Here is a 266719-nt window from a genome sequence, read left to right on the forward strand (position 1 = left end):
CACTACTAAGTTAAAAAAACAGTGAAACACTTCTTAGGATGCAGTAGACATGCTTTCTCAGTCTGTTTTCTGGAAACTCATCATTATCTAGTAGTTATGCATTAGAAATAAGGAGTATTGTTAATGCTTAATCGTTTGTAAGTAGGTTCGTGGTTGGCTCCTCCCTGATTCCCTAGTTTAATAATCATTAATTGGTTAATGAATTGACTAATAATAATAAATAATGCTTTAATTGACTGCTTGATAAGAAAAAAAGTTTTCATATACAGAGATCTGGAAATAAATTAAGCTCTGTAACCAGCATGTTGCGAAAAGTAAGATGTCTGAATGAGTACAGTCAATGTTTGGGCAGAAGAAAATGTGGTACGATCCCTCCGTTGAATCCACCTCTGGTGCCACTGTTGTCGCGCGCAGCCAGTTATTTCAGACCGCATCCACTTGACGGACTGGACTCTCGGGTGGAAGACTGATCTCAGTCTGGCCGTGAACACTTTCTGCTGATTAAATGAAAGAATGCCATTCATAGAGAGAGATGCGAAGCACGTCGTTCCGCAGAAGTCGCTGTTAGACGCCACTGCTCCAGGCTTGCTTTGAACCCGCCTGCCGGGGCAACAACCTGCATGACCGTGGAGCGGAGGAACGGGCTGGAAGCTAGTGTTGGAACCCCGGAAACAAGGTGACTGAAGATGGACTGAGTTCATGCCGGCACTTCAGTTTTAAAGCAAGAGGAGAGCTTGCAACGGTGTTTTTTTCTTTCTTTTTTTTTTAAACGACTGCTTCGTCCGCACTTTGACAAGACGAACTTAACTGTCGCTCCGACTCTACGATAATGGGAGCTGCAGAGCTGCAGGAGTGAAGAGATGCCGAATTTAACATGGATATACTAAAATGGATACTTATCAACACTAATCGTAGGAGATGTAATCAGGTAAAGCATTTTAATCACACGATTTAATCTCTTGATCGTATACTAGAATGGCCAACATCCCTGCTCCTTTATTGTCTGCTTTAGGTATGTAGGCTATTTATCTTGTGAACATCGAACACTTAGCGTCTTATTGAATTAGTCAGTGATAAAGTAGTCTAAAATCTATTTCGTTTGAATATTAATAGCAGCAAAGCCATCATGATTAGCTTTTTAAAAATGAACTCACACACCATAGTAGACAGGACATACATATTTCATGTGGTGAGAGTATTGCACATGTGCACAGGGAATATTGTGTCCATTTCCTCATGGCCATGCGTCAATTAAATACCAACAGGTTTGAAATCTCCTGTTTTTCAGCTTCCAGCCGAGTTGTGCCACGATTTCTCATTAGAGATAATAACATTCTCTGTGCCCTCTGATTGCTGTGGCCATCATTTAGAGCATGTGGCTTTTCTGTGAGAGGGCACACAGCCACCTACCAAGTCTTTCTCATTTAAAACCTCTGGCAAAACTCATTGTCATCACTGATCAACAGAGGATTGGATGCAGTCCAGCCTCATCTCATCTCTCCCCTTCCTTATTTCAACCAGCTTGATTGGTTCAGCTTGTCCTCAGTACTTTTGACTCAGCTGTTAAGTGTCCATATGTTGAGATGGAGCTTATAATTCTGTAGTTAAGTAAATTAAAGATAGCTTGTTAGTGACTATCAGTACCTGACGAACATAATATGTACACATTGTGTCATATTGTCTCTGTACTCACAGGGATGTGTATAAATATTGTGTTCTATATTTGATGCTTTGAATACTACAAAGATGCTTCAAGAGAATAAAACTGAAAAACAGATTAATTCCTGCCACTACATTTTAATCAGGAGCACAGTCACACTTCATACCTTTTTCATGAAAAAGGGGCTGGAGTGGTGGAACTACTACACATCACCTTGAAGAGGTGTGATTATGGATGGACATGTTTCTGATTATGTCACTGGCTCAGAGAGAGGTGGAGGGTGAATGTTGAGTTCATAGAACCGCTGAGAGGAGCCTGGTGTGAATGAGGAGAGGAAAATCTGTGTAGAGAATGGCTGTGACGATGGCAGAATCAGGGAGAATGATGTGCATGCTGATAGGTACAAGTGGGGGGTCTGAAATGCTACAGGTAGTGGAATGATCATGGTGTTTTCTGATTTCTGCTTCAGTTTTGTGCCTTTGCTGTTCATTCTTCTTTTAATGTTCAAGCACAAAGGAGTGCAGCACCCGCAGAGCCTGGGTTTGTAATGTTTTCTGCAAATAGTTTTATATTTTGTTTGCCTAACTTAACAATAGCCAATAACCATAACCAACTAATGCTGACAACACGCCTTTACTTTAAAAGTAAAATACCTCGTTGCTTTGATTAATACTGCATGTTATGGTGTGTGGGTTTGCCTGATGTTTGCACAGCAGGCACCACTAAATAAAAGCACACAGAACTGTTGCATATTCAATAAATCAAGTGGACTTGGTGTGAAATAGACATTTAGATGTACACTTGTCTCTCTAAATGTTTTATGCTCGCAAGCATGTGCAGCAAAGACTTTCAGCCGTGTTGGTGGCTGTGTTGACATTGTATATTGTGTGCCGATTGTAATTATGTATTGATTAGTGGGTGAACACTGTTTTTATGACAAAAATGTGCCATTGGTTCATAACAAGACAGCAGCCTTCTTCTTTTCCTGATGCTCCACCTCTGCACCAAGTTTCATGAGGTGCAGCCTGGTGGTTTTTGTGTGATCTTGCTGGCAGATAAACAGACAAATGGAACGAAAACATGCTCTAGCTTGAAGGAAAAATGTCATCACAAAGGCTAAATCGCTCATTTTTTAGATTTGATAGTGATGTGCATCAACTGGATGTCCTCGGGGACATCTGGATAGATTAAATAACTGAATAAACATATTGAAAAAAACATATTCTTTCACTTTAGAAACTAAAAGTAGTGTTCTCAAGTTTTCCTTTAATAAACATACAATCTTTAAATGTTTTTTTTTTAGGACATGTCTGCATCAAGCTAATAGATTATAGATTTTCTTTGTCGAAGAGGATCTTTCAATCCTCACAGTAATAACAGCTTGCTTTTGCTTTTACGAGCTTGAACTGACCGCCCATGATGCGGACTTCGAGTAAATTGTTTTTGCTAAATTAGTGTATTCAAGGAAGTATTAATTGAATCCTGATGAGATCCTTAATTAGAGCCTCAGTGAGGACGGGTGCACTGGAGCTGTCAGCTGTATGTGCCTTTTATTTTATTTTATTTTATTTTTTATTCATTCATTTGTTTATTACGCAGTATAAAAGAGACGGCTGGTATCTTTATTGCAGGTGTCTATTCAGAGTGATTAATATGTAGACCAGTTTAGTCTCTCCGTCTTGGTTCTATGCAGCAGGAAATGTCTCAACCATTTACCAGCTCACATGTTGACTATTTTAGAGTATTTACAATTAATTTGTTCCTTGAGGTTTAACTAAGAAACCAAAAGTGTTTCTACAGATTTTCAGGATTTTTCAAACTGAATTGGGATGGATAGTGTTCTAAAGGTGTGTAAATCATCTTCATGAAAGGCCTCCAGGACGACAGGTTGAGCTTGGACCGGGAATCCAAGCTGGAAGAACCTCTCAGCATACTTAGTTGCTCTTGTCACAGGGGAGATTGGGATGAGTGCTTTGGTGGAGCCCCCTGGTGCAAGCTGAAGAAATGAAGAAGCTGGCATACGTTATATCACGCCTGCGGCTTGTGTACTTAGATCAAAACACTATTAGTCTCTTTGTGTTGTGCCACTGTTTGAGGTAGAATTTTGGCTGTGGAATAAGTTGGCACAGCCATGAGTCCCTCGGTGTTCCATTTGTGAGGAGAGGAAAAATGTCTTGGCAAATTAAATCTTCAGTTAAAGAAAGTTTAAAGATTATACATTGGATATGCATATATTCCTGAGGAGAAAGAGGGGGTAAGCACCTTAAAAATATAAAAATACTCTAATTAGATGCTCCATACAAAATTGCATTGGAAGTTATGAAGACAGAATCGACACATTACAGCTATGTTGGTACACAGCATAAAACAAAGCAGCCTGTCAGAGAAAGCTAAAAATTTATTACACTTTCTAGGCTGCATCACATAAAATGCCTAAGTTTTGCATTACATGAAAATATAATCTCATATTGAAAATGATACAATTACTTAATTTTCAAGGATCAAAAAATGCTACATGCCTAAGATTTTATTTGCAAATTGTAAAATGCCAGCGTTTCACATTGCGGTTAAAAATTGTTCAAGTACTACATTTTCAAAGCCTCAGAAATGTGGAATGCCTTCAGTTTTTATTTCCTATTTGCAAACATATATAATTTGACCATTCTGCATTACATGAAACTGGATAGGAGGACATGGAACTGGATAGGAGGGGTAAGAAGGTGGAGAAAGTCAATTTCAGTAAATTTGGCTTAAAGATGGTGTCAGCCCATAAATGTCTAATACATATGATACAATTAAGACTTCATCATCACTGCCACTCAGCCGTGGTGAATCTTTGATCCATGTGTGTGGTAAATCAAAGTATGGAAGCTTGGGAAGAAATTTTACATTTCCTACCACTAGTTTCTACTCAAGCATCCCAAGAAGATAAATTTTAAATGACCAGAGGCACTTGGAGCGATGAGATGAAGCACACGTGCAGGAAAACACTGATCCAGCTGGTGTGTGCAGATCAAGTGAAGTCACAGCTCAGGTGATTAAAGATGCAGCATTGTATGCCATTTTTTTCCTGCTCTTGTCTCTTGCAGAGTGTGGGAGTCCGGCTTCATTCATGATTCAGAGCTTGTGGGGTGGGTGTGAGTGTGTGTGTGGGATGCTCATGCGTTTTAGTGTGAATTTTATCTTCATCTGAACTCTTCAACGATAGGCACCCGTCCTTCTATTAATACATTTTCAAGCTCTGAAAAATTGATGGCAGCTGAAAGATGGGGTGTAGTGGAGAGGGTCGAATCAACTGCCATCACTGTCAGCTTATGTGGCTGACTGAACTACAATCTGTGGTTTATCAACTCCAGCTGGTGCTGTCAGAGGGGAAAAAATGACAAAAGGTATCATTCTGACAACACTGAAATTTAGAGGAGTGCTTTGTCTCCACCAGTTTCAACCTTCCTTAAAAGCAGCTGCAAGTCTTCGAAAGTCGAGTCAAAGAAATATTCAGTTCTGCATTCACATGCTCAACCTTTCTGCTGCATTACATGTCAGTTCTTACCTTTGACTGAATGATTCATTCCAACAAAGTTGAATTGATTTGTTAATTAACAACACAAATTTCCAGTTTCTGACTAATGAACGAAGCACTGTGTGACTTCACCTTGAGTTTAGTGAAAGTGTAGTTCACAGATTTGTGATGCTTTGTAGACTTGGCTTTTAATTAGATGATGAAAAGAAAATGATCTTAACAGAATATCCGAAGTGAAAACATCACTGTTGTGAGGTGAGACCCTTGTGTTTACCTTGAATCTAACTTACAGTGCACGCCACAGTGGTTAAAGAACGAAATGTCAGAAAGTCATGACAAATGCACTACAATCTTCTGAAGTGTCCTCGGGCAAACTTTATTTTCTCTGACTAAATCTAAAAGTATTTATATTCTTTGTTATGTAATGTTGTGTGAATGCAACAGAAAAGCTGTAACGTCTGAATGGGTTAAAGTCTTGCATTTTGACTGCTTGATATATGATTTTAAATGGCTGTCAAAGTGATACTTGAGACCTATATCAAGCTCATTTACTGATAATTACCTTTTTCTGCATTTGCTACAGAAAAATCCCATTGTTTGTTTACCTAATTTACATGTCTGCAGAATACAAGGCAGCTGCTCATTCTTTGTTTAAGGTGTGCCAAACCATCCGCTGCCAGGCATTGTACATATGTTTCATGTATACCTCTAACAGCTCAACTGAAATGTACTCGCATAGAAATTTGGTTTGAGAAAAGATTTCAACTCGCCCTCTGATAACCCTCTGCTGCTGTAAATGTGAAAAATGATATGTTTGGTTAGTCAGATGTGACGCAGCTGTGAGATGACCAGTTCGTGGAAGAGATGAGTCAAAATGCCAAGTCATCAGCAACAAGGGGTATGAAGTAAGGCGAAAGGCAAATAAAACTCAGACTTCGACAGATTTGTAGTATTTGATGCCTTGGGAGGAGAACAGGTTGATACAGGAATTAAATTTGATCTGCAATGCATCCCGGCTCTGCCTCCTGATCCCCGGCTGAGCCTTGCGCTGTGTGCTTCATCCCTCAGCCTTGTTGATACAACGAAATATATGAACACGTTGATTCAACAGAATCAACAAATCCTATGGAAATGCTTCAATCTGCTTTTGGCACTGTTTTCTGTTGGTCAGCAAAAAATGCTCTTTAAATTTAGAGAGGTTGAATGTGTAATTTGCACATGGAGCAGTGAATCTACTTTTTTTTTTTGCACCCTTAGAGGTATTGTGATTTTGCTCACCAAAGTAAATGATTTTTACACATAAAATTGCTAAAATTGAGTTTCTGCTCTTATTTAAAGTTTATGCTGTGAAATTATTGGGGAAAAAGCAGTCATACTGTTCAACTTTCAATAGTGAAGATTAGTCTATTAGACACTGGAGATGCTTCAGTTCCCTCAAACATCTGATCATTTACAAATGTCTTTGTCTTTGTAAATATCAATTATTTATTTGTTTTAGTACCACAATTGTCATTTTGAAATTTCAACCGTACCATCTCTTTCCAGAAGTAGTGTCCCTGTTATTTTAAACAACCCACATCCACAGAATACAGTGCGTCCATTTTCAGTGGAACTTTTGTTTCCTGAAGAAATGGCCACTGTTATTGTCTGCAGTATAGCCCGTGACCCTTGACCCAACTTAAAAAGAGCTGCCCCTTTTCAAACATCTCTCCAACTGAACCAAAATATTTATACAATACTTTGCATTGTGTATATATATATCTATAGATATATACCTTAATTTTCAGGTAATGTTGGAGTTGAGTTGGTGTAAATTGGGGCAGGACATGTTGCAGTCAGGACTGTCATTTCAGCCTTGATCATATGCCATTTTTTTCAAACGTTGGCTATTTCAGGGACATGAAAGAGGTTGGAAGTTGAAAGGCAAAGTTTGAAAGCTTTCCCCATCATTAACTTTCATCTCATACAGCAAATAAATTAGAGAATCAATTTGTGATGAAAGTGAGTCATTGGCCTTGTCGCTGCCACTTAAATGCCACAAGGGTAATTAATTTGTATTGAACTGGAAGTCAAATACTGATGTGGACACTTCCTGACTCTCATAGCCATCATCTTAGTGCTCTGCTTCTTTGGATCAAAAGGATTTCCTCTATCCTCACCACCCCTGTTGTCTGATGTCTTTTGTCTCAGGGCTTTCAGAATAATCGAGATCAAGGGATAGCTGTTAGAGGCCAGCAGAGTGTAGCTTTTATCAATGGGATGCATCAGGAGTTCACACTTTCTGACAGAGTTCACTTGTTTTCCTGTGAAGGCTGGATAAATGAATATTTGATGACCAGTCTACTAAACATTTGCATAGCTGACAAAACAATGGCTTTAACAGATATGGACGTCAGTTTGCAGCCTGAGGTGACACATCTCTGCTTTAGTGGACAAATTCAGAAATATTAAGTGTTCTTAATTACTATGCGAATGGTTGTCAGAGCTTACAAACACTGACATAACTTTGCATGTTTGCAGTTGGAAAATAAAGCTTTGCTCAATATCAAAGCTCTCATTTTTTTGCTGTTGAAGACATTTTGTGGAGTAATTTATTCAATGCATTTCTCACAATTATTCCCTCAAAGGCAAGCAATCCAAAAATATCCAGCAGCACGAGAAATGATTTGAAGCCTTTCTGTCTTATTATTAAAAGCCAAAACAGCCACTCATGACATTTGCATCCTAATAACTGCAAAATAAGTTGGAACTAAGATACCACTCTAAACCTAATCTCCATAATGAGATTTATTGGCAAAAAGTGTTGCCTTTAATGCATTAGTACATGAAAAAGGGAAAGTCGTGTAGGGATACAGTTGATATAGTCGCAGAAGCATCAGTATGCTCTGTCATGCCTTTCAGTGGTGCACAGATAAAGGCGTGCAGATAACGGAGAAAGTATGAAAGTAATCTTTCACTTGTCTCTATTTTTTATTTTTTTTACACACGCCTTTTGATAAACTATAGAGTGTTTTCCTATTAATTTCTTTCTCTCATTTACTTCAGTGGGCTGATGGTGTGTAGTCTGAATAAGCTGCACCATCAGTCACTTAAATGTACCAAAGACAGTCCGTTTGAGCAAAGAAAATGGCTAATCCCCCCCCCCCCCCCTTCATCCTTTCTCACTCCATAACCAGTCTCCCATAAGCAAACATTTACCTGCTGTATCATCCGAAAGGATCACAGCTATAAACATGTTCGGGGTGTTAAGAGTATCTCAACAAATAATTTGTCATAAACAAGAGGAGGGCGTCTAATTGGGACCTCTCAAAACAGAAATAAATGACAGTTTAGTCCTTGAGAAGAGCAATTGTGAGTCTCCAGGGGGACAAAAAATTGTTTTGCACAATGTACAGACGGCGCTTTATGTCAGAAATACATAATCCCAACCGCTCAGATGAATTCACAGAGCAAGGACAGTGCTTTATTACATGCTTCAGATATGTCTGACAACTAGAGTACATTTTGTTTTGTCTTGGCAGGTTTGAGCACCTGAAAGCAATCCTGTTATGTTTCTCTTACAGGCACGATTCCTATTATGCAATATTAGGCACACTTAAGCAAATTGTACTGCGGTAGAAGTGCTCAGAGGATGTGCCGCAGAGAGCAGAGCTGCTATTAAATGCCACCCAGACCTGCTTATAAAAATTAAATACTATTAGAAAAGATTTTGAGGTTTTCCGGATATTACTGGCATTACTTTTATGTCATGGGCTTGCAACATGAACAGTTACTGTCCTTGTGAAGTTGCCTGGATGGTGAGACCCGTTCCCAGTGGCTCTGAATATTTGATGCTTATCTCCTCATTTTCTTTTCATTTGCAGAAGACCAGTGAAACATCTGTAAAGGAAAAATCCCGAAATTCTGCCCGCCTGTGATTGGAGTTCAGCCTCTACTGACCTGAGAGCAATAAAATGGAGTTGCTATGGAAACTTGTACTGTTTCTGTCATTGGTGGAATGTCTGTCAGGTAAGTCTTCAAACGTGCATTCTTTTTGTGTTGTTGCGTGGAGTCAATGAATTTCTTTTGTATTAATTTAAAAACCAAATGGAAATATAAAAGATTTTGTCTATAGAAGCACCTAAAGCTTTCGACCAAATTTACAAATGTTAGTAAAAGCTATTGTCTTTCATGGGTGCTCAAGGCAGCAAATTCAAATTTTTTTCAGTTGCACAAAGCAACTATCTCCTTTTCTTCAGGAAGGGAAAATAATAAGGCAGGTTTCAGTCTCTGACAGACAGCCGCTATCTTGCAGTATAACATGCAGTCTTTCAGTTTAAAGAGTGCCTCAATTGTGTCCCTAATTGAAACCGCACTAGTAGTAGTAAAGAAATCTTGTCATTGATCTTGCTTTTAATGAGAGACCTAATTTCCCTCCCTTGGAAACTGTTCAGGGTCAAATGCAAGTTCTCTTCAGAATGTCACAGTCTGAAGCTGCGAACAAGATGAATAAGGGCTTTGTTGCGTGAGTGCAGTATCTTGAGGAATGAGTAATCTTTCATGTTGCCTTTCTCAAAATCAGCAGCCCCTCCTCACAGCTGGGACCAAAAATAATTAGTGTGTGCGTGAGGGCTTGTGACTGTCAATGTATGTATTTGTTTGGGAACTTTTTCTTTTTTTCTTAAGCACAGTAGCGTGTCAGCACCTAAATTTGCATACATGGCAATTAGCACCACTTATCACTAAATCCACACACATCAGTGAACGTCTAATGAGGCTTTCCTCAGGGAAATGTGACTTACGATCGAATTAGGATCTACCCCACAATTCTGGATCAGATGTTTTGTCCTACTTTTGTATTCCGATAAATCTTTGCCATTCTTATAAATCAAACCAAAATGAGCTTTTCACTTTAAAAAATCTGATTGTGGGGGCAGTCTGTTCAGCCACAAAATTTACCCATGCAATCATGAGTGACAGAAACCACCGTCCTAGCTATTTATTTAAAGTCATTTAGTGCCTGACAATAGAGAGGCGGGCAAACGGCTTCTGAAAGCTTTGTGTTACGTGGGCCTTGCCTCATTTCTAAGGCTGACACTCACAGCTGGAACATGGAGTAACAGAGCATTAATATTCACCATGGGGCTGCATTGCATGTGCTCTGCTTACATTACAAGTATAGTGCAATAAAACTGTAAACCTCTAAAGCCTCTTTGTTTGAGGAAAAAAAGAAAGACATGCATTTAAGTATGTAGACCTGCAGAGCTGGGTAGAAAAATGACAGCGTGGGTTTGTTAGGTGGTTGTTTCCTGGTAGGTTATTTATCCACACGCTGATATGTTGGATTTTAATCTAAACAGTAGGCACTGACTGTGTGGGAGAGCAGTAATGCTGTGGGGAAGTCATCCCCAAAGCGAGTTCATGCGAAGTTAACCACCTCTTCCCCTATTTATCTCCGAGGGTCTGAACAACCTAAGGCAGAGGCATGTACTGTATGTGTGAACGAGCGAGTCGAGAGATGGATGCACTTTGTCCCCACAGATACAACTAACCTTCACAGAGCTGCCGCTTCCCGACCAACAGTCTCCATTTAACACAAGGGACTTTGTTATGCAGTGGAAAGTTGGTTGGTAGAGTATTATCACAGAAGTTGGTATTATATTCAAAGCTGCAGAGAGAGGATTACATTTCAATTTGATTAACATTCGGCTAAAATTGAATGCGTTTGTCAACCTCAGAAGGGAATGTCAGCTGTGTCAGAACACATGTTACATATGACAAAAACAGAAATGCGTTGACACAAAACTCCTTACTACAAGCTTAGTTAATTGACATTTTTTTGCCTAAAAATAATTGGCGGGAATTATGGAAGGGCTGCAATTAAGTTGTCTGAAGTGAAAACAGAAACATAAAAAAAATCAAAACAAAGCAATCAAAGGTTTTCTGAGAATTAATGTTAGAAAAATGAATGCTCATTGTTTTCTGAGTGCGTGTGTGAATCAGTGCTTTTTGGCAGAAGGACTTGATGTTTGATTTGACGGGAAAAAAATTGTCAATGATGTGTTCAAAGTCAATTGATAAAATCAGATGTCTGAACTTCAGAAATGACCTGCCTCAGACTGTGTTCATTGACCAATCAGAGAGTGTGGTGGTTTCATCACAGACCATAATGCTTGTGTGACTGTTCGGGGTTATATAGCTAGAACTCTGTAAGGCTTAAATGAGTCCAATTCCACATAATTCTAACACCAACATATAGATTACAGGAGGAAGCCTACCGTAATTTGGCATTATTATCGTTTCACCTGTGAATTTTGGTGTTCTGCCAGTAAAATGATTTGTTTTAAAGGAAAGTAAAATAAAACATTAAAAAAACCAAAAAACTCATTTTACTCGCACCACTGTTGGCATTTGAATTCTAATCGTAAAGTAAAAAGCTCACTTACGCCATTCTCTGTATCCCCATGTTTGCCTCTCAGAGAGGAGTGGAATTTCTAATATTGACTTAAATCACTGATTCATCAGAACATGGCAAAGTCCTTTAGGACTCCATAAGCAAGGATTTTATTTGATCGTTGAAGTTATGGATATCTGAAGACATGAAGCATTCCTCTGTGAACGTTGCTTTCATAGCTGGCTGCCCATTTCCTCCACTAAGAATTGTAACATACTCCAATTTAAAAGTCTTTGCATTGAAAAATATGTTTATTATAGATCTGTCATAATTAGTTTTTGCTCTGTATTGCTTTTTGTAAGTACTGTGCAACGTTATCAGTGAAATATACAAAGTTCGTGGCAGGAAGCATACCAGCCTGGATAACTGCTGCAAGTGTAAATTAAGGATATAATTCAGCTGTTGTCTCCTGCAGCTGAAGCTCTGTCAACATTACAGTACATCAGCCTAAACCTTTTATGCACAGTATTTTACTTGGTTCCAAAGTACTTGGCTCATAATTGTGATTTTACCAGTAAACACAATGAAATATTTTCTTTCTGGTATTTATTTCCAATTATATTGTTTCAGTCACTACATGTATACAATGTTGGAATGAATGGCTGTCCAGGTGACTAAGATCAATTAGGATACTTTGGATGTGTTTCACAAATTATTAACCTTGTTAAACAGTTTTATATGAATCCATATCACACAGTCAAAAAGTAAAAGTACTAATGGACAAAAAAAGGTTTTTCATTGTTACATGCAGACCTTTTCAAGTCATTTCTCTCCATTTCTGGAGAAAATCATTTATGCATGCAGAATCCTCTGCTTCTTAGCTTTACCTCACAAGATCTGATAGGAGCTTCCGTGTCTTTTACTCAGTGCCAGTGACACTCGCATTTGTTAATAACTGCAAAATCAAGCATTTAATGGCCGTAGAACAGCTCCCGTGTTAGTTTAGGATGTGCTTTGGTTGGGAGTTTTAGGTTATTTTCCTGGAAAGGCAGGGGTTGAACCATGAAAAATGTCCACATTAGTTTGTTCCGGTGCACCTGGGGAGTGACAAATAGCCCATCTGAACCCTAGATTTAGATCATTTTACCACCATTCTTCCAGAGACTGTGTGGGCAAGAGGTGCAACAATTCAATTAAAAGGGAATTTGATTAATTTACCATAATAATAACAGATAACAGTGGACTGTGAGCAGCTAAAATCGATTATCAAGAAAGATTGTAAAACCATTTCTCTTTCAGTGCGACAGCAAGTGGTGTCCTAAGCTCTTCAACGCTGAATGCGTTGGTAGAAATTAGAAGGGATGCTACAAGTTGTCACAACTTTTTACTGAAAAATGTTTCCAGCACCTTCGATGCCAGTTAAATTTCTAATCTGTTAAAACTGCTTTGTTTCCAGATTTTTTTTTATGTTCACTTTTACCATTTCTCATTTCATGTTGGGGATGAATAATTTATAAATCTTTGCAGCTCACCTAATGGAGCTTGAAAATGGGATTGGACCTCAATAAGATGAAAAATTGCAATAAATTCCTGGAGCAATAAATTCCTGGCTTTATACAGACATTTGGCACTGAGAATAAAAGCAAAACGCTTGCTTTAATTTGCTGTCCCCATGTATAGACTGGGTGCTGTTCATCCGATCAATTCCCCATGCAGCGAACATAGCTTTGGATGCTGTTGACACAATTACAGTTCAGAAACAATAGCTTTTATTAGCTGGAGAATATTGTTGCTTGGTTGGATATTTGCTGGGAATGCATTACATTTATCTCTCTTAACACTTACTAACTGAAAATGTAATCGGTGAGTTAAGATTTTCTATCAGTTTGAATCTTGGGTTATTTCTTTTTTCGTTCTTTTTTTGCGTCTTCCTCCAACACTGGAGTCATGAGACTGTGACACCTTTCTTTTGCTATTTCTAATTTAAATGTTAGATTGTTATCATCCACACAGGATTTTGTTTACTGTCAAGCCACAGATATTTCAAGCATTGAGATGAGATATGATCTTGCAATGACCCGGGCTCTCCATTTGCTCCGGTGTTAATGTTTGCTTCCCCTGAATGAGAGAGCTTAAAGGTGTACCTTATCGGTTTGGACAGAGGGGAAGATGCTTTAAAAAGCAAGATTTTTTTTTTTTTTTTTTTATTTTTATGCATAAAAGCCTGAGTTGAATCAAATGGATTTGGGGTCTTGCAAACGGTCCATACCTCCCCCACAGCTGACTCCCCATGTGCCTGTTTATTCATGCTGAGGTAAGCTGGAGGAATTCATTTGCTGTCAGCTAGTATTGAATTTGAGATTAGTTTTTATTTCAGCCTCTAAAACAGCCCCCTCTGCCTTCCACTTGCTTCAGTGCTGAGTCTTGTGTTGTCAGAGGTGACTCAGAAACATGGACATATCACCATCTGGCAGCTGGGGACAGAAATGAGCTCAGGCAGCCTTTTCTTTTTTCCTTTTTTTTTTGGATCAAACAACCTTTCATAATGACCTCTATGTTTGGCCTGTGGTATTGTGCTGTCAGCTGACTTTTAGGATTCCAGATTAGTTTACTTTTTCTTTTCTTTTTTCTAAACATTTGTATTCCTGAGTTTTTTGATGAGTCAACAGATTCTGATATTAATTCTTTACCAATTCATCTTTCTATATTTGTTACATATTAGTTTGATTTTTGAGGGGTAGTCTCATTTTTGGTGGGGAGTGGAACATGTATAGATGTGCAGAAAAGTACAGGTTAGATGTTTTGGGGTGTTGGAGGTGTTAGGATAGGAGATGTTCTCTGCAGAGATGAGTCTTCACAAGATTCTTTAAGGCAGAGAGGGATGCTTCTGATCCTCACAGATTAAGTCACCTTGTCACTTGACTACATGCACGAGTGTCTTAACAAGGGACACAATCTGACAACTGGTGTTTAAGGATTTCTTTTAAAATTCTTCTGATGTCTGGGTGTCCTCCCAGTAAATTCTTCCTGGACAGCAAGTATAATGGAGCAGGACAGTTGCCTGCAAAATATTCAGCCCCCACTGCATGAATTCGGTGCCATAGAGATGAGTAATTTTGCTGGGGACTGTCCATGGATGAGAGGGATAAAAAGGTATTTTTGCAAAGGCTTGGTCAAGACTGAGAGGTACAGTTTTTTTTTCCTTTCTTTTAGGAAACGAGCCTGGAAATGACTCTGCTTTCTCGACCACATTTGACTTTCTTTCCTGTTAGTTTCAAAGTGTTTGCATCAGTTTGAGCTGAGCCCCAGGTGCAGCCCCTGAAGTGCAATTCTTTGTCATTATTCACCTTATAATACAAGTTGCAGTGGTGCTGGCAAAATGAAGGTCATTTAAGCTCTGCTGTAACTCAGATTACACATTCCAACAATAATCGGTTGAATATTGAGACGGGTTGATGTGGCGCGGTCCTTTTATGGATACAACAAACAGAGAGGTTATGCACTGTCAAGATTTAGGTGTAAAAGCATGTGGACAATATATTTATTTAATAAAACTGTAACATACAGTCTAATGTTACTCCACTGTGTATGAATGAGTGTTGTCTGGTTGTGTTTTTTTTTTTAATTGTTATCATCATCATCAGTTTCTGACTATGATCCTTTGTGGGAAACTAAAGTGTACATGAATGAGTCCTCCATGGTTTAATAAAATCAGTGAATTGTGATTCATGCAGAATTACTTCAACCGCATGAAAGGTTTTTCTTTGGGTGGGAGAGGTTGTGACATCAAAAACATTACGTGCATGTCAGTGTGTGTGTGTGTGTGTGTGTGTGTGTATTCTATTCACTTTCATTTTACGTGTGAGATATTTATTTCACTGTTCCTGCTTTAAGATGTTTTGTAATTCCATTCCACAGCACTTTAAAATACGTTCATTTCTGTTTATTTTCATTAAAAGTCTGTTTTAGCTCATTCAGTTTAAATCATTTAGATAGTAGAACGCACTTTTATTATACAACACATGAAGTCTAAACACTGAAAACAAAATTGCTGATAAGGACTCCAGTCTCACCAGAAAATGTGTAATTGGCACGTTTGTTCACTTGTCAAATAGGTAGTAGTGTCACAATCCGTGGATGAAAAAGGCTGTTGATTTTCTTTCAGGCAGCGTTCATGTGATATAAAAGGAATGATGAAACGGGTATGGTAAGATTTGTAAGCATGGTGAAATCACATTGATTTTTTTTAACTGCTTGATCATATATTTTGTGACACGAAGACCTTATCGTGAGGATTAATTCTAACACCACCCATGCACTTTTATCTCCTGATTCTTACCACTCGGGTGTAAGAGCGCAGTGGAAGAAGAAATTAAGAGTGGGAGGGAAGGAGAAATGTCTTGAACCAGTGATCCTTTGCATGAAGCTGGTTTCTAGCCCAGTGTCTGCTTCCATTCCCTCAGCAGTGCTAAAGCACTGAAAGAGGACATCGCGTAGAAACACGTATGCAGATGTAGGACTTGGATAGCTGACAAAGGGCACTGACTTGCTTATGAATCTAAACTTAAGCTGCTTGTGCGTCTCAAACAAAGTTAGGAAAATGTAGCTATTCCGTGTTCTGTCATGAGATTGGGTTGCCTGTTTCTATAATCACCTGAGAACCTGTCAGATGTGTTTAATTCACTGCGTATGAAATAATTCAAATCACTCTCAACTTCAGCAGATGCACACTGAGCTTCACTAATCGAATCACGTCTTATATTATGACATTTAAAGTAGGAGGACAAACCAGCACGGTTTGTCCTCCTCAACACTGACGAAAGTTGACTTTATAACTGAAATCGTTCATTTTTAAAACGGCATAACGATCCATTGCACGTGTGCCAGAGGCCTTGTCATCACTATCAGCTTCTGAACAGCAGGTGTATGGATCTTTTTCAATTCAGATTGTACAAGAAATGTCATCTGGCAATCAATCATTTTCAAATTTCTGCTTCAAGGGACACACTTTGTACAAAGACTATAATTAGTTCGCCTTTCATTCCTACAACTTTCTGAGGTTTATCTTTTTGGAGCGGAGCAACGGTGTACAAGGTCCCTTGTCAAACATATCCACCCTTTGAGAGAGTTATTATGTGTCTTTAGGACAAATCTTCACTCACTGAACTCCAGATACTTGAAAATTATACCTGCCTCTCATATAAATGACTTTACCTTCTTCTATGCTATTGCAAAGATGCAAATCTTTTTTTTTAACAATCTAAATTAACTCCACTTTCATCTCAGAGACAAATGTCTCTTGCAATGAGCTGTTGACTACCCTGTGAGCCACTCTCACACACACACATATTCATGCCTTCACCTGTGTACCTTTCTGAGTGCCACCATAGACATGCTCCTGTCTGACAGTTTTCTTCTCTTCAAAACAATGAATTAACAATTTCATGTGTCACACATGAGATTTAAAGGAAGTTATCTGCTGTTTTTCATTTCTTCCATGCAGACCTGTACTCGATGAATAATTTGAATAATGGTTATACATGTTATATCTAAATGTAAGCATGCTGTCAAATTGTCAGTCCGACATATTTGCAAACAGCATCTTTGATTTTTTTTATTTTTTTTGCAGCTGTGATTTCTTTCTAAGCACAGTAGCAATGTTTCTTTTTGCAGAATTTCTTTTTGTGTTACACTTCTATTAGAAATATTTCCTTCTCTTTCAATTTAGAAAGAAAAAAATAGCTTACAGTGGAAAGGCAACAATTTGATGAGAAAAGCAGATAATATAATGTTTGAAAAAACATTGAAGACTTTCATTCTTTACATTTAGATTCTGACATTAAAGCCGCATGAAGGTTACCAGCTGATTCTTCAGTACCTCAGCTTTTTACTAATATGAAAAAAAGCTGCTTTTCTGCTTACATGGCTGACGGATGCATTCCGAGCCAAAGCTTCCATGTAGCGACTCATCCTTCTCGTGTGCAACACTTTTCCCCGCTGCCTTCTTTGTTCTTCTGTAAGCCATCAATATCTGCTTGATAACAAAGAGATGTTTGAAATAGTTTTCAGGCTCAGTGGCACATCAAAGCTGATACAGTTTTGATGATTTTTCATCCAGGAAGTGGAGTCCTGCTGAAGCCTGTGTTCACCAAGCAGCCAGGCAGTGTGGTGTTTCCCATTCAACCTGGTGAGAGTCGCAGAGAGGTGGTGTTTAGCTGCGAGGCCCAAGGACACCCTCCGCCCTTCTACAGGTAACGCCTGCCGACACGGCTGCATGCACACACCTTCAGATGGAACCCCAGTTCCAAATAAATAAGGACGCTACATAAAATGTAAACGGAATTTTATAAACTGATTTTTTTTATTAACATTAGACAACAGAAGGCTGGGATGATAAGTGGTACAACACAAAATAAAAAAAATTAAAAAAAAGCAGCTGGAAGAACATGTTGCAGCTGATTAGATTAATGGATCAATAGGTCTAAAAGATTTTTTAAAAGGTGTAAATAGAGCACCCCAGAGAGGCAGAGTCTCTCTGAAGAAAAGATTTCAGCACAGTTTCAGCAGTCTGCAAAAAAGTAGGATTTATAAACTGGCAAATTGAAATTCTTTTTGAAAATCATGGATGCTCCCTCCGGCAGACTGAAGAAGAGAGGGACCATCTGGTTTGTTATCAGTGCTCAGTTCATGAAGCTGCATCTCTGATGGTATGGGGGTGAATCAGTGACTATGTAGAACTGTCTACGACTATATAACTGGCAGCTATGTATTTCATGCCTTTCACCAGTTGAAAACATTTGGCACATCATGAAAAGCAAAATACAACAAACACCCGGGACTACTGAGCGGCTCGGTTCATTAATGAGACAAGAATACAACAATATTCGTCTCCCAAAGGTCCAGCAACTGGTCTCCTCGGTTCTCAGACATTTACAGATCGTTTCGAAAGAAGAGGGGATGCTACAGAATGCTAATCATGGCCCGGTCCCAACTTTTATTTTTAAGATCTGCTGCTGCCGTCCAGCTCAAGATGAGCTGATAGTTTTCATGAAATAGTAAAATGTCGCTTTCAACATGAAATATGTTTACCATGTTCTGTTGTGAATAAAATGTAGGTAATGAGATTTGCAAATATTATGTTTCTGTTTGAGATTGAAATACCTCAAAGCTATCAAATGCAACACCATCACTGAGAACCAATTGAGATTGAATATTTTGCTTGGTGGAAAAGCTGTATTTATGTAGCATATGGCTCACTCCCTCATTGTGTCATTGTTAATTTGCCAATGATTATTCATTGGCTTCTGTTATTAGTGTATAATGTGTTTGTGCTGGCAGTGTGGCATTGTTCTGTAGATTTTTCTTTGACAGTTTATTGTCATCTGTATCACTAACCAGTGAAAAGATCAGCCAAGAGAACCATGCACTAAAACAATCGGTTTCTTCAGCAAAACAAAAGTGATGTTAAAGAGCTTTCCTTTCCAGATCTCATCTATAAGCGCCGCTGCTGAAGGCTCATGCACATTGCCACAGGGCATCTGATTTCAGGGTTATTACGACAGAATATGATAAACATGATGCAAATCAGTTGATTGACAAACCGCTCTTACTGGTTGTGTTTCTCCGTACACTGGTCCTGTGTGGTTGTGTAGTACCCCAAGTACGGCCATAGATTAATGGGTTATTTTGCTTCTACAATGATGTCAAATGTTTAAAAAAAAGTTAACAAACAATGATTTACTTTAAAGCACATCAAGTGCCAGAGCTATTAATTAATTATCTGTCACATGGGGCAAGCTTTTGGACTCCTGTCAGCGTAATTAAATGCAAATTACAAAATCCAAGCATTTAATGTGTAATGGGTTGAAATTAGCTCACATAATATCAGCGTATGCAGCCATTAATGTGGCTTGAGTATCCTCGGTGTTATGCCTAATGGATACAAATTGAAATGAATGAACATGATCTTATTAGTCCGATCGTTTGGAATACTTAATATTCAACAAGTCACCTTTTCACCGTCTGTAAAGTACTACCTTTAAAGGAAAACCAGTGTATGTGTTCAAATCTCCAACTTGTTCTGCCCCCCTGAGTTCAGGTTCTGAGAGCGTGCCCAGTTTGTATCAAATCAATTTTCTTTTTAATTAGCTCTTTAATTATAGCAAGTGACACCAACTGTTGCTGTCTAAACCTGCATTAAGAAGTAATTTTCGGATTCATGTCAAGCTGCTCCGACATCATGCGCTCATCATTTTTAATGATGGGACTGATATTAAGCTGGACTCATTACTGGAGTTTTCATTCCAGCAACAACAGCTCCGTTTTTTTTTTTTTTTTTGTGAGTCTTTGTGAAGTTCAGGCCACCAGATACTGAGAGGCTCCTGACTGCTGGAGATGTTGGCAGGTCTATTTCAGGATCTCTAATGGCAAATGCATTTGTTTGACACAACCCAGCAACCACAATGCCACAGAGAGCCCGGACTCCAAGTTGTCAGTGTGCCCCCTTTATTTGTCTCATCTGGAGCTCTTGGGCCACTTCCAGCTGCGATCTCTAAACCAATCTAAGCAGCCAATCTGCTGTTGAGCACCGCTTCACTGCATACTTCATCCTTGCCTTCTTGTCCTTCTCATAGAAAAATTAGCTAAAGAGTCTAAAGAAGAAACCCAATGCTTCTTTTTTCCAAATTAAAGTGAAATTCTGATGAAGACAAATCACCAAATCAACATTAAACATATTTAAGAGTTCTTTTAAACTTGAATCTTTCTTTATTTTATCTCCCTGAAAGTGCCATGTGTATTTGAGTGTAACACAATGTATCAAATTAGCCGACTAAGATCTATCTCTACATTCAGAGATCTTTCTGGGAAACAAAAGAGTCTAATTTTTGGATTTTTTTTTTTTTTTTCAAATATCCACTCCACACCGTTAATAGAACATGAACATTATCACCAGCAAAATTAAACGAACCGAATCACACACAGATCTTGTACAGATGGACGTCGCTTGATGGAGAGACTACTGATCTGTGACACAACAAACACATTCTCTCTCACTCACTCGCTCACTCACACACACACGCAAACACACACACACACACACGATGGACTCGCATGATACTCAAAACAAGAGGTTTAATCAAAAAGCACCATCATTTTCTGCTTTCTCTCCAGTCGATGTTTGGGCAGACATGGGTCCTCCTGACTGATAATCACTATGATTGGGGGTGAAGTGTTAGATGGAGGTTGTGGTTGATGAGCAAACAGATTGGCAAGAAAATAGGAGTCGAAGGAATGTAGAGAATTTCTAAGTCACAAGCGAGATGAACGGTTGCTTGAGATAACTGTTTTCGGTTGCCTCTCACTCCTGTGTTAATCTTCATTAATGTCACAGTGTTAGTTCTCTTCTTGTTACTTCACCCAGTATAATGACGGTTTGTTCACAGTTTGGTGTTGGTTGTCTCTGTGTCTTCAACATCAGTCTGTACACGAGAAAAAGTTTCTCAGATTTAGTTTGTTCTCATGTGGTTGCATTCACAGGTGGAAGCTAAATGACTCTCTAATCCTGCCCAGCCCGGGGTCGCGTTACTCTCTCATGGGTGGAAACTTGCACATCAGCCAACTGAACAAAGAGGAAGATGTTGGTGTCTATCAGTGTCTGGCGTCAAACTCTTTTGGCACGATCATCAGCAGAGAAGCCAGTCTCCATGTTGCGTGTAAGTGGACCAGTGATTTAGCTCATGATGTCTGTTCACAGGTCTTTGGACGCAGGAAGGACTTTGAGTTGCACAGCCCTTTGATGTTGACAACATTGCTTAAAAATCACACCTTTCTCTTTAAATCGCAGCCCTAAAACCCTGACTGATGTCCGTTTAGCTCTGGACCGCAAACAAAAGCGATGCAACTCTATTTTAAGCAATTGTTTTTGGTCAGCTACCTCAATAAAGTCAGCATGCAAATGTAACCTGAACATGGAAGTAACAAACCAGCAGCAGTTTGGTTCATTCTTCCTCCACATCTATCACCTAATGCAAATATCTCTCAGAATCTGTTACACAACTGGTAATTTAGCCAGCATTTGCCCTACATGTAGTTATTGCTCCAACAGATCAAAACAATCTCCTGCCAGTCATATTTATATATTTGGTCCTGAACCCAAACTGACAACTTTTTGGAAGAAAGTGTTTGATGATAAGCAAAGCCAATGGTCATGTGGTCCCTCCCAGTGTCTTATCAGCCATTAAGGCGTCCCCTCCTGATACTAACCTCTCTGTTCCAACAAGGAGAGCTTTAGCCGTTGATAACCCATAGATTAATCTTGCTTGATTGGAGACTTATCTCCAACACATGTAAAATAAGAACTGACAACGGCCAAGAACACGTGTAATTTGTGTTCTTTTCAGTTTGATTTATTTTTATTTTTTTACTTCAGTTTGGTTCTTTTTAGTTCAACTTAGTTTCTTTTTGATATTTGTGAAGCTTTGATTTCCTTAGACAGTGTTTTAAAGTTTTGTTTGAACATTAGATATTGTTCCCTGAACGTTTAATGACCCAGCAGAGCTCTCTTTAACTGTTTATTATTACACTCAGTCTTTAGAAAGGAAAAAAAAAAAGAATAGCGTGAAGACACTATTACAGTAAACCGATACTAATAAAGTTGTATCAGTTTACTTGTGTTATGTTTTTAGGTCTTAACTCAAGCACCACCACTCATGTTTAGTCTCTCTTCGGTGACTCTAAACTTACAATACCTCTGTGATGAAGACTGTTTGATTGTATTGCCTGCCTTGACATGTACCATATAGTTGATGTTTTGTAGCCTTCATCCATCACATTTTATAAGACCACAGTCTAAGGCATCTCTTATGGCAAGGTGAACTTGAGGCCTCCACTCTTGATGGGCAGCCCATATCAAATGACAGCCCTGATATCTGTGAACAGATGGTGCAGCTAGATTGAATTCTGATGTCTGTTTCTCCGCCACAGCAGACACGGCAATGATCCTTGGCGAGAGAGCACCAGAGATATTCATCTCATCGCTATTTGGAGCTTCTTTGTCACAAAGCAGCATTAAATCTTCAGCATACAGAGCAAATCTGTATCCTGGGCTGTCAGTGGGCCGTTGATCATATTCGCATTTCCTATAAATTTTTGAGGCCCGTTTCTGAACAGTACGTCATTGTGATTGGTTTCATCCATCGCCCGGGCCTGACCGGAGACCTGCTGCTTTTGTCAACGGATGAGAACAAGCATTAGTGCTGATGTGTCATACATCTTATTTATTGCTCTCGGTTTAACTTAATTAAGTGTGCTGTGTGATTGAACGGGTCTCAGGTCAAGGAAATAAGTCATGGAGGAGCAGTCTGTTATGAGTGTCAGTATTATGTCATTTGTAACAGACTGACTCTGGGGAGCTTAATATTCTTTTTCCAAGACCAGAGGGCTTCCATCCTGTCTTGTAATAACAGTGTGAGACTGACACCGAGCTAGAAGCCATTAATAAAGAAAATACAGGATTAAGAAAATAATAATGATGTATTATTAATCTTCTTGCATCTGGAAGCTTAATACAAATGCTTCTAAGGCACGACTGCTTAAAACAAAAGTAGAACTGTGATTACAGTTTTGTCATTATTAAAAACACAATTTTACCTTCTTTAATAATGTAATGGAAAATTGTCAATTTATTCATGAAAGTCCTTGCTGATGGCGAGCAAGATGAGAGTCTTTGTTTTGCACCATCTAATGATCTCCCATATCATCAAGTGTGCAGAGCATGGATGTGTGGTGCATGAATAAAATGTAAGATTACATCTTTAATCCTCTGAAAGATGGATAATATAACAGTTTCTGTTCCCATCTGTTATGGGCTTAAACCTCTAAAAGTATAAATGTTCTTGATCCTGTTGACAGTATACCCTGTTAAAAAGATTTCACTCGCCTGTGGGGAATGATGGAAGGAATAATCTAGTTGTTTACCGAGCATCAAGCCAGATTGAGCTTTCAAATCCCGTTGGAATTATTATTTATTTTTTTTCCTTTGGTTCCAAGTGAAAGGATTTTAACTGACGCAAGATGCAGCTTTATACAACAGATTGCAAGGTCAGCAACAGAGGCAAAGTGCAATGGATGCCTGATCTGAGTAAGGACATGTTACAGCTGAGATTGTGCATGGTTTATAGAACCACAGGGGTATCGTGTATAATGATGGATGAAATTGTTAGTTGATAGCATTGCAGGATGTGCCTCCCCTATATTTTGATACAGATGGTTTTTAATCATATTCAGTCCTCTATTTGCGCTTACTGCCATATGCCTTATCTGTGTATGTACTTGGTAGAAATTATATATCCTTTTGTGCTGGCCGTTTCATTTTCCAAAAGTAATTTGCTCTTTATCCTTTGGCTTCGACTCAGGTGAAAATTAAGGCTGTTTTGAGCTGAAGTGCAACTGAGGAGGGAACAAAAGCATTTCGTGTCAGCAAATTAGGTTGTCAATCTGGGTCTCCGCTGCTTCTTAGGAAGAAAGGTGTTTTTTGAATGCAGATTAGTGCAGGGGCACCACCACTGGCGCTCAGCAAGAATTAGGCCCTTGTGATGTTTATCACTCCCCAAATGTCATGTGTCACTCAACTGCCAGAGGCTCACTACATGATTCTTCTTTGAGAACAGAGATAGAAAAGAAGAAAAGATCCATTTATAGAAGAGAAGATTGTAGCCTTCATGATAAAGCTCTCTGGACTTATTCTTTACCTTTATTTGGTAACTTGTTCAGTGTCGCTCTGCTGACTTGTTCTTGGTCATCTTATGCATAGTGTGTCTTTGGTTGTTTACACAGGTTTGCTTCTTGATGAATTGACCGCTTTTTACCTGTCAAAGTTATTTTTCATGTAGATAAGAGCAGATACTGTACGCTAAGAATAGTTTTCTGTCACAATACAGTTTCAGAAGAACTACATTACAGACAGATGGCTGTAAATAACAACTCTGAAAAGAAGATAGATACTGTCAGAAACGGGCACAAACAATAAAATGTCTCACAGCTTGATGCAGTTCAACAGACTACACTTTGGAAACAGATGTTTTGTCACAAATCAGTTTCTTAATCTCTGCTTGCATACAGTATAGGTGTTACATATTCCTTTGTCAATACTTAAATTTACCGGGTTGTACCATTTCTGGTCTCCTTTCTCTTATAAATATCATTAGGGAGAGATTCAAGCTCATCTGAATGTATCACAATTGATATATCTGATACATCTGATACAAGCAGCTCAAAGTTATGGACACTGTTCTTGTCAGCATCAGTTGTGATTTTATTATTTCTTGAGATCCACAAGTTTTCATCTATTGAAATGAAAAGTTGTCATGGAGATGCCACAGGATTTTTAAGTATAAGAACAATGTTTTTTCAATCAACTTTTATGTTGATCGTCTTTTTAACCATGTCATTTTAAAACATGTAGAGATCGTATTATCTTAACAATGTATTCTACTCATACCCACTGCTAATGGTTTTCTTATAGGAGAGAATAACTACAAAATAACCCTTTTGTTTGTTAAATGGATCATGGCTTAACGGGGAAATATATTGTGGCTAAAGAATTTCAAATGGGCTTTAGAAAAGTTTTAACAACTCTTTATGCCTTTTGTCCCTAACAGAATTGCCTAATTCTGTGTCTCTACAATCGCCTCTCATTCATTACAATGAGTCACTTTGGAGCAGCTAGCCCAAAAATGCAAATTCACACTCAATTTCATGGATCTGAAAGCACTCAAAATAGCCTGAACCCTGCCATGGAGAAGCACATAGAGGTGCAGAGCTGTGATAGGCTTGATAAGATGATCCACACCATGCTGAACAGCTTGGCTTGTCAAGCATTGTTGGCTTTTAGTGTCTAGCTCATTTACGCCCCTCTATACACCAGAGGAATATTGATCAGGAGAGCTTCACTCTCAGTGTGAGTTGAGCAACTTTGTTTTTTCATTTATGAGCCGAGAAATTTGTAAAAACAGATTCTGTGTTCTACACGGTTACTGGGAGCAGTCGTGGTAAACTGGTGACTGTGGAGAATCCAGTTTGCCTTTTTCAAATGTGAAAAGACCAACTTTTAACAAATATGTGTTAATTCAGAGTCTAAATGTAATACGTAATAGTACGTTTTTTTTTTCCCCTCAGTGTTGAGACAAAAATGTGGGATATTACCACATTTACAAGCAGTACAACTCTGATGTTCACGTAACATGAAATCGATTTGCAATGCAAAACATATTCCATCTGCTTGTCACATTTATATCAAGTCACTCAGGTGTTATGATAAATAAAAGTGTTTGTTGCTTAAACTCTGCATTTCAGCAAGTTATTTCTCAGGCAGGAACAGCCGGGGCCGTAGACATTTTGCTTTTGGGTCGTCAGACCCGTGCACGCTCCTGAGAACAGTTTCACAGGATTGTGTTGAGAGAATTTCTTTAAATTTGGCACAAATGTTTAACTCCAGATTCAGATTAAATTCGACAGTGGATGCATGTAAGGAAGAGTATAGAATGGTGAAGTAACTAACCCCAACTCCCAGACCTTGACCCTTTTTGCACTTCTTGTGGAACAAAATCCAAAAAACCAAACAAACACAGCATACCTTTCTACTGTTCTTTCATATAATTAGCTAACAGCTAACCTCTCCACCTCTAAAACAACAACAGCAACATTCTAGCTGCAGAAATATTAAAAACAAAACTCGTCTCAGGGAAACTGGAAGTCCTCCTGACCGTTAATGACACTGTCACACAAACTGTGTGCAGTGCTCAGGTGCAGAGTGGCGGCAATAAAGGAGGGCACAGAACGTATAACAGCTAACCGCATAAAACGAAACTCATTACGTTTGAGTTAACACAGTGTGACAGTGCACACACAAGCGGAGCACCAGTTACCACATACAGGTATAAGGGTTTTTAACTGTTTTAGAATCAGAAAACCCATATCTCAAAATGGGAAACAGTACCAGCTCATGCACTTTAGAAGATCCTGTCATCCTGGGGCACCATGCAGAAAAGGCCTGGATTTTCTGTACCAAATTCAGCTTAGTGTGGGAAACTTTGCCATCAAGTTAAGCTTCAGACCTACGCTGCTAATAAATTGGCGAATATCTCATCCTTTATCTTTTGCTTTCGTTACTAAATCGCTAGCTGACCTGTCTACTGGTCTTTGTAGTTGTTTCCCAGTTAAGTTTTAACTTAAACTTAACTTAACTAAACTTGACTTGCTTTTTGTGCTCCGACAGGAGGCGGAACTTGTCACATATTTAGTGATTGCACTGTTAATCCATTAAAGAAAAAAAGTCTTTGTTTGAGTCTGCCTCTAACAGACTTAAAATGAACTTGAATAAAAATCAGTTCTTATAAAATGACTAAGATAAAAGGGTGTGAATAGTACAGCCATTAACAGGCTTTTTTTAATCAAATTTCATAAACATAGCCCAACATAGCATTTGCCATTGCCTTTCCTGTTCTCCATACAAATGGCAGATGGGATTTATGTATATTGTGGAAATTTCCGTCCATCTGCTGTACAAAGCTAGTGTGTTAATATGTGATGAATCAGAATCAAATTGGATTTGGAAAAACTGATGGATGTAACATAAAACTACAGCAGGTTCCCGTTCTTTGCTCCTCTATGTGTAATACATTATGTTCCCTTGCCTCAGTTTCATAGATCTGAGAATGTAGACTCCCCTCTAACACCTGTACAATGCCTTTACATTTATGACCAGTGTATATTTCCAAAGACAGGTCAACTTTTTGGGACTTACTGCCCAAAAAGTCTATTTTAAGGTTTTATTTTGAGAGAGGCTAAGACAAGTATATCTGTATCTTGGAGGAAAGGCCTTACAAGGTGTGAAAGCTTAAATTTGTGTTAAGTTGCCAAGATTACTTTACATTAAACAGATCCAATAAAAGTACATGTTTGAGAGTTTTTGACAAATGCAGTGAGAAACAGCAGCAATGCTGTGTTAATGTTACGCAACAGTAAGGCTGACATCACGTTCATCCGCAGGCTGATAAAGATTTCTCCTTATACATCTGAAATTTCTGCTGCACCTCAATAGGATTATTACATTTATATTAACCTGGCTGCCTCAGAAAATCCAGGGGGATCTATAGATGTCTTGCTAGTTCAGAAGGGACTTCAGCGTGTTGAATGGTTTCCCTGAGGCTTTGGCTCGGCCATTGATTTAGACTTGGCCACTCAAGTATCCACACAATCTGTCTGTCCGCAGCTAGCATGAAACAACTTCATCCTCTGTAAATTAATTTGTGGGACGGGAGCAAAATAATTTGTGAAAGACGACGACGAAGAAAATGGCTTTTAAGTGTGATAATGAAATACTTACTGCTGGATGTTTTTTTTATTTATTTTTTTTATTGCACACACAGTCTGCTAAGATCACAGATTGCATTTATTTAAATGAAACTCATCCTGCTGTGCTGATACACAAGAAGTGTCAGTTTTGATTATGTCATTTTATGTCAGCCATATAGTCTCCAAGAGCCACAGCAGGCAAAAAGTAGCAAAGTGCTCAAGGGTTGTTGTCTCTATTTACTTATTTGCTTTTTCTCAGCCGACTGCCAACAAGTAATCGGTTTCCATACAAACGAAGTGTCAGTCTTTGTCATTTAATTGCTGCTGGTCTTTGTACAGTGGATGAAACACAGAAAGTGATAACAATATGCTGCTCCAATTAAATTCACTCATGTGTGATTTATGCTTGAAGAATTGCTTTCTGCTTCAGTCAGAAGTGTTAAGGACTTTATATCACAATGTCTGCATTTATTCAAACATGTTCATGATAAATATGCAAAAGTTGTGCATCATATATCAGCCTTTACTTAGAAACTGTGATGGAGCTGTATATAATTGTGCAACCGCTGATATGACTTGTAGAGTAATGCATTTTCTTTCATCTGCCTGATGTATTTCCATCCCGAATGCTTTTGTATTTTATGAAAACACGGAATGAGGATGTTGCTTTATTGCATTCGTGTTTTGATCAACAGACTTGGAGAATTTCAAGACCCAGAGACGAAGTCCAGTAAGGGTGCGTGAAGGTCAAGGAGTGGTCTTACTGTGTGGACCACCCCCCCACTCTGGAGGTAAGGTACTCTGTTCTGACGTTTTTGCATTGTGTGATACTTTAACTTCATATATCTCTTCATATATTGTTCATTATGCTGCACTTCATATGGTCAAGAGGAGACACCGTTGTTTTAATACCTAAAATATACAAATTGTGTCGGATCCCCTCTCTGCTTCCTCATGCGATGCCTTTATCTGGGTGAAGCAAAATCTTGTTTGTCCTTCCTATTCAAAGCTCCTGGCTGTTGATCTGTGTTGTTGAAGTCAGTGTAGTGAGTCATCTTTACTTTGGGACACTCTGGCCTGTCAGCTTGATTTTCAGTGGGGGCGAGGAAAAACTTTGGCATCCAGACTGAAGAGGATGTCTTCGGCTGGGGCCCTGCCAGGCTGAGTAACAGAGTATCTCTCTGAAGGTGCATTGTTTGCTTCACATCATCCCAGTGCATCAATGATGTTGTCAATAGGAGTTTGCATCCAGTGTTATTAACACCTACACAGGGGTCTTAAGATGGGCTTTTTGTCAGCGGGACTGAATCTAATTTTCCTCTGTTGAAGAGTCTGCATGTATTCTAATCCAGCACACAGCACAGGGCAGGTGGAGTTTTTGTTCATTTTGGTTGTGAAACCTCTTTAAGAGCATTTTGTATAATGGTTATAGATAGAGAGATAGATGGATAGATTAAGTGAATAAAGCCAATATAACATCAAATAAACCAATATTATTTATCATTATAGTACATAAAAAATTCTGGCCACTGCAATGAAAAATTGTGTTTTCTGGTTGCACTAATCAACAGAAATGAGCAGTGATTGTGGCTTAAGTTTACTAATAAAACTATAATGTAGGCGCACAAGGCAGATTACTCTCACTGGTGTGCATGCACTGCCAACAAATGTACAACACATTGGTGGGATGGGATTAGGGAGGCTAGGGAGGGAGACTGTTGAGCTCCTCACAAAGTCACTGCTTTTTTTACTCTAATTTCTCATTTTAAAAAGCTGAGATCCTCTGAAAATTCTAGCATCCAAGAAAATAAGATTTATAGGGTGAAAACATGCCATATGTAGTGGTAGTAGAAACTTTTCACTGATGCAGTGTTTCTGTTGTCTTTCCAGATGGAGAGGGTATATTATTTTATTGCTCTATCACATGAATGATTCAGTTTTGGAACAAACTGTTTAACGTTTAGACTCCATAAAACAGTGCTAAGTAGTTCTCAAGCCAAGTCCAAGTGATGTACCAAAGAAACTGAGATGCTGATTAAATTCAAGAGTTAAAAAAAAGTTCGGAGAACGTCCCTGTTACCTTGGCCGCAGTTGTGTTGCAACAACACAATGCACAAACATTTAGTACAAGAATGTGTTGTAGGCACCCCAGATGACAGATTAAATGTTTTCAGAGCACACGAGAAAGAGATGGACCAAGCTTGGACAAGCGGTGCCTTGCTTTATTTTATTCTTTGTAAATCACAACTCACTCCAGAAAGCGTAATAGCAACATTGGATGTACTGCCGGAAATGTGTCGGAGGGCTTAAAAATTGTAAAAAGACAATTTTGGGGCTCCAAAATTGCTACATCTCTGTTTGCTTTAAAAAAACAACAAAAAAAAACATTGCACGCCTTTATGTTAAATTACGTTAAAGATACAGGCATGCAATGCTGAGTGATTGAATTTATTACCTATATAAACTTAATACATTTTCTTATTGACAGCATCTCTTTATCTCTAACCATTTTTAAGCTGTAGCTTTTTATTATTGCCAAAATGTAAGGTTTTCTTTTGAAAAAAAAAAAGGGTTAAAGTGAAAGTTTATATAAATTCAGGCGAATTACCAATAAAGCTCTGATTCACATGCTTTTGTGTTTGCCTTGTCAGACAGCTAGATGCATCTGAAATTATGACTAAAAGCCGCCCTTTAGGACTACATATCAGTTCCCACGGTCGCTCAAAACATTTCTGTTAGTCTGTTGGCCTCCTGTAGAGTCTCGCCCCAGCTGTCAGTGCAATGTCCAATGCCGGAGATAGAAAATGTTATTTTTCACCACGTTTACTTAATCAAATCAGTTGAATAATTATGATACTTAACCATGTGTTGTACTTGACTAAGCATTTGTTAGGTTGACGTATAATCCTCCAGTTGTGCTGTTGAATCCATCATTGTGAATCTTTCACATCTTTCAAAATAATTATTTTAAGAATGAATTTGCATCCAAATACACTCTGAAGAGATTTTTTTTTAATAGGGCCCATGATGTGATCAGTGTGTGTATAATAACAGCATGTCGGGCCAGTAGTTTGTCAGCCTGTTCACTGCTTTGTTTGTTGAACTTTCTGTTAAGCAGTGTCGTCTCTCAGCGCTCCACCACAGAAGTTCAACTTTCTCAATGTACTTGAGGTACATTCTAGAAAGACTATAAACAGTTTTGTACATATAATTATTAGAGATTATGGGATTCCCATAGGAATGAATGGACTGGCAGTTAGCTCACACGTGGAATGATGTGTGTGGAAAATGATCAGGTGCACTGTCCCAGATTCTGTTTTCAGGCATCATAATGCAGGCCTAGTGCCCTAATGAAATCATTTTAAAAATAACGTCATAGCTATTGACCCCCCCCCCCCAAATGCTGTAGATAGATTGATTGAATTTCTTGACAGGACATGAAACAATTAATCTTTTTTTTTTTTTTTTTTTAGCACAGAGCACCTTGAGTGAAGGAAGCCAAAATGAGGGCCTAAAATAAAAATAATGAAATTGAATTTAAAAAAAAAGAAAAAGAATTGCCTAACAGTAATTTCAAGCTTGACTTTAAACATGAGTTGCATGCTTGGGTGTGAGGTGACTGTTCCCCTCCGACCTCCGTAAGTGATTAATTTTTGAAGACATGCAGCAACCTGCCAGCGGCACAGCTGGTGCATCACTTATCGCCGCAGAAGAATAAGAAGCAATATGCAGCTGTCGAGCTGTTCCCCAAATTGACGCCAAATAGGAAAACCTTTCATTGAACACTGCTGCAAGGTTTTCTGACCAAGCTCCTGTGTGATGAATGAGTTATAAATTAGAATGTGTTGGTTGTATTATTTGCTGAGCACAAACTATTACCTGATGTTTCCTGGGAAAAAAAAAGTCTAACTCATGCAAGCCTAATGGTACACTGGTGTTATGGTAGGGTTTGATCAGTGGATGTTAGAAGAATACCTTGTGTTTATAAGAAAAGCTGGATAAATAAACCATATTCTTAGAAGTGACAGCCTTGTTGTGACGTTTGGAAATGTACCTTGGTATAAAATGTACTTATGCCAACACCTACTCACATCAGCATTCAACCAACACGCAGCATTGTCAGAAGTGTCGGGCTTCTGTATAACATTAACTGCACAGACGGCGTTCAAAATTGGGCTGTTTTGAAAAGTCAGGTCACTTCGAGTGATCAAATTTGATAGTTTATCATTCAAAAGAGAAAAACATTGGTTTACTGGGGATCATACCGCATCAGAAAGTTGTGTTGTTTGTTTGTTGCCAAGGCAGTTCTCTATTCACGTCGTTCAATTCATTTTTACAATTTGGAGAAGGAAATTGCCTCCTTTCTTTGAATGCTTTGACAAAAGACTACGTGTTTCCTGGACAACATTTCAAGCATGTTTTTGATGGAGGGGCAGGCATTGGTCAACCTTGACTGACCTTTTCTTGTAATGGTTGCATGTAAGGATGGACACATACAGTAAATAACTGTAATTTATTTACTTGAAAGTTTTAAGAGGCGCCTTTGAGACAAAAATCAAGAAACTAATTTTAATCGTTAAATGAATGTTTAATTGAATTATTTCATGTTGTACTCACAGTGGCTACACAAATGTTAAATTTAGAATACTGTGTATAGTTGCTCTAACAACTTTGCACAGGAGTTGGGGTAAGTAAAACCCCCGATGCAGCATTTTTAACAAACTAATTGTGTAATTGAATTTGTTATTATCATATTTTTATTCGGTTAGGTCTAGTCTAGTTAGGGTGGAAGCGATACATTCTAATTTGATTTATTTTTTATTAAAACTTCATTTTTACCAAGATTTGCATTTACAGTCAGCTAAATAACAGGTGAAAGTGCAGCTTAATAAATGAACGAAATGTATAGATTTTTCTGATTGCCGAGGTGTTTTAAAAAGAATAAAATGCAAATAAAGGATTTTTCTATCCTTTTCTAGTCTATTTTTCTTTTTACATTCTTCTTTTTTGCAAGTACAAGGCCAATCCTCAATGATTTTTCATGTGTGCAGCTGAAGATGATGTAATGAGAGGATTCCACCTGCCACCATCTAACTAGGTGTTGGATGAACATGCTTCTTTTGTTTATGTTATCAGCAGCTATGATTTTAACCACTTCAAGAAACCTCACAGTATGTGTACTGTTAAAATAAGAACATTTAAATATCATAGCGTTTCCTTTATCCTGTTCATTTTCATAACATTTGGGAAATTTAATTGGCCTCTGGTGTGGATTTTGTTTAAGATCTCTGGGTATATTTTACATGACATTACACTTCAGGTGTTTTCCAAGATGTATGCCTCTGTTTGTTTTGGTGAAGAACATTGACTGAATTATTTGAGATATCTGGATGTTGCTTTCGTCTTGGAAATGGAAAGAGATTTATTCAAGAACTATTTTCAATAGTTCATATTTTTCTTTTCTGTCAATAATTCCCAAAAATTGAATTACAGTAGACTCCCAGTTCCCCTTTGGACTTCCCGTCAATGTGATTTTGTAGATTCTGGATCGCAGCCCTGGAGGGACTTTTGTCAGAACACAGAACACGTGGCCTATATCTGTCACAAGGAGTCTTGCACAAAGTCTTCAGGTGCTCATAAAAGACTTGTAACTACACAGACAGTGCTGTAGATTCTAAAGACCTGCTAAATGCTCTACCGACATTCTTCTATGATCTAAAATGGTGATAGAACACAAATGTAATACAATTGTAAAACAAATACATTCAGATTTATTGAGCCACATTATATTGTGACTTTAGATTTAGTAACTGTTGCACTTTTTGGTTTTAAATAGATATATACATGTACATAAACACATACAGACATACATGCATGCATGCACTATCCTGGGTGTGGGACATGGGCTCCATGTCTGTCAATCCCACATTTTAAATGGATTAACACTTGTTTGGAGACATTTATCGAACTTGTGATAGCACAAGCACTTGTGGTCATCTCTAGTGAATTCATCTCTTCTGTTGACACCTGCTAACTGCTTATGGTGCAGACATTATCTGGTGAGCACATGGTTTGTATGTGTGTGTGTGTGAGAGAGAGAGATGGGGGGGAGAGATCTGACCTGGATATGAAGCCCCAATAGCTCAAAATAAATAATAGTTACTTGACTTAACTCAAGGAACACAATGCCCTCTAACAGGCTTTTCAAGGCATTGTGCAGCTCTTCTCTTCTTTGAAAATAATAATTAACATCAGACCTTTCCGATCAGCCTTTTTAGTGACCACCCGTTATGTGAGATGAATATTAGACAATAAAGATCATGGCAGCGCTTCACGGGGCTGGAGAGGTGGGTGCAACCTGGAATAAGTAGGCAATGTTTGAGAATAATGTTCAAATAAGTCAAAACTGATGCCATTGACTTGATAAACATTTCAGCTCAATAGATATGCATGTTCAGAGCAGATAGAAGCACAGTCTCATATAATGCAGGACATTTCTGTGATGATGCGAAATAAAAGGATCTCAAATCCCAATATTCATTCTTTCTTTCAGACTAACTGTCAATAGTAATTTTATTTGGATGAATGCTGAGAAATGGCTTTTTTTTTTCCGTCCAACTGGGTCAGTGAGCTTCCCTGCTGTTTTCATTCTACTAAAGAAATGCAGCCAAAAGCCCGCCTGATTTTATTGTATATGTGTTGTGAAGAAACATATCTGTTCAATGGAGACCTTTCCCCACGCTTTGAATTATCTATTTTTCTTTTTCAGACTCTCAGAAATTACTCTTGCTCATGGTGATGTAGAGGTTATTAAGAGATGCTGTGAGGAAGAATCATCTTCAGTTTTCCAATATAATTGCAGAGAGTCTAGCCTGATTGTGTTGGATACAGTTTTCACATTTCCTTTCCAATTGTGGAATCCAGCTGTGGCTATAGAGCATAATTTGACATGTAGTTTGATCATAACCGACAGATTATATAGAAAGAATAAATTGGAATTCAAATATCATGATAAAGTTAGAAGCTTAGGCAGTTCATGGCATGTTTTACTCTGATAGTACTTACAACACTGTGACTATGCTATTGCATATTAGAATCGCAAGAAATCCTGATTGGCATTTAAATTGACTTCAATGTTGGAAAAGTGAGTAGCATGTTGTCGTAAACGGTGATGGGACATAATTCAAGATCAGCAGATTAAGGTCTTCCACAGGATCTGCTTCATCTCCCCATTAAAGGCTTAAAACATCCCATGCATCATTCAGGGGGCCATTATTTCACTGTAACAACTACTGAAAACCCACAAGACCCCTGCAGGAGGTAGGTTTTGTGTCAAAGACGCTTTGAAGTTGCACTTAAAAATTGCTATAAATATTGTTTAGTTTCCAAGAGAAACCCTGCCTGAGATCTTTGTCTGCATTGTTCCTTTATTTGCATTAGATGTTGGTCTGTGTCATGTTTTGCTTTGAGATGATCTGAATGACTGTGGTTAGTTCAAGGCCTAATGCATCTGACCTGCTTCCACTAATGGAAGAGGGCCTTTCAGATGTATTCAAGGCTGAAATCGCTTGTTTTTCTCCACCCAGTGTCCAAAACAGAAAATGCTTACTGGCTAGTAACCGTACATATAGCTTGCAGGGATTTTCCCATGTAGTACGTGACCTAGGCCATTTCGTAGAGTGAACTTGTGTGTTAGGAGTACAGATTGGATGTCCTGGTTAATGGATTTCACTATCCGGGGAACAGACTTGCGAGTATGCTCTTTGACACAAGCGGTGCATATACTTTTCTTTGACACAAACTTGTACTTAAACCCACTCCTGATGCACTATGTCCTTGGCCCGTCATGTTCCATTTCTCTTCCCTCCTATCAGATCATTAAGTGGAAATTGATGCTGCCTGTTCATTACACAAGGCCTAAATGGAACCACAATGAAAATCTGCCACTCACTGTCACTCATGATTGCATTATTCAATTACCACCCATCAACAGAAGGCTCTCAAGTCGATCAAATACAACTATCAGTGCTTTTCGCTTCCTTTATCCTGTTTCTCAGCATGAATCTTTAACAAGCTAATTAGTAACCGCTTATTTGTTGTTGTTCCGTTTTGTCATGCCCTGCACCTTTGAAGGATGACGTATGGTTTCAAAAGCAAGCATAAAATATGCATGACTATATGCATGAGCTTGGATATATTATTGCGGGGGAGAAGAGGATGTTCCAGCTATTCTCTTTGTTGGTCGGACTGATCAAGTCAGGAAGTTATTTTGATAAACCACAGAGGCTGGAATGGAGTTTGTGGCAAAAGTTACTGAAGATACAAACACTGAAGCTGAAATGCAACTCCCTTTAGCAAGGGTCTAAATGTGCCCTCAGTGACGGTAACATGAATACACTGGGAGATGCACAGATGATCAGCAGGGAAGCGGAGTGTCTAAACCAGAGAAAAGTCGAGTTGACGAATCACAAAAAAAGATATTATCAGTGTAAGTCATAGTTGAAATGTGGAGCTGTGTGGTAATTTAGCCTTTTAGCAGCATTATCAGTTCATGTGATGAGGAGAGACACACACACACAGTCTAAAGTTAGACTTGTTGCATGGTTTTACCAGTTTCCGGGGCCTTCTTTCTCTACCACTAAAAATCTGAAAATAAAGTGTTCCAAATTTACCATGCAGAAGTATTTGTATAAATATCAACCTAAAAAAGTCCCAAATGTCTGTGATTAAGGGGATTTCTGCTTTGGGAGCTTTCAGCAGACAGAAAACAGTTCAGGTGGTATCCCCTTTGTGCGTGCTGCACACTTTCAGTTCAGGTGATGTATAAAAGCGGTGAAACCTCTATCCTGGACTACAGAAAATGCCTGGTTATCCAGTCCCAAGAATGTCATAATGTTTTGTTTTTTTTCTTTGCTGACATCAGAGGTTGCTGACAACATCGAGAATCAATATGAGCATGTGGTCTTTGTAAGAATCTTTTTTTTTTTCTTTATCAAATTGGGCACATTCTGATACTGTTTCATGTTGTCCCAGCGTTTAACGGTTATTTCTTTACTGCCAAAGCACGTCTGTTAACACTTGTTTCTCCCAGACTTAAGATTTTTATGGTATTGGAAAATTGACACGATGGAAACGTAAACATCACTGATGAAAAACTGAGAGAGGAAAAGAAAGAGGTCCGTTTAAGCATAGTTCAAATCTCATCTTGGGTCCTTATGAAGATATCAAGGTGAAGTTGTCTTGTAGTTGAAGAAACAAAAAGGAGTATCTTCTCACACACATCGCCAGGTGTCATTGCTTAGATTTACGAAAAACAAAAAAAAGTCAGGGTGTGAAAGTTTATCTAAATTCTGAAAATCATTCAGAAGGTTAAAAAAAGAAAAGAAAAGCTACCAGAACAGACAGAGCAGTACACCAGAAGGATGCTGAAATGTGCTGGCATGAACAGCGTTTGAGTTAACGCAGACACAGCAGATGACCAGAGCAGAATGAATGACATAAATGAGGGTGACACAACTTCTCAAGACTCTTATTCACTTTGTGATTAACAAGGTTGCAATGATATGTCAAAGCTCAAACATCCTCCTCCCCCTCAAAGACCACATGTGAAAAATCCTGAGTCAGTAGTGTCCGACTCGCATCTCAATTATTTCTTGCTCTGTAGTGCAGAGTCATCGCTTAGACAAGTTTTTACCAACAGCCAAGATTGCTTTTGGGACAGGGATGCAATATGGTCCACAGCAATCTATCCTTGTGTCAATATGTCAAAACACCATCATTCCTTTTTATAATGTTGCTGGTTGATAGTACAGCTTCTATGACTATGGTTGGTAGTACTGGGAGTCTTTCTCAGAGGCTTATTATCATGGATGACGAAGGTGGACATAAAATGAATAACACGACCTGTAAAACATTGTTTTTATAGGATATTATACAGCTTTTCTTTTTCTGTACTTAAATATTTGATTTAAGGTCCCTCGCTGTGGCATGGCAGCCTAAAACAGAGCAATTTTCTTTTTCTATATCTACGCATGTACAGCTTCCTAAATTAAATTTGAATGGATGATAATTCTCAAGCAGAAAAGGTATATAAAATGTATACTATTAAATTAAATTAATTTGTCATAGGCTTCTGATATTAAAATGTTAATTATGTTGGGAGAGTTCATTTAGAACATGTAGTATTCTCAATTTTTATTTTTTTTTACAATTCATAAATCTACAGCTAACACTGGCAGTCCTGGGTCAAATTTAAGATTTCTTATGTCACTTGCACTTTTATTGACATGGCAGCATGGTCATCTAACAGTTTGAAAGAAATTAAGGTTCATGTGAGTGGTCAGTGTCATACCTTCAGTAGAAAGCAGTCAGAAAAGAAACCCAAGTGGCGAGTCGGGCTGAAAGCTACTCAGAAGAGCCACGAGAAGAGACATTTATAGTGTTTTTTTTTTTTTTTTAAATCTGCAACAACTCAAACTCAGTTTTTTCAAAAGAATCCTCTGAGGATGTCACAACTGAATCAGACAGTTGTTTAAAAAATAAAAATAAGAAATATATATATATATATATATATCCCTTTAAGTCGCAGTGTGTCTGTCTAAATGTTTGCTCGGTCATACAGCAATAACCAACCAACATTTATGTTATGATGTAAAAATCTACTTTTCCAAAAACTAATTTATTCAAACTCTCAGTATCATCAATTCCACGTAGTGGATGCATGAAACTTTTAACCATATTAAGGGCATTTATCCAGCAGTGAGTGAGAGTAATTGCTCTTCTATTATAAATTATGTTTTTAATCACGGAAGGCTGGCACTCAGTCCAATCCACTAATTGCTTTATCCCTTAGGGCAACCACTCACACTAAAGTGATGAGAACGCTGATAAAGCCCACATTATCTGTACATGTATTGAGGTGATTTATAAATACAGCATGTGTTTCTACCCGTTGCCCACATCCATTCTCTTTCATTTTGTGCACAGAACTTACCTTCACATGGATCTTCAATGAGTACCCGTCTTTTGTCATCCAGGACACACGCCGATTTGTGTCCCAGAAGACAGGCAACCTCTACATCGCAAAAGTGGAACCTTCTGATGTGGGCAATTACACCTGTGTGGTCACCAACACGGTCACCAAAAGCAGTGTTCAAGGACCACAAACGCCTTTAGTCCTGCGGCTTGATGGTATGATAGAAAGCACTTTGTTTTCAAATCTAAATTTTAAACAGTGAACCCCTGAAAGCACAGGTGCAGAACTTTAATTAGCCACTGCCTGGAATAATTACAAGCTTTATTTTGCAAACTGTTGCCAGCTAATTTAACGATCTGTACCTCATTTTATGACTTTAACTTGGCTCACAGTAATGGCATTTTTGAAGCTGTCTTGTTTGTTTGTTCACGCTGCTTTTCTGGAACATACTTTAACGATATATCACAACCTCACCTGTAATCGCAAACATTCAAATTAGATATTTTTCCCAAAGGGCTATGCGCGGAAAAAATGGGATCCAACAAGCAGTGTGGTTTCTTGAAACCCTTATATACCTGCATCAAATAGACATACTATGTTTTCATTTATGCACTGTGCAACCTTTTCCCCGCCCTGAGCTGAAAGGATTTAAGATCTTTGATTTAAAGACTCGTGGCATCTCTGTTATGTTTCCAGGTGTGATGGGTGAATACGAGCCGAAGATTGAAGTGCAGTTCCCTGAAGTTGTCCCTGTCGCTAAGAGCTCAACTGTCAAACTGGAATGTTTTGCTCTTGGAAAGTACGTCCCACTATGTGTCATTCTACCACAATGATAACCACACCGTTTGTTGTTTAATATGCCAGTGTAAGTAAACTGCACGGCAATGAGTAGAGGGAATCGAAATGATATTGAAAGCAGGAACCACTCAAGAGTTAACATGTCAAAGTGAACTAACATGAAAATGCTTCGTCTCTTTCACTACTTTACTGGAATCATATAGTTGTATTAGTTGGTCAAAGACTAAGCAATCATCAGCTTTGTTTTTCATTTTATGCCCTTGCTGTGTGTTGTGCTTTCTTGCCCTCAGCCCAGTGCCAACAATCAGCTGGAAAAGAGTGGATGGTGCCTCTTTTGGCAGGAAGGTGGATATAAACAAAGCCAGTGGAGTATTAGAAATCCCTTATTTCCAACAGGAGGATGCAGGGATATATGAATGTGTGGCTGAAAACAGCAGAGGAAGAAACTTGGTTAAAGGAAAGCTTTCTTTTTATGGTGAGTACTGTAGAAGGATGGTGTCTCTGGCTTTGATCTGAAACTTACTGCACTTGACACCTCCTGTCTTGTGTATAAAAAAAGAATCTTCTACTTTCAACCTGTCAGTCTTTTTCCCAACATATCATGAACATTTATGGACTTTTAGACAGTCTTCTACCCCTCGATTCACAACCTCATTTAAACCCCTTGAAAGTTTGACTACTCTGAGATGTGGTTCAAAGCCTTGTGGGTAAAAATGTAACTTTGGTGCGATTACATCAAAAAGTTGTATTTTCTATCATGCAATCTGTAGCTTTTATTAGTGTCTCTGTATGACTACATCAAATAGTGGAATTGGATGATAAATTAACCTGTTCCCAGTAGATTTATATTCGAGTCATTTCTAACAAGCTCTTTTTTGTGCCTGAAGCTTTCATATTAGGGTATTATATTACATCACCTTTCAGGGAGAGGTGATTTTTCCCTCACCAACACTGGACTTATGACACATATTTCAAGAAAGCTTTTAATGTCCCTTGATGATGGACTTTTATAGTTTCCCACTCCATTATGTTACAGTTTATGCATTGATGATGTCTCACTATAAGGCCCTTTGGGGACGTTCTTGACTGAAATCAGATTCATAGTTTTCTTTCCTGTGAGGGAGGATGCCTTTGATATGATAATATGGGTTTTCACAGCACCTGGAAGTGAGATGAAATGCACTCAGTAAATTTAGATAGGCTGGGGATTAAACCTACTTTACTTGAAGCAATATAACATCACATGACTGGCTGCTGCCAGTGTAACAGGATTAGAACAACTTAAAGTGGCAGAGTGATGTTAATTTTCTTAGCAAGGTAATCATTTCCAGCTAATATATGGCTATGACTGCATGGTTGCTTTGTTGTGTGGCCTCTGTAAAGTTTCTCTGCTGTAGCTGTGTGGAAGTCGTGTTTCTCCTTGAAAGATTTAAGTCTCGTCTCATCTCACAACCTCACAGACTGACTGGCTGCCAGGTGATAAAAATCTGTAATCTCATTTTAAAGTCCCACAGATGGGAGCTGGTGGGACATCCATCAAGTCTATAGAAGAATCAATATGAGCATGTGGTCTTTGTAAGAATCAAACAGTACGTGCACAGTAACAATAGGGGGTAGGGTGTTTATCTCTTGCTTTGATTTTCTCTCTTAATTGACCATCTACAGTTCAAGGGGATTTAAGAAATTGGTCAAATTGGTTAAATTACACACTGGTCTTGTTGTTTAGTGCATTTGGATAGATACAGTTCCGGTAGTATAATATAGCAGTAGTAGTTGTGTAGTATAGTTTATTTTAATAGCACATTTCAAAGACTAATGTCACAAAGTGCTTTACAGAAAGTGACTTAGAATGACTTTGTGTTGAAGCTACTGTGTGATGTCCTCATTTCCATTATGTCTTATTTGCAATGTTGTTTACTGGCTGTCATGTAGTAAGTGTTCCACTGTAGTGATGCATTCTCACTATCAAACGTATTTATTATTATGCCAAGTGTACATCTTTCATTAAAGGTGACCATCTTGTTTTGATTTCACAACAAAATACTATGTTTAAAAAAAATGTGTGTTAAGAAATCCCATGCCTTTCCAAAGTTACCTTTTTATTTATTATTTTTAACCTACTTTAATGAGTTAGTTACTGTTGAGTAGAAACTCAAACTGCAACACAGTTTAATGAAGTTGGTAATCACAAAGAGAATTTATCAGCAAGAAACAGTTTAATTAAATAAAGAACAGGAAGTGGCAGCTAACCTCCACTGTCTTTGATCAGTGACCCTGAAATATCATAGTTAACCTTAGCTTGATCAACATTTGCTCTCACACTTTTATTTATAAGCTATAGCACATGTTATATTTGCTATCCATTCTGAGATCAAGGACTGTACAAAGGACTGTGACATTATCTGAGAGGTCAAAAGCCAATCATAAGATAGCACAGCATTGTCTGAATCGTGAATTCGCCGATGACCTCGCATGCGCTAAGAAACCAGGGTGATTGAGTCTACATGCAGCCAAAGGCCAGCTGAGGATAAAGTTGTGAAAACATCAAAGATTAATCCAAAAAAAAAAAAAAAAGTGACCTCAAACCCTGCACTGCACTTGATTAGCTCCTTAGTAACTCTCTAGTAGATCTGGTAAATGGTTGTCAACAGGCAGAGAAGAGACAGACACATTTTCTGATTTATAAGTGAGATTACACTGTCAAAGAAATGCAGCTAGGCAAGCAGACAGACCGTCTCAACTACCTTTGCTGTTATTTCCCTTGACCCTGGCAGGGTATCAGGTGGTTATGTGGATGTTGCATAAGGTCCACAAATCTTACACTGTTGTCAGGAATAAGATGGCAGTCATATATGTGGCAGTATGAACACTTTCGTCTATATCGTGGAATTTATTAATGGATTTCTTGTGTTTCATGTGACAAAAGGAAAATATAACCTGTTTCGATTGAACACTTTTAGTGTTGGCCATACATGAGTTACAGGATTATCAGTAAACCTGATCGATGATTCAGATTTACATCACAGGAACAATGTGAAACCGGCTGTATCAAACCCAAATATCATTGTTTAGCGTTTGTCTGAGGCATTCACAATTGATTTTTCTTCATAGTAATCTTATAAAGTTGTTTTTATTTGTATGTTTTCTAAGTAGAGGTCAGCTTCCGGTTAATTGGAAGTGAATTTATGATTTGTGCCCTTGGATGCTTCTTTAATGGAGTAATTGCCTGCTTGGTTGGTTCATCGATTTATTCTAAAACTAATGCATTCAGGTGTTACTCAAGCATTTCTGTAGCGTTAAAGGGTTCATTTGCAGTAAGTTGTTTTGACCTCACAGCTCCACCGCAGTTGATAGAGAAGCCCCAGGATGTTCAGAAGACCATTGATGAAACTCTGCTGTGGGAATGCAAAGCCAACGCAAAGCCCAAACCCTCATACCGCTGGCTGAAGAATGGAGAGCCTCTGGACCCCATGGAGGTAAGAGATTTGTGAAATTAGTCTTAGATAAAGACATGTAAATGTGAACATAAGAACACAGCAGTGTTCCTCTGCAAGCACACAAAGACTGAAAGAAACAAGCAGGCAGACAAAAGACTAAAACGGAAAGTGTCACAAAATGATGTCGGGTTAAATTACATAATCAATGCGCAAAAGGCAACATCAGATGATTAATCAGGAGTGTTCACCTGTATTTTAAGGTTATTTGTCTAAACCAGATGATTCATTTATGTTATGGGTGTGTAAACTTCCCTCTTTTTCGTTTCAACTCTGCTCCAGTATTTGTCTTTACACCACTTTGGTTTTCCATATTGATCTTTTTATCATCAACATCACAGATATTCATGCAACCTGTCTTCTGTTACTGATCAACACAGAGATTTTGACAGCGAGCTGATTAGGCCTGCTGAAAGTCTTGATTTTACTGGCTTTTTATACAAAGAGCATTGCTGCTTTTTTTTTCTTTTTTTTCCTTTTTCTTCGTTAAAAGGAATAGTTGAGAGAATTAGGCTTAAGAGATGATAAGATTACATTAGATTTAGTCCAGTTAAGTTTATTTATATAGCACATTTTATGTACAAAACAATTCTAAGTGCTTTACATAAAATAAAAGCATTACAGCGGGGAGTGGAAGAAGCATTGAAAATACATGAAAGAAAGAAAATAATTAAAATGATTAACAACAAGCAACAGTCTGGATAAGTTAAAAGATACCGTGCAGATTTCATGCACTGATAAATGAGAAAAGAAATGTTTTTAACCTGGATTTGAAAATGTCTACATTTGGTGACAGTTTAATCTCCACTGGCAGTTTGTTCCACTTGTTTGCAGCATAACAGCTAAATGCTGCTTCTCTGTGTTTAGTCTGGACTCTGGACTGGATCAGCTGACCTGAGTCCTTGGATCTAAGAGCTCTGCTGGGTTTATATTCTCTGAACATATCACATATTTTGGGCCTAAACCGTTCTGGGATTTGTAAACCATCAGTAGGCTTTTAAAATCTATTGTGACTGACTGGAAGCCAGTGTATAGATCTCAATCTCTTAGTCCTGGTTAAAACTCTAGCAGCAGCATTTAGGACTATTTTGCTCAAAATATATTTGTTGGATTTATTTAGCTTGAAATCTAGTAATGCTTCCAACTCACATGCATGAACTTGGCAAGAACATGTCACTTTGAAATGGCTGTGGCTTGCTTGGGACTAAATTTGGCATCAAGCGTGTGCTTGTATGTGTGTGTGTGTGGGGGGGGGGGGGGGGGGGGGGGGGGGGGGGGTGTTTGTATGTGTTTTGCAAAGAAGCCAAAGTGATGCCATTTTCTGCCTGTCATCAACCAGGGACTTTGTCAACAATTTAGCGCTCAATCTCTCCTATCTCCTGCTCTCAATTTTATCATTAAGCCTCTTCTCTCTGGGTAGAGTTAAAGAAAAAAAAAAAAGAAATCTTATCATCCAAAGTGCATTTTAAATTTAAGCAATTTGACGTGTTTCGTGTTTTTGTTCTGCTAGAGTGAGTGTGCTTTCTGTCTAAAAGGAACAGCTTCAGTGAATCTCTCTGTCAGACTTTGAGTCGGGTTATGAGCTTAAAAACTGTTGTTGAATGTGCAATTAAAATGGGAAATATTACCCAAAATTTGATGCCCTTAAATTAGAGAGCTGCATGTACTGAAGAAGGTTGGTTTCTATTATGTTCTAATGATCAAACTCTCTATATATAGCAAGTAAAATTTGATTTGGATAAGTCTGTCTATCATTTCATATATGGTCATTTTAAAGGGACTTCAAAGGTCAGTTTGTCTCTGCCACAGATCCTGAAGCAGGCATCGCCCTACCCGAACATCTCCAGCATTGATTTGTAACTAACGTTGTAGAAATTCTTTTGGCAGGTGGCCAAGGTAACATATTCTCTGTGCATGTGGCTATATTAATGAGGAGGGGTGTTACCATTTTCAAAATGCCACCATCAACTGCGGCAACAGTAAATCAATTTCCAAACCCAAAGGTCAGCATTGTAGAGAGAAAGGAAGGAGGAGGGGAAGGCCAAAGAGGCCATTTGTTATTCCTCATTAGAATGGATCAGTCCTGTTCTCCTCCTCCCTCTCCTTATCTTAGCATCTCTGGTGCTCTCTTCCTCATTCTTTAGCTCCTTTTTGAAGTTTTTTCTCTCCCACTTTTGCCTCTCTCGCCACCTTATTTTTGCCCTTCCACAGCATTTAAATGGCACAGAGGAGGTCTGTCACTTCAAAATGTCACCCTGGAAAAACAAGGACCCACTCCTGCTTGTATTTTTCCAATATACCTCCAGCTCCCCTATTTAGTTATGTACATGAGAGTGTGTATTTTCCTTCCTTTGACCTCTAAAGTTCACAATTCGTGGACTTTTTTCTTCTGCACAGTTACTGTTGAAGTGGCATTCATTCAGTCCAGCTGCTGCAATAGCATCATTATGTGTTCTGCATACAGAGGGAGCATTCGGGGCTTTGTTTTCCAAAGCATAACTCGATACAATACTGGTATAAGAGTGAAGCCACGCATAATTACAAATGGTTGTAAAGAGTACGAATATCTCCAATTGTCTCAATTGCAGAAGAAATTTGGATGGAACCGCCACTGAGTCTGATGGTGTTTTATCCAGGCAGTTGGCATACAGTAGTGGAGTGTGGCACCAACCCATCTCCTTCATCCCTCTGGTTCCTTGCACTATGTAACCTATAAAGGACCAGCTCTAATCGATTCAAAGAGACTATGTCTCCTGTCTTTCTTCCTATTCTTTGTCTATCGTTCTTTTCTCGTAATATCTCAAGTATTTTCCCAAATATAGACTATAGCCACTCAGTATACTCGCCCAAAACAAATTGTTCCATTGTCACCCAGGACCCTCTTTGGCAGTGGCTGTAGCACATGCTCTGTCATGTGTCCATCTGATGCATGCTTGAACTGGTCTCGGAGGGAAATGTATTTGAAGATCGGCCGTGTCACTGACTGATGTTAAGGGGTAGTTCTTGTCTTTTCAAGTGGCAGTGCAGTACTGATTCTAGACGACAGACAGACTGGTGGCAGGACCCTCTTGACTACTCTGTCAGTAACATTAAAAGGCTCAGGTACAATCAGTGAAAAGATCAAGGGCAAGAACAATGACTGCTGCCTCACTTAAATTGACATGACTTTTAGAAGAGAACAGTAAGCAATGCCAAACCTTGTGAAGGTTAGAGGAGCACAAGTATGTGGAAAAACTGTTCAGGGTTTTTTTTTAAATTGCATGTATTTATATCTAAACAAAGAGTACCACGTGCAATATCACGTTTCTTTTCTTCCTCTGCCACCTAATGCTGTGATGTTCACTGGAGGACAAAACAGCCTCGGGCCTGTAGTTTCTGTCTGACTAATACCCAAGAGGTTTTACATCAGCTGTTGTTTGATAATATTTCAGTGCTATGTTAAGTAGAAGGTGGTTACATTCCGCCACTCTGGGCCTATTAAGACCACAGAAAATTAACAGTGTTTCAATTATAAAGCCCCCAAAGGAGACAAAAAGTGGCTAAAGCTTGAATTAAATCAGGCCATTCATCAGAATGAACGCACTTGGCATAGGAGTGCTTAAAATGCCCATATATAGACCTAATTATCCACCATACAGTTGCCCAACAGTCTCATATTATCATGTACAATTTATGTGGTACTGCAATGTCATTAATTGGATCTTTTTTGCATTTCTTACAGAAAATGGTTAATAGATGAAAATAGATTTTTAGGAAAAGATCAAATTCTCCTCATAGTCTGAGGTAAAAAGCAAATATTCTCTACATTTTGTAGGGCAGCGTTGTGCGTTTGTTTAGTCTTCAATAAGGAAAATACTCAAAATGCTGGAAAAAAACACAAGGTCCTAAAATAATGAGGATATTAGTAATAACGGTAGTGATAGCATGGAGACAAGCAGGTAAGCATGTGTGTTACTGCTAGGGATGAGAAGTTTTTTGAAGGGGGTGGGGGTAACTAACTCTACAAATAACTCTCTCCTGCATTCAGAACTTCAGAGTCCTGTTGATGTTAGCGACATACTGTATGAATAATTTCCATCTGATATTAACATTTAGTTGACGAGGACTGCAGGAGTGAGGCAGAGTTGGATGTATAGAGTTATATATTGTACTATATTTGTACTATATAACTCGATGAGAAGCGATAAGAAAACCGATAAAGAACCGAATCCATAAAGGATATTGATAATGGACAATAAACAATTCCCATCCCTAGTCATGGCTGAAATTACTACAGAACTGTCCCTATTTTAAATATAAATTAACTCTTTTAATCCATCAACAATGCTTTTAGTTTGTGCGATAATCCCTTATCTTTGAGCAGACTCCAGTGATTAATGTCTTATTTGCAACGGACAAAAGACTCTCAACCTGTATGTATATTATAGATCAGAGCTGCTCAAGAGAATTCGTAACCTAGCAGAAGGCTGTTTGATCCTGTAGTTCTGAGGACTGATTTTAAAGAGGCTGATCAAACTCTCAAAGTAGCGATAGCTTCACTAGTTAATGATTTTTTTTTTTTTTTGTATGTCAACACTGGATCAAAAGACCTTGTAGTATAAAAGATGCAGTGATGAAAAAACAGTGATGCGACACACGCAGTAGGCTAGTACACCTTCCCTGTAAAATCTGACAGAAAGATGAGGTCATGTAAATGCCACATAACTTAACAGTGCTCTCATCACATGAATTAACCAAGAATCCATTTTAAGCCATTAAAGCAGTGTTAAAAGCACGTCTTTCTTTGTGTTCAACAGGACAGATTTCAGGTGAATAATGGAGTGCTGACAATAAGCAGCTTGAATCTGGCTGACATAGGAATGTACCAGTGCGTGGCGGAGAACAAGCACGGACGACTCTTTACCAACGCAGAGCTTCGAGTCATTGGTAAGAGCCAACACATAATGCTTTGATGAGTTCTCTTAATGTAGTCTGTAAAGTTACATGTTAGGATTCACAATGTCTTTTACACCCACAGGCATATTGGCAGAACATTTGCGACACATGTCCCCAATTTTCCATCTGGATCATTAATGATTTTATTAAAAGATTTGTTTGTTTTTTCTCTTTCCTTTTTCCTTTTAAATCACTGCTGAAAGGCTGAACAGTACAGATCATCTGTTGAGCAAAGTGACATAAAAATGTAATTAAAGTCTGCTATTTTGCTCCCAGCTGTTTGCCCAGAGGTGCATCTCAATAAAGCTCTAATCATCAAATGACATCATTTAATTCTACATACTGTTTTTCAGAATCATCAATGACCTTTTCCTGTCAGTTGTCACAATGTAGTACAAAATAACAATGAACTGATTTTGGATAACACACACATTTTGGTTATCAGTATATATTGTTTCTTCTTCGTCTCTAGCGAAGTCCTAAAGTCACGAGTCCCCTTTGTGATATAATATGGTCAACAAGCTTCATGTTGAAGCTTACAAAGCTGACACAGGAAAGTGGACATGGTATCTAGCATGTAGTTACAGTAACACGTAACACAGCTAAAAGTCATTCAGGCTGTTATTCAGTTTCTAAATGTAATCAGTGGAATGTGTTCATGTCTTTTCTTACTACTCAAAAAAGCAAGATACTTTCCCCTCTTGCAGAGTGAATAAGAACCCAATATGTGGAATATTCATATGAAACATGAAGACTTTGAATTATTAGACATCATTGCATTCATGTAAAACCACACAATTTTTATATAACAGATATAAACTATAGTTCATGTGACAATCATTCAAGTATTAGGACTCAGTCAAAGCCTCTTCACCACCTAACTCAGCAGCTTTTAGTTTAGAAACATACATGGCTCTGTGTGGACGCTCAACATAAACCAAGGGGCTCTCAGAGTCCCTGGTGTGCATTCTATGACTCTACGGGAGAATCTGTACACCAGAAATCACACTGCCTGGGAGATGAAAAATTAAATCTAAAATTAAGTTGCGTTCTAAAATGTTCTGCTTACATTGTTTTGATAAACTAGCACACCGTTTATTTCAGTTTACAGTTGCATCACTTTTCACCAGAGTCTTATATATTGATAACAGGAGAGTTGGACCACTGCACAATGCCTTCTCCAGCACATCTCAATGATTATCTATCAGTGTTAACTTCTGGACTCTATGGTGGCCAATCCACATGTGAAAATGATGTGCCATGCTCCCTAAACCACTCTTTCACAATTTGCCCGTGCCATCAGGAACAAACTGTTTTGAAAGCTTGAAAAAGCTGGGCACTACACATGAAGGGTGCCGCACTTCATCTGCTCCTCTTCTTATCCTGATGCGCTCATATCTCTGGAACAGGGACTCATCAGACCAAATGACCCTTTTACAGTGCTCTAGAGTCGGTCTTTATGCTCCTTAGCTAAATGAGATTTTTTTTTTTGCTGATTGGATGTTCTTACAATGAGTTTTCGTAAGGGTGGTTTAACAGCCCCAAGGCGCTCCAGGTCAGTTTCAAGGCCCGGGAATGTGCATAACAAAGGTCAATGGACTTCAAAATGAGTCGGAAGAATATAGTTTTAAGGTTCACAAACTTCTGTAGTGTTGTTTTGCAGAGATAGACCTAAGGAAAATTGACTTTTTTAGACGTTCTTTTTTTTTTTTGTCATGTAAATAATGGAAACTTTGATTGCTGGATTGGATAGTCTCCCTCCCTTCCTGATCTATTAATTCAGCTGTTTTATTTTAAAATGAAACTGCAAATGAGGAACACATTTGGAAAGCAGTGTGGGGTTTAATATATTGGCCAGTGACACCTCATTAAATAGAATGGGGATACTGGGAATCAACTAGCGCCCTTCCAGTTCACTAACAACCACTCGAACTCTTGCGCCATTGCTACTTCCCATGATCCCAACTGTGCTCATTCAACCACTTAACCACTCCTTGCAGGCTTCCTCACAGATTAAAAGCTCGATTTAAAAACTTGTAATACCCTGCTACTTCCCTCCTAAATCCATACAAACAAACAGCTTTTATTGAAACTGTTACTCCTCTAAGTCACGAGAAGACAAGTATGACAAATTATCTGCAATTCTGTCAGATTAAACACCAGCATTCCACATGTGGTGCCAAGAAATGAATCTTAGGGGCAATGAATGCACAAGTACATGTGTATCATCTGGTGTATTGCTGTGTGCACATGCACAACATGTGTTGACAGGTGCTAAGCCGTGTCGCTGGCACCAGACTGTGTATTCACTTTGAAAGGCTTTTTGCTGAGTCGGAGCACACGCAAAACAGAACCAGACATTGGTGCATTAGTAATTAAGGCCTAAAGGAGCAACAACAAAGCTTCGCTCTTGTTTTACATTTTCTTGTTTTTGCATTCGAGCCCCGGAGCACATTTCTTAATGCATAATGTCCTTCTAAGGAGAGTTCATAGATTTGGAAAACCACTCTTTTTCAAAATAAAACATGCCTTAAAAATGATGTAAAAAACCATGTTTGTTCTGCCGCATGTATTTCCCTGAGTCTTTCCCTGTATGTGTGGAAACAAAAGCACGCTGAAAGAACAGGATGTGAGTACTGACCTGCTTAATGGATGGAGTGACCTGCATGTTTTAGGAAGCTCCTTCAGTAGCTCTACTCCCTTTGCTCGTCTCTCTTTTTCTCAGGCAGTAAATTTGACCGTGCGTCTTTTTCTTCATCTTCCCTAAAAATAATCCCATCTCTCTCCTTCAACTCTTCCCATCAGCAATTGCACCAGACTTCTCCCAGAACCTGTTAAAGGCCCAAACTTTGGCCCGACAAGGTGGCGACGTTCTTATCGAGTGCAAGCCCAGGATGTCTCCTCGGGGTGTGATCGCATGGAGGAAGGGGAAGGAAGCCCTGCGAGAGAGCCACAGGTACCAGCTTACTTTGCGTAGACCCATTAGTGCATTGTGTGTGAGGTATCTTTAGTTTTTCTGCTTTACTTCCAGACTAGTATTTCATCAACTTGTTATTTTTTTGTATCCTACTTGATATTCATGGTGACAAACTGCAAAGAACAGATTCACAGTGTGACACAATATAATTTGCACTGCATAACAGGTTCTTCTCTCCGCCACTTTGCCCGTTATCTACATTTCTTCCCTGATCTTTGTTAGATTTAGCTCCTCTGGCTGTGCTCAGGGCTGGTTTCTGCACTGTTTACTTAAGGTAATTGGGCGTTCCTACACTGCGGCACCTGGATCAATGCGCTGATCCATCAGCTCATTAGCAGCATGTAAGACCTGGAGGGTCATTACAGCACAAGGCAGATGGTGATCCAGACCACCAGTGAGACATGGCAAAAGTGGATGAAATAACAGAAAGGGCTGAATAATAGATAGCTGTAGAGCATATGCTCTTTTGTGATAGTGGTGGTGACACCAGGGGAATGAGCTGGACACCTTGTTTTATTGGAAATCAGGTTAGGTACAGATCAATACTAAGGTCTTGGTGCACATTAATCAGAAATAAAAAAGACAATTCTTCAACTGAAAACTTTGGTTAAGCTGGCAATACTTTGTTTAGTCCTTGACTGTGTACAGTCTTAGGCTCATATTTCAGTCAACAGGACCTCATTTGCAGATATGGTGAAAGGCAGCTTTAAACAAGCTCTCCTTCATTTGGCTGACCTTTATTTGAGGTGAAGTGGAAAGATCTGCTTAAATGCTGAAGCACCCAGACGAGCAGGCAGTAATAGGAAATGTACCTGATATGTCTGAGATGTTTGAAATGTCACAGTTTGGTATATTTCCACAAGATTGAAACATTCTGTGAGATTAAACTGGGAGAAAAATAAAAAAAATTGCACTTTAACTGTGTTAAAAACTGTGTTTTTTTTTCTTTACAGGGGAGAATTGTTTTTTTTTATGATCTCTCATTGTAAAAAATGAAAATGCCATCTATGCAAATGACACGTTCTCTGTTCGATAACGTCTTTATTTCTAGCAGAAATGTACCAGCAGGAGGCCACGCGCACCAGCTGGCACATGCAGTGATTTACTGGGGGTCCATATTCCTCATTTGATATGTGATTAATTGTTCAACAGGCTCAGCAGCTTTTCTGCATCTAACCTCTGATATATCCATCTTCACCGCAGTAGGGGTACCACAGATTTAGTCATCTCTCACCTGCACTTTCCAGAGAGCATGTTTGGGAAATTGAACATGCAATCTGAATCTTTCAGAGGTATAAGTTGAGAAATCTAGTGTGAGGAGAGAAATGTTTATTTGAGGCCTTTCAGCAGCATGAGCACTAATATTATGCATTACAAACATGCTAAATGTTTGGTCCAGCTTGCAGATTTATAACACTCTTAAACATTGAAAGGAAAATACATCCATACTACAATATGTGATACTCGTGCAGTTACAGCAATGGCACAATATAAATCTACCCCTCTTGTAAGATAAAGTCTTCAATGATCTGAGGTAGAAGAAAACAAATCAGCCATGACCAAGGCAGAATCAGATCAGTTAATGAAATCATGCAGGGGCGATACCTACATCGGCTCATATCCAATGCATGTATAACAAGATAGCCTTATAATAGGGTTGCACGGCACTTATGGTATGCAGGTTAATGCTAAAGTGCTTGCCTTAATTGAATTTTACTGCTGACCACTGCCAGCATTTGCAGAACAGATCTAGGAAATAGCTCTCAGGAATATTACCTTTAAATTGAACTACTGTGTTTAAGATTGTTGTTATGCTAAACAATATATATGACTTTATTGTGTAAAAGGGAATCAATTTATAATCCTGCTACCAACGATTTCTGTTTGTGTTGCCAATATAGAATGTGCATCACCAGTGAAAGACTAAAGCAGCAGCACTTGAGAAAATTACTAGTCCCCTGTAATGCAATGACTTAATTATAAAATCTTTCTTAAGCGGTTAAAAGAAATGTTTTCATTTAAGGCCTCTTGGTTTTTGCTACACCGTGGAGAGACTTTTAGATTACAGCTGCTTCACTTTGATGCCGGCCAGTGAGGTTGCGGTAAAGTGCCTGTTTATGCTGTCACACCACTCTGGCTTTTATGTGCCCCACAAATTTCACCAATGCCTTAATTGCTTCAGGGCAACCTTTGTGAGAGCATCTCTGATAGATATTGCTCCTAACAAATCTGTCTTGCACCGCTCCTTTGTAGCTTTGGAAAAGAAGCCTGACATAGGCTACTACACAATTAATAGCAAGTCTTATCCCTGTGACTTCTCATATCCATAGCTCTTTGTTATAGCCAGGAAGCCTTCACTTCAGTTAAGAGAATATGCCTGGCTCCATGGATAACAGGCATTGTAGAATGTACTAATGTATTTTGATTCTTCCATCCTATAAAGTCATACAGGTAATTTTTTGATGATTAAAGGAGGCCTTCTAAATGAAGGCAGTGTTCCATTTTTTCCCAAACCAGTTATTTTTAAAAGACTCATCAGTCCCTGTCTCACTACAATGTGCAGTTCAAAACAGAAGACTGGGAGCTCCTTTCCTGAGGCTACATTTATCAACAGGGAAATGTATTCTTAAGGTTACAACAGTGGTCAAGATATCACTGAAAGGCCGCTTCAAAAAATTGTCAGAAAATAATATGATCAAATGGTCATGACCTTTTCAACTGAGGCAGTTAACTGCAGAGTGATGTTTCCCTGGACCTACCATCATAAAAAAAAAAAGCTGAAGCTGTTGCATTTTCCACTTTGCATTAATCAGAAATGTCAATAACATATTTCTCCCACAGGATGTTTGTGCAGTGCTGTAGTTTTGCTTTTTGACAAATGACTCTTCAACACCGTTGACACGTGGCAGTCATCACAGACGTGAGGAAACTAAATCTAAGTGTAACAACTGCTTTACTGTTTAAAACATTGATTTTTACTCATCAAACTGACCTGATATCATGCCTTTGTAATAATTTTGATAAGTCCTAGTCAGTCTGATTATTATTCCAACAATCTGTGACTGTCAGTTTTGACAGTGTGATAGTTTTTGTTCCTATCGGTCATTTTTCTTCATGTCCGGCCCTCTCGGAAGAGCTGGTGGAAAAAGCTTAGCTTAAGGCTATGTCTTCAAAGCCAATACTTCAATATGACAGCTAAAGGTTGCTGTGTAACAACTAACCTGTCCTGCCACTATTTTTCTATCTGTACTCTTGAGTGGACATATAACGGATATTTCATTATAACCTGAAAAGGCTGCAACCTTTTTTATTATTATTATTATTATTTATTTTTTTTGCTTTTCTATCCAGCTCTCTCATCTCTTTATTTTTATTCAAGTACCTTACGATTTGTATATATTTGTTATTACAGCATTGTTATTGGTCTGGTTTTGAATATCTGCTTTTTTTCCTTGATACTGAATGATTAAAGTTTTTTTTTTTTTTTTTTCTTAAACATCTGTGGCTTTGCAGGAACCTCAAAAAGTGACATGACATGAAAAAGGATGTCCTATTTATACTTGTCTAAATTCTCCAAATTTTTTCTTTGGTTTTGGAACTTCCTCGGTCAATTTGTGCTCATTTATGATTGACAGCCAAATGAAGCTATTTTCTACCACCATTATCTGTTATTTTACCTGGAAAAATGACATCTGGATGTGGAACAATAAAAGCTTTCAGCTGACAGATCTGTTCACAGGGGAGCATATTCAGTAAAATTGTGTCACACTATTTACGCTGAAAAGCCAAATAAGAGAGAGAGCTAATTTACTGTTAATGAGTAACATCGAGATGTGTTCAGTTACTGAGCAAAAAAAACGTATAAAAATGAGTTACTTTTACAAATAATGACAATTGCAAAGGGTTACATCTTAATGTTTTTCAAGTAAGTGAATATTTCTGAGTTAGGATATTCATCTTGGTGCTTGCATCTTTTTTACAAAGCAGAAACGACATCGTTTGATATATTTCTTGATGATATGGGTCAGCAAGGTTACAATTTTTATCACATCAGCATCAAGGGTCAGATGGCTCATCAGGAGCTGTCTAAATTCAATGCAACATGCATTACTTTAATCAGCCATCATCTATCGTGCCTGTGACCTGTCAACTACAGCATGGTTGGTAGCTGAATTATCAGCTTTCCTGGCTCAACATTCAACTTTTTTCCCCTTCTGAAAGCTACAGAAGAGCTGTCACGTTACTGTCTGGAGTAAAACATTTCATCAGCAGTGACTGTTCTGTCAATCTGGATCAACTTGATGTCATATCTGAGGAGATGTCAGCCAGTATTGGACTTTTCAGCTTTATTCCTTATGAACACTTTCATAACGAATGCAATCAAGAAGAAATAAAAGTTAGGATTCATATTGCTTCAATAAGTTCAAAAGAATAGGGAAATGTTTTGAGCTAAAATGCTCCCAATAAAAGCGAGGACAGAAGGATCAACGGTGATCAGTAAGAATTAATTAATTAAAGAAATAATTAAAGCGCAGTAATTTTGTGACACATTAAACTAAACTGATGAAGTTTCGGTAAAATATGGGTTTGCATTTAATGATTTTTTTTTTTAAACCCATGAATAAATTCTTTCCACTGGAGCACTTTGTGCAGCCCTGCCATTCATTTCTCTTTTCTAAAGTGTTTGGATATCTCGGGCATGTTTGGATCTCACCTAACAAGTTTCCACTGTAAATGTTTTCCGTCTTGTATAGCTTATCCTTGACTTCTGCTACGCTAAAAATGCAGAAAGTTGAATGTTGTCACTCTGTTCTTCTCATGTTATTATGTGCATGTTTTCAAAGCCTTGTACCTACTGACATCCTGTCAGGACTCCTTCCGTATTTTCATTTTTCTTTCAACCTCAAAATGTGTTCCATGTTACTCTGCACAAACTTTAAAATGCATGATTTAAATTCCTGGTTGGTTGACTGGTTTAAAGTAGAAATTATAATGCTGATTATTTAGTTCCATACATCACATTTTAATAAATAACTGTTGTGCAGAGAAACTAGTATTACTAAGACTTGTTACTTTTAACATTTGGTGAGAAAATAAAAGCTGCAGGAATCTTAACAGTCACTGGTTCTGAAAACTAAGACAACTAACCTCAGACTTATTTTAGGTTGTTTTAACGGTTGTTCAGCTGCAGCCCACCTTAATGATGTTCATATTTTTCCTTTATCCTTCGTGTAGTCTCTATTATAATTTTTCTGTGTGCCAAAGTGATGGTTTATGACATGCCTTCTTAATCTTCTGTAACATCTTTATTCACACAAAGTGAGACTTTTCCTCCATTAAGGGAATTTGAAGTGTTCTTATCCAAAGTTGTTCTTATATTAAGTTGTGACAGACCAAACTATTATGAACACCCAACAAGTCGATGAAGATTTTCTGATATAACTCTGGGCAGGGGTTTAAATCTTGTAGGACACTAAACAGGAATATGATTTTGTCCCCCTACAGAGTTATGGTTTTGGATAATGGAAGCCTCCGAATATCCAATGTTACTAAAATGGATGCTGGACTGTACACATGTGTAGCCAGAAACCAGTTTGGAGTAGCAAGCAGTACCGGCAGCCTTTTGGTTAAAGGTAAGTTTCCTAATTGACTTCAAATGTCAGGTAATTGACATGCATGGCAACTTGAAATCAAATTTGTAATGGCTATCTGTTTGTAAGTCCATACTATACTTGTCTACCATTGATCCAATGCACAGCAGCCGTTTGGGTGAGCAGTGGTTTCGTCTATGGGGTTCAGTCTTGTTCCTTAACTTCACAGATATTACCGTGGGTTTTAACCTCACACATGTTGTAAGATGAATGAGCCAAAGTCAATGCAAACAATGATCATTTTTCACCACTCCTTTGGTTAAAGTGACACCGATTTATGGTCTTCATTTAGTATTTATACAGTGAGGTTACTTTATTTCAATATTAATCATGCAAAATTCATTTTGCAATCAACTTTACTTATCTATGCTGTTTGAGATGAATGCTCGATAGATAGATCAGCCACAAGATACCAAATGTTGTGTTGATCTGACCTGTTGGGATATGACCAGTGGACCTCTGATGGTGTACTGTTGTGTCGGGCACCGTAACATTGGCATTGGTTGAAGGTTTGGGCCTCTATGGATCTGAGTCATTCTGGTGCATCAGATGGAGTTTGATTGGATTGGGATCTGGGGAGTCTGGAGGCCCAGTCAGTGGCTTGGGCTCTTTGTTCTTGTGCAGTTTTTTTTTTTTATGTTGTGGGCCACATTGTCCTGCTGGGATGGGCTGTGTGTGCTTGGTATGTAACAATGTTAAGGTAGATGGTACAGGTATATGAATATGTGGAAAATATGTGGAGCCAAGGTTTCCCAACAGAACATTGGATTGTAAGGAAATGATCAATACACTGGGGGCTATTAGTAAAAGGGTCTGGTTGAGAAGTGTTTGAGGAATGGCTGGGATTGTGGGTGCAGCATAAGCTGTACCGAGGTGGGCTCTGTCCAATTCTTTTTCAAGGCCAGAAAAATCTTTGTCACCTATTATGTCTTTGTTGTCACCACCTCCATCTGCTGGGTAAATTAATAAGACATTTTGTCATCTTTGTTTTGATTTAACGGAGGATAGCTAATCTTTTAATTTGGATGGGCATTAAAGAGGAACAACAGTTTTGTCTGTCTGTGATGTGTTGTCTCTGACTGAAATTAAAAATGATACTTTCTGTAATTATTCTCTGGACCACATAATTCATGCAGGGAAATTTGCAGTGCAAATCAGTATAATGAGACGCCCCCACTTAGTCACCCAAAATAACAAAGGAGTTTGAACCGAAAACAAGAGCTGAAGATAAGATAATAATTAACCGCATTCATTACTCAACATGCTCTAATATTTTACTGCACTGACACTCAGTGCAAAATCATTTAGCTGTTGGAAAGTGATAGAAATCTGACTACACAACTGATCATTATCCTTACAATTTGGAGTCACCTGGGTGGCAAACAAGATGGCTGCGGTTTAGAGTATCTCCTCTCATAGTCTTTCAAATTTATCTTTTTGTTAAGGCAGCAACAAGGCCACTATTTCAACAAGTTGTAGCTTGTTTGCTATTTACAATGCTTGCTTCCTTTAGGAAGGCATGCGGTATTCAAAAAATACCAGCCTGCCGAAGACGTCTTCCACAAAAACATGACAACACTGTAGGTGACCCACCACCTTTCCCAAATGTTTCTCAGCAGCACGAGCACCATATTCATTGTGTCAAAACAGCTTTCTGTGCAATCAAAGCCAGCAAACAAGCTGAGTGGAGCTGCTAGCATGCAGAAATTATTGGTAGAAATGGCAGCGTGCATTATCCATGTTCCACACTGATGAGGGCGAGAAAGGCAAGAAGCTAGAGATGATTTGGGACTGCAAGTCAAAACGAAGGGAGTAATGTGAGGCAAAAAAGACTTTTGGTACCAATTGCACTCTAGGGTGTGTCAAGAAGATTCTGGCAATTTAGCTGTTGTTTAAGGTGATATCATCTTTTAGATGTCATACCCAGACTGTCTTGGAGGGTCAGTGCTAACAGGGATGCAATACAAGGCAAGCGCTGAATGTCCTGGTGACAAAAGAATGGATAAAGGATGTGAATTGTACCACAGTGGCAGCTTTGGATGATTTTATCAAAACCAACCAGCTGAATCTACAACAAAGCAGAAGAGTGAGTATTTATATTTCCACTAAAAAAGCCACACATGAGAATGCAGCTTCTGGACTGAACTGTCACAGAGGAGTGAGAGAATTGTAGTAAGGCAGCGCAGCAGTAACCTGTCGAGCTGATCATTTTCTTTTTTTAGGTTCTATGTTGTACCTGCAGACGACATCTTCAGAGAATTCTTGTTCTTTTTTGTTTGATTTTTTGTTTCTATTTTTTTTTTTTTTATGTTGCAGATGTCCTTTTTCCAGAGAGAAATTACACATTAGTATCATTCAATCAGGTAAAGGATTCTACTCTGAGCAAAAATAGGCCTAAGAGTCCTTTGATAATAAAAGGAGCGGAGGAGAATTTCATATTTTAAAAGAGAAAATGGTTTCTGCAGATATTTGGAGGCTTATTAATCCCCAAAAAGGTTTTTTTTTCTCATTGTCTCATATTCTAGCAGTTAAACTATGTATAAAGTCACAATAGGAGACTAAAGTGAGACTGTGTGTTTTAGTGCTAATGAGCAAATCATTAAAACTACTGTTATGGGATGATGGAAAAGAATCTAGTTATTGGTAAAAATCCCAACTGCCTGAGAGGCTGTCTTTTTTTAATGCTGAATATAAATTATATTTGAATATAACTGTTACAAGTTATTCACCAGACGGCTTTTAAAAAAAAAAAAGGTGTCACCAAGATGTAATGAAGCCTTATTATCTTTAATTCCCAAGAAGGAGAGAGAGATATAACAGATCCTTCTTATTATAAACCTATTAGTCCTCTAAGTCTCCATTGTAAAAGATTAGGAAGTTAAAGAGAAGCCTTACATTGTACATTCTGAGGGGGCTGTATAAGGTATGATCTGTCATCTCCTTAGGTGCTGAAAAGGCTTACAGTAATGTGGACTTATTGGACTTTCTCCATTTTATTTTATCACATTCTATCACTTTTATTTTACCAATTTTTTGTAATGTAGATTTGTTGGAGTAGTCTATCTGATTATGTGATAATGTCCTATTTTGGCCTTTTTGGAGGAACTTTTCTCTGAGCCACTTGTTATTTATATAGGGTAAAATGTCTCCCCCAGAACTGTTTAGCCCCCAATTCCTGCAATACAAATGGAACGCGTAGAGGAAAAGACTCCCGAGCAGGCCTGAGGTCAAAATGCAACGACACTCTGTCACTCTTAGAGAGGTTGGGGAGGTTAAAACTTACTCTGTGGGGAAATGTATATTTTCAATTAATTATTAACTTATGATATCACAGTATTACCTTTCATTGTTAGGTGTGATGATAACATGAAGCGCTTTTTATCATAGGGAAAAGAGCCAATATTAAATCAGACAAACTGCGTGCCATCAAGTCTCATTGATTCAAAGAAAGTGGCCTAATTCACAGAATATTAAAACCTAACCCGAAACAGAGTATGCTAGTTACATATTTTGCAGAGGTTATGGTCACCATTTGATGTGATTTGATTCAACGAGAGTTTGCCTCAGTGAGGCTGAATGGCAAGTTCATTTTTCATTCAGTGTAAGTTGAATAGATAAAGATAACCCAAAGGTCTGATCTCTCACACTGCACAGAAATATGCTTCATTATGGCACATTCTTACTGTTTATGTTGAAGAAAAAAACATCTATATACTGAAAGCAGTGGCATACACAATGGTATATTAGGGAATTGATTCTTGTGAAAGTTGTGGAGGTTCTTAGTTGCTGGTATTAGTTATTATTTCCCTGACTCCTTCTTTGTTTGCTATAAAAATGGATTCCAAGTACCAAATATATCAGAAGATGCATTTTCTGTATGTAGGGCTTGCTTGATCAAAGCTGCCAAAATTATTTTATAATCTTGAATAACTGTTAATTCTAAATCTCCAGGCTTAAAAGACTGGGTAAGTGTAATGGATGAGTCTCTATCCTATGAGCTGAAATCCCTGGGGATTCCTTTAGACTCATTGACTAAACACTGATGTGGATCTTCTGTAGGATTCAAGGATGATCAGGGATCATAAATGACTGCAGGTAGTTTATAGGTGCCAAAGTCATGGGGATGGGGGGGTGTTTGTGCAGTAAATGTGCCCTCGGGCCATTTGTCTGAGTTTCTCTTTAATTCTATGAAAGACATTGAAATCAAATTAAATCACATTTGTATGTAAAGCACATTTAAAGCAGCAATATTTGACCAAAGCGCTGTTCACAGCATTGATATTAACGATATAACCTACACACTAAAGCAAGAGAGGACAGTAAAAGTACAAATTAAAATGAAATAATTTTCTTTAAAAAAAAAAAAAAAGTTACTTTAGATCTTTTTTTTTCAATATGCCAAGAGCGTTAAATGCACTTAAAAGCCAAGGAGAACAAATTAGCCTTCAACCTTTTTTTTTAAAAACATCAGTAGAAAGGGCACATTTGATTGGCAGTAGAAGGCTGTTCCAAACTTGGAAACTGCCACTGCAGATGCTCTATCTCCCTTATTACCTAACCTAAAGTGTTTGTTCAGATGATCCCGTGAGGCCGCGAGTTTGAATGAAGGCAGGTAAGTTCACATACTTAGGTGCCAAAACATGGAAAACTTAAAAAAAAACATACAAATTAATTCAATTCTGTATTTAATCAACAGCTAGAGGTGAGATACTCCAACAGCAGTAATCATCTTACTTTGGTCATAGTTTAAAAAGATGAGCTTTCCAGCTCTTTGGATCAATTTTCTCTGTACAAAGTAGATAATCAGGCAAACAGATATTAACTATATTACGTGTTTTTGTTTAGTGCAAAGCATCAATTATCCAAGCAAAAGTTTATACATATCAACATACACTTATATCCGTACAAGTAGGACAATGTATTAGGCAATGCACTGTAAATGTGAATTTCACACCATCCAGCATGAGCAACTGCAGATGAATCATACATCATACTTGTAATCTCATGGTCGTGTTCTAATTTGTCAAAAAAGGCCAAAACACTCAATAATTTAGGGTTCAGAGGAATGTAGCTTACACTATTTTTATTGCACAGATATTTCTGAATGATTGTCTCTCTAAATTCACTTGACAGGGATAATGGTAATGTGAACATCTCATAACAGCCTCGGTCTCTAACATCAGAGTATTATTGGTGTTTGTGTTCAGCTGCTCAGCCAGCAGACAGGACTTGTCCTCTGCCAACTGGCATCTTTGGTCCTCTAAGTGTCAGTGTTGGCCCAGATATCTGTCTTGCCAGGCAGGTCTTGGCCTCCCTTGTCTCGTCCTTTTCAGTTCTGCCATCTGTGTCTGGATTGTGTTATTTTTAGGGAGGCGTCCTCATACATCTTTCACTTGTTTAGAACTCCTTGTAAAGGGCTGTTGACTCTTGTTGTTAGTTGTCTTTCTGAGTCTCAGGCAGTTTTTACGGCTGCGTTACCTTGATAAATAAGGCTTTTTTTTTTTCTTTCTCCAATGTGGATATCTTTTTCCCTTATCCCCGAAGTAGAATTTTGTCTATTGTTCTCAAACCAAGCACTGGCGTTTTCATTAGGTATCTGTGATGCAGCAGTTTGAGAACTGGACCTACCTCAACTGCTGCAGACCAGACTGCAGTTTGTACATTGCAAGCATTGATTTATTCGAGGGTGGCTGTCATAGTTGGCTGCCACACACACACACACACACACACTTTGTCCCCTTTGTACTGTGAAAAAATTAATCATATTTACACTGCAAAAGGATAAAAGGACTCAGATCTTCTGTAAGCCAAAAAGCCTCTACACAACATTAAAGCTCTTTTTTGTGAGTTTCTTCTTTTGGGTGTCTTTCCTTTGTGGGATATTTCTTCTCACAACTGCTTCTTCACAGTAATTTTGATCTCTTCTGTCAACACTTGATGCTTTATCTTCTGTTTGTGCTGAGATACAAAAAGATTTACTTTCCAGAATATCACTCTCAAGAAAATCTCTCACTGCCTCGTTGGTCAGACTTCTCATCCTTTTTCACATTTCCCTTTCTTGGTATTTATTTTACCAGCATCCTGACACCAACAACAACAGTTCAGAACGTTGAAATGATTAGTAGTTACTAAATATCTAACTGGATAATTGCTTCTTATTGAATGTTGAATGCATTCAACTCTTAAGCAACGCACACGCACATTCATACATGTGTATTCGCTATCATGTGGAAGATATAAGACAATAAGAAGTGACAGTGTAGGGTAACCGTTCAGGGAACAACAAAAGTATGTGACTGCATGTTTTTCATACTACAATATGTGATACGAAGTAACTCACTGACCAACTGACAAAAGCATACATATTTTATCAATCACTGGGCATTTTTTACATTTTTGAAGATAGGGGAGGTGTGATATGTGAGAAATTATACATATATATATATATATATATATATATATATATATATATATATATATATATATATTACAGTGGTGATATGTTCAAAAAGTGATCCAACATTTTTCTGTAAAGAATCTATCTATCAATCTGATAAATCACATCACACAGTGTATTTCCTGTAAGTAATGATTCAGAGCACTAAAAGGAATGTCGGGAGTATGAAAACATATTAAATTAGTTTTAGTGTAGGAATCAAGCACAGCTTCAGTCCCCTGTGATTTACAGCCTCAGCAGAGCAGAGGAAGAAATGGACTATTTTCCTATTCTGATTCTAAACCTGTACGTGGGAAAGTTTACCAACGGAGCAACGCAACACAACACAAAATGAGAAATTCATCAGTTCTAATTTGACATTTCAGCAGCAACAAAGCTAAGTCCTCATCCATCTTCCATACATTTTTCTCCCTTCTTTACTTCTTCAGATAGCTGCTTCTACAGCAATGTTTTTTTTAACTTTTTTTATTATGATAAAAGTGTATTTTTAAAAGAAAAAAAAAAAAAAAACGTTACGGGGGAACTGTTCTTATCTAGTTGTTGGTGCTTTATGCGGTACCCTAAAGCAAAGTCATGGTGCAGCGTGGGAAACCAAAGTATATCTCAGCTTTTAGTATATCATGTTTATGTTTATGCATTTGCGTTCGCTAAATGTTTATGCATTTAGGAGACGCTTTTATCCAGAGCGACTTACAAATGAGGATATAACATTGCAGCTAACATCAAAGCTAACAATAAACTACATAGAAGAAAACCACAAGTCAGAGTGCAGGGATAGAGGGCGGTACAGAAAGAGAAAGTGCAGTAGAGGGGGTAGGGAAGTACAGGGTAAGTGCTCGGATAGGAGATGCTCTCTGAACAGCTGGGTCTTCAAGAGTTTCTTGAAGATAGACAGGGACATCCCTGTTCTGGTAGCGCTCGGTAGGTCATTCCACCATCGTGGAACGACACATGAAAAGAGTCTGGATTGTCTGAAGCCTGGTGTAGGCACTGCTGGACGACAGTCCTGTGCTCTTTTCGGCTGATTAAAGACCAGACACGCCACCGCGTTCTGAACCATCTGCAGTGGTTTCACAGCACAGGCTGAGAAACCACATCATGGCAGTTTAAGGTGGGGGATGAGCAGAACAAAGGTCAGAGTACTGAAAATGGTCCGAAGCGCATAGTTATAAGGTTAAAAACCTTACTAATGTCACTTAAGAGAAAGATATGTGGTAATTAAATTTCCTATCTTTTTAGAATAGAATAGAATAGCCTCACGCGTCTGTTTTATGGTTTATGTTTGATAAATAAATAATCATCTACATGCACATCTTTGAATAACAACATTGTATTATCAGAAATCAAAACCCCAGCAAATAAAAGCTGTCTTCACATCAAAGTTTCTGTTCTCCCATTTTTAGAGGTGGCACTCGAGCGTCCTTCTCATGAGGTTAATGAGGTTATTAAGCTCCACAAAAGCACTTTAGATGCCAGCTTCTTTTTATCATCTGGTTCTCTGTTTCAGTTCACACAACGTTCAGGTCAGTGTGACAACTAATTAGCACTTAGGTTCAGTCTGTTCATGCTTTTGAACCAAACAGACCAAAGGGAAATGGGGAGTGGTGAACTCCCAGAAGCATTAAATACCTTCCAGGGCTTTTCTTTGGTTCCATCCACACTGTAGAGAAGAATGCTCAGCTGTCCTGACAGCTCCCCAGAGTTGGTGAACGAGTTCCTTTCCATTCCTCTTTGTTTTGTTTAGTTTTTGTTAAGGTCACCATTTCAACGGCTGTTTATCTGTGCAATGTTTGATTTCTTTTTCTTTTTGACACACCTGTTGGTTTCCTTCACAGAACTATCTGGTTAGTTCATCGAAACAACCTTTAGAAAAGGGCAGGAACTTACTCAGCAAGTTACTGAGTGCAGCACCTGTCTGTCTAGGTCACGAGCAAACGTAAGCTGTCAGTGTTTGTCCAAACTTTTGTTTCAGCCACAAACGGACAGCGTGGAATTTAGCAAGTTCGATTCTCTCGTGCAAAAATGATAATGATATAAAATATCTACTTTGACGTTCAGGAACTTAAAAAGACCTTCAAATCATCCACATCTCTCATCGTGTGGACTCAGAAAGTAGGGTACTTTGTCCAATAGTCAATAAGAATATTGAGGTTTTTGGACTTATTGGTTGAAATAAATGAATGAAAAATACTTTATTTATCTCAAAGGGAAATTATATAAGTTACATAATGAAGGCAACTGTGTCCTTTGGTCCTTAAACAATTTTTAATCATCATTTTGTTTAAAATGTAGCCTGCTTTGTATAAAAATGTCATATGAGATTCATAGACTGTTGAACACTCTATAAAGTTTTTATTTTTGACAGTCAATCTCATAATGAATATGAAATAACCACAGACTGGTTCCAGACATCTGAATAAGCCCTCACTCTCTTCAGAGCTGACCAGTCAGAGAGGGAGCAAAAATAAGCATCATCTTACAAGCCTCTTTTTTTTTTTTTATTGAGCTGTTCATATAGAATCAAAGAGATGACCTGAGCGTAGATGAGATAGGTGCACTCTTGTAATTGAACAAATGAAAAATAACACTTCTCCTTGACTGAAAGTGACATCAACAAGATGGACATGTCACTTAATTATTCGTCAGGGGAAACCTAACAAATAGGATGTTTCTTGATTGGCAGTGGGTCCAGGAAGGTGGACACGATGCCCTTTGCCTATATGTGATGCAATACTTCATTTATAAGCTTTTGTACAATGACTCATAGCCATGCTTGTTTTGTAGGATTTGAATAAATCTAAATCACGCCCTTCAGCAGTGCAAGGAATTTTTTTAATACTGTTCTTAAAAACAGAGTCAACAGCACTGTTCTATTGAAAAGCCTTTAGGTCATTCCTTTTCACAGGTTTTTTAATTGCAAATCAGTTCATATATAAGCCCAATTTTGCTTCCCTTTCCAGCCTCTTTACTGTCATAATATGTTCCAACTTAGTATTCAAATAATATGCAAGTATATCATTGAATATGTGCATGTTAATGACATTGGGCAGACGGAAAGGATAAATCTTTATTCTCCACAATGGGATTTTGTTCATGTCTGTACAATAACAGTAAAGTTAATATGGAGTTAATTTCGTCATCACTGTATGCTAACAGCTGCTTTTGATAGGTCATTGGATCAGTGATTATTATTTGTAAAGAAACACAACAGATATATACAAAGCCAGCAGCAAAATGTTGGGACTTGGTGTGTTTAAAAGCAGCTTGCAATAATTTGAAAATCCCATTGACTAACATTGTTTTACAACAGAACATACAAAGCATATCAAATTTAGAAATTGAGACATTTTGCTATCGAGTGATGACAGCAACTACTTACAGTCTTGTTTACCACTGTGTAGCATTTTCTCTGCTTTTTACGACAGTCCAAAAACATCAGATGCAGTAGCTGCAGTATGTGGTTTATCACTTACTGGACCTTTGGGAGAGGTTTTCCTGTTCTTGTCTGAAATGGGATTGTATTTTTTTTTTTCATTGTTGTATTTAGAATTTCATGAAGCGCCAAAGGTTTTCAGTCAGTGACAGGTCTGGACTGCAGGCAGTCCTGCACTCTGACTCTTCTACAATGAAGCCATGCTGTTGTGGTAGATGCAATATGTGGTTTGTCATTATCTTTCTGAAATATTCAACGCCCAGTTGGGAGCATGCTGCTCTAAAACGTTTATATACCCTTCAGCATTGATGGTGCCTCTCCAGATGTGCAAGTTGACAGTTCCATAGGCTAATGCACCACGATCAGAGATGCTGGCTTTTGAAGTAAGTGCTCATAACAAACGAGATGGTCCTTCTCCTCCCAAGTCAAGAGATGATTGTGGCACATATAGGTTTTTTTTTATCTATAGATATATAACTTCAGTCTTCACAATTTTACATTGGGAAATATTATTTTGAAATTAAACTACAATTTATGCAATTTCTAAGATCTTATTAGTTTTTTTTTTAGTTTGCTGAACCTCTACACGCCTTTAATTCTGAGGCACTCTGCCTCTTTAAGGTGCTCCGGTTATACCCATCATGTTACCGACCTGTTACTAGTAAACCTAATTACTTACAACATGTTTCTCTAGCTTTTTCTATGTAAAACCACTTACTTTTTTTGTCTCCATCCCAACTTTTTTTTTATGTGTGGTCATCACAAACATGATGATTTGATAATCCTCATGAAATAGTCAAACGTATATTGGTTAATAAAACATTTTAAAAACGGAATAATTTCTCGTTTTATTTACAGTCTACATCTCATCCTAATTTTTCATGGAACTGAGATTGTATTTTATATTTTGCCTGTTGGTGAGGGCTGTTACTGTTAATGTAATCTGCATTTCTTTTCTTTCATTTGATGAAATCTTTAGGGCACAAAATGTAAAACCGCAAGAAATAGCTTCTGATCATCAGTTCCATTTAGGTGATAGAAAGCAGGGGAAAAATGACAGAATTGTGGATTACTATGTATTCAATTAATCAAATGTTTTAATTTCACATAATACTGTCCCTCCTCCTTCCTTAAACATTACCCGACCAAACAGTAATCAGTTGGTGATAGAGATAATCCATCAACACCTAAATTGTCATGTAACATAGCTAAAGAGAGGGAATAGTGTCCGTTCATAACTCCTAACGAATAATATTGTTGCTCCGTAAGTACTGGATGAGTAAAAAGAAAGAAAAATGTTATCACAGCTCTGTTAGACCACAGTGATGTGCTGGTTTTCCAAATTCTGAAGACTTTCTATCCTCCAGTTTTGTAAATTGCTGTTGAATATGTTTTTTTTTCCTCAAAATGGAAGTTTTAACCTCAGTTCTGCACTGTCCCTGATCGATACAATAAATACGGTTCTCTCAACCTGTTTTTCCTTTGGTTTACAGAATGAGAATTCCCATTCACTTCAGATACTGTAGAGAATATTTTCCTGTCATAACGGGAAAGGAGTTTGACAGCTTTGCAATTCATTTGTAAGCAGAAAGTTTTTCCACCCTCGTTTCACAACTTGTGCCAAACTTCTCCGAGAGTCTCTTAGAGTGAAATGCCAAGTCCAGTCTGTTTTCTTTGGGGGTGGGGTGTGGGATAAACAAGCTGGCTTGTTTTTGAAGGAGCTGAATATAGACCTTTACTCCCCCTGCTGCATTGACTTGCCTGTCCATTAGATGCTTATGACATGCATGCATAATTCACAGTGGACCGGTGTATAGGCTTCTCAGCCGGAGATGAATTCTTCACACGGCACAATTGTTGAGCGAGACATCCAGCCGAGACGACCAAAAATTATGTAGATGCACAGCACATAGATGATGAAATAGGATGCCCTTTTGTCTCGCACAAACAGCCAAATTATAGACTGATCTGCCGTAATGGTGCTGGATATTTTCATTTCTTTCATTTTTCCTTTTTTCTTTTTTTTTTTTTTCTCACTGCCTGACTCAAAATGAATTGGTTTTGTGTGGTTTACATCTTGGGTAGGACTTGACAAAGGACAGGATTTGTTTTTAAGTGTGGAATGTTTTTTATAATTATTTGTCAAAGTTCATGGAGAAGATGGGGAAAAAAAACAAATCAATTTTGCTCAAAGAAGTGACAGTACAGCAGAGTAGAATAGTGTGGAAGAGGGTATACTGACTCTAAAAGAGGAAAGCCACTTTAGTCCCTTTACACGTATGCAGGATATTCCATTAAGCTGCTGGTAACTGAACATGTCGATGTCGTGAGTAAATGACCCTCTGTTGCTTTTAACATTTACAGCAACATAACAGCAATCTGACCGAGCTGGACCTAATAACATACACATATCACTTTCATCATGGTGCGGGTTTGAACCGTTGCAGTCACATAATGGGCAGACACAGAGAGCAGTGGTGAGTTGAGCTTAGATACGGTCAGCTTTTCAGAGGAATCCAACATACTGTATCATTAAATGACATGAATGTCCAACATTGTCCAACATTCCTCTTCTGCAGTTTTACCCATGATAATAATCTCTTTTTTTTTTTTTCGCAACAGGAGCCCATCGAATGAGGGAAAACAGCATTAAATTGTTGGAGTTGTGCATAAAACTTCCGCTCTCTGCCTTTATAACTGCTCTGCATTTCGGCTTGATTTGAACTTGCATGGCAGAGCAACATGTTAAGATAAAAATATCTTCATAAAGATTTACAGTTGTGTGGGGTGATGCTGTTTCTCTTCTGACAAACGCCAGTGATGTCCTCAGTTGAAGCAAACAATATGTTTTTCCTAAGTTAATGACAACTATACCGTTGCTGTAGTACAATGAAACCCTCTCAGGAAAAACATTGGCTGTTCGGCGAGCTTCTAGGTTTGAAGAAGGGACATTTTCAGTTGCAGACATTTCTGATTGAAACTTCAGGAAGTTAAATGAAGAAGTGACCAATGTCCGATTGACTAAAGACCGTTGCATCAACATACTGATGGAGTCACATTTCTCATGTGTGAGATGGACTTGAGTTTACATGACATACCTTTCTCAATCCGTGTCTCCAATAACAGAGGCGACTGTGATCACCAGTCCAGCTGGTCACCTGGATGTGACTGTGGGGGAAAGCATTGTGCTGCCCTGTCAGGTCTCTCATGATCCAACTCTTGACCTCAAGTTCACCTGGTTCTTCAACGAGCAGCTTATCCACTTCGGAAGCCACGGGGCTTATTTTGAAAAAGTTGGTGGGGTAAGTTCTTTGTCTGGAAGATCTGATAGAAATATAAGATACTAGTTAATTTAAGGGTTTGATTTGTTTAAATAACATTTGAATTTTCATTGTGATATTATGTATTGAAAGTAACATTTGCTGCAACTGAACAGAACTACTTCTATGTTCTGTTGACTGTTTCTGTTTCCTTGACAGCTGTGACTCTGTGCTGTTGTTTTTACCACAAAAGCTTTCAGCATCTGAGAACAAGACTAAATCAAAGCCCAAATGATATTATATGATAGTCAAAACATTTTCTTTTTTAGATCCTCGCAGTGTGTTTGTTTTCAGTCATAGTGAAACAATTTGAGCTCAATTAAAATAACATATTTCTGCCTCTTTTCTCTAACGCTTAATTTCAGCTAAACATTTAACAATCACTCATGATGAAGCACATGGGTTTGACTTATGTTCTTTCATTTTTTCACCTAACAGAGGTTCATTGTTTGCCCAGTTTATTTGGTCACAATGCAGAGTTCAGCCATGCATTTCATTTAATCATTGTCTTTTTATATCATTGTTCTATATTTCTAACCCAAACCAACGATGGTTTTAATGTTTCAATCATTTTTCAAAGATACGTGCGTTTATGTTAAGGCCGTTTTCCAAGAAAGTTCATTGTAGATCAAAAAAGTGACAGACTGCATTAAGGAAAGGCCGCTGTTTGGTTATTTCATTGTGGTTTTGTGCATTACTGCAAACATAATAAATGCCTGATAATTGTGTGTATGTACATATTCCTCTGAGAATGACAAAACTCACTTTTCTCATGTTAAATGTTAATTATCGGGTTCAATAGCATTTCTGATTGACCAAAAACATTTATTTGTAGACATAAAATGAATTGCCATAAGTGCAGTTTGCCTGTAAATTTGCTGGCAGTGTAGTACTGTTTAAATGGTCACACAAACTTTACTTATCTTTCATCCAAGTCCACCGCTTTGTGAACACGGGGGGGGGGGGGGGGGGGGGTCTTCTTTTTCAGCTTTACTGCCAATAAACTGGCTTGGCCCAGTTATGAATGATTGGGCCACTGTTATTTTCACATTAATTTTCACGATGATCACCTTCACTACTCTTAAATGTGGGCTGAAGACGCCACAGCCCATAAACATGCATGTTAGGGTAATTGCGGACTCTAGAATTGACCCGAGGAATGAGTGAACGTGTGTGGTTGTTTGTCTCATTTGTCTCTGTGTGGCCCTGTGATGGACTGGTGACCTGTCCAAGGTGTACCCTGCCGCTCGTCCTCTGGCAGCCGGGATAGGCTCCAGCCCCCCTGCGACCCTGAATTTGATTAAGCGGGTATAGAAAATGGATGGATGGAAGGATGGATGGATGAATAACAGGAGACCTGCATACTCGCAGCAGCAATATTTTCATCAACATTAGCGTCAACATAACAGTCGAGCTTTGTTAAGCACAGAGCATTTTGAAGCTCCAGACAGACTCCTTGGCTTTTTGAAGAGTTAATTGTTTCTGCAAGTGTTACAGTGGTGTCACAAAGATTTGTTCTTAAAGAATTATGAGAATTAGTGTCTATCCTAGAAAAACATTTCTATCAAAAAGATTAAAAATTCTCTGCTATAGAAAAACTCCCAAAGACGTTAATAAAGTGGCAACTACCACATTTATCAATAGAAACTAAACTTTGAACACTGGTATATCAAGGTAGATATGAGCTTCAGCTCGTGTTTTGCTTCTTTTTATGTAATTTTTCCTGCACCAAATTGTGACAGCACCAATATCTTTTAAGTATTCTGTCTGATAAATGCAGATGTGACATGAAAATACTTTTACTTTTTGTTCTCTACCTAAGATATAGACAGTTGATAGAGTATTTTGTAGGACTTCTCACCGTCTTAGTGATTATATCAGTTTTGGAGACACTTTTAGCTTCTTTTTCTTGTTGTATATGAAATTTGCCAAAGTGGCATTTATGTGATCCATTCCATTCCCATTTATATTATTTTAATGATAGGCAGTATCAAAGAATGAATAACTTAAAGAAAGCGTATTTTCAGCTCTTTTAAATGTCCCTGATTATACATCAAAGTCTTATAGACACATTTCCTCACTTTCACATCATGCATGAGGCATGAACCTAATGCTAGTTGTAACTTTAAAGTTCAAAGCTAACAATGTGTTTGGCACTGAATGTTGTCTGTGTAGTAAATGGAATAGAGCTGAAAGAGCTTTTGAACTCGTCCCATAGATCTGTCCTCATAACTGATCATGACAAGCAGCACTCAGTAATTGGCTGCATACCTGGACTTGTATTTTCCTCCTTAATAGGATAAACTGAATGGCAACAGAAATCAGTGTGACATTGCTGTTGTTTTTGCAGTTCTTTTGCTGTTGCAACTTTGAATTTCTGCCAATGTACATTTTCTTATGTTTTGTTTTGTTTTGTTTTGTTTTTTTTATTTCCATTCTGCACCAACAGAGGTCGGCTGGGGACATTATGATCCGAAACATTCAACTGAGGCATGCCGGGAAATACACCTGTGCTGTTCAGACCAAGGTGGACAGTGTGTCCATTGCCACAGATGTGGTTGTCAGAGGTAAGGATGCCTCGAATGGAGGAAAAAAAGTATAAGAGCATGTAGATGCACTTAATTAGCTGGGATGAGAAGGGAGTAGAGATAAAGAAAGAGTTTAAGAACAAATAGATGAATAATAACATATTCACACATGGTACGAAAAAGTGAGTGAAAGAATCTAAACAGAGATATTTGTAGTTTATAATAATCTAAAAACAGAATGGCATTTTAACAAAAAAGATTTTTTCGTGCATGGTTATTTTAGATAGTTGGATTTTTGACACATTTAGAAGAAGTAAAGCTTTCTTGTAACTAGCGGGAAAAAATGCCAATTGTTTTCCAATTCAGCTTGTCATCAGAAAAAAGAACATATAGATTTTAAACAACTCAACACTCTTAAGATGTGGTGGTCATTCAGGTCTTCTTGATAAATTGCCAGTCATGTAGTAAAATGTTTGGTTTGGTCTGGTCATCATTTAGTTCTGCTCTTCAGAAAGTGTACTGTTAACCCTAATGCTCTCTCTTTAATCTAGCTCTTACATCAGCTCTAAGCATGGCTCACCCACTCTGTGTCCCTCCTTCTGCCTCTTGTCTTCATTAATCTAAGCACTATTTATCATTCTGTGCAAGTGAACTGTAACTAATAACCATTTCAGGTCCTCCAGGCCCACCTGTGGACTGCCAGGTTGTGGAGGTGAGTGAGACTTCTGCTTCTGTATCTTGGGGACCTGCGAGGGACAACCACAGCCCCATCGTCAGCTACACCATCCAGGCCAGAACGCCCTTCTCTCTTGGATGGCAAGCTGTTACCACTGGTAGGCTGTTTGCATCGAAGAGATGTTGTGTTAGGTTGTGCTGAGTAGAAAAGAAAAAAGACTGTGGGGGTGTGACTGGTATCTTTTTCAAATACCACTAATGAGATGACAGTAAATAACACATCACCAGCCTGGCTAGCTGTCAGTGACAGATCTTGCATAACTTTGATGAAAGGTTATTTGTGTGATGTGTCTCAGTTCCTGAACTGCTAAGGGGGAAGCAGCTGTCAGCCGCTGTCGTTGACTTGAGTCCCTGGGTGGATTATGAGTTCAGAGTTTTGGCAACCAACGGCATAGGAACAGGAGAGCCCAGCAAACCCTCCAAAAAAGCCCGCACCAAAGAAATGCGTATGTATCAGAAGCCTCTTGCGTCTCATCTGCAGCTAATTGTGAGAGTAATACTTTTCTGTTCGAGCCCCACCTTTAGCACTACATCCTCAAAAGGAACTTTCTCGCTTATTTTATAAAGCACTCACCCCTCTTATAGAAAAGTGTAGCAATCTATGTAGAGTTTTTATATTTAACTCCACATGAGTATACATATGTATATTCATAAAGCTATATAAGTGTATAAATACACATGCACCAGGGCTCACATGATGTTTTAAATGCACAGTAGCAACATCAATTTTTAGAGTCTCACAATAAACAGCTCACTCTCTAAAAAAGGCGCAGGGCTTTAATTTGCTGTTTTAGTACAACTGGGTACACTAGCCAGTCCTAGATGCCTGAGAACCAATGTGAAAAAGAATTTCACAGCATCATTGTTTCTGGCTCCAGAGCAATCATATTACACCAATATTTCCTTTTTAGTATCCATTCCTTGTCTAACAACGTCATGAGCGTGCAGTGGTAGATTAGTGTTCTAAGAAAGAACATTCAATATGAAGAGCTTTTTCTATTTTTGTAAAACACTTTGAACCCCTTGTTTTCAGTTAGAACTGCAGACAGCTGAGTAAGCAAATGTGTTTGATCTGTTAGTTCCCAGGGTCACTCCAGCAAGGGCGAATGGTGGTGGTGGAGGACGGTCAGAGTTGGTCATCACTTGGGAGGTAAGTGGTTTTTAATGTTTATAAAATGTACAAAAAGTGCCTGTTGACATTGTGGCTGTTTTAAACAACATTGACTTGGAGTATTTGTGTGGTTTCGGCATGATTTTGGTAAACTTTGGAAAATGTAAAGAATACCTCTCCATCTCTCTTTGGATAGTTCTATTTTATTTCTCATCAGCATAAAGCCACTGAAGCAGGCCTGATGATAAGCTCATGCATAGCTTGTATGTAGAGTAAGGTTAGTTAGGTGACCTAGTACGTGCAGAGCTAAATTTCTGTAATATTTTTAAGATCAGTCAATCTTGTCCCTCTGGCGTAATCTCTGTGAATCATTTCATACGTCCCCAGCCTGTCCCAGAGGAGCTGCAGAGTGGTCCTGGCTTTGGATATGTGGTGGCTTTCCGCCCACTCGGCACACAGGGCTGGATGCAGGCAGCTGTCACATCTCCAGATGCTTCCAGATACGTCTTCAAGAATGAGAGCATCCCTCCTTTCTCCCCATACCAAGTCAAAGTTGGCGTTTACAACAACAAGGGAGAAGGCCCTTTCAGTCCAGTGACCACTATCTACTCTGCAGAAGAAGGTGTGTAAATATTGCAAATGTGCAGTAAAGCATGTGTTAATTTAGCCCTGGGGATATATGCAATAGCTCTGCGCCAGTGATCAGAAACTGTTACTGTTTTAGTTCAGTTCCAGTCTTCCAGTTTTCACTGGAATGTTTGTTTCTGATCCTACATGAAGGAAAATCTTATGTTACAGTTTTCCTGGCTATTTCACAGGAGCAATATTTGTTTCTGTTTGTGCTCCTGGGTTATTGGGTTGTAGACACTAATCACAATCTTATTAAGTGTTACTGAATTATCACAATAAACATGTTTGAATAACATTATTTCCATCATTCTGCCGTTATCAATAAAGACACATGCAGGTTGTGGGATCTATGCCAAACCACGCAGCAAGTAAAGCTATCTTTCCAGTGAAAACTTCCTTATACAATGTCTTAGATAAATTGGATAGAGCTGGTGGATATTCAATAAGTAATGCAGTAGATGTGGGTGTAGTGAATCCATCTATTTCTGACTATCCTGTGTGTGTGTGTGTGTGTTTCAGAGCCCAGCAGAGCTCCTGGGAGGCTCAGGGCGAGGAGTATATCAGCATCTGAGGTAGCGGTCACCTGGAAGCCGCTGGCTTGGAGCAACAATCGCAGACGCATTCTAGGCTACGAGGTCAAACAGATGCCCACACAATCTGACTTGAACAGATATAATGGATGGTGCCAACAGCTAGTGGCATTATTAACTCATTTAAACTGTAGTTTATGAAAGGCTTACAGGTTCCATGTTCACATTCATATTGTGAGAGAGACGAGCGTCAAGCAAGAAATCTGATAAAAACTTTATTGAATGTAATCTTGGTGTTTTTTTGCTTTTAGCTGCGGTACTGGGGTGAGAAGGAAAATCAGGATACAGCAAGTGTGATCAGGACTGTGGGGAATAAAACTTCAGTACTCATCAGGGATCTGGAGGGAAGCAGTACTTATTACATGTCCCTACGGGCCTATAACAGTGCGGGAATAGGTCCACAGAGCAGCACAGTCAATGTCACAACTAAGAAACCACGTAAGGACCCCACTTAAAGAATGCCTAATGACAATGTCCTTTTCTATTGTTCTATAAGTATTGTTTTCCTTGCTCTCTTTTGTTGATACTTCCTGATTTTAATCTGGCTTTTGGGGCACAGTCCATTCAGTCTATATATCCCATAGGAATCATTCACCACAGATAGTCTCTATGTGGAACTCTTTTTTTTTTTTTGCTTTTATAACATGTCCAACCAAATTTTCTTTTATATAGCTGAGACCTAAAATGTGTTAAAGCCTTTATCGTTTTCAAAATATTAACAAAGCCGTTGTTTAAGATAGTCTATGCACTGCATATACTTTGCGGCGTCTGCAGCTGGCATCAGTGTTAATGTTTTGGCAAAACACAAAGAAGAAAGACCTGTTTGTTAGAACTCAAGCGTTTTATCCTTGTACTGGCTAATAAGATAAAATGTGAAATTATACATGTTTTTTCATTACTTTACCACCCACCCCCCTAACAATAACCACCAAACATAAGACTGTTCACACTCCCACACACAAATTTGTGGAGTCACTGCTTACTCCTAACAGTGAGATGATAAACTGATGATGAGAAATCTCCTTCATGCTGAGTTGGTTCTGCATTGTTTATTGACTGCACCACCTGATGTTTTTCTCCCCCTGCTCATCTTGTCCTACACTCCACTTGTTGTCTTCCAGCTCCCAGTCAAGCCCCAGTCAAAATCATGTGGAATACTTCCAACTCCAAGGTCATCCTGAGGTGGGACCAAGTGCATGCCCTGGAGAATGAATCAGAAGTCACAGGATATAAGGTAAAAAGTGGAGAGTTTACAGCTCTCCCACAGAGCCTGCGTGAGGCAATATCACTGCAAAGCTGACAAGTAAATTGTTTTATAGATTGCAACATAACAAGGGATTGTAGACTCACATTCCACGTGAGCACAATGTTAGTCAGCTTCTTTTTCTTTCTTGTTGTTTTGGCCAGTTTTAGCTCGATGCATAGTTATGAGCACTCTGATTGTACTGATAAACATCTCAGTGTTGTTAATGCAAGAGGCGCTGTTTCATTTGGTAAGATAGTGTGATGTTTAGCTGCAGAACCAAGCACATTTTGTGCACTGGCTTATGGAAAGTATCTCCTTGAAATGTTCGCTGAACTTTTCTAGACCACGTTGTAGTCATTTTAGTGTGTGGTGATATTGGGTGGATCGCGTAGCATTTACAGTCTGGGAACATTTTGGGGAATTGTCTGCGTTCATTTAACATTTGCAGGACCTTTAGCAAAATTACAAGAACCCCTACGGGTTTAACCTAGAATACTCTTTTGTGGTCTTACGTAGCTCATTGCATCACCTTCCTAGAAAGTTATGCAGAACTTTAAGTCACGTTTCAGGAACCTTTTGGAGACCTTAAGAATCCCTTAAATACCAACAAAGAATGTCAAATTTCTGACTCAAATGCAGAGAAACACATTGGACTTAGAGTGGCACTCCAGGGGGAAGGTCTTCAGTGACAGTGCAAAAGGTCATCCACAAAGATCAATCCAACACAGGAGACCTATTCCGTCAGGGAGGAATTAAAAACCAAGAAATAAGGCAGATCTGTGAATCACAAGGAAACTCTTGGAAGCGGCATATGAACACAGAAGGAGAACAATGACAATCTGGCAAAGGGTTTAGGAGAACTGAGTCGAGGTTTGAAAGCGCAGACACCATGGAGTGGCAGGAAGAAGCGGGGCTGGCAAGAGGCCGTAAGCAGGGAACGATGAGCTGGAGAAATGTGGGCTGGAGCTGGAATGACAAGACGGATAAGTGTTTTATGATAAAACAAGAAACTGGAAAACATGCATATACATTTTCATCATAAAATATTCATGTCCATTGTAAATAATTCCCTGCACTTCAGTTCTTATAAATTATTCTACTGATCATTATGACAAATGTTGCTGTTGCAGACATATTACAGGCTATTAGATATGTGGCTTCTATGCAAGGGTGTAACCATGGTTTAGACATTGGGGGGGTCCAAGAAAAACAAAATTGTTAAGTGCATTATCTACAATTCTTTATTTATATATGAAAAATTGGACATTTAGAACAGGGTTTAGAGGACTACATTGACCATGTAAGTTCACATCTAAAGGAATAGTGTAATTTCTCCGAGACAGTGACTGCCCCCCCACTTTGTTTTGGTTAGTTGCTTACTGTTTACTGACCTTAAACACACCTACCAATTACAATTATGCTCTTCCAGTAGTACTGTAGCAAATAGGACAGCTTCCAATGGAAAACGACCAAATACCCAAAGCATGTTTATGTAAATATTTTAATAAGGACAACTAATGATGTAACAAATTACAGACTTTTCCTTTAACAAAAAATGTGCTGAGGACTTTTAAGTCCAGGTTCATTTCTATTGTGTCAATGTCGCAAAATGTGCATTAACAATGAAAAGTCTAATAATCTGTTATTTTTGTTTTAAGTTTTTTTATTTTGAAAGGGGGCGGAAGTTTATTTTGTTGATTTTGTGTTGGATTTCCTGTTCTGGTACGATCTGTTGAGCAGTGGCTCCGTCAAAAGTAGAAGTCCAACGTAAAGATAACGAGAGCCGCTGCTGAGACGGCGGCGCGCCCGTTGGGTCACTCTCATTAGCGATCAACAACGGCGACCGCGGCGCAGCCGTTACGTCCCCACGGTAACACACGGAAATAAGTTGTAAATAAATAAGACATAACAAGAGACCGATCCCTTGACAGGGTTCATAAAAGGAGAACATGCATTTTACATATTTTCTTCTCAATATTGGGGGGGACACGACCCCCCCAAAGAATGCGTGGTTACGCCATAGCTTCTATGACAATGTCAGTAATATGATGGTAGACTTTGGAAGAGCTCAGCTCAGGAGGAAGAACAGTCGCCAACCAATCAGAAGGTTGGTGGTTCGACTCTGGCTTCCCCGGGCCACATTTCAAAGCCTGGGCAAGACCCTGAACCCCACGTTGCCGTCCATTGGTGTTTGAATGTGTGTGCATAGACTAAGACATGCTGTATGAGTGGGTGAATGTGGCATGTAGTGTTAGAAGCGCTTTGAGTGGTCAGCTAGACTAGAAAAGCACTAAACAAGTACAGTATTTACCATTACTGCATCTCGGATTGCAAAAAGAAACATAATTTCCTTAGTTTTACAATCAAATATGTTCTTCTACTTATCAAGTATACTGTGAAGATTAGAAATGACTTAGTACACTTAATTAGCGTGTCTGATAGACATACTGACATTTACTATAATCAGACCATGTGCATGTCTGCAAAGCAGGCAACTTACTCTCAAAAATGTCAATCTTATTGATTAACCAAAGTAGTTTTTTTTATACTTGCACTAATTAATATTTCACTCAGACTCTTCTCAGTCTCAACACTAATTAAAAGTTTTTCTTAGATATCTTTCACTTGTGCAAGTGTCAGTCTTATTGCTCCTCTACATGCCATTTATACTATTCACTTAAATCCTCCAGTATTGTTTTGCAGTTTAACTGTGATGATGTTATCATGTGTCAGTTCTCTCATTGTTAGGTTAAAAGGTTAATTGGCTGAACTAAAATATTTCATATCATTATAGAATGTTGGAATGTTACCAACTGACTCAGGGAGAAAGTCACTTGCAGGTACTGGAGGTCTCGCCCACAAACATTTAGTGTTTATCAAAGCAATGTTTACTCTTAAAAACTCCATCATAGAATGAGAATGACACCTTTTTTTTTCCAACATCTAACTTGTCTTGTATGAAATTAATAATAGTCCAAGATTAAACATGTCTTTGTGACTAACAGGGAACCATATCGTAACATTTCCTTTAACATCTCAGGTATCCTCTTGGAATTCTATAAAGTTGCAATGTGCATTAAACATCTGTGTGATTTTAAACTGTAGCATTGTCATACCATAACCAACAAGACGAGCCCTTTCAGGCAGAATGCAGCAGTGGTCTTGCTGCGCTCTGAAACCTTTTACTTTCAGTGGCTTGTCGCACACAGTCACAGTTTGTCATTGCGTCTACCGAAGCTCCTTTGGAGTGCAGTGCATAGCTGGGTGACAGGATCCGTCCATCCAGGGATTGAAATTATACTGTGTGTTTGAATTCTCTGAGCTATGTATTGAAACCTGGGGAAGAAAGCCCCAGATGGGCTTCCATTAAACCTGAAATTTCTGATGTATTTTACAAGAGATGTACAAAGAAATCTAATTTCACTGGCAACATATATACTGCATATGGGCAGGAAGTTTCATGCCTGCCAAAATCAATACAACACCCTCAAAGCTTTGAGAACTCTACCTGAAAACAGTTCAGGTCACGTTCTGTGTGAAACATCAACAGATATTTCGGGAAGGATAAAGAAATGTATTAAATTTAGATTATTTTCTGAATAATTTAGAAAAAGACCTGTCCCTTTTAGAATTCTACTCAGATGATGTAGTGTTAATGTATCTCTGTCTATTACAAGCAAATTTCAACCAATCAGATCAAGGATCAGGATTGTTGGCTGTTGTCACATCTGAAATCCACCCATAGCTTCAAGTATAAAGTGCCGATCGCTCCAAAATGGGGAGTTTTGACTAGAAACAAACATTTCTAGCCTGGCAAGATGGATCTTTTTGTGATTTTGATCTCACAAATCTCACAAGAATCCAGCTGCCTCAAGAGGTAAACAAATGTTCTCATTTTCTTGAAATAGCAATTCCTTTATAACTCTAACCCACATCTCATCCCTTATTTAGCCTTGTAGTTTCAGCCAAAGAAACCCATCAAAGAAACTTCGCTGACTGTTGTTCTCGGTGGTGTTTTTGTAGAAAATAGAATATTTTCTCAAATTTTCCATTAGCACAGCAGATATTTTAGAGATTTGGTCAAACCCATCACAACTAATCTTTATTTATTTTTCATGAAAATAAATTAATCCTGTCATGTCTGAAGATGTGTTAGATGTAACTCTACACTTTTGCCTTATTTGATGTGTGTGAATATGCAAATCCGGCCCACCTTTATGTCTACATCTTGCCGGGCTTCAGCTGCTTGTCCTTAGGCCAGAAACTCTTGACTTTTCGACTTGACAATGTCGCTATGTTAACAGACAGCTAATATTATGTTGCTAATGATAGATAAACTTTGTTCCCAATCCCTATTTCTGACATTTTTGCTCCTTTGGTTCCTTTGTTTGTTTACATATGAAACGCTGGATGTCCGACGTGTTTATGAGACCGTCCTATGCTACAGCTCCAAGGCAGAAATGATCAGCCACGTTGATGTCTTATTTCTCTTATGATATGTTTTATAGGATATAAAAGAAACCAAATAAGAAATGTGATTTTAGTATAAGGGGTGTCGTGATTTATTCAGGGAATGCATTTTAGTGTTTTATTGTTTTTGAAAAGCCGTTTAACCTGTAACCTACCTGATATAAGATATAAGAAAAAAAAAAGGGACATCAGTTTTCTGCTTATCAAACTGAAAATCTCAACATCTGGATATATAGGCGTTGCACATTAAAGACACAGTTTAGTGAGTTTGCAAATGCATCCATAGCCCAAGCTCCTGCAGAAAAGTGAGGGCTGATGGAGCTCTATGAGCTTTGCCTCTGCTGCACCAGCTCCACTGGTGATTCATCACAGTCATGTGCAGATATCTACACCATAAGTTTCACCCTTGTTAGTATCTGAGACAGCTCATTCCATCTTGTGAAGTTTGAGTTCAGGCTTGAATTTTCTTGTCTTTGCATAAGGCAAGAAAACCACTCATATTATGCGTTGTGTTGGAAGTGACTTTGTGCCATAACACAATCTTTCACGCTGTGTTCCCTGCAGGTGATGTACAGCCAGGACAAACACAGTCGCCCCAGTGTGGTGGAGACCAAGAACACCTCTTTGGAGTTGTCGCTGCCGGTCAACCAAGACTATGTGATCCAGATCAAACCCTTCAGTGAGGGAGGGGAAGGCATCAGCAGTCGTCAGATAACCATCCCCAAGATTGAAGGTGAGGCAGTCATGACACATGAAATATAAGATCAATGTTTATCTCTACTTGTGAGAATTTATGTTTACTCAAATGAGCTGTAACTACAGATAACTCCACACTGTTTTGCATTGAAAAGCTAATTTGTGCTAATTTCATATTAAACTGCCTTGTCTGCACTTTTTCAAGTTGTTAAGTTTCCCAGAGTCTGCAAATAAACACTTGCATTTTGCATTTGCACTTTATTGCATTTAAATAAACCACACGTCTAGAAATGCACTCAAAGACTCTAAATACACCACATCCTAATCTAGCATTCCTCTATGACTCATTTTCCCTATCAAATGGTGCTTATTGGTTAGTTTTCAGAAAGGACATTTTGCTCGTACAGTGGCTGTTAATGCAACCTCTTATCCATGAATTGGGGAGGATGTATATAATCAAACAACAAAATGGTCTCTGACGTGCACAGAAAATTGCCAGAAGCCAGTTATTTGAGAGTGGATGTTCCCTTTTATCAAAATATGTCTTTTTCTGCGCCTGCCTCACTTGTCCGGCACTTTAACAGCATCAATAACTGAGTCGTACTACTGCCATCTATTGATGCAGATATGTATTCACACCACGTGCCTCTTATTTCTGTTGATTGTATTTTTTTATTTGTTTTATTTTAAGTACTCTGGTTATTTATTTTAGAGTCTCATGTCCATGTACATTCAAACTAAATGAAACGGGTCATTTTTCATATATTTCTGGACCACACCATACATAAGGAAAACCAGTACAGAAACCTGTTGAATTCCGATTTGATTATGTTTTTCAGGCTCCACAGCTACGGGAGCAGCCTCGTACTCCACGGCAATGGCTTTGGTAAACCTTTCAGCCTTAATCCTCACAGCCCGAGTGATACTATGACAAACATCCAGACATTACAGCTGCTTATTCAGTGGAAAAACAGCAGGTCAAAGACAACACAAGGCCGACGGCCACATTTCCACCTGCTCCCTTCCCGACCCAACTGTCTCTTTCCTCTTCTCTCTACAAAGAGCTTTTTGTGAGGAAACTCTTTTCCTCCACCTCTCTTAAGTGGTTACTGAAAGGAAATGGCTCTTTCAGAAGTTGCTTTTATGGAACTGAAAGGACACTGTGACTCGACTGACTGCAGTCTCTTTGAAAATATTTTTTCTTTCTTTATTTTCTTGCCTCCTTTCTAACCAGTGGATAATCTCATATGGTTTTCACCTTGGAGGATACACTAGGACGTGTATGTGTTTTCTCAGTGGGACTGTATGAGTACTGTTCAAAGGCTATGGAATATGTTCTGTATGTATTTCTGGACCTTTCTTAGATGATTGGATTTTATTATTAGTGGGAGTTGAGGAGATCTAAAAGAACTAGATGCTTATGTGAAGAAGTTGCATTTAAGCTTGCTTTAAAAACAGGAAGAGCTGCTCTTTTTGGATTGTTTTTAGGAAACAGCACTGTCTGAGGAGGAAGACCAGTGCTTTCTTATTCCTACCAAAAAAAGAAAAAAAAGAAGAAGAAAAAAAAAAAGAAACAAATAGGAGAAAAAAAAACCTTTGTGTTAATCCTCATTGCTTTGTGACAAACCAGAATTTGGGACCTTTCTAACTTTGCCTGGATTTCATTCCTATTTTAGACATTACATGTTGCCATGAAACTGACTAGAACCAAGGTACGGCGTCAACAAAGGTTCAGCTCCACTCCACTTAGCATATGAAACGGAAGCCTGTACAATCCCGGATGCCTTCCATTGTAAACAGCTCACCTGTGTTGATGATCAAAGTCTTATCGTCCTCCCTCATCCATGGCAAGTGTGTGACAAAGGCACGTATGTATAAAATCCTCAGGTCCCAGATGAGCCTTAAGTCTTATAGTTCGAATCCATATTTTTATTACTCGAGAGAGGTTTTATTTATTATCCTTTCCCTTTTCTGTTTATCCATATTGTATTTTGGCTCTCGTCATTTTTAACTTTTGCTAATTTCTCGATCATGTCTTTGGGTGTTTTGGGCTCAGAATGAACAGGCTTTTTCTCTCATGTCCTTCCTGATGAGCCTTGTAATACAGTAAGTGACAGTGATTTCTGACTTCTCTAACATAGCTCATTACACAGTAAGGACAGTATTTCACTGTCAGTCGCTGTTTGGCATGAGATTCGTCAGTGTGTGTACTTCGCTGAGGGTGTCTGAACCTGCTTTTAATAAAGATAATGCCACTTTCCTCATTTGTCTTCATTTTACAAGTGCCCCAAAGTATGTGTAACTTAAAATCCAAGTGCCATGTTTCATCAGACCATGCAAGTTCAGGTTAAGCTTTTAAACATGTTTGTAAAAATTTCACTTTTCTAACTCTGAGTCCTCTGAAATTTCAGTTTGACATAAAAAGCCTTGATTCACTTAAGGCTAGTTTTCAGCCCTGGGCTGCATGGTGGTGTGGTCGATAGCACTGTCACCTCACAGCAAAAGCTACGAGTTTGGCCCTTCTGTGTGGAGTTTGTTCTTCCCATGCTTGTGGGGTTCTCTCCGGGTACTCCAGTTTCCTTCCACTGACAAAAAACCTGACTGTTGGATTCATTAGTGATTCTAAATTGAGCTTAGGAGTGAGTGTTTTTACCTAGAATAAGCTGAGAAAATTGATATATTTAAAATTTTTAGTACTCACCTCGTAAATCAATAGTTTTATGTAACTTGATATTAAGCTCAGACATAAAAAGTACGGTAAGCAGCTGGAATTTTGCTGTAAAGATAAACAGCCTGAAAATCAGTTTCTTTCAGTTTGTATTACTTAATCAACTTATTAACTACATACACAGTCAGAAGAACTTATATCAAACCTGCGAGAGAACCCGAATTGTCTGATTTTATATAGGGTATTGAGAAAAAGCTTGCCTTGTTGTTGATTAGCACTTGGTCTGAGTCAATGGGAGCTGCAGCCCTAACCTTAACCATGATGTGTGTCCAACACAGACAGGGGAATGCTTTTTTTTTTTCTTTTTTTTTTTTTATAAATGTATGATGATGGCATGAAACGCTCATGTCAAGCCAAGCTGCGGTTTTCTGTTCTATTTAAAATCATGACTTGATTTGGCAAAGCCAGAATATTCATTTTAATCTCCTTAAACCCTTCTGTTAATTTAGTTTAATGCTTTTTGTCATAGTCTGTGACCACGCTCCTGTTTGAAATCACATCTGTAATAGAGACGAACAGTGATGTTTGCTCGGTGATTTTACAAATAACTGCTCAAATCGGTCAGTACCTGGAATGTGAAAACAGCACGTTCATTACTTTCTTGGACGAGAGCATTAATGCAGAATGTTCCTTAAACAATATGCTTTAAATTTGTATTAGCTGTGCTGAATTGAATAAATGTGTTGTTAGGGACAGAAAGTAGACACGGCACATCACTAACAACACACAGAAGAGTAATGTCACATTGAAACATTTCACCTTAAGTTCAAGTATTAATGCACAACTTGTCATTTTTAATCCATTTGAGTATTTATTATTCCTTTCTCTTAGCTAAAATGCTTAACATTTAACCATTGCATAAACAGTAGTTTTTCAAAACTAAGTGGCTGTGGAATGATTAAAACTTAAACAGGCACCATTTATGAAACTAATTCATGTATCCCACAGTGTAACATTTTCCAAGCAGTGCAAATTGTCATCCACAAGAAACCTAAAATCTACTTTTCTTCATTAATAAAAGCTTCAGGAGCTATGCTTAATCAATGTCTTTCAGGACAGCTATACACAAACATACATACATACAATTCATTAGGAACAAGCATGTTACATAGCCCAAGCAGAGGGATTCCCTTCTTGATCATTTTCTCTTGTCTTTATTGATTTTTGAAGAAATGCAAGTACAATGTACAGCAAAGACACAGCACCAAGCAATGGAGAGCAGCAGAGCAGAAGAGATGAAGCGGAGGCGGAGATGTTTAAGGGTCAACCACAGGTCGTCCAATCGGACTTTGACATAGTATCTAGTATCAGTCTGGTTACTATTTGGCAAATTTCCATGAGCCTTTTCTTGATGTACGATCGGAGGTTTGTCCTTACAGGTTGATCCAAGAAGCATTTGCATTATTTTGCTCCTTAATGAAGGATGGTGAGAAGAATTTCAGCTGGGTTTGCTTGATGCTGATGCAAAGCTCGCTTCTTTTAGGTAAGTGGTGCCCTCTAGAGTGCATCAAGCCCAGAACCGTTAACTACTTCACATTTTTACAATCCAACAAACGGCACCAAATAAACAGTACAAGGAATGCGTGATTGTATTTTTTTTCCTTTAGTCTTCCAGTTTGACACCCACATCCATGAATAACCATCACTTTAAAGGATTTTGAACCAAAATCTGAAGCACAACAGGAGTTACATTACACATTTGAACAATAACTGTAAGGTTTATTTAGTGTCTGGAAGCCAAACTTATACCTCAGTATTACCTTCATAAACCTGACATGACTGTTTGCAACGTTGTTCTTTATTTTTCAATCAAATGAATTAATCAATGCTGCATGAATTAATTTAAATATAAAATATGACTTTTGCAATTGTAAGTGCTACTTTTTTTAAAAGGTTACAAAGAATCCTCGTCATGTCAAGTTTATGTATTTGACTCTCTGGCACTTTTGTAATCAAAAGTAGTTCATATAAAGTTATTACATACAAAACCAGCGTTTGTACAATTTGAATTCTAATTGGCCTTAATTGGCACGTTTTATGTGGAATCCCTCTAACATTGATGTACTAAATCCCACATAGCTAAAAGTTCCTACTCTTTTTTTTTCATTTATAACAATGTATTTTACATGAAAGAGTGCAGGAAAGGCTCTCATATGTAATACTATTTCAGCATGATAGCTTGAAAAATGACAAATTAGTTGTAAATGAACAACAATGAAAAAAACAGAAAATCAGTAAACACAGCAGAATATTTAATGTTCCTTCAGGTACAGATAAAATTAAAAAAGCTAACTGATATGTTCAGATATATAGTACAGCACCAGTGGCCCAAAGTGAGATGCAAGTGTTAAAGGTTAAAACAAAAGTAAATAAGTACCGTAGTCTTGGGATGAATGATACTGATCATATATTGTACATAAAATTTGCAATAGTTTTCAAATTAATATTCTTTTTTTGTTTATCCTCTCAGGAAGCTTAATTGCCTTTCATCAGTCAGACTTTACAGCTTTGTGTTTTGTCAATGGTGTCTCTGTCATGATTCTGGACGTAGTCAGCCTTCTTCTAGGTCAACATCCATTTAACTCTATGACACTCAGATAATGCAAGAAATTATCATGCAAGTGTTGTTTCAAATACTACATTTACTGATACAATTGGGGTGTAAGCCTACTCTATGTATTTAATGCACAAAATAGCAAAGTGGCATTACATCCAGCTGACTTCTGAAAGCATATCTAAAGACTGGGAGAGGAGAGAAACTGGGCTCATTCTGAAACATCAGCATGCTCAGAAACTACATGGCCACTGCTTTTGAATGAATACAACAGGCACACTGTGTATTAACAGCTCCTAATATCACCTACAGTATATGCATACCCTTGCATACTTGCCACCCACACATCAATGTGAAACACTGAACAGAGGAAATATTAAGATGAGGGAAGAATAATGATCACACTGGCTGAAAAAACAATGCTCTATCCTCTCTAATCAGTACACCTTTATCATTCAGCGTGATGGAGTAGAACCAAGCTCAATTGAATGGCTATGCAGGAGGGAAACTTAAACACAGGATTTCTTTTGCTCTCACTAAACCGTCCATCATTGGATGCTTTAATAGTAATGGAGCTACACTTTTTTTTGTCATCAACAATGGAAACACACACAGCAAGTTTCTCCAGCCACTTTTGTTCAGTACACACATCAAAAACTAACAAGACACTCATATTCCTAATTTCCCAGACGATGCCTTCTGCATGGGATGGGTGACATCATGACATATAACCTTGGAATATTCCACAGCAAATGAGCATACAGATTATCAAAAGAAATCCTATCTACAGGCATCCCCTTGCACCATTGAGGAATACTTGAGCAAGTGGTTTTAATATAGAGGCCCTGAGAGGACTGCAGGGAATTTAGTTGGATTTTGTATTTGATTTAGTTATAGGTGTTTGGATGTATGGTGGCATGTTATCAACCAGTTGAAAAACATGAATGTCGTTTGCTTTTTTTTTTCCAGCTTCACTGTGAAACCACTCCACTGAGCACGTCTGTTTTCAAAAGGGAAATATCTGAATGAAATGTTAGAATGTGAAAAGAGTCCTGTTTCAGCACAAACTTGCACAAGAGGCTCCCTCAGAGCGTCGCTGGCAGTCATCTTATCAGTAGGGAAGGTGGGCGGCAATTTCAGGTCAAGTAGTGACACTTCTGTTCCAAAGGGGGGCACTCTCGTCTCAGCAAAAAGAGACTGCACAGACGAAAGAGGAGTTAGTCAGCCAGAATCAGTGAAGCTCAAAGGCTGATAGAGCCTAAGTGAAGGAGAGGTAACAGGGAGCTAAGATGCCAGCTGTACCTATGATGCCCCGTATCGATCCTCAGTGGATGATTCTGTTTCCCTGACAACAACGGCCTTTGTCACCTGCATGTCTGGATGCTGCTGCTTGGCTTCCTGTATTGCAATAGCGAGAGCCTGCAAGGACAGAGTCAGCGTTATCTTGTATTAAATGAATCACAAGAACAACTGGTTAAACCTTTATAGCTTCACATATCTTTTTCAGCTCCTGTCTAAATGCTCATAAAGGTTTCTGTGCAATATTCTGATATTAATTAAAAGAAAAATAGAGCTGAAGTGATAAGATGTTTTGCTGATTACTGAAAAAAAATATCAGCAACCTGACAAAACCTAACTTCCCTGAAAGCTCGACCTAAACACGAGTCATTAGTCTGCCTTTGCTTATGTGGTTTTCCTACTCTGTTGACTGGTTTTGACTTGATTGTTTCACTCATAGCTAATTTGTCCATGTCTCACCTGTTCCTGGTCTACGTCATCATCTCCTGTGATTATGATTCTCTTCTCGATCCTCGTCTCTGAGTATCCTCCTTTCACCGTCTGCAACACAGAGTTAAGTAGAACTTACATTTAGAAGATGTGAACCGTACGGCCCTGGGTCACAAAGACTTTATCACATTTTCTTTGTAAGTTATATTTAAGCCTCTCTACCTTTGTGACTTGAGTGGTTGCTGAGGTAACATTTTCAGTGACGAGGATAGGTGACCCTGATGTCTCCCTCCCAAGACTGCCTTTGTGAACCTGATAAAGCAGAACAGCTGGAAGCATTAGGCAAAGAAACACATGCACATATCATTATAGAGTATAATACAAACAGTGCTAATTTTAGGACATTCAGTCGAGGAACATTTTTATGAGTTCATGTCTGGTCTTTGTAAGTAGGTTTAAGCTCTGGAGAGCTGGATGGAGACGGCTGCAGGTTGAGTTAAATTTGGAGAGATCCACCTGAATGTACTCACAGGGGATACACTCTGTCTCGTAGAGTAAGAAACTTCACTTAGGCCAGTGATACCATGATCCTAAAAGAGAAAGGGTGAGGATGTTACTGGTTTTATTCAGAACAGCAAGCATATAGCTTCATAACTGGACAGCAGTATCGGGATTTGAGTACGAAACTAACCTGATCTGTGAACTCCACAATAGTGGTGGTGACCTCTGACCCGTTGGGCTGAGTCTCTGTTCTGATGTCAGTTTTTCTCACTGCTGGAGTGGGCATGACATCGCTGGCTTCTCTGCTCAGAGGTGCAGCAGAGATACGACTGGTCTCTTTGTGTGACTGATCTCTGTCCACTGATGATGACACTGGCACTGACCTCTTTGGTTTTTTGGGGACAACGGGCTAAAGAGGAAAAAAAAAAAGGCTTTTGATGATTTTATTTTATTTTTCTTAAATTGCCTGAAAGAATCAATCAATCTTTTGAACTAGTCTTCAGTTCAGTATTTAAGGCTGATATTTAATCTTTTAAAATATATATTCAAAATGAAAACTGCACGCACTGTTTTCTACCTGCTTCTTTCCTAAATTATTTACAAAAAAATACTGAAAAAAATAAAACACAATGCCCTTTGGATTATAATTTTTCAAAATTAAGGCAAACCAGAGCTTGTACACAAAACTAGAATGAAGTCATCAACAGATCTTCTTGGCAGCCTGTTATCACTTTTTGGCACTAAAAAGAGGTGCAAAGTTTTAATGGGGGGGGGGGGGGGGGGGGACTCAGGAGATGCAGTTATTTATTTGCCTCACATGCTTCTACAGGAGTTTAACGTATTATAACGAATTAACCCTAATCTGTCAATCAGTGCAGTGAATTATGACAGTCACTGATTAAGTGACTGACAGGAAGTAAGAGAGGCGTCCTGTTCGTGTTTTCCCTTGTGCGTGTGTGAAGAAAAACGATGAGCCTGTATGTGAGCTGATGTTAGAGGTACTAGTGGCTAATCACAAAAGTTTGTTGTTTTCGGCATTGGCTACAGCCCACAGTAGCCTGTGCAATACTGCTAATAAATTACCAGCAACAATCAATCGTGCTTCACTGTTCCTTAAGAAGGCAAACACTATAATACACAAAAGCATATATATATATATATATATATATATATATATATATATATATAAATATATATATATATATATAAAACACTTGAATAATTGGGATTGAATTGAACTGGAGATTTGATGCGATTTTCACAGCTAGAGTTGGAATTCTATAAATACAATTATACTAAAATGGACTATATGAAAGTGAATTGAACTTGAATTGGACTTAACTGAATTCGAATTGATCTTGTTTGTTTTATTCTGGAGAGGGGCCCAAGATAATTTACTTGTGAATTGCCACAATATGAATAAACCGAGGTTAAACTGAGTTGATTTCTTGCTACTTTTTGTGGAACATTCAGACAACATTCAGAAAACTCAAATTTGAGTTTCCCCAAAACTGCAGTTTTCCCAGTGGCCTAAAAAAAGAAAAAATCAACTGGAGCAAGCAAAATCCTCTAAATACTTTCTGTTGATGTGAAAACTTTGTTCTACCTGCCCATCGGGCCGCTTCACCTCTGGCCGGATTTCTTCAGGCTGTACAGGTTTGACTGGAGGACTGCTGCTGGCTCCTCTGGACAGAGGAGCGGACACTGAGGGAGGAGGCGGTTCAGAAGGGCCCTGCTGCTGAAGGAAGTCGATGCCCAGGCACAGTCCCCGATCAGGCGACAGATCCCTCTCTCCTAGCTCTGTCATACCTCTGGAGAACTCCTCCATGCCTGTGTGCAGGTCTGTGAGGACAGTGAAATCTACTTCGGCCTCCAGGCTGGATGTAGAACTAACTGTGATGCTGGAACATTTTCGCTCAATGCCCAGGTGGGTTTCCTTTAGGTACAGGGTCTCATGATCCTGATCATCCTCGGATACAGAGCCCAGACGTCTTTCCCACGGTTCCCTCTACAGAGAAGAAGACTGATCATTTATACAGACTGTATGTATTTACATAAAAAAAAAAAAAATTTTGAACAATACATAAATGATATATACAAAAACACATCCGTTAGTATCAAAAGTATGTGAACAGCTCGGATAAGCAATGTGAAATTAAAGTTAGTCTGCTGTTTTCAGTCAGTTAGATGACAAGCATGTGTAAGTGGACAAACTGTCTTTCATGATGAATTGGGATCTATCAAAGTCTGACCTACAGAAAACATTTGAGGTTTGTCATGGTACAAACAATCCATAATCAGAAACCAACCACTGTTATCGTCCCGAAGAGTGTTTAGCCAACAGAGATCACTCCAAAAACTAATTTTGTAATAGTCACAAAGGCCCCCAAGGTGACTTCTAAACAATGACAGGCCTCTCTCTTGTTGGCCGATGTTAATTTTCATGACTTTGATGATCAGCAGAACACTGAACAACAGTGGTTTGTATAACAACGCTGTAAGGACCAAGCTGCTGCTCCCCAAAAAGAACATTGCCGCCAGTCAATCACATGAATAAGTCAGTGGCTGTTAAAAAAGCAAAGCTGAGACTGAAAGAATGATTTCTTTTTCTTTTATCTAAATATGAGACATGATGTTTGCAGAAAGAAGACGATTTCCTTCTGGCACAAGAACTTTATCCCATCTGTGATACATAGCATTTGTATCATAATTGGGTCAGCTTTTTTGCGGCTAGTAACAGTGCAGCTTGCCAATATTATTATTATCAGTTATATCAATTCACACATGTATCTAAACTGTACTTTTACTACTTGTACTGTCTGTTACACATGCTTTTACTCTTGTGTTTTCTGGGGTTTGCATTGCTACATAATTATTGGACAATTGGATATATACTGCTTAGATGTTTTGCTGAATGAGAATTCTGAATTTCACTTTAAACTATTATTTTCTTGTGCTGCTTGTTATTCTCACATCTTAATGTCTTTCCTAAGAAAGAAATGTGCTTCTTCAATAAAATTTCCCTTGCCACTAAAAAATGAAAAGGTCATGCAATAAGCCAGCAGACCTAAAAGAACAAGTTGTTCTACCAAAGCATAGTAAAAAAAATAACAGAGATTGTGTTTTGGAATGGATGAGACAAAGTCCTTAATCCAGTTAAAATTGTTTTAAAATGACCAGCGGATTTCATGTGAGAAAACCCACTGACAACCAAGAGTTAAAGTGATTCTGTACAGAGAGGTTGGCTAAGCTTCCAAGCTGATTTGCAGGATTCAACAGCAGTCATGACAAACGTTAAGTTTAACTTATTGCTGCTAAAGATAGCAACACCAGATAGTGAAAGCTAAGGCTCACTTCCTCCCAGATATAGAAGGTCTGGTTGTTTTACCAATAATCAGGTTCCTTTTTTCTGCCTTGTGTATTTAACTGGTATCTATTTTATTTACATGTAAGACTTGATTGAAAATTTGTTGATGATTTTGGTCATTTTGGTTAGTGCTAAAATTTCAGACCCTGAATGCAATCTTTCAATTCGTATCTGAAATTCAGTTGTAGATTGCTTTTGGAGTTTAAGATACTTAGTCTTGAACTTTAGTTGCTTTTCCTTGTCTGACTAGAATAAGAATTTCCAGAGAGTATTCAACGAAATGGCAGTTATGAGTTTATTTCTAATCTCCACTGAAATTAAGTTTTCTGAGCATTCTAAAAATCAATAATATAATCTAAATATTCCTACGAGTTCAAAATAATACCTTGTCTACTCATGTCTGTAGCTGAAACTAAATAAATAAGACAGGAGCTGAGCAATGACTCACTGAAGCTTCGCTGAAAGGCTCCTCATGGATCGCAGGTGTGGGAGGTGTCTCCTATAGAAAAGCAAAGCAAACAACAGGAAAAAATTCAAGTACAACCGATCAAAGATGTGTATATGCAGAAAAAACGAAAGTATGGAACGCTGAAGCTTTTTTTCTTTTCCTTTAATACGTAATTTAATTCGTAGCACAACATGGTTTACAGAATAATTAAAGACAAAGATTAAAATACAAATGTGACAATGTTCTCCACTCACAGCTTTCCAAATAACTCCTATTTTTTACTGAAAGGAAAGTTTCTTTAAAAACATGAACACACAATTCCCTCATAAAGTCCTTCATCTGAGAATACAATCTAATGCAAAAGGCTGCTGCTGGATGCATGCACATTGGGTAAAATTCACAGGCTGACATCATTAAAAATGACTGGAAGTGCAATGGTAATGCCATGCACTGGAAGGTTTTTCAAAATCCCTTACAGAAGGGAGGTATTCATATTCGGAAATGCAGCGTATGAATGCCTCAACCCTGAAGAGGTTTGGCAGCTCTGTAGCCTGTGATTACTTTTAATTGCCTTTTTCATTTTCTGCTACTGCTACAGAGGTGCCAAGGTTGAACATTTGGTTTAAATGCCCTTCACAGCCATTTACAAGAGAGATTCAAATTATGTGGAAAAAGAGGTTTCAAAGAAAAATGGTGAAAAGGTCTTGCGCTCCTTGCAACAGCGGCCACCTTTATTCTGTGAGGATGTTGGAAGGAGAGACCAGGTGTTAAGGTGACAAGTTGAGGTGGGATAAAGAAGACGCCTGAAGCTTAAGCAATGGGAACTTTGCTTAAAGGCCCACAGCGTTCTGAAATGGCCAAGCAGATGTCAAGCTTTGTGGAGGAAACGAGGGAAAGCAAAATGCTCCCAGGGCCATGGACGTGAATTGAGTTGGTCAATGGTGCGATGCGAAGGATCGTGAACTTTTGCTTTCTCATAAAAAGCCACATGAGTTTTAAAGTATATGTGTGCACAATGTTTTTGTTTCTAGATGGCAAAAACAAGATCTGCACGGCATCGCCTGAAGCTCATGCAATGTTTTACTTTCCGATGATGCACAAACAGGTTAGGGGGCAGATGGTTTACCGCTTGCTTCCTCTTGGCTGTTTCTTGAGTCCTGTAGTGGATGTGGCTACTGTCCATGTTGCTTGGCCTGTCTCGGGACCATTGTGTTTTCAGAGGGAGAGTGCGAGGGGGAGCTGTTGGAAACTTTGAGCTAAACTCTGACATGAGCTGAAAATGATCTTCATGTAGAACACCGGCTCGTTTTGTATCCCTGCAGTCTCTGAGCTCTTGCTGTGCAAACGACTCATTCTTAATCTGTTGGTGAAGTTGTGTTTGCTGCTGATACAACACTGCAGATTGCAGTACAGCATTATCATCCAGTCTTCTTCTTGATTCACAGCATGACTTTGTCATTTGCACATCCCCAGCTGCACCAGAGGTGCTTCTGACAGACTGGCTCTGAGTCTGAGGATTTACAATATCTTTGTTCTCCTTATTCAAAGATTTCTTTGATCTCTGTGGCTTTAGAGGAACTATTTTTGTGACTTCTGAATGTGCGCTCCCAGTTTTGTTGCAATCCTTCTCTCTCATGGGGCTTGGGTCTTTTATTTTCCAAACCTCACATTGGCTTGTATCAGTCTCACCTTTGGGTTTGTCACCCTTAAGGAAAGAATCAACGGCCACTTGAGTTTCAAAGTTCTCGACTCTCTCTCTATGACCATACTGATAATACCTTATATCTTTGTTCAAGTCACTCATCAGTTTGTCGGGTGGTGAACCATGTCCATTTTCGTGAAATGCATTCCTTGCTAATACAGAATCATGATGCCCATTAGTTGTTAATGTAACATCCATCTCGTTCTTATCCCTCACTCCAGCTCCGGTAATTACAGATGTTCCAAGTCTACTTCTCGAAGGTTCCCATGATGTTTGGCAATTATTCACAATTGCTTCAGTCCAAGATGTGGCTGTATATGTATCACCCTCTGAAGAGGTCTTATTCTTTTCTCCTTTAGAGTAAGAATCCATTGTTCCCTCATAAGCATCCTGCTTGTCAATCAATTTGGCATCACTGGTTGCCTATGTTGACATAGAGTAGACAATTGTATTAGCCTAACTAGATAAAGTGATATTCCATGTGTGACATTATTGTAAACCTAAATCATTACCATATGAATAGTAAGGAAAATAACTCACTGGAGGACCTTTAACTGCGTAAACTTTGTAGATGTTTGCATTGTGCTTTGAAACAGTGAAATCATAATTTTGAAAAAAGAATGAAAGATTCCATGGCAACTCATCAAACCCTCCCAATTCATGTCATAGACTTTCTTGATAAAGTTCAAGGGACATTGAACATGAATGAAAGTATTAAATCTCTAGTTTAATTTAGTTTATCTTTTTTTTTAACTGAGCTAAATTTTATTTTCAATAGCTTCAGTAGCTTTTATTTCACTGGACTGATTTAAAATTTGCACTGAATATTCTTGATGCCCTAAGTATGAATTTGCACCCACAAGTAAATGAAATATTTTACAGTAAACTAATTATTGTGTCCTTATTAGTTTTCATTCCCTTTCAACTGAATTGTTGTTCTGAACAGACATCAGGCCTAATGTCGATGCTGAAGTAGCAAGAGGTTATTTGAGCCTGCATGAAAAAACTGGCTGACACAGATTTAACTAAATATAATAACTGAGTCAAAAAGATAAATGAATACATTTAAAAAAAAAAAAACTTTGTTTATTTTTGCCAAAAGGATTATATATAGATATTCAAAATTTATTTTGGGAAGTTGCTATTGACTGAATACAAAACTTAAATAGTATTACAAAAATAGTATTACCTCCAGCTAGTAAGAGGCATATAGTTTATACTTCTCAGTGGCTGCAATATTACTTTCAGTAATACTATCCGTTCCCAATAACAATAGATTTTTTCTCATAGACAAAACTTAAAGTAGAATCTATGGCAGGGCTGATGGGATTGTGTTAATTTCCCAATAAACGTCATACATAATGAAGTAAACAAAGAACAAAATTAAATTAATTAAATGAAACCTCTGTACTGTATATATAATCTTACAGACGGTGAAAAGCACACTGAAAACTACAACTTTAGGTTAGAAACTGACTAGACCTGTGGCAGTATATTTTTAATGCAAGACAAAATTAGGTAGATGAGAGCAAGATGGTAAAAACATTTGCAAAGCAGCATCACATGAACTGGGACACTTTGTGAGTTAGCAGGAAATGATCCAAATGTTAATACTAAAGAAAAATAATGGCAGTACAGGAAGAAAGATAAACATGATCAAATTCTTACTGATTTCCGTTCAGGGGTTCCTCCTGGAGGAGTTGCTGAGGAGAGGCGCTTCTCCCTCTGGGCCATCTTGCTATTAGGTTGCTTCAAAGCCCTCTTCAGCTCATTGATACTGGCCTGGTGCTTTTGTAAAACATCCTCTGGCTTATCCAAGAACTGCTACTCACACAGTAAAGGGAACATCGGGAACGGAAAATAACAGAAGTTGAAAAATCTGCTGCTAATTTTACATCATGTTAGAGCTGTTTTTAGAATTCTACTTTGTTGAAAATGAATAAGATGCTGCACACATGGAGGGACAATATAATATCACCAGAGATGGATATTGACCTTATTGTAGCGTCGTCCACAGAAACCATAAGAATGATGGACATTTTTATTTCATTTCTACTTTACTGCATTGCAGAAGAAAATAAATTTAGTTAGAAAGCTGGAGGTTTAACAATCTTACTATGATGGGGACAAATTATAAAAATGCATCTTAAACATTTCAATAAATGAACACTGGCAAACTGTCTTAGTGAGCACCTAACTGTCTCTGGTAGATACCAATCAGTTGGTAGTTCACCAATCAATAGCTACACAACAAATGGAGACTCTAACTTTAACTAGTGTAACTAGTCTCAGTAGTTTTTTTGTTATCTTTTGTTTTGTCTGTGTTCTAACAGTAAAGGATGGGTGCAGATATGAATAAGACAACACTAAACACCTAGTGAGGTTCATACACAGCACATGCCAAAAAGAGCACAAGCAGTACCTCCTGTTTGGGTCGAAGAGGGACCAGATCCTTGTCCAACAGATGAGGTGAGATGAAGTGAACGGTTTTGAGCAAAGCAGGAGGTTGAGTATTTGAGGGAGGGGAGAACAGATGCGTGCAGAGACAAAGAGGTAAAGTGCTGCAGGTGAGTCAAAAAGGCAGGCAGCCAGACTGACAAACAGAAACAGTTGACACCATTGGGGGTGAGGGGCTTTGGACTGTTAAGCCGAATAATGCTCTGCCAAGAAGACAGGGACAATCCATTTCATTGTCAGCCAAATGATAATTAATACGGTCATTTATTGACTAAACTTAAGTGTTTGGAAGAGGATTATTCCCGTTCTTCTTCATCCAAAGATTTGATGAGAAGACATTACAAATGCAACATCATTATTTCCTGCACCATCCAAAACATGAACATACATGCCTGTATATAGGATTGATACAAAACAAGTAACGGAATATATTACAAAGTTTGGCTTAAAAGAAAAATCTTTTCTTTTTTTTCCCCAGCATCTACTGTAGCATGAGATTTGTCCACTGGGAAACCACTGACTCAAAGAATGATCAACTGTGCTTAAAAGCCTTCTATTTATCCCTTTAATCTTAACAAAGACACTGTTAAAGAAGCATGCTGTTCAATGTTGTCAATTGAAAAGTTCATTGTGGTTTTACTGTTTAATCCAGACTAAAAAGTTATAAATACTATTTAAAATCTAGTGTTTTCCAATCAAGCTATTTTCTAGGGGGCCAAACAGAAAAAAGCAAATATAGAATCTGAATAAATGCGCACAATTTTCTGAGGATCAATTCATGCAGTTTCCAGGGATTTTACATGGTGGAATCCTGGAATTCATGACATGAAAGTAACATTTCCTCAGACAAACAATACAAAACGTTTGTGTTCAAAAACACAGTCCTGGTGCATGACCTTAAACCACCACACAGACAGACACAAAAAGCTACAGCCAAAATACCTCTGGCTTAGACTCTACAGGCGAGCCTGCCTCCTCACCCTGCAGGAGAGAACAAGTTGGAGGACAGAAATGTAGGAGAAAGAGAGCTGAGGTTAGCAAAGAGTGTTAACATTGCAGAAGCAAGAAAAGAAAAGATCTGCTAGAAGGCTGGGTGCTGGGTTAGAAAAATATTATCTGAAGCAATTAAGTCAGGTTAGATTTGGGGGGATTTTAAGACAGTAGATAGGGCACATACTGAGAAGTCTTATGATTCTGCAGAGAATATGAGATGTTAGGCCAAGAAGAGAAAAATAAGGATGGTGATTACTGTCTTGAAACTAAAAGGAATGTGAGAGAAAAATGAGTAGTGAAAGTTCTGATAGGATTTTTCTGACTTCAGGGCAAATATACTTTTTCAAATAAGCTGCTTTTATATCTCTGTTGGGTACTGCAACACAGTTCTCACTTTTACAAAGTTTGAGCAAAAAGGTGAGGATTGATTTCATTTACATGGTTGAATTAAAAGTAGCTAAATAAAATCTCTTATTTTCTCAACCAGGGCAGGTCCACAACCTTCAACTGGGTCTCATGCACATTTGCATTACTCTCTGTACCTTGAGCTCCAAGGTCTTGGTGGGTGTTGAAATGCTGGCACCATATAGCTGCCTCTGATCTTGTTCTTCATGCTGCTCCACTTCCTGATCTGGGTACTGGTCCTGGTCTTGGTCCTGATAGTGATAATGATCGTGGTCCAGGTCTATGCTGCCCTCTTGATCCAGGTCTTCTCTGGACATGAACTGTGTGCGTTCACTGGAGCTTCTTTGGGACAGCTGGTCCATACTGTCACCTAGAGCTGAGGCTAGTAAGAATTGAGGGAAGGGTTACGATAAAACATGTGGAGGCCAGTGTGAAGGCTTTTCAAGAACATACCACATCAGAAAACATTCCTGAAACACATGGACAGTGGAGGAGTCTTGGCTCATACCTCCATCTATGCTTCGAGGCAGCAAGTACCGCTTGCTAACGGACCTATCAAATTGCGGGGCAGGCCTGTCAATCAGAGCACTAGCCTGTCTGGTCTGGGCTTGGGTCCGTCCACTGTAGCGGAACTTGGAGCCAATAACCAGGAAGCCCTTGGGAGGTGGCTCTGGGGAAACCAACCTGTGGAAAGGGTTATCTATGAAAATCTACCACAGATATTTGGAATGACTTCACTCATATAGTCTCACAGGAAGTGTACTGGGATAAGCTGCAGTACATAATGTACTTTGATATCAGTTATTTAGGCAAAAATTGCCCGCTTAATATGCATAACTTCCAAATGTTAATGAGTAGTTTGAATAGTGGGGAAAAAAAACTAAAACTTCTCTCTGTTTTCTACATGTCACAGATGAGTCTAGACTTTATCGACTCTCATAAGTGTTAATTCATTATGAATGAACTCCTGACTGTATAACAAAAAGAAACTAGCCACAGGAATGAAATCCATCAGTTTGTGTTTAAGCCTAGACTTTGACATCCAAACCATCTTGTTTTTTTAAGCCACATTTAACTATAGTTGGACAAAGGTGGCGCTAATGGAGAGACAGGGTGGCCAAACAGCAAAACTGCTTTATTATCCATTTCGTTTGGAATAATACAATAATTAATCTTTTTTTCTTTATCATTAAATCTTAGCCAAAAGCTTCACCTTGAAATTATAACAAAGGAGAATACCTGTACCATGAGTGTCACTTGAAGGGTACCGTAACTCTGACATGCCAAGTGCAAACAGTTCATGCAAGGTGATACAAACTCCGTGCCGAGAGAGTGCGCCTGTCTGTGAACCTGTGAGTATCACGTCCTACCTGAAGAAGGTGTGGTGTTCAATGCAGACCTTCCACAATCGCTTCGAGGCCCGATGGTTGGGCAGCTTGAAGCCTATGGTGCTCTCAAACTGCTCATACTGAGTGGTGAGGGTAAGGAGTGGGGGTGGTGGAGGCATTGGGAGGTGAAGAAGAAAAAGGAGAGTGAAGAAACGAAGTGCAGGGAGAGATGGATGGACGACAGCAGTGTGAATTGTGTTTACTCCGCAGCAATGGGAAAATCAATGCTTTTCTGTTTTCTCTTGGAAGTATATACTCTTGTCTCCTGCGGCCATGTCAGGTAGATTTTCCCTCTACAGCCAACCTATAAATAAGTCGTTCATGCACTCATTCCATCAGATGTTCAGTGGTGTGAAAAGAAGAAAATGCTTTCAAATCAATAGGTTATTAGCAATAACAGGACTTTAAAGACCAAGAATAGTGCATTCACAAAAGGAAGCCAACTACTGTTATCCACAAATATTCTGTGGTGGGAAGTTTAGAATAAAAGAGCAATATATTGCAATGATGGCCCTCTGGGCAAATTTAAAGTGACAGCTGACTTAAAAGAATAAAAGAACAAGTAAATGCACTTGGTATTTACTATGAAGAAGTCAATGTCAGTTTAACAACAGATATAAAGCACACTGCAGATATCCTAAAGGCCAAATAATGACAGACAATCATAATCCTTTTAGGAAGATGAAAAACAAAAGGAAACTTAAAGTGGCTTTTACATTTGCAGGTAAAAACCTTCTGGAAATGTTAATTCTCATAGAGGAAGAGAGAAGGAGAATGGAAACATGAACTATCAATAGTATCTTAAAGACAGTATCTCTGAGGGCTATAAATAATGACAGAAAAATCCTTCTTGGCAGTTGTCACATGGTTTGCTGCAGATAAATCTCAGGAGTAACACTTTCATCAAACTGTGAAATGACTATTTAAGCTGCTTGGAACCAGTCAAGAGAGGCAATGGTGTAATTTTAACAACTGTGAACCCATGAAATAGAAATGTGAATTTTGCTCTTTGCCTGGTAACCTTATATTTCTCTTGTCTCAGCTAGAGTGATCATGAGCTGTACTTGTGAGGTTGTGCATGCAATGCTTGTGCAGCAAACTCTGGTTAAACCAAGCAAACGCTAAAGAAACAACAATGATGGTTTTTATTTACCTCTCCAGGGCGGATCTTGATGTAGAAGTTGCTTCTTTTATAGGAGATCTTGAGAATTTTAGGCCAGGCGAACCGATTGATCCTGAGGCGGTCGCGGTAGATGAGCAACCCGTTGGCACTCACACCAAGCATTATGTCAATTCCCTCTGAATCCTAATGAATGAATGAATAATGAATGCAGGCATATCCACGAACATCAAACAGCATATTGACAAATAAAAAATATGAAAATAAATACTGCAGGCATTATTTCATCACCTTAGCATGATGCAGGTCAACTCCATACATTGAGAGCTTCTTGGCATTTTCAAGAAAGTTCATCTCTGCTTCTGCTGGACTCATTCCTCTACAGAAAAGGTCCCACAAAGGATTATTAATTTCTTATAACTTCTTCATATTCTTTTCCCAGATCAAAATGGAAGGTTGTGATATCACCTGTAGTTACGGTGCAGCTCCATCACTCTCTCCTCCAGCTCACGTGTCTGGTTGGGGGCAAAATGAAATTCACTGACATAGTCTGGGCCGTGTTCCTCAGGCTCGTAGTCTCCCAGTTCTGCCTGGACAGTGTAGGAGCCCAGGAGGGCATGAGTGACAAATGAGCAGGGGAGACGACCGGACAGGATGTCATCCCTCAGCTGTAGGCACAAATAGTACCTGAAGAAGCACAGAGGGGGGAGGGGGCAAAGATGCTGCTAACATTTCACTTCATGGGTAGAGTCAACATTATCTGTACCAACAGCTGGATTTGGTCTCAGTCTCTGTACTTTGAAGGTTGAGTTAGAAATATCACATGGTAAACAATGCACAGAAATCCATTCTCGTTCCAGCAGAGGGTATAGTATGACAATAATTACAGAATACTCAGAAAAACTCAACATGTACAGAAAATTGGACTTTATGAAAACCAAAAAAAATTATTTGGGGCCAAAATTTAAAGCGCTTTAGACTTCTTGAAGTCAAGGATGCTTCCTTGTTAGGACTGGTTCTTCCAAGTCACACCATTCTGAATTGACTTCTTTCTTGCATTCAGAGAAGTTCTAACAAGTTGTCATGGGTTACTGCAACAGTCTCACTGTCAGTAACACATCATCTGAAAATTGTTATCTAGTTGTTTGTAATAATTATTATAAAGTTGTTAACTGGGTACCAAACAGCCATTCATACTAGCAGTGTATACTATTCTGTCTATCTAATGGAACACAATATGATGCTAACAACTTCAAGGTGACAACAAATACAGTGAAAATTCAACCAAGAAAAGGAATGCATATTGCATATGCATATGTTAATCCATCTTATATCTGCACCATTTTTTAAGTGCACAAAAGGTTGTGGTTGCTTTGACAATACACAGAAGCATCCTTGAAATGACATTGAGCACTGAAATAATTCCTTGAAAGAATCCCTGACATCAGAACAGTCTTTCTGTGAGATTCAGTGACGTGATATTCATGAAACGGGGCCAAGAAGGATTGCTTCCACTTTCAGAAACACCAATGAGGTGGACAGTAGAACACCTGCTCTGGTGTCTTTGTAATGCTGTGAATACCAGAGCAGCCTTCACAGTGAAATTACTTTAAAACTCTCCATGTGTACTTCAACAAACTGAAGTGAGTTCCTCAAGCTGTGCCCCGCACATACAACAAGACTTGACAACAACAAGACAGTCCCTTATTATTTCATACACAAATACAAAAGAACTTAATTGATCAAAAATGTTATCTAAGTTATAATCTGTCTCTGGCTCTTAGTGTCACTTGAAGATTCTACTACCACAGTTTTAAATTAGTTACGTTTTAAATAGTGTTCCCATCTCTACAAATTAACTCTGGTGCTCATTCATACCAAACCTATTGGTTACCTGACTAATGTGTGTCTGACGTGTGTCTTACCAGCCAGGTAAGGAATATACAGGAATATGGACAATTCTTTGAACCTCATGACTTTCACAATAACAAGGAGCCTGAATACCTTTATAAATGGGATATCTTAGAAAAGCAGCGTCAAGATTTTCTTTTGCTTTGTCATAGTGCAGTTTTGTGTGCAGACTATTGCCAAATATAATATATGTTATCTTTTTCTTTCTTAGACACATCTGAGAGCAGACAAAATATGAAATATGCTAGTACGGCTTATGCCTCCATTCATATGGCTGCCATTTAGCTTGGCAACATAAAAATGTGAAGCAGATGGGAGAAGGTGAAAGCTTTTGTCAGATCTGACTTTAATGTTTGAGTGTATTTAAACTTTGAATTTAGCTTCCAGGCAGCTGAGCAAATCTGCCATGTGTGAAATATGTAAAAGTTCACCCAGAAAACAGCTGAATGTGGATTTTTTTATTGCCCAGCCTCACTTCCTACAGAGTCTAAATGTTGCCCAATCATTCTTTGTTCTTCAAGGAATGACAGTTTGATGGATGGCCACTTTGCACTTTTGTGAATCTAGTTTCATTGTAAACAACTTTCCCTTAACTTCTAATCTTTATCTTTGAATTTGTTGTCCTATACGGTTTTGACAGGTTAACAGTCTTCTAAATCCATCTCTGTTTTCAGTCTTTACTGGAATAGTGTTTAGCTTTAGCAGTGTACAATATTCTAAGTGTCACGTTCACTGTATAACTGACTCCAAAACTGAGGTGCCCTCATACAAGTCAGTTTAATTCAGATAAAAATCTAAAATTTGTGTTAAATTAATGTCATCTTTCTGTTGTAAGAATCAGACCTACCTAGTGATGTCTTCCATGAGCACAGAAGGGTCTGGAGGGTAGAACTTGACAGAAAACCCCAAAATCCAGGATCCAACTGTGGACAAACCATCGGCAAGGTTGTTCAATTGTCGTTATCTGCTTAGTAAAATACTTTGTGTGGATTTGAATGACTGTCTGTGTGTGCATGTGTGAACAGTGTGTCTACTGCACTTACCACGAATTTGCTTCTTAATCTCTTTGGAGGGATCCAACCAGTTCTGATAAAGAAAAAAAGCAGCAATCCCCTCAGAGAAATTTGACCAATGTAAAATTGTCTATATTAATATTATTAGAGCCCTTTTAAGCACTGTACCTCTCTGACTGCACTCCTTTTTTAAAATCTATCCCCTTGTTGAAGGCCTAATATATTCATGCTAAAAGAGGCTTTATTAAGCTTTCTGTAAACACTGAACGCACCCATGCTGAACTATAAATGTAAGAAGATTCTAATTCTGTCATTTCGATGTCGCTACAGCTGTCATGCTGCACTGTAGACCCTATGCACCATCTTTGAAATGCCATGCTGTGTAATCACATTTTTAAAATGCTAAAGGCCATGTATGTCACTGTTAAGCTATAAGTGGTTAATCACTGTTAAAAGGACGATCAGGCTGTGACTGCTTTATAACAGGAAATAAAAAGATCTGGTCAGTTGAAAAGCTGGTTGACTTTTGCTCTGGAAGCAGTAACAAAATTCAACCAAACAGGAAGAAAATCTGTAAAATAGCAACAGCAGCAAACACGCTTAATGTATTATCAACTATACTTTGCTCTAAACATTAAAAAATCTACACAAAATTGTGTGAATTAGTGTTTTTGTGTGTCTGACTTTGGAGTTATCTGTGTCCACGAAAGTCAGGCCGAAGTAGTCTCTCTCAAGCAGGTTCAGATGGCCACACACCATGTCCAGCAGGGTCTGGCCCTTTGCAAATTTCTGTTATACACACACAGACACACATATGCAGACAAAAAAATATATATAAATATATATGTGTGTGTACACACAGCAGGTGGGAAGGCATGTAAAAATATCACATGCTGTAAAAAGACACAAAAGAAATGAGAGGACAGAGTGATGTAAAGTAGTTTCATAAAGGTGTAGAAGATGTTAAATCCCCTATCCAGCAACTGATTTTCATTTGATTCCAGAAAGCAATGTTTGCTGCATATTCTGCTCTTCTGTCTCTGCTTTATATTTCTTGTCAACGAGTATGGTATGACCACAAAATACATAAAAGATCGTTTTCAAAAGAATGTAGTATTTTTAACAGAAGTGCATATGCAGTAAAAGCTAAACAGCTGGATCATGCATTTAATTTTACTGCTATTTATAAGACCAAAGAAGTTGAAATATCAGTGATATGCAAATCCAGTCTTGCTGTGGACTGAGGGATGCTTTCAGTCTGTCTTCCTCACCGCTAAGTAGGAGGAGCTACTCTTTATGTCTATATAAGGGAAGGAAAGGACATTTTGCATCTGTGGCTCTTCAGCAGACCACACCTATTTTCTATCTATCCCTTCAAGGCTGAAATCAAGGTCTGTGAGGGTTGTGCAGGCAGCCCTGGCGAAGTGCTCTGTCCACACAAACATGCACACTATGCACACACACACACTAGATTAATCTCCTAGGGAGACCTGGCTCTTATAGCGACAAAGCAACCAAGCAGCAGTTACCATGGAAACAGAAGTAATAGGTCCCTTCTGTATGTGTGCATGCCCTCTCACTCTCTCTCTCTATCTCTGGTTACAACATCATAAACCTTTGTTCAGCTCTTGTGAGAAAGGCTGGCTGTAAGGTCAGCACAACTTTAAAAAAAAAAATAAGAGAAGGATAATTAATTAAGCATGACAAAGTAATCTGTCTCTCTGTCAAGCAAATAAATAATCATTTCGATCCCGCTGCGGAGAGGCTGTCATGTGTGAAATACTAAGAATAATGCTGATAAAGAAGAGGACGCAGGAATTTTTGTGGGCGTGGTGCATGTAATCTCTCAAAATGAAACTGCAACACACATTTCAGAAAGTCCCCAAAGCATAGCAACTCATTCATGAGATTTGTTGATGAGATTTTGTTGTCACCCCAGTTGGATCAAATCACATTTCTGTCACTAGTTCTGTGGCCTGATTGTGTTAGTAGCCATTTAGTGTAGTCCTAGGTACCCATTGTGCTGATTACCTCACCCGTGCAAACAAGATGAGAACAGACAGTTGGCCAAGGAGAAAGTAAATCTATTAAACTCTGTCGCATTAAGTAATGCAAGGGGAAGGATAGGACGGTGGAATCAAATATTGTCAGGAAAACTAAACAAATCTAATTAGGAAGTATGATTTGAGATATGCTATCGAACAGCATAAATGGTAAATTAACTGTATAGTGCTTTTCTAGTCAATCTGACCACTCAAAGAGCACTACATGTCACATTCATCCATTCACTCACCCACTCATACAGCACGCTACACAGGGCTTTTTTTGTTCTAATTATAAATTCATGCATTCACAGTGCATGAATTCGTGTGTATAATTTGTGTGCAACGTGGGGTTCAGTGTCTTGCCCAAGGACACTTTGACATGTGGCCAGGAGAAGCCTGGTGTCAAACCACGACCTGCCATTTGGCAGGCGACTGCTCTTCCTCCTGAGATACAGCCGCCCCCCATTCATGAGACAATCTCCTGGTGGAACAACTCCACAGCTAAGCAAACAAAATATGACTTCCACTGGTGGTACTGTGAACGTTTTAAGATGGTTTATCTGAGTTGGAGGTACTTGACTCCTTGTAGCAAAGATTACTGTACTTGGTAAAGAGTAAGACTATATTCATTCTATGATTGTCCTATCCAGTACGTGAGGCATGGAAGGAGAGCCATACAATTTCAAAATTTTTGTCTGTAAAAAACGTGTCATGTCACTGAAACTGAAAAGCAAAAAAAAAGCACCAGACCTTCCAGGATAATCGTCAGTGCATGAAGTATAGTTCAACCACAGTTGTTCATGATGCAATGATGCATGTAAATGGCCAATTAGTGGGCATTCCCTAATTTGCATATCCCACTTCCATTAATCCAAATGTATGTTGACATGTATGCCTTCATTCTTCAAAGCTAAAGCAGCCTTTAAATTAGATAACACTTTGCCAGAGTTTCTCTGACTTGAAACAAAGATCTGCGAGACTGTGGGAAAAAAATGAATAAATAATTACTGTGAAGGTGCTGTCTCTTTAAAATGACTCACAGTTCAAGACCCAGCAATAGGAAATAGCAACAACATGACAGATGCAGACATGTATATAAAAAACTTTTCAACACAGCAAGACTTTCAAGTCTCAGCCTGTGGCATTTGAAAACACTGTAGAGTGAATGACATGAATGTACAATGAATGCGTGAGATTCTGATCTTCGTGCCTTCTGGTAACCCACCAAGCACATCTGGGAAGACATGACTCATATACTGTCTGGATTTCCTTCACAGCATGAGTTTAAACACAGGTAAACATTTCTCATAACATCTATAAAGTTCTCACGAATTCAACTGTAAACCAGAGGCCTGTAATGCTAAGCTTGAAATGCAAAAAAAAAAAAACTTTATAAACAGAACCCCCAACCAAAATATAATCACAGCAACTGTATCAAATAAGATCTCTCTGGTCATACATATCCTGAATTACGACTATATATCCCTCACCTCTCTTTTTCATTCATACATTTTCTAACTTTATTACATCCAAATCAAGCCACACCGTAGAAAATTACTACTTAGTTCTGCATATACAGCATAGTCACCAGAGAGAACAGACACTCTTGCCTCTAGCTCATTAAATGCACTACAATCCTGTCTAGACAAACACATATAACTTTTAGGAATTCTAAAGCATGCTAGTAGAATTTTAGCTCATGCTCCCCTGCAGCCAGGTTAATTAGGCCAAATGAGGCAAATTGTCAACTTGAGCAACGACTCACTCTCGATGAGTCAATTCTGTCCCAGTAATGGTTGCCAGAGTTGGTGTGGCTTTGGGTGCGAATTTTTAAGCCGGTTTAAAGTGAGAAATGAGCACATTAAGCCACACAGACCGACAATGACACTTATGAATGAAACTGCATTTTGTCAAGATTAAGGTAGCTCAGTTTCATCATCCAGACTCCAGCAGCCTTATTTGGGCCAAATTATTTTCTCTGGCCCTCCAGTTCAAGTCGCTATGGACCTAAATCATTTTTTGGCCACCTGGACCTGATATTGGCTGGATCTATTCATCCAACACCTAAACATATATATGCTGCTTTTTTTCAAATGTTTTTGCTTGCTGGCTCTTTTTTGTTGTTGCTTGTTTGCTTTATATGCTCATTGATAAAACTTACATTTTTCATTTGGTTTACTGAAATCAAACATGCACACACATTCTCTAGCCCAACATCAATGTACAATATCCCCAAAGTTTTTTCTTCCTTCTTTCTTGTACAGATCATTTAAAAATCCATTTAATCCTCTTCATTACCCCCCCCCCAGCGACTGCTTACTGGCAGTTATTCAAATCTCTTGTCAGCTTAATCTATGTTACAGTTTGTATTATGCTCTTTTTAGCGCTGTTTTGTTTATGTAAAATAAAATAAAGAAATTCAGTCTTCGACACACTGGATACATTAAGCAGCATCATAGTCAGAATATGTTGAAAATATGAGGATTAAATAAACCTGTGACAAAAACCAAAGCAATATTATCAGCAGACTGGTTTGCCATGACTATGTGGAAGAAAAGCCTGACAAACATAGATTCATTCAGATTTTCACATTCAACTTTTGTGTGAATCACATCATGTAAGACGTCGGCAATAAAACAAGAGTTAAAAGTTCATGTAGTTGTTCAGCTAACAAATTACACAAGTTGGTTTCCAGAACGTTGAGAAGTCACAAAACAGAAACAGCTCATAAATCAAACAGACACGTGCTGGCAGTCATACATTCTGAAGTTGTCTTGTGTTAGGGTTTGTGGGTTTTGTGGACTTCTTGGGACTTTGGTTTTTGTTTTTCATGTCTTGTTTTTTGTGTTTTGTATCCATCAAGTTTTCTTATCTGTTTAGGTTTTGGGTTTTATTATGACTTTCCTGTTTGGTTTTTCTCTTGTCTTTAGTTGGTCATAATCACCCGTTTGGATTAGTTTTTTTACTTTGCATTTCAGTGTAATCTTGTCCTGTCTCAAGTTTAGTTTTGTTCCTGTTTCAACCTTCCTCCAGTAATTTTTCTCAGCTATTTATTAGCTCCTTCGTCTCACCTGTGCTGCTATCAGTCGCCAATCACTCCTCCCACAGTATATAGTCTCCTTGGAGTTTCACAGTCCTTGTTGGATCCATGCTGTTACAACTACTTGTTCATTGTCTAGGTTCTTGTTTCTCATTCTTAGTAATACATCTGTTCTATTTCCCCTTCAACCTTATGTTGCCATCTGGTCATTTTGCTGGTCTGCATTTGGACAACACTACAACACTCTTCCCACCAAACTGTAGCATCTTTAGCAAAACACAGAGCATACTGAATCATTCAGAAAGCCAGCCTCTGAACTCTTAAGAAGAGAGGTTTTTATACAAATGCATATGAGACCAGAGCTTTTATAACTGAAAGAAATTACAGAGAACATCCTCTAGACTGACCGATATTATCAGAATTTTCAAAGGAAGCAGAATTTGGTCTTGGTGGCATTAATCTTCCATTTTGTTCTAACCAGTGAACCACAAGATCTCAATCATGGAGGTTTTCTCCATGGAAAAAAAGTATGTTGGACATTGTGAAACGTAGGTTTAAAACGTATGCCACAGTGTTTTTTTTGTTGTTGTTTTAACGGCATGACAGTTTCTACTGCTGCATCCCTCTGCTGGAGTAACAATTTTTGAAGAAGGTTCTCCATCTATCCATCTATTAGCTAATTCATCTCTTGGCCAGAAAACAAAACACAGGGAAGTAGAAAACTTTTAACATTGACATTACTAATAGACTTATATTTACCATTTAACAGAACATGCATGTATTTAGATTGTAGGAGAAAGACAGAGTACCTGAAGAACACGCAAACACCATCACAACTGACTAAAATGTTCAAACCCAGAATCACCTTAGCGTAAGGTAACCATTTGTTACAACTGCACCAAATTGTGAGCAGCTGAACAGATTTTTTTTTTATTTCAAATCACTCCTATTCGCTAAAACGCCAGCACAGACTGAGCTGAGGCTAAAAGCACAAGCAAACATTTCAATTGTTGCTACTAGCAATTGAATTGAAAAAAACTACAGCATTAGTATTTCATGGGTTGGTCCTGCTAATTTTCTAGTTGTTGAAAGACGGGTCTACAGGGTTTCACCTAAAATACCAAATCTAAGATAGTTTGAAAAAAAAAAGACAGCTGAATTTTCTGTGTGAGATTGAAGACAGTGAAGTAGTACAGGCATGCTATAAAAGCATGGCGCTGTGTTAAGGACTAGCCACTAAATGCACTGACCACAGTCAATATGTATGATGTCATGAGACAAACGTGAATAGGAGGTTCAGGCTGCTTCCATGCCTATTTTTTTAGCATCACCGCGAGTTTGCTCAGTGGACATAATGACTCTAATTAAAGTAATGAGTTTAATGCATTTATCATTCTGCCCATGCAAGAATTTCTCCAACTGCAAACACACTGATCTACCCATTTATACAAGCGAGAACTCCCTATTTCTTCTTCCTTTCCCTCCACCTCTTGCTCCACTCTTCATCTTTTCCCTCTCTCATTCTATTTTCTCCCCAGTCAAACATAGGAGCACTAATCGGTCATCTGTATGGATTTCCTGTCAGGGCCCACTACTGTCAGTGTCATTTCCAAGATGACCTGAAGAATCGTGTGTTTGTGTGTGTGTATGCATGTAACTAAGACGGAAGGAAACACGGGGGTTGAATTAAAGAAAAACGTATGCGAGATCAGCTGGGTGGCAGTAAGCCATATAAGGAAAAGAGTTGACACGACTGAGACTGAGGGGCCAACAAGCTAAATTCCCAGCCACATCACTCTCCATAAGCAGCAACAGCCAATGGGTCTCCAGTGTTCCTTTTAAATGTGAATAAAGGCAGCTCTGTAGAACCTGCCCAGGATCCCCCTGTAGTGTGAAACACCCACTCTGATGTTCCTTGGAAGTCAATTTAGAGAAGGAGTAGATTAATTTTCCTCGGCACTTTATCACCATGAACGAGTGGCCTACTGTGAAATTCAAATAAACTACGAGCAGTGGGGATCTACCGAGCTGCATCCGTGTGTTTACAAACACAAAAGGCTCCGGAGTCACGATTTATGGAAGCTGGGGATTGCTCATTGGAGTCTGCCATCCCCCACATTGCAGAGTGTGTCTCTCCTATCTCCATCTATCACCTCCTCCTCTCAATGAGCAGAGCAGCAGAACTACCCTCCTTACTCGTGAGCATGTATTCTCAAGACAGGTTTAGTCTGGGGGTGTGTAATGCTGATTTGTATATAAATCATGACAAATACACCAGCTCCCCAAATGCTGAAAAAATATGCGTTTTAAGCATACAGTTGGTGCTTTTTAGGGCAGAAAAAGACAAATTGTGTGTCATCTTCTTTAATTATGTTTCTGCATGTTTCTGCAGGTGAAGCAATTACCTAAGTACAGCTCTTCAAAAAGGAGGCCACATGTAAAGCTGCAAACCAGAGAGTAGCTTTATTTTTGCAGTTATGACCAACAGAGCAAAAAAAGGGAGTCAAATGATCAGAAAGATTGCAAACTAGCCCTGATCACAAAGTTATGGAGCCCAAAAGACCTAAAGGAGTAAGGCAGAAGTGTGGAAAGAATAATGCCAGGTAGTTATAAAGTAAGAAAAGCATTATCACCTCTTTACTGATGGAACAAAGTCATTTTGCAAACTACAATAGATAATTTTTTTCCATTGCTTTGATTTTATGGTCTCCAGATACTTTCCCTAGTCTATTACACAGAAAAGTAAAATAACACAAGTGTTAGTTACCTTCTTTTGTTAAATATTCTGAGTTGCATTCATATGCACATTATTCAAAGTGAATGGCGTTTATAGTAGCGCGATAATCATAGCATCTTTTAAGGTCGATAAGTAAAGGACTACTGTCCTTTTTATCAGTCTCTCTAATGAATAAGTAGCTCCATCTGATAAGATTTTAATATCCAACATAAATACTTATTCCCCCTTTTTTTTTCTTCTTAATTTTCTAAGATAACTGATCATCAATTGGCAGTGCTTTTTCTTATCTCTAATTTAAACTGCCCTGTAAGATAACGAGGCCATGCACCCAGATAAGAAGTGAACTAACTTTTGTGACACCTTGTGTTAAATTTCAATTTACATTGCAGATTCCAAAATCTTGCTTCATAGCACAGGGCCCTGCCATTTTGCTTTTAAACCAATATGGTTGTCTGCTCATGTTGCTGTCCACTTGATGTGAGATTTCAGATATCAGCAAAACATTTCTTGGACTTTATCTAGTCTTGTCTCTTTTTAATACTGTTTGTTTAAAGCTTTGGACTGGTATCGATTAGACTGTCCTCTCTTCTGGCAAAAGTAAGTGCCATACCTCAACTGCAGTCTCATAGTCTGAGCCATCGAGTAGAGTGACTTTGACAGCGACAGTCTTGAGCCGTTTGGTGTTTTTCTGAGGGGATTTGGAGGCTTTGCTGGGGGTCTTTTCTGAGCTGTCATCCATTTCTGTATGGTCATCTGGAACCTAGGACAGAAAAAAACTTCTGTGAATGAGTGGGCATTAAGCCACTGCACTTTCCTTTGCATTTAATGCAAATATTTGAGTTCTGAGTTTCAAGAAGCATTATGTGTTTGTTCAACAAAATTAATTAAATGCAGACTCTTTCAATATGGGAAGCAATAATCAAATGGATGAATCTAGTGAGAGCTGCTGCCCTAAGATGTTAAGTCATTGGCACTGACAGGAAGGGTTAGCTCTCTTGCATATCAAACAGAAAGCTGGAAGGCCCCTCGGTCATTGAGAGGCCTCAGTAAAATGATCTACGGCTGCTGCAAGCCCCGCAATGCTCCCACCTGATTAGTTCTCCTGGCGTCATCCTCCATTGCCGTCTTCATTTCCCCAGCCAAAGCCTTCTCTGTTGTCATAGAAATTGATTAAAGTCCTGCAACCATACATAAACATATTTGGTTAACATCAAATCTTTTTCCTGACGCTAAAATCAGTGTGAAGTGTTCAGTGTCGCTAAAAGTCAGATCTGCCCACAGACTGGATTAGAGTCACGATGTGAGAAAAACACGTTCCTATCAACAGACAGCACATGGGGTCTTGACTTAAACTGACATTTAGTTGAACAAATGGCTGCAGAGCCAGTACCTGCAGTGACATCACATCCAATTTCCTTTGCAGCTGACGGCTACAGTGCAGACGCTTTAATTATCCTGTGCCACCATGCTGGTTGAGCATCTTTTTATACATGCATGGTCATTGCATTGTGTGTAGAATGATATTGAAAGGGTATAGCTCAGTCAGTGCTGGTTCACAGCCTCCCACAGGAGCACTCTGCATGAAGAGTGTTGGCTTCAGGATGCTCTCCTCTCACACTAGCAAAGGAGATAGCATAAATTACATCAGACAGAGAGCCCTGCAGCACCACACAAGACAGCAGACACACTGAGAGAGGGAGATGACAAGGAAGGAGAGGGCACAGAGGATGAGGCAGGAGGCTTGGAAGAAGGAGCACACAATCAAAAAACTGGAGAGGAGAGAGACAAGACTGTAAGACATACTAGGATGTTGCAATATGCCACTGAGCTGGAAACAGAGGAGCTTATCATTTCAAGGTTACCACTGCTATATCAAACTGAACTCTTACACAGCAGTATTTCCCTGGGTGACACAAAGTAAAATGGCTGATATTCAGATTAAGCATTACGGCCGATAGAAAGGAATTGTCCAAGATGAAGACTTTGGCAAATTCAGCTGTACAACGAAAGGTTGGCGCAGGGTCACGTACTTTTGTCAGCTGAAATCTTCAGATAAAATGGGGAAAATTTCTCATGAATTACTGGCTGTTTAGATGGTTTGGTATTTAAGAAGGTTATCTCTGTTGTGATCCAGATGCAGTAATACAGTTTTTTTCCTGTCTGGCTAAAATTTGCAATGTCTATTGCTCAATAATTTTCTTTTTATCTTCTTTACTTGGGACGTATCAAGTAGTTTGGAAAATCCTAGTTTTCAATTACAAGCGAGGTTGTGAGTAAAAAATGCTTACATTGCTGTATAACCTAACAATTTCCACTTAAGAAATCACAGAAAACGCATATCCTCATAGTGTGTGATATATGATGTTAAAGGACTGCTGAGCTCCAAAAAAAATCCATGAAGCAATAAAGATTTTCTGCTACAATTTTGTTTAAATCAATAGTTCATCACACTAAAAATATTTAATCATTATATTAAATATTAGAAAAATAAATATTATCTAATTTACACACACACTATCACACAGTTGTGAAGATATGTGTAATAGAATTTCATTGGGAATAAGAACAGGCATAAATTAAGGCATGAGATCAATAAGAGAGATGGATTTGTGAGGAGAGTGCATTAGAGGCACTGATTAAACGTATAATACTTCCAGGGAAAACTGATGTTAAGGAGGAGCAACACAGAAGCATAGTTTGACCACATGATCACCAGTGTTTGTCAACCAGGAAACAGTAAGGTAGTATTTTTCCTCAAAGAGGAAGGTTCTCATTACCATTTTCCCCTGACCTGCGCTCTAAGAACACTTCTGTGTTTGCAGTTTTGGAAGCTGGAGCACAGCACGTCTAAGCTTTCATGATAGGTCAGTCTCAGTTTGTTGCATAATGAAGCCGGATCAAAGCAGAGTGCAGTCTGGCTCTCGGAACATTGCAAATGTCACACACTGTTCATTATTCCTCCACAACTTTGAAGGGTCTGTTTAATTCATTTATTTAATGCATACTAGTGTAATTAGTTACAGGCTACAGTATACTTATTGGGGATCAAATATTGGGCCGATACTCATCACACAGTCTTTCAAAGAACATGAATTCTTTCAAATACCAATTTATAAAAAACTTCTACTAAGCCTAAAAAACCATTGCCAACTCAATAACTTTTTAGATACTTGCATTGCCTGACATTTTCTTTTTTTGTGTCCAAAAAAATCTAATATGAATAAGGGCAAAGTTCAAACATTAGTTTAACAATGTAAATGTTTTATATCTAATTTTGCATATATGCATGCATAGTCATAAGGCACATAGGAAATATATGGTAAAAAGGTTGAATGACATGCCACCCAATTAATAGGATATATATGAAATGAAAAGTATAGGGAAAGCCTTTTGGATTCCAATGCCTCAAAAAACATAGTGAAGCTTTGCATGTGTTCTGAGAAATGCAATTGTCCCAAATAAGTGCAGTCACAGTTGTGCTGAGAAGCACAATAAGGAGGCTTCAAATCCCATATCCATTGTTCATCTCTAATCTGATATATCTCAACCACTGACTCATGTAAGCCAATCAGATATGTTCATTGTAATACAACCACTCAGTGTCAACCCCACGAAAAAGCTGTCAGGACAATGCGTCTGTGAATCACAAGTAACCTCGAGAAGGATCCTCATAGATCAGAGTCAGAGACTTCAAGATGCACATTTCACACTTGCCATGATAGCGAAACCAATCAATTCTTTCATTTAGGTCACTTTTTCATTTAATCACTCCACGTCTGCATCAGTTATGGCCACAGCACACCTAATCATCTGTGTGAGAGAGATGATGGAGACTGAGCTGTATGAGGTTTTTGCAGGTGTTAATACTCAAAATTCCTGCAACATCGAGAGTCTTCAAACAGACTCCCATTAAAGGTTGTTCTCTGAATCATCTGGGCTCTTTGTTTCTTGAACTTTAAACAATGAGCACCAGAAAAATCTGAGTATAACAGGATTGTGGTAGAAAAAGTTCAGAAAACAATGTGTGGGACTGAGGCCTGCTTCCAAAAACAGCCGTATTTCACGAGGAGGGCTTTTTTTTCTATACTTCAGAAGTTTTCAGGCCAAACTAAAGCATTGTCAGACTAACTCTGTGAAAGTGCTTACATTAGGATAGTTATGTAACTAATGTACTGCATGTCACTACATACAGACAAAGCCATAGTGCAGATTTAAACTATTTGAGTCATAGATAACAGAAATAGTCCCAGATGGCTTCCTCTCTGCTTGCAACCTTGTCAAATAATTTTCCTACTGCTTCATTACTGTGTGTAATGTTATGTGTAAGTCAGTGGTTGTGTTGTGAATGTGTTTCTGACCTGATCAAAAACAGTTGCTGCAACTGCACAAATGGCTGATGTTTAAGTTCCAAACTACCTCTAATGTTAGTTTTGTTCAACGTCAAGAAAGAAATCGATGCAATACTTGAGCGGAAAAGCATGTGAGGCTTTGCCTTCAGTTCTTACTGCTTTTCCACACTGTTGAATGAATGCTTGTTACAAGATTTATGTTTTAGACCATAGATTGGATGCTTGCACTGACTCTGTCTAATGTCTTTTTGTCTTTACACCTGCAAGATATGGGCTGTTGCCAATACAGGATGTCACATTTTTGCATCCACCACTGAGAATTTAACTTGATAAGAATCTGAATCTTTTCACTGTTGAGCAATTCTTTGCATACTTGCATACATCACAAGCTGCCTCTGATTCCAAATGAACATTGTTATTCAGTTACCTAAAAACCTCTGACTATTTCCTCATCAGCCAAATATGAATTTTGAGTTATGTGTCTGTCAACCTCATGAAAAGTTTGATATTTGCACTCATGCTCCATTTTAGTCTCCACCAAATTTGTTGGGACACACAATCATGGGTGTTAACACTCACTCCTAGGGTCAGTTTAGGGCCACCAACCAACCTGACATGCATGTTTTTGAACGATGAGCGGATGATGGAGTACCTGGAGAGGAACCTGGAGAGGAAGCAGGAACCCTCCTGCTGTAAGGCAACGGTGCAAACCACATAGATCATACAGCTTAAAATAACTATGGTCCATGTTCATTTTTGCTGCTGGTCTCACAAACCTTAATTAACCGTTTAATTCTCTATGGTAAATCTAATAAATGTACCTACACATGCATATATGTCCGGTAACTTAGTCAGGATGGGAGGAGGGCATGAGTCACTTCCACCTCCTGGGCTGACTTTCCTAGTATAGGAGAGTACAGATGGTCCAACACTGTTGTACACTTTTGCAGCATTTTTTCTTTCATCTAACCTTGGTGCAGTATCTCCAAGAGCCAAGAGGAACAGATCATATCTTCAAATCAAATAAATGAGCTTTGTCTCCATGAGGATCATTACCTTGCTGCTCGTATTACCAAGACAAGATGTGTTCACCCAAGCATTCACAGTTATTGAAAATCTTTTTGACAGGATGCAAACAAGCAGAATTCAGTTAGACATGCAAATGATTGTCATAGCCACGTATACACATGCACACAGACATCACTATCACTGAGTCCTCTCATTCAGGGCTCTATCAGCCGTTTCATGTCAGTCAGTCTCTGGAGATGACCTCCTCTGTGCTCTACATTTGAGCCCAGGTGAACAATACTCATTTTTGAGAACTGATGTCCTGGTTCTACTGCAAGACTCTTAACCACACTCACTGAATAAAAAAAAAAACTGCGGAGTTCCCTACAAACATACAGAATCAGGATGCAAAAATGCAACGTCCCAAAGCCCTCATTGTCCACATTCGAGCAGCTCAGATATACTGCCTCATGGTCAAACGTATGATGGTTGATCATCTAGGGCAAAATGATGTCCATGATGCACTGTTCACTGCAGGATGCCTGAGAACATCTGTCTTCCTGACATTTTTCAAACAAAGAGTCAATTTAGAGGCCCCAAAAATTTATGTGTCTCTTCAGGCAGGCATCAGTTGCCCACAGGCCCATCCTTCATCAGCACATGGACAGAAGAAAATTGTCAGATGTAGCATCTCAAAAATATGTCACAACAGAGCAGGGGTAGCACAGCAATGACAGCTTGTAGATTCCTCTCACTTCTCAAACACAGTATGCCATTTGGAAATAGCGCATGTACTACCAGAGTCCAGTGATCACCTTAGTTAAGTATTTTAGTATGAATATATCAGTTAGGTAAAGGAAGTCTGATACACATGTGAAAGTAAAACAGAGATAAACAGCAGTAAGCATATATACTTAAAATGTATTCTTATTGCAATTCCAGCTATAACTGGTATTGCAGCATTTTTACAGAAAGAAACAATATTACTCACAGAGACCTAAAAATATCATTCTGTATCAGGTTTTGGGGCTCTCTCATCAGCACATCTGACTAGATGCTGATGATTGCTCCATTTTACGGCTTTTAGACCAAAGTGCTGCATTTAATTGTAGATCAGACCTGCCTGTCTGAACAAGTAAAGGGTAATATTTGCCCTGTTCATTTTTGACAAATCCTGTGCCATTGTTGCAAGCAGCATTCCTCATGCTATCAAGCATGTTAGTAAAAGCAATCCCTATAATGTTGAATAAAAAAAACTCCCATGTACTTTGCAGCTGAGATATACAACTGAGACAACTCTAGGGGTGGACCACACCTCCAGTAACACCTCTTTGTACCACAAGATGGGATATGAGTCACCCTCGTCTCCAGTCTGCCTTTCCAGCCAACAGGAGCCAGAAGCAAACAAACATAAGATAGAAATGTGGATAATTTAGTTAAAAAAACAACAACACAGTAATTGTGGAATCTCCTGGCAAGCAAACATAACCTTCGTTGCCACCCGCTACCAAGAAGAAACTGCAATCAGCAGCAAGATAGTAAATTAGCAAAAAAGAATCAACACAAGAGTAAATACTAGTGCGGTTTTTCCTTGTTGGAGACAGCTTTTAGGCAGAAAAGGACTGAAATCTGATGCAGAACGTGCAACTTTTCTTCCAGACTGTTAAGAAAATGACTGTGGATGCAGCTTGTGTTGTAACTATAATTTTCCTCAGCCAATTCCACAAACTCAGCTTGCTGTATGTATAAATGCAGCATCAGCTCTGTTTGATATGTGAATTTCCAAAGAGGAACAGCAACAGGTTAAGAAGGACTTCTTTTTTGGGGGCCGATAACGCAAAACCCGTTTGTGAAAAGGGTCATGGTGTTGATGTGTGTTGCTGTGTTTGTACTAAAAACTGAGCCAATCGTATAATGTAAACTATCGAAGTGTAAAGGTAGCTTTGTCATCATGACAAGACCACACAGTTTCCGTTTTTGGATTAGAATAAGTGCTGTGTATGTACGCTCTTGTTAGTTGTTAGTTAGCTAATCTAATTGATGATTCTTCAATTAAGATGCAGGAGCTGATAGTATTCATCAGGCTTTTTTTTACCACTCATTGTCATACTGATAAAAAGACTGACTCTAAAAACTAATGGAAACACAGAGCTCCTCTGGTAAAACTCTGCCCCCGATGATGATATTCTTTTAAGTCCAGAGTTACAAAAGCTGCCTTTAAAGTATTAACTTTCAGCAAAAAGTCCTCCCAAGGCAGTGCCAATGTCCTTGACATTAATGCAGAGGGGCTTATTTAAATGAAAAATCGTCTGCATTTTAAAGTATGTTGATGTAAGGAATTAAGGAACCGCATTCTCCCTTCCTTTCTTAAAGGATTGCCTGGTGTATGCTATGCTAACAAGATGATAGAAAAAATAACTCGAGTCTTCAAATCAAATTGTCGGGATGCGTTTGAAGATTTTCGAGAAGTGCAAAGACTTCCAATGTCAGCAGAGGAGTAACTACACTACAGCTAATGAACACAACGTACTCAGACAACATTGCTGCTACCTGCATGAATAGCAATGAATTTTGAGTATCCAGAAACGTGTCAGGCAGTTCTAAGAAAATGTTATACACTGTCTTTTAGTATGTACTCCATATTGTTATTTAAATTATTGTACTTACACTGACATCCACAGAAACCACCTACTGTAATAGCCAATTGCTCAACATTCCTCAGTGAGCATCTCTTTCCGCATCTCTGCTTTACTATTGGAGCCTCCCTTCTAATGGCCTAAACGACCAGTCCATCAATCCTAGCTGAGCTGAGGCTGGCGAGGGAGAACCAGGTATAGGATGGTGGGGGTGGGGTAAGGGGGAGTGGTGAGATGTCCTTGCTCAGGAGAAACCACATATACACATTCTCCAAACCTGTGGCACTCAGCAGTCTTGAAAGCAGATTGCATGGAATGACTGTAAAGTCTTCTGCAAATCACGTCACCCACAACTTAGATAAATGATACCACATCCAAACTAATGAGGCTGCAAGTTCATCCCACCAAAGAGAAAGGCCCATGAAGAACTGTGCGACCCATACCTACAAAATATAAGCACTCTCTTGTAGGAAAGGGTCTGTACTAACATACAAGACTATCACAGTTGTTACACATCAACATCTGTAATCCTTTGTACCCCCTTTTGACCTGATATCAAAAATGTATTATGAGAAACCTTGTATGCATTTGCTTCAACGTTTCTTTGGATTCAAATAAAGTGGAAAGTATGCATATCAAAATTATCAGAGCAGGGAGTTTGGGGCAGATCACTGTGAAGTTAATCCTCAGTGATTAAAGCAAATCAACCGGTGAAATACCTCAACGTGAGCTGTCAAAGTGCATCATTTGATTTATGAGATGAATATCTTAAATATTAATGAATTCACATATGTGAAAGAGCCAGTATCCTCAATCCTACACCACAAAGTAATCTTACATCTGTTTAGTAGAGAGACTTTTTTCATTGATTTTAAGGTCAACTTTTGCTGGACTCGGCATGAAAGTAAGACTTGGACTGCTAACGTGTTTAGAATTCTCTACTAAAAACATTTTCTTTTTCAAAACTCAAACTGAATATATATTTGTGACACAGACAGAGACTTACTGTTGATACGCTCAGTGCCAAAAAGAGTTCAAACATGCTGCAGCAGTTTACATTTAGAAAGAGACTGACGAACAGTGCTGACGAACATTGTCGTCTTAAAACAGTCGAAACAGATTCTGAACATCCTGACCTTCACAAAGTTATATTTTGTCAAGCAGCCTATGAAGTGCATACATTACTGTCACTGTGTTCACCTCCTGTACAAGTATATAACAGGTAGGTGATCATAGCCACTGCAGTTGCAAAGGCTAAGAGGAAAACATATTAGTCATGAAAGTATATGTACATAGCACTTTTCTAATCTAGTTGACCTTTTACACTGCAAGTCACATTCACTCATTCACACACACTCATACAGCACATCTTAGGCCACTTCGACATGTGGCCTAAAGGAATAGAACTGTCAGACAAATGTCAATCATAAATATATTCTCTATATATTCTTCTCTATCAAAACAGCCATTATAAATGAGAACAGGAGTATCGCCTCCTCCATAATCGCTGTAAAATAATTTCTCCACATCCTGTGTTTCAGCCACCTTTTCTTTCTAAATCAAACAGAAAGGGAACTTCACTCTTCGCCCAACGACAGGAAAAACAAAAGGCACCATGCTGTGCTAACTGGAGTGGTGAGTGTTGCCACCAACAATAGTTAACACAAAGACATCAAACATGCCTGTTTAATATGCTGTTACCATAGAAACCCTAACATCATCTGTCAAGCATATCAAAAATGAGATAGAAAAAGAGAGATAGAAAACACAGCCTATAGGGTTATTTTACTGGCTGACACATACACATGTGTGAGGGAGGCACAGGTGGACCATCACATGGCACTGAGCTGAAGAATGTGACAGTTCATGCAGAGACTAACACTCTGCTGTGACACGGTCGAGAAAGTGGTGGTGGTGGTTTTGTAGATGGAGGATGACCAACAACTTTCAGTGTAATGTCAGTTTCTTTCTGGTCAGCTTTAAGATGTTTGCAATTAACACAAAAGCTCTGCCAAACAAGATGTGTATTTTTAGCAGAGTTTTTGTTACTGTGCAGGGCACGATTAATTATGGAGGAACAAAATTCTGGTTAGACCATGGAAATCAATGGTGTAATATGTGATGGTATCAAAGTGAAAATGATGGGGATGTTGATGTTTAATAAGCGGGACTCTCAGTATCTATTTGATACTCGTGCTACTGTGTGCATGTTGCTTTACCTTTTACCTTCTTTGCTTGGTTTTTGTCTTTTATTCCTTTTAGTGAAGCACTTTGAAACAATGTTAAAAAGAAATACTGTACAAATTAAGATTTACAACACAGGCAAAAGCTCCCTCTTTAGAAATATCGGGAAGATGTGCTGGTTTAACAACAAGCTGGAGTACTGTCAGCGACAGCTGCTGATGATGATTAAACACTGCCAAAGAAATGAAGACATGTTTCCTCAGTGACATGGAAACTGTTCAGGTTTGCAAAGTCACGCTTTTGCTAAAAGAGCTAAAAGTCTATTGGAAGTAGCGGCCTAAAAATGTCTTGCAGCATCAGAAATATACCAGCAATAAAATTTTCCACTATCACTCCATTTGACACAACAGGAAACCGATGTGGCGAAGCTTTAACACTGGAGTCTCGTATCAGGAGAGACCAAGTAAACTGGGTTTGCTGAGACACTGAAAACAGATCATGCCAAGTAAAAAAAAACAGGTAAATGCTGGAGTGAACAGCCAGAGAAGATGTTGGACTTCTAACCCTCTAATCATTTGCAATCAAATGTGCTTTGACAAAGTACTGCACACTGACCTGATACCCTTGCAAGTGTGCTGATGTTGCACATATATACAGTGAGTATAGTTTTCATTCAGAATGTTTCTTTTTCTTTTAGCAGGGCTACTGACAAACAATGATAAGCAGTTTCGTGGTCAGGTATACCTGTATCATCCTTATGTAATGACAAATTGATTTTAATTTTTCACTGGGTTGCTGTTCAAAGGGAACCCTAAACATGCAATCCAAAGAGATTTTAAAACAAATTAGCGACCATTGTTAAACTGAAAAAACAAAACAGATCTATCTGAGAAATATTAGAAACAGGTGGCAAAATCAAGAATATCATACATTATTAAGAAGGAACGTGCTAGTGAGCTCAACAATTCCATAATGCCTAAATGCCCCCAGAGGACAATTAAAGTATATGATTGTAGAGTTCTTAGTGAGTAATAACTCCCTCACAACATTTTGCCAAGTCGATAATACTCAATGAAATACTGAGGGACAATATAAACAGTTTACCTCAACATGCAAAGCACTGAAAACACTCACTTAAAGACAGAAAGGCCATGTTAGATTTAGCCTGAAGACATATAAAGGACTCTGCCCAGCTCTAGAAATAGATTCTTTGGACAGAGAAAACCATGATTGACTTGTACCATAACAATGGGAAGAGAGAAGTATGGAGTGGAACAGAGACAGCCAGTGGTCCAAAGTATACCTCCTCTGTGAAACATGGTGGCAGTGTGATGTCACAGACATGTATGGCTGCGAAAGGAAATTTCTCTTTGGTTGATTGGAGAGTGTGTCACAGTGCAGATGGCTCAAAACATACTCAAAATATACAAGCGTATATGTAAAAAGCAAATGGAACGGCCAAGTTAGACATCTGCCACTAACTCAGTTTATTCAGACAGTCATCACTACATTCAACATGTAATGTATGTTAATATGGTGCAGCCTTTTATTACAATACTTTTTTTTACTCTTTGAATTAAAGCTGAAAGTCAACACTTCTGTCACACCATTATAGCTTAATTTCAAGTTCAGTGTGATGGTAAACGGAGAGGAGAAAAACTAAAAACTGTCTCAACTTGAATTCAACTTTACTTTCAGCTAAGGAACTGAAGAGCTCTAATAACATAACCATGTTTTCTTTTTTCTTTGCTTATTTAAAAAAAAAACTCATTACCTTTACAGCCACTCATTCTGATGAGTATCAGCAATCACACTGATATCCTTCAGAAAATCCATTACTGCAGGTATTAAACTGAGAGTCTCATCTTGCGATAACATGGCGCTTACCTTATGAATATACCTCTGTCAACCCATTTTGCCAGTCGTAACTTTAGTATGTTAATTTGTGCATCATTTGTGGAGATAATGCACAAGTGACAGTTTATTACATGCTGCTATCCTTGATATGCCTTTGAAAGCTCCTCCAACTTCAAAGCAATTTGAGTTTATCCGCCGGAGAACACACATTGGCTCTGCTTCAATGAGCTATTACAAATCGATCATACTGTAGAATGACTTCAAATATGCCTCAAGGGAGAATTGTATAAAAGTGTGCTACCTTAAACAAGCATGTGTGCTGAATTTACCTGTTAAACACATATACTCAAGTGCAGCATGCTAAAATACAAGATATGGACAAACACTTAGATTGTATCCAGGGACTGGTGACAGATTATAGGTTACACATTAACCCTAAAGTACAAAGTCACCGCCTGTGTGCATCATGAGTACATCTGCCATATAACCTTGCTAACCAGCTTTTAACTAAGGGATTTCTGCTCAATCTTCCTTATCACAGATAAAAGGGAAATAAAAGGGACTCTTTAGGAAATGTGATTACTGTATTGACAGTCAAGAAAGTAGAAATTCTTTTTTTTTTCTATGCAGGTGTTTAGGAGAGTTTGCACACAAACAAAAATGCTTTGCCCATTAGTATGAACCAGAAAGTGACTGTAACAGAGGAACAGCCCTCTGTCAGTGGTTGAACACCAGGGAGGCAGAGAGTGGAGCAGGTGAAAGGAAAATTAGGTTGGAGGAAGCAAGGGAGGGCAGAGACATGGATGGACAGATGGATGGATTGTAGATCTAATTTGCCCCCTCCCTGACTCTGCCTCCACAAACTGAAAGTCTGGGAGATACTATAGCCTGCGGTGTGACTGCAAAGGAGCCAGATACTCAAGGGCCCACAGTCTGTTTGAAGGGGGAAGAAGGGGGTGCAGAGGGATGGATTACTGATGATGAGAGCTCACAGTTTGACTTGTCTGAATATGATGAAACTTGCTGAATGATACAGTCATATAGATAAAGCTATTGCCCTTTACTTGATAAACTATCTGGTTTTGTTAGACTCTCTTGATAACAAAGTGTCATTTGTTATTTTTGGTTAATTGCAGCATCATCTGAAGGATGACTTTAAAATCTAATCTGCATTTAAGTTTTGTTTAAAGCTTGTACAATGCAATATTCAATATTTGTTTGACAGCCTGAGACACCATCCAGCAAAGGAAAGATAAATAAAATTCTTATTGGTTGAACTACCCTAAGAGAGGCAGCTTGTTGAACTGAATAAATGTAAAAACCTGTTGAAGAAAACGTTAAATGAGAGGATATGATAAATAGTCATATAAACCTAATGAATTATTTTATTTTATAATTTACCCAAAAAAGGCGATCTGATAAGTTGGATCTCAGTCATTGTGACTGTAGGCCTTTACTGATACACGTATGGGCAGTTTCTTTTTTCAACACAGTCCACTTGTTTGAGAGCATTTCAAATTTAACAGTTCACATTCTCACAAAGCAGTTCACACGTTCAGGAAACCTTGGCACCCACGCCTGCCCCCTCTGCCACGCCCGCGTCAATACACTCCTTCTTCAATTAGCTCATTCTTTTGAGCATCAGCTGTTAGCCTATGGCTCATGACAGAAAAATCACAATTACATGTCCATGAATAGGTCTGAGCGATTGTTCGTTGGTAGGATGTGTTCGGCACGAGGCGTTATGACATTCAGTAAGACAATAAAGATGCGCCTGCTTCCCACTGGGCCTTGATATACATTAAATAAATGATGTCCTCTATCAATGCATCTTATTAAACCAGCCTGCCGACCATGTTGGTTGTATTAAAGTGTGTGGTAACACCCTCTACATCCACCCGTGTCACCCAAGGCACAAAGCTTTGTCTTTAGAGAGCATCTAAAACGTGCAGGATATTGGTGCAAAGCTTGTCACCGGCATGAGATGCTTTTCCTCATATGCCGACATTGTCACTTCTCTGTAACCGGTAATTGCAGCATGCACCTGTTCCGCCGTGTGAGACAAACAAATAAACTGCATACCTGCCCAGTCGGGTCCGGATGTCAAGCCACAGTCCAGATTGTGTTCATAGAGATTGCAGGAAATTGGAGGACGGACGCCGCCACCGCCCCGGAGCGCCTTTTTTTCTGACACGGGAGATGCAGCGCTGCAGGCTGGGACAGGAGACAGGCACAAGTCGGCAGGGATGGCTAACAGTCTGGAGGGTTAGGAGGACAGAAGAGGGGCGTTTTCACGGTGTAAGCAAGGGAACTCCTAACGTCGTGCGTAATGTGTGAGGACCGCTATGCTCTTGACACGCAGCTTCTCTCATCGCTTGCTTCTCTAATTTTTAGGTCATCTTTCCCACAGTAAAGCTCAGCGCAAGGAGCTTTTGGCAAAAGATGCTGAAACTCACCGTCCTATTGCCCCGTTTCTTTGAGATCACTTTAAACGTAATTGTAATGACTTCAGTACAGAATTTAGGGCGTTAATGAATTTTTATTTAGGCTGTATGGGGGAAAAAAAAACTAGGAACAAGGAAGACCATTTCGAATCATATAGCCTATTGCAATAATATCCCTACACTAAAGGTGGTTAGAAATAAGCAAAGATGATGTAGCCTACGAAGTCTGGTATAGCATCATAAAAAATGACTGGCTGGCATTAGGCTCAGGTTATCCCTTAATCTTTAATCTTTTTTTTTTCTATTTCTGCCCGACCTTATGGTGTGGGGATACTTGCAAGATTTTTTAGATACCGTAAATCTTAATCCAGGCAAAGATCTGACAAATGATTAGTAAAAAAAATCAAATAAATCAATAGATTATTGAATTAAGTAAATGTTGACCTGATCAACCCTGTATTGTTGTGAAACCTGTCTTGAAAAGTTAAAGGTTTACCATATTTGTTGCAAAAGAAATGAGGCATATACTCCATCCATTTTATTCATATTGTTACTGGGTGGCCTCTTCAGTGAAGGCACAATGCATAGAAACACACAGTCGGACCCAGATAAGTGGCCTCTAGGTTAGAACAAGTTAAACAAACAGCAAGAATACCCAGATATCACTGTTGAAGCAGACTTCACATATCCCAGCATCTTCTTGTATTAAAACAGCTCTGGAGATATGCACTTCAATAAGAGGCTCCTTCAGAGCTTTGTGTAATGAACCTATCTGTGTAGGAGCTCCATCATATGTCATACATGATCTTGTCAATAACTGGAAGTCAACACTCTTTGAGTGACAGTTGAAAGTCTTATTGATACCTGCATACATATATATTTATGCATGTTTGTCTATAAGTGTGTGTATATTGCATCATAGAATACCCACACACTGAGCATATTTTACATTCATATGCATGTGAGAGCTCATCTTTAACTCCCCACATCCAGTAAAGACTGTCATACTGTTCCTTGCAAGCAGTGTGTTCAATGGATGAAGGCTAAGTGGGTGATGTATTACATTGGTGACTCACAGGGACCTTCTGTGCTGAACGCCTTCTCTGGCATTCATGCACAAGTGTTCTGTTGAAATGCAAATATGCATACAGGAAAATCAATTCCTGTCATGCTTCAGCAGGTCTCCTTCAGTTGGTTGGGCAAAAAAGAGCATATGTGATATATAGAGCATAAACCAATGCTTAAGGATATGTCTGAATCTTTTATTGCTCTGGTAAATTATTGAGTGCGGCCTTTAATAACCACACGCCCATTTCAAAATTGTGTAAGATATTATTTGATTATTTACTTGAGAACATATGGAGCAAGAAGTCATTACAAATAGTTGTGATTAGATATCTCCACATGGTGGCGACCATACACCGTCTTCACACTCATCACAAACAAGATAACAGTGTTGACTATGTTAACTGTATTCTTCACCCTTAACAGCAAGCACATGTTCGGATCTTGAAAGCATTTCATTCCCTTTGCACCTGCATTTTTCTATGTGATCATTCATATCTTCTGGCAGTCTCTGTGCAAACCATCACCAGCATTCCATACATGACAAATTTGACAACCAGCTCTGCCTCTCATGTGAAATATTAGCATTTTACTGTTATTAGCAACAGAGCAGCACCTCAACATGCCTTTATTTGAGCTGTCATGTGAGGGGGTGAAAAATGAGACACATGTCACCGGCATGTCTCATCACATATGGTTTATTTGAAATTTGAAGAGATTTCAACATCTTAGTGAGATGGAATGTTAGTCTCTCTGATTTTTTTTTGTGGGGGTAATTTTGTAAATTGAATGGTTTCATAATTAAATTTTCTAGTCACTTGAAAATGTTTTTTTTTATATAATTTGCTGCAAGTTATAGCTAAACTCTTTTGATCTGAGTCTGAATTTGGCCTCCACAAGAGAAGTCTGAGACTGCCTGAGACAAGGCTGAATTTAAGATTTATTGATCCAGAAACAGATCAACAAGTCAACATGAGAAGATGATCTATCTTAGTTGGACCATCTCCGACGTCCAATGAAATATATTACAAATGCCTGCATGGGACTTTGAGTAATTCAGCTTACAAACAAAAACAGAGTTAATAACACATTACATTACTACACACTGCAGACCGTTAAGATGGATTCATGAATCAATTCAATTTTACCATGTTTTACTTTTATGTACTGATTTGTGCAGCCTGGTGTCTAAAAATACATAGTTGCATGGTTTTGAACTGAAGTTTCATAGTGAGAAAAAAGCAAGAAATGCTGCACAGCAATTTCAGTAAAGGAATGAACATCAATCATGTTCTGTCACTGTTTTTCACATTCTGCATTCAAAGCTTTTTAAAAGTCCAGTCCTCTGAGATCCTTGTTATGGTAATCCCAAGAGTTCGAGTAAAGGCAGCAGGACTTCTTTTTCTTGGTTCTTGAGGACGTTTCACCTCTCATAAAAATGGTTTCTTTAGTTAAAGCTCTTAAAATACCATGACCTAGATGACTGAGAAGCTTCAATGACCATAATCACATATTTCTGTTAAAGATCATTAATACTGTTATAAATGTATTCCCTCATCTTTTTTAAAATTTGATATTGAACTATCTGAAGATGTTCTAATTAACTCCTGATATCCCTGCTACAGCTATAAGCCTGAAACTTCCAACCAGCTGGTTAGAACAAAGGAACCCGTTTGGTTGAGAAGTGGAACATCTTAAAGAACCAAGAAAAGAAGTCTGGCTGCATTTATTCAAGCTCTTAGGATGATTGTGATGTGTAAAGCCTGAAAAATCAAGTAAGGAAAATCATTCTTAACCACTTCATAATGATGGAATAGCACCATTGCAGCTTATGTCATTTCGTGTTCAGTACCTTCTTTGTTATTCCTCGTTCTGGCAGTTGTGTTTAAGACTCTCTCTGACTCGTCGTTAATTAGATAAAATGCACATGTAGATTCCTGCAAGTTGATATATGCTTTTACTTTTTTATGGGATTTCCTTTTCTTTATATTACAGTAGTACAGTTGAGGCACAGCACCTCAACATCTGTCTCTTTATGTTAACAATCTGTGGAGTCAGAGACGTGACCAGACCCAGTACTGCAATATATACAAGTTTCCTACCAGTCATGAAGCAGCCCTTTCTGCCCAGTCACAAATTAGTTCAAAGATGAGCGTTAGCAGGTGAGAGTTTGAGGATATGTAATCCCCTTGGTTGATGGTACATTATACGTACACACTTTTGTTTAGCTTGTTTGTGTACAGCTGTATAAATTGAGGTTGGTCTAATGGGGATTAATGGGGATAAGAGCATGCTGTGTATATGGTCTGTTCACTGACAGTTAGGTGTCATCTTGTCAGTAACTTGTCATCTTGGCCTGTCTGACTGGCTGTTTATAATGTGACATCCTGATGTGTTCTAATTTCCAGACCACAAGCCTGTTAAGTTGGCCTGACTGCTTCCATCTCTTTTCCACTGAGGCTTCACTCAATTCAGGCTTAGCCAGAAAACACAGAAACCCTTATGGTGCTTCCTATAGCTGTGCAAGCAAATTAAGCTCACATCTGGATCTCAGTGATGCTGCACCTTACTCTTCTTAAAGAGATACAATATGTGGAGTAACGGGCTTTTTGAGTTTGCACCCTCGTGTAGGTGGCTTCCTGGAACACATGGCATGTAAAAGTGAACTTGGGCCATGACATCGGATACTTTGTTGTTAATGTTTCAAAATGCCTCCTTTTTATATCTAAAATTACTTAAATATGACTTGTCATTTTAACTTGTATAGGGTGGATTTCATGTTGTTGTACCCACAGAGATTCGTTCGGGACACAGATGTTTTTCCACATTATTCAGTTGAGTTGTTTTAATACAAGGATGTGATAATGAAGTATTTATCCTTTGGGATATATAAAGTATTCACTTAATCTAATTTAAATCTAATTGAATTGAATTAAATTTCTGCTTTGACTCACTTTGACAAACATCTGTTCCTCCAGAATAATATCTTGGACTCAAAAAGAGCTAAATTCTTGCTGATTGCCAAGTTTGACCAATGTGATGATTTGTTAGATAACTAGACAGAAAAATGAAATATGAGGAGTTGAAACAGCATCACGTAAACAGAGTGCAGTCATCAAACTGGACGCTAAAATATTTTTGTAAAGCTCGTGAAACCTTGTGTGAGAGCAACACTTAGTATTTCTTGCAAACTGAAAACGCTGAAAGATACGACGACTTGTGATCATTCAGTCACAAGGTGAAATGGCATGTGTGGTTGACTGAGGCAGAGTTCAAGCTTAGTTTCATAGATGTTCTTCTTAAAACAGCTGTTTTTAACCATCCTTAGCCTTCATGTACAATTTTTCTCCTCTTTGAAATAAACGGGAGTGATGTTTGTGATTTTTTTTGTGATCTTGTGATTCAGTTTATCTATATAGCACCAAATCACAACAAATGTCATCTCAAGGCACTTGAATGATTCATTGTAATCATAATCCAGTTAAATCTATCTAGTCATTCTATTAAGAATTATTGCAATTCACACACACACACAGAGCCAATTATACATCATAACACCATTAAATTGATACCTGCTGAGAAAGAGAAACACAAGTTAATCACAACAATCATGCTAAGTGTACGTAATGTCACATGAGGAAATAAAAGGTAGAAAAAAAGAATGCAAAATGAGAAAAGTTGTGTCATAGGAGGCCCCCCAGCAGTCTAGACCTATAACAGCATCACTATAGGATATTTCAAGATCACCGGAGCCACCCCTAACTTTAAACGTTATCAAAAAGGAAAGTTTTAAGCCTAATCTTAAAGGTAGAGAGGGTGTCTGCTTCCCAGACATATACTGGGAACTGGTTCCACAAGAGAGGGGCCTGATAACTAAAGGCTCTGCCTCCAATTCTACTTTTATAAACTCTGGGAACCACAAGTAAACCTGCAGTTTAGGAGCAAAGTGCTCTGTTGGGAAAATATGTAACAATGAGATCTTTAAGGTATAATGGAGCTTGGTCATTAAGAGCTTTACGTGTGAGGAGAAGAGTTTTGAATTGTTTTCTGATTTTAACAGGGAGCCAATGAAGAGAGTTTTGTATTCGATTACTGAAAATGATACACATGTATATGTGCTGCTTTGTTGTTAGGAAAGCTTGATTAAAAAGTTCAAAGGCATAAAAATGTTATCAGTGAGAAGACTCTGCAACCAATCTGTCAGGTCAAGGCTATGAGGCTAACAAAAGTTGTTGATAGTTTCAACTCAATAATGGATGCAATGCATTAATGTTTCTGTCTTTCAGACCTCGGGCGACATTTGCTTGTTTTTTCCTTTAAAAATGTAAGAATCACGTGAATCCCATCAGGCTAGTCATCATTTTTTAAGACATATCAAGGTCAAAAATCAATGTCCTCTCTGGTTCTGGTTTTATATGTAGTTTCTCCAGAGGCCAAGAAGTAAACATTTTGCTGATTTAATGGCAAGTTGAAGAAAACTTCTCAAGCAAAGCTTAGGTTTTAGAAAACTTTTTTAAAGTGGCCTTAGGTCTAAATTAATCTCAGTGACTGTGTGTCAGTTCTGTTTTGTTGTGATTTGTGTTTTTTTTATTTGTTTTCAATGAAACATTCAATAAGTTAAATAATATATATGTTTGTAAAGAACCCACTGGTGCGTGAATTCAATTTAGTTGATGTGATCGATTCAATGCTGTCGCAAAATTTCCTGCTTTACTATGGTCATTGGGCGCATAACACAAACTTAAAAGTTATGGTCAATTTGTGAATCCCTGGACATACTGTAATCAAACACAGTCATATTTCCTAACATTATTTGGTTTATTCATTTTTTTATATTTATATCAAGAAGAATGTATTCAAATGATACATTAAAAACTGGTTTAGCTTTGTACTCTGCAGAAACGGAGGCCTTAAGCACTGTTATGAGGCCTTGACAGCTGTTACAGATGACGTGTGTGATGTAAAAAGTAAGGGAAAACTCTGGCATGGCGTTTCTGTTTGAAGAGATAGAATGAAAGTTACAAGCGGACCAAAAAATTGTAAGAGACAGAAAAATAAACGACAGGCAGCCAAGTTTCTTGCCTGAATCTAATCAGCAGTTCAGCAGTGAGCTTCAAAGTAAGCTTCTTTCATTGGTCTCTGTGAGTACAGCCTCACCCTGTACAGGTGGCCACCTTGAAAAACGAAAACCTTGCTTTTATTTCCAGAAACACGTCTTTTTTTTTACTTTTTTTTTAAATACTCTGTTAGATTCACTGTGAGCCTAAAAATAGATGATTGAGTATAAAGCAATAAACAGATCACCAGCACTTCGATGCAGCTACAAAGGCAGCCCAGTCTTATATTATCATGTTTAATAGCTGTAAAACTGAAGAGGCACATTTTTGGTGCAGTGTTGTTTTGGGATTTATCCTCATGGCAACATCAGAAAATTGAGGATGAAGCTTTGTTATGTGGTCAACATTGACAAAGAATTTTTTTCTACACTGAACAAATTCATTACCAAATACTGCCATAAAAAGTGGCCGACCAAAAACATAAAGCAAGTGAACATGGGGGTTGGAGTCTCACCTTAATTCATATGCTTTTAAGAGCATTCCTTTACAGTCCTATACAGTTATGCAAGTAGTAACGTTGTGTTTGGACATTCAAAATCTGAAAGTAGCATTTTTAAATCATTACGTGTGAGAAATACTGATATGCTCATTTAGACTTTGGGAGATTTCTTTTTAAGGTTGCAGGCAGCACATTCTAGATATTTGTCTTAGTTTAAATTCAGTTTATAACAACTGACTTCTTGCTTATTTCTGGTTATTAACTGTGTGAGTTGTGCCAGACTGCTCTGTACATAGCATCAACTGTGGCATATAGAGGTTTATGCTTCTGTGCGTGTTTGAGGTACATAAAATGTAAAAAACTGTTACGGAAGTCTAAACTAACTAACTGCTGCATGTATCATTTGATCAGTTTGACAATAGAAAAAAAAAAGAAAAACCTTGAAAACTTTGATACAAGTGTCATTACTGGTGTGTGTGTATATGAAGATAATCTATGTCTGTCATGATTATGCCATGTTGTGGTGGTTTTTTGATGGTGCTGAGTCGCAGGTTGAGCTGAGCAGGCTGCAGAGCTTCTGCTGGGTGGAGTCTGGTCTGCTGCTGCTTGCACACCTGCATTCCATCTGCTCATCAAAAGACCTTCTTAAGGACCTGCAGGAGCAGCCAGCCTTCGCCGGGTTCACACTGAAGCTAACACCAAATCCAGCAAAAATCATTTGGTTGTGTTTGCTAATGAGAACCTGAAAACGGAAGGCTACAGAACTGTAAATCGTGAGACCTGAATTTGGGAGGGTTATATTAGTCACTTCCTTGTTTTCCCCATGTTTAAGCATAGAAATTGTTTTGGTATCCAAACTACTTAGTTAGATTTGAGATTTTTTTATAGTATATTTTAGATAAAGGCACTTCTCAAGGTCAATCTGTCATGTTTGGTCTCGACTACCAGTCATCCAAGTCATGATAATTCTGAGCTCTTGAAGAGGGGCAACTGGGGAAAACCAGGAAAAACAAATCCAGTTGTAGCTTTTAGGGTTAATTGCATTATAATATGGTAATACAGAGTTTCGCCATATTTTGCCCACTATGTTGAAAAATGAGGGTAGAGTCTTGTCCTGATTTATGACAAAAAAGGCTTGAAACTCATATTCTGTCATATGTACCTCATATGGAAACCTCTTTGTTTCTCAGCCAAGAGAGCCAGATCTCACTTCCACCCTGTCACACAGGCTGAGGCTGTATTTTGAGACTGTATTTTGCACCATTTAATCTTGTCTAAACCTTAAACAAGAAGTTCTGGTGAAGTTATTTTGATGGCTAAACCTGACCAGAAAGTGATTGAGAACAAATAAGGAAACAATAAGGAAAGGCTATTATTTCACATGAAATTTGTAAAAGACTTGAACAACAAAGTTTTAGATAAACTAAGTTAAAACAGCAAAAAAATATATAAAACATGTTGGTCTCACAAAGATGTAAAAACCTTGGCCTCCACCGTGGCTAAAATGACCACCCCTTCAAACTCAAAGCAGATTTATATCGATATATATATATATATATATATATATAGATTGTTCTTTTCCTGGTGCATGTTGCTGCCTTGAGTCACCATTTTGCAGCTGTACAGCTGGTTAAGGTGCACTATTCACTTGTTATGGGCTATGTAATCTGTAAAAGTACACTATAATCTTTTAAAATCGAATCCATCAATGAAACAAAAGTCTGTCAAACAGTGATATGTAAAGTGTGCTAGGATTTCCCCCTCCATTTTTGTAAACTATTAGAATGAAATTTACCTAATTTTCTGAATTATAGTCCATGTTACATTCACTGCGCCTCTGCACGGTGCACATAAGCACATGCTCACTGTCACTCATGTAAGAACTCCAGGCCTGCAAACAACTCTACTACCATTCCAGTGAGAGGAAAAAAATGTTTTTCTCTCTCCATAATAGTCGTTAACATTCCTTCACAGAATTGTGAACCCCTATAAGAAATTTCACCACAGTGGAATGAAATTGAAGCTCATCTACAGTCATTTCTTCAAAACTATGAATATCCTGCTGAGATGAAGTGGAACATAACTGATCACTGGGGAGACAGAGCTGTTAGAGAGGAACATTAATCACATTTATTTATTATTAAATTCTTTCAGGAATCATCATGTATAATGTCATATGCTTGCAGCAGGTGTGGTGTTACAACAAGCACTGATACATTGCTAAACACTTCAGTTCCTTCTGGGTGTATCATCAAAATAAAGCTCTGACAGACACGCTTATTTCAGTAAATAAGAGTGCTATATCATCCAAAGTAGATGGATTTTACAATGTAATCAGTTAAGCTTTTTACTGTTCTCTGATAATTATCTCTGGAGGTAATAATGCTTCAGTTATGTTACATTTCCTACAATTTCCTTCCATGTAACTTCCTGTTTCATTGCTTAGTATTTTGAGAAGTGTTGGTGTTTCTACAGGTATTATATGCACAAGAAAAAAGTGAATGTAAATAAGAGAACACTATAAATGCGAGTGTTTATGTTGGTTACCATCTCATAATGGACTGTTTTTCTGAGAGATATTCACATATGGTGACAAATCATTAGCCAACTGCTGCAAACCAACTTACAGCTTTCAAAGCCACTAAAATATGACTTAGAAGAAAGTTGCATTTTATTCTTAACATTAAATGTTCATAATAAATCAGTAATTAATAAAGTTTTGAAAAATCATCAGGAGCTATTTATTATTCATTTCAGCAGTCAAAAAGAGCTGAAGTGGTTCAACAGGACCGATTGGCTCTGTTTCATTCACATTTGACCGTTAATGTGATCACTCACCAACTGTAAATGTCATCACCTTTCTTAATCTGTTTTTTTTTCCTGAATCATTGAGAGGGGCATAGATAATACAAAGAAATAAAGGTAACTCAAATGTAAATAACCAGAGCTGCTCAGTCTTTTGCAGAAGATGACACAGCAACTTAACTTACAGTTCAATGTTGCAGATGTATCTTTGACTCCTCAAATTAACCACTTTTGGATTCAGTCTCAGCTCTGCTATCAACATGACAGTAGGATTTATGTTGTTTGTCAGTGTAGCTCACTCACTTACCATATACAGTTTGTATACAAGAACTCCGCAAAGGAGCGGGGCATTTACCCCAAACGACTTCTTTGGGGTTGATATTGGGCAACTTACCTGATTATGAATTGATAGATGCTTCTCTTTTTCTTCAAGCAGTTTTTGTGCAGCCAAGAGTTGTGCCTTGCGTGTCTTTGCGTCATGACCAAGTTTAGATCCATCAAAGTCATTTAAGGTAGTAACACCACCCTGCAAGATGGAGTGATATCATTGTAGGTTATGCATACCTTGGATTTTGTAAAGTGTGGGTTACAAACTGAGGAATCGTGGTTTTATATTTTATATATATATATATATATATATATATATATTCAATAGCAAACATGAACACTGTTCACCCCAAAGATATCAAACTTTGACTTGACTGTTCATAATCCTTTGTTCCCATCATTTCTAGAGCAGCATAGATGGATCTTTGCCTGCTCCAGTCTCCTCTTGTTTTGGCGATGTAAGAGCTGTTTGATTTATTATCATTCTTGTTGTTGTTGTTGGTATCATGGAAATCAAATGTACAAATGTGTTCTGGCAACACCTTCCTTTCACTTCTACATACAGAGTGGGGAATGTGCAGCAGATTAGTTTGACATGTGAGCAAATATTCAAATTGGAACAATCCTCACATTCCACATTGGGAACAAACAATTGTTTGCATGTCACTGTCCCTCAGTGAAGGTGAAATTTGATTCTCAGCTGCTTATGGAGTCCAATTTAATCAAGACTTTGTGCTGTGTGAGTCGCCTTTGTGGTGAAAAACTCTACAGCAACATGCCTCATGGATGCAATCTTCTTTGGTACTCTGAGGATGTAATTTGCATTTGTTTAGATACAAGCAGAGATACAAGTAGATACAGTACTATTTTAAAAATGGTGCAGTTCATTGGTAATTTACATGAACTTCCAAATGCAATATATAAATCATCCCCAGCACACTTGTACCCTTTTCATTAGTTGAAAATACACTGGCATGGCTGGGCAACTCATAATGGTGTCACTGTGCAATTACTATGACCCCATATAAAAGGGAAACATAAAAAATGTAGCACACCATGGATGTGAGCAAGGTGCTGATCTCTGGAAACTGTGAAATCAGGTATAATTGCTAAATGTCCTCTCTGCCTATTCAGGACTTTTTAACATTTTACTGGACTGATCCTGATTCAGCCAGTTTTATCAAATTTGACATTTTTCATGCTACCTACACGTCTTCTTGAATCTTAAGTCTTGCATAGAATGTCTCTTTTGAGCAGATTAATAAAACAATATGATATGAGTGTATCTAATACTTAGGCAACTTGTCGGCTTGTAAACAAGATGTTAACACAAGTCATATCCCTGACCATTCTGAACATTTACACTCTTATGCATCTGTGTCACAGACGTACGGCTCTCTTGGCTAAGAAACATGGAGATTTGCAGGAACCTAAAATGACATGAAATTTCATTACAGATACCTGTTTTTGTTGTTAAATGCTGTATTGTATTAACATTATTAGATTGTTCTGAGCTTTGGTAGACCCTGGGCCGGTGCAGTACTCTGGATTTTTACATCTTTTATCTCAGAATAGTTGTATTTACAATGTTGGAAAAAAAAATAATATGGCTGTGAGCCATATCACCAAAATAATGAGTAAAAAGTGTCTGGACTTTCTCTCTATGTGACTAGGCAAACTATCTGAATAAAATGGGTAAAAAATAAAGTAGCTCTGCATTATGTCTGAAAGTGTGAAAATAACGTAAGAATCAAGAATCTCTGTCTTTTCTCTGCATGGTTTCAACTCTTGCATGACCAGTGGCTGTCACACTTGATCACTGTTTCCTTATCAACTCTGCAGTACATCAACCTCAGTATTTCCTTCACCCTGTTCAGACACTTGTTGGTTTCTGGATGCTCTCAGACCTCCATGTGCGTTTTGCGGATTTTCACTGTCATTCTTCTCCTGCTTTTCTTGTGCCAGGTATCCTCTTGTGTAACAGCCAGCTTACAGGCTCAGTTCTCAAGCCACTAGCCAACCTTCAAACCTTGACATCGACTACAATGGCTCTAAAATTCCCGCTTTCTGGCTCAGTCTCTACTTCGAGTCCCCGGTCTCCAGCATTCCTCAGACCTTAAACCTGTAGTCAACATGGTTTTGTAGTTTGCAGTTAAACTTGTAAAGTCTGAAATCTGAATAAAACTACACAAATGCATAACATAATACGCCCCCAAGTGCTGAGTTTCAAAATATACTGATGCAATTTGAGAATTGCAGTTTTCAAAGTGAGCTATTCAGTTCATATTGGCTTAAGGCTTCACTTGTGATCATGAAGATGAGATCTTTTAAGTAGTTTTACATCCCAATCTTTGTCTGATTTTTGCACTCATACAGGAAATGAAAGCATTGAATGACTGCTAGGAGCCATGTAAAGTCCCCACAAAGTATAATTTCAAAGATTTAAGTTCAGCTCTTTGTTAACAAGGCTTTTCAACTCGGTTAATGAACAAAAGTCACAGGTTATGCTTTTCAGTTGGTCTACTTTTCAGATTAACAGTACATAAATAGTAACATGCGCGTTTACATTATGAGACAAACGGACAAGAAGGCAAAAGGCCATTTCAGCATATGTACTAAGATTAAACGTTTTCTTAAACTAAGTAGAGAAACCAAAGTTATTATACAGAACAAGCTTCACTTAAAGTACATGAATAAGGAACAGTAAGATCAAACTTTACAATGGTGATGCTTTAAACAGCTCATGGGGCATCATCTTCCATATGCACTGTACATGTCAGGTACGTGTCAACTTTGGATTCTCATAACTGGATTGCAAGCTTAGACTGAGTATGTAAAGCATTTATGTGGTGATGTGTACAGTTGAGTTTCCTAGTTTCCAAAAAAACATACAGTCTAATTGAAAACACATTTTTACCTTTCTTACCTTGTGTACCTTAATCATTCCCTGATCACCTCTCACTTGAAAACAAATAAAAGTTTTAAAACAAAAGATTTTGATAGAGACCTTTTTGTATTCACAATACTTTGCAAAAATATGACCATAGAACTAAATTGTATAAAAAGCAATAATGTAGTTAATTAATTTTCTCTGAGGTTCAACAAGAGTCGGTCTTTGGTCCATTTCTCTTTAGCCTATACATGCCATCAACTGGTGGTATCAAAAAGATTTAGGATATATAATACCATTCATGGGGCTTTGGTGCACAGTTTGGTACACTTTCCTTTCATGATCTCAATTCAGTTAACAAACTAGTCCTGAAACTAATCAGGACTGAACAAAGACAAAACTTTGATACTCATATCTGGTCCAAAATGTCAGATGATGTCTATGAAAAAGAGTGAACAAGTCATAAATCTTGGTACTATTTTGAAAAATAATCTTAGTTTTGCTCAACATCACCAGAATGGTTTACTACTACTTAAAACATATATAAAAAAAATAAAACAGTTGTACCGTAGCTGTATACAAACCGAAATGTGATAAGGAGGCTTTTATTTACTTGTCCTGTCCAGCATTATGGCAGCAGATTTGTAATGAATACCTTTTATGCCAAACAGATTTGCTTTGCAAAGGGAAGCTTTATGAATGTAAAGCTCCCCTTGATGCCCATCAACTGCTTATTTATTTATTTTTGTTACAACATGTAATAGTGTCGAGCCGGACCAGGGGACAGGGAAAGAGGAAGAGCAAAGAAGAAGAAACAGAACAAAAATAGAAAGAAAACCAGACAACCAGCTTCTACACCTGTAAAAACAAAACAGACAGCAGCCCACCGACCCACTGACCCTGCCAGGCCCCAGCCACCCAGACATGGGCCGTGTACCGGATCCGGGCCCCAGGAGCCCGAGCACCCCCAAGCCACCCAGCAGAGGCCCCATCCAATACCCGAGAGGGCCAGGTGCCCCAGACAGTCAAGCACAGTGGGCCAGTGCATGCCCCAGTGCCCCTGACCAAGTGCCCCAGGAGTCAAGACGTGTCCACGTGAAGCCACGAGCAGCGGGTAGAGGCAACCCCCCCCATCGGGAACAGCCCAAGCAGAGGACAGCAAGTCCCAGACCCAGACTCAGTCATCACCACACACACTTGCACATCACATACATCCGCACATGTCCCCCCTCCCTCAACTCCGCTGGGGTGTGGCGCAGCGGGCACACCAGGGGGCCAGCAGCCCCCCAGTCACCACAGACCCCGAACCAGCAGCTTCTCAATCAAGCCTGCTAACCTGAGGTCCATAAGAATTTGGTCTAGATTGAAAATCAAACTCAAATCTACTTTATCTCCCAGGCTTATGTAAATCATTGTGTATGTTTATTGTAAAGATTACTATCTATACTGCTGTTGTTGATGGGTTTTGCCATTAGATGTGTTTGAAGACTCACATCAAGTGGATGAATCGGGAATAATCCTGTCCTGCTTGACCTACGAGTTGTTTGGTCTGTGATCTGACTCTTTTTTTCAGTTTTTCAGATCATCCTCACAAACATTTGACGTAATCATGTAAAAGTGTCTGATTTGGAAACTCAAATTCACCGACCAAAAGTGCTCTGTTGCTGAAAACTTATGCCATATGTATGTTCAAAATAACATCTGAGTAAGTATGCAGCAGCTCACTGGAGTGATTTAATACCTCTCACTGACTGGGTCTTGGGTCTATTCCCAGCATAGAGATACATGGTGTGTGCCACTCAAAATATACCATAAAAAGTTTTAATCTGAAACAACCCAGCAGGCTGCTTAAATCCTTTACACCAGCCATCGTTCCATTGACCAGTTTGTCATGAATAATTTGGATTTATCACCACTGACTGGCACGTTGACTAAACAGTTCCAGTCTCTTTGAGGCTGCCTTCAACAGGTGCACGTTTTAAAATCTAAGTTTTGAGTTTGACTGGATAACTAAAGTATATATATCACAGAATGGCCATTTCAATGGAATTATGCCACATCAGTATAAAATTGCTGGAAACATTTATTTGTTTTTCACTTGCAAAAAAAAGTACCTGGACAAATGGGATTTTCACTCCACCATCTAATGCAAGTTACAGAAGTACAAAAACAAGATAACTCTGTCTTCTGTGTGCTAAGAATTAAGTATCACAAGACACTTTATTTAAAATTAATATTATTACTACATATCAACCAAATTATGACTGCAATGTACTATTGATCAGGCCCTTCATACATAAAATAGCTACATGATATCATTGCCTTATGAGAACTCTGTGCTGTTTTTTCAAATTTCAATAACTGTCAGAGGTTCCCCGCATGGCAAAAAGGGACTATTCATTCACATAACAAGAGCACAAACAACAAACTTTAAGCCACGGTAGGGGCCCTGAACCTGCCGTCTAATGATCAGGATGTCTGCGCACAAGTATTTCCCAGGGTGCACTGTGGGAATAGGGCCTTACTGACTGTGGAGGGTTTACACTGAGGCTCCAGGGTAGGCTTATTTGGGCTGGACTTAGTGTGACATTCCAGGATGATAAGTGGTATTAAGGTTTCAAAGGTTCAGTTCATCTCACATTCTTGTTACTTTACAAAAAAAGGTGTTTTTGTTACAAAAATGTAAACAACAACAAAATGCATAATGTATACATATTCAAAAAAGCAAAACAGAAAAAGTGGACATTGTTTGACTTTTAAAAGAAGGTTTTTTGTCAATTTTGAAAAAAATATCACTCAAGCTCAGGATAACAAAGCTGTTTTCTCATCATGAGAGATTTTTCTCTTTATCTTGAGAAAACAAAATGCCATTTTCTTAAATGAATTAAAATAAGCTCATGGTCACACTGAAATTGTATTTTGTTTTACAGATTACACAAAAATGAGCTCATTATAAAGAAAAAATTACTTTCCTATATGAAGATTACAAGAAAAGTAACACATGAAAGCAGGAAAATCAGCACAACCGCAGCTGGTTTCGGTCCACTAGATTTCTGTTGTGTGCTTTTGTACATATTTGTGCCAAAAACTGGCATTTGCGTTCTTTATTCGGTAGCTGTAGCAAATATGCTGATACTAATAAGTGACTTGTTTTAATTTTCTTGTACATGACAAGAATTAAGTTTTGTTAGATGCTGTGCAATGGACCAACTCAGAGAGATTATATATGTAATAACATCAAGGGTAGCTTTGGGAAGCTTATGACTGGCTGTGGTGGCAGTACATAACTCACAATGAGATCGTATGTTTGTCTGGAAAATTCACTTTTAACTCAGCACACACGAGATGAACCTCAACAAGCAGTTTAGGGGACAATTGGAGTTTAAGCACTGCTGCTGACCTTTTGCATGCCTGACAGACAACTAAACCTCGGGCAACCCAGCTGTGTGGCACTTACAATCATAGTAACTCAAATGTTCACATACAAGCATTTTACTCACTGGGCCTGTCTACCTCTTATCTGTATGTAGAGTTGTTTATTTTCACCAGAGTTGTAAATTGGAGGAACACAAACATGTAAAAGAGAGAAAATTGAACATATCTTTATATCATCTTTACTTAGAACAAGGTGACAAAAAGGTACAAAGTAGGATTTACTTTGTGATGAATAATAAACAAACAGTTAAATCAAAAAGCTAATGCTCCTTTGAACTCTGTAATACATTGCCAGCAAAGGAAATTGAATCGTAGTTTTTAGATGAAATATACATAACATGTCAAATGTCACCAGATGTAACAACATGTATTCTAATGCTGAACATTAGGTTACAATAAAGTGAGAAAATGATTTTCTCTTCTAACATTATATATGACTGAAAACACTATAACTGGCTGGTAACTGACAGGACAAATTATTGGCCAATTTAGTGGCCAGTAAATGTAAGTGATTCGTTTGAAGTAATTTGTTCCTACCAAGATTTACATAATCTTACATACTGTCCTCCTTATGAATTCCATTTATATTGTCCTGCGTTAAAAGTGTTAAGACATATATGAGAATAATAAATATATATACAAGTAGTTGATACACATAAGACATAGCAGGAATGAGTAAACTGTTGGCAGAAAGATAAATGTAATTCTAAACCTTACATTTTTTCTGGCTGCTATAAGAAAACTAAAAAACCTGTTGGCTATCAATAACAATAGAAATGATATTGTCTTCTCGTGTAAAAATAGCTTTTTTTCCCCTGCGGTATACAAGATTCACAACGGCATTGATTCCACTGTTACATTCATGATTTACTATTTTTTGGTGAAGACACGTTGGCTGTAATTTCATTTTGGAAGATCCAAAGCATAACTTAAGCCATGTTTTTACCTACTGACAACTGTCCTGCATTACGGCATTACATTCCCATCATGACTGTGGAGATATAGACTATGGAGTGAAAATCGTCCACACCACTTTCAATTCATTCGAACACCTAATTTCTTATTATTCCAGGTGAGCTTTGAAAAAGATAGGCATGCTCGTGTGTGCCTCTCTGAAGCACTGAGCAGCTTATTGCAGTATCCTCTTGAGTGTCTGTCTTGAGGTGATAGTAGCAGAATTGCTCAGATTCATCGGGATGACCTTGGGGTGATTATTGGATCTTGGTTGAACCCTGGAAAAACAGGAATGCAGAAGATTCTAGAAAACATCTGCAATTCTGGGAAAAAACTTGGCCGTGGATAGTAACACTCCTTCCAATAAGAAAACAATCCAAAACATAAAGTCAGACAGTTCAAGAAAGTGTGTATGTATACAAAACTGCATAGAAATTATCTAACTTTATCAATACTAACTGTAACTGGTTGGATCAACAGACAAAAACAATTAGGAGCTTAATCTTTCCCTTTCTTTCTCACCCCACCCCACTTCCTCAACTATACATACAGACACACTAAATTCCCTACCTAACCTGTAGATACAAAGAAAAAATATTGTAATCCCACTTTAAGCCTTAAGGTCCAAAGAAAAGACTATATCAGCCCTGGGATGTTTTCTCTTTATATCTAATTCTACTCACATGGAATGCTCTCAGTGACCCCTCACCACAAACAAACTAAAAAACAATTGTTCGTTTAATCTTTTTATTGTCTGTTTTTTTTTTTCAAAATGTGTTTCTACAGCAAATTTAAACTGAGCTTTGGGTGATGAAATTAAATTAAATTAAAGTACCGCTAATCTAATTAAGAATAAAATGGATAAATTCATTAACAGTTTGGTTTGCTGGGACAAAAAAAATAAAAAAATCCACCCAGAAACAATACAGTTTGTTTATATTGGAGTAAATAATTTTCTGTTCTGCAATTTTCTGGTAACGTGAGATCTGTTATGAAAACTATTCAAGGTGCAAAAAAATTCTCCGCACCAGTCAAAGGAAACTGAAAAGATTGAAATGTTGGTCATGGGGAGGGCAAAAAGTACTGGAGGCAAGAAACACAATTGATTGATTAAGTTGGAGCACTGCATTTTATCCTGTTAGTAGCACAGCTTATGAATTGATATGGTTAAATAACAGTAGGTTTGAATTTTTTTTATTTTTTCATTAAGCCTATATAAATCTCTCACTCAAAGAAACTGGATGCATTATTCATTTGGTATGACATATATAACAAATGCTAAGTACGTTCCTAAAACACTTAACTAAAGCTTTAACTAATTTCTTTTAAAAAAGGGGCCTAAATAGTGACTTTGGACCATTTTCAGTTGCAGATTCATGCACAGTTGGTGCAGTTGTGATGACTTATGAGAAGCACAAAAGGACTGACCTCAAATAAACAGTTCTCATCTTCAGCCCTGTGATCCAGTGCAATGGTGTGCCTCGTTTACTTGCTTTAACAGTTTCTGAACAACAATGGGTTGCTATTGTTCGCTAAAGCAGGCTTTTACATAGGCAAAACCACTTAACATATGCACTTTTTTTTAAAGCTTTGATCTTATGAAATTTGTTGTCAGTAAGGAAAAATTTTAAATGCTGTCAGTCTTACTTATAAATGTATATGAAATCCACAGCTGAAAACAATCAATTAGAGCCACATGCTGCGCTGATTCAGACCAGACACAAAGACCGACTCATACATGATATACAGGGTCAGTGCTGGTCAATGGTAAAGTACACTAAAATTGATAATTCTGCTGATAAGACAGCAAATTATACACTTTTGCTGACAGAACAGTCAATGATTTGCTTAAAAACTGTAAATAATTAGATTAATTCAAAGCTCAATAACTCTGTCAGCCCCAAAAAATATGTGGCTAAAAACATACCCTCCTTTTTTGCTTGCACTTTTCAGCGTATTTAAAGACACAATATTTATTTTGCCTACTTTCCATAGCTCCTCCAGGCACTTTTGCTTGCCGACACTTTAGTGGAACTATCTTCCATGTCCCTTAGGGATCAACATAAGCTTATCTCATTGTTTTAAAATATTAAATCAAGTGTAGTCCACAACACTAAGTATGAAACCAAAGGGCTGGTCTGTTTAAGCTTGACATAAGCAAGATCATTGGCTATTATATTGATATGATGGTGAAAGTAATCCCCATTCTGTTCTCAGGAGGGAACAAAAAGGGAATAGCCTCCAGAGATCTGCATCAAAGTGGCTGACGAGTTCTTGAAACCACTTGGCCTGATGGAACTTGCTCCAAAAGTTTTGATGTTGAGGAATGTTGGCAGTGTTCAACTTCGAAGTTCTTCCTTCAACTGTGTATACCTGGGAGGCAAGAGTGAAAGGAAGGAGCTGAAGAGGAGGGAAGGGTCCATTCACTCAAGGAGAGGAGCATCAAATGGAGCAGCTAGAAACTGTCATCCAAGGCCAGGGACTCTGTGGAGACTCTTGGTTGGCAAAGTCTGATGGGGGCTTTGGAGAAAGTAATTCACGTTAAGTCTATAATATCAAAGCAATATTCCTGTAACTGATTATTGCACATGCATACAGTGAGAGGACACATAAAAGACAGATTCAAATTCAGGCTTACATTGACAGACAAAAGTTCTGGCACACAGGGTCTGCATCAATCACGGCACAAATGCAGCGTGGCGTCTTTGGCCCGTCGTGTTCAGTCGGTCGTTCCCCAACAGCACGTACGCGTCTCTGCGGCCCTCTGTAGCTAGACATACCATAGGGCACAGTACGCCTAAGATGAGAAACAAACAGACCTGGTTTCAATAACAATAATTTTAAAAAAAGGAATGCAAAATGATTTATCATAACTTGGATGAAATAAGATATGGTTACGATTAATCTCCAATAACATTTGTAAAAATTCTAAATTTTAATAATCTGTATTTAGGCTTGTATAATTCTATTGAAATAAGTGAGTGTACAACTTTCCATTATGGATCAATGTACTACCTTTTTATGTCATTATACCTTTGAACATTTGTTTTCAGTTTAATGACCAGTGGGAAATGGTCATGGAAAACTAAAAGATCAGATCAGAGAAGCTGGTGAGAAAGAGTATGACATATGACTTCCATAGATCAACTTTACAAAGTCAGAAAGGCCGTGACTATTGATTGTTCTTGCCAGCTCTCCCATCTGGATACCAACATTTATAATGTCATGCTGGTATTTTTCTCTTTGTCGTCTCATCTGTTTTCAACCATCTGTGATTTATTTTACAAAGAAAAAAGGAATCAAACTAAATAAATACAAATGTGTCTGTAGTTTGTAGGGTCTAAAAGGTCAAAGAAGAAAGACAATCTGCTTTGGAGTATCCCAGCAGGTATTGTGCAGCAAGGTCTGCACATGAGGGTGAATAGGCTACATTTGTCATTTGAAATTAAAGCTCAATTGACAGATAAATAGCTTTCTCTCATGAACTTGTCAGAATATGTCAGTTTGCCTGCTGCCTGTGTCTGATTAAATACCTGCAGTGTTGCTAACATTCTGCCTGCTGCTTCCACTTTATCTTGCCCTCAGTCTGCCTGTTTGCAACTGTATATCTGATTGTCCTGAGGGTAAAAGGCCTTTTAACCTTTCCACCTGTTCAATCTGAAGTGGCAGCTGCGGGTCAGACGTAAGTTTTAATGTATCACAAGATGGTCTGTAGAATGCTAATGTGAGCTAAGAAAAAACTGTTGGTGGAGGTTACTTGTGGTATGAAAGAGGTCATACTTGCATGAAAGACTTAAAAAGGTAGCTGCCTTTAAGCATAAGTAGTAAAAAATTGTTCACACTACATGAGGACAATGGCACCCTCTTGTTAACTACCTACATTTTAGATCAGAGGAATTCAATGTATTTGTTTTTTTATTCATTATCTTATCACAAAGACCCTCAAAATTTAAACGTGTATTTGCAAATGCATTATTTTATTTTACATTGACTATGTTAGGTCTCAGTGCCCAACTAAGCATTTAAAGCGTGTTAATTTGTTCCAACATGCTAAGCAGTAAAAGAATAAGTTGTTTTTCTAGGACAGCCTTCGGCAGTCTTAGCATGAGAAGACAGATGGAGAAGGAACGCTTTCCTGCGGTCATGTCAGTGAAGGTGTTAATCCTGATAAAAAAAGGTGCTTGACATACAATTATAAAGTAGTGCTCCCAGTCTGAGGTAATCCTGCCCACATACTTTGAAAACAAAATTTGAAGAAACCGCCGCCTGTCTAGAGTTACATACACTCTATTTCGCTCTTCATGGTACTTAATCACCTTCTGAGACAAAATTACTCCTGAGTTACGGGTATGTTAATACCTCTTTTAATCATTTTTGAATTAAGACTAAGATTAAAATAAAACTGTTTTGTGGTCACAGAGTAAAATTACTGCCACAGTTAATGCTTCAGTTGTATTGCCTAAATTAGCGGTTGCTGTTACATCACAAGAAGTTTATGTATCTAATCTAAATTACTGTGGCTACTTTAAAGGTAGTTACATTTCAACCACAGGTCCATTCGGGATTCACCACAAAATTGTGGAAAAATGTTGGTAATTGGAACATTCCACACCTATTCACATGGACATTTAACTATTTCCTTTTCAACTCCATCCTGTAAGCCTCACAACTTCCTGACTTCACTGTCTGGTATCAACTGCAGAGGATCACTGAGAGTTTGGCTCATGTCAGCTGTGTTTATAGTGTTGTGAACATATTTTGGCACTTCAGGTGACTAGATTCTTATCTGACCAGCAATTGACACTAGCAAACGAATCATCCTAATCAGCAATAAAATTCCTTGACATACAAGAAAAACTGCAAACAAATGTTTCGAGGTAAGCAAGTGCTATTTTGATGGCAGGGTTGTCACCATTATTCATATGATTTTAGTATTTAGTGTTTTGTATGAAGTGAACTGATGAACTAAAAACTTTTACCATCATCTTTTGACACATTCTCAAATTTCTTGAAGTGGCATATGGCTTAACCAGTGTCGTATTTCTTAAAGTTTCAGTCTTATTACCTTTTTTGTGGTTCTTCACATTGATAGAATTTTTTTTTTCCTGGAATTTGAAATACCACAATGGCCACTGTCGTCAGCGAAATAATCACATGCACATCGTACCTTAACCACACAATAGTTCATCAGATTCGGACTTAGATATTGGACCAAACAATAACAGAAAGACATTAGACACTAACTTTTGAGTTAAGACAGTAGCAGGGCGAGTTGCTCACTATTGGGCTTGTCATCACTTGAACTGTGACGGCTCCAGTAGCCTCCCGGCGCATTGCTGGGCGTGATTTGACAGCGGTCTACAGCCTTAAGTGAATAGGTCCTGTCTGAATTATTCGAAGCTGTCACAGACCTATCAACGTATCAAGTATTTAATTTAATCTAATCGGATCATGTGCGAGTGCAGAAGATCTTTGCACCACAATACACATCCTAGAATTTACAAATCTACACATCGCGTGTTTTAGAGGTTAAAACGTGTCTTACTCAGGAGTGTTTATCCAGATGATATCCAAGTGGCAGTAGTACACACACTCCTTGTCTGTGTAGGAATAACAGGTGCAGCGCTTTTGTCTGTACTTTGTGGTGTCAGACAGCTGTGTACCCTGAGGAGTCTTGGAGCCGGACACTTTGGAGTCTGAGAGACTTCTGGGATTGCGCTCGGATTTCACGGGGGACATCAAGACACCTTTATTAAAAGTATGTAAAAAAAAACAACTGAGTAAACTGTGATATAACGAATAGATTATAAGAAATAAGTGTTTTTCTTTCTTCCTTCCTTTTTTATAGAAAGAAATGGAAACCTACCGTGTAAGAGAATCAGTGTAAGTATTTTGACAAGCATGATTCTCGCGAGGAAAGGCAGCATCTTTGCCATGTCAGATATTCCCAAAATCAGTCATAGTGGGATGATGATATATATCCATTCAATTTAATATAGGTCCTCGAGCAGCTCACATGGTCCAGACGCGAATAACTGATCGGGAAATATGTGTTGCTCAGTTTATCAGATTTCTATAAAATTATTCCCCTTCTAACTTAACGCCTTGACGTGAAATTTAAACTACCTCCTTCAGAGAAATTGGAATGCCTTCCTCTCAATGTAAATGAGATCTCTGGAGCAAAGGGAGAAACGATTATCCTCGGTGTCACTTCGCCTTTTGAGAACTCAAATTAAAGGTGTAGAGTTTAGGAGAATCGTGGGTACACGCCCACACCTCCTCCACCACTCCTGGTTAAATGCTCTGTCACGTGCAGCAGCGGCATACTGCTCAACACATGAGGTAGGCTGCTCTATCATCTCCAATAGACCGCATGACAGATTTGATTAAATTGACTTAATCAACTCAAAGAATAACTAAACCCTTCACAACAATATCACTCTCTGAAAGTGTGGGAAAAGCAATTAAGTATAAACTTCATTCTTGTGTTTTCAAGTGTATGCCTGACTTAATGAAAAAGGAACTTCTGTCAGTGTAACTAACTGTCTCAGAAAGAATGCTCACATCATCAGATGATCAGTTCAAGCATTAGTTTCCAGCTCCAGATGACCATCTATTATCATTTAATCCACTGACGTTTGTAATACATCTGTTCTAAGCAAACCTGCTTCTTGGTTATGATACACCTGGTGCAGGCACACTAGAGTCAAGTTTCCACAGTATATCTAGCTGAAGTCCAACCTTGTCTGGTTTTTGGAGTGCTGCAGCATCAAGCTGTTCAGTTTGCACAAGTGCACTTTGTCTCATGTTTTCTTTTTGGCAGGTCAGATAAACTGTAAGCAATTACAGTCAATGATGAAGGTTTGTATGTTTTGTTTTTTAATGCGCTCATTATTCGTATCACAATATATGTTCTATACATGCTTTACATTTTTGAATTTTGTTTAAAATGTTTTCACAAAAAGGCAAACAAAGAAATGATCAAGGGAGATTGGAATCACTGCTCTGAAGTGTATTACATGTCTCTCATTACATGGGCTTGTTTTTATAGTAAATTCATTCATTGGGGTTGGGGGGTGTAGAGGGCAACATCCGACACATTGCAACAGCTTAGGCCACAACTGGCCTCCATGACAGTCTGCTGAATATGCTACTGTCAGCCTGCAGTAGGAACTATATATATAAACATAGTGGTAGTATTCCCTAAATTTGAGATTCGTAGCCCACTTGTCATCACAATTTAATGGTAGTGACGGCAAAATAACATGATTGAATTGTTGAAAACATTGAATTGTTTTTACACTAAGAATTTTGCCGAAGAACGAAAAAGACCAGGATACACTTTGCACTTGCAGAGATTTGAAACGGACCACAATGGACAGGTGAGACCAAGACTAAGCTATTTCTTTATGATGGATTGTAGAAAGTAAGGAATGGTTTTGGGGCACTTCGTGATCCAAGACAGACCTTCTCAGCTGTTGGATATTGATGAGGTGAAGATTGTACAGCATAGAGGCCAATCCTGAATACAAAGCCAAATCGGCTAGGGTTTTATTGATCAACACAGGAATGTTATGAACTAGTCGAGCCAATCGTGTAAGTGAAGTTGAATTCAACTTCACCAAAAGAAGTGTATTGTGATGAATGTGAGCCATTAGCCAAGCAGTCATAGATTTATTTGCAGCTAGATAAAAATGTCAGTTGGGTTCAAATGAGACATTGCTGCCGTCCTGTTCCTGGTGCTCAATCCAGATTGTGGTGTTATTTCTGCAAAAACAGAGCTGTGGGAGAAAAAGATAAACTAAATAAACATTTTTACATCAACTATATCTGTGTTGGACAACTTCTCTCCAGGGTGTGCCTTGTCTCTAACCTTCTGACAGGGCAGGCTCCAGTTCTACAGAAAATAGATGGATGGACATCCACCCTGTTTCTCAAGCTTAAGGTGGTGTCTCCAGCAAATTCATAAATGTAACTTTCTTAAAGCACATTAAGGAATCACTGAAGCTAAATGGGAACACCACCCCACTGGTTGGTGGATGTTTTGGTGAGTGGTTGATAGAGCATAAAATAGCAGAATGCTCCAAGAAGTGGCAAAATAAACAAGCCAAAGGGAAGAAAAGAGAAGATGACGGTGGGTGGGGTGGCACCTCCAGCCATGCTCAGACAGCTGTTATGAAAACAAACGTAGTTCCTTGAGCTTCCAACTCCAATTTCCTTTCAGTTTTGTGGCCCTTTTTGGGCAATCATTACTTTCACTTCAGGCTGCCACAAAGCTTGTGAAATACAGTGAAATACAGAGAAAACCTGCTAATCTGTTCAGATTTACTTTAATATTCACATCTGACTGCACTGGGTTTCAATGTGGAAATATTTTCTCAAAGATGAAATATATTCAGTACACCTCAAAGTGGTATAGTCAACCACAGAAATACATACACAGAAATACATATGCAGCTACACCTAAGAAGACTGTTTGGACTACAAACAATAAGTGTCCTGGATTTGTTCTCTCCAACTGAGATATCCCGAAAAGCCAAATCTGTCTGACTCATGACTGCCCTCTGGTCCCCTCCCAAATTCCCTGAGGCTTAGGTTTTGTGCCATACCCAAGTTCTCTGGCACGGTCCCTAAGTTGGGAAACAGAGAGAATTCCAGATAAATTAAGACCATATTGTGTTTTCTTTCTCCTTACCAGAGTTATGGAGACAGAATGCTTTTAAAAAGTTGACTGTGTGTGGCTGAGTGGTCCCAGGATGTGTCCAAGCTGTGAAGGACCTCTTGCATCCTGGTCTATTGGAGCTATTGCAGTGTGGGTTCACTGCTGGTTATTTACCACTCAAAACTATATAAGAATGGAACAAAACCGTCTGAGAGAACTTGGTTTGGCATTGCTGATGAAGGCAATAAAAATAGATTAACGGTTCTAAATATAATGGTAGGTCTATCTTGTTAAACCTCTTTCACTTTATTCTTCCTGCATTGTGCCACACATTTCAGTGATTAAATTGTTAATTTTTTTTTTATCCCAAAGATTTCCCAAAAGTTTATTCTCTGCATTTTCCACACTGTTTTGATAATTTCACAGAATCCTTTTGCAGGCATATAGTTTTTCTCTCTAATACAGGTACTCTGTGTTCTCTTTCTTTGCTGTATATATCTTCTTGTGAGGTGTTGATTATATTTGCCCTCTCAGCAGAGGAAACCCCATCATAACAGTCCTGCAAGAACTGGGAAACATTAGAGAATCTAATACACCCCAGAAGCATTCCAGCTACTAATATGACCTGTTTTTTTGGGCCTCTTCTTATGTTTTATTAGAAAACATTTTTTGTCTTCCGAGCCAGGGGATTTGCACACTCATTACCTCTGGAGTGTTGTGGTGCTACTGGGGTAAGGAGCAGAGAAACAATAAACAGGTTGTCTTAATATCTTAGAGGCTGTATATATGTAAACCTTCTGAAATGAGTATGCAGTAACGTTTAATGGAGGAACAGTCGTTCCCTCAGTAGACTCAAGAATGGTGTGGATTTTTCTTTGTCAAGCTTGTGTTGTTTCTTCTGTCTAAAATTTAGGTTTTCTAGCTTACTCCATAGTCTAATGGCATGCTAGTGTAATTGACTGCTGACAGAAGTGTGATAAGGAGCATGAATGGTGTCTATCTTTCTGTGTTAGCCATGTGATGGACTTGTGACACGTCCAGAGTGTACATCACATCTAGCTGTAGTGCGAGCTGGGATATCGGTGACCCTCTAAAAGTACAGTGTAGTTGTAGTTAATTGATGGATGATGTAAAATAGCTCAATGTATCTCATAAGGATGACAAAATTAAGCAAGGAGAGCAGGGGAACAGTGTTGTGGAACTACTGACACAGATTTCTTTTTTTAGTTACAGCAGAAGACCCAGTACATTGTCTCCTGCTCAGTTTTATACTATTTACTCTTGCTGTTGCACACTACAGTCTATCAGGCCGAATAGTAATTATTAAATGGGCACCTTTACAAACAGGCAAGACAAAAGAAATCTATTATGAATGTAATCATCACTTAGTTCTCTGATGTCAAGTATTTCCTGGGTACCTTGTAGTACTTTGCTTTCCCCCTTCTTACCTTTGCTGTGTTGACCTGGATCTGAGACATAGTAAATGTGTTTCCTCTGCATATGGAAGCCCTGAACTAATTTACTAAGACTCCACAGAAATATATATATATATTAGGACTGAACTTTCCTCCAAACAGAACATCTTTCCAAGGTGAGGATTAAGTCACTAAAGTCAGCAACATACCTCTCAAATGGATTGCAGCTGATGCCCTGAATCTCGCAGATTTCCTGCTTTGTGGTCTAGCTGTAATGACTATCGCTGCTCTAAAAACATATGAGATGTGGGATGCTTCACAATAAGTGGTGGTTTTTGAGATTTATGGAAAATCCAAAGCAGTGGTAAAACCAGCATTGTCAGACTAACCCAGTCATAGAGGCACAATGAAATAAAACTCAAGATTCAATATGACAATTTAAACTGGACAATAAAGTTCAAAATAATATTTAATATCCTCAGAAAACATGGCTAAGTGTTACAAGGAATGAACCCCATCGTGTGTTCATCCTCAAAAACAATTTTCAGTCCAAGATACTGGTGATCATGGAATTGTTTTGTTTTTTTCGGGATATGTGGTTAACCAAAATTATATGCACAACACGTACAGCTACTACTAGAGACAGATAGCAAACCTCTCAAGGGATTGCAGCCAAACCTTAAACTGTTATACAGACACAAATACAGGGAATCTGTCTGAAAACAAGAGGTTGACCTGTGAAAGGCACCTATGCTTTAGCCAACTCTTAGGGATAAAGAGGCAAATTTTGGGAGAAGCAGGATTTTGAAGGTACATAGAAAAAAAGCTTTTATGGAGAAAATTGTCTGTCATAAAACAAAGAACTGGACTCTAAAAATGGGATTCGCAGTGCTGTCATGGTCACATAAATTGGAGCTCCTGGTTAAAGGCTAACTTTGACGTTTTAAGATATAGGAATATATGAACGAACAAAGTAGTAAAATGAACACACAATGTTTAATAACAATGTTTGTGAATGGAATAAATGCTCAATAAATATGCAGGCAGTGTGGATGTGCATTGGTGTAGCTTCTCAGTCATTCAGGTCATTGAAATCGTAATAGCTTGAATAGAAGGTAACTGGACATTAGTTGCCTTCTGTTCAAGCTCTTTGAATTGTGTGTACGTGTATTTATGTGTATGTGTGTTTGAGTAATTTGTTAGTTATTGGTCCCCCAACGCGCCGTCGCACTGTTATTGTATTTTCCATATTCCAGCCAGTGATTATTAGATCACCAAACAAGCAGAATTTATTTATTGGTGCTTAGAGAAGAAATTAACTCGTATTTTTTAGGTTTGTCTAAGATCAAGTTTAAAGGAAAACTGATCCCATCTTGCAGTCATCTGTTTTTTTATTTGAAATGTATCAGCACACCCATTTAACTCTATTGTCAGTCCATCATCGTGATATTGTTGAATAGAAAATCTTATTATGACATCACATGATAGTAGATCTGCTGTTCACACCATATATTGTGTTTCACAATAGCTTTGCTTTTCATACTAAGAATGTTTCATGATAGCAGAGCTTATCTGCACATTAGGGATGTTATGAGGTTTGGCTCAGATATACAAGCAGCCTTATTACACACTGCAGAGACCCTACCCCATAATCTTTACCACTGCAGACACTGGTCACTGACCACACACATGTTAAGATTCCATTTTCAGCCATCTTAATTATAATTCATTCTGATAGATTTATGTCAGAGTCTTGAATATGGGAGATTATTTGATTAGTAATGGGTGTCTGAGACAGGAAAAAAATAAAGAAATAAAGAAATTGTGATCTACACATTTATTTTACTTCACCTAGGAATTTGAGACCAGTATAAGCTGTTCTCACATTATTTACAACAAGGTGGTAAAAACAATACCCGTAAATGTTTTTATGAACTGGGGAGGGGCCTGGACTTCAAAAGAGGAATTAATGGTGTACCCCCAACCCACCGTGACATTATCAAACAAACACAATCAAAGGATCAATGATACACATACCTGAAAACATTTTTTGAGGAATGTTATGCAGACTGAAAATATACAGAGTTAACTCACAAAGAACAGTAAACAGATTAAGTACAATCCATAGGCCTTTGGCTGATTAGCTAGCTGAATATGCAGGATAGTCTGTTTTCTCAAAGTGTTAATCTTTCTATTGAATGGGAACAAAGACAAGTGCAAACCAGTTTGCTTTTATAATATTTCTGTCACAGTATATCTATGCTTTCAATCACTAGAACATATATCCGCGCGGCATGTTTTATCATCTGTGGCTGCAAAATGAAGTGTGAGTGTTTTCTTTCACATGTATGATTTTCTTGATAACTATATGTTGTTTATATAGATTGCTAAATCATTTCACATTTAAACAGATATCAGAGAGTCGGAGCTTAAAAATTATCTTGGAGTTTTAAAATATACCAACTTTCATAAAACAAGAAAGAGCCCCATTTTCCTAAATTAAGTTAGCTTTTGGCGCCACCGTGTGGTGATAAGGTTAATAATACTCAGAAATGTAAAGGAAGATACTTTGCTTTACAATCACATGATTACACAATCATACTTCCATAATTTGATCTATAGAAAGTGTATTTTGATATATGTATTTGATGTATGAGATTATTAGAAAGTTTATTATGTTTTATTTATTGGTAGATTTCTGTTTGTTTTTTAAACATGTTGCTCAATACAGCACCATGAAATATAGCCATCAAGAAATGATCAGAGGGATTAAAACCACTGTGAAGACGTAAAAACTCGTTACAAACATAGACATGATTATCAGTTCTTTATATGTTTATGGTTACAAATGTCAGCACGGATTCCGAATGCGACGGCAAGCTCACTAGGACAATCTTCCTTTCGGTTTTAACGGTTACCATGACAACAGCCGTTATGAAACTCTTCTACAAAACACTGAAGACGATTTCCCAAGTGAGGAAGCCGTAGCCAGTTACGTGTTTATTTCATTGTACTTGGTATAATCCCTTCTTTTTCTTGGTGAGCGCATCCATGTCAAAGTACAAGGTAAACGAAAAGATAGAATACATTTTGCAGTCATGTAGGCTTTCCTTTCACAGAAAGTAGATATGAAAAAATAGCTGAGCACCTAACGTTATGAGATAATGAAGCTAAATATATATATATATATATATATTAAAAGGTCTTCGTTTGTAGTTTTAATAAACTCAAACGTTTTTCTGGTTTGAAGAATTTGGGAGTGATTGGCTAGTAGCAGGGTTAGGGGTCGAAGTATGTAAAAAAATATATATATATATGTATATATATATGAGATATATATAAGCGAAACATGAAGCAAAAGTACATTTTTATTGCACTTTGTTTTTACTGTTACTATATGTGTAGGTGTTGTTCATTTTGGGCTATTTCGTAGTAGATAATTTCTATTTATCATTTATCACTGATTTATCTGCGAATTACCTTTCACGATGACATGATTAATTATTTTGTTTTGTAAAAACATCTGAACGTAGTGAGAACTGCTGTCACAAGCACCGCTGTTAACAGTTATTCAGCAGTTTTCTGTCAGCATTTTGATCGACCAATTGTTTCAGTTATGCTGGTATTATGCTGGTAACTGTTGAGCAATTTGATTGATCATAAATCATATATTACCAGTTTTATGTGCAGAAATCCCTATATGTAAAGTATTGGGTGTCTAAGCTTTTTCAGATAAATGTAATGCAATGAAATATTTTGAAATGTAGCAGAATGGAAGGAAAAAAGTTTCTAAAAAGACTAATGTAAAGTAGATTACTAGAACGTTGGGCTTGTACTTATTCGCAGTACTTGATTAAAAATGCTTAGTTGTAATTAACAGCTGAATAGTATTAAGACTTTATTTGCTTCTTCTACCTTTACAGGCGTGTGGATACAAAGGCTCATGTGACAAAAGTGAAGAACGGTGGGTATTTCTAAGTTGACGTGTGCTTCACAAATACTGGCAACGTTGACTGAATTACTGTCTCTTCAGGGAAGGAAGAAGTTGTGTGCGTTACAGATGTGGCCTGCTGAATACCATACAAGATGTCCTGCGTCAAAGACCAAACTGGGTAGAAGTAAAAGAGTGAGTTGGTAGATATTGTGGAAAATTTTTTGCAGTAAGTAGAGCATAGTGTATGGATGTTGGTTGTTTGTCATTACGTTGGCTTCTTTGTTGAATTTCTGGCCTGTGCAACACCCTTCCTCCTATTTGCAGTGATGGAGAGTGGGACTTCTACTGGTGTGATGTGGGTTGGCTCAGGGAGAATTTTGACCATACATACATGGGGGAACATGTTAGAATAAACCACTTTCGCAACCATTATGAGGTGAGATGGTGTCCGTCCGACATGCTATGACTATAAACTGAACATTTATCAGTAATAGATATATGGTCACATCCTGTGTTTTTACATCACAGCTGACACGCAAAAATCTCATGGTGAAAAACCTCAAACGGTACCAGAAAAATCTTGAAAGGGATATTGGCCGCATGGAGGCGTCTAAATGTGATTTTTTCCCCTGCACCTTTGCACTACCTAGCGAGTATCATCTCTTTGTGGAGGAGTTCAATAGAAGCCCTGGCAGCACGTGGATCATGAAGCCGGTGAGTGAAAGTAGACCGCAGATGTCACACAGCGCAATATAAGAACGTTTTTACACTGTTTTTGAATGACTAAAACTAAAAGTGTTCTTTTTCAGGTAGCAAAGTCTCAAGGCAAAGGCATTTTCCTGTTCAGGAAACTGAAAGACATCATTGAATGGAGGAAGGTAACATGTATTTGTTTTTTTTTTGGTTATAAATGAGAAACCTGAAAACAGACATTATACACGCACGCCTTTTGAGTCAGATTGATGATGCCGTTTCACACAGGATGGCTCCCGCACAGAGGAACAGAAGGATGCAGCACATGTGGAAAACTATGTGGCACAACGCTATATAGAAAACCCTTACCTAATCAATGGTAATGATCTGATTATCTGATTATTAATAGTTTTTTAAAAACGTAATTTCTTAATTGTGCCTTTTTCCTCCCCACAGGCAGGAAATTTGATTTGAGAGTTTATGTCCTTGTCACATCGGTATGTACTGAAATTGGTTAATTGAAAACCATTTAAACAAAGTATGAATGTTGCTATATGTTAAAATCCGTGTATCTGCACGTGTGTTTGTATTTCAGTATGTTCCTTTGAAAGCCTGGTTGTATCGAGATGGCTTTGCCCGCTTTACAAACACTCGATTTTCCCTCAGCAGCATCGATGACAAGTGTATCCCTTCTTTAGCATCACAGAATTTTGTCACCAACATTTGAGTATCGACACATGTATGTGATAGTTTAAAGCACTGCCTTGACAGGTCATCTTGTTCATTTTTGCTTATGAAATACTCAAGAAAACGCAGGTTGACTGCAGTTCTGAGGCTGTTGTTCATTACGGTTTCTAAATTCTCCTCAGTGCCATTTTTCAGACATGCACCTCACCAATGTGTCTGTTCAAAAAACAGCACCTGACTATGATCCTGAAAAGGTGTGTGTTCCAAAAACATCAAGAAGAAGTCAAATATCCTGCTACTATTTAGTGTTAGTTGGCTCTTTTAGCCATTTTTACCATGTCTCCATTGCTCTTTCTTCTTCTTCCTTTTTTTTTTTTTGGTTACATCCATCGTTTAACAGGGCTGCAAATGGCAGATGCAACAACTCAGAAGATACCTGACTGCCAAGCATGGCAGAGAGGTGGTCGAAACCCTCTTTAAAGAGATGGATAACATCTTCATCCGAAGCCTACAGAGTGTGCAGAAGGTCATTATAAATGACAAACACTGTTTTGAGCTCTATGGTTACGACATACTACTGGATCAGAACCTGAAACCGTAAGTTTCGATGTAAGCCAACAATGTGGATCTTCGCCTTACCTACACATTGTTCCTTTAAAACATGATCTTTTAAGGCATACTCTGCCATAAATAGAGTGAGATTTGCAGACCAGCAAATTATGGCACATGTTGGACATGAAGCAAAGCAGTAACTCTGCTAGGTCACACAAATAACCGTTTATAACCGTTTACTAAACTGGCAAATGAGCAGTAATTTTACTGTAAATGATAACACACAAGTTAATGAAAGTGCTCTGTGAAATATAAATGTCAACGACTCTCAGTGAACTCTTTGGTGCTCTGCTTGCGCAGACTTGAAAGGCCAAGTAAAGGTTTGCTTGACGTTGTCTAATTCCATCTCTTCCCAGGTGGTTAATTGAGGTGAACGCCTCTCCATCACAGACACCCAGTAGTCAAGAGGATTACGAAATGAAGTGCAAACTGCTGGAGGACACTTTGAATGTTGTTGATATGGAGGGAAGGTAAAATAGCTCATTCTCACCATGCATTGGCCTCATGAGGGGACAAGGTGTGAGTGTTTTATGCCTTTTAATCCATTATGGATATGCATAGATATTTAGCAAGAGTTGTTTTTTAATTACCGTTACTTTTCAGCTTGTTCATATATCATATTTTGAAACAAAACACTTTGGATGTAAAAAAGCACATACTGATGTGCCATGTTAACAGATCCCTAATGAATGCTGTCCAAGAGACTATAAGCGTTCTGTTTTTTTCTCATTAGACTGACTGGCAAGGAGAAAAGAGTGGGAGGCTATGATCTCATGTGGAATGATGGCCCTGTCTATGGGGAGGATGTCAGCCTACAAACATTTGGTGGTTCATGTTTCACAGCCAACACTCACTTAGGTAACCAAGCGGGGAAGTTAATGCAAACTTAATGAGGCAACAAGAATCTCCATTTCTAGGATTAAAAAAAACAAACATTCCAAGCAACCTGACAAAAACACGCATGCTTTTAAGATCATGGTATTTGATAATTGGTCGTATGAAACGGTCTGAATCATCCCATTATTACTAACTGCTGGAATTAAACACATGTTCTTTGGTGCAGGGTGTGTGAATGACAGAGAGAAGCAGCTTCGCCAGCTTCTGAAACCATTGCTGTTCCAGAAAAAGATGTAATCGCGTCAACAGTTTCACTACTTCAGCAGTTGCTGTTACTTGCAGTTACTTTATCATCACGGTGGGAGCAGACATTCTCCATCGAACTCGAATCCATACATTTATGTTTCTTAATACAAATTTCTTATTATCTCCTTTTATTCCAACCTTGGTTCCAAAGTAAATAGTTGAATGTGTTTAATAAAGACCATGTTTCTATGAAGCTCAGAGATGAAGACGAGTACACAAGGATAAAAATGTAGTTCATGAATTTATTAATGAAGATAACTTTAGAAATGTGTATCTATTTGCATTGATTTTGGTGTCAGTAACGATGCCAGTTAGTGATATGATAAAACTTGTTATTTTTTTCCAAAGAATGACCATAAGACCAGTCGCCTTTGTGTGTAAAACATTTATTTCTATGCCTTACAAATACCTGCATTCAACACTGAGAAAATACATACCACAATCTTTCAGCGTGCATGTCAATGTTGTGTACACATCTACAATAATATCACCTGACCTGGCTCCTTACTTATGGCTTTGATACTTTACATGAATACTAAGTAAAGAGGTGCAGTCAGTATACATCACATTTAATGCAGTCTTCTCATGAATCAGGTACACAAGTTAAATCACACAAGAAACAGATAAAGCACTCTAATGTAAACCATGTTCTACAGACGTCAAGTATGCAATGGAATGTGACGGTGATGTATACAGCATCACCATGTTACAGCCAATCAGCTATGATGTGTTCAAATTCCATTGAATCATTGGAATGACAGCAAAGGAGACAAAGTTACATTCAGCTCTTTCACTATTCTCTTCTTTTTGTGCGTGACAATGTAAACATAATGATGACAATGATAAATACAAGTATACCACAACACTTCTCATAAATATAACTATGGTATATAAAATCTGGAAAAATATGCATTTACATTCGTAGCAAACATTACACCGTCTTCAATAACAGGGAGAGCTCAGCTCTATGCATAATACAGCATATTATCATAGACTACAATTCAAGCTGTTCAAAGATGAAAAGCCCTTGGAACTAAAACTGTAAAGCCAACGCACAGTTTGTCTGAAACAACCCACAACTTCACGTGCCACCCTTTAAGCTAAAGATGCCTGAACTTAGCATTCCTTTTAAAACATGAGGCACAAAAGAATAAAAATCAACATCAAGCAAAGTAAGACTGAAAATTAAAATAAATATATTCCAACATCAAAAGTTGCTCAATTTTTGATGACTTTGAAATGCAATGACCATTGTTAAACACCACTATAGATTACTTATTCTCAAAGCTGTCAAGCGGTACAGTAGATGCTTATTCTATCTATATTTCAATATTAGTAGAATACTGAGAAACTGTGCAGGTGCAGTAGAATTCAGTTGACATAAAGACGTCTATATTCCTAGCAGTGTTCAGGTTCATATTGAGCCTTCTGTCTAAACAAAGCTGTACTATTTGAATTAAATGCATTGTATTTTATTCTCTCTGTAATCTTGCTGCTCACTTGCTGATAGTTTTCAGCTGTTTGAGGGCTGTACACCACTGACTCATTTGGACTTTTATACAACAGTTAGAACATGTTAGTATTACACAGATTACACAGAAAGCAAGCATGAGTTTGAGCTCCTTCACCAAGTGACCACTAAGTAAAGCACTAGACTACAGGTGCATAAGGGTTACTTTACTACAAAGTGCACGTTTTTTGTTTTGCCATTCTGCTTACTATTTAGCGGCGCTTTAGAGAGGGATGCTGGATCTTTAGCAGCTCTTTTCATGGCAGTTTTAGAAGCCTGACCTCCTGCTTCTGACCTCTGCCAGTCCTTTTCCTCTCGCTTAGAGGTGGTTATATCTCTCTTACTTGCAGCAAAACTACGTTTCTCTGCTGCTGCTGCTTTAATTCCACCCGGCTCCTTTTTAACATCCGTTTCAGAATTAGCTCTGACACGGCTTTTCCTCATCTGACCTCTGCTGTTTTGGTTATTGCCAGATTCTTGGGGTAGTTTACGAACATTGCCTGCGGCCTGCATGTGCCTCAGATGACTCCTCCCAGCTGAGGGGCTAACAGGGGTTTGAGCTCCTCCTCCACCTCCGCCTTGTCCTCCTGGGCTCCGACCTTCTGTGGAGGGTGCTCGGGTCTCACTGCTGCTCCTCTTTGCTGCTGCCCCAGGTCGCGCTCTGCGCTCCAGCAGTGGGCTGAGCCGTGAGTGGCGCTGGTAGGCATAGGCAGAGCAGCTTCCATTACACAATGGATAGCGAATGTGACAGTGTGGACAAACTGGAAAGCGGGACAGCTGGTGTTGGGCTGAGGCAGGTGATGGAGGATTGTTGACAGGCGTAACGGGGAAGGCTCGCTGGCTGTGTCGCAGCCCTTTGGGGGAGTTGAGTCGGGAAGGCGGGGCTGTGTGAGGCCTTGCTGGGTGAGCAGTGGTAGCAGAGGGGAAGCCCTGCGGCCTTGGACGGCTCCCCGGTGGACGGCTGCTCTCTGCTTGTACTGTTTGGATCTGAAGCCACTCCAGCTGCAGCAGCCTCTCCAGGTACTTCTCTAAGGGCCCCACAGGCTTGGGCCGGGGGGCACCGCGGCCCTCTGTGTGAAGAAACACTGCCAGCTGCCTCAGACTCCAGCTGTTGAAAGGAGGGGGCAGAAAGTCTGGGTAACTGTAGCTGGGTTTTTCACTCTCATCTTCATCACCTGCTGTCCCATAGGGTCCTGGAAAGTCTGGGGGAAAGTCACTAGTGTTGATAATCTCTGCCCGAAGGTTGAGGTGAGGAGGCGTGCAGGGGGTGCATGGTGAAGGCAGAACGGGCAGCCTCTCGGATTCGGACAGATCACTGGCACTGTCGGTATCATCATCCTTGTGATTGTAGTGCTGCTGTAGTGCCTCTGGGGTAGGGGCCGGGGAGTGCGATAGGGGCTGAGCTGGGGAGTGTCGTAGCCCTGATATTGGAGACAGGGGCAGGGAAAGAGCTCGCCGATTTTTCCCCATACCCTGACGGTTTGGGGGGAGCTCACTGCTGCACTGTGATATCCGCTGATTTTCTCGTTTTTCCTCTTTTTTGTGTGTAGATGAGAGTTTGCGGAGTTGAGGTCTCAAATCTCCCTCTTCATCAGGACTGTAAAAAGACAGATGAGTTTAGGGAAAGCTGAGGGTTTAAAGAGTTACTGAAGCTTAAGTAAAGTGTTCAGAAATAATGTGCACCCATCTCATCTCTTACCTGGAGACTTTGCTTGTATTCCGGGAAGTGCTGGGCTTCAGCCTGCCACCTTTAGATTGTGCACCCTGTAAAACAATCATTATGTCAACTATTATTTCCTTCATTACTCCTGTTTAGTATATAGCCACATGACATCTTACAAAATCTTACCCTGCGAAATGCTGTCGTTGTGTCCTTATCCTGACCTGGTCCTGGCACGCCATTCTTCATTTGACCCACTGCTTTCTTCATCTTATTACCTTTCTTTGAACTGTGGACACATAGTATAGTTTGTAAGGCTTGCATGTAGTGCCAGCGACAAAACATGACAATTTGTCTCTACAGTATCACTGTAAAAATGAGGCCTACCTTGCTACTTGGCCGCTATTTTCAGTATTCTTGACCCGTATCTTCTCTTTGGAAACGACGCGTTTCAGTGTCGTGGATGCAGTGCGTTCCTGCATGATGGGTCCCATGTTGCACCATAGAGGACGTTGTTTCGAGTTCGGCACGGATATTAAAATATACGGTAGCTAAAGAAGCCAACCCACATCTCGGATCAGATACTCTAGTCTGAGAATATGGACCAAAACACCCATTTTCTCCAAAGAGCTGCAGTGCATCATGCGCAGTTATCAGCCTCCCCTCTGCTGCAGATTTAACACGTCCTATTTGTCGTCGAGCTTCCTCGTTATTCAAACGAGATTCTGTAATTATATTCAAATGAACTGGTGACACCAGACGCGCGTCTTACCCAACTGTCATCCTTTTCGCCATGACAAATGCAACACGGTCAAACAGCGCCGACGCTTTGCTTGGCTCGTCTTCCCACAGTCGGATAGGTTTGTTTACCTGCTGCTGACTGGCTTTTGCCTGTATCGAAGTGAGCACCAGTGGTGCATCACGGGACTTGTAGTACTAGCTCTTCACTAAACGTTCAAATAAAGTGCAAGCGCGTTTTTGAGAGACTTCTTATTACGCAGACATATTTGAGACACGAGTGGAGTAACGAATATCTCTGTGTTTGAGTAAAAGAGTGAAAACATACTGGACATAAATGTAACTGCTAACCTTAAATTACTCAATAACCCAGGCGACGTCGGGGAAGTTCTGGCATGTATGTAGTTTCCTGTTAACTGCGCGCATGTAGGTTTATTTCCATCGACTTCACGGCAGTAACATGCATAATTTTCTCATTTACAAATCAGTTGACATGATTGAAACCAGTGGCAAGGATTTCCTGACGCACGGAAACGCGCAGCTCTGATGAATATTACTTTAAATGGAGAATTAAGTTTTGGCTACGTCCTGCAGCCTACGTGCAACGAATGCTCCAGATCTTGAGGTGATGTCTACGCTTAATGATATTGAGCAATATTATTGAGTATTTGCAATACTGCTGCAGATGTTTGGTCAGTGATTGTGCCTTGTGAGATCAGGCACGTAGTCCCAAAATACACGCCCACTTTTCTTTCAATTTTATAACAGCTCGTCAAAGTTGAAAAGCAATGTAATGCGTTTATTTGATTTAAAGCAAGGTATTACTTTTACAACTGAGTCGATAGGATTGTGGTTACAGTAAAGTTGAAGGGATGAATGTGAAATATTGACGTATTATGCTTCAAAATATGTTTCTTTTTCCCTGTTTTGATACAGGTGAGCACAGTCCCTATTGTTGCAGAACATGGATAAAGGGTGGTTTATTGGACATGAGAAAATTCTCCCCTCAAAATCTGAGCAGCCAGTATTGAGCTATGACAGTGTCTCGAGGCCACGCTTGATTATTAACGTAACTGAAATGCTTCGAGCTGACAAACCTACTGCATTAAAGAAGCCTGTCCCAATACGACCACCAAGCCCCAGAGTTGCTCAGCCAAAAGAACAAGAGTTCCAGCAGTTTCTCTCCTGTGAACCCACACCTAAACCCATCATCCGACGACGATCTCGCTCCCTGCCTTCTGCCACAGAGAAGAAACAGAAAAAATGCAGAAATGTTGGTGTGCGATTCGTTGACTCTTTGGGACTGGATCTGGAAGACGTCAGGGTTTTTAAGTCAGGAGAGGATCCATTTGTGCCACATCATGTCACCTTTAGGTTGTTGCTTGGTGCTGAGATGGCAGATGGAAGGCACCTGGAGATTTCCTTGCCATATCTGAAGCCAGTTTTTGCCCAACAACCTGGAGATCAGCCAGAATTCCTGGATCGCCTCCGTGTGCAGAAAGTGTGTCTGGAGAGAGTCTTGTGCTTTGAACTGGGGATTATTGTAATCGCTCAAGTCCTCAATTTAGACTTTGAGAAAGAAGTCACAGCTCGTTATTCATTTACAGAGTGGAAGAGCTGCTCCGAGACAAAAGCCTCTTGGGTGTCCACCATCACCTTAGAAGAAGGAGGAGGCCAAATTACTTGTGATACATTTCGTTTCCATTTGCCAGTCCCACCGTTTCTGAAGCCAGGAGCACTGTTAGAGTTTGCTATTCAGTACAAAGTTTGTGGGACTGAATACTGGGACAACAATGAGGGAGAGAATTATAAGTTGGTGTGCCAAAACTACAAACTCACTGTGCCTAAAGAATGTGAGGATAGCATGGTGCACTTCATTTAGGATGAAGGTAGAAGAGTAAAGGTTGAGAGAGCTAAAGGTAGAAGATATCTGTTTTGAGCACTTGATTACCACAAGACCTATTGAAAATGACTGCAGGGCAACATAAAGTGTTCATGATGTGAAGAGAATAAGAGAATATTTTCAAATCGAGTTAAGGGTGATAAAGTCTGGACGGACTTGCCCAGATTGAAATGAACAAACACTAGTGCACTTATGGTTTTAGAAATTGCACTCAAATGTAAGATTTTCTATGCTATTCAAAAAGAAAATACACTTCACTGCAGGGACATCTTTTGGATGGGACACCCACAAATAATTATTTAATTATTGTATGAAAGGAATGCACTTTAGTCCACTGTTGGCTTCCAGCTGGATAACTGTCAGAGAAGGTAATTTCATGGAATGCAGAAATGTTCGGCTGGGCAATTTTATTTCTTTATTCAGAATGAATTCTTGATTCAAGCATTGTCAAACCAGGTCTCCACAGTATGTAACGAATAAGAATTTGCGTAATGCTGAAGCTTTTCACAAAGTAGAAATAAACGCTTATCTTGTGTAGCAATACATTATGTTGTAACATTTTGTTGTAGAATAATTTATATTGTCATTAAAAGTTTAAGTACAACACTGCTATTGTGAACTGCCTGGTGGGTTTCTTTTTGTCTTGTCACATTAGCCTAACTGTAAAAATTACTTTTTAAGTCTAAATATTTTTGTTACATCAAATTCAGTGTCCCAGTTATGATTTGCTGCTATTACAGACGCACGTGTGTGTACATGTGTTTGTGAGCGTTGTTGGTGGTGCCAAAGGGTGACACATTTTAAAGTTTGATCTGTTCATTTGTTCATTTGTGGCCTGACATATTCAGACACTAAAGCTTGTTAGAAAAAAATGTAGACCCTTTCTGTAATTATGCAGTGTATACATTTTTAGCCAAGAGCCATTAAAATTTGTCTCCATAATCAAATACCACACAACCATGTTTTGGTAACACCTACTGTAATACAGGTAGAGACGAGTGTGATGAATTTATGCAATGGCAATACACTTAGACATCCTCTTCCTGCGTCACCGATTGTTACTGGGTACAAAAATGAACGTTACACCACCAGTGATCCTCCCATATATCCATGGTAACAAGGTAATTGGTTGGGCTGTTACGCGCTTGCGTGATCAGCGTAGACTTCGCGCGTTTACACAGTGGGCCGTTTGAAAATTCAGAGAGAAAGAGTTAAAGAGCTAGTCTTTTTTTGTGATGCAAGTACAGCAGTGTAAAAGTAAGTAACTTATAATAAAACTTAAATTTCATACATACATTTCCTCCCAAATTTCGGTGCCCGCTGACGCTTATTGTCGACAAATAATCTGATACCTGTCGATTGAGTTAGCAACATTTGGCAGCAAATATTATTAAGCTAGCTAAAAAAAAAGTTAGGAGTAGCATGTTGATGTCAGTTTACCATATTTTATTTATGTCAGACTTTACGAACAATAATGATAATTTAAAGCTTCTACAATAGTTTTATGTTAATACTGTTCACAAATAACTTTAAGCGTTATATAGTCAGCTGGTTTTCACCAGTGTAAAATACATTATCATGCTACAGATAACTTCTGAAACCAGATTACATGTGTTAATTAAAAAGAAAAAAAAAAGCCATGCAGATTGCCCGATTATGGCCACCATGGCCAATGTATGGAAATTCATTCCTTGTTCAACTGACGCTGTGATCAATGCGTTTATGTTTTCTTTTTCAGTTCATTTCCAGGACGGCAAAGGCCACTAAGAGGCAGTGAAGATTTCTCTCTGAAGCAAGAATGGCACCGGGTCAGGGTGCACAGGTGTGAATGAATGTATTACTATATTAATGGCAATAAATCCAAGGTCATTTTGTTGTTTGTGTAATGATTTAGCAGACAGTAAAATAACCCTTTTGTGTGCAGCTGGAGAATGTGATTGATGAAGTGATAAAGAGTGGTGATGTCCAGGCACTTGATGTATTCTTAGAGAGGGACACTCAAGAAAAGAGTGTGATGAAATGTTCTCAACAGTTCCTCAACAAACTGGATACGCTTATTAGCCGGGTAAGATGAAGCCAAATAGACTGACCAGCACGCAAGGATCTTGTGTTGTTTTTTGATTCAGTAAAACTGTCGCTCAATTCTTTAGAGTTTGGATCAAAAAGATGCCAAATCAGCTGGTTTGGGTTTCGCAAGTCTCTACAAGTGTGGGACAAACCTAAAACTACCTGGTGGTGGTCAAGGACTGTCAGCTTTAATAACTCAAGGACTGATTAAGAAGATAAGTGTAATGCATTACAAGCATATTGTATTTCAGGGCTTTAAAAGAAAATTAACTTTGGCTTTGATTGAATCTGTTTTTCGTGCACATGGTGCAGTGGTTTGAAAAATGCAGGCAAACATGGATCCAGCATGGCCCACATTGGGATGAGACTTTGTTCACACTCTCTGAAAACTTCTTAAATGCCTTAATGGTGAGCTAATATTTTCAAATAAACACATTTTGTGTCATAAAATCGGTTAGTGTCTCTAATGCAAAAGTGTTTTCCTTTTCATTCTCTTGCAGGCGGTTCATGAGACGTGCAAAGAGGGTACGCCTGTACTTGTCTTCATTTGTTTTCCGTAATCAATATATGTTTTGTTTTCAGTCAGAAACCACGTAGTGTAGGAACGAAAACTATATTTAAACTGAGAAGCAACATTTATAGAGACATCATTTGTCAGTATGTAATCACCTACTGCTACTGTACAAAAATAAATGCTTTAAAATCAGGGGATATAATCATTTGGAGGTACTTTTGTTCCTTTTTTTGTCCGAATATACTTAAGTAACAACAAGATGAGTTTCTTCAAACCTTTTTAGGATGAATCTATATTAGAAACATTTAGTCTCACAACATGTTTTGCAGGAACATACAAAATCACTGAGTCCTTCTTGTATCCTGTCGGTCGGTTGGCCGTAGATCCCAGAATCTACATCTTGATCCAGAAAGAGGTTTGAAAGAAAACTTTGTGTAACTTGTTCTTTTGGGACCTTGCTTTGAGTTTTATAAACTGAGGTGTTTTCCATGAATTAACTTGGTGATAATGTTTTAACAGGCAGTTCGTAAATATAATTTGATTCTGGACAAAATCCCAGTGGAGTTCAAGAAAAACAGGAAGATCCTTGCGTCGCAGGAGGCGTCAGATATAATGTATGTCAGGAAGATTTCCTCAAAACAAAGTCTGATTTATCAACAATGAATTGAAAAATATCCGGATTCTCTTGAACTGTTATGTGCTCATTTTCCCACAGGACCAAACTAGCTGGTCGGATACTGGAGGGTGGTGGTAGGATTTATTTTCTTTTTTTTCCTGTTATCAATGAATCCTACAGCATCTTTTCTTCCAGAATAAAGTAAGGGGAAGGGAAAAAAACAGGAAAACATGTTTCTTTTCAGATTATGACTTGCAGTCATCGCTGATGGAGGCATTATGCAGAATGGCCCCTTCTGACCAGAGGAGGAAGTTAGCAGATCGGTGGTTCACCATGGGTCACGTGGCCAGTGCATTTGCCCAGATCACTGATTCAGAGTTTGAGACGGTAAAATGAAGCGTTTTACGTTACGTTTGTCATTTCCATTTCCATTTTGAGATTTTGCTGTGACAATTTATTGCAATAATGTTACTACTAATTATGTAGAATTGAATGTAAACGTGAGATTTTCTTAGGCTTGTCGCAGGTTTCTGAACATGGTGAATGGAATGCAGGGAGACAAGAGAAGGTACAAATATACCATTGCTCAGCATTTTCTAAGACGTGTTCTGTGGAACTAAAGGCCTTTCTGGGCTGTAGTTGTAAAGTGAATAGTTTCTATATGCCTGTTCCGTTGCATACTAAATTCATGGGAATTAATTAGAATGACCGTTTCGGTCAGCATCATGCCTCTTTCCCTCCAACATGAAGATGACTGATTTCTTACAATATCTTTTAGCAAACTCTCATATATAGTATTAGTACATATAGTATTTGTGTCCTCATGATTGGACCAAGAACACATACAACAGTGGTGACCTTGAAGATTTAGTCTCTGAATAACTGTCCTTTTTTGTGCTGCAGAGTGCACTCTTACCCTTGTTTGGAAGTATATCTGGGAAACTATGAGGTTAGTATGAACGGGATTTTTAGGGATCTAAACATCCAAAAACACAGAACTACTACAGATTCTGTTATCAAAAACCCTTTGCCTTTAATCAGTTAACAGCTCTTCTAAGTTTTCATTACGTTGTGTCGCAATCTACATTGTGTTCTTGGAGACTGTTAGTGGGGGTTATGAATTACTTTGGTTCTCTTGTTAGCTGCTGATGCCTTCTGATGAGAAGCTTGAGGAATTCTGGATCGACTTCAACCTCGGCAGCCGCAGCATCTCCTTTTACTTTTCCTTACCAGATGAAGAGGTTCTCATTCAGTCAAAATGATTAACGTGCAAATCAAAAACAGTTGCATCTACATACAGAAGATTGTGACAAATTCTTGTCCAAGGCCAAGATCCATTTGGACCTAATAAAGCACGTTTTTCTCTTCATGTAGGAGGGCCACTGGGAAACAATATGCATCCACGAAAATGAAGTCCAAAGCTACACTGTTACTGGTAAACAAAGTGCACAGACAGCTGCATTCCTCTTGTATTTTCAGCAAGATATTTCTATAGATAATACATGCTTGATGTACTGTGATATAACTTTCAGCGATACCGTCCATTCAAGGATGTGTACAAAAACATCACTTGATCATTAAATTGCAAGCATGTTGATGCATAAAGCAACCTGATATCTTCATTTGTCTTTAATGGTCTTTGCCGTAGGCTAGATAAGCGTACAACCGATTAATCAAGAGCTTTTCACAAAGATAATATCACTTTGAATTTTTTTTGTAACTGGACATGTCCTCTTAAGCATTTGTTCAAATACAGAATGTTCCTTATCTCCAGAGGAAGGCAAGAGGAGAGTCTTACAGATCAAGCTGTCAGAGGTGGTGGTTGTTGGTGCAGTGGAAGGATCCAGTCTTACCATCCATTTCAGCTCCTCGCTGGAGATCCTGCAGGCTGCTCGCAACGTCTATGGACTCAGCAAAAACAAAGTACAGGCCTTGGCTTATTCGTTATATACTGCAACACTTAAATCATTTATTGTATTTATACATTCTAGCTCAATACATTCATCACTTGTAGATATTAAAATGCACAATAATGACGTTGAAAAAACTTGGCAATCTTTAAACAAGTAAATAATTTGCGTGAACAAATATCTCTTTCTGTCAGTGCACATCCGTAGGGAAAAGTGCAACCAAAGCTGTGACAGAGAGGAACAGCACCCAGGTAAACTCTGGCTTATCAACATCATTTTCTCTATTTACAGCTACGATCAGGTCAGTGTAGTCATTACAGTTGTACAAATGTAATTAGTAGGCATTAGCTGGAGCGGGTGCAAACTCTTTGGGTTTGGCTGAGGTTTATAATGAGCCTAGATTAATTAGCAGGTGTTTATTTATTGTGATGTCTCCATTAATGTCATTTTGTAGCATGAGAAATATTTTTAAGTGAAACCAGCATTTTAGCTATGAAGTGATCATGCGTTTGTACTGCATGCTACTCTTTGCACAGGTTGTTCCAGAGAGTCAAGTGTCCCTTGGAGAAAGTGAGAAAAATACTGCCCCGTACATTTTATCTGCCACAGCTGCACCTGCACAGGTAAGAGTTCAGGGAAGGTTAATAAAGCACATGCAATTGGAGGGTCCAACTTTAATTTGAGTACAATTAAGTTTCAGACAAATCAAGTTATCTTAACTGAAATCAAATGAGATAACTGAGAAATATAATTTCCAATTATGATCATGCATCATTCTCAGCCTTGAGCGTCCAAAGTTCATGAGGATGCAAGATGTAGACGATCACAGGAATCACCAGGCTGATGTACAACAAAGATAAACAAACTAAAAGTGCAGCAAAACTCAAAACTGACACAGCGCAATTGTCAATAGATGACAATTTCTCTATTCATTTTATTAGATTGTCATGCACGTCTCTTAGTTTTATGTTAGAATACTACGTGTGTTATTGTAATTGGGTGGTTTTGAGGCCAGTCAGAAGATTTGCAGACAATCTAATTTTCCATCCAGATGGTGACCCCTGCCAAGATGAAGATGTCAGAGTCCATAATGTTCTTTTGCAGCAGTGGAGGAAGAATTGTGCACAGTGGCAGCTCTGTTGGATCTAAGCTATCGGGTAGGCAACACTTGGAAGTGTGTGGCACGGCTTGCCTGTATAATTGTATTAACCTCATGATACGTCAATGCTTTAAAGTCAATTAAGATGGTTTTCTTTCTTTAACAGAAGCACAGATTTTGTTTGTGTCATGCCTACTGTTCTTTAATCACTTCAGTGAAATCTGAATACTGTGCTTTTTATTCACAGCTTCCTGAGCTAGTTTTTTTTTTATTATATGTATTTTATATCATGAACAGATTAGCAACTTAAAATGAGCTGATATTAGCTTGGTAAACAGACAATTAGGAGAGATTGTGTTTCATTCCTCTTTGTCAGAAGGGCTCTTTATACCTAATAGATTGGATATATGTTGCTATGCAGCACTTTTGTTTGTTTAGCTATGTTTGGCTAAATTAGACTATTTGATTCAGTGCAGCTCGTATATTTTACAGGTGTTAGAAATCCACAGCGTTGCAACCCAACGCACTTCGTTATGCCTGTTGAGAAGCACATTCTTTTTGTCTTACTATTTTTATTATCCATGAAGATAAAGACTAAAAAAGGGCATACAAATTCAGCTTTGACCTATTACAGTTAGTTTTTCTCCTTCTCTGTATACTCCAGCCAGGGACAAAGATAAGCCACCTCTGGAGAGGGTTTGTTCACGTGACACACCTGCTAAGACCTGCAGTCATATCACAACGCTTGGCAGCACAAATGCAGTTGGCATGAAAGAGCAGGTATGTCAAAACCATTAAGTAAACTGCATGTAAGATGCTTCCCAGATGGTACAAGTGTGCTGTTGCAGTTTTGAGCTCAGAATGGTTCTCAATAGAAAAAAAACCCAAAAGCAGGCACCTTTTTATAATAAGAAAATGTGTTTAGTTTTTGCTTTTGAGAGGAACTTAATTTAATAGTAACTGTCTCAATATGACATACACACTGCAGCTAGAATTATTTTACTGTTAGTATTAAAAATACCACACTAGGAAATGACATGACACTGATTTAGATTCTTCTTTGTCATTTTAGAAATTACTGTTCAAACTAAATCAGATAATCACAGATCCAGATAACATTTGATGGATGTGGTCCAAACTCAGCCCCTCAAAGTCCCTGAATCACATATAGGCTGGTCGCTTCAAACCAGTGCTTTAACTCAGTGGGGTTAAGTGCTGGCGTTAAGGTGTGTCCTGGTCAAATCTTATCCGTTGGAGTCGGTTCAAGTGCCAGCCAGGTTCTGCTATTCTCAGTTTCCATTCCCTTTTCTGCCTCCAACACAAACATTTTGTTGGTTAGATCGTTTTGTGAAATAGTTTTCCTGACAAAATCGACTCTCCTTAACTGTTGATTTGGATGTTTAACTTTAAGGAGTACTGGTAGAGGACAGTTTTATTTTCCATATATTATATATATTATAAAGTATCCCTGAGTGACATTTTTTTGTCTGCTTTTCCTGCAGAAGACACCTGTGGCAGAGGCAGCAGATGTGGTTGTAGCTGGGCAGGGAGAAGAAAAGTCTCTGGGTATTGTATTGCCTAAGTTTAGTTCAGAAAATACAGCTTTTTTTTTTTTTTTTGTCAACCTGTTCACGCTTTCCCTTCTATTTGATCTTACAGAGCATTATTTTGTACCCGACACCCAACCCAGATCCGGACTAAGCACGTAAGTCTTGGGAAGAACCTCCAATCTGGTGGCAGGTCTTCTGTCATTTGGTTGCTAAATGTTCTTATTGCTAATTTAGTATATATATATATATATATATATATATATTTATATATGTGTGTGCATACAGTAAGTGTGTAGAAAGCTTGTCTAAATATATATTAATATGCTCAAATTACAGATCTTCTAGTTGGAACAAATGGTCTGTGACTGAAATGCTTATGATGCCAACACAGAAAATTGGTTCTCTGCCAAGATCTGGTAAATTAAAAAAAGAATGACTGATATTTTGAGTCAACTGATTTTTTTGAACATTTGAAAACAAGAAACGCATGCAAAAATGAAATCATTTAAGAAAAAAATCCCTTTTTATTTCCTTTAAAGAGCCTCGTTCAAGCCTGGCAGGACAGCAGGAGCGCTGCCCTCCCTCAGCACAGAAATTGTCTGTTTCAGACTCAAACCTTGTCCTCCAAAAGCAACTCCACAAGGAACTCACCCAGCGCTTACAGCAGGTCCTCAGTGAGAGGAACCAAGATCCTCCACCTGAGAAGCCAACAGCATTGCAGAAAATATCGTCCAATACCAGAAGGGACTCTAAAGACAGAAGCTGCACTTCCAAAGTGCAGCAGGCCCAGAGAAATGACCACACCAAAGGGAGGAGTAAAGGCAAGTTGTCCTTTGAGGCAGAGGCTGTTCCAACAAAATCTTCAGTCAGGGCCACTACAACCAAAACAGTGCAGAAGAGAATACCTCCCAAGGTTAAGGATGACATTAAGATGGTCCTTCCAAACAAAGAGAAAGTAGGGATTCCGTAAAGTTCATGCAGCTTAATGTCCATTGTAAGACAAGTGATTGTGTTTTATTAATTGTTAAATGTCCCTCTTACTTGTTCTGTCGTCTCTGCGTAGAGAGACACAGAGGTTGCAGGCAGCATGGTGAAGCTCATCTCTGGCCGTTATGAAATGAAAACCAAATCCGCGGGAAAAGAGACAACAACTGTGCAACATATTGCCCAGAATTGGCTTCCTCCTCTGATCAACAGGTACGCACATGCAGTGCCACAGTTTTAAAGAGTCTCACTGATATCATAAATGTGCCTTGTATGACTGTTATGTCTTTGTTTTAGGCCACTCTTTAATATGAGCTGGTTACCAACTAGTCAAGTAAGTGATAATCACTGAGTTAATTTCTTGGCTCGACTTGAACGATCATGAACCTTACTCAGCTTTGCCGTGCTTGTTATAATGAAGATTCTATTTATTTGCTACAGAGAGAAATGTCTGGGGCCGTAAGCCTAATTAAATCCCACAACAAAACCACAAAAACCTCGGCCAGGCAGAGGTAATATCATTATTTTAGAAGACTTTAAAGCAGTTTGGATTGATCGTTGTCTTGTAATGTATTTAAGGATGTGTTTAATGTCCTTTCCGTTGTACAGAAAAGACATCTTTGCATTCAACATAGATTCACCTCTCAGTATTGGGGTAAATATTTCTATTGTTATTTTAATGTATTTATATGTATCTTATCTGAATACTTAAGTTACCATTGCAGTGTTATAAATATCTTTATTTGCACTTCAGGGAGAGAGCACAACTTTCACCAAGACTCCTGCTATGTTGAGCAGGTAAGTCAAACTCTAGGTAATATTTTGGGAAATACAGGATTTGCCAAGGAATGCTACCATTGAAACATACACTTTTAGATTTAAATCTTTTCAGTTTGATATATTTCTTCTTTTTTTTCACAATGGAATCCACATCTGTATATTCCAGCACAACCAAGAAAGCCCAACCTGTGGCAAAGGTAGGCTCTCATTGTACTGCAGTGTTTTATGTAGAAGCTTCTCCCGCTCTCTTTGTATGTCGAAACGTGTTTGTATGTTGGCCGCATGTCTTCCCGTGGTGGACAGCACACCTGTAACGGTCATCTACTACTTTGCGTGTTGCAGAACAAGCGATATGTGAAAAAGCATCTGTTCAGTGACACAGACAGCGACAATGCCACGACTGAAGTCAGCTGGCTGAGAGAATCGAGCAGGAAGTCAAAACCAAAAGTTACCAAATACTCCAGACAGGCGCTCATCAAACCCAAAGTTGACCCTCCTCTTTCTTCATGTAGGTCTCTAAAGCCACATTCAGGCTCAAGAGCTGCAATTCATCACATCAAAGCTGGAATTAGGCCACGTGTGCTGTTTTGATTGCAGGTGAATCCCCAGATGTGCTCCCACCCTCTCGAAAAACTGTAAAGGATGATAAACTCAGTAAGGTAAGGGAGTGCTATCTGTAGAGGATATTCAATGGGTCAGTGATGTACTATCCCACTAAGCCACAGTGTGTCATTGTTGTATAAGAAGAAACCCTATTTGAAGAAGGCACTTGATCAGCCAAAGAAGGCAGTGGATCAGCTACAGACAGTGAAGTCAGCAGCAGCAGCACCTGGCAGACCACATGCTGCTGGCAAGAGGCCCAAGAGAGCTGTGGCTACCTCTGCCAAAAGCTACAGAGAGCCAGATACCGATGACAGTCAGTCTGAAGCAGAGAGGCATTCTGCTCCAAAGGCAAACAACTTCTGTATTTCTTATGTTATTTTCTATTTAAATCATACTGCAGAACAAACAATATATACTTACTGTGCTCATTGTACTTGCTTGGATGATTCGTCCTAATCATAATATTTAACACCAGTATCTATATTTTCTTGTAAATGAAGTCGCGTTTCATTTTTTTATGGTCAAATTTTAACATTACAAAGAAGCAGAAATGTGAGCATGCGGTCCATCGGAGGTTTCTGGAGCTACATGATCTCAGAAACACCAACTGAAATGAAGTGTTGAAGCATATTTTCATCAACTGTGTTTACTATTCTTAAATTCTTGTATATTCAATCTAACAGTTTTACATTAAATAGATTGCTAAATGAAAATGGCTAGTAATGAATAAAAACACATTTTACTCACAAGTTTTACAAAAATGTAAAAGTGCTCAACACTAAAAATCTGTTTTGTTTATATAAAGAAGGATTAATAAAAAAAATTTGCTTTGTCAGATTCCCAATGTAACACCTGTTTTTTTTCGTCCCTTAAAAATAAACCTCATCCACTGATCATCAGGAGAATTGGGTGAAAACTCCTGAGGCTGCTCAAACAAAGAAGAAAAAGCCTGCCAGCAAACAACCATCCAGAATGTATTTGAAGCAACAGCCGGAGTCTGTGACAGAGATGCCACCCACTTCCAAGGTAGAGGATGCTGTTCTGCACGCCGTGTATTTAGCCACATACTGCATTAACCAAACTTCAAAATGAACAAAAGCGTGAATAACATGACAACAAGGTATAGAATATAGAAATGGTTTTGTTCGAGATAAGGAAACTATATATGTTCACCCTAGTTGCTAATAACAGTCCTCGTTGACCAAAATCTTAAGAATTTTAAGTATTTTTTTTTTATTTTAATTTCAAATTTCTTAAGTAAACCCTACGACAGATTTATGAACGTGTTCTTAGGCCGCAAAAAACTGTTTGCATCTTTGCTCTTAGATTGATGAATGTCAGTCTCTTTGTAAATTGAAAGAATGTTACAGCTGTCCCTAATTTGCAAAAGTCAAGTAAACGCCCGAAAATGCCCATAAGGTCATGAGACTGATAGCACTGTGCCATGCGTCACCAGCTGCTCCTTGATCGAGGCGCATGCCCACAGAGCTGTTCTGTAAGATGAAGGAGTCGTGTGCTCCTCCTGGGAAGCGGGAGAACACATTCAGTAGATGGTTCTGGGAGTCACAAATGAGTCGGATATTTATGGAGTGATATTGATTGCGGTTGAGGTATGGGAATAGATCTGGCGAGGGGCCTTAATGCACATGCCTGCAATCTATTGCATTGATGAAGTTTGGAAGACCGGTAATAGAATTAAATCCCGTCTTGACTGCGACTTATTCTTCAGCTGTATGTGGAAGCTTTATGTACTGTGTGGGCAGTTGACTCATTGCATCCACGGCTCGTGGGAAAGTGCAGCTGACGGATGGCTGTGATATCCCCACCTCGTCTCCAAGCTCCCGCTGAAATCTTCCAGTGATCAAATAGCCTAAATATGAGAAAATCTGCACATGTGCATATTCGTATCTGCATATGGCACCGCAGTGTGGGCTCCAAACGATTAAGGTCCATGAGAAAAGCTCTCGGTAGTCTAAAGTATTTAAATAGGTACTCGTCACTAATCACAAATAGATCTGCGCGGTCATGAAAGATTTGTTCCTTCAGTAGGGCACGATCTGCAGTATCACAACAGTAGATACGCCATTTTGTAAGCAAGTCTGTGATGCCACAAAAAGTGCGTAGGTTGGACTCAAGAACAAATGTGATCTCAGGAAATTTCGGTGAATGAGGCCTTATTCTTTTCAGCACGATTGCCCAAAACTGACACTGTAATAGAAGATTGTTGCATCACTGTAACATTAATTTTTGTTTGGTCACAGACGTATTCTGTAGGTCAGCAGGGGAAGAGTGAGAAGACCCGTTCAGATGCTCCACAAGTAAAGAAGAGAAAAAACACACAATCTGACCAATGTGCAGATGATTGTAGGAAAAAAGACGGCAACAACTGGTCAGATCTGAAAAAGCATTCTGGCCTTCAGGTGAGACGTCAGCCTTAGGACAGTCCAGCTTACATTTTCTAAACGCATTAGTTTATGATAGGTTTTCTGTAATAAATCTTTTTTTAATTTAACCTTGCAAAGAAAAATATAAAGAAAATAATGTGAGTACGGAGCAGCAGTCCCTTTACAAAAGAGTAGTGTGCAGTCAAGACTTTTGATTAGAAATGTGCACATGTGTTGTCTTCATCGTGCACATGCATGTTGTGGTCTTAGCTTCTTGTTTATTGCTAATCACAGATTCTGGAAACCCCTTTTATTCTGCAGCTTAGGCCTGGTAATGTTCTTCAAGACACTTCAAAGTTGAATAAGGGAAACATAGTCCCTGCCCAAGAACAGACGGGTGCTTTGAAGGATTCCTTGGCTGCCTGCCAGCCCTCTTTCTGTCCATCCCCTCCTTTCATCGAGAAGATGAGAGGTAAGATTTTGTGGAAAACTACTCACTAACATCAGAGTTAGATAACAGTCATTTGACTACTTTGAAATCAGCTGATGTTTTTGTTTCATGAGTCAAACAGTTGGATAATTCCATCAGTTGCCACATTAATTTCTAAAAAGGCTTTTGACTATTAGTTGACAAAAGTGTCTTGTTGATTTTGTCTGCATTTGACATAAATGAAGTGGAATAATGAAATCATCTTTGGTTTTCATGAAGGACACCGCGTGTTTCTGTGGTAGGTTCAGAGGTTGAAGATGCAGGGGCCTTATATCAGAGGCACTCAATTTCATTCGGGCTAATAGACAGCCGGATGCAACACTGTCAAGTCCTCAGATTTGCCAGTAAAATGTAGTGTTGATGTTCAAACAAGGGGGAAACAGAGTATTTTATATCTTACTTGAAATGGATATGTGTGTGAAGTGGACCAAAATTGTTGCACCTATTTGATATTGTTCTGTAGACTCAGAAGATGCACTGTGAGTTTAACACAATTATTCTGTAACTCTAAAAAGTGGGACACGGAGAACCTTCTGCTCTCTAAACTTTTAACTGTGAATGGATGTTGAAATGCGTGTATATGTTGACCCTCTGTTCTCTGTCCAACTTCTGAAGCCAGCTGTTTGAACATCTGTGCTTATTTTGGACCTTCACAGCTGCAGAAGGGTCAGCCCCAACCTTGGCTTTGACCTGCTCCATTGTCCTCACCCCACGGGGATCTCCACTCCCTACCTCCCCAAAGCCTCCCTGCAAGGACACCCCCTCGCCTATCCCGTTGCTACCCAAACTTCGCTCTACGGTCAGCAGTAAAGGAAAATGTAAGCCCTCTTCTTTCTACAGCACAGAAAAGAACTGCAACTCAACCAAGGCTCAGTCCATCCCGTCAGCCCCATCTCCCTGCTCACTGGGGGGTCAGTGCCCTGCAACCAGTCCTTCTGCTCAACCAAGTGCAACAGAGGTACACAACCTTTCTGGCACCTTAGGGCTCTTTTTGAAAGATTCTGTATCAAAGGTTAGAATAACGCTCAGATATTTTGAATTTTGCTGAATATATGCTCCCCTTTAACTTGATGATAAACTGTGTTGTGCAACAAATTTAGGAATTTTCAATGTTTAAAAAGTCTTATTTTTGTGTCTTCTGTTTTAGTTTGTTAAAGGGAAACATTCCAGTGAGATATCTGTAAAGTGATAGAAACAGCATCAAAGTAAATTCATATATAAAGATCTGGAATAATCTTCACTTAGTCTATCCGAGCCTTATTTTTTTGTTTGCAATAGCCATGAAGACCGCAACTCTTTGAGGCTGGAATTTGCCATATTTTTCTTCCTTGTGTAAGTCATAGACATCAATTCACAGTCATGTGAGAATCGCTTGACTAAAATGAATGGTAGTATGAATTATTAGATGACTGAAAGCGCTCTTACCATTAATCCAGAACTCATGGAAATGGGGTCGTTGACCTGAACATGACTAGCTGGCACTCCCAGACTAACTGAGAAAATGTGGGTTGAGGAAGTAAGAAGTTAATGCTTCCCTCCCTCTACCACGGTTTTTATGGTTCTTAACAGTTTAGAGGCATGACTGAAATGACCTATTTAACTCCAGGCAGAGCGGATAATAGCACTGCTACTCTTCATCTGTGCCTATCCTGGTCATTTACTGCCACTAATCCTTCACAGACATGTTGATCAGATGAGTTGTGTTGCCATGCTTCTTCATGTTTTTCTTTGTCTCTCTCAAACCATTTGTTTTTAGAAGTGTGCGGTCCAGCAGCATCTACCCTCAGCACCTCAGTCTCCTTTATCTCTGTCCAATCAGCCCCTGCTAACGTCCACTGTCCTTGAGCTAGACAGCGTACGTGTAACCTCTTCACCTCAGTCACCGTTCCCTGAAGACACCGTTAGCCATGGCTGCCATCTTGACTTCAGTAAAGTGTCTTCAGGATCCTTTGTTTCACTGAGCCAGTCATCCACTAAGTCATCAGTACTCAGTAAAAGAATTAAGGCCAGCTCCACTGCTGCACTGTCTGTGTCTCTCAAATCAGAGGTTTGTTTTATTTCCTGAACTTTATTCTTTATAACCAAGTTATTATGAGAGGATGTATAACTATCGAGATGGATTTGAGCGCTGAAACTGTTTTACTGATCAATTAGGATTTGTAACAAGAAATGGCTAATTCATCACTGTCCTTCCTGACAGAAAACACCACTTTCAGACAGAGAGCTTGAGCTTACACAGACTCTTATCTCAGGTAAAAATAACTTGTAAAATATCTATTGTGTTCTACTTGTTCTTTGGTCCTGGATTTCCCTCTTGATACAATCTAACCGGGCAGCATCTGCACCCAAACAAACTTACAGTTCATTATACAACTGCACCTAATAACATTGATCTAATGAGCACAAATTCACTTAAATTGTGCACCACAATGAAATCACTGCACGCTGTGACAGGAAGTTGTTATCAGGAGAAAGTTGTGTTCCTGTGATTTATTATTTTTTTTAAACAGGACCCAATCACAAACGCCACAACTCCTCGTCCAGCGATTCGGAGGAGGAGGAGAAGAAAAAAAGCAAGATCAGAGGACAGCGTTCACCTCGGATGAAACCAAGGAAACTGTTTAAGTCCTGTAAGACATACTGCTGGTGCTTTGACTTCCACTTGGGCTAACATAACCAAACGCTGAAAAATGCTGAAAGAGAATAAGAACAACACAGACATTAATCACACAAAGAATTGTCCATGCCACCACATTAGCTTTTTGCTTCATCCCGACATGGGGCAATGCTTATATTTCCACTTCGCCCCAGCCACACCTAAACACCAGGGCCAGACTTGTGAAGAGCAAAGTAGTTTAGAGGAAAATGATTGTAAAGTTGTCTTGTGCAAGAAATCAAGCATTGTAGGAAAAAAGGTAAAAATAATTGTAATGATTTTCAGAGAATTTGGCTTCCTGAAAAATCGCTGAATGTATTTATTCCCCACAGTCGCTGAGGTTTCTGCTGTGGATGAGTTAAGCTGTGTGGTGTCTTCCTCACACATGAGCTCCAGTCACTGGGAGTCTGAAGTGATGGATGGAGACGTGGAGGAGGATTTAGAGTTGACAGAAACTGTTGGAAACCCAAGTAACCTGTGTCAGCAGTTGAGCTCAGAGCTGAAAAACAAGTTCCAGGTTTGGACACACTCACATTTACAAATGAAGAAATGTTTTAGCTCAATCCATGATGTCAGTGCCCTGTTTCTGAAACAGAAAGAATGAAAACAGTGAATATTTTTTATGACTCTACCCTCACTGAACCGCTGCATATTAAATGTGTTCAGAACCATTGCAAGATGTTGGAGATTTACAACAAGCAGTCTTCGAAGACTGTCCAGCAGCACATCTCCTCCATCAGTGTGCAACTTACCAAATACAGGTCAGTTAGTGTATTTTGTCTTAAAACAAACTGTAACGCTGACCTTTTTAACAAAATTAAAGTGCAAATTTAAAATTTGGTATCCGAAGGGTTTGTGCTTCTCACAGTCCGGGAACAGCTTTTCACTTCAGATTTCTTCTTGTCTGGTTGATTCTCTTTGCCCTGCACAGAACTCAGAGGCTTGAGCAAGTTCAAAAAGTCCTCTTTGAAGAGATCAGCAGAATGGAGCAGGATGACAACGTCCTGAAAAGCATGGAGAAAGACCTGACAGTGGGTCACTCTGACTGCTCTGTCCCATGCAGACGCACACTCACACACGCATTGTGGAGACTATGTAGAAAAAATGTGCAGTTTTATGTAGTGAGATGAGACTTCCTCTGAGTTGAATGTTTTTCTTTTACTTGATGGGTATCTGATCATCGTTTGGCCCCTTTTCTGTCGCAGATGTGCTGGAAAAAGCAGGCGATGGCTTTCCATTCTTACCACAATCAGGAAACCAAGAGGTTAGTTTCAGACGTGTGTGAGTGTGTTTTTGTGAGCACTGAAAGAGCTTTTTTGTTCTTTTTCCACACCCTCTGATCAGTGACATTACCACCAACTTAAACACTAATTCTCTGTAAAACACTGAATAAATCACTACTTTAGTATTTGGAACCTGGGATGAAAAGATTTGACTGGAAAATCCTTTTCCCCTAAGGGTTAGCGTCTCAAACTAAATATGCGCCCTACAGCACAAGCTATTTTGTTTGGAGAGATGTAACCAATGCTTCCTTTCATAACTAATATGGGTTTACACATGATTTGCCATTATGGGATGTCTGACTGTTATCTGTCCATAACCCAGATTTAAAGCACCCAAATTTACCAACAAGCCAAATATTTTCTCCGTTGATAAGGACTAAAACGGGTGCCTCTTTTGATATTGCTCTATCTATGGGGTCTAATTGACCTCATTCAGTGTGATGTCCATGCTGCTGACAAGCATTGCACTCTGTTGACTGTCTTACTGCCGCCTTGATTTTGTCAAGCGATGGTGTTAAATGGGTGTCTATGCTGTCGTACAGAACTGATGAACTGAATGGGACTTTTCACCATATCTCGTCAGCGGTCAGTTCTGTGTTATCTACTTTGTAGTTTGATCTTGAGTGATTCACTTGATGGTCAGATAAATGATGAAGCTGGCCTTGATCAAAGCGATGCTGTCCCTGTAGATTTTGTGGTCATTGTTATTAATGTTTGACTCGTAATCAGGGGATTTGTGGAGGCTCTTTCAGTCTTAGCATTCCATTGAACATCATAGAATTTGTGGGGTTTTTTTCATTTAACTTGTGTTCATCTTGACTGTGTAATACTGTAGTGTTGGTTTGTTGTGTGATTTTCTGTCTTTCGCTCTCCCAGAAATGAAACCCTTAGAAGAGCCCTCCAGAGTAGCTCTTGTCACGGCTTGGAGTACGAGGAGGGAATATTCACATCAGAGGTCTGACGTTCAGGATCACTTGTAATGTGTTTTGTGTAAATCCAAAAGTTAGTTAGCTAAGATCAAAGTGTAATCAGTACCAGTTCATCAAAGCAGAGCGCGTCAACCTCTGCCCGTCAAGCTGTCTGTGCAGTCATCCTCTTGCTCACTGGCTTCTACAACATTTTGCCTATCTCATCTGTTCACCCCTTGCTTGTCCTCTCTGTCATTTTCTGCCACTACCCCTAAAATCTCCTCTGTTGTCAGATGGGCCTGATTAGAAAAGACATGAAGTCAGTCCAGGACAGACTCCTCAACGAGATGGTGAGTTGAGATGAGCACAGGTGACCTTTTTAACTTGCAACCCGGCTGTCTTTCACGTTTTGTCCTCCTCTCTGTCAGCGGGACAGCGTTTCTTTGAAAGCCTGTATGTAAGATCCAGAATTGTTTGAAACTCAGATGATTAGTGAGTTTTCAGGTTCATTCTCTTTTCCTGAATGTTTCTCGGTGCGTGTGCACCATTTGTAGCAAGAGGGGGAGATCCAGAGTGTGAAGAGAGGACTGCACGCGTTGTTTTTCCCCTGATGGAACCTGGTTTTGAATTGAACAAAGTCCTGCAAAAAGCCCCCACACAATGAGCAGGTTGTATATTTCAGCGTGTTGGGCACATTGTCTTGTGTATTTCAGTTGTGTTCATTCCGAGTCAGTGTTTAGACACAGTGTTTATTTCTCCAGGTTCTTCTTTATTGTATGTATATGTGCTTGTTTTTGAGCTGGATATGTTGTTCAAATGTATTGGATTTTGTTAGAGATGTTAGGTTTTTCTGAGCTTTTGGAAAAAATGTCTTACTTATAGGTATGTAATTGTTGGTGTTAGTTCATGCATTTCTTAAGCTTGATTGTGAATTTATGGTATTTTTAATATATATTCCTGATAGGGTCAACTAATATATTCAAGATCTTTGATGTATCAACTGATTTTTTTTATAACTTATTAACTTGCTTGCAAATAAAATTGTTTGGAGAAAAAATTGCAGAAGCCATTCTTAAAAAAAGGTGTATTTTGAAGACAAGTAGTGCTTACAAAGGTATTTCTCTTTTCAGTGAAGACATTGACGGTCCCAATTCAACTGACATACTGTATGTACAGTTCATATCAAATTCCTCCCCAACAATAACTCCCCAGACTGCACAGTCTACACAGTCAAGTGACACATCAGTTAAGAAAAAGTGAAGCCGGTCACATGCACAACTTCTTCCCACTACACGGGTTCACTCCGCTTTGTCAAATAAGTCCATGAATTAGTTAAAAAAAAAACAACGACTGAATGACAAGATTGTTTTCTCCTCCACTCTTGTCCTGAGAGTCAGAGGCTCCACCAAAGTCTCTTCCACCTGCTGGCGTCCACGTTGCATCCAGCAGTCTCCAGGACACACTGGTGCAAGCCACCATCATCTTTTCTCCTACACCCGCTCCTTCATACCGATAATATGAGGGTGCTGGAAGAAAATTAAAGACACGCTGAAGACGAAAAGGCTCCAGGCTCTTTGAACGGTCACCACTGAGCAGCATCTAGCAGCTTCAGGAAATTTCTAAGCTCAGCATTTCTTCACAGAAGAAAGCCCACTTTCATGGTCGGTGGAACCTGGGGAGACAAAGATGAAGAAAAACTGTAAAAAAAAAATGGTGAGAGCAGAGGCAGCCTTTGTCTATGCGTCTATTGCAGGTTCACTACTGAAGAGCTATTTTTAGCACAGTAATTACATGTGATGAGGGGCTTGGCACGTACTCTCCTCTTGTCCTCCCACTGGGTCACTCGTACAAATCACGAGGACTCACTTTCCAAATGAGCTCAGCCAAGGACACGGTGGCGTGTAATCATTGTCAAGCTCTCCAAAGGAACAACCTCCCCCTCCAATTTAAAAGCACGCCCATCTATCTTTAGCTCACTAGTGCTTTCTGGATGAGCAATGAGAGCTATATTTAGACTGCTGCATCCCAGAATAGAGAGCGCATGCATTTCCCAACACTACCCCCCCGACGTACACTTCAGAATACCGACCTCGTTAGGTGTTTGCTTGAGGCGTGCACTTCCATCTCGGTGCTCTTGAACTCATTCAGCTCTTTTCTGATTGCAGCCTGTGGGGAAGAACACAAACACCATCAGTGAATTCCTGAGTGCGTCCCCAGCCACTTGGGTGCTTCAACACATGGACATTAAAGTGAGAGCAGAGGAGGGACAAAAACCATAATCAGCCAAAAATTTTAATTATTTTCAAGAGAAGTGGGGATTTGGCGAGATTATCCGATTAAAAGCAACATCCAATGCTGATAGTCTAGAAGGATACTTCACAGAATTTGGGGATTTTTTTGTAATCCCTGACCTAAATAGTAAACTTATTTTGGCGCTAAATCCACATGATTTGTGTCAGGTCATAAAGGTCATTATATGACTAATCCATGCAAACACGCACCTTGTCTGCTGCTGAGAGACGAGTCCAAGGCTTGTCTGCTCTTCTGTCATAGTCCTGAGCTTTGGCCACCTCCACGTAGTCACTGAAGCGGATCAGAATCTTTCTGTCCCGGAGTTCATCTACTGTTGGCCGCTGGTTGAGCTGAAAAGTAAAATGCATTCATTGGCGGTTAGGGCCATATGAGGTGTGTAGTAAGCAGAGTCTAAATGTCCACCAAATCACACCTTTCTGTTTAGGCGCTGTTTGATTTCCCTCCTCTCCTCTTGTTCCGTCTGATCATTTCTCTCTGGAATTAAAAAAAAAAAGAAAAAGAACAGACATTAAAATCCAAGACAACTGTATGCACTATTTATCTTTAATACAACCCCTGTCTCCCCTTTTTTTCTTTTAATGAGGACTAGAAAAGAGTAAATGTTGGCATCGGGGAGGTGGTTGTTTGGACTCACGTTTCAAAATGTTCCGACTCTCCAGCTCCTCCACATTCGGTCTCTGGCTCAGTCTCCTGCGGAGAAACACCAAAACCACGTTTTGAACCATTTTCGCTTAAGTTGCTCCAGTCTTATCTTCTTTTTAAAAAAATTCTAAACCGGCAGCAGTTTCTTCACTGTGCGCGTTCTCGAGAGGAATCCCCTATGTTTCCATCTCGCATCCAAACCGCGGCTGTGATGCTTCGGCAGAGGCGCTCCCCACATCTGGAATAGTCAAAGAAGCGCAAATTCTCCTGTTTGAGAATTCTCAACTAGATTATTTCCCGATGTCGCCGAGCGGCATTTCAGGTGCAGCTGCAAAAACTCTACACTGCCACGGCACAGGCGCAGGCTCTCCTCTCTACTATCCACGCCACAGGCGCTTTTGAAGTGGGTCGTGATGGGCTGGTGAGGCGCGACTCCCCTAGTCTCCCTGGTTACTGCATGCATAATCGCTTGGAGGCGGGGCTTATCATGCTCCCACTCAAGGCATCCCCAACATTCTCCTCGTGAAGATCGCTGTGTTATTTCTCACTTTGTTGCTCCAGTTCATTTAAATGAACTGCAGTTTGTTCAATATTATTTTTTTAAAGGAAAGAAAAAATTTATAAAAAAAACCGTTCAACAAATGATTAAACCTCACTGCAATAAAATGCCTTTATTGCCTTCGTAGCCAAAGTTTAAGCACAGCTGTGAGGTGCTCCACCACCATCAAAGCATTCAAAAAGGTCTTTAAAGTCTTCTTTTTTCTTCCCAGAATCACTGTGTGTGTTCTTAGTGTAAATAATAAATGTGAGCTGCATAAAGGGCTCAGCTTCAGACAGCATGTGGGACACACCACAGAACACCTTCAGAGGTGGAAAGTACAGAAAGGACTGAATGCCTGCACACAGCAGGACTCACTTTATCCCCTCACCCCTGCAAAGACTTGGACACTTTATAGTTCTGCCCTGTTAAAGATCAAAGTTAGGTCACATGAACTGAGACCTGGACACACACGACACGTAAACAAAGAATGCACAGTGGTCCTTTATACATTGTGTGTGTAAGTCAGTTTATCACAGACAGAAATATTAACTCGTGCGATTTAAATAAAAAAAATCTGTTAACAGAATTTGAAAGAGACTTGAACCATCTTGAATAATATCTGTGTTACAACAAATTCCACCGACAGCAGTTCTCAGCTGTATTGTGTAAACTGGCATGTCTCTTGGTTTTCTTTACATAATTGGCCGCAATATCTATTTTGTCTCCGGCCCCACCCAAATACTGTTTCTGTTCAATACTGTATTGTATAATGAGTACAGCAAGGCCTTGAATCTTCGTTAATTAACGCAGATGACTAGACATCCATAAATAGTGCGAGGAATAATTCAACAGCATGAGTCCTTTGATGAGTTCTCTTCTGAGAAGTGTGAATAGAGGAGGGACATAGGAGTATTGATAAAAAAAGATAACTAAGCAGGAATTCCATCATTATCTCATGTGAATTTTCTATAAAAAAAAGTAAATACAGTTTCTGTCCAGTTTTACCTCTCTTTATCTTTTAGCCTGTGTTCAAAGTTCGTCCTTCTATTCAAAGCTGATTTACATCAAATCAGGTGCTTGTGCTACAATCTAAATCTCATCATGTGGTAAACAGCTAAACCTGAGGTTTCTGTTGCTTCACTACTCTGATAAACAAACTGAGGAACAGAGTGTTTCCACAGCTCCATCAATGTTGCGTCTTAAACAGACTAAACGGAAAATCACTACCAATGCCCCAGCACATTTGAGCATCTACTGTAGTATTGACCGGGTCGGAGAGTTGCTTAGCAACAGCACTTGGTATCTTGAAGACAATGGAGCCTTCCTACAGAAAGCCTCACTTCTGCCTAGTAACACGGAGAGGAGGGGGATTTCACTACTACACACAGTGTTGTATGTGTTTTACAGGAGAATCTGTGGCTATTTTTAGAAACAAACAGCTGCCTGAATAAATCAAACACTATTTTAGCAGAAAAAACTGACATGTTAATCTATTCTAACATAATCAAGTGCTGCTGTCAGGTTACAGAATATGGTTTATTCAGGTAACTGAGAATGCCCTACCTTCTCTACACTGACTCACTGCAGTGACCTACACCCACTGCTTTCAACACAGAATCTTACAAAAATTGTAAGATTTTACCAGAAATTCCCAGAATACCGTGATGACGCACCGGAAACAAACATCGTCAGAATATATTTCCATTTGATCGCTAAGGATGTCCTGTGAGTGGGACTAAAAAATTATAAATATACCAGCCAGAGGAGGAATGAAATCTCCAAACAAAAGAATAACGTGGGTGGGTCTCGGTCGTTATTTCAGCTGCCAACTGCACCAAGGAGGCAGAATTTGTCATTCTCAGCTGAAGTCTTTCTTCAAATACAGTAGCAGGGCCTCTTCTACCATGCTATTATTTCTGCTGATATAACCCCCCGACATTTGAGGATGGGCGGGGGCGCATGCGGAGATGCATTATTGAACAGTTTCAGGAGCTAAGATTAGAAATAGTGGAGTGAGGTTGCAGCACTGTGCCAGGTCTGGAGCCTCTAAAGATAGAAAGGTCATCTATCATTGATACAGCAGAGAGATAGTGTGTCATTATCCATCATAAGTCCCCTTTCTGCTTGATCTGCAACAATTGTACTGTTGGTGTAGGTTATGGTGGAGAAAGAAGATTAGATATAAAGCGCTAAAGTGATGGTTGAAATCAGCAATTTAGTGGAGTGTATGGACTGTTATATTTTGTCATTCTTTATAAATGTGGGATATATACAACTTAACCTATATTTGAAATAACTAGCAAGGATTATCCTCCACAATTCTGTTGCACTGAAATACACATACACTATCTTGAAAAACTCCCAGATCCCAGATCATTCATTTTGTACAGGTAAACATGTTATGTATACCAGAGATTAAAAAGAGAACATCAGCTGAACTCTGTGTTTTGTAGAACTAGGTCTTTACATAAGCTGTGGCCTCTTTTATTGCTCTGCTGCATGTGGGACCTCTTAGCTTTATAACACTGACCCAGCTGGTTCTTATGCAAGCTGCACTCATACTGCATGTATTCGCCCTGCTCTTTGCTTGCAAACCTGTGAATACCTTTGTTCAAATAATATCTTTTTTATAATAATCTTTTCCTCCAGTGCATCTAAGAATAGAGGAATAGGCTGTATTAATAGCTGTCTTCAGACAGACGATGGATTATCATCTCTGGGAAGTGTGGGTGGCACTTTGTGCTTGGCTGTGAATTATTGCACTGCAGGTTATGTAACACTGTGGTGTGCCCTTTGTTTGATATGCTGGTGTTAAAGAGCCCGAGCCATGTGACACATTCACACAAGATAGATAACTACTGTCAGTCTGTGGAAAAGAAGTATCTCAGTTGTTCAGGGAAAAATTAACTGGATTAATGTTCTTGTTGTGAGGGGCACATATAATCGTCCACGGTGCTTCTTCTATAAAAGCAGTGCTCTGAAAACAACTGAGAGTGATGGTAATTTGAAAATTGGCAAAAGAGTTCTGTGATTTTCATGCTTTTCACCAATTCCCTTATGATGTATGTACCATTACCTTCCACCCCCCAGCTCCCACTGGGAATCTTCTTAGTTTTAGTTAAAATGTTTCACTGCTGGGATGGAATATCATAAAGAAGCTTCTCAGAATGAGGGCTTGCCTGGAGTAATAAGATATTAAATTCCAACAGGCTCCTCTGAGCAGCAGTAGATAGCCCAAGATGAATCAACACTGAGTAAAACAGTTTGATAATCCTGTTAGATCTGATTCTTTTTCTTAAATCTCACGTCGTCCTCCTCCTCCTAAGTGTTATGTAACTCATGTAATTATGCATACACCATAGGTTTACCAGAAGGAAACAAAAACATTATGCAGATCTGCCATGTGATTTCATTGTTGGACTATTAACAACACAGAAATCGCTGTCTGTAGCTCTGTTAAAATGTCTCCTTTTTACATGACTAAATTCATTATCCAGCCTGATTCATCCATAACAGTTCTGTGGCATACACGGGAATCTAGAGAAACTTCTGCTCTGTTTCTTACTTGGCAAGTTTCATCTCGATCTGCTGGCGAATCTCCTGCCGCTCCTGATCGCTCCGTGCTGGGAAGATATTTCTGTCCTCCAGTTCCTGCTTGCTGGGCCTGTTCCGTAGTTTAACAGCTAGCAACTCCTTCCTTAGCCTGCGAGGAAGTGTGCCTGAACCCACACACATCAGACCACAAAACACAATCTTATTATAAACTTTAGTGGAGCTTTAGAAGCATTTGTTCATATCCCGACAATAGGCAAAGACATACTATAAACAGATAGAGCATTCCAATAGACCACTTACTCTCAACAAATATCCACACAAAATGTTCACTGTTTTTGGTGAAGTTTGGAAGTATTTGGTCTTATGAAGTTGTTACGGTGAACAGGAACACATAGAACCTTCACGAGGAACTATGTTTCATGTCATGTAAAGCTTAATTTGTGCATCAAAGTCAGATATATACAGAGTCTATGTTGCAGCTGTATACCCTTTATCAGAGGCCAAATCCCTCGGCCCCATCACTTGGCCACGGGGACACAGAAGCAGTGGTTATTTAGCCATCAAAATTGCCCCAAAAAGCACTTGGTTGAAGGTTGAAATGACCACTATTCTCTGTGCAAAAGTAGAAAAAGGGCACTTTATCTTTGCAAATTTAGAGGCAGGGCCAAGGGAAGAGAATTGGGATTGGGCCTTAGTGTATGCCGTAGATTTTTTGCAACCCTACGTACATCTCCCCGGAAATGTAACAACTCTGTGTCAATCTAACAAGGAACCTTAAATCAAAGTTCACTCTTTTTTTAAGTCCATTTTGGTCTATAGCCTTGACATTGAGATTTAAGGCATATAAATGTGTCACTGTTTTCACCAGCTTGTTTGTAACTTTGCCTGTGTGCTTTACTTTGTAGAAGTAAGAGGAACGCCCAGTGGGAGTGCTAAATCTTGTGGCCTTCTGAACAAATCCTTTGGCATTACACGTTCCATATTTGTGCAGTTTTAAACTGCAAGTTGCCAACACCTTTGCTTACTGTAATTAAATTCCACAAACTTACTAACACAACAGCAAATCTGCAGCCAAGAGGCATCAAGTAGTATTGCTTGGCACTGGTTGCTCTAGATATAACACTGCAGTGAGACAGTAATATGTTCATGTTCAATCTCATTGTTATCAATTTCAAAACCAATAAGAATAATTGGTTTATGTACAAGAATGTACAAATATGTAAATGGTTACAGTTTGCATTTGAAGTCCCTCTTTAAAGTTCTGCAACCCACCAGAAATGACAGACTCGTTCCAGCTCTCCAGGTCAAAAGGGAGGCCTGAGGAGTTGGAGAAGCACTGGTCCAGCCGTACATTCTCCTTGTTCTCCTCCGCTTCCTTCTTGGGCCAGTCGGACCCTCCAACTCCCCCACAGCTGACCCCGAAAGAAGACGTGTGTTGGTTCTCAGAGCTGCAGGAGCGAGAGAGTCGTCCATCAGAGCACCACAGTCGTTGGGGTGAGCCCTGCTCACACCCTTCATGGACACTGAAGAGACACACACAGGAGGACAAATGGTGAACTAATATCAAAAGTTGAGAAACAACACTTAGCCAAATATTACATTTTATATTTGGGGGAAATTTTAAAATTGGATGTTAGAGTGGTTACACTGAAAGAAATTAGAGATTTGCAGGCAAAAGTCTCCAGAGCTACCAAACCAACTATCACAAAATGCAGTAAAATTGATCATAGTCTGTAAAAACTGTATAGTATATGAGCCTTTCATCAAAGCCATCCACTGCTTTAACATCAGAAATAGATATTTGTTTTTCACTGTTATCATTTTTGTGAAATATTTTCATTTAGACAAATATCTATTTTCCAAGACCTAACCAAGAATATAAATCAGTCATAATGAGACAACACAATCTGCAGACAGTCATAACACGGCAAAGGTCACATAAACCTAGTAATAGGTTGTCCAGCACCAGTCAAAAGTTTGGACACACCTTCTTGTATCCGAATGTTGACTGTTACATGCACACCTGAAAAGAGCTGCGACATAGTTTAAAAGCTTTGACTTTATACTGTAGATAAATATTGTAAAAATATCCTCATTGGTTTTGGCTTCTGGAGTAATGATAAGGTAGTGTTACTGTGCAGGGTCTTTCCAAACAAAGTACCAACTGCTGACAGGATGACAGTTTTTTTAGTTGAAAAGAAAGACTAACTTAGTTTTCATATTTTGAGTTCAGTGATGAATATGACTACTGAGTGAAAGTTCAACCGTGGACAGAAGTCAGCCTGAGGAGCATAAAATCTTCAACAAATGGACATTCTTACAGAGAAGGAAGAAGGGTGTTAATGCTTAATGTCTGTAGTAATTTACCACAAACAGAGCCTTGTGGCAGTCCAGCATTGAGGGTAATGAAGCATCATTTCATGTAAACACAAATATGAAAACTAACCTCTCCTGCCTATTCTTGGAAGCAAAGGCTCTCTGCAGTTCCTCCATGATACAGCTGGGGGGCATGGGAGGGTGTATAATATTGCCTAGGTGTGGGGACCCTGAGGGGTTGATCAGAGACCCTCGTAGAGGCAGCGTCATTGAAGTTAGACTTTCTGTGGCCCTGGGTGGAGGTTCCTTAGGGAGGTAGGAGTTGGGCAGGTGAGCAGGGAGTGACATAGGTCCTGAATCTGTCAAGAGAGGATGAACACATCAACAGTGATTGTTAATCATTTAAATATATTATACTTGTTGTATTATCTTTATCTTATCTTTATTTGTCAGCAGGTTTGGGATGGTTAGCTAATTGTTTGAACACAAGTTTCCATATTTATTTTTGAGAATTCAGACTCTTCTTTGGACTGTATGTTCAATGTCTGAAAATGTCACAGTGATGTCTGTACCAAGTGTACGACAACTGAAACGACATACAAGCGCTAACTAGAAGGAAGGCTGCTTCACGCATGGGCCTATCTAAAACCACAAAGTCTATGGCTAAAATTAGTGGGAAGCTGGCCTTTGACAGGGAGAGGCAACTCTTTATAAAGCTGCATCTTCCAAAAGCACCACTCTTCCAAAACATGTTCCCTCATATACAGTTTTGATGGTGGTGTCAAATTAAGGTGTACATTTAGTCCAGTACTTTACCAAAGTACAGAGAAGTTTATGTACTTTGAGGCTCTCAATTTTTGTGCTTTTGCCCTTCAACATATATCATATTTCAATGGGGATATACTGTACATTCTACTTCATTACATTTATTCAATACATTTTTTTAAAGTATCAGATATATTTCTTGAATATACATCGTACTTACCAGGATTACTTATTAGGATTTTATATAAAAGAATACAGAAAACTTGTATTTTGTCATATATCACTGCTACAATAAAAGCCAAGGTTTAAATAAAATTAAAAGTCAGATGAATTTATGTTGCAAAATTATTTTTTCCGTCCTCTCATGAGCTCTCAAACTTATTGTATCTTATGAGTCTTTGGAGGTTTCTAATATTTAGATATGTCTGTCTATATTTAGATATAGACCAGTTATAGACAGTTGGTCTGTCTATATCTAAATATCTATATCTAAATATAGACTGAACTACCCAACTGCATGTAAAGGTAAACCAGCTTCAAAAGTGAAATCCTGCTCAAAAAATGATGCCATGTTACTGTCAACAAACTGAGTCACATAAATATGTTGACATTTTATGCTGTACTTCAACCTGTGCTGCTGACTTAACTATACTACTGGTTTCTGCAGGACTTTTATGTTTAATGACATGTTTAAACACTGAAATATTGTAGGACTTGTCCCTAAAATATGAGAATGGCATTTTATTCTATAGAGATCTGGTCACTGTTAAAGCCACACCATATTTACACTTCTTAAGGCATTCAAAGAAGTTTTGAGATACAAATCTGTATGTCTTTTCTATCTTCAATCTTACTACGTTTTAAAATGTTTACCCATATGAGAAGAAACAGGTTTACGCAGCTATTATGTGTATACATTTTCTCTTTAAATCAGAATGAAAAGGCTCCCGGCACTCACCGTCTCCAGCAGTCAGCTGGGACAAAAGTTTTGGAGGTACTTGTGGTGGTGAAGTTCCTGGAGGAATCTCTTCCTCAGATCTGTCTTCCATCTGGTCTTCCATGTCCTGCAGCCCCTCAGGTAGATCCCCAGCTGGGTGCACTTCTTCCTCTCCCTCATCCTCCGATAGCGATGCATTCTCCTCCTCTCGTTCACAATCCTGGAGAGGTGCAGCTACTGAGGGACAATTAAAAAACATTTAAAATGCAAATGAAGGTTTTACCGCATAGAGAACATATATATTGTAACTGTAAAAAAAGTGTTTTAATGAGTAGGTCCCTATGCACCAGTCACTTTACCATCATGCTTTAATTAATATAACTAATGAAAAAACATCGAACAAAGATTGGACAATACAAGCCAAAATAAAATTAAAAAAAATTGGGTGATAGCTGGAGTGCAATTTGATCAGGCAAATTTTTGGAAAGCAATTAGAATAAACATGCCTGATGGACCAGATGCACAATGACAACAATTTCTAAAATGCTGTACTGTTTCTTACATTTCTTTCTTACAATGTTGTATGAGTACACATATGACAGGCTTCTTAGGGCTGATAAGAGTGGAAAATGGCATTCAGTTGTCTTTGCTACCCTCTAGTGGTGCATATCAAACACAAACGCATTTATCTGAGGAAGCTACCACAAAATGTTAATTGCTAATTCAAGCAGTTGAGCAGTTTGAGCCAATTTATAAAACAGCAGTTTTCAACAATCTCATATTGATCTTTCAAAGTTCAGCTGAAGACACCCTGCCCCTTCACAAATTTGTTTTCCCTATATCTGTAGCTTTTGATGAGCTATGATGTCCGCTGATTTTAATGATTGTACTTGAGCGACTGTCCTACCTGATGGGGTAAGCTCCTCCTCAGGACCAAGATATTCCACACTGCTGACTGTGAGGTTTTGATTTAAAGACCCCCCGAATCCTCCGAGCAAGACTGCACCATCTGAGCAGCAGCCCTGGGTTGGAGAGCAAGGGTCGTGGCACAGAAGTCCACTGGACAATGCTACATCTGTGAATGGAGAAAGCACCATTTACTCTTGGATCAGATATAAGTGATCAGGTGGAGGAACACCTTTATTATCCAGCTAGTTGTTGAGATAAGAATACAATATTCGATTAAAAATATACACATGACATAAATCTACACCCAGTTTATCTGAGGAAACCAATGAACCAATCAGCTTGCAGCCTTTCAATGGACAATGATGTCACGAACAGATTTCACTAAATGACATTCACTCTTAAAGTCACCTTCATACAGTAGCCCTCTCCATTACAGCAAGAGCATCACATTTAGGTTTGTGTCCAGCAACTACAAAGCTGCTTTTAAAAGCAGACATACAAGGTGACTGTGTGGCAAATCCATAATGTTTATCAACTTCAAACCACATGATACAGTGAGAATCTGATCAAATTGTGCTATCATTTCACAAAGTTTTAGAATTTTGGAGTTTATGTTACACCTTTGTCTGATGCGGTTGGGGCTTTTGTCTCTTATGTGTCAGTGTAAAGAAGGTCCTCAATGACACTTAACACTGTTGTGAAGGTATTTCCAGAACTCCAAAAGACTAATTTCATCGTTCCACATTTGATTTGTCTATTTTCAAATAAAATGGCATGCAAATATTTTCCTTTTGTTGGCCAAAAGAAGAACAACACATGCAATCGTGGATGTCCTGGATAGAAAATTTAATTTAACCTTGAGAGACAGCACAGTAGGTGCGGCTGCATTTCTACTTAATGGTAAGATGACTCTTTAATGATTCTAGTTATGACTTCCAAACGTCAGCTTGTTTTCTTAGGTGGCTTGTTTTTCAATTTTTATATCTGATCTGCAAAAATGATGTTGAATTTTTTTCTAATAAAAGTAAGAGAGGGATGTTTAGCCCTTGAAAATGATAATTTGTTCTAAAAGTATAAGGCTACAGCGAGTTGTGCATTTTTTCCTTTCCAGTTTTTGTTTTTACATATAAATTACACTGTATAGGGCTATTTGGGCTCAATTGAGAATGAATGACTTTATTCAAACAGTTTCAGAATCATATCTTGCTGTATCTCCTCACCAACACCCGCTCATTCTCTTTTCCTAACCTCAATTGCATGAGGACAAATGTGGTTTCATGGGTGTCAGTGCGGAAATCTTTGGCCTCCCACCACCCTGACACTATCCATCCTACCTGTGGAACTCTGCTTGAGCTTCTCATTTTTCTTTTTCCTCCACTTCCAGGGCTTGAAGATTCGCCCCAGGGTGGCCAGCTTGCTGTTACGCCGTACGGGTGGAGTGTGTACCCCTGTCACCAAGCAGCCTGTTCTGAGCACCCTCTGCTGGTCCACAAGCTCTACTACAGTGACCGAGTAGATAGAAGAGACCCCAGAGAAGGGTTCGAAAAGGTTTTACAGGAAGATGACACAGGGAAGGGCAGGGTGGGTGAACAAGATTAAAAGCAGGGCAAGCAGGCAAAGGGGTGTGTGGAGGTTGGGAGATGAGGTTGAGGTGGGGGTGGGGGGTGGGAGGTGGGGGGGTGGTCAGTCAATGTGCAAAAGAAGGTGAAAACAGAAAAAAAAGGAGGGAGAGAAAAATAGGGACCCAATTAGTATGCTCACCTTACTGAATAAACCATGATGGAGTCCAAATGCTGTGAACAGATTGAATTAGAAAGACTAATTTGATCATGGCACACTCTCTTAGGGCTGTTATTTTCCCTCCTTTCCGAGCCGTACATCATGTATCAAAGTAAATAGCTGTCACACTCCCAAGTTGTGAGACATGAATATGAAAATGAAAGCACTGCAGACGAAGACTGCCTAATATAAGATGCATTCCCTTGTTAACCAACAGGTGGTAAGCCTTACTGCTTTACCAGAAACCGCATTGGTTTTTGCTATCTGGTAAAACAGGGACGGCTGCCATTGTATCTGCCTCCACTTTCATAGTGTATAACCTTCCTACTATATATATATATAACATTAGATCTGGCTCACATTACAATGTGACTCTACAGTGTGCATTCAGTGTTTTCAGAAGTAAAAAATATCCACAATGTCATCTGACTTTTTGTTATTTCAGCTTTAAAAGTGATAAATATTTAGGTATGCTCTTGTCTGTTTATGTAGCTTTTGACTGAGACTGGTTGAACCTCATGCTCTTTTGTTTGTGTTGTGTTCTGCATGCAGAACTATTTTTCGTTCTATTTTTGGAATCCCATTAACTTCTGTTAAATCCCTGATGATCTTCCCGGGCACACACAATTCAAAATAAAATACACAAGAGCTCAAAAGCTCTCAGGAGGGAATAATCACACGTACTGTAAACATCAGAAATTAATTAAATGATTGTGCAAATGAAACTGTTAACAGAAAAAAAATTAACAAATTAAGCTAAGACATTTTTTCATATACCAAAGATGTTTTAGATAAAGCAGACACAAATGAATTAATGAAAATCCAGGATTAATGACTAGTCTTTTCTGATAGATGAGCAGCCCACAACTCCCATGCTGCTACCCCTGCAGACTCTTCTGTCTATAGAAGAAACCTGTATTTGAATCAATGATGGCTATGACTCATATCAGGCAAAGTGTGGGTCTGCAGATTCATGTGCGTACATTGCTGCCGGGCTGCAAAAAAAAGCCAAGAAAACGGAAATGCACAGTAAATACCATGTTTAGGAGCTACATACGTCAATGTGACAAAAACAAAAAAAGAATATATGAAGAAATATGTCATCATAATTCTGCTATCTTTGTTCAAACAATCAGTTGAAGAGGGAGATGAGGATTTGGGAAGGAGGGGGTTGTGGAGGAAGAGATGGGCTTGCAGAGTGGCTCAGGGTGTAATGTTGAGTACAGTGATGGAGGAGGGAGGACACAGCTGACTCTGTTTTTCATGCTTTTAAAGCACTTGCCTTTTTCCTAAAGTGCAAGGGTAGGGAGTAGAAAGCAGTGATGGGGGGGGGGGTATTGGGTAGAAGAAAATTTAGGAGTATTGAGAAGTAAAGTGTGGATTCAAGATAGGGATAAGAGAAAAGAAGAGATTAAAGCAAAAAAAAGAAGCAGAAGAAGATGGCAGGAAAAAAACAAATGAAAGCAATAGTGGTGAGGAGAGAGAAAACAGATAAAACAGAGGAAGAAGTAAAGGAGAATAGATCAGATGAAAGGAGGTTATTTCAAGTTCTGAGTTTGACCACATCCAGTTCCTGGAAGCAGGTCAGTTGACCATGTCCACCCCTCTTTCTGTATCATTATCACACAGACATGGTGGTACACGCAGAATCCAGGTCAAGCTTGAAGGAAACGTAGCTAGGCGCACACAGAAAAAAAAAAAGCTTAAGAGAAGGAGAGGGGGTATAGGAGGGGCAGAGGCGCTGTGTCTGTGTAAGAGGGAGAGAGTCTGCGTGGAGCGAGAAGGGAAGGAGAGGGGGTAGGGTCAGACCCGTTGTCGTTTCCATGGTGACCACATCCAGATGCTGCCGCAGCAGTGGGAGCTGGGGGGGGCAAGTCTGGCTAGAGCTTGGAGGAGAAGGGAGGGGTGAAAAGGGGAGAGGAGCCTCCACTACACATACACCTATCTAAAACCAGTGGCAGCACCGGTGCATTATGGGAAAGTGGTGAAGCCACATGGAGGTCTCTCTGCATTTTTGAAAGAGGAAAGGAGATGGGAGGGGGGAGGAGAAAAGGGGGATTCCAGGGAGAAAAGGCGAGAAGAAGAGATGGGTGGGGGCTGTTGCTATACGGAAGAGCTTGCAGTAGAATCTGGCCTCGTCCAATCACAGCACAGCTATTTATAATGCATATCAAGTAACTTCATTTTTCATATAAATGGTGGTTATTCAGAGAAAGTGACAGCAGTCTGGATAGAGCAATGGAATTAGGTGAAAATATATGCATGAGCAAGGAGTTTTCTTTCATCTGCTGGATGAGGATGTATCAAAATGTGTGTCAGATAAGCATGAATGGACTACGTGTTCCATGTGGCAACGATGTGTGACTCTAATTAATATGCTAATGCAAATAGAATTTATTAAATCCATGTCATGATCGTGCATGGACCAATAGTTAGTTTGTTATACTCCTCTCTCCAAGAGAAGTCTGTACAGAATGTAATTACAATCAGGGGGTGGTGTCACAGATTTACACATGATATAAGATTAAATTCTTTATAGACCTAAGGAATGCTGGGAAATTCAACAAGCAGATGATAAACTCTCCATAACATTATAGCTGTTCAAACTCAGAAATGATTAAAGAGCGGAACAAAGTAAGTAATTTGATGATGTGACTGGGCAAGACAACTAAAACAGAGCACGTTACTGTGCCACCAGGAACCACACCCCACCAGACAGGCCTGTCAGCACATTCAGGACTGTAAGATCTCTCCCCACACAGACACTGAGCATATCCCCCCTCCCAAGTTCACAAATTGGGTTTTTGAAACCACTGTTACAGTTTAGGTAGTCTATGAATAAAATGTGACTTGGGAATAAATGAAGAAATAAATACACCCATCACACTCATCTGTAGTGACTCTTTGTTGCTCTGCGATAACACGAGAGAGGGAAACATTGTGTGTGAACAATGAATACAACACTGATATCTGTGACATCTTCAAATTCAATGAAAGGCAGTTGCCCTGAGTAGTAAAGTAACATTAGCGGCACAGTTTCAGCACTGAGGTTGTATGAAGCAAAGCCTTGCATTTCTGAATCACCTGACAGACTTATTTGATGCTTGTGTTTGTGAAGCTTTCTGTGCGGCATTAAAAAAGCAGATGCTGATTAAACGCCATTGTACTATCGATGTAATTGTTCAATGGAATTAAAATGGAAAATAGATAGATAGGATTTGATTTTGTCATGTAAAGATACAAACATCTCTAGAGACTGTTCCTATGTGCGTGTATGACAGGAAAGCAGTCAATATATGGTAGTGTCAACACTTTATTTCTGACAGCAGGCCAGAACATATAGGGGAAGCTGTTTGTGTAAGCAAAGTCAGCATCAAGATGCTCAGATCAGCAAAAGCAAGACAAGTTAGATTTAGAACATTTAGGGAAACACAAGGACAACTGACTGCCCTATATAAGCCAGTAGGTTGTTGGACATGAACTGTTTAATCATGCATCTGTCTGTTATAACCCAAGCTGCTTGCCCGTATTAAAGCATTAATTTTGAAGTCTCAACTGTGTATTCTCCCCCTCTTCTTTCTGGTTAAAGAATTATCTGCACAACTAATCTTTGCAGCAGAGTTTCTTATCTTATTTTACAAGTCTCTCAAACAGAATTAGCACTCAGATGTCTGGAACAAGACTGAAGAAAAGGCCATGAAATAAGTAGTAAATATTCTAAAATAACAAATCATGGCTTCATTTTTGTTTCTGCCAAACTTGCAGCATGTTGCGTCGCTTTCCACTTCAGTCCTTCAGTTTTGTCTCAGCAACTTCATATATTGCCAAGAATTTTAATACAGACATTCATGTTCTTCAGAATCCTGTTTATAGATCATTGAAATGAGTGCAAAGTTTAGTTTTCATTAATACAGTCAAAAATATTGCTTGAACGAGTTATGTGGGAAAATCTGCTACATACATTCATGCTCCTTAGCAGTAGATTGCTATATATATTGTTGATACCTTAACATTTCAATAAGATCCATGACTATTTTCCAGGTCAAAACCTTTATAAACCCGACTAATCCACCAAACTGACTGATTCGTCTAGCAAAGTGACATGAAACAAGGGTTTCCTGATTAAAACTACAATAGTTTCAGCCGTTGCCACATATGAGCTAGCTATTAGCCAACCATTGCCACTAGTGGGACAAAGCCCACAATCAAGCAGTTGCTAAGCAGACGATACCACATGGACATTTTCAGCAGGCAGTGCATGCTTTTTTTATTCTGTATTGTGTATGAATACTGAACAACAAATGGAGTAACGAGCTGAATTATTTTAACTTTTCGTGGTTTTCTTTTAAATTCAACGCAAAGAAGAACTGAATACTCTCCCAACTGAAATCAATTAGAATGGAGGCACTTCACATCAGTTAACACATCAATATACACCTATGGTACGCTGACTGTGCACATTAAGCAGTGTATCACCCAGTAAATATGCCGGATGTTAAGCTCAACTGAAGTGATAAAGCATCTTTAACACTCACCTCAACAAGTGCTACAAACACAAAGGACCATAGAGACGTCTTGATGCAGAGTACCAATTCAATTTTAAATTGATGAATAAACTCATATCACATTTACAAAGTAACTCTTTTGAAGTAGCTTAGTTTTTTGTCAAAGATTTTAGACACAATGAACAGCCCTGAAGCAGCCCTGCCAGCAAATATTTCTCCCTTTATTTTAGAGGTGTTTTCTCCCCTATCCTTTTATTACCAATTGTAGCTGGTCTCCAACCCAGTTGCTGAAAAAGGAGAGCACCCAATGTCAGAATGAAGGTGGAGACAGAGTATAACAAGCTGAGGATTCTGTATCAGGAAAACATTGTCCTGTAATTGTGTGATAAGATTCATCTTTCTCAGGATGAAATGCAAAAACTTTGGAGATTTCTTTGCATTTCCTCAAGCACCATCATCTCCTCAAAACTGTAACTACTGTGTTTGTGGTTTTGACCTACAAAAATTATGACTTTGCCAACAGCCAATGATGTACTTTGTGCCTGATGCTAATTAACAAATTTTAGAATGTTCACATTATAAAGTGAGACTGCAAACACAGTTATGACTTTGTAGCTTTCTGTCATAGCATGCCATCATATTTCTGTGCTAGTATTACAGCACATCCCACAAAGTGCTGAAATGTTTACAACATCAAAGAACGACTGATCTGCTGTTACCAACCAAACCAAACCTTTCATAGTCTGCACTGTAGTTTATATTTGCTTCACTGATCACTTCACAGATATAAATAACATCAGATCTATCTTTGACTTCTGCCTTCCCTGCAGACCCTATTGAACCTCAGTGTCTCGCTTTAGCCTCCCTGCTCCTCCGAAGTCACTGACAATGTGCCCTTGAATAGAGCACCTCCTTACCCGCTGCTTCGCCAGCTAACCTCTTCACTTTACCCCCCGGCTTTACAACTGTGCTGCCATCTGTCTGTAGCCCTGTTGCCTCGGGGGCCCGGCCACAGTCAGGGCACACGGCTAACAACTCATAAGAAGAGAGTGAGGAGTGCAAAGGCTCCAGCAATGTACAATGACATAGAAAAAATTATGGTCTGCTGTAGAGTGATATATCAGAAATACACAGAGAATTAAAAAAAAAAAAACTTCAGAAGTTGAATTTAATTTAGGCTTAAAAGTCTACTCTTCATGGACATGAAAAAATATATGATAAATCTCTAAAACTGAATTAGTTCCCACTGTGTACACCTCAGACAAACATCTATGACCAATATTCATCCTACTGAGCCTCAGCAACACATGGATCATGCAATCAGTAATGAGGATCTTTCTTTTCAGGGTATTTCTATTATCAAATGGATTTTGAACAAGTCTCCAACCATAACTTGATTAGGCAGAGAACCATAATCATTACTGGGGACATAGAGGTCGTGTCCTTGCTTTTCCAATCCCATATTTGCCGATTTCCATTTTTCAATCAACGTACTTTATTGTTTATTCAACAAGTAGTAGTAGTAGTAGTAGCCCAGTCTACAACATAATAAATTCAAGGGCAAACAGTAATGGCAAAAGCTTTTTTTAGTCCTATTTCAGGCTATTTTGCTTCCATGATACATCTTCTTTCTGACTAGAGGAGGAAAGTGCACAAATTACAAAGTTCTATTAAAAAGTTAATGTTTTGTTTTTCAAGTATTAATGTAAATATCTAATTCGATTTTGAACATTCTTGATCAGAAAATATTTCTTAATAAAAAACATCTTCACTATCTTGCCTTAAGGAAACAAAACATTTGGGGCCAAGCCCTGCCAATTGATTAACTTCACAAAAGAAGTTGTGGCCTGGGCAAGCTGAAACGATGTACTAATAAGATAAATTAGCGAATATGATTCTATCTTGCTGCTGTGTATTGTGCTGGGACGTGTTTGTAAGTGAAATGCATTTCTGAGAGAACCGAGCATCATCTTGTTTGGCTACATGAGTCTGTAAAGGTCAAGCCTCCAGATCATCAAAGTGATTACAGGCAAGTGTGAAACACCGGCATGTGGGCTTACTGGCAACAAGAGAGTGAAATGATGTCAGCCAGGCCAGCAGCCAGTAGGAAATGCCTGAGGCTGTTGTTTATTACCATATGTTAGTGTTGAGAATTAGGACTAGTGGGTGGCTTTGCTTGTAAGCCGTCGTTGCAGCTTCAGTGAGAACGACTTGGAACGTCATGTTCTGATGAAAGACTGCCGCTCTATTTCGACTGTCATGAGCTCCATTGAACAGATAGATGTGAGAACAAGAGCAAACTCATTAAACTGTCACGGTCTTTGCTAGAAGGCTCAATAACTATTTTGCCAAAATTTAAATACTTGCATAAGTTATCAGCACATAGTAATAGCTTGTGACATGTTCAGTATGTGAGGAGTATTGGTCTGATTGTGCACAACCTCTGGGCTGCCTCAGTGTTATGCATGGTGAGCTGCAAGCCAACAGCTTTTTAACACGACACTTTCTCGATAATGTGGTGACATTTCAAAGTGTTGAAGCTATGAACTGTTTTTGAAGTTGACTCATTGAAATAGTGGATCTGTTCCATAGCTGAACATTCAAAATCGAATTTGTCTTATCATTCAGACAACTGCAAATTGTCTTCTTTTTTTTTTTGCATTAATCAATGCGTAAATGAATAAAAGTTTTATCTGACTTGAAGTTAATTATGCTAAAATTTCAAATTTTAGATATCAGAAAAGTAGCTCGACTGCAAGCTTTAAAGGCAGATTAGATATATATATTTTCTTTCTGTAATTTCTGTATTCCTTTAGAGTTTTAAATGAAAAAATATTATAATTTGTTTATTATGAATTATTTTGCTGATTAAAAAAAAGAAAATCTGCCTCATTAGACATCAGTTGTGTGGGTGTGGTTCTAGCAAATTTGATGATTTGCTGTGTGCTTGAAATACTTAAGCTATCCAAACAGCACACCAACCGCATGAGTGTAAAAGAGAGAAGATTTTTTACTTTTGATGTTAGAAATTGGTATCACTGCCTGTACAGGACCAGTCAAAATACCTTATGGATAACTCTAAGATACATACAGGAACCTGCACAATTACATTACTAATAACACATTTACACGCAGGCACACCTCTGCATTTCATGCAAAAAATAAAAAATAAAAAAAGAAGCTATATCTGAAACCAACTGTGAAAGCCTCCAGCAGCCTTCGCATCCAACCAATGAGCTGAAAATGTTCCTGCTAAAAGTGCTTTTCCTGTCACCCACACAACAGGGTAAGCCTCAGAAAATGTAATTTCAAACTCTTCTCCTTACCTCGAGCGCCAGAAGAGGGGGGACTTGTTCACCCGTGTATCCAGTAAGAATTTCAGTCCATAGATAATTTATTGGCTGTGTTCCCAGATATAAAAATCGTATTCTTCAATCAGAAAGCTACTTCCAATCAGGTAATGGAAGTCTCGATTCAACCTTTATCTTGTGTTTTCTGCATCGCATTAATCTGAGAAACCGCAAGATCCATATTCACTCATTCAGCGCCTCTTATGTCTTCAGATATGCTTCTTAGACGAGACATGCCTCTTTGCTGAGATGGTTTAATCATAAAATTACACTTTTGAGCCCTGCTGGGTGAAAAGTGTCAGACAGCCTTGCGTTGAAGACTTTCACAGCAACAAAAAATCTGTGTCATTTCTGAGACAGACAATATGTTTAGCGACTTATTGAAAAGTGTCCTTGAACAATATCCTGTGCTACTACTTGCTCTAGTATTTAATAAGTCCCAATAAGTCCTAAAAATAACAGCAAAACATAAATAGGAGCAGTCATATCTTCTTGAAAGCAATCAGTGCTCACAGAGGTTACACACATAGAGTTTAGCTGCTGGTCTGCAATGGGGCACAGTCAATGAGGCTAAGTATAAACTTCAGTAGCAGAGTCAGGTGGGCAAGAAATGGTGTGTAATTCATTCCTGTTATTTCAAATGATTTTGGGTAGTGCCTGGATGGTTTGCAAACTGATTTGGTCTTTGAATAAGATAAAGAGAGCATATGGGAGTAAATATTCACTGCATCCACAATGTGTTTGAACACATGAGGCTTTGTGTCTACACTTTTTCCAGAGGCTGATAACTTGCTTGCAATGAGCTCCCACTGATCTGCAGGGAGAGGACCACAAGACAATGGAAGGTGTGCAGGGAACAGTGCAATTCACTACTATTAGCACTGCCAGGTAAAAACAGGTAACAGCAAGGAAACCTGCCACATTCATATTCCCACATGTGTGCAGCAATGCAAGGCCTGTTAGAAACAACCTGAGCAGAGACTCGTACTTCTGCTGGAAAACCACAGTCTACAGCAGCGTGTGAAAAGCTGCTACTCCTCAAGGGAATCACAAAGCTGGGTTAAAAATAGCATGACATTTCCTCCTATGTTATTGTCAGAGCAACTGTACTCATGTGGACCTCAGATGCAGGGCAAGGAGGAACAGTAACCAGTAACCAATAGTAACCAGCAACTTTCCCTGATGCAAAGCTGTACAGATATAAATTAATGTGCTAACTGTCCAAAAACATAATCTGTTACTTAAATACTAATATAAATAAACAGACCAGATTTTTCACAAGCATGATCAAATTGGTGATTATACCATCTAATAGCCATGTCATGAAACGAAGGTGCACCAAGAACACAGAATCAAACAAATGCACTGCATGCTAGTTTTAGAGAAATATATGAATGAAATGTGTCCACATAATAGTTGAACAAGAGCTAAAGCTAAACCTCTGCCCCTGAAGTTGTTTTTAGACAAAGATTCATGAAGTAAAATCTTTATACAACCAACTAATTTAATGTCAAGTAGATCCACAAATTAGTTGAGTTTCTGTGTCATTTTGTGAAATGAATATAAAAAAGTAAATATAAAAATTTTTTGTAAACTGAATCAGTCCAGGAGTCAAATCTGTTGTAGGGGCTGCATGAGACTGATAACATTTAAGATTCAAGAGGTTTTCCATGCCATTTGCATACGCATAGACAGTTAGAGTGCAAAGGAATTTGGAAGAGGTAAGAAACGACAAAAATGATAAATAATAAAATACTACTGAAGCTGTTCAAAACTAAGACACAATAGAATACAATAGATTCATGGTGTGACCATATGTGCTTTAATATAGCGATACTGCAAATTTTGAAGTTTCTATAGCACTTTGTGAAGAAAATAAATGGCAACTGGAGTTAGGGCAAGCACAGTTTTCCTGATAGCAGACAGGAAAACTGTCTAAAAACTATTTTGTCCAGTATCTTAAACATATTATTTAGAATAATCACTCAAACTTCTATAGGATGCTGATATGGTATAAAATACATTACAATAATTGTAATACATTATCTGATATAATGACTCAGTGCTGATAAGAGAAATTGCAAGAAGACACTCTGTCATAACTTGTAAGTAACGGAATTCTGACCTGAATTCTGACCTTGCTCATTTCCGGTAGTGTTTTTAATGGAATTGAGTTTGAGCCTTTAGCATACATGGATACATCACATGAGATGATTAACTTAAAAGGAATGTGTGCCTCGATGTGCATTCATTGTGTCACTGATGCAAGAAAAATAAATAAATAAACAAAAAAAGCTGGGCCTCTTTCCCAGCAGATCAAGGGCTCAACTGAGTCAAGGCATCTGGGATCCAGGACAGACTTATCAGCACACAGACCACGGCTCCGCTCGGTTTAGCAGCCTTCTGCAGAGGGAAGCCTGGGACTGTCCATGGTGCTGAAGACTACTCCGTTGTGATACATAAAAAACTCAAGACCAGACTCTCCCTCTGTTTGCATCCTACTATATATCTTAACCACCATGTTGTTTGCTGTCTGAATTCCCAGTGTATAAATGATCACAAAAACACAAACAAACGGCCATATCCGCAAATCTCAACTCAAGGTCCGATTGTGCTTTCAGTCTTAGCAGGGAGGCAAAGGATGTATCATTTATCAATTTCCTGGTTATATCCTTGATTCATGGATGATCATGAATCACTGAAATTATCAAAAGCCCAGACTGAATTTAGTCAGCTGTGTGAGTTATCATCATTTCAACTCAAAAGTATATTGTAGATTAAAAAAATCCAAGTTATGTGATGATTCAACAGTCACTGACGACAACAATTATGCTGATGTGTGGGCCATGAATTGAAAATTACTACTGCTGATCTTCTCTCCGTGTTACTAAATTGTAATTTAAGGGCCGTTAGTCAGAGAGATAGCATCTAGCCTTTAAGTATGTCATCGTGGGATTTAGAAAATAGTGAGGGGACTTTGTTTTAACTGGTCTTACATCATGTAAGTTCTTAGTATAGAAGTCCCTGTATAATGAGAGAAAAATTATTGGAACAGATACTGCTTTGGAACAGATACTGCTTTGCTTTGTGTTCTGCTTTTCTGACAATCACAGGCTACTGTGTATCGCCTTTGAAACTCACCACACTGTGACAGTTGGTGATTCATAGGCATCCATGAACCTGAATTTACTTCTCCTTTTGGGCATCTTAGAGTCTGGATTAGGTCCCTTTCATTTGGCTTTAATTTTGTGTTTTACACATGTCAAGTTGTATGCATTTCTGTCATAACTATTTAAAGGTGTCAAAAGATTAGCTTGGCTTTATGTGCTGGCTCAAATGGACTGATTTTGGATTGATTTCCCCATTTAAAAATATTTACTAAGTTACAAAACCTTTGAATCAGTGAATTAAAATACAGCCAAAACTGCTCTAACCTTCCCTCCCTTTCCTATTTATACCTCACACAGTCAGTCTAACAACAAAATGAAAAGCTTCACTTAATTTTCCTTTTACAACTGTATTCCTTCTAGTGCTGTTATCTGATCTAGCTGCATTACATATCTCATTTACCATCTCTAGAGAGGCTCTGGCAGAAATATTCAATATGACTGAACTGTAAGTGGCTATTAAGCATGATACAAAAGGCCTCTTACCACTTTTCCTTGTTTCTGTGCTGATTCAGAGTCTGTCACCCTAGCAATACATCACACCTAATGTTCCCTCTCCCTCCTTATCCTGTCCCTCCTTTCTGCCTGTCTTCCACGCTTCTTTGTCCCAGACTGTTTATCGTTGACGAGTCCTAGAACTTTCCTCTGCCCTCGTCATCTATCGCAGACTCAGCCTGGCAGATTCACGAGGAGCGAGAGAGACATTGTGGCTGTGAACAAGTGTCAGGTAAAATGAACCGATTTTTGTGTGTCTGCGTGTGTGAGTGAGAAAGAGAGAAAGGTTGGTGTAAATGTTCCAGATTCAGTGCTGTCAGAGCAGGAGGATTCAAAAGATTAGACTTGAACATTACATTCATGTGCTTTTCATAGACATTTGTTTAACTCCAGGAATTGAATGAATCAGTACTGTAAAGCTTATGAATTTATGAGGGACAAATTTACATAACATGGAAAATGTCAAGATTTTTGGCAGAGGGCAAGTTATTCTCTAGTTTAGTCATAGCCATGCTTAAAGCTTAAAGCATGTTCCCAAACCACTAATTTCCCATCATACAACTTGATAGCATCCTTACTGATTCACTATGTCCCCAGTTTGTAAGCCAAGTTTCTGTCTTTTCACAGTCTGCAAGTTTAAATTGAAAAAAAACCTGTGATATCACCATGAAATCATCAGCATTAAGGACTTTAGAGAACTCCTTCCACACATTCATAAGATATCATTCAGTGGTTGCTAAGGGCTGATTGAGGCTCTTTATTATGAGTCAACTTAATGTAAATGGGGTGCACCTTTGTTAATTTTACAGAGAAAAACATTAGAAGCTTTTAAATGGAAAATGTGATAACTGATCAATTGTTTACCTGATGTCCAGGACAATACAAATGATCTTATACAAAGAATATTGGTCATAAACATCTTACACTACTAATCATAGATTTTCAAAACATATTAAGAATTTGAGATGGATATCTTGTCATTTAAAAAAATTGTTAATAAATCCAGTGTGTCCTGTATTTTGGCAAAAACAACCAGCTTTGTTGCTATGAAGGAAGAGGAATATGTCTAGAAGATCAAGGTCAATCAAAAAGATGGATTCAGTTTTCTCAGTGAAGATTTATCATTTTGGTAAACGTACAGTGGGATTCTTGGCCAGGTACTGGAGCTTTGCACTTCTGAACCTCACTCCACTGCCTCTGTTACTGGTCTCCTGTAGACTCACTGCAACCAGTTTGCAATTATAATAACATTTTGACTTTCCCTGAAAAAAAATAAATAAATAAAAGCTGCTACCCCTTCATCTCTTTCTCTCCTTCGTCTCCTCTCTGCTTCATTCTTTTAGTCTCTTGTCCTTTTCTTCTGCCTTTCTGCAAAAACTGTGCTTCCACTGTTCCACAGACTCAATGCCCAGAGGAGTTTACCCTTCTCATCATACAGCGTGCAACTTCCCAAACTCCATTTAACCTCATTCTTTAGAGGCTAAATAGCCCAATTTCATGCTGCTTTTTTCTCTCTACCAGGTGTTCAGGGCTGCTCAAGTCTTTGTTCTCCAAGGGCTGACTGTTGAACTGTCTGACTGTCTTGGTCTAGCACATTTTCTTATCTTATTTTTGTGCAGTCTGCACTAACCACACAGTTTTTTCTGAAGAAGAACACAAATGTGGATGCACATGCCAAAAATCATCCAGGCACACAGGTATGTGCATGGAAAAACAGTCGCAGCAACACATGGCTTGTCAAATGCCTAATCTGCTCCCGCATCCGCAGAGAGCAGGCTTGATGTGGGGCTTTAGTCAGTGTTGTCATTTTCATGCTAGACTTCCAAAGGGCGACAGAAAGACTGAGCAGGCTTCCAGATAGAGCAGAGCTGAACGTAGCATCCATATGCAGCTTATCCCCATTTACAACTCTGTAACATCCAGTTATGTTAATCACAGTGAGATGAGAAAAGAATTATTTTTTTTATTTACAAATTTTTTTAAAGCCTTATTTGCTTTAGAACAGAAAATAATGGCGATGTTGTATAATACCATATAATATAATGTTTATATTAATTATGTCACACATCTCAATTATTATCATAGAATCCCATCAGCTTCATTTTTTATGCTCATGAGACGTCATGATAAGCAAACTTCAGAAATAATTAATCTGTGATGGTGGGTGATATGATGATTAATCCAACATAGAGATGACAGGAACGTTAATTACTTGATTAGATGATCAACAAACCGGTGATAAATGAAAACTCCTTCATATTGAAACATCTTGAAACTTGAAGCATCTGAAAAATGACAATACAATGTTTTTCTCTATTCTACATATATGAATTTATTTGGGTGTTCGACTACACACTAGACAAAACGAGACTTTCGACGTAAGTAATGGATTCTTTTAAACAAAATGTACCATTTAATTCAGAGATAGATTCAACAAAATAAATCAAATGCATAAATAAAACATGTATATCGATGAAAAATAACGAAAACAACAGTTGCCTCCCTCACCGTGTGCCCATCCAGAGGAGATGGTGTTATAATATTCTGAAAGGTGAGTGAAATGGAAACAAACACAAGGAAGCTAAAACTTTTCGAGAGGAACTTGGATTAGATGCTCTACAACTACAGCAGTGTCATCTTGAGCCCTGTGTAGAAGAATATCGATTTTTTTTTCGCCACAATTTCACATTCATTTGTATGACCCCTATATCACAAAGTTGCATAGGAAGCGCTGTGATAGAACATTTTTGGTCATACTGCCCACTCTTACCAAGTACAGTAAATTCAAGGTTCTTGTATTAGATGATTGACTCACGCACTGTTTGTAGTAAAAAACTGGAAGATGAAGTTGCACTAAAAGATGTGACGACTTAGAAATATATAAATTTCACTGCATCAAATTTCCATCCAGTCATCCATTTTCTATACCATCTTTATCCAATTCAGGGTTGCAGGGGGGCTCAGCCGATCCCAGCTACCATTGGGTGAGAGGGGCACCAGGGGTACACCCTGGATGGGTCGCCAGTCCATCACAGAAACAAATGAGACAAACAACCATGCACACTTACTCCTAGGGTCAATTTAAAGTCATTAATTAGCTGTGACGAAACAGTGCTAACACCACACCATAAATAGAATTTTATTAATTTAAAAAGAAAGACAGCACAGGCTCATACCAAGGCAGGTTTTCTACACAAATAGAAAGGTTCTTTGCCTTAAATGATAAATAAAATAATATAAGTTTTGATGACCAAATTAAAAAATGCAGTGAATTTGTTAGATATCACAGGCTCTAAGTTTTTTTAACTGCTTGAGAATATGGGGAACAATCCAGCTAAACAGCAAAGTTTTGTCCAGTTATGCCTTGAATTCCTCCACACTAGAACATCAACAAGATGACATTCTTGTCCTCTGTTGCATCCCAAAGGTACTCCTAAGAATTTTGGTTTTCACCTTGGTAAGGCAATCAAAACAGCGCCACACTTTGATGTTCCCATCTGATATTTCTACAATAAAATCAGAGCAGGTCTTTTACTGTATCTCAAGACTATCACTCAGTAATCCACTGAGTGATAGTCTTTTTTTATTTTTTTAGATTATATCTTTGTGCCACCTGTGTGAGCAGAAACAAGTCCTCAAATTTTTAGAATGAATAGCTAACCACTGGTTGTTGGTAACAGGTGGCCTTGACTGACTCACGCTCTCCTTAAAGCTGACTGTGATGACGAAGTCATGACTCCAGCATGGATTACAGCTCTGCTGATGAAAAATGAAGTAAGACATTAATAATGCTGAACTTCATGTAGTTGCAGGTGCTTTTTGTAGGTACAGAATCTATCTGCAGAGTACTATCACTGCCCATCCAGATAATGTAAGCTTGCTTGTGTTCTTCTGGATGGCAGCTTAGGTAGAGTTTAATTTTTGTCCCATTTTTCTCCTTTTTTTAGAGAGGTAAAGTCTCACTTCTCAGTCATAGTTGCTCTCTGTGCAATCAATTTAACACACATGATTAACAGCTGAACAAGGTAACTTCACACCGTTTGTCCAGACTTCTGAGAATGTTGACAGTCATTTAAAAAAGCTGGTGACTGCCAGAAAGAATAGAATATGGAATCCAGTGGCACCAAACCACAAAAAGCATCTTTGTTTCAACCACATTCTGTTTTAGGAAGGTTGTATTTCTAATAATTTTGTAAAATAACAGACTTGGACTTCATTATTTTCTTGGCTAAGCATTAAGAGGAGAAAACGGCAGTTTGTATGGTACTGTAAATGTGAGTGTTAGCGTTAGGGGTCATTTTTACACCTTTGTTTTCATATGGATTACACAATGAAGATGCAACACTTTGATAAGTGAGTTTGAGAGGTGCCAATAGGTGGATCTCGACTTTGATACTTCTGAAACGACTCTCTCTTTACCTCTGGACAAATACTCCATCCATCGATTCACAGCAGCAGTGAAGGCTAATGTAGTCAATAAAATTCAAGGTTTTATTTATCTGCCTCTTCCAAACCACTGGGGTTAGATCACTATGGCATAGCTGAAACTAGTGGTTGGCCGAAGGATGGTTTACAGAATGGAAAATTTGGGTTGGTTCAATTAGTGTGTATGAATATATGATCGTTTTGGATTAGAATACAATTATCATACTGTCAAAGCAGCTCATTTAAATCTAAAACTGGTTTAAATCATTGTTACATAAGGAATTCTGTGGCATTAATCCTGTTTTGTGTACATCATCAAACAAAGCCTGGTTAAATGGGGAGCACATTATGTAAGGCCCACTGATGCATAATTTCCAGTACTCACTGATCAAGACCTAAGTGTAAGAGAGGAATTATGTATGAAATTGCTGTAGTTTCAGAATGAGTTATCCCCATGGCTCAGTATCAGCTTTCATGAGGTGTGATACCTCTCCTTAGTCGTTATGTTGGGGTCCTCTCATACCTGAAATCCTCTGAGATTCTTCTGATGTCTGATCTGGGGGGGATTATCCTGGTACCACTACAAACACTGCAGGGAGAGGAGGCTTAGAAAACACTGACCGGTGTGCAGTTAGGTCATACCTGTCCACGGCTGAGCAAGATGATGCAAATCTGTGAGTTCTGGGAACATGTTTCTTAATTTATCATGGTTGGGGAAGTAAAAAGTTATTTTCTCCATTAATCATTACAACTATTAAAATATCTAATTTCACTGTTTGCCAAACATGTGTGAAATCATTTGCTTCTCATGGAGAAAAGCACTGTTTTTCATTTGTTTTGTAACTTTTTAAACTGAATATATTTGGGATTAAGACTGACGGTCAGATCGAGCAAACAATGTAATGACATCCACTTTGGCACTGGGACATTAAAAGAAGACATCAATTGATATCCCTGAACTGATAATGAACATACTCTTAGTTTTTCTCATATGTCGAGTATATTTGTATTTTCACAAAACTTGTCTTTTTAACTTACAGTCCCCTTGTCCTGATAAAAAAATCTCTTCCAATTCTTTCCACGGTTCTAGAGTTCATATGTGTTCACTGGCACTTATGTACATCTTTGTGTAGGACAGTTTCTTCATAGAACAAAACCACAGGGACAACCCTGCCTGGACAAGCTCCCTGCCCGCAAAGCTTCAAGGTGTCCTCTCCACCCCATTAGCTTGGTCGACACTCTGTTATGACTAAGTGGAGCTTTGAGTGAAAGTGACATTTTATTAGCAGGGGAATCTAAGGGATGTTTGTTAAAACGAACTGACTCAACAAGCTTTTATACTCCTGTATTTATGTTTCTTAGTAAGTTTGAAGAATATATGGAACTCAAAGAGGATGTCTCAATTATGTTAAACAACCAGATTAAAAGAAACACGAGTCAAATCTGAAATGTTTAAAATGTTTTTTACCTGCATGTAATTATACTTTTTTTTTTAAAAAAGTATCTCACTTGAGAGTCAGAGTGTCATGTTGTTTGATTAGCACATTTATAAGAAAACACTACTCTGATTCTCTGCAATCTTCAGCTGCTGTTGTCTCTATTGAGTCTTCTCCTCAGTGTTGAGTCAATGGATGAATACAGTGTCAGCCTCTGCAGCTGCACAAGCCACTGTACAGGGGAAAAAGGCAGTCTTTGCCAAAGTAATCCTTTGGCAAAGACTGGTGCCCCAGACATTGGTGCAGTGATGATCCACACAGAGAAGGGATGGGCAACATTGTGTACTTTGGGTCACCAGGCACTGACATTGTCCCTGCAGTGACAGTTGTATTTACTCTGTTTCATTTGCATAGTCTGTTCAGATCTTATACAGGACAACACTTGTGCATATTGCTGTTTTAGCAGTGGATTTTCAGTGCTTGCTGATAGCTTCAGCTCTCATCCCTGGCATGGCTGATCTGCTAAACTGTCGTGCTGTTTGTTCAGGTGTGTCAAAGACCAAGTGTGACATCATCACATTCACCTATGTGTGAATTAAACCATCCTTGGGAGGGCTGAGTTCATCAAAGGTCTATTAAAAATGTGCTATGGCCAGCTGATGAGTAGGACAGGTGTGAAAAAACGGGTGTAATTAGTAAAGAGTTGAAAGGTGAGCGACATTGCTTTTTTTCTGAATCATTCACTCAAGCATTCTTCATGAGCGTAAAACTCACCACGAGTGGGAGGAAGCAATGACTCTTTCCAAGCCCACACAATATGACCAGAAATAGCCTCACTTACGTAAAAATCAAGCCATGTGTTTTCAGTCAGCCTATATGAACAATTCAAGAAAAAGAAGCTTACACCAAACACCTCAAGAATCTCATTAAACTCCAGAGCTCATCAGAGAAGTGAGGAACATGACTGCTCCCTGGTGTTCTGTTATTAATGAATGATCATTTCATTAGCCTGTGCCATATGCAAGAAGATGACTAACAGGCTACAGAGAAACAAACAGGGGCTCCATATTGGAAAGAACACCTGCAGGATCCATGAATAATTTTCTTGAGAGTACAAAGATGTGCTGTATTGGAGGGGATCTTCATCTAAAGCCTCCATCACGTGGAGGATAGGGCATTGATCACAACCAGTCGTCATAGTTCAACCAGTTCAGTATAGGGGAAGCAGAACGGGGGTGGGGATGTCAGCGCTGTCAGTACGCAGAGACAGAGGTTTAGGCATCCTATCATTAGCTGTGCATGTGCCCTTTTAAAATGCTACATATTACACCCTAAAGCCAAGACTGACGTGTCCCCTTGATAAGACTGTAGCAGGGGCTCGGATAAGACATCAAATACGCTTAGCCTGGCATCATGGACATGCGGATTTTGTGATGCTAAATACATGCGTTACCAATGGAGGCTGGCTTCAAGCAGATAGCCTGAATACTAGTATATAAGATACAGTAAATGTTGTACGTATCAATGTCAATATCAAATGGCCAAAATGCTGCCTGCATCAGTATCAGCATAGAGAGCTACAGGCGTCTTTATAATACACAAATCTGATGAGGAATGCAGCCATTTATGGACGGCGATATGGCACATTAATTTTCAATTTGCAGCTCCACAATTTAGAGTTACAGTCTATATTCAACAACCAGTGTTGGCAGCATATGCGCTAATTGTCTCTTGGTGCTCTGACATCCCACTGGGCAAGCACGCAAGCATCTTCGCTTCATCAAAGCAACAGCAACATAAAAACACATGTCTAGATATATATAAAAAAATTAAAAATAAAGAGATAATGCCACGACCACCATACCTGTGTCATGAGCCAAATCGATGCCCGGTTCGGTGAGTATGTTCGGGTCACTTTGAGATCTGCCTCGTTGCAGACAGCCGTCTAGTCCATCCGATGTAGCCATGGGTAGACAGCGCAGGAATCCTGAATAAAATATTGAAAACCCAACCGGAGGCAGGCAAGGTCAGGAGGAAAGCAACGAGTAAGGGTAGATTTAATTCGCTCTGACAACAGCCGCTTTGAGCATCTACCAGGGAACCATGGCTGGGCTGAAATTCCGCGCGCACTAGTGTGTGTATGCGCGCGCGCGCGTGTCTAGGCTGTGTGCAGCGACGTGTGGATATGGGAGGGGTGATATGCCCCCGATTATGCCAACGGGTTGATGATGCCCATCCCTGTCCAGCAACACAAGTAACATTCGACACACCTGCATGCTGCACACATTAGTCTATTATTCTGAAATCTATTGAATATTTATATTCAGTGGTCCAGGCAGACATGCATCCAGACCTTGTGCACCTCTGCTGCATCATTTATTCAGGGTCTATTATAGCTGCAGGCAACCAAGTAATGCCACATGAGGTAGAGTAAGCACAATAAAGAGCAAAAATAATTGAGAGTTCATACACTTCTTATATTTGGTTAAGTGGTTTTCCTGCATAAATGGACATATGATAAGACAATATGACCTCCAATAATGATACGATGTAATCAGATGATAATGTACGTTCATCATAGGCCTACTGTTATAGACATATAAACATATTATCATCACTATCGTGATTATTATTATAATTTATTCATTCATTCCTTTTCTATACCCGCTTAATACGTGTGTGTGTGTGTGTGTGTGTGTGTGGTGGTGGTTGTGGTGGTGTGTGGGGGGTCTATTATAAAAACTATCATTATTATTATCAAAATAAGCATATTTGTGTCTAATGACATTGCTAAACTCCAGAAACATAGCCAGGATATTGTTAAAATAACCTAATGCCAACACTGAAAAATGCCAATTTTAGCAATACATTTGTAACATTATCAAAATGGCTGATGTGAAAGTAAGGAACTTAGAAATAGATTAAAAATATATATACATAGTTTAATAGCAGAATGAAGCAATATTCGTGCTATCGATAGCGTTTGCTTGTAAAATATAGAAAGCAAATATTCTGCAGAAAACAAAGCATTTCTATGCCACAGCTATGGGACTTCATATAGGAGCAGCCCATTGGCTGGTTCCGCGTATGACACATGAACAAGGAAGTGAATCACCGCCTCGGCAGAAAAATGGCAGCTCACAGGTGCTGTCAGTCGGCTTGGCTGTGTCTTCTTTTTAGCTTGTCAGTGTTTCTCCTTTCAGACGGTCAAGACACGACACTTACCGATGATAACCATACCAGGGTGCTTGATAATCAACAACCAGCGGCCGAGGCGGCGAAACCAAAGGCCGAGCACCCGGCGGCGGAGGAGAGGCGGTGGGAAGCAACCGACGTTAAAGAAGCGATTCCCGACGATGCTGCAGACCACAAACAGGACACTTCAGCGTCTAACGCCGCAGTCCTAACATCAATTCCACAACCTAAAGACGACTTTCAGGAGGAGTTGGCAATCAGACCGCTGCATTCCGGAGACATTTATGCCAGCTTCCAGTTCCGCACCCTGTGGGAAACAGATTTCATGAGAGGAAACAAAGGCAAGCTAGCAGATATCAATGAATAAACATGTTAAGTTTGCATCAGAAACAATCACGTATTAGATTTTCCAAATGCTAACATGACCCCGTTTCCAGAATGGAGGACGCTTTTTAGATAGTAAATAAAAGCAATATGCAATGATTGCCCCATCATCATTTAAACCCTTTGTTTAATTTAGATTTCTCCAACCATATCAAATGTTGAAACTGGAAATATCTCTTTGGGAGAGTGGCAACAAACAATTGAAAAAGCTGTGTACTGCTTGCAACAGGATAATAATACAATTGGGTATAAAGAAGCTGCAAGGGGACAAGCAGCATCATCAAAACAGTTGAATATATTAAGAATATTTCTGATAAATTGTGTTCACATGGTGCCAGTTCCCCAAAGATAACCTCAGTGCACGTTAAAGTGACACACATTGTGAGGATTTTGTCATTCATCGAGCATGCATACTGCATACTGCTAAAACAGATGCAGAGAATCTTGTATTGATAGGACAAAGCTAAAAGTTTAATATTTAATGGTCATGACACGTTGGCCTTTAGGTAGTATTACTTTGTAATAATACTGTTGAGCACACAGTTTAAAAGCCGCCATCTGTAATGATTTTGGGGCTGCTCTAGTACACATGATGGATAACTTGCACATCTCTAAAGGGACCATTTATTCTAAGAGATGGATAAAAGTTTAGGGACTGTGCTGCTAAAGTGGTGTGCTGGCAATCAAGACCTGTCACTCACTGAAAGCATTTTGCACATTTCTAAGTGTGAATTTTAACAAGGAAGGACCGCTGCTTGGGCGTTCTGCACGGGCGTTCTGCACGGGCACGCTCTGCAACATTTATTTCCTGCTGTGAAATGCAAGTAAAAGCTGTTATTGTGTGAAAGAGTCCGCATCAGATTGTTATCAACATGTGTTCTCAGGTGCTCATGTGTGAAAGTGGCTAAAAATGAATAATTTTTTTTCACTTTCAATGTTGCATTTGTCTTTGTTCTGTTTTCAGTTAGATGTAGGGTTTAAATGAGTTGTAGATCTTTCCATTTAGTTTAATTTAGATTCGGTATAGTGCTTAATATGGTGCTCTTAAACTTTTTAGAGATAAAGTATTTGAATTGCAAATACACTGAATTGCAGAAAGAGTTCTAACATTTCTAAATAAATGAAGATAAAAGCCAATAATTGCAGTGTTTTGTTTAGGTTTATAAGTAGTTTCCTTATGTTCCAGTTATCTAAGGTATTGAAACACCATTTTATCCTCTAGCATGGTTTCCCTGCTGTCTTTCAACTATTGTTGCCTCACAGCAGCCTGAGTCTGGTAAACTGGATCAACAATCTGTCATAATAGATATTTATATGAATAGATATGAATGAGAAGGAAGTTTTCTGTTGTTTGATCATATGCTGACACTTTTTTTGCAACATGCCTAATCTGATGTGTTCAATTTGTCAGTGTCCCACTACAGGCTATTTCCCAAGTCTCTTGGTCAGGTCATCTCCAAGTTCTCGGTACGAGAGCTGCACATCTCCTTCACCCAGGGCTACTGGAGGACCATGCAGTGGGGACAGCCCTTCCTACCTTCTCCTCCGGGAGCTGAGCTCTGGGTTTGGTTCCAGGACTCTGTGACAGAGTGAGTGCAGCCACCGATAAACGCAGAGATTCAGAGATCCAATGAGAGAGAAAAAAAAGTTTAGCCTTAAAGAAGCATTGTTTTTGTGATCTTTTGGATGTCTGGACAGACATTAAACTACTAAAAGTAGATGTAATACTTCCATATAGCAGTTTTATTGTTTAGAGGGCTCCTCAAATCTAAATGTTTTTGAAATATTAACATTTCTCAAACTATGACGAATGGAAAGATGAAAACGTATATATATTACTGGTATCTTGTCTGCATTGTCTGGGTATACCATAAAAATCAACATGCCAATATTATATTGTGAGCACCCAAAACAGATTGTGACAATTAAGATTTACATTCACAGTCAACATTTAAACAGATAAACAGTTGACGTGCCATGACAGCTTGAGTTTTCTTGTACATTATATTAAATATAGCAGGTAGGTTTTAGATGGATAAACATACTCCTGACCGTTCTAGGGGGAGAATTACCAGATGTACATTTTCAGTACAATGTGTAATATTTTGATATTTTCCAGTGGGCTTTGTGTCCGTCGGTCATTTTCCGGATGTTTCTCTGCTATTTTCAGTGTGGATGCCACATGGAAGGAGCTGACCAATGTTTTATCAGGCATCTTCTGTGCCTCGCTTAACTTCATTGACTCCACCAACACTGTTCAGCCCAGCGCTTCCTTCAAACCGCTGGGAATAGGCAACGGTACAGTAATTCTTCTTCATGGGACATGGTACCGTATGGCTTGCTTTTTTTTTTTGGTTTCCTGTTGTAGGTAGTCCCACGTTATTGAGACTGCTTGAAATCAAGCGGAGACGATACTATACGATGATGTAAAAACGCTGCAGACCTCTGATTGATCAGAGAGAATCCTCTGGCAATAAACAACTCCACCACAGCGCACGCACAACATAAATCATGTATGTCTCCTTCGTGCCCACAGATTGAATATTGTCTCCATGGCTAAAGGTGCATGGGTATATTTGTTAGCTGCTGTATTAGATTCACTGATCAATCTTTGTTTCTCCACTGTCCGAGCTCCACAGACCTCGGTTAAGTTCACTCCTGTAAAGAATTCAAACGTTTCTGAACTGAAGCCTGTTGCAAACTCATTCAGTGCAATAAGCACTCTATACTCTTACATAGCTTAGCTTACATGTTAAAAATGGGACAATGTGCAATTTCATCCATATCATGCGCATATCTCCATATACAATCACTGGGACACCGTAAATACATAGTAAATATAAATCCTTACTTATTCCATTTGTATATATTCTGGCTGCTAAAGTGATTTGTTCCATATTAAATATGGTATCTTACTTTTTATTTTTCTATAACCAATAATCTCTTTACATTAAAAAACAAAATTATGTATCTTACTGTCCTTGATGTTGTAACATTGTGAAGTTCCTTATCTGAATAACCTTGAGATTTTTGAGATTTAACTGCCTTAGTTGTGAATATGAAGTGCTTCCTTCTTGTCTTGCCTTCATCATCTCTGGAGTTTTCTTTTGTTGGCACAGTGGGCTGCGTTTGGGCTGCAGTTCAGACAGACGTAGAAACCAGCTGCAGTTTGCGTTTTTCTTTATAATTGAACTCAGGCGGTGAGGAAAGAAATGACTCAGCGCTTGTTTGAGCAGCTCTGTTGTTTGATAGTGAGACTTGTCATATTCCACCAAACAGCTGATCGTATGTGAAAGGAACCCTTCCTTGCTGTGTGTGGCCATGGGTTTTAATGACTGCAGCAGTTCCTCATTAAAAATGGGACACGTGTGCGTCCTACTTTGGAAGAGTTCCATCTCCAAATGTTATTTTGAAAAAGGGTGTGCATGTGTGAGAGCGCTTTAAGTATACGATACAGAGCACAATTAAAGAAATCCAAAATGGGTCGGGTACTTTTTCACACCGCTGTAGCTGCCAGCCAAGCCTTCCGTGCAGGATGCAATTAATTACATGCACGCTGATTTTTATTTACTGTGTTGAACTTTAAGTGACAGACCATCGATTCCTTCGTTATGCAACCCTGCCCCGAGAAATTGTCTGCACTGAGAATTTGACACCCTGGAAGAAGCTCCTGCCATGTGGATCCAAGGTGATCTTTTGTATATCCATGTGTTTGTCTGCCATCTGGGTTACTTTCTTTTCAAGCCAACAATTTCTTCTGATGCTTTTGGTTCGGTCTTTGCAGGCTGGACTCGCTGTGCTGTTGAAGTCAGAGAAACTCTTCCACAGCAGTTTTCATTCCCAGGCGGTGCATATAAGACCAGTATGTCAGGACTGGCAGTGCAAAACAACATCTTGGGAGCTGAGACAGACACTGAATGTAGTCTTTGACCTGCACACCTCTGGACAGAGTAAACGGGGTGAGCAAAAGCAAGTTTTTTTCCTGCATTCAGCCATAGTTTGATGACACCCCACTGTTTGCTAATTCAAGCTTTTTTTCTTCCCTTCAGAGTGGTCTTTGTTCAAGATGTTCTCTCGGACCCTGACAGAAGCATGTCCGCTGGCCTCCTCCAGTAAAATACACATCGACATCACAGACAACCCTCAGGTTGGATTTTTTTTTTCATCCACTCTAATGTGTTTGTTAGTTTTCCCTTAATGCAAAGACCAGAATGCAAAGGATTAATCTCAAGAAATGTTTGAGGCAGAGTCAAGGTGAAAATGATCTAAACTGGTGTAACAGCTATCAGTTTTAAAGTTGTAATACTTGTATGTACAGATAATGGAAAAAAAATCTGATTTTATTCTGCAGGAGGAGCACTTTGAGCTCAGCCCAGCCACTTCCCTGCTGAGCCAGGCTGTGGTTCTAGGGGACAGACGGACCTTCTCTGTCTACGATCTGACCCAACCAATCACCTTTGGGACCATGCGCTCCCTCAACCTGCTGATCCGCTGGAAATCCAGTGAAGGTGAGTGTCAGGACTAAAGAATGACACAGCGTTATAAAATGGCCTGAACACTGTCAGTGACATTTTGCATGATGCAGCAAGACGGACTTCAGATTTAGAAAAAAAATGTTTATTGGTTTATTGCTCATCAGTTTTCAGTCTTGTCTGTGTTTACATTGTTCTATGATTTACAATAAATGTACTTTTCTGTTGCATCACTCGATCACCAGAAGATATTTTCGAGCCAACAGAATCCAAATAAAGACCGTATTGTTAGTCCAGTCATTGTGTTTTACTTAAAAGCAGCACTTCTTGTTTTTTCTACAGTATAATGGACATTTTCCTGTTAAAATCTTATACTATGTTTGCTAAAATCTAAAAGAGTCTTGTCTCATGAAGTAGTCGTACATCATGTTCTACACCTGTTCTACTTTATGAAAATAATGTTCCTCATTAAAGATCTCAACACTGCCTCCGTGCATCTAACTTGTTCCTCACTTCCTGCCTGCAGGTGACATGCTCCGCCCTTTGCTCCATGCCGAGCGTTACGTAGCTGGATACGGGCTACAGACAGGAGAGATTCATACCTTAATGTACAACAACCACCCCTTCAGGTCTTTCCCTGTGCTGTTGCTCGACTCGGTGCCTTGGTATCTGCGTCTCTACGTCCACACACTCACTGTCACCAGTAAGGGAAAAGACAACAAGCCCAGTGAGTATTTCTTGTTTCTTTTATATTACTGTACATCCATGGTTTGCTATTATATACTGTAAGAATGTTTTGTAAAAGTTCATCTAGGCTGTTAGCAGTTCAGTATTAGACAGTTTTCCCAGCAGGATTCATTCCTTCCTGTAATTTCATGCAGTTGCCTTCTTTTCAACACAGGGGGGAGAGCTCGAGTCATGTTTTCTGTCGGGCTTTGCTGGAATACTTTCTTGTATTTGTATAATTGCAGACTTGTATCATTTTTTTTTTTTTTTTTTGCTCAAACGTTATTAGAACTGCTGTTTTTAATGGATGGTTTTGTTATTGTATAACATTTGGGTAAATAATGGATTGTGTAACCTTTGAAATAGCGTTACTGTGGGCACTCATAGAGCAAGAAGGTTGCTGGTTTGAATCCCAGCTGGGTCCTTTCTGTGGGGAGTTTGCATGTTCTCCCTGTTCTTGCTCGGTACTCCGGCTTCCTCCCACATTCCAAAGACTTGCATGTTGTGTTAATTGGTGATTCCAAATTGACCGTAGGAGTGAGTGTGCAAGGTTGTTTGTCTCATTTGTCTCTGTTTTTGCCCTGTGATGCACTGGCAATAGCCTCCCACAACCTAATATAGGATGAAGCAGGCATGGAAAAGAAATGAATTAATGAACTGTCTCTCTCTGTCAGGCTACATCCACTACCAACCATCTAAGGACCGCATTCGGCCCCACCTGCTGGAGATGCTGGTCCAACTTCCTCCTCACTCCGTTACTGAGGTTACAGTGCAGTTTGAGAGGGCTCTGCTTAAATGGACTGAGTACACACCAGATCCCAACCATGGCTTCTATGTTGGGTATGCATTTTTGACTGTTTCCAGACACATGTATGAACATCATCTTGAAATGTTGTCTTTGAAGCGACATGTGAATCTATAGTTCTGATATGGGGATTTTTAGTAAAGACTTACTGACATTCAAAACAACTAAAATTTGTTTCTTTATGTTTAGGTCCTCAGTTATCAGCTCTCTTGTACCAAGTGCTGTCGCCATGGATACAAACATCACTCAGGAGCAACCACTTTTCAGTAGCTTGTAAGTATAATTTTATTTCTTTTGACTCGTGGAAATACTTTTTGCTGCTTGCTTTTTATGCACTTTTTGTCTGGAAAGTCAAATAACCATTGAGATTCCTCATCTCCCACCAGTTTTCCTTGTAAAGAGGAGTCCAGCTACTTTGTGCGTGTCTACACAGAGCCTCTGCTGGTCAACTTGCCTACTCCAGACTTCAGCATGCCTTATAATGTCATCTGCCTGACCTGCACTGTTGTGGCAGTGGGCTATGGTTCCCTCTACAATCTACTGACCCGAAGCTTCCAGATAGAAGAGCCCAACCCGGGCCTAGCGAAGCGGATAGCCAACATCATCCGCAAGATGAGGGGTGTGCCACTGCTATGAGTTTGCCTAATGGGGCCCACTGACTTCTTTTTCCTTCTTGGTGAAACCACTGGAAAACTGTTAATATTCAGGGACGAACTGAAAAACTGAATGTTTTAAAAATAACTTGAGGGTTTGTTTTTTTTCCCTCTTAAATGGAAGAGGACAAATCATTTTCTTCAATATTAATGTATTCAGGATGATTTCCTGCCGGGGTTATTGAAAAAGAAAAAAGTGGATGTGTGTCCTCTTTTGATTGAAAGTAAAAGCTCTGGATTTCTATGACGAGTAAAAGGAACAAAGGCTGTATGATATGCTGTGGTGGTGACTAAATCTGTGTTTTGGGTTGATGGTTTTGAGGATGTTTGTAACAGTAACTTTAGTCATACCATAAGTGAGACATAATTTTACTGTTTCAAACAAGTAAATTCTAGTTATGTTGAGACCAATTTATGTCCACTCATGTCTCAGCCCATGTACTCTTCCTCTGTGCTTCTGACCTGCTGTTTGCCATCTCCCCAGGTGAGATAAGATAAAATGACACATTAAGTCACAGTGACTCTGTCAGAATGACATCTTAAATACAGCCTCAGCCAAAACTCTGTAATCAGGTTTCCAATAGCCAAACATTGCATTTCCAAAAGCACCAACAGTCCGACCTTTTAACTGTCCCTTGTGGATTTTTATTACCCACCTGACAAAACTAATGAGAAGAGATGCACATTGTTTTTTCTTTTTTTCTGACCATATCTTTAAGCAAAGACATTGCTTGTTTGGAACTACTTATATTAAAAGAAAAAAGGAAACCCATACATAGCCCCCATACAAATATGTATTTTGTACTGACTTTTGGACACATGCTTGAATGTTATATGCCACCGTCTGAACGTTTCCATAATTAAAACACTTTGGTTAGTTAAAATGTACCAATCATTAATAACCCATCAGTTAATGGGGTTTCAGTGTATCTCAGAGTAACTGGAGTTTTTGGACACTATTCTCTGTCATGCTCTTCTAAACTTGATTGTGAATGAGTAGCATGTGGAATGTTACAGATTCATGTAACTGAGCTTTAGTATAATGACATTTTTAATAAACTGACAAACATTTATATTCTGGTGCCCACTTTTGTGTAGACAAACATGTTCCCCAATCTGCCAGACTGAGAGGGAACAAACACGTTTGTGTGTATTTGATCAGTGATTGTGACATTTGCCAACAGTGTTTTTAAAAATAAAAAAAACCAGCACCAGTATAATCAGTACTCCTCATATTAAACAAGAGGATGACCCAAATAGCAAAGTTAAGAACGAACAAAGTAGCTAAGTGTGAAGGAGATGATTTATTTTAAAATAGCTGTCAGAAGTGGGATTCCATGAATGATTCATCCACTGCCACAGCACCATCAGAGATTGATCACCCTGAACCGTGAAAGATTAGTCTCAAACCTCGATGTTGGCGTGAAGAGAAGGGAGAGTTGATGTCCATGGGGTGGAGGAACATCATCACTGGGATCCAAAGTAACCTAAAGTTTGTTGCCCAGTGAGTCAAAGAGCAACTCAGTTGTTTATTTTTCTACTGCAAATTTACTTCAAACATTCTAACTTTATGGGATCCTAAACGGCAAATGGCATCAGCGTTTTCTGTTCTATATGTTGGTTATTTACAGGCATGATACAGCTGCCTTTCCGGGAGTGCAAAGCTTCCGGTTGCATAGGCACTGGAGGTATCTACTAGTCTGGTCATTTTCACATTAAAGTGTGAACATGCAGGAAGGGTACATACTCATTAGTATATCTAAGGCAGAGAGGCTGAAATCTTCCAGAAACAATCGTTTTTGCTTCATCTAGATTTATAATATCAATCCAGTTTCATGACAGAACTTGGAAAAATGAAAATCAATCCAAATGCCATGTTTACCTTAGTGTCTCAAACAAAGATGCAGCTGAAGTTTTTTAATTTGGGATCATAAGTGTTTATACAGAATTGTGCCCATTTTCCAGATGCTCATTTGGCCACAAACACTTACAAGCAGAAAGGAAGTAGAGGCAGGAGGTGCAACTCTGTGTATCTTTGTTTAAGAGTATGCACTTTGAGACTCGTCAAGCATGTTTTGCCCAGATACTGCACGATTCTTCTTCCCAGCCAGTCCTGTCAATGGTTAGGGTTAAAAGTATATTGCTTGGGTTTAAATTGAATTATGTACTCTGTGAAGTCTACATGTACACGACTTAATAGAGGGCAGAGTTAAAAAAAAAAAAAAGGGATTGAACATTTTACACATCCATCTCACTATTTACACCTACTGATTGTGACACCAGTACATTAGAAAAGTGGACAAACTTGACTATTACATATTTGCTGTTGAGACTGAGCAGAAAAGGCATGGGAAAGGATGATGTAGCTGAAAGTAAAGTTGCAAGACAGTCTTGCTCTGTGCTCTTATTTCCATCCCAGTGAATTGGAGATACAGATAAAAAATACATATTGTCAGCCCTTTATAGACTTTTACTGGCATCCTATGGTACCACCTAACAGCTCCACAGGTTAGAGATTCTCTCTAAAGGGACCACGACAGAAGAGAGTTTGTCACAAGCTTACAAAAGGTGAAAGATGGCAAAGTAGAAAAACACCCATGCACATTAATGTAATTCACAAACATTTTAATCAAAGTAGCATTGGAGAAACCAACAAGTTCATCCTAGGATGCATGATGCATTTTTCTCATCGTCCAGTCATAGAGGTTCTGTGCAGGTACGACCGCAGAATGTCTTGCAGCACTTCCGTTCTCCTGAACAATCACTATCATGAGAGCATCTGTTCCCACAAGTAAGAGAGAACATGAGATGACCACAGGCACCTGGTTTCACTGTCACAAAAACAAGAGACAAAAAGATTTAATTGCTAAATGTTCTGGCAGGAGTTTGGGGGAGATTCTGAATGTGTTGCTAGCTTGGTTATATCTCACCAGATATTGGTGCAGTGCACTGATGCCCACACCCATTGGAGCAGCACTTATAACCACCTGAGCAGTCACTGTCGTTAAAGCAATATTCAGCACACGTCCCTATGAGCCCATCTGTGCTGGGACACTCTGCCTTTGCTTAGGGGGAAATTAAAGAAATACATGCACAGCCTTGTTGAACAGGAGTAGATGTTAACATTTCAGACTGAAAGTAAGTCTTGTAAGTTAATGACATTGTTTGTTGCTCATTGATAAACTGTCCAGGCTTGAGCTCGTCATCACCTCATTCCCTGAGAAGATTTGACATACACTACCAGTCAAAAGTTTGGACACACCTTCTCATTTAATGGTGTGAAATAACTCTAAATATGTTTCATATTTTAGATTCCTCAAAGTAGCCACCCTTTGCTTTGGTGACAGCGCTGCAAACCCTTGGCCTTCTCTCAATGAGCTTCGTGATATAGTCACCTGAACTGGTTTGCAGAGTGTGCAAAGCAGTAATCAAAGCAAAGGATGGATATTTTGAAGAATCTGAAATATAAAACGTTGGGAGTTATTTCATACTTTCTTGTTTGCCGCATAATTCCATATGTGTTCATTCATAGTTTTGAGGCCTTCAGTGAGAATCTACAATGTAAATAGTCATGAAAATAAAGAAAAAAACATTAAATGAGAAGGTCCAAACTTTTAACTGGTAGTATACTTGAGTAAATGTCAGTCTTACTGATAACAGGAGGCACACAGTCAGATCCACTTTGGAAGGTGCAGCATTTGTGGTTTTCAGGACAGTCTCCATCAGATAGACACCCACTTATTGATGGGGTGTGATAGAAATGTGTTGGGCAGTTCCCTGATTTAAGAGGAAGGAAACACATGAATTGGTTTAACATGAACTAAACTGCCTGAATATTGTTAAATAAACAAATGTGCACTTTTAGAAGGAAACAGCAAACACAGTATATTATAAATTAAATACATGTATATGTAGAACAAAATGAACATACCAGGTTTTACAGATAAAACTGCAGAACAGTGCCTAAATACACCAAATACTAAAAGCAGTGAACCTAAAGACCAGTATGTCTCCATGGATATTTATCAGAGAGAAAAATGCGGTCCTGTACTCCTGTTGGGACAAATATACCACTACACTGACCTCCGGCGGAGCGGCAGAGGATGCTGGGCCCTTGTGCCTGTTGAGTTACATTCTCCTGAAATCTCTGAGAAGACCGGGCGAAAGGCGGGGTACAACCTGGACAGGTCGCCAGTCCATCACAGTAGTAGTTTGTCATGTTCCCCCTAATTCCAGATCGTTTTCAGCTTCCTCAAATATATCTCTGCCCTGTAAAAAGGATTGGCTCACTGCTTCTATTTGTTATTTATTATTATTTATTTGGATAAAATGTTGGAGACCAACACCAGAGAAAGAAAAAAAGGTGAATTCATTAAACTTTCTTTTCCACAAAAGCCTGACACTCATCCCACAGGTGCCTAGAGCTGTCTTAACTGCAGAACTGAAGGAGCCAAGACACAGAACCAAGTGACAGGGCTGAAGTCCAACCAACAAAATAAGGTTTAAGGGATTGTAACTGGGGGCTTCATTGTAGCCTCATAGCAAGAATGGTCTTGATTTTGGATCTCCAGCAGAGCATCACACTGTAACAACATGTGCAATCTTACTTTCATTACTTTTATGGTGTTTAAAAGTTGTGGCTCATAGGTGTATGTTTTTGACCAGGACTTAGAAAAGCTTGTAGTTTTGTTCCCAGAGATTTCCGCACAGGCTTGTACCATCATATGTCTGCCTTCTAGGTGAAATGCAAAGTCCTTGTAGGGATGAATGTCCTCGAGGCATGCCCACATCCAGGGTCTTAGTTCATGATATCTTTGTAACAGCTAATTGGGTGTTTTTACTGGATAGTTATCACACAAACAACCTGGACTATGCATAGAAGTAGGTGTGTAAAGTCCAGCCAAGGGCCTTGCCCTGGATCACTGAAGTTTAATTGTTTCACTTTGAGAATGAATCAATAATGAAACTCCAAAAGCAGTTAGAAAAATGATGTCCTTATCAAAATGTATCACCTACATTCTCCTTGCATGGGTGTTGAAGGGAACCTATCAAGAAACATGTCATGTTTAAATGTGGAAATATGAGGGGGTCAGGCCCCAGAGCAGAGCTCAACTAGTCTGTCAGACAGTGTGATGTCTTTGGAGGTTCAGTGATTGATCTTACAGCGGCAATCCATAAAATTAAACGAAATTAAATGAATCTCACTTTTTGAATCAAAAAGCCAAGAAAGAAAATTTTTTCATAAAGAAACCCAGTGTGCTAGAGATGTATAAAACCATATGACATCATTATTATACTGTCGCTGAGGTAAATTGTTTGTAAAAAAAAAGAAACTGGCTTATTTGATCTTAATGTGCACCATAATGTCTCTGCAGTCCTGAGTACCTTTGGCCTTGTCCAGATTTTTTTTGACCTGCTGTTTGCCACCTCTCTACTAGGAGAGATAAGATTAAATCACTGTGACTTTGTCAAAATGACATTCAGTCAAACCTCAGCCATGACCCTGTAAAGTCAACTCAACTTCATAGCCAACAATAAATGTACACACAATATTAGAAATATTTCTTTATTCAGTGACTCCTTGCAGATATGCGACCACTAATCACTTGCCCTGTTTTATACACAATTTAAAATGTGAGAATAGAGAGAAACCACAAAAAATACTAAAAAAAACATTTTTATGAGCCTAACAGATCCTTAAGCAAGCAAAGATGTTTGTTTACTTCCTTTAAAAGCAGGCAACAGCCCTCATACTAAACATGTTCCAGTTACAATGACGTCAATGCTTCACACCAGTAAATGATCGAAACTTCTGTTTTTGTAGAGGTGATGAATATATTGATTAGCATTCTCTACTTAGCCTCTTAATTCAGATGGACTTAGTGATTTTTTCATGACTTTGTGATAGTTCTCTACGATTTGGCTTGCTTATTGTTAAATCAATAATGGCAGTGTAATATGTGATGTGTTGTTGTGCATGTGAAGTTTTACTGCCTGGAATGTACAAAATCATTTTTTTATTCTATGTCCTGACACTTACAAATACAAATAAGAGTGAACTTTGACTATGTGTGCAATTTGAAGGTTTGCACAGATGGGCACTTCTAATCTCAGGCTGTGAGACAAAACCTTAAATATATGTTTCTATCAAGTATATGTAAAGTATAGAAATATTAGATAGACGAGAAAACATTGGGCTGGTATTTACAGTTCTACTTGTACGCTTATTATATGCTCTATGGTGTAACTAACTTTATTTCACCAATTAAATTTCATTCCAATAACATAACAATGTTACACATACAACTATAGATGGAGTTGAAAATTATGATTACATTAGCTCTCATTTCATGAAGAACAATTTGAAAACTTTTTCTTGTATTGATAATAACTGTTAACCTCAAAGTGTTCAGTCATAGAAAATTCACTTTATTAAGCACGAGTTTTATTCTGTTAACCAGTCAAACTTTTGGTTACACGTTAAAAGTTATAAATTTTTTACAAAATTACAAGTAGAGTCACAATTTGAACTTTAAGTTGCAATATAATGACGATAAAGCTCCAAAGCATACCGCGGTCACTTCTTTGGGTAAACTTGTTAACAAGTTTTTTTCAGCCAGGCTCCAACCTAAAAAGCCCAGAAATAGAAAATTTTTTATTTTTTTTTAAAAATCCAAAACCTATAACTTGCAAGGTTATATGTTTATAACATACAGGATATGGATATATATTTTTTAATTGAAGTAAAAAGAGAAACAAAATGCTCTACTCTATCAAACAGCAAAAGGAACATTTACACAACAGTGGTGCACACACTGCCTGTGCCCACTGAAGTTAGTTTATTTAAGATATGAAGGTGTTTTTTTGCTAACCAAATCCGATGACACTGTAGAAGTCGACTTTGTAGGAATGCACACACACACTGCATGTGTGTGTATGCATAAACAAACACACCAAGTGATAAAGTAAGAACACAGTCAATCATTTTGCAAACAAGTGCATGCTAGGATGGACAACCCACCTCCTTTGCTGATGGTCCAATTAGAGGGGGTCTTTGCAGGTATAACCACAGAATGCGTGACAGCATTTTTCATTTCCACCACAATTACTGTCATCAGAGCAGTGTTTTTCACATGTGAAGCCTGGGAAACCGCAGTTGCCTGGCTTCCCTGCTAAACCAAAAACAAAACCTCTGGGTTGCAAATCACTCTAGTAGGAGTATGTAGGGATTTTGCCACATCTTTTTGTTTACATCTCACCTATTTTTGGTATCATGCACTCATACCCACACCCATTGAAGCAGCATTTTTTACCATGTGGGCAGTGATGGTCATCAGCGCATGCATGGACACATGTCCCTATGGACCAATGCTTGGTGGGGCACTCTGCCTTTACTGAGGGGAAAAAACAGCAATACAGTTTAATATAGAGTTTAAAAAACAAAAAGTTCGTAAAATAAAGTTTTTTTAAATTAAATGACAGTTGCTCTTTGATAAAATCTCCAGGCTTGATTTCCACATCACTAGATTTAACAAAAAAGTTAAGTGCTATATGTGAGCAGCTTTGGCTCTTACAGAAAATAGGAGGCACACAGACAGATCCACAGACAAATTCACAACATTTGTGGTCATCAGGACAATCTCCATCACAGTCACATCCTATTTGTGAAGGGAATCCGTAAATTTGGGGTGGGCATTGGCCTGGTTTTGTGTGGCCATCTGATGGAAAGAAATGAAAAGCACATAACATAAAGTTCAGCTGGGTCAACATTAACAAATAACAAATAAATAACAATTATAAACTTTAACAAGCAAATGGTGAACAAAGCAAATGTTTCATTTAAACACAGCTGAGAAAAATCAAGAACTTACCATGAAACGTCATAAAAGACTGCACAAATACACCAAATGAAAAAAACAGCACACCTTTCATACACCCGTGTGTCCCCATGGTCAGTTATCGCAGATACGGATGTGCTCCTGCGCTCCTGTTGGGACAAATATCCCACTGCACACATTGTAAGCTGAGGAATGCTAAGGAGTCTGGGTCCTTGTGCCTGCCAAGTTAAATCACCCAGGATCTCTGATAAGATATGACGACAAACAAACCCAAAATGAAGATAATGATGATGACAGTGTTATGAAGTAAATATCAGTTGTTGCTTGTATTTATCCTGTTTCTGCACTTCTACTTTACTCTGTTACTGTTCTGCTACACATTTTTGGTTTAGATTAGTACTGATTGTCTTTTCTTTGTTGCATGCATTGAACTGCAGCTGTATTAGTATGACACACTGAAATAGAATGACACGTTTGTTGAGAAGATAATCCAATAGTGTAAAACACAGAAGAAAGAGAAACAACTCCTGTGTCTGCTAACATCTAAGTCAATGAAATGAAGATTTTACACCTCAAAGACCTTAATTGAAGCTTGAAATGACAACATTTGTAATTATTCAGTTTCTGGAGGAATAAGGTAGTTAAGGAACAAAGCATATTAAAAAACAACTGATTACATCTAAGTTTTAAATAATAATTTTATATGTACCTCCTGGAAATATGCCTTTATCGATCCAAGCTCACAACACAGTTGTCCACAAAGCCATCAAAACCTGCGATTCTATTAGATAAAAGCTGTCTAAAAATGAATAATTTCTTCTTCTCATGTTTAAAACTGAATATCAAAAGAAACACAAAAAGTAATTTTGCCCTGTAAAAAAAAGAAGCTATGTGTGAGATAAATACTGTGTGTTACAAGTTCAGTCCCACGGTAGAAGTATAGCAGAACAATAAGTGAAGACATATCATTTAAAAGTCATGTTATAAAGATGTGAAAGGTTTTAAGACTTTGTTAAGCCTTTGTTCATTTACAGAAACTGCTAATAATGACTGCATGGCTTTTTTAAAATTAATTCTCAGTTGGTATTTTGTGTGAGCTTATACTTGATGTTGTGTTTTACATTCTTGTTCTGGTCATTTCTCCAAGTTACCATCATTTCCCCTGTTTTGGTTATCATCTCCACTTCCACACCTGTCTCCAACTCAATCAACCTCAGCTGCAGCCACTACCTTGTTAGTGTCCCCCAGTATATATACTACTTTTACTTTGCAGTCTTTGTTAGATGTTTGCCATTACAACCCTGTGGAAATGCACTGTTGGCTGTTCTTTGGTGTCTGTTTTTCTCAGTATTAGTTCTGGGTTATCTGTCTCTGCCAAATTTTTGGTTACTGTTTAGAATTGATCACAATTCAAGTTTTCCATCTGCCTTCAGCCTGCTGATTTGTATTTGGTTTCTCTCCTCTCCATCACCACAAACCATATCAGCTTCTGAATGTCCACCAGACTTTAGCTAAATTTTTTAAAAACAATTTTATATCTATTTAGTTATTTAAAGAGCATTTTATGGTACATAATACCTGATCAATTTAACCCTGCTAAAAGAGCTTTTGTATCCTTGCAGTGGTCCAGAGCATTGAATCTGTGGACAAGGGCAGTTTCATGCAACATACAAATTGGGGAATCAATAAAAATCATCTCCCTTTGTGTCATCATTATATCGTAAACACTCACTGGGAACACTTGTTCCAAATTAGCAATCAATATAAACATTGCAATATTTTCATTTGAATACCAATTGCATTTCATTTGTGTATACTGTATCTGTTTTAACCAACAATTAAACAAATAATATAAGATCATATATTTACTTTTCTGATGCTTAATTGTCTAAAAAGTCTTTTAGTATCAGTCAATGCAAATTGCCATGAACTTGGAGCATTCTGAGTATTACCCTCTATTGCCATCTGCTGGCTTAATCATGAGTTGCATATCGGCTGTTCAGGGGGGTGAAAGGCAGTGTGTTCATGTCCTACATTTCACTGAAAAAATGCTCTACTAAACCAGTACAGTACAACCCTTTTAGAAACTTGTCATTGATTGTGTATAAGATAAATTACGTCTGTTGCATGTCCAGATACGTTTGCTTTATTGTTAAACAAGCGTGAACAACTACAAGTTCAGTCCCTAATTTTCTGAAGAATCCCTGTCAAGGAAGGAGTTCAAAGCAATGAGTTGTGCAGCCACTCACTGTTGTAATTAATGTGCAGTCAGAACTATTTGTTTGTGAAGACAAAATATGCTTACAATATGACACTAACTATGCTTACTATAACAATATTGATTACACGGTTATAAAGAGAGAAATCATATATGATCAGTTATTTAGCTCTTTATCAACTTTAACATAACTGAAAAGAGAATGCATTTTCAACATTTTGACTTAATCAGCATCCGCATGCACTTTATTAATCCTGGCTGTCTTTTTCTCAACTTTGTAGCTGTCTTATTCTCTTGTCATGTCATTGTCAAAGTTTTGCCCCTTATGTTAGAATGCATTTAGTCTTTTTCTTCCTACCTAACTCTCTGTTCTGTGACCTATTTTGTTCCCCTGAGGGGTTCTGTTGCATCTCTCTTTTCACCCTGACTGAGGTATCTATTCCCTGGAAAGCCAATGAGGAAACCAATGTTGTTTAAAGTGACATTCCACCCAAAATTTGCACTCAGTTTCAGCTTTCAGGTAAAATCTATGCAGTTGGATGTAACAGTTCTGGAATAACGAAGCTACGTTTTTTTTTTTGTTTTTGTTCAAATTGTTTGATTTTTTTCAGTTTTTGGTTTTCCTGTTTTGGTTTATCTGCTTAGATCCACCACACAGTGCCTTCAGACAGGCCTCTGATCAGTCAAAACCCCAACAACAGACTGCTAGAGTACAGCACGCAAAACTTACCTTAAATAGAATAACATATTACTTGGAGCTTATTTTGGATATTTTATTATTATATCCAGAGGAAATAACCATTTGACCTTTTCTTTAAGCAGTCTCTCTGGAAACCAGGGCTTGAAATGAAATCCTCCCCCTTTTCTTATATCCTCTTACCCATCAAAGTTTCATTAAGTCCATATGTAAATGTCAAATAATTTCTTTCTTAGGAAAAGAGATCAAAACATGCTGACTTTAATAAAGTCAGCTGCTATCAGCACTCGAATGCATTCTCAGCATTTTTACTTCAGCTGGTTCAACACTACTCTCATCCTGAGCAGTAACAGACAGGCTCATTCCGACTCAATCTGTAGATGAAATCTGACTTGTGTCCTCATCAGGATGGAAAACCTTACAGCCTCCATACACCACGATAGTAGAGACAGGGACAAATTAATGAGACAGTCTGCACAATTACATTTTGTAGGTACATCAGGCTGCACGCAGCTATTAGATTTCAGATGATTCTGGCTGAGCCCCCCCCCCCACTCCGGACAGTCTTATTATCTGATCCAGTCTCCTGATTCTGATAAAGTGGTGCCAACACACACAGAGTCTCATGCTGCCTCATGTTGTACCAACAGAAAACACAGTATGTCAGTACTACATTGAAGTGTAAAACATTGTGGAAAAAATGTTTTTCTTTAGTGAAAAAGGTATTTTTGAAGGTGGAAGTTGAAGGGTAACATTTGATATTATTTATCTATTATATTATATAGATTATAATTTATATATTATATGTCTTGCCTACAAGCAAAACGAATCATGCAGCTTTGTTGTGTTTGCATAACAGCAATAAATAAACAGATTGAAGTATTTAAGATTTTCCACTTTGAACAATATATCAATACCACAAGGAAAATTTGATTGTTATATCAAAATGAAAAGTGAAAGTTTTCAATAGGGTACACCATGTCCACAGCGATATGCGACCACATAACATACAGCTGAACCATCACTATTACTATTAACATGTAAACTGTATTTTTATTGTTTTAGTTGGTTAACAGGGAGCAAGTTTAAACTCTGTTGCCTGTAATCAGTGATAATGCTTCATCTCTTGTAAATGTTTTCATGGTAAAATCCTAAAATATAAAGTAACAAGATGACACTAGTACTACTTGTCAGCCAACTCTAATTCAAGCAGGATTTAACTGATAAGAAATATTCTCAAAATAAAATCAAAAAGGCTTTGGGATGAAACCCATAGTGTGATCCTTAACTAAAACGACAAAAAGTTGTTCTATGTGAGCATACGCTGAGTCATTTTATGCCAGCTGTAACTGTGCACTTTATACAGTATATTTATATTAGAACAAGAACCTCTTGCACATGGTGCAGTACCTTTTACAAACTCTGGGTGGGTGTCTTTGTCTGAAGATCCCAGCAACCTGAAACTAAAATCTCTTTAAACCTCCTCTTATCAAAGAATTTAGATCCTTATAGCTGAAAAGAAATAATTTCTTAGCATAGGCATGACATAGAAATCAGTGTGAATTTTTAGAGGTCAAATTTTTCAAGTCTGATTTCATCTTATATCTCTGTGATCCAAATCTCATCTTTGTTGTGAAATATGTCTTCTTGGTGTCCATCAGATGTTGCAATATAGTGTAACTATGTAAATGTATTCTGTCTTGCTTTGATTTGATTGACAGGTATCCCCCAAATCTTCAAACAGGAGGAATCCAGGGGGTTATTATACTGGGTGCAGCAGGCAGCGAGGAGCAATTTTACCCCCAGGAGTGTAAGACACCATGCAATTTACATGTCCAGATGAATACTTACAGCAATGCTCAGCAGTCGATGGATTCTCATCTGGGATCTTTCTCATCTGCTCTCCTATATCATTTGACATATTTGACACTTCCAAGGATGTGTGCTCCATGTGTTTGCAAATATGGTATTTGCAGTACTTGGTGTTTTGTTTTATTTGAATAAATTTAACATTGCATTCTCATAAAACCAAACCTTGGAAAATGTTTTGTTTCTGCCTCATCTCCTTCCTTCCATTTCCCCACTGTTTACTTTTCTCCACTTGTCCTTGGAAATTTAATCATGGAATAGTGCTGCTGGAAATCTTTCCTCTATGCATTCGTGTAACAAGCTGGTGTGTGTTATTGTATGTCCTTGAAGTGATGTAGATGCTATCAGTTTCACTGCTGGCTGTGAATACTGAACATGGGAATAAGTTGAAAAAATAAGGCTCAGTTGACTGTAAGTGAAAGAGTTGTGACAAATTTTGAGAGTTTACAGTTTGCCATGTGCTGATTTTTATGTCCTTAATGGAATATTGAGGCGAACAAGGGAAAACTGTTTTCTGCGCAGAATCAGACCACGGACGGGAAAATGTGCCTTATGTCAAGTAGAATAAAGGTGTGTCAGCAAGTGTTGTAGTTTACTACAGTTTTTAGCATGTCTAGATATAATATTTATATCCTTGAAGTAAATCTCAAAGTTCTCTCAAGTTAATTTTTGTATTTTAGCTACATGTGGATTGTGGACATTATAAATGGATGTTAAACGTGTTTCTATAAACGTTTGAGCCAAATTGCAGAGCTTTTTAGCTTGTTAATCCTTTACATTTAGAAAAAAACAAAGGCCAATGTCATATATTTAAAAAAAAAAAAAAAACATGATAAATGGAGAGGGTATTCTCTTTTTTTTCCAGACTGTTCCAAAACTAGTCTCAAAGGCATTAAGGCAACAGTTGACCTCAGGACCCATCTACTAAAGAAGGGCAAATGTATTAGTGCACATTAACCTGCCACTGACCTCCGTATGCTAAACTCAATTGCTGTATTATGTCTTCTCTGATATTCTACTCTTAGTTGTCTTTCAGAGGTTGAATTAGATTTTGTATCTCACTTTACCCCTAGGCATAAAAAAGGCTTCAATTGACAGCTGGATATCATGAAGAGATGTAGGCTTGACCGTCTCATCATAAAAGCATCATCACTCAGGAGGGAAAAGACTTCTGTTGTTGAAAAGAAAAGTTGCAGATTGGAGTGGAGGACATTGCTGTCTTAGACACACACCTGACATTGTTATGTCTCCAGTTATCACAGATGGCTTGATCAACAATTATGTTTGTTATTACAAATAATGAGCTTGACCAATGTGCCTCCTTGCTGTGCTAATACCAAGAATAATGATGATCCTGTGATAATATACTGAAGTCAAAATAATATTAATGATTCTAATGATGAAGCATGCTCAGAAATCCCTCCCCGTCATCCTATTGTCTCCTGTGGCGGAGAAGCAGGGCCCAGAGCCCCATGGGAAATCTGTAATGTATTCAGCCAAGCCTTGGGAGTAAAATGAAAACAAATGTGGTGTAATAAAGGAGAGAAGATGAAGCGATTCTATGATGATACTTTCTACCAGCCTTATAAATCAAAATAAAAGTGGAGCAGGTCATATATGCCCCCAATTCCCACACAATCCAAACACAGTCTATATAGATATATGTATGTATATATGTATGTATGTATGTATATATATATATACAAATAACATATTCAGTCAACACTATTTTTACTACCAGATATATATCTGGTAGTAAAGGGACACAAAGGGAAAAACTTTGCTGTAGTGTATGTTGCTATCTTTGATATTTTATTTTTATCAAATATCTTAAAGAGCAACATTCACAAGATAACTCACTGAGCCACTGAAAAAGATTATAATTTTGTGTGCAGTACAAAGGTTTTTTTGGCTTCTTTGTCCTGCTAATCTTCTCACGACCCTTTGGATCTATCCTCCAATCAACCTGCAGTTTGGAAAGCACTAATACTGCAATTAAACAGGACTGAAGCTGATAGTGTTGGTAGTACTGCTGTGCACCTGCGGGGGCTGCTGTGGTGTCATTGTACTTGTATGAGGCCTGAAACAGAGTAAGGAGGCTTGATGATGGTACAGTAGCAGCACTCATTATACAGGAAATTCAAAAGATTAGGATGAGAAAAAAAAAGAAAATCTCACCAACAGCTGGTTATCTTGGCCCAGATTTTAAACAGGCAACTGAAGCTTCAATCAATCTAGACAAGGCAATTAGGATTGATTTGAAAATTGTCACCCTCACATACCCATAGCTTTGTATGCTGTGTTTTAAGGTCAATAACGAGAGATAAACTCTATTTTATTTCTGCAGGATATTTCTGCTCCAGCATTGTGAAAATACATACGATTCTCCTTCAGTGCCTTTCAAATCTGCAAACTTTGAAGATGGATTCAGGACTTTCTCTGACAAGATAGCTGCTTATTACCTGGATAAAGAATAGTAAACAGAGGCTACCTTAAATAATTGATGCCTAATAAGTCAAGAGAGAGTACAGGGTTCCTTTTTTATTTCATTTTATTTTATTTCCAAGAATAGACAAGCCTCCTGAGTTGTTTATTTCCTTCCCCTCTTTCTTTCTTTTCATGTCCTTCTCATTTTACGAGCCATGAGTCAACACAGCACACGTAAATGATATTTTGACACAGAGATCCATGAATAATGTATTTGAATTTACTTTTATGCCAGAGTTAGACCCCTCTCAGCACCCTTTCTCTCCCCTCCCCAACCTACCTTTTCTCCCTTTCATTCCTCTCTTCTCACCCAGCCTCTCATTCTCTGCACCCCTTTCTCTTTAAAGAGAACCCCCCCCCCCAGCCTCATCAGAGCACAACCTCATATCTTCTCTCCAAGCCCCTCTGCCAGACAACAGACAGCAAACAGTATGGGATCATTTCAGAACTGAAGATCTACCACATCAGTGTTTCTCATCTGGTCCTGTGCAGTTGGCTGCTCACAGATACATTTTGTAATCACAAGTTCAGGAATTTGGGCAGACACAGGCAAGATATTTTTGCAAAAGTTACTGAGTAAAAAAATTGACTACAGGCTTGCTTGCTGATTTACAACGGCCCAGTGAGCTGCAATATGGGTAAATAAAGTAAAATACGAAGAAATGTGAAAGGAGAACAGGTCGACCAAGGGAAGATTTAAAGGGCACTTCTTCAAATAAAATAAAAGTGACAATTTTGTGGGGCAGGTTTTGTGTTTTTTTTTTTTAATTACCCACTTCAGTGTTGGTGAAGCATTTTTTTGTATATGTCACACTACACTACCTAAGGTCCTTCATGTCAGCAAGGCCTGATTGAGCCAACCTGCATGCATTGATTCAGTGTCTAAATTAATTATCCATAAGTTGATCTGCTCCAATAAAGTCATCAGCAGCTAGTAGACTGCATGATCAGCAGCAATCATTCTTCCCTGCCACATTGCTGATGTTTTGCCTGGAGCACAAAGTGCCAGACACAGTCGTGCTTTCAGAGCAAATTAAAAACATTTATTCTGCCATTAAACAGCTTGCTTGTCATCATGGCAAACAGAGTAAATAAAGATGAAGGTATTAATGTTAAAGTTAAGGGTCCTCTGGCCTGAACTCCTCCTCCTCCTCTTCAGTATTATCATCTTTAGCCATACAAGGAAGGGCCCAAGTGAACCTCTAAACCCATTCTGTATAAACTGGACAATAATATTAACAAATACACCATGAATATCCTGACCGAGACAAATAAACACATTTAAAATGCAGATAAAATGAGAGTAACACAACAGCTACTGCAAAATGTCAGCAGTAGTTATGACAGACAAAATCTTATCTTACACAACTTGGAAGCTGTATGTTTATCAATTTAAGATTCTGACATTAAAATTTTTCGTGAGCCCTCTGATCCAGACTATAATCCAGAGGGTGATACCAGTCGCTGGCTGCAGTCTATCTACTTATTTTACACTGTTGAGTAAGACACTCCATATGTCTCTGGTCTGAAATCCCTCTGCAGTGAAGTGGCATTGAAGGAAGCAGGGATGAATAATCTGCATCGTCCTCTTGGTCCACAGAGTGGTTCTTCATTCATAATTTACCACCACCCCCTGCCATTACATCTGATGAAAGGCACTGACCTGAAAATACAGAGGGAACGAACTCCTCCAAGTATGGAGGTAATATTGCTTGTGTTCGTCCAGCGCACGTTAGCAGCAAACATCAATAAATGAGTCCAGTGTCAACATGAGGATCTGATTTCCTTTTCGCTCATGTACATGGGAACATGACACTGACCAGGTTTCTACACATATATCTTATATTTGAATGACATCAGTGGAAATATGATGAATGTTCATAGCTCCTGTAGAGGATATAAAAAAGAGTGTAATCTTATGTACAGTGGTAAGATACTCAATTATCAAAGAACAAAACTTTTAATAATTCACTTAGTAGAGATGAAATGCCAGTCACTGGGTGAAAGTGATTTCCCACGACTGTATGACATGTTAGTGCATTATAGTGTATACAGAACTCAATGCATGTGTTTAGAGGTGTTAAATAAGCTGTGTTACGTTCTTCTGCTCTGACCCATAACTGCATTTTCCCAACAGTATCTAAAAGTGCAAAGTAACACTATATGGAAATAAATTGACTTAAGACTTATTGTGTGTGTATGTGTGTGTGCGTACACCTGTTTTTTTTTTAACCTTTATGTGACCTGTGTGAAAAAAGCACTGTTGGAATTAGTGGTCCAGGTGGGGACCAGATCAGCAGTTCTCAGGAGACATTACAACATTTCTGGGGTTCTGATTAAGTTTAAGCACGGTTTGTTCGATAGCTGTGGTTAGAATTGGTCTGTCCTCAATGAATTGAAGTCAATGCAATGTCCAAAAAGGAAAAGCTGGGTGTTTGAGCATGTGCATTTGTGTGTGCATGTGTGTGTCCACATTTTCTCTTTTATACATTTTCCTGAGCTCAAGGCTGTTTTAGTTGGCACGCTATGGTACTTTTGTTATTGGCTTGTTACAAACAATGGAAAAAGCTTATCCCACAATAACAAGTTAACAATAAGTTCCTCCTTTCCACACAATCAACTGCCCTGTAACCAAACACCAGCAAAGCATTTGCTGAAATGCTGTTAAGTTACTCAGTAAATTTTAAAGTCAAAGTCAGAATATTTTTTGAGTCAAGCAAAAGTAATGAAATGATTATTTAAAAAAAAAAAAAAGCTTGATGGCTTTACCTTCCTGTAAGGCATGACCAGTTCACACATTGAATTCAGAGACTGTTTAATCACACTTACTGCATTAGTTACTGTGCTGGACCCAGACAGTTGGACTGCGTTCAGGGCACATTGTTTGCCAATAAATCTAAAACTTCAATGTCCTTTTAAGCCAGTTGTTCCGACTATATTTCTTGCAGTTAAAATGCACATTGAACAGTGATCGCTCCATATCAGAGCAACTCTCCTAGCAAAGAATTAAAAGGTAGAGCAAATAGAGGAGGCCCTGACTTTCTTAAGACTGCATCACTTATCTATCAATTCAACAATTAGTTTATCAGGAACCTCAGCTTGACTTCAGGTCACCACATGAGTCATCTGCGATTATGAGTCATATTCTACCTGAGTACAACAAGAGCCCCAGCTTTACCACACACCTACAGACATGGGGGAAAGTTTTTACAAAAGTTATCACTGCAGTGTGCGTGTGACTGCAGACAACTTTAAAACTGGGACAATCACTTTCTTTGTTGTAGCACAGAACAAAGTTTTAACAGATGTGATCTGTGATCTGTTAGAGACTGACTTGACGGTAAATGACATCCTCTTTCACCTCTTTGGTCTTTGACCTTTCAAAATGTGATAAGTTGTGAACAAGGTTTATAGATGTTTAGAGAGTGGATAACCAGGATCAAAACATGAGGCAGAAGTTGAATATAAATTCATTAAATCATAACTTTTGCATGTTGAATCACAAATACATAAAACTCTCAAATGTAAATTCACAAAAGCCCTCGACTCAGGCTTGATCAAGGAAACTCAATCTGAAACTGCAGCCTTGCTTTGAAATGGATGCATCTGTGCCATTATAGGGGAATAATTGCAGCCACTTTCATTCTGTGTGCAATTAGTATCTCTTCAGTGAAGTCTTCAGTCAGATAAAGGATTAGAGCAGACAAAACCTTTGCCACTTGAATCATTCTGCACTGTGTTTCCTACAGTTGAATACAACAGATCAACATATCCTTCAGGCATGTTTCACATCATCAGTACTGTTTTCTGAGTGACACAACTTGTGCTGTATATCGAGGCCTTGAAAAAAAGCAAAAATCTTGTCAGAGAATGCAGCTATGTAAAGTATATGAAGATCACAATGTAGTATCGAGTTACCATAAATACACATTGCTTCATAGCTGAAATGAAATATCTTCTTGCACATGAAAATGGTGCAATCGTAGTTCCAGTGTAATTACAGTGAAATGTGAGCAGCGCCTGCTTTTATTAGTTTTCTTTTTTGAGTAGTGTCACATCTTCAGCAGTCACACAGAGAATTATCAAAGTGCTCTCAAACAGTTGATAATGGACTTTTCACTCAGCATTGACATGACAGTTGCAGAGAAGCAGTCACTGGATTAAGATTTTTGAGCACATGTGATCATGTGAAATATGCTGAATTGTAAACTTAGCCCAAAGTAGACAGCAAATTCAGTTAAACTTAATTCATAGTGCTTCAGAAAGGGAAATGATTCAATATTACATACACTTACTCTGCTTTACTATTTGATATGATGGAGGACTCATTTTCTCTTGAAATTGACCTCATAGTCTTGTCATTCATTGATATTTTCCCTCAGAAATATCTGGTGTGATGCCATTTATCTGGTTCAGAATAGTTGGGTCTCAGTATGCTAGTGTCAACAATAATCATGGCATCACAAAAATAAAACTTACACGTTGAGTTTCTCATATAGCACGATGTCGCTGTTTTTATGAGTTCATCTTTGCTTACTCTAAGTCAATATAAATAAATATACTGTACTGCAATAGCTCCTTTTCTACATTGTTTTTGGACAGTTATAATTACTAATTACCTCTACCACCAAAGGTTAATTTGACTGATAGATTATCATTTATATTTCAAGATTTTACTGACATGTCACCTTAAAAATGATTAGTGTGAGTTAATTGAGTTGTGAAAATATGATTTGATTTTGTGACAGCCCTAGCTCAGATGCATGAAAAGAAACCCAAACCATGTTACTCCCATATCTCACCAATGGGACATGGTTCTTATGCTGGAATGGAGTGTTTTCAGTTTCTTCCTCCAAATCTAAAGCTTTTCATTTAAACCAGGACATTTTTACAGCTGCTTTCTGCCTTATTCATGTGATCTTAATCAAATTGCTGACAGGCAGAAATGTTCTTTTTAGAGTGCAGCAGTTTTCTCCTCCAGCCTCCCATGCTCACCACTGTTGTTCAATTACCATTTGCCAATGCAAGAGAGGCTTTTAAGTTGCTTAAAAGTCACCCTGGCTCCTTATAAACCATTGCACAGCAAGCTCTCTAAGTGATCTTTGTTGATCAACCACTCCTCAGAAAGGCAAAAAGGTTCTGAATATGTACTCTACTTGCACAAAAATCTGTGTTAGCAAGTCTTTAACAATGATAGAATAGAGGAAGAATAGATTTATCCTTCATTTGTCGCTCAGCAGGGAAATTGGGTGATTGCAACCACAGGAATAGAGCAGATGCGGAGCTAAAAATACAAAAATAAGTCACAAAAATAAAAATAAAATAAAAAAATCAATCAGTAAATAAAAAGTCGTCTGTTTCTTGTGGTCTAAAACACCTGATGCAAGTACTTTTTTAAATGAACTATTAATCCCAAAGTTTTTCAATTTTGACAATGGGAATTTTTTAATTAGACCTTTTTGAAAAATCTGATTATGTTTAAGGTCATATTCATATTCACATGTAGTTCTCAAACTTTCAAACGCCACCTTGGATTAATCTTTTTTAATCATATTATGCTCTCCATCTTTACCAGCAGCAATCTCAAATGTTGCTTTTGTATTACAAAAGACGCAAAATGAGATTCTTTTTACTCAAAATATGTTATTTTAATAACTTTGGTCCTTCAGTAAATCTCCTATTTTACTGCCCATTTAAGGTGCATATTTAGTTTGCCATATTGCCATCTTTTCATGAATAAGTTATCAGAATATTTTCACCACCTCTTCTTGACTTTTCACTCTTTGCCAGACAAAGTGGCTTTCTGTCTGAGTGTAGAGCAGTTTATCTTTGGTGCATGCACTCACCCTTTGTGGCACTGCAGTGAAAACCACATCTAGTGTTTGACTCCCCACCCCCTACACCTCCTAATAAAATTGATTCGCTGTGGCGTGTATTGTTTTGGAAAATACATCAGTCGACTCTTTCCACTTCATGCACTCATGACATAATTTTTGTAGCCCCTCTTAACTCAATTATTGTCACTTAGTTCATCTTTAAGCCAACGATGACCTGTAGATGCAACACACACTGCCCTCTCCACTCAATGCAACGTGACAGAAAGGAGCAGGAAATGGTTAACGCCTTGAGCCTGCAAGTTTGTCAAACTTAAATACATGGAGAATATCATCCGCCTTATTTTTCTGTCACCCAATCCTCTTTTGCCTGCCTTCAAAATAAGCTTTAAGGTAATTGTGTCATTGTGTCATAAGGCATAGGAAAAATGTTAATCCATTAAATTGCATCCTGAGTTCCCTGTTTCTTTTGTAGCACAGAGGATTTTGCAAAGGTGAATTATGAATAATTACCTTTGATCCAGAAAGCCTGAGAAGTAATAGCACTTAATACTATAGCTGATCAATAAAACTGAGACTTCATTTTATTTTTTGCAAAAGTGTCAGCTTGTTTAAAAATACATTTGCTACGCTGCAACAGGGTTTAGTTTAACATTTAACCTTTGCAGCTTGACTTGCTCTTTGGCAGCTGGAACCATGAGCTGCAGCTTGTTTGAATTAAAACAATTATAGCTTTGGCCAGTAAATAATTTAACCCTAAACATGAGAAGGACCAGACGATACAGAACACGTGCATTTGAAAAGCTCTTTGTTGTGTCAATTAGTTGATTAAGTATCATCTATGCTCTTGCTTCAACTAAGAAACCTGAGCTGTTCATAAAAAGATTCATATTACAGTGGCATAGGAGAGTCACAGAAAGGGGACATTTTCAATTGCATGTCACTATATTTGACTGACACTGTGCCACCATTTGATCAGGCTTTTACTTTAATTGCTTGCATATGAGTGAGTCTAATGATTCATGGAAGTTAATTAGTGAGGATTCAGCGGCAATCTGTGTAGAAAAGAAAAACAGACAACCGAACATTTAAAGTCATCAAAATTTATTTAATCTAAAAGTAAAATGTTGGTGTTTTAATTTATTTTTTCAAATGACACTTAGTATAGCATTTTTTATATATTGCACAGTCATTAGCTGAATAAGTGGACTAAACTTACATTTGTCAGCTCCAAATTACTGAATTAGATTAAAAAACAGTTTTACAAACATTCCAATCAAGAAAACCTTAATATCTAACAATTAAAGAGGTTAAAAGAAACTGGAAGTCTTCTAATGTTTTACCCACTCAAAATACCCTCTTCCCACACAAATCTCTTGGATGCCTGCGTACTGTAGATGGGAATTTTTGCAAGAAAGAGGACATCAGTGGTGTAGAACAAGGGCACAGCAGTGAGTTTGTGAGGGTGAGTGAGACACAGACAAGGAAAATCAGCTCTGAGCTTGCCTTATGATTGCCTGAGCCCAGCAGGAAGTCTTCGTCCTCCTGCATATTTAGCAAGCACCTGATTCTCAGCTGATAGCGCCGACCTGGCCATATTAGGTCAAGGACATCACAAGACCCAATCTCCCAGCACCTGCTCGGTGATCACACTTTAACAGCTTGTCTATTTCTCAGTCAGACTCTGCTTTACCTAGAATGGCAAAGAAGCTTTTCAGAAAACAGATTGTCCCTATAATTCATGGAAGATGTGGCATATGTGTGTTTGTAAATAGCATTGGTTTGCTGATCAAACACATTTAAAATCCTAAGGATGTGTACAGGCAATAACTGGTGTAAAGAATTTTCTTTTTGGGCAGAAGTATTTGTAAGTACACAATAGTTAATGAGATGCAGCCATGTTGTCTAAAAACTGATATAGATTTAAAAGGTTAAGCAAACCAGACTCCATGAATTGTTTTTGAATTACCAGTAGCACACACTACATTACAGCAGAGTAATAGATGGTAACACTGTTGTAACAAGGTGGAATAAACAGGTAATAGTGAGGAAATGCTATGTAATTTCCAAAGTAATAACCAGGTAATACCTTGGTAAAAACAAATGCATACATCATGGTAATAACAGACCAGAACTGAAGTTACAAGGTTAAAGGAGGCCTGAAACCAAGAACAACAATAATGAAAAAATATAGATAACAACAAGGCAAAACTATCTGGTAATAGTATAGTGACATTGCAGAAGTGCTAACCTGCTAAGAATAAAATGTTTATATAATGATTACCTGGAAACACTTGAAGTCAAATCATTTTTATTTAAAGTAAATTCTATGTTTGGCTATGATACTTTGTTGACATAAATGACACACGGTTGTAGAATTTTTTAAATACACAAAATTTCCTTCACTATCACCAAGGATAGAAATATCAGATACTACCAATCTTGAGCAAATTAAGTCAAAGTGATCCAAATCATTCAAACAGTTGTAATCAGCTGTGTTTTCAGACATGACATAGTTGGTTCTATTGATGATAGTGTCTGGTCAGAAAAACACCTCAAGCAAGCAGTGTGAAATGTTTTTTAAACCCATTTTAATGTAGGCCATCGCTGAGCATCTATATAAAAAATGACTTTTTGAGTTTGTCCCACAGAGGGTTCCAGGTTCTACACCCGGCTGGGGCCTTTTTGTGTGGAGTTTGCATGTTCTCCCCGTGTATGCGTGGGTTCTCTCCGGGTACTCCGGCTTCCTCCCACCATCCAAACAAATGCACGTTAGTGAGTGAGTGTGAGTTGTGTGAGTGTGTGGTTGTTTGTCTCGTTTGTCTCTGTGAGGCCCTGTGATGGACTGGCAACCTGTCCAGGGTCCAGGGTGTACCCCACCTCTCGCCTGATGACAACTGGGATAGGCCCGAGCCCCCTCGCAACCGACGTCTTAAGCGGGTATAGAAAATGGATGGATGGATGGATGGTGTTTGTCCCACATATTTCCACATTTCCTGAGAAAACAAAACTAGAGGGGCTATTAACCACTGACCAGAAACAAAAATGAAAAGCTTGTGACACTAAATAAAATCATGGATTTTTCCTCATTCAAAAACTGTTGGAAACATTTGGGATGATGTATGTACATAAGTCGACAATATATAGCAGGATATTAGCATTATCGTTCTTAGACCTTTAATTGTGGGAATATAGCATTTTTCAAAAGTTATCAAAAATCTCCTTGGGTTGCAACTCTAAAGCTATGTGGTGTTAATCACATCACAATGTCATTTTCTTTATGTCACTATATATCAAATATTAACGCAAGAATGAGAAACTTTAAAACATTTTTTATTGTGACTATATAAAAGAACACCTGATGTAACACTTTTTCAATTTTGTAATAATCTCCACATGATCTACTATGAGGTGTTGTTTTTATTGTCAGATCCACATTGGATTTATCCTAGTTAAAGTTTATTCACTATGCCATTCTTGTTCTAGGTTATCTCAGTGCACATATATATATATATATAGAATTGGGGCCAAAATATCACAAATTAACAGAAACAAATGGTAAAACTGTAAGAGATAGGCATAAGCAAAATCTTCTCTGACATTGTTTCTCAGCAAGAAATGGGAAAAACATTCAGTCGCTTCATCCATTCTATATGCATGACAGCATGCGTGGGTGTTCACCTAACAGATGGACATCCTGATGTAAATTATTATCAGGTTATCCAGTGAGAAAAGGGACAGCTCATCACTGATTGGCATGTCATTTGCATGAAAGTATATTTTACCATGTATTCTGCCGTCTTCTTTAACCTATGCCCTTAGTTCATGTTATTCAGGAATGCACAGTGCAAAAATTCCAAAGTGACAAGACAACAGGCGGTTGAAAATAAGAGAACATAATAAACAACCATTGTAGAGATGCAGTTCCCTTCTTGTACCATTTGTTTTTTCATAAATACCATTGCGCTGAGTGCTGTTAATTCTTTGTGAATCACTTTGTTCTTGTTTGCCAGACATTGTTCAGAAGCAGTCTCGGGGGCTACAGTCAAACAGGCTGTTTCCTCTCTTTCTGCTTTCTGTCATTTTTAAGTGTTTGTAGACAAGGGTGAAGAATGTCAGCATCAAGCAGCTGTACAGGAGTGTGTTTTCTGTTGATGCTGGCCTCTCCTGGCGCTTGTAAGAGCTGTCACTTTTCCTTTCAATCACAAGAGCTTGGGTGTCAAAACTCAGAGGCTTGAATTACATTTTAAATCTTTGAACACAGATCTCACAAAGCCTTCCAAAAAATCATTTTAAAACTGGACTAAAAAATTACAAATTTATGCCAGAGCTTATTATTAATGTGTGTTTCATTTAAAAATCAAGTATCAGAATAAAAAACTGTTATATTAGGCAAAACGCAAAACAAATCTCACTGCATTTAGTTTCTTAGTTTCCTGTGCTTATGCTTTTGATTCGTAGCAGCAGTATTCTCACAATGTTTCCTACCATCTGTGGGAATGTGATACCTTTCTGTAGCTGTGTGAAAGGGGGTGGGGGGAGGAAGTGGTGCTCTCTAATCCCAGAATCCCTCACATCGAATCATGCAAATTTGGTGCACTTTGAAGCGAATCCAGCTCCTACCATATGCAGAGTGAAAACAACAATCTATTATGCATGCATTGCACCAAGCTTATGGTAATGTTATTTCACTGCTATTCCTATAAAGTCAAATTTGGTGATGCACAACATATCTAAAGTTTCTTTTAAAACAATATTTGTCTCATTGTGCTGTGTATTTGTGAAGTGCTTGGAGGTAGCTGCAGAGATCTGTCTGTGTCTCGCCATAGAAGTGATGCTTGAAAATTGGATGGGAGATATTTTCTTCTTCCAATCTGAGTTTGAGAGGTTGTATTTTTCCTGTATTCAAACTGAGTACGGTCTTATGATTCAAGCCTGCTCTTCAAATACAAGAGAACAATTGAGAACCTCCTGTAATACAAGGTTATTTTTTTGCACTGCATTTGTCACTGACAAGCATCATGGACCTCAATGTTTGTGATGTCTTTTTCTTGTTGTTTGTTATCAAACAGTCATGTTGTCCTATTAAGACAAAAACAAAGACAGAAAGAAAGATGAAGTTAGAGGTCTGTGAGAGCCACAAATAAACTTTTAATGACATGGTATGTGCTCGATCTCTCAGGCTCTCATTCCAACTTATTGCTCTGCACTCTTGCATTATATTTCACGTGCCAAAAAGGTGTCACAGTGCTTTGTTTCTCTCTGTCAACGGATGGATTAAGAACACAACATCAATGATATTTCCATTTGTTCAATGGATAATTAGGGCCCACGACATGCCAAGAATCATTTTCCATTTTGGCTCATTCCAATTTGGGGGAGGAATCATGTAAAGTGTAATTGGCAAGGCGAGATGTGACTGGTGTCTCCCAAGCGGATCCGTGCTTTGTTACAACATGCAGTTCTTAATGAAGAGACTCAGCTTGCTTGATTATGTTGTGTTGTAAAATAAGATTGTATGCATAAGCCTTCTAACAGTGTTCCTTCTATCTATTCTATAATCTATCTATCTATCTTTCTGTCTGTCTGTCTGTCTGTCTGTCTCTGTCATGGTTTTAGTCTATGACAGTTTTTTTTATCTGTACTAAAAGAAACATCTGCAGGTTTCAGACAGACTGGGTCAGTGTGGGTGGTACTGAAGGAGGGACTACATACCGCTGAGAGGACACATACATATTTTCAGGCTAGCACACTTTGTGGTGTACCTGTGACAGTTCTGTTATGAACGATGATAGGGTGTCAGTTTCTTGTTGATTATGAAACCTGTCTCAGAAACTGAAGCTATTCTGCATGTGCTCAAACTTTGCATGTAGAGAGTGCATGTAGAATGAAACTGTTAAGGTGTCACTCTACACAACTGATGCTGATACTAAACTGATTTAAAATGTGCTTGCTTCCAGTTGAACACATTAGGAAACATTTGGTTCCCTTGGTTTCACCTTTTTTAAGACATTTGGTAAAGACAGAAAAATCATTTCTCATTTCACAACATCTTACAAAGCTGGCTTGTTTGATCTCTTAATTCAAGCTATAACATGTTTAACTAAGACAAACCCCAGAATTTATTTGAATTTTATGTGGCTTTATCTTTCCATCAATTTAATCTATTTTTCCATAATTTTATAGAATTTTGTGATTGTGGGCTCACAGCTGTTTGTGAAACTGTCATGACCTACTGATGGTATTTAAAATGACTTTCTATTGGTTTACTTGAGTTTTTTAAAGGTACTTTCATTCTTCTAAAATAGATATATGCATGGCTGTTTAGTGTAAAGGGGTGAAGAAATCCAGGAAACCAAAGTACACCTCCATCCGGACCACTACAAACTTAACTTGGTTTAACACTTTCACTTTTGTCTTAACTTGCCATCTGCTTTTACTGTCACTCAATGTGTGATTAGGTTTAAGCATTAAAACACAGTGGTTAGCATTGGGCAAAGATTCTGGCTTGCCTTAAAATAAGCTTTCTCACACTGTCTGTCTATATTATGTTAAAAAAATAATTGTTTTGGCTGACAGAGTGACATGTCCGACCCATCTAACAATGAAACACAGTGTGATGCTGTCCTGAAATAATATTCCTACTCAGTTATATCATACTAAAAGTCAGGAAAAACTGCATTTTTGAGACTACCTCAGGATTTAAAAGATTTTTGGTTCATGCCTTTTTCAATCTTTGTCATGCATATCTGTCTCAGTAAGATTGTGAAACGGACGCAGTGAATATCTATTGAGTTAAACATGACTCAGTATGAAGCATTTTTGAAAACTTTGTGAGTTTTACTACAATTTAGAATAAGCTCTCTTGCTCTGACCAGTGTTGCACAGCACAAGTTTGCAATGACTAGACCTCCAACAGATAAAAGTTACCTACTTGTGAAAGGTTTTTACGTGATATGGCATCAATGTATAGGCACAGATACAACACGGAAACATACACAAACATGCAGACACAGTCACTCTCACACAGCCATTATGTACTTGAAGCCTTGTAGCACCTTATAAATCCACAGGATTTGAGAAATAAAACTGTTAACCTACTGTTGAGAGTGAGTGTAACTCTGCAGGGGCAGCTGCATATTATGCAGGATGAGAGATGGGACATGGGGTGGCTTTATCACTCACGCTGGCCTCATGGAGCCCAGTTCTCTGCCAGCCAGACTCCAAGTTATTCTATGCCAGTGGAGCATTGATTTTCCACACTGTTAGCTCACATTATTCCCTCTTTCCTCAGAGGAAAATTGTCAGGATGAAAAAAAAGGACTCCCTGTGATCGATTGGTGGACTGTGCTACTGTATTCAGGTTACAAAGTAAGGGGGATGAGGAGAGAGGAAGAGCACAGAGGGAAGGTTGGAGGGAGATTGAAGGCAGTGCATTGTAGGAGGTTATATTAGACACACTGAAGTAGAGATGGACTATGAAACAAGGACTAAGGAAGAATAAGAATATATCAGTGCACAGGTTGTTGTTTTTTAACCTGACATGAAATAAAAATCACTATTCTGTTCCTCTGCATGCAAAGATTCCCTTGTAACTGGGTGCTTTGCCATAGAAAAATGCAAAAGAATAAATGACCTAATGAGCCTAGAAAGTTCTTTAAAAGTTCTCTTCTGAATGTGATATGAAGTTAACTCATGGCTTTATAAGAACTTTTGCGTTACATAAAGTTCTTAAAATAGATGTTTCTGTGAATCTTTGATTTTTTTTAAAAAAAAACAGCTTATTTACTTTTCTATCATATTACTAATACTAAAATTCTGGAAATGAGTGTCACAACTCCAGTAAGCACAGGTAAAACAACTGAAAACAAAGAACATCAAGTCTCAGGATATGGTATGAAAATAACCCATACCACTGACAGCCAGTCACTTAGTCATTCACTATCAATAAATAATGATCTGTCTTCCTCTCAGCTGTTGCTTCTGCTAGTTTCTAAATGGTATACATTTTCATTAATGTCAGTGGGTACTTTTTTATTGTGCTATCCTGCATGTTAGGTGAGCCTTTCATTCAGCCTCTTAAGAACATTATGTTAGCAGTGATGCATATGAACTCATTTTCACATGATGGATGCGAGGGATGGGGAGAGGCATGTCGGCTCGCTCAGCCGCTCAGCTGTCAGTGTGAGCAGTAACTTCCTGTGCATTTTACCACCAACCATAAAGTCATATTTGGCAGTTGATCATTTAGTTGAGTTTGAAAAATCTCAATGACAATTAGTTTTTAAATGTTCTCTGAAACTTTTTGCTCCAAAATATTGTACATTATATGCATAGAATGAGTGTTCATTTCACTTCCATGTATTGTCCACCTTTTGTATGTTTGTTCATTTATTAAAATGTTTTATAATTGATAGATTTGATTGACATATTCAAAATACTCTCATTATGAACTTAGACAACTGACCTTTCCATCTTGTTTCACCATCTGGTTAAAAAAAAAAAAGATGACATCGTAACTATTTACTATTAGTATGTCCACTTTGTGAGACTGGATTTAGTTACTTATAGCTGTAAAAACTGTAAAACAAAAGTCTATTAATATCAGCTTCATTCAACAACTTCATTTCAGCTTCATAAAAGCATCTGTGCACTACAAAATTTGTTCATGGCACTGGCATTGGGATAAACGGTTTAAAGATAAAAAGTAATCTGTTTCTTAGATTTATACAGATACAACAGAAGCGAGTTGAATTTTCCTTGTGGTCCTGTCACTTTTCTGAAGCTTCAGATGGATGGCAACAGACACTGTCAGAAAAGTCAGAATGATTGTGCTGAGTTCAACAACAGATGTTTCTGCTTCTGAAGGCTTTGCGCATCATAAACAAACAATCGCCATTGTATTACAGTGTAGGCACAAAAGTTTTCCGGACATGCATTTAAAAAATGAGTGACGTATTTTCATCTTTAGATAGCATTATGTGTGAAGGGGAATGAATGGCCAAATGAATGGTTCTATATGGCCAAAGATGCTCCTTATGAAAGGATGAATGAAAACCATATCTACACAACAGAAAATGTCTTTTATTTAGAATCTTTTCAGCTCATTTCTTATATCAACATACCAGCAACATTTGCATTGAGGGTCTGACCAAACTGTGCTGCTCAGAGTCTTGTAAGGGTTAAGACTCACATAAACATTTTATGTTATTTGATTGAGTTTTCCTGTTGCCATGAATAAATCAAGTCACACCATTTCCATCAGGGAAAAGATAGCACCTTCATATTTGACTGAGCAGGGCTGATTACAGTTTTAATATTGAATTTTGCTTTCATTTAGTGCCTGTACAAAACAACCCATTGCTGCCTTGAAGTCATGTGAAAAGTGGTGGATGCCGTCTTTGAAAAATACAGCTATAAACTGCTGCACAATCATTCTGGTGTCCCTCGGAAATCACCTTCATTTGAGCAGTGATACACTTTCACAAACATGTGACTATCCCTTAATCAAAAACAAGGCAACCAAACACACATCCACTGATTGATAAAAAAAATCTGGGGCAATACATCTGGGGCAACATGAGGTGCAATGGTCTGCCCATACAAACTTGGACATGTAGTCAGGTGAAGCCAGAGTTCAAAACCACCAATGTCCCATTTGACAGATGGCCTCATCTACAGCCACACCTCTGAAATCATATTTACTCTAATATTTGACTCTAATATCAATTTTAACTGAACGACCAGTGAGCAACCAATTTGAATTATTCATAAATATCTGATGTACTGTATTTATATTTAGAAATTTGTCTAATGAAATTAGATACATGAGTGAATAAAAAACAAGTTTCAAATTAATTCACCTTTGTCTCAATATTATATTAGGTCACATTTATTAAAAAATGTTTCTATCAGCATATAAATTGCAGATTTGGGAATTTTGTGTGTTTGTCTGTGGAAAACTGAAAATGTATACATATGGTATACATCTTGATCACATAGGTTTGATTGTGGTAGTCAGTGTATTGACAGATTAGTCGATCATTTGGAAGTGATAGCAGTAATTCCTGTCCAATGAGTTGCCACAAATGCCTTTATGATGAAAAATGTTTATGCCCTTCAGAAATATGTCAATGAAAGTATTCACTTTCCAGTACTGGCACGATTCCAATTATCCCCCAGATGCAACAAATTGCTAAATTTACAACTTGACTTGATCCTAAAGGCCAGCAATCATTGTATTCATATCTATTTAAACAGAGCAATTCCCTCTTTTTTTAAGCAAAATAGGCAACAAGGTGTTGCTTTAATTACACCAAAGTAAATATTTCAGATTTGGTTAATCAGATTTCGTGGCTGAAACATTCTTGCAAGTGGAATTTTATCTGTAGCTCAGAACCATTAGTGGCACTGAGTTCTGACGCAGCCTAGAGGATGGTAATTAAGTCCACTCAACCGTAACTAAACATTTTTGACATTTTTCCTAGTCCGGAATGAACTGTCAGTGTGCAGAGAGAGTAACCATCTTGTCACTTTGTGTTTGTTTAAGAATAGCAGAAAGCTTGGTGCTGCGCTGCGAGCCCAGACTTTCATATCAGACATTTTTCAATATCTCAGAAAAAAGAAAAAAAAAAAGAAATGCAGAAAATAATACGAAAATGGCGATGGTGCCTTAAACATGAGTTTGTCAGTCTATTTTTATGTGTGTGTGTGTGTGTGTGTGTGAACATGTGTGACTGAGATAAAGAGAGATACACCAACTATAACCCATTTCTAACTCTTCAGTTATTTCAAAACAGTCCTGATGGAAGAGCAAGCTAAAATACTGCATGTGTAAAAATTCAGAATCTTTGAGCTCAGTTAATGCAGAAAGAAGTAGGGCACGTTTGACTTTGCTTTGCATCATGGTTTGACGATGGATCAAAGCTGTCTGTACAGCCTACTTTCTAAAGAGTGCTTTTGTTTGATTTTCTCTATATTTGTTTGGACCCTTTAGTGTGGTGTTTGAGTCTGTGTATATGTGTGGCACGTATAACTGCAAGCAGATTCATTATCAGAGACTAAAGCAAATTTACTACACACTGCTATACATTTTGCATCTCATTGCAGGGAGGTATTAATATGTTCTTGCTCCTGTGCTTGCAGATATAATGAGTTACAGTGGCATCGAAACAGAATCCACAGATAACAAGGTGACTTTGAACTTACCTCTAAAGATATTCCACTGGAATCCTTAAGAAGAAAAAAACAACCAATGCTTTAATAGCCAATACAACAATTCCATCAACTTTGGTATGCTTGAGTAAATTGAATACCCCTGCTTTGCCTTTTTGTTCTAGAAAATGCATCAAATTGATTGAAAGAAGCAATTACGCTACCAGGGAGCAGTATTGATTTTATGAAAGTGTGCAATTACTTTAATTGGAATAACCAGGTCTAGATTATATGTTCGGTGTAGAATACGTTAAAAAAATGTCTGTCTTGTATGTATTTGTTTTGATTTTGAGCATGTTCCATTTCTACTGGAACCCAACATTTGTACCTGATTAGCCTACTCATTTTCCTCTGTAACCATTTTCCCTGGCCTTTCGAAAGACATTCAATCAGCATGGGTTCAGCGGTAATAAAAAAGTTAGTGGGAACATAAGTGAAAATTCTTTTCAGCAAGAAATGTGCACAATGCTGAATTAGATGTCTGCATCGCAGGAAAAATACACAAAACTGTTAAAGCCCTATTTTAAGCTATATTTTTTAGTCCTGAACGTCTTGGTTGCCATGTAAGATTGAAATGCATCTTGCAACTCTGAGCTACAGTAAAAGCAGTATAAAAAAAAGGGGGGGTATGATGAACAGTGAAGTCAAGCCTTAAATCTGGCTGCATACCATGTGACTTGACATGGAGCAACCAAATGAAAGAGAGTTGCAGAGAGGAGGGAGAGAGAGCAGTACCCCCATAAAACCATCACTGCTTTCAGTTCAAATAGGTCCTATCATCTCCATGACAACAGTCGTAATGGTAACATGGAAATATATTAATGTAAAACCATGGCAACGTTCTCCAATTGAATTAAGCAGCACCTGTGCACATTACAGAAGAAGATAAAAGACAAAAGGAGGCAGCTCCTGCTTGCCAAGCAGCTGTGGCTTTCAGACCTTAAAAACCCATCTACATTTCCTGAACACATTTGTTTTCCAGTGTTTCTCTGCAGCAAATTACCGTGGCGTTGAGCAGTTTTTTGAGGGGTTTTCTGTGCTATTTGCGCAAACACATGAGAAACTGGATAATTGTGTTCTTTTTTTCCCACCCGTTGAGTATAAGCCCAGCTCTTCTGCCAGAGTGCTGTAGCCGGATTAAGAGTATGTGTGTTTCGCCATTAAATCACATAATGGTGAGGCAATAATTCTGATGGGTAAAGGGGCACGGTGTTTGTGCAAAAAGAAACATGTTAGACACACAAATTCTGTACATTGTGCTTCCTTTCATTCAAAACGCAGACTCTCAGAGAGTGAAAGTGGTTGTGTTCTGCTTTCTTCTCTGTGAGCTGAGCTGAAAAGAGAAAACATTATCTACATCACCATGCCATCAAATCTGATGGACTTTATCCCATCACTCCCCCTCCCTCTTTCTTCTCCCTCCTCCTAGCCTCTATGTTCGCTGTTAATGGCATTGTAGCATTCTCTCACCCTTGAAAATTTGAGTCTGTGTGCGTTTGTTTGTGTCTCTCAAAAACGAAGAAAGAAAGGATGAGTCTGGCGAGCACACATTATCTAAGTGGAATTACTCTTAAAAGGATATTGTTGTTCCTCGGGTGTTGAACAGCATGTTCAGTGGCCATATTTTATTTATGCGAGCAGTCAAGTCCAACACACAGTCCCATACAATATTTCAGCTTCTGTCTGTGAAGGAAAATCTTCCTCTTTTTGAAAGGTAGCGTCAATAAAACTCTAATAGCCAATATCTCAAGAGATCCACTGAGAAACTATTTTCTCCATCCTGCCTGCTGCTGTGCAACTATACCTTTCCTACAAAGTTTACAGTGATCCAACTGTCATTACTAAGTGTGCTTATACATCACTGTGCACTCAGGCCTCCCGACGGGTGTCGTCTCAACAATAGGCCAAAACTGCATAACTATCGCCTTTGTATTACTGAGGTGTTTAATACCAGGAATCAGGCAAGTTGTTATTACAAATGTATAGAAAATGAAGGAAAATATAGTGTACATAATGAGCAAAGATGCAGTGCATTATTGTGTGTACACTGCACTAAACCTTAGATTGTTTGATTAGTAGAATATAATAATATATACTGACATCCAGAAGGTGCTTACTTAAAGCAAAATTGCAAAAGCTTGTCTGGTACATCATTACACTAAAGGCATGGGAATGAGCAGTGAGGGATTATTATCTTTTTCAAAGAATTTGACCACAAAAGCTCAATTTTCTGTATATCTCAGACAAAGACACTTCTCACCACACAAATCCACTTGTGGAGTGAGATTATAATGTCACTATCTCTTTGTATAGCCAAGGTGAGCAGACATTTGGAACACAGCCTTGAATTTTGTGCTAAACCTCAAATTCTCTCAACTGTTTGTTGGACAAAAGATATTTTTTATTTTCTAACATTCAAACTTGTGTTAAAAATCCACAGCTACATATATTTCCATTTTTTTAAGCATTACCTTCTACGTATCTATCTATCTGTCCGTCCTTCTGTCTGTCCGAATCATTTTCCATTTTGGCTCATCCCAATTCGTGGGAGGAATCATGTAAAGTGTAATTGGCAAGATGAGATGTGACTGGTGTCTCCCAAGCGGATCCATGCTTGATAATGTTGTGTTGTGAATCAAGATTCTATCTATCTATCTATCTATCTATCTATCTATCTATCTATCTATCTATCTATCTATCTATCTATCTATCTATCTATCTATCTATCTATCTATCTATCTATCTATCTATCTATCTATCTATCTATCTATCTATCTATCTATCTATCTATCTATCTATCTATCTATCTATCTATCTATCTATCTATCTATCTATCTATCTATCTATCTATCTATCTGTCTGTCTGTCTGTCTGTCTGTCTGTCTGTCTGTCTGTCCGTCGCATATTTATACCTGTCATTTTTCCCTTTTATTTATTTTTTTTCCAGAGCAGAGCCTCTGTCAGAACATGTCTTTCATATCACATGAATATCATACCCTGTAATTACAGAATTTGTGTCAGTTCCTCACCATTTAGAGTGCTGATACAAATAATTTTGTTGTCAGATTATTCTGGGCCTGAAGATTTTGTGCATTTGTATTGATCATGAAAATACACTCGCAAAACACTTGAGCAAATCATCTTGGCTAATGTGCAACGTGATTTATATCTATTCATTGTATAGTATCTGAAGTTACTTAACATATATTAGAGTATTTTTTTGGAGGTTTCAAAGCCAAACAAAGTCTATAGAAATGAAGAAAATTGAGCTTAATTAGTCAAATATTCATTTTCAGTCCAATATATCAGATTAAGAATTTATACATGAAACACTTATTTGTATATCAGTGGATAGCATATTTTTTGGGTGATAGTCCATTTAACTTCTGTGTTTTAATCAAGCAAAACTTTCAGATTTCATCCACAGATTTCTAGGACATACATACTATTTCAATGTCTAATAAATTTATGGTCTTCTTATTTCACAGCCTACAGGAGCTGGATGGAGGCCAGTGTAGGCATCATCCTTCAACCCTGATAAAGATCAGGCATGCTTCATTTAATAAGTAGATAGAACATGAGAAGGAAAAGCATTGTTTCACCACCATGCATAACAGAGATAACATAGAATCTGAATGTCGTTACTTCAAGAGATACAGAAAATTCGGTTTATTGGGCAATTTTGCTCATATCCAATCTACAAATCTGCATGAATAAAGGATTTCAGAAACACTTCACAACAAAGCTGTAAAGTTTATAAAACCAGCTCATAGATACATACAGATATAAAATGGTGAGTTGTCACTCAGTGAATTCCAAAAAGTGTAGGCAATAGAAAATAGAATGCTGGTTGTTATTGCTTTTAGTTCACATTAGAAATATGCCTGAATTCTAATTAGGCTCATTTTTTCCCCTTGTCTTTTTTCATTTTTCCCCTTTCTGGGAAAGAAAAAACATCTGTAATTTGAGCTACTCAAAAGAACCCTAATTGCTCATCTGAAAGGGACTGTGATTGGATGCTCGAATTACTTTATATAGGAATGACTCACAGTTCCTCTGCTTGACTGACAAACAATTTTCAAATTGTGCCATGTGCTTCAATGAGTAAAAAATAAGAATAGACCCTGTTTTCCTACATGAGCACAAAACATGCACTCAGTCAAGAGCATGTGATAGAATGAGTCCAAAACGAAGAGGAAATCGTGAGCAAATGTCACTTACTTGTTGTGATCACTCATGCCAAACAAAGGCAATAAAAACCACACACTCTTTCTCTGAACATTGTTTTTATTCAAACAATGTTCCGAAAACTTGAACTCACTTGACACAATCACCATGTGCAAATGTTGGCCGATTTAACGATTTGATTCGTACAAAACAAACACCAAAGAAAGCTCCAGGAGAATGCAATACATTCTTCTCACCACTGAGGGCTGAAATGTTGTACACAATTAGAGGCGTCTCTTGAATTTCCTTGATAAAGGTGCTAAATGAAACGTGGTCAGACTGACAAGTCGGCTGTTTTTCTTACCGTGCTTCGCTCTCTCCTTGCAGGTCTGTGTGCAAGGGATGGGGGTGTATACACAACCCTTTAAGCAATTCAAGAGTCAGTGCATGTAGGTCCTGTGGTAGTTTTGCTTAATTATGCTTCAGGATGATTTTGCAAGGTAGATGACACAATGAGGACATGATGTCAGTCAAAATAAAATCCCAGCGTTTTGTTTCCATTGCGAGTTCAGTTTTGGAGTCGTACTTTAGAGTATTTTACTTGTTTTAGCAAGTCAGAAATGTTTTTTGAATGGATTAAATCAACAAAAGTCTACACAAAGTCATAATCTTTTAGTGGTTGGGATTTCAGAGGCTTAAAGTCTTGCAACAGAGTGAGGGAGTTGACCCTGGGGAAATTAGGTCATGACCCCATGTCTGGACAGCTCCACTGAGTGCAATATATTACTACAAGTTGTCTAATAGAAATCTGGAAATAAGAAAATGTTGGCTTATGTTCCATAATGCATTGCTGCAGTTAAAAAGTAATTCCTTTTTTCCTGTTGTAAAAGATTTGATGCCAAACACACTATCTTAACTGCTGTTTGTGCTCTTGTATCAGCTTGTTGACACACTCAGGGCAGGCTGCTGGTTCCCATGCCCTGTTGAAATAAGCCGGGTCAATAAGACCTGGCAAGGAGTCAGAGTTCAGCAAGCTGGGACAGGGTGCTGCCCCCAAAGTTTCTCCCAGGTGAGAGATACAAAATCTTAGTTTTTGCAAAGTGGTTTGGTTCTAAACCTTCCTACATTTTAATTTACTGCAATATATTCTGTAATTTATCTTTAACGTGTGTGAATAACAGACTGATCAGACCTAATTGAGGAAGATTTGTTCCAGATTTCTTTTGTGAGAGGTATCATCTGCACCTGACCATAGCTGATGTGCAGCATACAGTTTGTTTGTACAGGTCAAACTGTGCTAACAAAAGTGCACAAAGCCCTGTACTTCTGAAGGTGTGTCATTTGAGACTTCCCGACACAAAAAACAAAGCAAACAGTCAAATGCCATTCGAATCATCTGTCAACACATTCATCCGTGATTCAGAGTTTACGATTTTTAAATCCTCTCAACTGCAAAAAAGGACTTATACTAAATATTTCAATAAACAATATTTCATCCACTTATCTGAGGCTGGGCATTTTTACTTTTACTCATTAAAGTTTCCTGCACATTGCAACATTTTGTAATTTTCGTTTATGTTAGTTTCACTAAGCAGATAGCTATGAAATGTCACAATAGAGAAAAAAACAACAAATATGAAATACTATTCAACTTCCATGGATAAGTAGAAAGCTGAATTATTAACATCAAACCTAAATTAAGAGAACAGAAAGGCATTAAAAACCCAAGCAACCCAACCGTAATGCTATTTAATGTGGGGTTTCTATGAGAGTTGTCCTCTTACTTGCTGGGTTTCCACTGCCATATTCATTTTTGTATTTGAATTCTGCAAATACAAATAGAAATGTTAAAAATTCCACTCACGGAAAGAAAAACTTCCACTAATGAGAATAAGGTTTATACACCCACTTGTGATTTTTTTTGCTTTTGTTTGGAAGAAGACTTATTGCACATTAGGACGAAGTTTAAACAGCTTCACATGTTCCATTTTTCCTGGAAAAGATTAAATTCGTGTGACTCAGCAACTGTCTTGTTCTGAACCGGTGAACAATAGAGAGATTGGAGACACGCCAAACCATGTTGTATGTTTGGATGGTAGAGCCATCATGTAAAGAATGCTCTGCCTTTACTTCCATTTAAGATCATTGTTGCCTGGTTGCTTTTTGTTTTGTTTAGTAAAAATCAAATCTTGTGGGGAAGACTTGAGATGGAGTAGAAAGAAAAAAGGCGAAAGAAGATAGTGCTAACCGGGAGTAATCAAATTGCAGTGCTGAATGCAAGGGCTTCAAATTATAGGGTATAGTATAGTAATCGGGCATAATGCTGAAATTTGATCCCGCTGAAAATCGACCCCATTTTTTGGACTAATTTTCTCATGTAAATTGATTATAAAACTTCCAAATACATTCAGCCATTCAGAAACATTATCCACTGAATTCAGTCTGTGCATATGAAAGACAGGCTGAGAGCAAGCAACAATACAATATAGCATCTAAACAAACTAGAGTGTGTCCTTTCAACTTCTCTGCAAGTCAAGTGACTGATTTGTGTTTTCCCAGATATCATAAAATATCCCAGATATTCTGAAGAATAGCTTTCTTTTCCTCCGCTTACTATCCACTGAAGTTGCTGTTGTTTTTTGCCCTCAAGGCTCAATTTCATTTAAGCCAATTACTCACTAACACTATAGCCTACATTTGCTCCACTCATGAATGAAAACTTGGCTGTTCACTCAAACCATTTTGTGTCATTCTCTATAACCGGTCCTTGATGTGGAGGGCTTGATGTAGTTTTTCTTTTTCTTTTCCGTTAAATCGTGTGAAAGAAGAAGTGCATCACATGGAATTGGATAACTTTTCAAACATACTTAAACAAGCAAAAACTTCTTCGAAACAATGCCAATTGATAAACAAGGCTTGGTGATGGATTGGCAACATGCCTTTTGCCCAAATGCAGCTGGGATTAGGCAGGTATAGAAAAATGGATGATATACTAAAAAGAATTGCACAAGAAAACAATTTTGTGGTCATAATTTAGGTGTATAAAAAAATCAGTAATAACAACTCGACACGTATCTTCCCTTAAAATTGTATTAAATTATTGGCATCATATCAGTATATTAGTATCAGGTGTTCCAGCTAAGCTGCTATTACAATCTCCTTGGGAAGTGAAAGTGGATCTCACCTATCAAAATTCTGACACGTTGACCCTGCTGCTCTCTTGGCTTTGGTTGGTAAGGATGCTCGGGAACTGTTGTAGAATAGCCATATTGGGGATAAAAGGAAAAAGTTTCTGTTGACCAAAAAGAACATCCATCCATACCTTTTCTATACCCACTCGGGGTCGCAGGGAGCTGGAACCTATCCCAACAGCCATTGGGCAAGAGGCAGGGTACATCCTGGACTGGTCACCAGTCCATCATAGGGTCACACAGTCCACACAGAGACAAACAACCACGAATGCTCACACTCACTGTTAGGGTAAATTTAGAATAACCAATTAACCTAACGTGCATGTTTATGGACAGTGGCAGGAAGCCTGCGTACCTGAAAAAAAAACATGCCTGAAATGAGCAAACATGTAAACTCCACACTGAAGGGCCCCAGCCAAAATTCAAACCAGAAACATTCTTGCCCTGAGACAACAGTGCTAACCATCTTATCACCATGCAGTCCCAAAAAGACCGTTTCAGTTAGCACAGCATGTTTATCTCTGAGAGCTTCTGTATTTCAAAGAGAATAAAAGGTTTGCACTAAAATTAAGTTTAAGAAGTCAAGATATTCCATAGGCATACTTACTTTTTTACATCATACATAATTAAATGATTGCTTCAAAATATTTAGATAAAGACAATCATCTGTGATATTGTCTGGAAAGGATTAAATCCCACAATTATATTGTGGGCACGAGAGTAGCATTTTAATTTCTATTGTGTTTTGTTGTATTGTTGGTTGTTAGCATATCTAATTTTCTAAAGCTCATCATTGTTTTTAGCATTCCAGTGCAATCTATGTGCATTGTATTCAAGTTATTTTGACAGAGATTTAGATCTCTAAATGAAATGCATACAAATTAGATAATTCCAACAGACATATTAGACTTCAAAATCAAAATTGAAGTTTGACTGAATATACGGTAAAAAGAAATACAGCAGTGTACACAGACACTTTGAATTCTATAAAGTTTGTATAGCTTGCCCTCACCAGCTCTGAACAGTTTACTCAGCAGAAAGAAATCAACCTCAAATGAACAATCTGTCTTCAAAAACGATGTTCTCCACTGTAATGACAACTTTGTAAGTCATCATTTAAGGACATCTCAGAGTGGAGGCTTGCTTGACTATTTTTCTTTTGTAACTTCAGCACTTACATTTTTTCTGAAGGTCATTGAAATATTATGCACTGATTCTGTTTTGAGATGATTTTCTGTTTAAATTAACACGGCCCTCAGCAGTTCTTTTGTTGTTCCACGCTTTCCTCAAATCAGGCATCATTTCTGCAGAACGCATCGAAAGCCAAATTATCTTATCTACCTTTCATCTTCCAAATTTTTCATCTGCATCACATTTTATTTGAGATTAAAGTAGGGCTGCGTCTTTGTGCAGCACTAATTGCCATAGAGCTTC

At 38.6% G+C, this 266719-nt stretch overlaps 10 protein-coding genes across 15 annotated transcripts; 5 read left to right on the forward strand and 5 right to left on the reverse strand.

Moving 5' to 3' along the window:
- Positions 1 to 454: 454 nt before the first annotated feature.
- On the forward strand, positions 455 to 84211 carry cntn3a.1 (contactin 3a, tandem duplicate 1). The gene is made up of 23 exons (XM_072367491.1): positions 455 to 928; positions 9044 to 9188; positions 17672 to 17804; positions 21091 to 21266; positions 28602 to 28697; positions 38893 to 39096; positions 39578 to 39680; positions 39970 to 40154; positions 43016 to 43155; positions 47970 to 48099; positions 50914 to 51064; positions 56591 to 56718; positions 69753 to 69928; positions 72396 to 72513; positions 73149 to 73307; positions 73506 to 73655; positions 74289 to 74359; positions 74708 to 74942; positions 75470 to 75585; positions 75792 to 75978; positions 76662 to 76774; positions 81821 to 81989; positions 82792 to 84211. Exons 2-23 carry the CDS (start codon positions 9134 to 9136, stop codon positions 82881 to 82883), a joined length of 3087 nt encoding a protein of 1028 aa, XP_072223592.1. The 5' UTR covers positions 455 to 928; positions 9044 to 9133; the 3' UTR covers positions 82884 to 84211.
- Positions 84212 to 85483: 1272 nt separating this feature from the next.
- Positions 85484 to 126480, reverse strand: LOC140271997 (band 4.1-like protein 1). 5 transcript variants are annotated; one of them, XM_072367296.1, is made up of 25 exons: positions 126206 to 126480; positions 113480 to 113706; positions 113179 to 113267; positions 112700 to 112849; positions 104952 to 105056; positions 104298 to 104340; positions 104102 to 104177; positions 101812 to 102030; positions 101635 to 101722; positions 101377 to 101529; positions 100206 to 100303; positions 99344 to 99519; positions 98973 to 99217; positions 98380 to 98418; positions 97403 to 97432; positions 96649 to 96804; positions 94405 to 95403; positions 93279 to 93329; positions 91070 to 91471; positions 89654 to 89872; positions 89493 to 89552; positions 89185 to 89274; positions 88993 to 89073; positions 88537 to 88653; positions 85484 to 88431 (listed from the first exon to the last, which is right to left on the reverse strand). In XM_072367296.1, exons 3-24 carry the CDS (start codon positions 113248 to 113250, stop codon positions 88537 to 88539), a joined length of 3669 nt encoding a protein of 1222 aa, XP_072223397.1. In that variant the 5' UTR covers positions 113251 to 113267; positions 113480 to 113706; positions 126206 to 126480; the 3' UTR covers positions 85484 to 88431. The 5 variants fall into 5 exon arrangements, with proteins under 5 accessions (XP_072223397.1, XP_072223396.1, XP_072223398.1 ...); XM_072367295.1 differs by lacking the exon at positions 113480 to 113706; XM_072367297.1 differs by lacking the exons at positions 97403 to 97432; positions 113480 to 113706.
- Positions 126481 to 145613: 19133 nt separating this feature from the next.
- Positions 145614 to 149690, reverse strand: edn3b (endothelin 3b). Its single transcript, XM_072367232.1, has 4 exons — positions 149466 to 149690; positions 149145 to 149346; positions 146238 to 146396; positions 145614 to 146119 (listed from the first exon to the last, which is right to left on the reverse strand). Exons 1-4 carry the CDS (start codon positions 149533 to 149535, stop codon positions 146065 to 146067), a joined length of 486 nt encoding a protein of 161 aa, XP_072223333.1. The 5' UTR covers positions 149536 to 149690; the 3' UTR covers positions 145614 to 146064.
- A 6934-nt stretch (positions 149691 to 156624) lies between these two features.
- Positions 156625 to 160992, forward strand: ttll9 (tubulin tyrosine ligase-like family, member 9). Its single transcript, XM_072367234.1, has 14 exons — positions 156625 to 156742; positions 157600 to 157640; positions 157710 to 157802; positions 157935 to 158046; positions 158139 to 158324; positions 158420 to 158488; positions 158592 to 158682; positions 158760 to 158800; positions 158899 to 158986; positions 159186 to 159244; positions 159391 to 159587; positions 159959 to 160072; positions 160336 to 160460; positions 160666 to 160992. Exons 1-14 carry the CDS (start codon positions 156728 to 156730, stop codon positions 160734 to 160736), a joined length of 1302 nt encoding a protein of 433 aa, XP_072223335.1. The 5' UTR covers positions 156625 to 156727; the 3' UTR covers positions 160737 to 160992.
- A 127-nt stretch (positions 160993 to 161119) lies between these two features.
- Positions 161120 to 164795, reverse strand: fam217ba (family with sequence similarity 217 member Ba). Its single transcript, XM_072367233.1, has 4 exons — positions 164303 to 164795; positions 164105 to 164204; positions 163955 to 164019; positions 161120 to 163852 (listed from the first exon to the last, which is right to left on the reverse strand). Exons 1-4 carry the CDS (start codon positions 164407 to 164409, stop codon positions 162418 to 162420), a joined length of 1707 nt encoding a protein of 568 aa, XP_072223334.1. The 5' UTR covers positions 164410 to 164795; the 3' UTR covers positions 161120 to 162417.
- Positions 164796 to 165018: 223 nt separating this feature from the next.
- ppp1r3da (protein phosphatase 1, regulatory subunit 3Da) lies at positions 165019 to 167137 on the forward strand. The gene is made up of 2 exons (XM_072366713.1): positions 165019 to 165278; positions 165590 to 167137. Exon 2 carries the CDS (start codon positions 165618 to 165620, stop codon positions 166533 to 166535), a length of 918 nt encoding a protein of 305 aa, XP_072222814.1. The 5' UTR covers positions 165019 to 165278; positions 165590 to 165617; the 3' UTR covers positions 166536 to 167137.
- Positions 167138 to 168188: 1051 nt separating this feature from the next.
- sycp2 (synaptonemal complex protein 2) lies at positions 168189 to 185304 on the forward strand. The gene is made up of 43 exons (XM_072367178.1): positions 168189 to 168378; positions 168481 to 168621; positions 168707 to 168838; positions 168927 to 169031; positions 169124 to 169148; positions 169467 to 169552; positions 169657 to 169751; positions 169853 to 169887; positions 169998 to 170140; positions 170269 to 170321; positions 170657 to 170702; positions 170896 to 170994; positions 171128 to 171188; positions 171528 to 171676; positions 171858 to 171914; positions 172200 to 172286; positions 172715 to 172820; positions 173427 to 173542; positions 174265 to 174328; positions 174422 to 174467; positions 174649 to 174728; positions 174852 to 175267; positions 175376 to 175509; positions 175594 to 175630; positions 176051 to 176094; positions 176243 to 176273; positions 176419 to 176584; positions 176674 to 176735; positions 176824 to 177075; positions 177580 to 177705; positions 178941 to 179099; positions 179385 to 179535; positions 180210 to 180511; positions 181310 to 181600; positions 181754 to 181805; positions 182064 to 182183; positions 182542 to 182726; positions 182876 to 182970; positions 183141 to 183240; positions 183415 to 183473; positions 184369 to 184447; positions 184694 to 184750; positions 184955 to 185304. Exons 1-43 carry the CDS (start codon positions 168355 to 168357, stop codon positions 185009 to 185011), a joined length of 4725 nt encoding a protein of 1574 aa, XP_072223279.1. The 5' UTR covers positions 168189 to 168354; the 3' UTR covers positions 185012 to 185304.
- A 165-nt stretch (positions 185305 to 185469) lies between these two features.
- Positions 185470 to 217653, reverse strand: phactr3a (phosphatase and actin regulator 3a). Of its 2 annotated transcripts, none has more exons than XM_072367829.1 (12): positions 217400 to 217653; positions 197713 to 197877; positions 196377 to 196544; positions 195491 to 195703; positions 193898 to 194126; positions 192724 to 192974; positions 191462 to 191615; positions 187348 to 187403; positions 187126 to 187187; positions 186902 to 187042; positions 186490 to 186566; positions 185470 to 186072 (listed from the first exon to the last, which is right to left on the reverse strand). In XM_072367829.1, the coding sequence occupies exons 1-12, from the start codon at positions 217500 to 217502 to the stop codon at positions 186057 to 186059; spliced, it is 1635 nt and encodes a 544-aa protein (XP_072223930.1). In that variant the 5' UTR covers positions 217503 to 217653; the 3' UTR covers positions 185470 to 186056. The 2 variants fall into 2 exon arrangements, with proteins under 2 accessions (XP_072223930.1, XP_072223929.1); XM_072367828.1 differs by having other exon boundaries at positions 195491 to 195706.
- Positions 217654 to 218643: 990 nt separating this feature from the next.
- pigt (phosphatidylinositol glycan anchor biosynthesis, class T) lies at positions 218644 to 226658 on the forward strand. The gene is made up of 11 exons (XM_072367731.1): positions 218644 to 219071; positions 220526 to 220703; positions 221285 to 221412; positions 222702 to 222802; positions 222899 to 223073; positions 223164 to 223261; positions 223466 to 223622; positions 224113 to 224313; positions 224987 to 225152; positions 225307 to 225390; positions 225504 to 226658. Exons 1-11 carry the CDS (start codon positions 218666 to 218668, stop codon positions 225751 to 225753), a joined length of 1944 nt encoding a protein of 647 aa, XP_072223832.1. The 5' UTR covers positions 218644 to 218665; the 3' UTR covers positions 225754 to 226658.
- Positions 226659 to 228407: 1749 nt separating this feature from the next.
- Positions 228408 to 233774, reverse strand: wfdc2 (WAP four-disulfide core domain 2). The gene is made up of 9 exons (XM_072367179.1): positions 233642 to 233774; positions 233345 to 233488; positions 233030 to 233164; positions 232815 to 232942; positions 229854 to 229917; positions 229702 to 229791; positions 229422 to 229547; positions 228701 to 228835; positions 228408 to 228601 (listed from the first exon to the last, which is right to left on the reverse strand). The coding sequence occupies exons 1-9, from the start codon at positions 233718 to 233720 to the stop codon at positions 228468 to 228470; spliced, it is 1035 nt and encodes a 344-aa protein (XP_072223280.1). The 5' UTR covers positions 233721 to 233774; the 3' UTR covers positions 228408 to 228467.
- Between the last annotated feature and the right edge of the window lie 32945 nt (positions 233775 to 266719).

Source organism: Leuresthes tenuis, unplaced genomic scaffold (genome assembly GCF_036924035.1).
Source record: "Leuresthes tenuis unplaced genomic scaffold, fLeuTen1.0.hap1 SCAF_16, whole genome shotgun sequence".
NCBI lineage: Eukaryota > Metazoa > Chordata > Actinopteri > Atheriniformes > Atherinopsidae > Leuresthes > Leuresthes tenuis.

Coding starts and splice junctions, on each gene's coding strand:
- ppp1r3da (XM_072366713.1), top strand. CDS start 165,618: ATGGATAAAGGGTGGTTTATTGGACATGAGAAAATTCTCCCCTCAAAA.
- fam217ba (XM_072367233.1), bottom strand. CDS start 164,409: ATGGGACCCATCATGCAGGAACGCACTGCATCCACGACACTGAAACGC. Junction 164,020..164,104: donor CAACGACAGCATTTCGCAGG/GTAAGATTTTGT, acceptor ATTGTTTTACAG/GGTGCACAATCTAAAGGTGG. Junction 163,853..163,954: donor AATACAAGCAAAGTCTCCAG/GTAAGAGATGAG, acceptor GTCTTTTTACAG/TCCTGATGAAGAGGGAGATT.
- pigt (XM_072367731.1), top strand. CDS start 218,666: ATGGCAGCTCACAGGTGCTGTCAGTCGGCTTGGCTGTGTCTTCTTTTT. Junction 221,413..222,701: donor ACCGCTGGGAATAGGCAACG/GTACAGTAATTC, acceptor TTGAACTTTAAG/TGACAGACCATCGATTCCTT. Junction 222,803..222,898: donor TCCTGCCATGTGGATCCAAG/GTGATCTTTTGT, acceptor CGGTCTTTGCAG/GCTGGACTCGCTGTGCTGTT.
- sycp2 (XM_072367178.1), top strand. CDS start 168,355: ATGGCACCGGGTCAGGGTGCACAG. Junction 181,806..182,063: donor TACACAGACTCTTATCTCAG/GTAAAAATAACT, acceptor TTTTTTAAACAG/GACCCAATCACAAACGCCAC. Junction 184,448..184,693: donor AGGGAATATTCACATCAGAG/GTCTGACGTTCA, acceptor CTCTGTTGTCAG/ATGGGCCTGATTAGAAAAGA.
- wfdc2 (XM_072367179.1), bottom strand. CDS start 233,720: ATGGGGACACACGGGTGTATGAAAGGTGTGCTGTTTTTTTCATTTGGT. Junction 229,918..232,814: donor ATACCTGCAAAGACCCCCTC/TAATTGGACCAT, acceptor CGGTCTTCTCAG/AGATTTCAGGAGAATGTAAC. Junction 229,548..229,701: donor AGTTTTATCTGTAAAACCTG/GTATGTTCATTT, acceptor CTCTTAAATCAG/GGAACTGCCCAACACATTTC.
- phactr3a (XM_072367828.1), bottom strand. CDS start 217,502: ATGGCTACATCGGATGGACTAGACGGCTGTCTGCAACGAGGCAGATCT. Junction 197,878..217,399: donor CGATTTGGCTCATGACACAG/GTATGGTGGTCG, acceptor CGGTCACTGTAG/TAGAGCTTGTGGACCAGCAG. Junction 191,616..192,723: donor GAACGAGTCTGTCATTTCTG/GTGGGTTGCAGA, acceptor GTGTGGGTTCAG/GCACACTTCCTCGCAGGCTA.
- LOC140271997 (XM_072367295.1), bottom strand. CDS start 113,250: ATGACAACAGAGAAGGCTTTGGCTGGGGAAATGAAGACGGCAATGGAG. Junction 100,304..101,376: donor TCAAGATCCGCCCTGGAGAG/GTAAATAAAAAC, acceptor CTCACCACTCAG/TATGAGCAGTTTGAGAGCAC. Junction 99,520..100,205: donor GAACACCACACCTTCTTCAG/GTAGGACGTGAT, acceptor CCCTTTCCACAG/GTTGGTTTCCCCAGAGCCAC.
- ttll9 (XM_072367234.1), top strand. Junction 157,641..157,709: donor TGTGACAAAAGTGAAGAACG/GTGGGTATTTCT, acceptor CTGTCTCTTCAG/GGAAGGAAGAAGTTGTGTGC. Junction 158,987..159,185: donor CAGCAGCATCGATGACAAGT/GTATCCCTTCTT, acceptor GCCATTTTTCAG/ACATGCACCTCACCAATGTG.
- cntn3a.1 (XM_072367491.1), top strand. CDS start 9,134: ATGGAGTTGCTATGGAAACTTGTACTGTTTCTGTCATTGGTGGAATGT. Junction 39,681..39,969: donor GAATGTTTTGCTCTTGGAAA/GTACGTCCCACT, acceptor TCTTGCCCTCAG/CCCAGTGCCAACAATCAGCT. Junction 76,775..81,820: donor CAGAAGTCACAGGATATAAG/GTAAAAAGTGGA, acceptor TGTTCCCTGCAG/GTGATGTACAGCCAGGACAA.
- edn3b (XM_072367232.1), bottom strand. CDS start 149,535: ATGGCAAAGATGCTGCCTTTCCTCGCGAGAATCATGCTTGTCAAAATA. Junction 149,347..149,465: donor TACACTGATTCTCTTACACG/GTAGGTTTCCAT, acceptor CTTTTAATAAAG/GTGTCTTGATGTCCCCCGTG. Junction 146,397..149,144: donor ATCTGGATAAACACTCCTGA/GTAAGACACGTT, acceptor TTCTCATCTTAG/GCGTACTGTGCCCTATGGTA.